The sequence below is a fragment of the Bos indicus genome, chromosome 14, assembly GCF_029378745.1.
Source record: "Bos indicus isolate NIAB-ARS_2022 breed Sahiwal x Tharparkar chromosome 14, NIAB-ARS_B.indTharparkar_mat_pri_1.0, whole genome shotgun sequence".
In the NCBI taxonomy this organism is placed as follows: Eukaryota; Metazoa; Chordata; class Mammalia; order Artiodactyla; family Bovidae; genus Bos; species Bos indicus.
The window spans coordinates 33,594,828-33,822,941 of record NC_091773.1 but is presented as its reverse complement, the minus strand read 5'-3'; the positions used below and the strand labels follow the sequence as shown (position 1 = coordinate 33,822,941).

Genomic DNA, 228,114 nt, shown 5'->3' with positions numbered 1-228,114 from the left:
GCTATCTAACCATCATCTTCTGCCGCCCCCTTCTCCTCCTGCCCTCAATCCTTCCCAGCATCAGGGTCTTTTCCAATGAGTCAACTTTTCACGTGAGTTGGTCGAAGTATTGGAGCTTTAGCTTCAGCTTCAGCATCAGTCCTTCCAATGAATATTCAGGGTTGATTTCCTTTAGGATTGACTGGTTTGATTTCCTGGTGGCCTAAGAGACTCTCAAGAGTCTTCTCCAGCACAGAATCTTCCGCAGTTCGATTTGGGTTCGATCCCTGAGTCAGGAAGTTCCCCTTGAGGAGGAAATGGCAACCCATTCCAGTATTCTTGCCTGGGAAATCCTATGGATACACTGAGGATTCTAAGGACACAAATGCTCTGCCTTACAGGAGAACAGAGGAACCAGAAATCAAATTGTCAACATCTGCTGGATCATCAAAAAACCAAGAAAGTTTCAGAAAAACATCCACTTCTGCTTTATTGACTATGCCAAAGCCTTTGACTGTGTGGATCACGACAAACTGTGGAAAATTCTTCAAGAGATGGGAATACCAGACCACCTGATCTGCCTCCTGAGAAATCTGTATGCAGCTCAAGAAGCAATAGTTAGACCTGGGCATGGAACAACAGACGGGTTGTAAATCGGGAAAGGAGTACGTCAAGGCTGTATATTGTCACCCTGCTCATTTAACTTTATGCAGAGTACATCATGAGAAATGCTGGGCTGAAAGAAGCACAAGCTGGAATCAAAATTGCTAGGTGAAATGTCAATAACCTTAGATATGCAGATAACATCACCGTTATGGCAGAAAGTGAAGAAGAATTGAAGAGCCTCTTGATGAAAATGAAAGAGGAGAGTGAAAAAATTGGCGTAAAACTCAAAATTCAGAAAACTAAGATCATGGCATGCAGTCTCATCACTTCATGGCAAATAGATGGGGAAACAGTAGAAATAGTGACAGACTTCATTTTTGGGGGCTCCAAAATCGCTGCAGATGGTGACTTCAGCCATGAAATTTAAAGATGTTTGCTCCTTGGAAGAAAAGCTAAGACCGATCTAGACAGCATATTAAAAAGCAGAGACATTACTTTGCCAACAAAGGTCCATCTAGTCAAGGCTATGGTTTTTCTGGTGGTCGTGTATGGATGTGAGAGATGGACTATAAAGAAAGCTGAGCACTGAAGAACTGATGCTTTTGAACTGTGGTGTCGGAGAAGACTCTTGAGAGTCCCTTGGACTGCAAGGAGATCAATCAAGTCAATCCTAAAGGAAATCAATCCTGACTATATATTGGAAGGACTGTTGCTGAAGCTGAAACTCCAATACTTTGGCCACCTGATGTGAAGAACTGACTCATTTGAAAAGACCCTGATGCTGGGAAAGATTGAAGGCAGGAATGGGAGTGGATGACAGAGGAGAGATGGTTGGATGGCATCACCAACTCTATGGACCAACTCTATGGAGTTACTCCTGAGTAAACTCTAGGAGTTGGTGATGGACAGGGAAGCCTGGCATACTGCAATCCATGGGGTCGCAAAGAGTTGGACATGACTGAGCCACTGAACTGACTGGAGAACAGTTTGAGCAGATTCCAGTAGATAGTGAAGGACAGAGAGGCCTGGCATGTTGCAGTTCATGGGGTCACGAAAGAGTCGGACACAACTTAGCACCTGAACAACAACAGAGCTACCTAAGTTTAACCCAGGAACCAGAAGGGCTGAGATGTTGGAGAACTGTCCCAAGGAATTAGCACTGTCTTTCTTGGGCATGTTTTGGAAAAGCAGTCTGTCTGCTGAGTGTCTTGCCATCCTTGACTCAAACCTATTTTATAGTCAAAGAAGCTGTGTTGGAGTGCTTATGTGACTTTTCCAAGCTCACGCAGAAAGTAAAAACTAGAGTTTGTGGTGAAGTTAGTCTTCTATAATTTCATGCCTGTCAATCTTTCCACTACTGACCAGATGGGGTCCCCACTGTGGCCTCTGTTTTCATGGATTTGGGGTGCGTGCGTGTGTGTGTGTGTGCCCCCATGTGTGTTGAAATGGGGAAAGTGGACAGGGCTGGCCCTCAACTCTGCTAAATCTCTCTTCTAAACCCATGGGGAGCACACAGGTGGCCATCAGCACACCTCTTCTGGGCATCAGCTTTGTCACAGATTACAGGAGACCCGCCTGCCAGCAAATCTTCAGGGGGCCTTTTGAGATCTGAATAGTTTCCCTCAAGCCCTTTATGCAAAGTAGCTACTTAAACAGAAGTAGAAATAGTTATTGAACCACAGTGGAATTTCCTCCAGGATAGCAACATTTGGTTTATTCACATCTTGCGGGACAGGAACAAGGAAGGCACAAGGATGCGTCTTTGGACAGCACTATTACCTTGGATTCTTCTCTCATGAAATCGTGGTGTTAGGACTGGAAAGTGTCCCCTCAAAATTCATATATTGAAGCCCTAATCTCCTGTGTGACTGTATCTGGAAAGAGGATTTTAAAGAGGTGAAATTAAATGAAGTCCTGATGGTGGAGCCCTGATCTAGTATGACTAGTGTTTTCGTAAGAAAAAGAGCCCCACCCCCACCGGGAAATGTACACACGGAGAAAAGGACATGTGAGGATACAGAAGAAAGTGGTCCTCTGCCAGCCGAGGAGAGATGTCTCTGGGGAAACCGTACCTGCCGATACCTTGGTCTTGGACTTCTAGCCTCCAGGAGTGACAAAATAAATTTCTGTTGTGTAAACCACCCAGTCTGGTTCTGTTATAGCAAACAGATAAAGATGGTTTGGGGTTTCCCTGGTGGTTCAGTGGTAAGGAATCCACCTGCCAATGCAGGAGACGTGGGTTCAATCCCTGGAGGAGGGCGTGGCATCCCACTCCAGTATTCTTGCCTGGAGAATTCCATGGACAGAGGAGCCTGGTGGGTTACAGTCCATGGGGTCATAAAGAGTTGGACGCGACTGAGCACTCATTTACAGATGGTTTCCTTCATTATCCAGGGGTTGAACTGGCAGGTCCCAAAGTTCTTTGCTTTTTTTTTTTTTTTCGTTTACTATTAACGTTCTGAGCTCTGGACATGTCACAGATTGTTAGCCTCTCTATCTGAAGGGGAAAAAGCTCCTCAGGAGATCTAGAATAGAAGGAGGTATATGGAACTTGTCAATCAGAAAACTTGAGGTCTTGGAAGGTGGTGAGGAATTCACCAAATTTCATGGTCACCAAAGAATTCAAACTTCCTTCTTTAGGGAGGGGAGTGGTGTGTCCTCTTGCTTTTGAAAAACTCCCATTTCTGCTGCCTAAGACTGGCTACATAATTTGCAAGTTCAGTGAAAAATGGGAACATGGGGTCCCTTGTTCAAAGACTACTGAGAATTTCAAGATGGCAACCGTAGAGAATTCAGCCCAGCGCTGGCCCCTTTGTAGCTGCCCAGGCTGCCTGCCCAGGGAAGCCACCCTCGACTGCCTCTGCTACACCCCTCTGGACACCAGTGAGGCAAATCCATGTTGAAATCATCAACTGGAGAATGTTCTATAACATACACTGACTTTGGATCAATTTTTCAAATAAGGATAATGTTTAATCATATACATTGAGGGACTTCCCTGGTGGCCTAGTGGTTAAGGTTCTGTGCTCCCAATGCAGGGAGCACAGGTTCCATCCCTAGTTGCGGAACTAAGATCCCACAGGCCACAAGGTGTGGTTAAAAAAAAAAGTGAAAAAAGAAATTATGTACATTTAAAAAGAAAAAAGAAATTATGTACATTTAGATCAGGACTCCATTTTACTGGGATGAGTGTACCACAGAAACTTGGTTAAGTTCATTTCTCTGAAACGGGTAAAGTTTAAACTCCTTTTATTTTAAGAAATAGTGCCTCTAGACTTTCCTGAAGCCAGAATTGTTCTATAAAAGTATCACAGAATATTACACAAGATTTTAAAAAACACAATATGCTTCCTAATAACTTGAAACCTTTTTTTACAAAGCACGTCATTCATGACCATAAATATGTTTCATCTGTCATTCAGCCGGTGACACACACATCTGATAAAGAGTTAATTTTAACATATGTACAGTCTATGATAAAGACAAAGTTATCAAAGATTCAACTCTAACATATCAGGTTTTCTTTAAAAGAGTTTACCTTAAACACGTAAAGGTAACATAACTTACCTATGCATTTGATTATCTAAAAATAAAATGAAAATTACCATTAAGCTAAAAAATACCTTCTTGGGAAGTTGGCTAGGATACTGCAAACTCTCAGTGAGGTAATAATCCTTTTGCTGGTACTGAAACATCTATATAGGACAAATATTTTCAAGAACACAGAATTTCAAAAGCAGTTTTCACTAATGCCTTAAAAAAAATCAGAACCTGGTGAAGGCCTTAAAAGTAACCATAGAACACATATGGTGCATTTAAATTATGAAACATTCATGAGTTTGTTTTACTGAAAAAAATTTTTTTTTTCTTATATAAATTCAAAACTAGATATATTTTCTCAACACTTAAGCTTACTAGCCAGGTCAAGAAAACAAAACAAAGATTAAAAAAAAGTCTTCAGTCCTTTTATCCTGTTAAGCAAATAATAAAAATTTAGCAGTTTTAAAGCAGATGATGAACACTTTGAGGCTAGGCACAGAGAAAGCAGGCAATCTTTGTTTTGTTTATTTGTTTATTTTTACCGCCAACATCCTTAGCCATGCCTTTCTGCTAATCGATTTTAGCAAGTCGAGGTAAAACACATGCATTATTTTCTGGCAAAAGCGTATGCTGAACAAGATGTGATGATACTGTCTGTCATCCCTGGGGTCCATTTTCCTTTGTCACACTGAGAGCAAGCAGTGACGCTGTGACAAGCCTGGGGAAAAAAATAAGACTAACCAAACAGACATGGCATTCCCATCTCAAAGTGCAAAAATCACTGGGTGAAAAGCAAGGGCACTGAAAAATTCCAGTGGTTAAAAATGAATTGAAACCACATTACGCACGCAGTGGAAAACGGATTGAAATTTCACCGAGGATGTCAATTTCAGAAACTCACAAAGGCACAATTCTAGCCATCTTGACTGGATAACATTTGTATACACACATCCCTAGAACTTTCAAAGGTTAATACTGTTTTAGTGCCCCCCCAAACAAACAAAACCCCACAAATGCACCTTTCTCTCTATTCTTGACAGTGACTTAGAAGACCAAGTCCCTAGGTGCGTGCCGCTCGTGTCCGCACTGACTTCCGCTGCACAGGTGTACCTGGGGCAGTTTGGAATGCTGGCTGTCATGACCACCTTTATTAGTTTACTACGAACAAATTAAAAAAAAAAAATACTGTGTTTAGGGTAAGGCCACATGGCATCTAATCAGAGGAGAGTGGAAACGAGGCACTGCCTTCTAGACTCTGTAGGCTCCCGGCCCTGTGGTTCTTCTCCACTTGGTTTGACATCCTCTCTGTGATGCTGGAGGAAACAGGCGGCCCCCTGGTGGACTCTCTGATCACCAGATCAGTGGAGTTAACATCAGGACGTGCAGAAAGAAGCAGCTGATCTTCGGAAATATCTTCCTTTGGACGACCATCCTGGGGACGGCCCTTCTGCTGCCTGGGTCTAGGCTGCACCAGCTCTGTCATGCCATTGCCACTGAAATCAGTTTCAAGGTGATTGATCCCTTCATGCTCCATCCATTTGTCAGTTTTATGATTTCTCCAGTGTTCAGAATCCAAACGATGAACTTCGGGAATGTCGTTGTTCCATTCAAGTTGACTGTCTGGACTGAATGTTGGTCGGCTGGAATGCAGGGTGGGAAGGTCAGACAGCAAGGTCAAAGGAGGCGCTTCCCCAACCCTACCCCGGGGGTCTTCATCCATCTCTGCTGGGGCTGAGAGGTCAGCAGACACAGCCAGGAGCCCATCACTTGGAGCACTTTTAGTCTCATTGGCTTGGTTTTGCTCATGGTGACTGTTTAGCAGTGCAAATACTCTATCTACATCCTTCAAGTAATTAGTCCAGTCAGCCAGACTAAGTCTATAGTTTCGTCTGTCCTTGTAGGCGCTTCCATTCACACTGTATACATCCTCCGGGCCTTGCCAGTTGCCGTCTGCAGTGAGACTGGGCAGATTAACCTTCCCATCCATCCCATAACTGTCCTCTGTGAAGAGAGATGAAGGTGGATCATTAGTGAGAAAACATGTTCAACCTATTGAATAAGCAACTTGCATTGTTTTTGTGGCACAAAGCAATTTGAAATAAAACACAGAAAAGTATGTGTCTCTAGTAATTTGTTATCAAGGACTGGCCTTAGGTTACGGAAGTGACTGAATGAGAATGAACTTTGGAAAGAAGGCTGAACGAGTGAGGAATTCTATAACAGGCTTGGCTGGTACTGGGAATACACTGGTATTACCTGTCAGGGGGCTTATGTTTTACTCCTGGCTCTACTCAAGTCACCAATGTAACCAGGAAATCAAGTGTGTTAGTCTCTCTGAGTCTTGGTTCCTCATCTACCAAATATAGCTATGTGTTAAAACCTTTATTACATACAGAGCTGCTAGATGAATGATGTTTCAAAGTAATTTAATGTAATAGACAACACTTTGTAAGATATTTTTATTTTATTATTTTATACTCCTTGACAGTATAAAAACACATTTGAATGCAGTTAAATATTTGCATCTATTTAACTTCAAATTAGATAGATCTGTTTCTTTGATCGTTTTTTTTTTTTCTTTCCTCTAAAAATTCTATCCTTTAAAGAAACCAACCACTGAGTGGTTTTGCACAGCATTCAATGTACCCACTGGCTTTCTTGCTCTGATTTTTCTACATCATCAAAATGACTATAGTTCTGCAGAAAACAATGTCTTTTCCCTAGGTGTGCCCAAGTACCACTTAAGAAGAGGTGGCCTAGATGAAGGCAATGAACTACCTAGAAAGCAATACAGAGGATCCTAGAATCTTCAAATTACCTGTAAGTTAAAAAAACAAAATTAATACCAAATGCCAGTAGAGCTGTGTGTCACACTTTGGGCACCAGCCCCGGGAAGACTGTATAGAAAAGAAAAGAAGGAAGTGAGAATGCAGTCAAAGATAGATTTGAAACCATTGCTGGAAAGAACGTCAACCTGTGGTATAAAACTCTGTAGAGTCTTGGTAAATTGTGGTTGCGAATGAAGACTGAAGGGAGCATGAATGGAGATGACAATCTTGAAAGGCATCACTTTGGGGGAAAAAGGATACAAAAGAAGAGAGAAATGGCCTTCGAAAACTGGGTGATAAAGGAAAAAAGAAGCCAAAAGGGTGCAATTTCAGTCCTGTAATAAAAAAGAGAAACGGACAAACTGGAGGACACACAACCTCTTATAACCCCATCCCCAAATAATAATGCAATAAAAAGTGAAAAAAAAAAAGTATGCTTGGTTACACTGACAGAATAGGATCTTCTTAAACTAGGCATCTTGGAAATACTTGAAGTCCCTGAAATTAATAAAAGCAGTCTAAATGTAAACAAAATTATTACAAAAGAACATAGAAAAAAAGTATAAAAAGTCTACCATCTTATGAAAATGCCCCTGCCAAAATAAACCCGAAAGTGAAGAAAACCATAATGTAACACTGTTAAGTAAATGAAATCTTCTCAATCAAGTATCCCAGGATGTGAAAGCCACTTTAGATCAAACATGAACCGAGGGTCGTATATCCAGCCAACCTCTCCCTTAAGTATCAAGGCTACAGGAAAACAGTTTCAAACATGGAAGAATGCAAAGAACATGGAACACATCAGGTCATCTTGAACAGTCTCCCAGAGGGTGAGTTTCATTCAATCAAGAAATCACTGGGGAAACGTCAGCAAAAGGATGGGTGGTGAGCGTTTAACACATTTATCAGATCCAGGAGTGAAAAAAATTAATAAGGCAAAGAACAGAAAAATGACATATCTAATTCATAAATATTGATAATAAATCAAAACCCTGTTTTTTTTTAAGAAAAAGGATCCCAACAGTAACTAGCTCACCTCATTATGAAAAAAGGCACCAATTTCAAATAGACAAAATAGAAAATGACAAGCAGAAATAATGATTGAAATATACAAAATTTAAAAAGTAAACAAGTACTCTGCAGATATCAAAGCAAATCAATGGAAAAAACTTAGATGAAATAGATAATTGTCTAGGAAAACATGTTTTATTGAAATTGATCCAATAGAGGTAGAAAGTTTAAACAGAACAAGTCCCAAAGAAGGAAAATAAAGGTTTATTACCTTTATATAATTATATAAGTTTATAAAAAGTACTTAAGAACTTTCTATCAGTGTTATAAGAACTACACTACAAAGAAGCTTCCCTGGTGGCTCAGCAGTAAAGAATCCACCTGCCAATGCAGAAGACACAGGTTCAGTCCCTGGGTTGGGAAGAGCCCCTGGAGGTGGACATGGCAACCTACTACTCTACTATTCTTGCTTGGAGAATTCTACGGACAGAGGAGCCTGGCAGGCTATAGTCCATCGGGTTGCAGAGAGTTGGACGTGACTTAGCGACTAAAACAACGAACAATAAAGAAGCAACAGGTCACTATAGTTTTGCAGGAGAATTTTACCAAGCCTTCAAGGAAAAGAACATCTCAATGCTATACTAACTGTTCCAGAGCATAGAAGATCAAAGAAAACTCTGAAGCTCTTTCTATGAAGCAAGTCTAACCTTGTTCGCTGTGGCAGGCAGAAGAGTGTACTCACCTTTCAAAGATGTCCACATCCTAATCCCCAGAAACTAGGTATTGTTGCCTTACATGCAAAAAGGACTGTACAAATTCAAACTAAGTTATGGATTCTGAGGTGAGGAGGTTATCCTAGCCAGGTGGGGCCAATGTCATCCCGAAGATCCTTTTTAGGAAAAGGAGGGCAAGCGAGTCAGAGAAAATGTGACCTTGGAAGCAAAGGTTGGCAGGGGAACAGGTAGGTATTGAGACTTGAAGACACTGAATTTTCAACTTTGAAGATGGAGGAAAGGGCCGTGAACAAGGAATCCAGGAAGCTTCTAGAAGCTGGAAAAGGCAAGGAAATGGACTCTTCTCTAGAGGCCCTAGAAGGAATACAGTGATTTTAGCCCAGTAAACCATTTCAGACTTCTAACTTCTAGAAATGTCAGAGAATACGTTTGTGTTGCTTTAGGGCATGGGGTAGGTATCACTTGATGGCATGGTGGTAAAGAATCTGCCTGCAAAGCGGAGATGCTGGTTTGATCTCTGGGTCAGGAAGATCCCCTGGAGAAAGAAACGGCAACCCACTCCAGTATTCTTGCCTGGGAAATCCCATGGACAGAGGAGCCTGGCAGGCTGCAGTACATGAGGTTGCAAAGAATCTGACACAACTTAGCAGCTAAACAACAACAGGCATGGGGTAATCATGAGTTATGACAGTGATAGGAAACCAATACCTAAAAAGATAACCTAGCATAAACACAAAGACAGTTTCAGACCGAATCATTTATAAGAAGACACAAAAATCCTAAATAAAATATTAGTGACGAGAATTCAATAGTATATTAAGAGAGTAACACATGATGGTCAAGCAAAATTTATTCCAGAAATGGAAGGTTAGTTGGTCTACTCTTAGCAAATCTATTAACATAACATATCATATTAGTAGATCTGAAAAGAAAAATTATCTGAGTAACTCCATAAATGCTGAAAAGGTTTTTGACAACCTCAACATTCAATAAATACTAAAAACACTAAAAAATACTAGAAAAGAATTGATGGCTATTTCCCTAACATAACAAAAACATATATATCTTAGTCCTAAAGCCCGCTTCTCACTTCACTTCATGGAGAAATCCTGAAATTACTTTCACTAAGAACAGGGACAAAGTAACATTGTACTGAAAATATTAGCTTATTCAATTAGATAAATCGATGAGACACATAAATGGGAAAACAAGCAAAGCTATCTCTGCAAATGTTTGACAGTATACCTGGGAAATTGAAGAGAATACATGACAAAGCTGACTGAAAAAAAATTTTTAAGGTAGCAGGTAGTAAAATTAATGTACAGAAACCAATAGCCCTCATATATATAAACAATTATCAAGTAGACGTTTTAATGGTGGATGAAAACTTTATGTAGTTACAAAAAAGATAAAGTGCTTACAAATACACTTAACAAGAAATGTGCAAAACCTTTAAGAAAATACTTTTTAAAAGCTTCTGAAAGACCCATAAATATACTTGACCAAATGGAAAAATGTCCTTTGTTTGACAGAGCATGACAAAGATATAAATTCTTTACAATAAACAATATTTTATAATAACTATATAGTTATAACTTCTAAAAATTGTGAATCACTATAAAGTACACCTGTAACTTATGTAATATTGTACATCAACTATATTTCAAAAAAAAAAAAAAACTCTTCCTGACAATTCTTTCAGAAACCAGATAGAAAAATGGTCAAAGGCAGAAACAGTCTACAAAATATGCCAAATTTGCAGTTAGTGTGAGTTAACAATTCTGAAATTCCTCCCTGTGTACCGCAGCATTTAGAAAATGACTGAATCCACTGAGGATAACAGGAACTGGGTTCCAGGGCCCGCCTGTCCCCCGACGGCACACTTCTGTGCAGGGTGCAAACCGCACAGCGCCACCCAGCGGCCCTGGTCCTGACTCACACTCTAACAGCCCTAACGCAGGTCCCCTTCATTGTCTTAGGAAGCCAACCTCACCTCCAGACCTTTTAACTGCAAACCCTGGTCTTGACTCATCTCTTGGTTGAGTGCCTTAAAGAGAAAAGTCCAACCGTACTAGCAAGGTAGCTTGAAAAGAAAATGGAGCCCTGAGATGTGACCGAGAGAAGATAGCTTTCTTTGGGCAACACAGAAAGTTAGTCACTCGGTCGTGTCTGACTCCTTGAGAACCCATGGACTGTAGCCTGCCAGGCTTCTCTTTCCATGGAATTCTCCAGGCAAGAATACTGGAGTGGGTCGCCATTTCCTTCTCCAGGGGATCTTCCCGACTTAGGGATAGAACCCAGGTCTCCTGCACTGACAGGCAGATTCTTTACTGTCTGAGCCACCAGGGAAGCTCAGGACAACACAGAGCAGGGCAGTAAAGGCTGCATTTTTTCCTTTTGATCTCGAGAGATCCCGGTGGTTCAGAGAACACATTTGTGTGCTGAACTCTGGGTTGCCAATGAGTGATGATGGGAGATGGTGCTGGCTCTGATAAGATCTCTTTTTGGGTTTCTTAAAAAACACGGTAGCATTCTTTTATCATTTATTATCACCTTTCACATACCACTTTCTTCATGTGAATTTTTTGCACCCCCATATTATTATACCGGACTAGTAATACCCATCATTCCTGGGGCTTGCTATACGTCAGGCTCTGTTCTCAGTTTCTGACTAGCAAGACTGGGATTTGAACCCAAGGCAGGCTGGCTTCAGCATCCGTGCTCTAACCACAATACCGCACAGCCTGTAACACACGGCTATGTCACCCGTAACTGTCTGCAAGGCATGCGCTGTTGCCACAGGGACAAATGAATCAAAATGAGCAACAGGGGTTCCTTAAAAGACTGAAAGTAGAGCTACCATATAATCTAGCAATCCCACTCTTGGGCATATATCCAGAGAAAAGTTTAATTTGAAAAAATAAATGCACCCCAATGTTCATAGCAACACTATTCACAATAACCAAGACATGGAAGTGATGGAAGTGTATATAGAGGAATGGATAAAGAAGATGTACATATATAGAATAGAATATTAGTCGTAAAAAAGAATGAAATAATGTCACTTGCAGTAACATGGATGGACCTAGAGATTATCATACTAAGTGAAATAAATCAGAGAAAGTCAAATATCATATGATATCACTTATATGTGGGATCTAAAAAAGGGTTAGGGTTAGGGATATCACTTATACGTGGAATCTAACAACAATAAACTTATTTACAAAACAGAAACAGACTCACAGACATAGAAAACAAAGTTATGGTTACCAAAGAGGAAGGAGAAAGGGGAGGATAAATTAGGAGTACGGGATTAACAGATATCTGTATAATATAATGGCAACAAACTCCAGTGTCCTTGCCTGGAGAATCCCAGGGACGGGGGAGCCTGGTGGGCTGCCATCTATGGGGTCGCACAGAGTTGGACACGACTGAAGCGACTTAGCAGCAGCAGCATATAATATAATATAATACAGATAAACAACAAAGTCCTACTGTCTAGCACAGGGAACTATAGTCAATATCTTATAATAACCTATAATAGGAAATAATCTGAAAAAGAATTGATGTGACATGAAGCCTAGCATATAGCATAGAGGTGTGCTCAGTTGTGTCCAACTCTTGGTGACCCCATGGACTGCAGCCTGTCAGGCTCCTCTGTCCACGGGATTTTCCCGGAGTGGGTACCATTTCCTTCTCCGAGATATATGTATAAAACTGAATTGCTTTGCTGTACACCAGAAACTAATACAACATTGTAAACCAACTATACTTCAAGAAAATGAAAAAGTCAACTTTACATGTAAAAAGAGAAAAGCAAAAGCAATGTGAACAGGAGGTATGGTTGCTGAGGGTGGGCACAGTGTGGCCTGCGGGCCTGCAGGGCATGGACAGAAGGGTCAGGAAGCAGCTGTGCCAGCGTCAGGCTGCCAAGAACTGACCGTCTGGCCCACGCAGCCATGGACACACACCATGACTGCCGGAGAAGCTCATCAAAGGTCAGCAGCGTCAGTTTTCAGACAACGAGAAAAATAAACACCCCATTAACCTGTGGATCCTATTCTATTTTGCAACACAGAAATTATTACTTTCAACTCAAGCCAACAATTATTTCCTGAGTCATGGCGGCCACTTTACTGAACTGTATCCTTACCCTGAGCTTGTCCTAACCGGAAAATGAATAAGCAAAGCATTTCAGCTGCCCCTGCCTTATGCAACTACCACGCCAAAAAGAACAACAATAAAAAAGAAATTGAACTAGGGAGCAGACTTTTTAAAGACCTTCTAAATATGTCTAAGGATTAACCCACAAAATTGAAGGCAGTTTAAAAACTCTTCTGTAGTCAGTCTTATACAAGATACATCTTCTAATATCCTCTGCTGAATTTTCAAGTTCCAAATTCTTCACATGTGTTTGTTATCATTTTATCAAAGGCTTTTGTAATCAAATTTCATGACTGAAAACACACTTTAATTAGTTTTCTCTTTTTTCTTTCTTTCTAGTTTTTGGTGGCACTGCTTGGAATGTGGGATCTTAGTTCCCTGACGAGGGACGGAACCCCTGCCCACTGCATTGGAAGCTCAGTGTCTTAACCACTGGACTGCCAGGGAAGTCACCTAATTAATTTTCTTTAAAAAAAAAATAAATATATATATATATATATTAAAGGATCGAAGCTTCCGAAATCCTGGGAGGACTAAGCATGGGTACACTGGGACAGTGGTTTTTCTGACTTTTCCACATTGCTGCCTGTCAATCCAACAGAATACAATGAACAGGGAAGGCTACATCAAACACTGCCCGGAAGTGTCCAGTGAGAGCACAGGTGTGACAGGTTGATGCTTTCCTGTTTCATCATCTCCTGCCTATCGTGAGGACAGCAGCTGAAAGGTAGTTTGCACCATGGATTATGAAGTGGTAGAGTCTGAAAAACCAGTCATTTTGAGTTAAAGAGGATCCTTAAATTTGTCCATTTGTAAAGAATTTAGAAGGAAAAGAAAAAGCAACAGGTAACACGAGGTCAGCGCGCACACAGTTTCATGCCACGTTACCAGGGAAGGGATGACATCAACAACCAAAGTCACCAAGGGCGTGCCAAAATGACCCCAGAAACGAGGGATTTGGCTCCGTTTAGTGGTGGTGGTGAAGGCAATGGCACCCCACTCCAGTACTCTTGCCTAGAAAATCCCATGGACGGAGGAGCCTGGTGGGCTGCAGTCCATGGGGTCACTAAGAGTCGGACACGACTGAGCGACTTCACTTTCACTTTTCAGTTTCATGCATTGGAGAAGGAAATGGCAACCCACTCCAGTGTTCTTGCCTGGAGAATCCCAGGGACAGGGAGTCTGGTGTGCTGCCGTCTATGGGGTCGCACAGAGTCGGACACGACTGAAGCGACTTAGCAGCAGCAGCAGTGGTGGTGGTTACGGTGATCAGGGCAGGGGGAGTCCCAGATGTGCACGCTAAGTTGCTTCAGCTGCATCTGACTCTTTGTGACCCTAGGGGCTGCAGCCTGCCAGGCTCCTCTGTCCATGGGATTCTCCAGGTAAGAATACTGGAGTGGATTGTCGTGCCCTCCTCTAGGGGATCTTTCTGACTCAGGAATCAAACCCTGAGTCTCCTGCACTGCAGGCCTGGGAAGCCCAAATCCCTTTAATCATGACTGGAATGGAGATGACATTCTTCATCTCAGAGCTATCGGGGGATAGCTTGTGAAGAAGAACTCTTCCTCAGCTCCAACCAGACTTATGTCTTGATCTTTTACCTCTGTCATGAGAGACATAAAAGAGGGCCAGACGGAATATCCCTTGGCTGTAGAATCGAGTGCCTCATAAAATAACTGTAAAGTCAATGTCCAGTGTGAGCTCCGCTTAAAATGCCCTGTTTGAGAAATGTCTTAAAGGGGCCCCCGGGAGGCAGGCAGATGAGTCCCAGTGTGTGAGACAGTATTACCTCACCGGCACATGGCCCGGGGGGAGACCAGCTTAGGAGCAGGGTTTTCTGTTCTGTCTTATGCATGCTGGGGGAGGGGACCCAGGGTGGGTTTGGGAGCAGAGTGAGGAAAGGGAAGAAAAAAGACAAGAGGGAAGAGAGAAGACAGAAAGAGATGGTTATCACGGATCCTCAAAAGTCCAAGTTCCTTTGTCTTGTTTGATGCTTACACCTTCCCCACCACCACCCAGCTTCTCCTGGCACCAATAAACTGACCTTTAAAAGAAGGGATCTGACAGCTTCCCAGATGGTAAAGAATCTGCCTACAATGCAGGAGACCTGGGTTGGAAGCCTGGGTCAGGAAGATCCCCTAGAGAAGGGAATGGCAACCCACCCCAGGATTCTTGCCTGGAGAATCCCATGGAAAGAGGAGCCTGGCGGGCTACAGTGCACAGGGTTGCAAAGAGTCGGACACGACTGAGTACAAGCACAAGCAAGCACAATATATGTGTGGCTTGCCTGTGCTAAAAGAAAAAAAACGGAATCTGAGACCAGAGCTCAGAAGGCTTGAGGGAGGGTGGGGCCACCAGCACATCCTGGAAGGGCAATATTCTTCGGTTTCTCTAGGACAATATCAAAACAGGTGACACCAACGAAGTCCATGTTCCTTTGATGGAACCATTTGTCCCAAGAGGATTCATGAACTGAGGCGGTGCCTCAGTTTCCCCTCAGTAAGGTAGTAGGGACAGGTCCCTCCTGCCCCACACGGCATGCTTCTGACAGACCTGCCTGAGGTCTCAGCAGGGAGTAGAAGGTCATGAGCAAGGGCTGACCCCGTCACTAGGTGTTTGGGGTCCTCCTCCCCGACCCCAGAGTTCAGGGAGGCGGGGGGCTATTTGGGGGCGGGGGCGAGGCTAGAGTGAAGTAAGAAGGCTGGTCCCAGGGCTGGTCTTCAAGCTTTTGTGTGTCAGGCACTATTGTCTCCATGATGTGCTGAGACCTTCCTGTGCGTCTCGACTCTAGGTTTGCTGACCCCCATTTTCCCCCTTCACACACCACCACCCTACAGAGCTTCTGAGCCCCAGCGTGGCTGCTTTTATCACCGCAGCTAATTAAGGACGTGAACAAGGAAGCGCCTTGTCTTTCCTTCAACGTCAGCTCTACCACGCTCTTTACATTCCCATGATCCCTTTTGTGATACTGACGTCACATTTCATGAAATCTCTAACTCGTTGCCATGACACCTCTCCAGCAAGTCGACGTGTAAGAACCATCAGGAAAATAATTCTCCCTGCTTTTTCCCAGGGCTCCCGAAGGTCATTCTGTGTTCTCCCCCTTCCCGTCATTCCATGCTGCCAAGCACCATCCAACAAGCACACAAGCACGAGTCAGTAAAGGCTCTGAGACACATCTGGTTGTGACAGTGAGTTGATTTCAAACAAAAATGACAGATCTGTTCCCGATGACACAAGACGGTGGAGAGAGCTGTTAGAACATGCATGCACCCCAAGCTACGCTCTGAGCGACAAGGTGAGGGGCGGAAATGAGTTAAAATGGCTCGATCATGCAATTATTGGGAAAGAAGCTGCCAGGGAGAATAAAAAAGTCTGAATACCTGTGCAGGTCATAGCTTCCTCCATCTTTATTTCCTGATGTAGGAAAATATAAGAGTAATTTATGTTAGCTTTAGAACTCATAAAAACCACCCCCTCTGTCCTGCTTCATGCACAACCTCTAAATCCTAGAAAGAAACATATCGTGTGAAATACAGACAGCGCCAGAGTCCAACAGAGCTTTTCTGTTAGGTTCAAAATGAGGATGGAAAGCTATAAATAAAAAAAGGGTTTAAAATAAAACATATTGGAGTTTACATGAAAAATAGGTGGGGGTGAGATAGGAGAGTCCATTTCAAAGTAATAAGACGGTACTTCCCAGAGTTCAAGTAAGTCTCAGGAATAGTTAACTTTTGGTGACTTTAGACCGAACCCTTGGAAGAAAGGGCTGACAATCATCTCTCTTAGGAATCGTCTAGAAGTGGACTGCTTGAAGTGTAACAGCAAAAACAGGCTCCACCTGGCACGTCACTCACCATTCAGAGGCTTGATCAGGTTTCACTAAGTGGAGCGGCCATGTCATCACCAATAAGACTGCTATGAGCTTCGGGGAAGAGATATCTGGGTGTCATATTTCTAGTGCCTCTAATGGTTGTTCCAGTTTCCAGGCTGTAGGGTTTGTTTTTTTTTTTTTCCCTTCAGGATTTGAGGAAAAGGTCAGATACACCAGATATCTGAAAAGATTTAAGTTGAGTGGAGCTACTGACCAAAAATCTGGACTCTCCTGGCTGGTGATGAATTCCACCAAGGCATGAATGGAGGGGTGGGGACTGACAGCGGTGATGGGACCGCCCACGGGATGTAGAATTTTCAAGCTGCAACTTGCAGTTTGAAAGCCTCCGGGACCCAATACTGGTGGAAGTGACTGGTGACGATGCTGCCATTTCAGGATGCATCCTGGCTTCTCATCCCCATCACTCACATGGCCCAGGGAGCTGTCTGCTTTTATTACTGGTGATGCTGCTGATGCCAGCTTACAGGGGACCCACAGAGACACAGGCCCTTAAGGGCACTGAGAAAACCCAGCTGCCAACAGAGGAGTCTTGCAGATTGCTCCCCACTGCCTATGGATCCAGGCTTCCCAGGTGGCACTAGTGGTAAAGAAGTCCCCTGCCAATGCAGGAGATGTTAAGAGACACAGGTTCAACCCCTGGGTCAGGAAGATTCCCTGGAGAAGGGCATGGTAACCCACTTCAGTATTCTTGCCTGGAGAATCCCATGGACAGAGAAGCCTGGCGAGCTATAGCCCATGGGCTCTCAAAGAGTCAGACACAACTGAGGTGACTTAGCACATAGCACGGAGAAGGCAATGGCACCGCACTCCAGTACTCTTGCCTGGAGGAGGAGCCTGGTGGGCTGCAGTCCATGGGGTCGCTAAGAGTCGGACACGACTGAGTGACTTCACTTTCACTTTTTCACTCTCATGCATTGGAGAAGGAAATGGTGACCCACTCCAGTGTTCTTGCCTGGAGAGTCCCAGGGGCAGGAAAGCCTGGTGGGCTGACGTCTATGGGGTCACACAGAGTTGGACACGACTGAAGTGACTTAGCAGTAGCAGTAGCAGCACATAGCACATGCCTATGGGTCAAACTCTTGGCCCTTTTGGGGTTGACATGTTATGCCCTTGGCCAGCTCCAGCACTTTCTCCTTCCTTCTATGGACAGCTGATATTTACATTTCTATAGGAATTATGAGAAAATCAGTATTCTCATTAACCAGGAAAGAGCTGGGGCAGACACTGGAAAGAACTACTCTCCAGGAGCCAAAGGAGAAATGAGTGAGTTTAGCACTGCAGACCAGGGAGAGAACTTCAGGCTGATTCCATGTCAGCCCTCTTAAACTTTCAGATCTCAAAACAACATCCTGCTCAAACATCTCTAGTTTCAGACAGGAAATACTGGCAAAAGAAATCTAATTCAGTATGTCATGGGCAGGTATCCAACTGGGTAAGTTTCAAACTCTGAAAGGCAGAAATAGGGCATTGTGTTTTTCCATTCTAATTCTCTTTAATAAAAAAAAAAAGGATTTCCCAGTTGACCTAGAGTATCTCTTATGACTGTTGACAGCAATAACAAATAAACCCCTGGGGCTTTCATCCCATCTTCCAATGGATGCTTTCATCAGATATTGAGGTTTACTGAGAGAATGCATCTTTGGGAGAGATGGAATGAAATGCCCACCAAATCTTTAGGGGTATTAAATTTTTCATTAGTGCACCCAGAGCTAAATTTATTGAACAAAGTATGTTTGGAATTGCCTGGAGAGTTTCCCCTGTAAGGGTCCCAAAAGATACGCTTTCACATCTTCTCTCCCCAGCTATATGTTTCAAAGGCAGAAAACTTGACCACAGAAAGAATTTTCCAGGTGCTATAGGAAGAAAAAAATTCTTTTTTTCTCCTTACCAACTTCAAGGCCCTTGGGTCTTGGGTTGCACTGCTTATACCCTTGGCAGCTCCTGAGCTCCATCAGCTGCAGGTGTAGCTGATTCAAAACGCCCCGTTCGACTGTGTGCACCGTGTTTGTGAGCTGTGGACGAAGAGGCCAGGACGACAGCTTTAAGCTCACGTTCTCCTTATTCCATTTTCAATAGCTTCACAAAATGAGAACATAGGGACTTACCTGATAAGGATCTGTATTCATATCAAAATACTCCAAAAAGCCAGTGGCAAACTCGCAGAATAGAAAATTATGCGTCTCATTAACTGTCCGCAAACACCAGTAGGTGTTATTGTTAGAGCTCGTGCAAGCACAGAAGGATCCCACTGTTGGTAAGAAAGAAAATAAAGGGAAGACAGTGAGACAAGGTGGCAGCCTAGCTATTTCAACCTTTTCTTGTCTTCACATTTTTAAGTTCATATTTTCTCTCTTGCAAACACTGTGTGGGTGGACATTAAAAGTACTCTATTTCCTTCCCCTTCTCTATACAAATTTGCTGTGAGATTAGATGAAGATGGAAAAAAACAGTGGCGACTCATGAAGGTGAAGTTTCAGGCCTGTTCGTCTGCTGTCCCCTAAGTTCTGCTGGGTATTGATCTCTAAAACCGGGTGATGAGTGGAGAGAAGGAAGGAAAGTATCAGAACTCCTATTTATGGTTGTTGTCATTTTTTATAAAAATGAAAAAAAAAAAAAAAAGGTTGCTTAATAAAAAGATGGACGCAGGGCCTTAGCTTGTTTTGAATGTCAGATGGTCGAGTGTTACAAATGGGCCCTGGAAACAGAGGGGATTCTGCAGTGTAGATGGGCTTGGAGAAGGCCTGAATCCAGCTCAGAGGGTTTAAGGATGTCGAAATTTGTGATGTCACAGACTCTCCACAAGTCTTGAACATGAGATGGACTGTTACCATGAACATTTCTTGTACCATGCAGAGGTTCACTGGTTAACTTGTAGAACATATATGAAAGAGCTGTCAGATTAAAGCTGCTACTGTGTGTACATGTCCACCCCAAACTCCCTAACGCCCCCCATCCTTCCCCGCTGGCAACTATAAGTTCATTCTTTAAGTTCTGTGAGTCTGCTTCTGTTTTTTAAGTCGTTGTGCATGCGTGCTCAGTCATGTCTGACTCTTTACGACCCTGGACTGTAGCCCAGCAAACTCCTATGTCCGTGGATTTCCCGGGCAAGAATACTGGAGTGGGTTGCCATTTCCTACTCCAGTGGATCTTCCTGACCCAGGGATCAAACCCAAGTCTACTGCACCTCCTGTACTGCAGGTGGATTCTCTACCACTAAGCCACCTGGTAAGCCCATGTAAACCTAAGTGCAAACAGAGACACTGAAATCAAGATGCATGAAAACAGAAAGAGAACAAAAATGGTCAGAAGATAGGCCCTCGGTCTCCCTAAGAATGGTCTGTGGGTTCCTTGAAGTCTCCAAATTCAGTTTGCGAAGCACTGACCTGGGAGGCCTACTGCGATCCTTTCAACTAGAAGATCTGGTGTTTTAGCTACTCTGTGGGCTGGCTGGCCTTCATGCGAGAAGCTGGTATTATTGAAGGGGACTGAGAATAAATCCGACAAGAGTCCCTACATTCAAGGAGTTTTACTTCCTTTTGTGATATGCAGAATGTGTTCTTGAAGAAAGCAGAAACGAAGCATATTTGGGGTAAAAGTGTTCATCCATTTATTCAGTTACTTAGTGATGGAGCAGTCTTGCTGGGCCAGAAATCCGTCAAGGGCTGGGGACCTTGTGAAATATTATTGGGAGAAAAACCCATGGAGAGCGTGGCATTTTCAAACAAAAGACCAAAATAAAAATTTCTAAAGAAAAAAAGTAATTTAGAGGCAAAAATGATCCTAGTTGTCGGTATAGAAAAATGATATGATACTTTAATCTAGAATCTTTCTAGATTCCTGGATTCCAGCTGCTGAATTCCTTCATCTAAGTAACTGGGTGAGCTGCTGGCTGTCCACATGGTGGCAGGAAGTAGCATTTTTCTTTTTTTTTTGTCAGCACTGGGCAGCCTGTGGGCTTCCCAGGCGGCACTAGTCGTAAAGAACCCGGCTGCCAATGCAGAAGACATAAGAGACGCAAGTTCGATCCCTGGGTTGAGAAGATCCCCTGGAGGAGGGGATGGCCGTCCACTCTAGTATTCTTGCCTGGAGAATCCCATGGACAGAGGAGCCTGGAGGGCTACAGTCCATAGGGTCACAAGGAGTCAGACATGACTGAAATGACTTAGCATGCATGCATGCATGCGCAGCGTGTGGGATCTTAGTTTCCTGACTAGGGATCGAACCCTGGCGCCCCTGCATTGGAAGGGCAGCGTCTTAACCACTGGACCAGCAGGGAAGTGCAGGAAGGAGCACTTAGATGGAACGACTCACGGTTCCAGAACGGGGCCGTCTGCCAGTGGCTGTTGTCGTGTGTGAAGCAGGTGAGGCCGGGGAGGCTGCACTCCTCGCCCTTGCGCTGCCTCCTCTTCTCCTTCCTCTCTTTCTTCCTCCTGCGGTTCTCCTTGTAAAGCTGCAGTTTGCTGTCTACTTCCTGAGCAGCTTCTCTATTTCAACAGAAGAGACGTTTAAATGATCAGAAAGCACTTTCTCAAGTAAGAACAGGTTGCTATGAGTCTCACACACATATTCAGGCATAAGATAACAGACACACAATAATAGATGGCCTTAAGTTTTCAGGGCTTCTCTGGTGGCTCAGATGGTAAAAAAATCCTCTTGTGATGTGGCAGACCTGGGTTTGATCCCTGGGTCGGGAAGATCCCCTGGAGAAGGGAATGGCAACCCACTCCAGTATTCTTGCCTGGATAGAGGATAGAGGAGCCTGGTGGATTACAGTCCATGAGGTCGCAAAGAGTCAGACACAACTGAGCGACTTTCAGTTTAAGTTTTCAGAGGGCCTCAAAGCATGGAATATAATCAGTGATATTGAAGACAAACTCATTAAGTGACAACACCCTTAGCATTTTACTATCTCAACAGGATCAATATTTTCTTCCTTACTGAATGCAAACATTGATGGAAGTAAATGTCAATGTGAATCAGAAGATTCCAGTAGCCTTGCCCTTTGGACAAGTGGCTCAACCTCCTGGCAGCTCAGTATCTATCAGCCATGAAATCAATGATTGGTTGGATTAGATAACTTGAATTAAGTTTCTAGAATTCTACTGACAAATCCTACAAAACAGGCTTGGAAAGAATTTTTTTAAAAAGTGTTTTTACTTTTTCAATTTTTCCATGAAGGGCTCAAATTTTGTTGAGGCTCAAATATTAAATTCCTCTTATATGCTAATTTTACTATTATTTTAAAAAGATGTCGATTTCTTCCAGCTTTCAGAATTCAACATGATTGCAGGCTGCTCTACAGAACACAGGGACCTAATTCAGTGAGTCCATGTGTCGTGATCACTGCCCACAGAAAGCAGTGCATGGAGGACAAGCCAGTTACCAGCCAGTGTATCGTCAGAGGGAACACAGTGTATTGTCAGAGGGAACACGTGGAATTAGATTACAGCCCCATGTGATGCCCCCTCATGGGATTCCAGAAGCAAGGATTGCCTCTGTCCCTTGGCAAGATGTGGGCTTGTTTTCAACTTCTTGAGCTAATACCCTCCCAGCTGCATCTACTTTTCTCAAGCCGCATCACTTGGAACAGAGTTCCAGTCCCCTTTCAGAAACGCCCAGCAAACAGTCCCTTCACTCCCAGGAAATGTAGCAAATGGTTACTCACTTGAATGGGTGAAGGTGGCTCTTTAATTTCTCTTGCTTTTTCACGCCTTTCTCTTTGTTGTAATAGCTGCAGGCAAGAAGGTTAAAAAGTGAGTTTGCTCTCAAAATGGATTAAAGATCTCAATGTAAGACCAGAAACTATAAAACTCCTAGAGGAGAACATAGGCAAAACACTCTCCGACATACATCACAGCAGGATCCTCTATGATCCACCTCCCAGAATATTGGAAATAAAAGCAAAAATAAACAAATGGGACCTAATTAAACTTAAAAGCTTCTGCACAACAAAGGAAACTATTAGCAAGGTGAAAAGGCAGCCTTCAGAATGGGAGAAAATAATAGCAAATGAAGCAACTGACAAACAACTAATCTCAAAAATATACAAGGAACTCCTACAGCTCAACTCCAGAAAAATAAATGACCCAATCAAAAAATGGGCCAAAGAACTAAATAGACATTTCTCCAAAGAAGACATACAGATGGCTAACAAACACATGAAAAGATGCTCAACATCACTCATTATCAGAGAAATGCAAATCAAAACCACTATGAGGTACCATTTCACGCCAGTCAGAATGGCTGCGATCCATAAGTCTACAAGCAATAAATGCTGGAGAGGGTGTGGAGAAAAGGGAACTCTCTTACACTGTTGGTGGGAATGCAAACTAGTACAGCCACTATGGAAAATAGTGTGGAGATTCCTTAAAAAACTGGAAATAGAACTGCCTTATGATCCAGCAATCCCACTGCTGGGCATACACACTGAGGAAACCAGAAGGGAAAGAGACACGTGTACCCCAATGTTCATCGCAGCACTGTTTATAATAGCCAGGACATGGAAGCAACCTAGATGCCCATCAGCAGATGAATGGATAAGAAAGCTGTGGTACATATACACAATGGAGTATTACTCAGCCATTGAAAAGAATACATTTGAATCAGTTCTAATGAGATGGATGAAACTGGAACCTATTATACAGAGTGAAGTAAGCCAGAAAGAAAAACACCAATACGGTATACTAACGCATATATATGGAATTTAGAAAGATGGTAACAATAACCCTGTGTACGAGACAGCAAAAGAGACACTGATGTATAGAACAGTCTTATGGACTCTGTGAGAGAGGGAGAGGGTGGGGAGATTTGGGAGAATGGCATTGAAACATGTATAATATCATGTATGAAACGAGTTGCCAGTCCAGGTTCGATGCACGATACTGGATGCTTGGGGCTGGTGCACTGGGACGACCCAGAGTGAGGGTATGGGGAGGGAGGAGGGAGGAGGGTTCAGGATGGGGAACACAGGTATACCTGTGGTGGATTCATTTCGATATTTGGCAACACTAATACAATATTGTAAAGTTTAAAAATAAAATAAAATTAAAAAAAAAGTGAGTTTGCTAATCATGCATTTCATCAAATAGTTCATTTATAAAATGGAAGCAGAATGGAAGGTAGGCGGTTACTTTGTTATATGTAACAGTCTTAACGGGACTTTTTTTTTAACCTTCTGCTTGGGTTTATGACATATTTAATTTGACTGAAATGGTTTAGATTGTTATAATATGCATTAGGGAATTCCATTTATTAAACTTTCTATTGGTGAAACAGAGGCGAGCCCTGTGCGTGTCACTGCAGCTTGTGTTTTGAAGATGATTCTGTGGTGGGACACGCACACACACCTCTGTTTACTGCAGCCACACTCCTCAGGCTTCCTTCTCTTCAGATGCCCTCTCACTTCTCTCAAATTCTTAATTTTATCTTGCAAAGCTTCAATCTGGAAAACACACACACCAACAATGACATCATACGGTCAAGATCTTCTATACGAGGTAACTTTCTTTCCGCCCCGTTTTCCGTGATCCATAATTATAGCTATTCATCTGAGACAACAGTTTGGAAACAAGCTGAGCACAGACTAGGTCTACCTCTCTATACCGTCCAATGTGTTATAATAAGCATTAATAGCTGGCTCTTTCATAATCGAATCATTCTGCTCACAGAGATTTCAAGAGGTCAGGCTTTTCTCACTGTCTATTTTGCTTTCCGTCAGGACTATCACTGTATCACTGGAGAAAGAGAAGCACCTTGTTCTTCTATTTTCCACCTAATTATAAAAAAGGATGCGCGTACACAGCAGGGCTGGCGAGCAGAGTTTGCAACTGGAATACACCTGCCAATCACGTGGCTTCAGCTCACCTCTTTATCAATGAAGGCCTTGTGGTCCTTCCAGGCTCTGGCTGATTGATAAAGTTCTCTCTCACAATGGATTGTATCATTTGGAAGAATAAAGCACCTGCAAAAACAAGCTACATTAGAAATAGGTTTCTAGTCTAGTATCATAAAACATTAGAGGGACTTCCCTGGTGGTCCAGTGGTTAAGATTCTGCATTCCCAATGCAGAGGGTAGAGGTCTGATCCCTGGTCGGGGAACTAAGATCCCATATGCCACGTTGCCAAAAAGTAAAACACAAATAAATTTTAAAAATGCACCTAATGCTGGTTCCGAGGCTCTTTGGAAAACACTTAAAAAAAGGCAAGTAGTTTAAAAAAAAAACATTAGGAATAGCAGAGGGAACTTCATTATCTAAATGCTTAACTTGGATGTTAGCATTAATTTGGAGCTGAGCCATAAACAAGGATAAGTGGGAATATTTCCTGGCAACTGGCAAGGTCAAAGGATGGTGTCAGAGAGACATCATCACAAAGTGAGAGGAAATATTTAAGCATCACCCCAAACTCCATTTCTGAAAGCCCCACCAAATACTGTAGGAAAAGAATGAGGTTCTCACAGCCATAATGGAAGTGACTGACTTGAAGAAATACAGAGTTAGAAGGGGTTTATTAATCCAGCCCATTTTGTTATAAAGAGCCTGACTGAGGGGCCTCTTTCAATGTGAAGTAAGAAGCAGCCCCAGGGATGGACAGCAGGTGAGATGGGGTCGGGGGTATCAACACTGAAAGAGAAACCAAGCTGGGTCTAAATCTTTCAGTATCCAACCGTAACCATCACAGGAGCCTAGAGACCCTTGTCCGAAAGATAAAAGTCCTGGCAGTCCTCATGGCACCCTGCCTCCCTAAAGATGAAATGAAAAGAAAACAAAGATACTGCTAATGCATTTGGAAAGAAAAGACTTCTCTATCAAGAGAGCACACAGATTTTAGAAAGATGAACAGGGCAGTCGGTCAAAGCCGAGGAGGAGTCATCTCCCCCACCCCACCTCATCTCTGTGATTCTCTGGGATCTGGACAGGTCAGGTGTTTCTGATCTCACATCCATCCCCAATCTACACCATCTTTCTGGAAGCTTCTCTAGGACCCAGAGCCCTCCCTTGGGCTGTATTTCATCTCTGAAGTCCTGAGGGTAAACTGCTCTGAGCCACGGTGACCAGGCAGCACGGGGCACCTCTGCAGTCCGGGTAGTGATTTGTACGTGTTTTCTAGACCCCACAAAGGTAACCGCTTCAGAGCAGAACTCCATGCCTGCTAAGTCAAGATGTGACAGCATCTCTCTGTCTCAGGGCCCAGCTGATCAGCCCTCACGTGATACCGACCCAAAACAAAAACAGTCCAAATCTATGACAGTCTGGACTCCTGTTGCTTCTCACTCAGTCGTGTCTGACTCTGCGACCCCAGGGACGATAGCCCACCAGGCTCCTCTGTCCATGGGATTCTCCAGGCAAGACTATTGGAGTGGGTTGCCATTTCCTCTTCCAGGGGATCTTCCCAACCCAGGGATCGAACTCGCATCTCCTTCATCTTCTGCACTGTAGGCGAATTCTTTACCATTGAGTCTCCTGGGAAGCCCCTCTCTTAATTCTTAACCCTCAGTTATCACGTGGTCTAGCACTCGGACACTGCCCTGCTGAGCGATATTACTTTTTGCAATGGGGAAAAATCATGACAATATGGAGGGATGGCTTTGAACTCAACCCCCGTGACCACAGAGCCTTCTTACTTGTGCGTCACGCGGACGGTGGTGGGCAGGCCCACGACATTGCCGCTGTCCGCCAGCATTGTGTCCCCGTCACCATCGCCAGTCGCCTGGTGGCCTCCGGGCCCCTGGCGGCCTTCATCATGACGCTTGGCAATGTTTCTTGGCCGCAAGACCTGCAGTTCTTCTTCTTCCAGGTTGATGTCATATATTTCGCCTTCAAATTCGACTGACAAGGAACGTGTCTGCCGGGTATGGACAAATCTGGGCTTGTACTCTGGAAAGAAGGGAAGACAAATTAACACGAACATCCGGGTATAGTTCAGGAGGGATGAAAATGATCGCCAGGCTTGGGGAGCATTTCGAGGGGGGTGAGCAGCACACACGGCCTTGCTAGCTGGCCCGAGGGAATTCATTCGGGAAGAGGCAGGCTCTGGTCCAGGCTTGAACAGCGCAGAGTGGTGTGCTTTTCTGGACCTTAGGCCCTTCATCCCTCAAGTGAGGTAGTAGGTCAAGGTGATCTCTAAGACTTTCTGCTTAAGGTAGGCTGTGAACTTCTACTGCCTTAGTCACTCAGTTGTGTCTGACTCTTTACAACCGCATGGATTATAGCCCACCAGGCTCCTCTGTCCATGGGATTCTCCAGGCAAGAATACTGGAGTGGGTTGCCATTTCCTTCTCCAGGGGAACTTCTATTGAGTTGGCTAAAAATTTGTTTGGATTTTTCTGTAAGATGGTATGGAAAATCTGTAAGATGGTATGGAAAACGAACTTTTGGTCCACCCAACATTGTTTTCAATGTGAACTACAAGGCAGTTTGGATAAAACTATAAATAATAGTAATGATTATAATTTAATAAAGCTTTTGCTATGTATTATTTCCTTCACACATGTGTGCTAAGTCGATTTAGTCGTGTTCAACTATGTGTGACCCCATGGACTATAGCTACCAGGTTTCTCTGTCCATGGGATTTTCCAGGCAAGAATATTGGAGGAGGTTGCCATTTCCTTCTCCAGGGGATCTTCCCAACCCAGGGATGGAACCCACGTCTCTTATGTCTCCTGCGATGGCAGGCAGGTTTTTACCACTAGCGCCACCAGGGAAGACCATTTCCCACGTACATATTTCTAATGCACAATCATGAAAGACAAGTATTATGATAATAAATCCTCACATTAAAACAAAACACGATCAGATTGTCAAAACAGGCTCATGAATGTGGTGTTCTCATCTCTATGTTATGATGAGAAATCTGAGGTTCGAATGCTATGCATCTTTTGCAAGGTCATGCAGCCAACAGTTGTGGGGGCTTGGACTATAAACTATCAGATTCTAAAGATGACAAAGTCGCCCCTTTTTGACTGGGCTGCCTTTTCAAAAAGGTAAATGGCTCAGATAATGAAGAATCTGCCTGCAACATGGGAGACCTGGGTTTGATCCCTGCATTGGAATGATCACCTGGAAGGGAATGGCAACCCATTCCATTATTCTTGCCTGGGAAATTCCATGGACAGAGGAGCCTGGCAGGCTACAGTCCATGGGGTCGCAAAGAATTGGACGTGACTGACTAACACTTTCACTTTCAAATGTTCCAGACACCTTCTATTTGCACAAATAATAAAAGATTGCTCTAAGAAAAAAATTGAACTTTGCAAATACTTTCATCAGCCAATGGACTAATGGCAGATGGACCTGGCAGATGGAGAAATAATGCTGGGGGGAGGCCAGTATGCTTTCTGGTCAACATAGACCACTGTCAAAACTCATTGTGGGCTAGGTAAGAGCTTTAACGTGCAAACATGGGCTCCTGCCGCTCAGATGCACTCAGGCTCTGTGGGGGCGCACTCAGTGCTCTGATGTGTCGACCCTGCTGCTAAAGTAGGAAGAAAGGGCACACATAGGCTGCAGAATCAGAACCATCTTGCTCTCTGCTGCTCTGAGATGGAATGCCTCTTTGAGGTAGCTCACTGAGAGTGCTCATGAATTCCACCGTGACGGAAAAGAGGAGCATCCAACCCCTGTTCCCCACACAGCTCGCAAAAAATGGCCCTAGACTTCTCCGGCTTGTGCTCAACACAGAAAAATCAGTGTGCTTTACAGTCAGTGCCTGGGGAGTAACACTGAAGTTCTTGGGAGAGAAGAGGCTGCCTCCACCTTCAAGCTGGACACTGGGGATGGTTTCTGTTAAGGGTGAGGGTCTGGGTCCTCTCCTTTGTCATTTTCCCATTAGAAATCTTGGTGTGAATTATTAAACCTGGCATTTTCTTTCAGGAGGAAAGAAAATCTCCCAAGTCAATGATTTTCAGCCTTTTGGATTATCGATTCCTTTAAAGTTTTGTATCCAGAAACGTGCATATATACACAAAGAATATACTTAAAATTTTGGATAAAATTTTAGAGGGCTCAGTGGTCATGTATGGATGTGAGAGTTGGACTGTGAAGAAAGCTGAGCACCGAAGAATTGATGCATTTGAACTGTGTTGTTGGAGAAGACTCTTGAGAGTCCCTTGGACTGCAAGGAGATCCAACCAGTCCATCCTAAAGGAGATCAGTCCTGGGTGTTCACTGGAAGGACTGATGCTGAAGCTGAAACTCCAATACTTTGGCCATCTCATGTAAAGAGTTGACTCATTGGAAAAGACCCTGATGTTGGGAGGGATTGGGGGCAGGAGGAGAAGGGGACGACAGAGGATGAGATGGCTAGATGACATCACTGACTCGATGGACATGAGTTTGGGTAAAATCCAAGAGTTGGTGATGGACAGGGAGGCCTGGCATGCTGCAATTCATGGGGTTGCAAAGAGTTGAACACGACTGAGCAACTGAACCGAACTGATGATCCTATACAGTTCACCTGTGGAGTCTGAGTTTAAGAAGTCTGTTCTAAGGGCTCCCGTTGTTCTAGTCTATGATTTGATTTCTTGGTTCAGAATTTAATGTATTTTGCTTTTCAAAATGGGAGAGGGAGAGGGTGGGAAGATTTGGGAGAATGGCATTGAAACATGTAAAATATCATGTATGAAACGAGATGCCAGTCCAGGTTCGATGCCTGATACTGGATGCTTGGGGCTGGTGCACTGGGACGACCCAGAGGGATGGTATGGGGAGAGAGGAGGGAGGAGGGTTCAGGATGGGGAACACATGTATACCTGTGGCGGATTCATTTTGATATTTGGCAAAACTAATACAATTATGTAAAGTTTAAAAACAAAATAAAATTAGATTTAGCAAAAAACAAAAACAACAACAACAACAAAAAAAGTACATAAAGGCATTATCACGGAAATGTCACTTTTCGTACTTAGCCACTAGATGGCACTAAACTCTCATTCTTTTATGGAAGGTGCCGCTTCATAGGAATCTGATAGCTAGCTGCCTGATAAGAGTTTTTATAAAAATGCTAGGCAGTGCTTTTCATACTGAATTCGACTAGTTAGACCCTACAAATCAATGAGAGGAATTAGAAAAACACATTGTCCTAAAGCAGACAAGCTTTTTTTTTAAAAAAGCATGCATGCTTCTCTTATTAGTTAAATGCATAAGCCCTGAATTTTTTCTTCCAGTATACAAAGAAAGCCAGATAACATTATCATTTCCAGAAAAAAATGTATACAAGTCTGAGAAACTCCTAGTAGTATATAATCTATGTTTTCTTTCTTAGTATTCAGTTGTTCTGATCTGCTGTAGATGTAAAACAGAAGAATGCAATGAATATCTGGATCCTCATCACTCAGGAAAACAAACTATTAAAATAACTATGCCTCCCATTGTACCACGTTAAATTTAATGTTTTATAGTGAAAGTGAAAGTTGCTCAGTTATATCCGACTCTTTGCGATCCTATGGACTACATACTCCATGGAATTCTCCAGGCCAGAATACTGGAGTAGGTAACCCTTCCCTTCTCCAGGGCGTCTTCCCAACCTAGGGATTGAACCCAGGTCTCCCACATTGCAGGCAGATTCTTTACCAGCTGAGCCACAAGGGAAGCTCAAGAATACTGGAGTGGGTGGCCTATCCCTTCTCCAGAGGATTTTCCCGACCCAGAAATCCAACCAGGGTCTCCTGCATTGCAGGTGGATTTTTACCAACTGAGTTATCAGGGACATGCACATATACATAAATAATTTTATGACATATTTTTTAGCAATTTATACTGTTAACTCATCTTCTAGCTGAAACTTCAGATTTTCATTTTCTTTTTTAAGTATGCATATGTTTGTGTCTGCCGCTTTTACAGAGTATATTTTCATTCTAAGCTTAATATTCACAAAGCAAAATTTCAAATGACCTCAGCCTTCATATTTTAAACAGAACCATTATTTGCTTTTAGCCCCAAACCTATGCATTGGTGATATTTAACATGTAGATGGATCAAGGCTTGTTTGCCTTCCTAACGGCCAAGCCTGAAAGCCTCAGCCTGCCACCGAGAGGGTCACAGGCAATGGCTTACTTGGGGTCCCCTGGTTCCGCAGGAACTGCCTCTGATTCTTTCTCTGGCTCCTGCTGGCCCGATACCCGGACTCGCCACAAGTGCACTCTTTGTCCTTGTCGTGGAAGCCACGAAAGAGGGGCCGCGTGCTCTGTCGGACAGCGAGCAGGTCACCAGAGCCCTTGCACTTGTGAATTCGAAGCTTGCCAGACGTGTCCTCGACGCACTGCCACTTCTGCAAGAGCCAACGTGAGAGCCAGTTACACACCCACATCAGGTGTTTCTGATTAAGGACTGCTGCTTTTGTTTTTAGAACCCTGGCAACACCGTTAAAAAGAGCGCATGAAAAAAGGCCAGCTTTCAAGTGACCCTGGAATAAGTTGACTCCTGCTCTCTTAGTTCTTTCCTTCACTGCAGGCGAATACAGATGACCACGAAATCACAGGAAATCAGAACTACCTCAGTGACACCAGAGCCAAGAATTGATACATAAATCCTCAGCATCCAGACTAAACAGTCTTGAATGAAACATGGAAAAGCCCTTCCTTAACTCACCAAGCCTCAGAGCACAGCTGTCAGGGCTGTTTTCACCAGACCCGTCTTTTTTCTGGAAAAAACAAACTTGGCTGCTTTGTTCTCTGCCCTTGAATTTCTAATTCGAGGCCAGTAAGAGTGGCATATGAGGAAGACAGAAATGAATTTAACCTGAGTCCATCATGGCGAGCCAAATTTCATACACGGCAGACAAGAACATTTGCTTCTCTTAGCTCAGGCGGTAAAGAATCCGCCTGCAATGGAGGAGACTTGGGTTCGATCCCTGCGTCAGAGGGATCCCTGGAGAAGGGAATGGCAACCCACTCCAGTATTTTTGCCTGGGAAATCCCATGGACAGAGGAGCCTGGCAGGCTACAGTCCATGAGGTGGCAAAGAGTCAGACACGACTGAGCGACTAACATGCATACACACATAGACATGAGCAGATGAGCCGGGCTTCCTCTGTGACTTTTCTTATCCTTCTACAAACAGTGCACACTCTTAATTGGAGGCTAATTACTTTACAATATTGTGGTGGTTTTTGCCATACACTGACATGAATCAGCCACGGGTGCACATGTGTCCCCCTATCCTGAACTCCTCTCCCTCCTCCCTCCCCACACTATCCTCTGGGTTGTCTCAGAGCACCAGTTTTGAATGCCTTGCTTCATGCCTCGAGCTTGCACTGGTCATCTGTTTTACATATGGTAATATACATGTTTGAACGCTATTCTCTCAAATCATCCCACCCTTGCCTCTCCCACATAGCCCAAAAGTCTGTTCTTTACATCTGTGTCTCTTTTGCTGCTTTGCACACAGGGTCATCGTTACCATCTTTCTAAATTCCATATATATGTGTTAATATACTGTATTGGTGTATCTCTTTCTGACTTACTTCACTCTGTATAATAGGCTCCAGCTTCATCCACCTCATTAGAACTGACTCAAATGCATTCTTTTTTTATAGCTGAGTGATATTCCATTGTGTATATGTACCACAACTTCCTTATCCATTCGTTTGCCGATGGACATCTAGGCTGCTTGCATGTCCTTGCTACTGTAAACAGTGCTGCAGTGAACACTGGGGTACGTGTGTCTCTTTCAATTCTGGTTTCCTTGATGTGTATGCCCAGCATGGGGATTGCTGGGTCGTATGGCAGTTCTACTTCCAGTTTTTTCAGGACTCTCCACACTGTCCTCCATAGTGGCTGTACCAGTTTGCATTCCCACCAACAGTGTAAGAGGGTTACCTTGCCACTAGGTTTTCTCGTTTGAGCTTTCTATTAAGATAGCTACAGAGGTGGGACCTCCCCGGTGGTCTAGGGGTTAAGACTCCATGCTTCCACTGCAGGGGCCGTTTGATCTCCAGTGGGGGAACTAAGATTCTGCATGCTGCACAGAGAGGCCAAAAAAAAAAAAATATATATATATATATACACAGCTACAGAAATTTCCAGCTTAACTCTGGATGAATATGACACAGCATCACATCTCAGTGCCCCCTCCTCCATTTTATGGGTATCAAACCTGGCTGAAATAATAGCTCTTTGCCTGGGGGTTATTTCATGGGATCCTCTATAACTGACTTAAGAGCTGATAATCTTCCTATTTTCCCTTTTCTCTCCCTAAAATATTAATCTGGCAAAAGGGAAGAATAATGACATTCATTTCAAGTTGATCATGGTTGTTACAACATGGTACAATATAGAGTTATCAAACTTTTGTGTTTTTTTCCCCCACATCCATATATGAGTATCACCTGTGTACAATTTTTTATTGATATTTTTTATCTTTAAGTGAAGAGTTAGTTGCTCAGTCACATCTGACTCTTTGCTACCCTATGGACCGTAGCCCACCAGGCTCCTCTGTCCCTGGATTTCTCTAAACAAGAATACTGGAGTGGGTAGCCATTCCCTTCTCTAGGGGAATCTTCCCAGCCCAGGGATTCAACCTGGGTCTAAAGAGTCAGACATGACTGAAGTGACTGAGCATGCACTCCTGTACTGCAGGCGGATTCTTTACCATCTGAGCCACCAAGGAAGCCCCTTTTTCTTTCAAATGGGTGTATTTCTAAACTGTGGACAAAGCCATAATACTTGTAAAATTGTGTGTTTGTTGTGCCAGTTTTATATTTCAAATATACATGAAAATAAATGAAAAATGATTAGATAAAAGATGTTTTTTCAGGCCTTCTGTGAAGTGATCTCATGTATCCCCTTGTTATACCTGTATCTTTGAGGACTATTTTGATGCAAGGTGAAGTTTGACACTGACACTAGTGTACAAAATGGTGTGCAGCCCTTCACAATGGACCATCATGCTGAGCCACAGTTTGTTTTCTCTTAACGGAGTCACATGCTTTCCCAGGTGGCACTAGCGATAAAGAATCCGCCAGCCAATGCAGGAGATGGAAGAGATGCAGGTTCGATCCCTGGGTCAGGAAGATCCCCCTGGAGAAGGGAATGGCAACCCACTCCAGTATTCTCACCTGTGAAATCCCATGGACAGTGGAGCCTGGCGGGCTACCGTCCAGAGGGTCGCAAAGAGTCAGACATGATTGAGCGACAGAGCACACACGTGGCGTCAGTAGCTGCAGAATGATCACAGCAGCCTTTGCACTTCTACCTGTGCGTGCTAAACCCTTCAGTAGTGTTTGACTATAGCCCGTCAAGCTGTTCATGGGACTCTCCAGGCAAGCACAGTGGAGTGAGCTGCCATGTCCTCCTCCAGGGGACCTTCCCAACCCAGGGGTGGAACCTGAGTTTTTTGTCTCCTGCACTGGCAGGCAAGTTCTTTATCACTAGGGCCACCTGGGAGGCCCTATCACAGAGCTCCCAAATCCCTGCTATCTAGAACGTGTTCTATAATTTCACTTTAGCCCCTATACACTCTGTGCTGTTGAATTAAACTATTTCAACACACCAGGTAACAACCTTCTTTAGCAGTTTGGCCAGAATGTTTTGAATGTAAATCTCTGTCCAGAGAAGCAGGAGCTCAAGAGACAAGACAAGTAACTACCTATTTACAAAACCAAGAAAAGGCAAGAAGTCAAGAATAATCTAAGGACCAACTAAATTAGAGATGATTTAACTTGACTCAAACAACAACAACAAAAAAACCAAACATGAATTCAAATTGATATGGCACATGGGAGTTATGAATACATCTGATCAGTGGTTCTCACCTTGGCTGGACACTGGGATTTTTCCAAAGCTTCCCTGGTGATTCTAATGTGAAGCTGGGTTAAGGATCACTGCTTTAGATTCACAACTGGTTATTGGACCTCTTTGCAGTGGGATCCCACAGGAGGGCAGAAGGTATACTTTTAGGTCTAAGGAGCTCAGGTAGATGGCCTTTGAGAGGGATGTGCATATTTTTGAGTGTGAAGCAATGTACTGATGTGACCCGGTTAGAAAATGGCTCCAGTTGAATAGATGGACACTCCCAGCTCATCTACAGTGGCAGAACTACGTGCTTTATGAGTAACCAGTTCTCCTCACTCTCTCCTAACCCTAACCCTTTGTTGTTGTTCAGTCACTAAGTCGTGTCCGACTCGTTGTGACCCCATGGGCTGTAGCCTGGCTCTTCTGTCCATGGGATTTCCCAGGCAAGAATGCTGGAGTGGGTTGCCATTTCCTTCTCCAGGGGATCTTCCCACTCCAGGGATCAAAAGCAAGTCTTCTGCATTGGCAGGTGGATTCTTTACCACTGAGTCACCAGGGAAGCCAACCCTAACCCTTACCCTGATCCTAACCAGAACAGTTAGTTGATGAATGACACAATCTTCACACATTCTTAGCTGAAAACTGCATGGAGCTGGTGCTATGCAGTTGTTTTTTTTTTTTTAACATGGAGATCAGTGCTTTCTAAGCTTGGGTTTGCTGCACTGTACTCCTAGATATGGCCAATTCGCTTGAGGAGGTGCCAGGAAATTCTCAGAAGAGTTCTCGGAGGGCTTCTCTGGTGGTCTAGGGGTTAAGAATCCCCCTGCCAATGCAGGGGAGGTGGGTTTGAGCCCTGGTGTGGGACGATTCCACACGCCCAGGAGCAACTAAGCCCTTCAACCACAATTACTGAGCCCAGGTTCCTAGAGCCTGTGCTCCACAAGGAGAGAAGCTGCCATAATGAGAAGCCTGTGCATCGCAGTGAAGAGTAGCCCCCGCTCCCCTCAACCAGAGAAAGCCCATATGCAGCAACAAAGACCTAGTACAGTCAAAAATAAAAAATGAAATTCTTGCTCGTGAAAAGGGTCTCAAAAAATAATATTTCATAGCTCCAGAATGTTTGGGAATCAGTGGTGCTTGAGTTTTTATATCATGTATCTGTCTTAAATCCAAGTGGTATAAGACACATCCATCCACCTCATGCATTCAAAAACCAAGTGTTGATTACTTAATGTTTGTAGTAGCAAAAGAAGACATCAGTGGATTCAACTCACAGCCAAGCAGAAACTTAAGAAATACTCTATTTTTTATCAGACAGAAAAATGTGGCTCTCTTTATTCTTAAAAAAATGATGGCTTTATGTCTTTCTGTGTTCCAATTTATATCAACTTCAGTGCAAACACTAATTTGTAAAACACAACTGTACTGAAAACCTTCCTTAGTTTTAAAACCACAATGCATTAAAAATTTTCTTTTTTTGTCCTGGAAGAGCTGAGGGGACAAGTAGATTTCTGTAGAAAAATATAGGCAGAATTTTTAGTGACTTATCCTATTTGGATTACAACCCATTAGCCAAATTCCTTGTTGATTTCCGATGGGACCGAAATGAACAAAAAGTGTGTTTCTTTCCTGAAGAGTTGAATTTAATCCCATCTAAGGTCTAGCATGGTCATTGGCACAGATGACATATCATATAAAATCAAACATACATACATACATACATGCATGTACATATATACACATGCGCATATACATATACCCCCAAACACTACTTATATATACATTCTTGTATAATACAGAAGTCATTGACAAAAATGCCAATTATTTCCTGTACCACGGACTCTCTGAACAAGTCATTGACCCTATTAGATAGAGTAATTAGCTAAAGGCTTTGAAAATCTCCTTAGTGGCAAGCATACTAGGAATTTTAATGAAATGTAATTACCACACGTGGGCCACAGTCATTTTAGTGTTCTATATCATGGCAATTTTTATGGCTGAGCAATAAAACCTGGAAATAGCAGCAACTCAAATGGTCATCTTACTTGGAGAGTTTATAGACGGAGGTGGAGAAAGAGAATTTTTAAAGGAATAGCTCTGAAACCTGCTGCAGATCATTTACATGCTCCTGGTAATGAGATGGTTTTCCAGTGCAGAAGAGTTGCTGGAATCAGATAAGAGCGTGACTTCAGGTAAGGCTAATGGGACCTGAAGTACGTGCCCCTCCCGAAATACAGATGTCACACTGCCTCGCTTTTATCTACGCTCTTGGACTTTTTTGGTAAATCGGTTAATGGCCAAATCCAGTTTTCTCCATCTTCTCCAACCACTTACTCCTGCAAATTCCTTTCCTGCTTTCTGGGACAACATCAGTTCAACCCTCCTCCTCCTCCGTCTCTGACGTCTTAGTCTGTGTTGATAATTTAGCACATTCATTCCACAAATACTTCCGGACATCTACCATGCGCAAGGTGCTCGATAAAACTATTTCAGTAATTCCAAAGTTATTATTATTTCATGTGAGCCTTTCCAACTATGCTGAAACTTGGGATGAAGGGGACGGACCAAGCCTCATGCATGAATCATTCCCTGAGTTTAACTCAGCATTTAATCACTCTGTTTAGTAACTGTGTCTAAGTGCTTTGGATGGGTTATATTGGGTTGACCAAAAATCTTATGGAAAAAAAATGAATTAACTTTTGGCTGAGACAATATATAAGTGAAGGTAAGACACACCTGAGGAAGAAGAGAAGGTTGGCTCTTTTGTTCAAAGAATCATGTGTGCAGCTGTTTGGGTAGAATCCAATCTAAGGGGAGATGTCACATTATCATCACCTATTAAACTCTTACTTGATACCAGGTACTGGTCTAAGGTGTTTTATATAAAAATTTATTCATTTAATTTCCACAATAACCTAAAGTGCTATGCTGTGCTTAGTCTCATCCAACTTTTTGCGACCCCATGGACTGTAGCCCACCAGGCTGCTCTGTCCATGGGGAGTCTCCAGGCTAGAATACTGGAGTGGTTTGCCATACCAGGGGATCTTCCAGGGGATCTTCCTGACTCAGGGATCGAACCCAGGTCTTCCACATTGCAGGCGGATTCTTTATCGTCTGAGTCACCAGGGAAGCCCAAGAATACTGGAGTGGGTAGCCTATTCTTTTTCCAGGGGAACTTCCCAACCCAGAAATTGAACCAGGGTCTTCTGCATTGCAAGCAGATTCTTTACCAGCTGAGCTACCTGGGAAGCCCAATCTAAAGTACTACCATAATTCATTTATTAGAGTAGGACTTTGTAGCACTGAATATCACCTATCTTCTGCCTGGGACCTGGGAATGGCATTTCATACTCATATTGATGTGGCTTATTGGAAAAATCTGGACTTTCAAGCTAGAAAAGCCCGATTTGAATATGTTAAATTTATCACATTGCTAGATACCAAGGGAACATTTCGTGCAAAGATGGGCTTGATAAAAGACAGAAATGGTATGGACCTAACAGAAGCAGAAGATATTAAGAAGAGATGGCAAGAATACACAGAAGAACTGTACAAAAAAGATCATCATGACCCAGATAATCACGATGGTGTGATCACTCACCTAGAGCCAGACATCCTGGAATGTGAAGTCAAGTGGGCCTTAGAAAGCATCACTACGAACAAAGCTAGTGGAGGTGATGGAATTCCAGTTGAGCTATTTCAAATCCTGAAAGATGATGCTGTGAAAGTGCTGCACTCAATATGCTAGCAAATTTGGAAAACTCAGCAGTGGCCACAGGACTGGAAAAGGTCAGTTTTCATTCCAATCCCAAAGAAAGGCAATGTCAAAGATTGCTCAAACTACCGCACAATTGCACTCATCTCACACGCTAGTAAAGTAATGCCCAAAATTCTTCAAGCCAGGCTTCAGCAACACGTGAACTATGAACTTCCTGATGTTCAAGCTGGTTTTAGAAAAGGCAGAGGAACCAGAGATCAAATTGCCAACATCCGCTGGATCATGGAAAAAGCAAGAGAGTTCCAGAAAAACATCTATTTCTGCTTTATTGACTATGCCAAAGCCTTTGACTGTGTGGATCACAATAAACTGTGGAAAATTCTGAAAGAGATGGGAATACCAGACCACCTGACCTGCCTCTTGAGAAATTTGTATGCAGGTCAGGAAGCAAGTTAGAACTGGACATGGGACAACAGACTGGTTCCAAATAGGAAAAGGAGTATGTTAAGGCTGTATATTGTCACCCTGTTTATTTAACTTATATGCAGAGTACATCATGAGAAATGCTGGACTGGAAGAAACACAAGCTGGAATCAAGATTGCCGGGAGAAATATCAATAACCTCAGATACGCAGATGACACCACCCTTATGGCAGAAAGTGAAGAGGAACTCAAAAGCCTCTTGATGAAAGTGAAAGTGGAGAGTGAAAAAGTTGGCTTAAAGCTCAACGTTCAGAAACCTAAGATCATGGCATCTGGTCCCATCACTTCACAGGAAGTAGATGGGGAAACAGTGGAAGCAGTGTCAGACTTTATTTTTTTGGGCTCCAAAATCACTGCAGATGGTGACTGCAGCCATGAAATTAAAAGACGCTTACTCCTTGGAAGGAAAGTTATGACCAACCTAGATAGCATATTCAAAAGCAGAGACATTACTTTGCCAACAAAGGTTCGTCTAGTCAAGGCTATGGTTTCTCCTGTGGTCATGTATGGATGTGAGAGTTGGACTGTGAAGAAGGCTGAGCGCGGAAGAATTGATGCTTTTGAACTGTGGTGTTGGAGAAGACTCTTGAGAGTCCCTTGGACTGCAAGGAGATCCAACCAGTCCATTCTGAAGGAGATCAGCCTTGGGATTTCTTTGGAAGGAATGATGCTAAAGCTGAAACTCCAGTACTTTGGCCACCTCATGTGAAGAGTTGACTCATTGGAAAAGACTCTGATGCTGGGAGGGACTGGGGGCAGGAGGAGAAGGGGACGACAGAGGATGAGATGGCTGGATGGCATCCCTGACTCAATGGACATGAGTCTGGGTGAACTCTGGGAGTTGGCGATGGACAGGGAGGCCTGGCGTGCTGTGATTCATGGGGTCGCAAAGAATCAGACACAACTGAGCGACTGAACTGAACTGAACTGATAGAATGGGCAGCAAGTCAGTTACACCATCAAAAATTTTTTTTTTTTTTTTTTTTACCATCTAAATTTTTATAGGGTCATGAGCAGTAAAGGTAACTCATAGGAAGAACTCAGCACATGGCAGGTACTCAACAAAGGTAGCTGCTATTACTATTATTATTTTTGCACACACACACTTTATTATTTATAGAAATTTACCTAATGGAAGCTTCATGAGAGGTAGTCATTTTTAACGGGGATGAGTATTGGGTTAGGGATCTGAGGACCTCAATTTTAATTTTCTTTTGCTGCTAACTCTATGGCCTAGAGCAAACTGCAGCATATCTTTGTTCTTCCAGATTCCACATCTGGTAAAATAACACTTATTCCTCCTGGCTTCAAGGATCTGTCATGAGAATAAATTGTTGACCATTTTTGGAGTTCTGAAGAAAAGATGCACTATAGGAATCTGAAGCAGAACTATTATAGATGACCTTTAACAATGCCTACCCAGTCCTTGGGCAAGTCACCCTTCCCTGGTTGTAAGCTGTCTTAAATATAGTAATTAGTGTTTCGTGGGAAGGTTGCAAGCTTCGAATCACACGGATCTTGTTTTGAACAGACTTGTCACCCTTCTAACTGTGAAAATTTGGTCAAGTAACTTTCCCATTTAAACCTCATATTTACAATGGGCATAATATCTATTTTTAGAAGAGTTTTCAGGTGAAAAAATGTCCCATGTAAAATGCTTAGGACAGTGACTTCCCTGGCAGCTCAGTGGCTAAGTCTTGCGCTTCCAATGCAAGAGGTGTGAGTTCAATCCCGGTGGGAGAACTATTAATAAGATGCCATACGCCATGAGTTGTGACTCAAAAAAAAATGTTTAGCATAAGTATTAGATGATGATAGAATTCTGGGTACTTCCCTTTCCTGAAGTAACCACTTGAGGATCATTATAGTTTCTATGTTTCGAATTGTATATATTTCTCAGATTGATTAAGAATGCCCTGTAAACTTATTCAGTAAGTGTTGTCTTACTAAGTATTTAGTAAGATACTTGGTCATATCTGACTCTTTGCAATGCCATGGACTGTAGCCTCTGTCCATGGAATTCTCCAGGCAAGAGTACTGGGGTGGATTGTCATTCCCTTCTCCAGGGGATCTTCCTGACCCAGGGATTGAACCTGGGTCTCCCAAATTGGAAGCAGGTTCTTTACCATCTGAGCCACCAGGGATGAGTATAAAAAATCTTATTTATATAACTTATACCCATTTTCATGAGTAAGAAAAAAACTGGTGACAACTTTTTCGAAGGTACACTGCAATGAAAGCTTAATTTTATATACATATATGCACATGCATTAATTCTGTTATTATACTCCCTATTACATGGATTTGGCTCTAATGCAGGTCGGATTATATTCTCTAAGATGTAACAATGATATACTAATTTTCTATAACCTGGTTATCTGTTAACCCAGTGCCGACATCATGGGAAGCAGTTACCTGCATGAGGACATGTGTTTAGAATTTTCACCTGGGATTATTGTTGTTCAGTTGCTAAGTTGTGTCTGACTCTTTGTGACCCCATGAACTGCAGGACACCAGGCTTCCCTGTTCTTCACTATCTCCTTGAGTTTGCTCAAACTCATGTAGGATGAATGTAGGCAAATGGGTAAAAGTGGTCAAAATATACAAATTTACAGTTATAAAATAACCTCCTGAGGGTGTAATGTATAGCATGGTAACTACAGTTAATAACAGCCTAGTACATATTTGAAAGTTGCGAAGAGAGTACATTTAACAAGTTCTCAGTACAAGAAAAACAAATTTTAACTGTGGGGTGATGGATGGTAACTAGACTAATTGTGGTGATCACTTTACAATATATACAAATATTGAATCATTAAACTGTACACCTGATACTAATACAATGTTATATATCAATTATACTTGAATTAAAAAAAGAGTTTTCATCTCAACACTGAGGAATATGGCCATATAAACATCCTTGTTCAAATTGCTACTAGCTCAAGTTATTTTCAGACTTTCTCACAAACATGAAATAGAGTTATTTGTGCTGAAGATATTTATCTCCTGCTTTCTCTGAGATGGGGTGAAACAGGATGGGGCAGGGGTTGGAAGGGGGAGGGAAAACCAGAAAAAAGATAAAATGTTTCCTCCTTTAGATTTTAATGTGAATAACCATTTGTAAAAGTCGCTGTTGGAATGTTGGAAGAAGTATGGTTCTTGCAAACGAGGGAAAATAAGATTGGTGAACTGACCTTGGCTAACAATCAAGAGCCAGTATTTGTTGAGTGCTTGCTATGTGCTGGGGACTCCTGCGATACATTTAACTCCTACAGTCTTTTGCAGCAACCCCTGGAGGCAAGTACTATTTTATGCCCATGTCACAGATGAAGAAACTGAGGCAGAGTTAGGGTAAGTAATGTGCCTGCAGTCACATGCTAAGCGAACAGCTTGGATGCAATCCTGGTCGATGAGGACACCGATACAAAAGGGGATTGGTTTGGGGCAGAATGTGAGGCTGCCGATAGGTTGAGGGAAGGACCTTGGGAAGGCGGAGGTGAGAACTAACACGCAGGAGAGAACGTTATGCTTGAGACACATAGACACTGTTATGCATGAACAGACAACTAATGAGAATCTGAAAAGACCCTGATGCTGGGAAAGACTGGAGGCAGGAGGAGAAGGCAGGATGAGATGGTTGGATGGCATCACTGACTCGGTGGACATGAGTTTGAGCAAACTCCGGGAGATGGTGAAGGACAGGGAAGCCTGGAGTGCTGTAGTCCATGGGGTCCCAAAGAGTCGGACACGACTCAGCAACTGAACAACAACTTAGCTGATTCACTTTGCTGTACAGCAGAAAGTAACACAACATTGTAAAGCAACTATATTCCAATAAAAATGAGTAAGAAACAGAGAGACAGAGGGAAGAGGGGAACCTGACCAGGGTGGGCACAGTGGGAAATGAGAGAGTATGAATTAAATAAGCTGGGATCACATTATGCAGTTGATGGGAAAAGCGTCTGTCCTCAACGTTTGTTTCTGAGTTGTTTGGAGCATTACTAAAGATGGTTTAACGTTTAACCCTGTGATTTGTGTTCTGAAAAAGGCAAAGAAGCCAAGCACCTAGGGAGATGACCGGCCATTCGGCCTCATCCTTCAGTGCAGGCTAAAGAGAGCAGGAGACTAGCCTTCCATATTGAGGCTAGTTGAGACTCTCCCTGTTGAGATGAGAGTTGAGCCAGAGGATGGCATCTGGAGGCTCCATATTTCTGGCCGATTTCTCTGGAGCTCAGAGAGCCAGGGCAAGGGGAGGTGGGGAGGGGATGGCCACAAGCCATGTTGTGATCTTCACCAGGGCTCAGCGGGTTTCTGGAAACAGGCAGTGCATTTCTGGCACACTAACAATTCTAGCCAGACCTTCCTGGCAAATGCCTTTTTATTCCTGCTCTGCAGCTGGTCACAAAGGGTCAGAGGGACCTCTGGTCAGAGGGATAATTTTTGGATGACAGCATAGATCCTGGCACTAAACCAGTTTACACTCAACAGGCTACATTTTAATTTTCTTTGCCTGATGCTGAGGTCTTTTCAGAATTTTAACAGATCTTTGATTTTGTATTGATACAATAGTAGAAAGGCAAACTAAATTACAAAGATGCTGGAATTCAATGATTTAACAAAAGGACATGCCATTTGCTCTATAAAAAGAAAACAAGTTGCTTTTTTCCTCGTAAAGGACAGAGAATATATGTATTAAATGAACTTCAAAATGGAATGCCCAGGGAATTTCTCTTTTATGTAACTCCTATTTAAGAAATCAATATCTATACCTAGAAGAGGAACAAAAAATGACCACCCTCCCCCAGCATGAATGGTTTTCAATCTTGGCTGGTCAAAGGAATCACCCAGGAGCTTGAAAAAACAAAACAAAACACTGCCACCTGGGCCCCATCCTCAGGGATTCAGATTTAATGTGTCTGGGCTGAGATTCAAACATGGGCATTTCCAAAGGTGCTTAAGTGATTCTAATCTGAGGTCATGGTTGAGAGTTGCTACCCTAGATGCTGTGAGGGATTCATGGAGGCAAATGCCATTGACAATTTCAAGCAGAAAATCTACTGTCTTACATTTTTGCAGAGGCAGGATGTTCTGGGGAAGAAAAGATTTGAACATGAAGTGAAGAGATGCAGGTTTTGACATTGGGTTGGTGGCTTAAGTTTTCTGGATCTAAATTTCCTTATTAGGAAAAGGATACCATTTGATCAGAAGATTTCTAAGCCTCCTTCCAACTTTGACATTCTTAGATTCCAGATCTGTGGTTTGTAATGCTGTTAAAAAACACACATGCCTTGACCATCCCTGCAGACATGTTCATCTGATTGGTCTGGGGCAAGGCTGGACATCAGTATTTGCAAAAGCTCCTCAGGTGATACTGATGTGCAGAAGAACTGAGCATCACTGATCTATGTTCTCCATTGAACCAACTTCAGATGAAGCTGAGCTTGTACATGACTGTGTGCATGCGTGTGTGTGTGTGTGTGTGTGTGTGTGTGTGTGTGTGTATAGTGTGCACATAAGTAAGCGTGGGGGTGTCACACCAGCTGAGAGAGTGATGGGAATTCACACTCAGCCTTGTATTAACTCAGAAACATGGAAGTAATGCTAACACATATGTCCATGCTGTCTTAATTACTCCGTGCTGGTTGTTTAGTTCACATGATGGAGACATGATGCCAAATGTCTGGGATTCTGGCCCATTTTCGTTCCCTATTGGCTTCATAGGAATGAAAACAACAGGTAAGATGGCCTGGAACAATACTCACACACTACTTTAAAGCTCACCTAGAACTTTACATACATGATGGCACTTTATCCTCCCAAGACACAGATCAATTTTCTTTCCAGAGACAGAACATCCAAGACACAGGAGAAACTGTCTTCTGAAAGAACATACAACTGGAAGGGAGTGGATGCCAATATTCTAACCCAAACCTCTGAACTTCACACTGCTCCTTCTTTTATTTACTCCACTTCCTGAATCCACATTGACCGTACCAAACCATCCTAGGAGACCAGACATGGGGTCTGTTGGAGGAGTGAGGGGAAGGCACTATCTTTTGGGGGATTAGGAGTGAAGTGAATCAGGCTAATGGTGCTGATTTTTCCTCTACATTCCATGGAGAGTCAAACCAAGGGTGTTCCCTTTGAAGGAAGGCAGCTAACCTTGGTGAGAGCAAGAAAAGCAGGGCACAGGCCAGGTGTAAAACGCATGTCAAGGAAAGAAAACCCAAGCAAGTCAGTTCAAGACTTGGCTGTCATCTTGATCCTGAACAGTCTCATTATTCTGGACTTTTTCTTCCCTTCTAAAAGCCAATGATATAGTAAATAAAAAGACAATCTTCAGGGACTTCTCTAGTGGTTCACTGGTTAAGAATCTGCCTTCCAATGCAGGGGACATGGGTTTGATCCCTGGTCAGGGAGCTAAGATCCTACAACCTCAGAGTGACAAAGCCTGCATGCCACAACTACTGAACCCTTGCACCACAACTGCAGAGTCCGTGGCCACAATGAGAGATCCTGCATGGCACAGTGGAGATCTCATATGTCGAAACTAAGATCCAAAGCAGCCAAGTAAATAAATAAAAGGTAACTTTATTTAAATCATTATCATAAATAAATGATAATAAATGAAAATTTATCATTTTTTAAAAAAAGGTAATCTTCAAAGTAGAGCCAAAAAGAAAGAGCAAAAAACCGACATACAAAGATTCTATAGAATATAACCAAGCTATGTCAGGTTGGACTTATAGGTTTAATAACTGCCTTGAAGAGGCTCAAAATTTTCTCAAAGTTCTCAGCTTCTAAAGGCATGGTTTGCCACCACCTATAGAGAGAAATCACCATTGTGCCGAGTGTAATTCTTTGCCCATTAATTCAGGCACTTCTCAAAGAGATCATTGCTAATGTTCTTATATACTTATGTGAAAGTGAAAGTATTAGTCACTCAGTTGTGTCCAATTCTTTGTGAGCCCATGGAACCTGCCAGGCTCCTCTGTCCATGGGATACTCCAGGCAAGAATACTGGAGAGGGTTGCCATTCCCTTCTCCAGGGGATCTTTTCGACTCAGGGATTGAACCCAGGTCTCCTGCACTGCAGGCAGATTCTTTACCATCTGAGCCATGTGATAGAAACCAAATTCAGAGTGATTAACAAAGCAACAGAGGAAAATTCCAGGGAGCCACGCATGAAAACATTTCATGGGGGCAAAATGCGTTTAGAAAACTATAAAAAAAAAAGCAAAGTGAAGTTTTTAACATAGTTGGCATTTAGCAAATGAGTGAAGAGCTGGGGCCAGTAATCTAGTTTATGCTGTGTTTGCCCTTGAGGACATAAATTAAAATTTCAGCATGAGCCATATAGAGAGGTTTGCAAAAGTGTATACTGAAAGGTAGGCCATGAACCTTATCTTCAAAGGGTTATAAGTCTCTCCACTTAGCTGAAATAGCAACCAGATCACTAATGTGCATGAGATATATTTAACACTGAACATTTCCCACTCCTGAATAGAAGTAAAATTAGTCTATTGAGGCTGCCTCATAAAAATCGTTTTAGAGCTACAAAACAATTCTGAGGTTTTAGTCATAATACTACTTGGAGCTTCCACAAGAAGGATTTGGAGACTTCAAATTAAAATATAATGAATAGGTCTAAGCTTCTCCACTAAACACTTGAAAATTAAGGCTTAGCAGAGTGCTATGAAGGCTTGGTTTTATCCCTTAATTCAATAGCCCTCCCTCCTCACCTTTTTCCACTTCAAAGAGATTCCTGTGTACAAAAAGACACAAGGAAATACAGAGCGGATGAGGGTCAAGTAGTTTATTATGAACATCTATTCAATATGGTTAGATGCCATATAAAAAGCGTATAAGAAACGAGGCCATTTCAATAATAACTGGGCTACCCATTTTATGAGTCTGATACCTTGAACTGGTGTTGGCTAGTTGTGTGACTATCCAGAGGTCAGATTAAAAAAAGGAAAGCAAAGACAGAATTGAACTTCTCTTCCTCTTGTTAAAAATTTACCTTGGAAGGCATAAAGTGGCCCAAGTTTTAGAATAAGACAATTTATGGATTCCCAGATTGTAAAATGAAAATGACTATGCCTCTCTTGACAGGGGTGATGATTAAATTGAGCTAATGTGTATAAAACACTGCATACAGTGCCTTACAGATTGGGAGTTTGGGATTGACATATACACACTGCTATATATAAAATGTCTTTCCATAAAAAAATAAAAGATGTGTTAGGCTCAGCATATTAACAAAAGGCAAAAGCTCAATAAATGTTATTTTTTCTCTTTCTTCCAATTCTGTTCTAAGTTGTAATGACTTAGGCAGAAATTTAGTCCCTCTCATCGTGACATAGTGTTTTTCTCCCAGCTAGCATAGATTTCAAGCAAGAGTACTTAAATTAGTTTGTGTTCCTATGTTCTCAGTTTCCTTAAAAACAGGTCTGTGTAGTGGGAGACTTTAATACCCGACCATGGATAGACCTATGGATAGACCAACTAAACAGAAAATTAACAAGGAAACACAAACTTTAAATGATACAATAGACCAGTGGATAGACCAACTAAACAGAAAATTAACAAGGAAACACAAACTTTAAATGATACAATAGACCAGTGGATAGACCAACTAAACAGAAAATTAACAAGGAAACACAAACTTTAAATGATACAATAGACCAGTGGATAGACCAACTAAACAGAAAATTAACAAGGAAACACAAACTTTAAATGATACAATAGACCAGTTAGACATAATTGATATATATAGGACATTTCACCCCAAAACAATGAATTTCACCTTTTTCTCAAGTGCACTTGGAACCTTCTCCAGGATAGATCACATCCTGGGCCATAAATCTAGCCTTGGTAAATTCAAAAAAACTGAAATCATTCCAAGCATCTTTTCTGACCACAATGCAGTAACATTAGATGTCAATTACAGGAGAAAAACTATTAAAAATTCCAACATATGGAGGCTGAACAACATGCTGCTGAATAACCAACAAATCACAGAAGAAATCAAAACAGAAACCAAAATATGCATAGAAACGAATGAAAATGAAAACACAACCCAAAACCTATGGGACGCTGTAAAAGCAGTGCTAAGGGGAAGGTTCATAGCAATACAGGCATACCTCAGGAAACAAGAAAAAAGTCAAATTAACCTAACTCTACACCTAAAGCAACTTGAAAAGGAAGAAATGAAGAACCCCAGGGTTAGTAGAAGGAAAGAAATCTTAAAAATTAGGACAGAAATAAATGCAAAAGAAACAAAAGAGACCATAGCAAAAATCAACAAAGCCAAAAGCTGGTTCTTTGAGATGATAAATAAAATTGACAAACCATTAGCCAGACTCATCAAGAAACAAAGGGAGAAAAATCAAATCAACAAAATTAGAAATGAAAATGGAGAGATCACAACAGACAACACAGAAATACAAAGGATCATAAGAGACTACTATCAGCAACTATATGCCAATAAAATGGACAACTTGGAAGAAATGGACAAATTCTTAGAAAAGTACAACTTTCCAAAACCGAACCAGGAAGAAATGGAAAATCTTAACAGACCCATCACAAGCACGGAAATTGAAACTGTAATCAGAAATCTTCCAGCAAACAAAAGCCCAGGACCAGATGGCTTCACAGCTGAATTCTACCAAAAATTTAGAGAAGAGCTAACACCTATCCTACTCAAACTCTTCCAGAAAATTGCAGAGGAAGGTAAACTTCCAAACTCATTCTATGAGGCCACCATCACCCTAATACCAAAACCTGACAAAGATGCCACAAAAAAAGAAAACTACAGGCCAACATCACTGATGAACATAGATGCAAAAATCCTTAACAAAATTCTAGCAATCCAAACCCAAAAACATATTAAAAAAAATCATATATCATGACCAAGTGGGCTTTATCCCAGGGATGCAAGGATTCTTCAATGTCCGCAAATCAATCAACGTAATACACCACATTAACAAATTGAAAAATAAAAACCATATGATTCATCTCAATAGATGCAGAGAAAGGCTTTGACAAAATTCAACATCCATTTATGATAAAAACCCTCCAGAAATCAGGAATAGAGGGAACATACCTCAACATAATAAAAGCTATATATGACAAACCCACAGCAAACATTATACTCAATGGTGAAAAATTGAAAGCATTTCCCCTAAAGTCAGAAACAAGACAAGGGTGCCCACTCTCACCACTACTATTCAACATAGTTTTGGAAGTTGTGGCCACATCAATCAGAGCAGAAAAAGAAATAAAAGGAATCCAGATTGGAAAAGAAGTAAAACTCTCACTGTTTGCAGATGACATGATCCTATACATAGAAAATCCTAAAGATTCCACCAGAAAATTACTAGAGCTAATCAATGAATATGGTAAAGTTGCAGGATATAAAATCCACACACAGAAATCCCTTGCATTCCTATACACTAACAATGAGAAAACAGAAAGAGAATTAAGGAAACAATTCCATTCACCATTGCAACACAAAGAGTAAAATACTTAGGAATATATCTACCTAAAGAAACAAAAGACCTATATATAGAAACTATAAAACATCAGTGAAAGAAATCAAAGAGGACACTAATAGATGGAGAAATATACTGTGTTCATGGATCGGAAGAATCAATATAGTGAAAATGAGTATGCTACCCAAAGCAATCTATAGGTTCAATGCAATCCCTATCAAGCCACCAATGGTATTTTTCACAGAACTAGAACAAATAATTTCACAGTTTGGATGGAAATATAAAAAACCTCAAATAGCCAAAACTTGAGAAAGAAGAATGGAACTGGAGGAATCAACCTGTCTGACTTCAGGCTCTACTACAAAGCCACAGTCATCAAGACAGTATGGTACTGGCACAAAGACAGAAATACAGATCAATGGAACAAAATAGAAAGCCCAGAGATAAATCCATGCACCTATGGACACCTTATCTTTGACAAAGAAGGCAAGAATACACAATGGGGAAAAGACAATTTCTTTAACAAGTGGTGCTGGGAAAGCTGGTCAACCACTTGTAAAAGAATGAAACTAGAACACTTCCTAACACCATACACAAAAATAAACTCAAAATGGAGTAAAGATCTAAACGTAAGATGAGAAACTATAAAACTTCTAGAGGAAAACATAGGCAAAACACTCTGACATAAATCACAGCAGGATCCTCTATGACCCACCTCCCAGAATATTGGAAATAAAAGCAAAAATAAACAAATGGGACCTAATTAAAATTAAAAGCTTTCACACAACAAAGCAAACTATACCGCTGCTACTGCTAAGTTACTTCAGTCGTGTCTGACTCTGTGCGACCCCGTAGACGGCAGCCCACCAGGCTCCCCCGTCCCTGGGATTCTCCAGGCAAGAACACTGGAGTGGGTTGCCATTGCCTTCTCCAATGCATGAAAGTGAAAAGTGAAAGTGAAGTCGCTCAGTCGTATCCGACTCTTAGCGACCCCATGGACTGCAGCCTACCAGGCTCCTCCATCCATGGGATTTTCCAGGCAAGAGTACTGGAGTGGGATACCATTGCCTTCTCTGAAGCAAACTATAAGCAAAGTGAAAAGACAGACTTCAGAATGGGAGAAAATAATAGCAAACGAAGCAACTGACAAATAATTAATCTCAAAAATATACAAGCAACTCCTGTGCAGCTCAATTCCAGAAAAATAAATGACCCAAATCAGAAAATGGGCCAAAGAACTAAACAGACATTTCTCCAAAGAAGACATACAGATGGCTAACAAACACATGAAAAGATGCTCAACATCACTCATTATCAAAGAAATGCAAATCAAAACCACAATGAGGTACCATTTCATGCCAGTCAGAATGGCTGCTATACAAAAGTCTACATGCAATAAATGCTGGAGAGGGTGTAGAGAAAAGGCAACCCTCTTACACTGTTGGTGGGAATGCAAACTAGTACAGCCACTATGGAGGACAGTGTGGAGATTCCTTAAAAAACTGGAAATAGAACTGCCATATGACCCAGCAATCCCACTGCTGGGCATACACACCAAGGAAATCAGAATTGAAAGAGACACGTGTACCCCAATGTTCATTGCAGCACTGTTTATAATAGCCAGGACATGGAAGCAACCTAGATGTCCATCAGCAGACCAATGGATAAGAAAGCTGTGGTACATACACAATGGAATATTACTCAGCCATTAAAAAGAATACACTTGAATCAGTTCTAATGTGGTGGATGAAACTGGAGCCTGTTACACAGAGTGAAGTAAGCCAGAAAGAAAAACACCAATACAGTATACTAATGCATATATATGGAATTTAGAAAGATGGTAACGATAACCCTGTATGCAAGACAGCAAAAGAGAAACAGATGTATAGAACAGTCTTTTGGACTCTGTGGGAGAGGGCGAGGGTGGGATCGTTTGGGAGAATGGCACTGAAACATGTATATTATCATATGTGAAACGAATCACCAGTCCAGGTTTGATGCATGATACAGGGTCCTCGGGGCTGGTGCACTGGGATGACCCAGAGGGATGGGAGCGGGAGGGAGGTGTGAGGGGGGTTCAGGATAGGGAACACATGTACACCTGTGGCAGATTCATGTCAATGTATGGCAAAACCAATACAATATTGTAAAGTAATTAGCCTCCAATTAAAATAAATAAATTTGTATTTTAAAAAAAAGGAAAGAAAAAAAATACACAGAAATTGAAATAACATCCCCTCCCCAAAAAAACAAAACAAAACAGGTCTGTGTTAATTCACCGCACGGTAATTCTTTAGTTCTTATTGGTAACACTTGGTGTTCTGGGTAGCCCTGAGTTCTCTACTTAATATTCTATAAATGAAGAGGATTGAATCTAATGAAATATTTGATGTCAGTAACTTTGTGAGCACAGGTAGAAACAATAAACAAATAGAATATGGTTTTCCTTTTCATTCCTCAACCTTGGTCACAGACTCTGTCCTTCTCTCCGGGTTAGATGACATCTGATCCTACTCTAGGGTGTGGAAACCCAATCATGGCTCTTGGGGTGGTTTGCTGTCCAGAGGCTCAGTATCTGCCTCAGATCTTGATTAAGCTATCTCTTGACACGTCCTGATCACCTGTTAAGAGGGGTGGGGTTTTCTCCTTAGATGCAAACAGTCTCTGAACTTTCTAACACAGGACTATCCATTTCCTAAGTCTGATATCTTGAACTGATGTTGGCTAACTAGGTGGATATCTAGAAATTTCACTAGAAGCACCATCTTTTTTAAATGGAGAAAGCCCAAGCAGTGATGAGGAGACCCAGCTGGGACCAGTCAGACATTGCTCAGTCAGTGGAAAGGGGTTGCAGTGAGCACTCCATGACTGCTATGAAAAGCTTGCTGCTGCTGTTGCTAAGTCGCTTCAGTCGTGTCCAACTCTGTGCGACCCCATAGACGGCAGCCCACCAGGCTCCCCCGTCCCTGGGATTCTCCAGGCAAGAACACTGGAGTGGGTTGCCATTTCCTTCTCCAATGCAGGAAAGTGATAAGTGAAAGGGAAGTCGTTCAGTCGTGTCCGACTCTTCGCGACCCCAAGGACTGCAGCCCACCAAGCTCCTCCATCCATGGGATTTTCCAGGCAAGAGTGCTAGAGTGGGGTGCCAATATGTACATTATCTGACATGTTGCAAGTCTTTACATCAGAAATGGAGAAGCAAATGAGTGATGGTACAGAAATGCTGAGTCACTCACCTGCCCGGGCTGTTCACAGGCTGTCTGGTACCTGGCTTGCTGGCACAGTTCTTTGACCCTCTCATATTTAGGCAAGTGATTAGACTGTTGGATATTCTTGTTTGATTCCTCTTTCTTACGTAGAAATTTCCTTTGACAGAAAAAGAAAAGCTTATGTGAGAAGTGATCTGAAATGACCTTCACTGTGACGCCTGTCTTTTTTTTTCCTTCCCTGTCACATGACTCCACACTCTCCAAAAAGCAATAAATAGTTATCAAGTCTCTACCCACAGGAGCCCAACATTTTATGAGTCCTTTGGGAAAATTACAAGCTGGGAATTATGAAGATGAGAGATCAGGGAAGGAAAATCACTTCCTTCAAAATCTTCATTTCAAAACTCTGAGCATAAATGTTCAGCTTTATAGGCTCAAAGTTCATTTTTGTTAAAAAGCAATGATAGAAATGTTTTTCTCTTGCCTAGGGTAAGCATGGAGAAAAACAAAGACAATGGACATTACAAATAGAAAGGAGAAACCCAGAAATGACTCTGGAACAGTTATTAATACAAACTCATCTATTTGTCTATTCAAAACTAGGAAAGGCACATAAGGAAAAGAAGTGGAAGGGCATCAGGCAGAACCTGGAAGGGATAACTGAGAAAGTCAATTAACCGGTTCATTTAGGAACTGAGGTGGACACATGCTGTGGGAATCCACGGCCTCATAAAGACTGTGGTCCCATCTTTGCAATTCTGACTCAGCCATCATTACTCTGCTGGCCAGAGGAGGATGAGTCTTATGACTAGGTTTACGAAATCCACACGCTTAGTAAACCAAAATAAGGGGGAAAAACATTCCCAGCAGGGAGAGCTGCCCACAAAGACTCGTTCCCAGAAGCACCCCAGGAACCAATAATTACCCTCTTTCCACGAGGAATGTATCACGCCAAATTTTGACCTTCTTGTTTGTTCGAAACCTGGAAGCAAAGTAATAATATTTACTGTTGGCACTGGGACACTTTTCCAAATGGATCTGTGCTAACAGTTTATTTAAAGCAACACCCCTCGCTTCCCACAGACCAGGACAGCATCTCCATCATCACGCCATTCACAAACAACGGAGGAGGTGCTCAGCTCAAGGCGATCCCCGGGGGCGGAGGGTATTTTGCCTCCACTTCTGTTGGCTGCTGGCTGGCTCTGGGAGCTGGTGTGCTCCGGGCTGGCTGAGGGGAAGGAAACTGACGCACCTGTTACCTGGCTTTTCCTGGTCCAGAAGTTTGAGTACAGACTTGCCGTCTATGTCAGGAGGTGCGTCGAGCCCTGCGATGTCCAAGATGGTAGGGGCCAGGTCAATGTTTAGAACGATCTGTGGGACTCTGTAAAGGGACAAGATGGTTATGCCTGGGCCCCAGCACCAGTGGAGGGCCCCACCAGGACTGTTTTTCCCATCCCAGTACTCCCTGGCCTTCACTGCTTCGCAGCTTCTCATCTGGTTGCCCAGGAATGGTGGTTGATTCTGGGAGGTACCTGAGTGCTCAGCCACTGGGACCAAGAGAAAGACTGACTGTCACAGGGGTCAGGCTGGAGACAGGCTTGTCCCCCTGAGTTCTGGCCACACCTCAGACAAATTGTGGCCTGATGTTTGGCTTTTGTAGGCTATGTATTTTCTTCTGAAACCTGAGAGTCCATCACTCCTCTGTTGAACTAGGGCTTTGAAATCAATCTTCTGAAAAAGGACACAAGGTTTTTATACTTGAATTAAATGCATGCTGCCTAGCCTTTCAAACATAAAGCCTTCCGACTCTAGATCCAGTGCTTCCCCAGGAGTTTCCAGCGATCTGGAGACAATGCATGTGTGCACATGACTCCTTTGCATGTGTCACCCAGTCGTGTCCAACTCTTTGTAACCCTGTGGACTGTAGCTCACCAGGCTCCTCTGTCCATGGGATTTTTTTCAGGCAAGAATACTGGAGTGGGTTGCCATTTCCTCTTCCAGGGGATCTTCCTGAACCAGGGATCAAACCCCCGTTTCCTGTGTCTCCTGCATCGCAGGTGGATTCTTCACCTGCTGAGCCATCCGGGAAGCCAGGGAAAGACATAATAACATTCTCCAAAGCGGCCCTTCTTATTGCCATCACTTCCTCCCCAGCATGCACTGGAATGCAGCAGCAGACAAGCCACATAGATGAGACTCAGATTATCTGGCATCTGGGCCCCACTGCTGTCACATCCAGGATGGGGGAACTCTGAGAGGGGCGTGCGTACCCTGTCTGTGCAGCTTCTTCATTGTGAAATCAGGGGTCCAGACTGGATGCTCTTGAAGGGTCATCCCAGGTTTTGAATTCTACTTGCACTCTTTTCTTTCACGCTTTCGGTAACTGATTCATGTAAAGGATCTCATTTTACACTACACATTATGATGTGCTGGCAGGGCATACAAAATCCATTTATGATGGGAATACTGACATGCAAAGGGATGCAGTGACTTAAGATGACAGAAATGGAATTTCAGTCCTTCAGGCTTCTTTTCTTAAAATTCATTTAAAGTTCATTTAAATAATTTTAATTAAATAAAATGTATCTAAAATTATTTAAACTTTAAAGTTCTTAACATTTAATTTCCTTTAAAAATTCTTCAGTAATAGTTTTTTTAAAAAAGCAACCAAGAGGATGGCACTGGTTATCATTTTAAAAAAAGATTCGAAGAAGGTAAGGATGACATACCTAAAATCACACTCTATGTCTGTGTTCACAGTCTCATGGATTCTGGTCGGTTTGAGAGAGCTAATCATTGATACAGTTATTTTTCCTTTCTCTTGAAAGAGTAGACATTAATTTAGCATGTGGCAGGACTGGGGGAGGGGTGGGGCAGGCGGGAGGTTTTGTCTTCTAAATTATGAACCTACACTCACCCTTTTTTGTTTGGACTAAAGGAAACCAGACCCTGAGATTGGTAATCGAATTATCTCAGACATACACGAGCTATGACAGTTGAATGTTGGAAACAGAGAAATACGTACATGGATCCTGGCTCTACACTTGGCCCACGAATAAAGAAAGGCACGCGGATATCAAAGTCATATGGCATGGATTTCCCCTTGACCAGTCCAAATTGCCCGATATGGTAACCGTGGTCGGCGGTATAGATGATGTAAGTGTTCTCCAGCTCACCCGTTTCCACAAGCATATTATATAGCTGAAACACAGCACAGACCTCAGTCAGAAACAACTGTGATGGCATAAGATGACAATAGCATCGCCATGATTCCCCTCAAATCCTTTTTCCATTATTTTTAGAAGGCAAGAGTTGCTTTACTAGGGCTGACAAACATGTACGTTTATACACATTTTTCAAGTTGCCTGCAATCCTGGAGGGAAAAAGTCCAGTAATACAGTTGATTCTTATATAACTTTTCTTAATCTGGCTTATTTTTGCCTATTTGAAAAACAAAAACACACAAAACAACCTCTACCATCAAACTTTAAGGTTTTACTTTGAAAAATCCATTTTAAAGCAAATTTGACTATCATCCCTCATATTTAGTTATCAAAGATTAAAAACAGGCTACCTCTGAGCCTGATCCAGTCACATCCAGCCTTTAGGCATGTCTTGTTTGGTTTATGTTATCTGTAAAACTCAGGAAATTTAAAATACAATTTTTGTATTTCTGGCTTCTTTTAAAAGTCAGAAGACTTAATACTGTATCCATATTTTCACAAGACCAAAATTAGTTGAAGCTGAGTAGCTGTTCCTTGCGTTAGATGAGGGAGTTTAGATTTGAGTTCACCGTGATCCTCACCATGCCCTATCGCCTTATACTCTATCTACTTTAGCTATCTACACTATTTGCTTAACCCCTGAAGGTATTTGTGGTGATAACCCTTGATTTATGATCAAAGGTTTATGATTTTTGGTCAACTCCTTTTTGCTACTGGCTCCACAAGAACCAAGCCTAGAAAGAGAACAAGATGAGGGGGGATGATGAGTTCACAGAATACCCAGCCCCCACACTCTCGCAAAATGAAAAACAACAACTACTACAGAAGCAGGGTTGGCAAGAATGCATCTGCACAAGGGGAGCTGGACCAAAGCCCATCCCTGGGGCCGGTTCACGGGCTTACCCGTTCCACAGAATCATCCACTGACATCAAAGTTTGCAGCCGTTTGCGATGTAGAACGTTTGTGAACTCCATGTGGATGGGCAGCATGGGTCCCGTGTACTGCATAATCCAGTGTTTGTCCATATTGGGCGCATAGTTATAACTAGGAGTTCTGCAAATATCCAGAAACGAGTCTTACTATATATGCTTTTTAGTCATTTAGAGAAATAGTTCACGTTAAACGTTGTGAAATAACCATTTAGGAAAGACTTCAGACACAGCTAAAGAATTTTTCTCTCTGGTACATCTCTGTGTTTGTAAAGCGATTTCAAGTGTGCACCACCCCAGACCACACGAGTTCTCTGAAGGTGTATGGGTTCAAACTTATAAAACCAAGACTGGCAGTGAAAATCTAATTAGTGCAAGTTCATTTAGGTTCATTGAATAAAATGTGTAAAAATACCTCGAGATGATTGTGGTCATGTTACAAATTTACAGATAAAACTCAGTAATGTAGAAGGGAATGTTCTCATGGTGATGTTAACTCATAAAATTTTACTGCTAATTAGGCTATTAAATATAGTCACTAATGTGTTACGTGCAGTGATGAAGAATCATAATTTCAACACATTTTATCTCTAGAATTTACTAGGGTATTATATTGATTACTTACATATCTAGTCTCTGAATTTTTCTCATTCCTAACCTCACATATAGATATCATCAATTTATTGGATTTGCTGGAATTACAAGCAAGTCTACTACAATATACATGTTTATCAGTAAAGCTGTTCATTATAGACAAATCAATATAGGTACAGGCATAATTTTTGCTAACTATAGGGAAGTGAGTCCTATTGTTCTAAAACAGGTGGTTTGAGCCTATATTTAATCTATAGAGATCTAAGCAGTGCCCATACTTCCCTTTGGGGACCCATAAAGTACATTACCTTCTCTTTGAAGTCTTCCCCAACTCCCTGGATCATAAGACGTTGCCACTTCACACTCCCAAAGAACATATCTATGCTAGAATATATCTATGCTTTTCACACTGAGAATTGTTTTTCATTTGACCTCTCCATCAGACTATAACGTGTTTGAACTTTCTCCTTAGCTGATAAGCCTATGAAAGTCAGTCACTCAGTCATATCTGACTCTTTGAGACCCTATGGACTGTAGCCCACCAGACTCCTCTGTCCATGGAATTCTCCAGGCAAGAATACTGGAGTGGGTTGCCATTTCCTTTTCCAGGGGATCTTCCCGATTCAGGGATTGAACCCGGGTCTCCTGCATTGCAAACAGATTCTTTACTGTCTGAGCCACCAGGGAAGCCTATAAACATTGTTTAATAGTGAAAATTCAGTATTTACCACGGGTCAGGGACTGTGCTAAGTGTTTTGTTCACATCTACTCATTTAATTAGCTCAGCTCTTCTGGGAAATAGGTTTATCATTCCCATTTCACAGGTGAGAAAACTGAGGCTTAGCAAAGCTAACTTTCTCAAGTTAACAAAAGTAGCAGGGAATCGAACCAGGACTTGGTTCCAAAGCTCATTTGCTTTAACAAAATGAAGGGAAAGTAAAATGATGGGGGCTTCCTGCATCTGAAGCTGCTCTTTGTGTGAACCACAACTGTGCAAATAGCCAGTCTCTCAGAACAAGAGAGGCTGATAGAGGAATCTGATTACTGCTCTCTGTTCCGGGGAGAACCCTATCAGTGAAAGGCGGTGGATAATGATGACTGCAGGAGATCCTGTGACATTGTTTACATCATAAAACTAGAGAAACAGTCAATCACTGTGACCTGGTGAGTCCAGAAGCCTCGACCATGTTCTACTTGTCCCGTCATGGAGCAAATTTCCTATTGAGGAAACTTGGAGTTTCTGAGCTGCGTGACTGTACACAGAACATGAGGCTCTCTATATGCTACCTGTTACTATATATTTTCTTCCACCAGTGGATTTGCAGCGCTTCTCTTTTAGTAGTTGAAAATGCTGTTTTGGTACCATTGGCCTTCCTGTGTAGAAAGTTACCCTAATCATCTGTATGGATGCTGGCTGCTTAACGAATGCCAATACAACACTGAGCACAAGAGAAACTGTCCTTAAAAGTGTACAAGTTATGCTGAGAGGTGTCAGTCAACTTCCTTTTAAAGAGACATATTTGCAGGGTAGGTAAATGTAGCTCAATTTGCTCACCTGGAAATGGGGATAAGAGCATCTCATAAAAATCTGCTTTGAGGAACAACAAATCTGACTAGGGACTTCCCTGGTGGTCTAGTGGTTAAGATTCGGTGCTTCTGATGCAGTGGGCGTGGGTTCGATTCCTGATTGGGGAACTAAGATCCTACATGCTGCATGGTGCAGCAAAAAAAAACAATAAAAAAAAAAACCAAAAAAACTCAGCCTCTCACCCTCTAAAATCTTTAAACCTGTCTGTCTATTTATCTATTATCTATCTATTTAAAGTGCCCAGAACAAAGTACCTGAGTTTCCTACATAAGCCAATAAACAAATGTATTCTATATAAGGATCTGGGTGGGAAAAAAAATCCGTGACATTAAATAAACAAATTTTCAGATATCACTTGCCATTCTTTATCAGAGAAACTGTCAGCACGAACTTTCCTCTGCTCACCAAGCAGACAACTCATGAACCGAATGGTCCCATTTTTGGTCTGAAAGGGTTCTTCGTATCTCCCATTGCACCACAGACCAAATGAGACCCTTGTATTTCAGAAGCCTGGGCAGTAGGAAAGGACTTAAGCCCGGGTTTCTTATTCTTAACGCAGCATGTAACCTTACAAACAAGATTAGAGGAAGAGACTGAAGAGGAGGAGGAGAGAAGGGGGAGCTTCTAAATCCCAGAGGAAAGAGATTTTCACCGTTGGGGGGAGTTTGAGGTCAGAGAAATAGAGCAAGCTGGTCACGAAAGGTCCTTCACCACTTACTGATACGTGCCCTGAAAAAGAATATGGCTATAAAAGATTACACGGGCTTTCTTCATAATACCTCACCAGCCTCCTCTTACTGCCTTTGATGTCGGTGTGCTTTAATTTAAAAATAAATCTAGTTGACTTTTTTTTTTTTAACCACAAAACCTCAAACACAAATAAAAATTACAATAGGGAACCGAGAAGCAGGCTCATAGTGGGTAAATCGTATCTTCCACCGGTTACCTTCCAGTGCTTGGCACGGCTCCATCCACCTCGCCCTGAGGAACAGGGAAGCTCGCAGCAAATTACAAGCCTCAAATTGGACTCCCGGATTTACAGAATGACATATGTTCAGTCTGGCTTTTATTAAAAGGGAGAGTTTGGGTCTATTGTCGAAGTTGTCCTTCCTCCATCCCATTTTTTTTTTTCTTTTCTCTTAATTTCTGAATATGGGAGATGACCACTCCCCCTCCAGCTCTGGGGACAAGATCCCAGGTGGAGTCTCAGCAGGAGGGGGAGGATAACCATTTGCCTTTTAGGGGAAGACAGGCTGCCACTGCTTCCCACAGAATAGCAGCTGTTCAAGGGGCCTGCAGGTGGAAGGTTGGGGGTTGCTGGAATTGACAGTTGTTGAAAACTGATCTTTTGCCAAAGACCTGTGGGTGCCTCCCGCTGGTGTCTGCCAAATTCCTGGAAGATGCATTCTTCTGTCCCTCTGCCCTGTGATAATGAAGGCTTGCTGCCCTAACTAAGAATCAACTTACAGTGATCAGACGGAGCTGGGAGCTGTTGGCTAAAAACGTGAGACACAGAGAAGCAGGTGACTGTTTTAGGGAATGGTGGAAAACCACATATCCAATTGTTCCAGAATATTCTGGAATCAGACCTGAATTCTCAGCCCAGGACTGTTGCTTACTAGTGTGTGATCTGGAGCAACTTTTTTCTTTTTCTTTAAGTCTGTGTTCCCACATATCTGTAATGGGAGCAAGAACTCCAAAGAGTTCTTGTGAGGCTTCACAGAGGCTTCAGAGGACAAAACCTGGGACCACTCATACTCATAGGAAGCTGGGAGAGAGCTTATCACATCACAGCTCACTGATGGCTGAGGCAGCCCCGAGAGGGCAGCGCCTCTTTCTGTAGTCCGTTGTTCAGTTGCTAAGTCGTGTCCGACTTTTTGTGATCCCATGGACTGCAGCACTTCAGGCTTCCCTGTCCTTCAAAATCTCCTGGAGTTTGCTCAAACTCATGTCCATTGAGTCGATAATGCCATCCAACCCTCTTATCCTCTGTTGCTCCCTTCTCCTCCTGCCTTTAATCTTTCCCAACATCAGGGTCTTTTCCAATGAGTCAGCTCTTCGCATCAGGTGGACAAAGTACTGGAGCTTCAGCTTTAGCATCAGTCCTTCCAATGAACATTCAGGGTTGATTTCCTTTAAAAGTGACTGGTTTGATCTCTTTGCTGTCCAAGGGACTCTCAAGAGTATTCACCAGCACCACAATTCAGAAGCAACAATTTTTCAGCACTCAGCCTTCTTTATGGTCCAACTCTCACATCCATACATGACTACTGGAAAAACCACAGCTTTGACTAGACGGACCTTTGTCAGCAATGTGATGTCTCTTCTTAATACACTGTCTAGGTTTGTTATAGCTTTCTTTCCAAGGAGCAGGTGTCTTTTAATTTCATGGCTGCAGTCACCGTCCACAGTGATTTTGAAGCCCAAGAAAATAAAATACTCCTATTTTACAAATGAGACAGTAAAGCATACGGAGATGGCTCAGAAAGGACAGGTTGGGAACCCTGCTCCTTTCATGATGTCACACTGAACTGTCCTCTCCAACAAGCATCTCAAACTCCCATCATTAAAAGAAGTGATCCATACATTTCTTCTATCAAAAGTTAAGTCCTGGGGTTTCCCTGGTGGTCCAGTGGTTAAGAATCCTCTTTGCAGTGCAGGGGATGACTCAGGTTTGATCACTGGTAGGGGAATTAAGATCGCACATGCTGCTGAGCGACTAAACCCACGTGCCACAACTAGAGAGTCCGTGCACCGCACCAAGACCCCATGTGCCGCAACTGAGATCTGACAGCGCCAAATAAATAAATATTTAAAAAGTAAGTCCCAAAGTTCTTAGCTTTTATCCTGCTTATCCTGATTTAAAATATTAGCTGCTTCTGTTTCTCACTCAGATGCCTCCCACCAGCTGCTGTGTTCCTACGTTTGTTGCAAATACAGAATCAAGTCTGACCTTCCAGAACACCCTGGAGACATATTTGAAAAGGTAGAGAACTCTGACTCTTTGCTTGAAAATGGAGAGGACAAAGGATGAGATTGTCATAAAAAAGAAAAACAAACCTCAAAAATTCATGTCAGAGTGTCAGCCATGTGTGTCTGGTCTGGTGAGGCTTTCTGTGTCTGTTCAGATACACGTTTGGCCCAGAACTGTGCTCTCCAGACCGTATACTCTTAGGAACGCACCTGTAACTCTCAAAAGATGATTCCAATACTTATAAAAGGTGAGCTTTCACTAGCAAGGCTTCTCTGCACATTGTTTTTCTCTAGTCATCATTTGTTCAGCGTTATTGCTCAGCGCGGGCTTCCTGGTGGCTCAATGGTAAAGAATCTGCCTGCCAATGCAGGAGACATGAGTTGATCCCTGGTCTGGGAAGATCCCCTGGAGTAGGAAATGGCAACCCACTCAAGCATTCTTACCTGAGGAACCCCATGAACAGAGGAGCCTGGTGGGCTACAGTCCATGAGGTTGCAAAGAGTCGGACGTGACTGAGCAACTGAACAAAAATATAGTTGCTCAGCACAGTATAGCTCACGGACGGATCCCTCAGACCACTGCACTTCCATGTTCAACTTTTGCCGTCAATATCAGATTCTCCCCAGGCTTTGCTTTTCTTGCTAACATTGCTTATTGACATAACAAGGATAAGATTTCTCAAATCAATCATGTCCCCTTTCTTCTTGATGGGTGGACATTTTAGGAGACTAATTCTTAGTGGCACAGAAATAGTTTGAAGAAATGCATGTGTTGCATATTAAACCCATTCTCGGGGAAACACAAAGAACTTAGCAGTTCATCTGGTACCACTGATGGCCTCTGCTGTCACCCCAAAGAAAATACATTTTGAGTATTTTATATTTGAACGTGTGTTTTCTTCATTTGCTATTAGTCTCATGGTGGTGGTGGTTTAGTTGATTGGTTGTGTCCGACTCTTGGAATCCCCCAGGTTCCTCTGTCCCTGGGACTTCCCAGGCAAGAATACTGGAGTGGATTGCCATTTCCTTTTCAAGGGGTCTTCCTGACCCAGAGATCAAATCCACATCTCCCCCACTGCAAGCAGTCTTCTGCACTGCAGGCAAATTCTTTACCACTGAGCCACCAGGGAAGCCACCCGTCTAGTCTCATACAACAACAAAAATCCTAACACTTAATATCCTTATTGGTAGCAGGATCATCTCTCACTGAGAAACAGGTCTCAATTCCCAGAATAAGCTGATTGTACAGATTCAAGAAGTACACACTCAAACTATTAAAATTGGATATTCTAGACAATCTCCCAAGCCACACCATCCCAGCCTTCACTAAAATGAAACTTGATGAGACTTTGTGGAGAGATTCTCCACTCGAGTTCAAATGTCTTTAGGTGGGTAACAACTGAACACGTGCAGGATAACATCAAATTGTCTTGATTACAGGTGCATCCTAAAACTTTACAATAAAAAAGATACACGCTAAGTAGCTTCAGTTGTATCTTACTATTTGTGACACTATGGACTGTAGCCCTCCAGGCTCCTTTATCCATGGGACTTCTCAGGCAAGAATACTGGAGAGGGTTGTCATTTCCTTCTCCAGAGGATCTTCCTGACTCAGGGATTGAATCCAAGTCTCTTACATCTCCTGCACTGGCAGGCAGGTTCTCTACCACTAGTGCCAGTTGGCAAGCCTTACAATAAAATGGCATATCACAAAACTAATTCAAAGACTCTTCCAACGATGATGCTATGAACTCCAACTAGAAATTGTGTCAATACATACATAGGGAACACTTCTACTAAAAATTGTGACTGTGACAGATATTGAACAGGCCTGGTGTAGTGGGAAGATCTAGGGCCCAGAAGAGTGGAGTTTGGGCTTCAGCTTCATCCCTATCTACTTACGTGACTTGAGCAAAGCCGCTGAGTCTTTTTTTTTTTTTTTTTTTAATAAACTTTGGGTATTCATTTTTTAATCTAAAAATTTATGGATTTATACTATCACTAGGTATCCTTTAATTCATAAAACCAATTGTTCAACTACTTTCACACTATTTTTAAAAGGGTTTTAATGTCAGCTAGTTGGAAGGGTTAACATGTTGATGCATTTGCTAAACAAAAATGTATCATACGACTAAGGCAGCAGGAGCCGTGCCCACCAGGCAACGGGAAGTAGAGATGGATCCTTTGGGAAAGAGATGCCTTGCATAGCAGCAGGGTGTCATTCGTGTGGTGTTAAGTGTGGATATTCTGAAGTGTGGCTGGACATCAAGGATCTGAGTGAACAGCCAGTGCAATGGGATATGTAGTAAATGACAGAGAGAAGAATACAGAGGTAATATGGGAAGTGTGTGTGTGAAGGTTACTCAGTCGTGTCTGACTCTCTGTGACCCCATGGACTATACAGTCCATGGAATTCTTTAGGCCAGAATACTGGAGTGGGTAGCCTTTCCCTTTTCCAGGGTATCTTCCCAACCCAGGGATCAAACCCAGGTCTCCCGCACTACAGGTGGATTCTTTACCAGCTGAGCCACAAAGGGAGCAATTAATCCTGCTCAAGTCAGAAATGTTTATGGAGGATTTAAAATTCTCTCCTCTTTGAAAGCATATCCTTTTATGTATTTGTGGAAGAAATGAAGAGAGAATGTGCAAATTCTTTTTAAGGCAAGACATTTCTTTCCAACTTGAATTAATTTATCTGGCTGCATGACTCAGCATGTTAGATCTTAGTTCCCTGACCAGGGATCAAACCTGCACCTTGTGAAGTGGAAGCATGGAGTCTTAACCACTGGATTGCCAGGGAAGTCCTTTCTTTTCAACTTTAGGCAACAAAGGTGTTTCAGAAATGTTCTGAGGCTTCCTAAGGGTAGTTGTCCCTTTGACATGCTGTGTCCATCCCAAACTCTACGATCAGAACAATATCTGCAAGTTAGTTGATGTGGATTGTTCTGCCTAAATTTTGATTTCACATGAACCTGTGTGTCTGTGTGTGTGTGTATGTGTGTGTGTACAGAGTCAAATGCATTTCCAGGGATAGAAAGAAAGAGCTGTTGAACTGGAACAAAATTTTTCTTTAAGTTCATGGAGACATGCTGCTGCTGCTGCTGCTAAGTTGCTTCAGTCGTGTCCGACTCTGTGAGACCCCATAGATGGCAGCCCACCAGGCTTCCCTGTCCCTGAGATTCTCCAGGTAAGAACACTGGAGTAGGTTGCCATTTCCTTCTCCAATGCATGAAAGTGAAAAGTGAAAGTGAAGTCGTTCAGTCATGTCCAACTCTTCACAACCCCATGGACTGCAGCCTACCAGGCTCCTCTGTTCATGGGATTTTCCAGGCAAGAATACTGGAGTGGGTTGCCATTGCCTTCTCCGTCATGGAGGCATAGTTGGTGGAAAAATGTCAAGGGATCCTCAGCATCTCACAGAATCATCAAGAAGGCAAACGTAATCTCTTCTCTCATCAGCTTTTGTCTATAAGTGAGTATTATCACATCACTGATGCCAGGAGAAATGATGCCAAGAGGATGAGGCTTTAGCATTATTATGAGGATATGGGGGAGAGACAGAGAAGGCAATGGCACCCCACTCCAGTACTTTTGCCTAGAAAATCCCATGGACGGAGGAGCCTGGTAGGCTGCAGTCCACGTGGTTGCTAGAGTCAGACATGACTGAGTGACTTCACTTTCACTTTTCACTTTCCTGCATTGGAGAAGGAAATGGCAACCCACTCCAGTGTTCTTGCCTGGAGAATCCCAGGGACAGGGAAGCCTGGTGGGCTGCCGTCTATGGGGTCGCACAGAGTCGGACACGACTGAAGCAACTTAGCAGCAGCAGCAGCAGCATGGGGGAGAGAATTTACTGGAACGTGCAGTAGAGTCTTAGTCATAGTGAAGGGCTTTGTGATAAGAATGATTATATGTATTATCATGATGGAGACTTCCTCAGATCTCTCAGAGGCCAGGAGTGACTGAGCCACTGTCTGATTAAACAGGGTCCCCTGTTCCATGCGGTCGATAATCCGTTCTCTTTCTTAGTTGGTTGGCATAACCTCTAGCCTCAATATTGAACTGGCTTTCTTTCTTTGTTGGCGATGGCAAACACCATGGAAACCTGATACATTCGCTCCAGGCAGTGGGGGTCAGATAGCTCTAACCCAAGGCGGATGAAAGACATCTGGATAATGCCTGACCACCAAGGAAGGCAACCTCAAGGAAAGTGCTCACATGGCTTGCATCCCCCTCCCCTGCCCCCGACAGCACAGAACCTACAGTTTCTTCCTCTGTTTTCACAGGGCCTGCCAAATATCTCTGCAAAGCACTTAACTTCTTGCATCGCTTTGCTTGAATGCCTTGCTCATGTTCTTGCTAAGGAGACCAGCCATTCAAGAGCTCCGAGCGGCACAATGGAAAGCTTGTCTTCAATTTGTCTCACTCCTTTTGTGTGCAGCCTGAACTGTGAACCCAGGCAGTCACTCACAGCCTCAAGAGAGATGCACATGGACTCTTTCCAGCCCTTTCTTCCTGTGATGGCTAGGGAGACCTTGATGACAAAGATGCCCGGAATTCAACGCTTTCAAGGTCTGTGGGAGACACAGCGGATCTCCTGATTCTAGGGGCTCCAAAGCCTCGGGCTTAGCAGCAAACAGAAGCTGAACCACTCAACTCACCGTGTGAGTTTTTATTTTCTATGGCTAAGGGTGTTCTTCAAACTGCCAAGAGCACGGTTTGCACCTGGCAAAGATAACACAGCCCAGGCTGGTGCTTCTGTCTGTTTTTAGAATAGGCAGGGTGAGAGCCTCATCAATGCAGGTCTTAGCTCGTCAACAGACTTGTCAGGTCACAACGGACAAGAACCAGCTTGTTCCTTCCCTAGCTGCTTCCCCTTGAATGTTAAGTTGAAATTCACCAAACAAAACAGCACCTTTTTGTAGGTCAAGAAAGATCAAATCCAGCAAAAACAGTTTTGTTTGTTTTTTTTTTATGGTTCATCTTAATAGGAAGGATCACGGAGAATTAGTACCTATGAAGTGGCTTCTGTGTTCCAGGTCCAAGGTGAGGTCTCTTTTAACTGTCATTCATGACATCATGCCAAGTTGCTGGTTATTACTCCCATTTTACCGATGAGACAATGGAGGTTCTGAGAGGTGAAAGGTACTGCCTACAGGTCAGCAAGGACCACTGAGATAGGAACCAGTGCTTATTTGCCTCCAAGGCCTGAGAGCTTTCACTCTGCCAATGTGTGGATTCAGCTTTATAGAATCACTAGTAAGGCTCACAGGGCTTCCCAGGGTGGCGCTAGTGGTAAAGAATCCACCTGCCAATGCAGGAGACACAAGAGACGTAGGTTTGATCCCTGGGTCGGGAAGATATCCTGGAGTAGGAACAGGAGACCCACTCCTGTATTCTTGCCTGAAAAATTCCATGGACAGAGGAGCCTGGTGGGGTACAGTCCATGGGGCTGCAAAGAGTCGGACATGACTGAGCCCTGAGCACAGTAAGGCACACAGGTGGTTCATCTGAACTAAAAAGGAATAGCGAAAACTTCACATATAAAAATGGTCAAGTCACATATGATGTCTACCTTGACTAAACAGTCTCCAGGGACTGTGTTTACAGCTACATACAAATTCACTCACGTTCTCAATACCCTGCAGGTTTCTCTCTCTAGCTTTATCCCTTACTTCTTTCCTCACTTCCTTGGTCACATCTTAGACAGCCTCATGGTGACCACTTTTCCTGAAATCATGTACCCAATCTCTGTCTATCAGCTGCAGAAACGTTGCCCATCCTTTGCAGTCCACTTTGCCTGCCTCCTTGGCCCTGAAGTTCTCCTGGTTCTTCTAAAAGATGAGTATGCTTCCTCCTCCAAACTTTCACAGACCCTGGGCTCCCTGCTCTAGCACTTGCTTCTGAGCCTGTTGCTGACAAGGCTCTTTGATAAGGCTCTTTGTCTGTCTTCCTCCTTGAGCAAGAGCCCAGAACAAACTTATTCTGTAAAGAATCATACAGTAAATAGTTTAGGCACTGCAGGCTGAATGGCATCTGCCACAGCTACCCAACTCCACTGTTGCATTGCAAAAGCAGGCACAGATAATACCTAAATGAATGAACATGGCTGTGTTTCAATAAAACTTTATTTATAAAAACTGGTGGCAAGTCAGAAGTGGCCTCCATGTGCTGACCTCTGTCCTAGTTCATTGGTTCTAGAATGAGCAATTGTGTCTCTTTTTTAAAAAATGCAGATTATTTTATGTTTATTTGACTGCACCAGGAAGTCTTAGTTGTGGCATGTGAACTCTTAGTTGTTACATGCAGGATCTAGTTCCCCGACCAGGGATTGAACCTAGGCCCCCTGCATTGGGACGGTGGAGTGTTAGCCACTGGACCACCAGGGAAGTCCCAGCAATTGTGTCTTCCTTGCGCCTATATCCCTGCTGTGCTGTACAGTGTCACAGGTGGCACGCATAAATATTTGTGGAATGAAGCAGAATTTAATCAGAGATGCTTCTTCTTTGTTTTTTAAAGCTATTGTTGAAGCCCTGAGAACTCTGCAGATTTCTCTCATCCTGCACTGCTGTCTGTGCACACTGCTGAGCTGTCAGAACCTTTTGACCTGTGGCTGATTTTCCTGTAGGCTCAGGACCTTGCCCCGAAGCTTCAAAGGCAAGCTGACTTCTAAGGAGCCATAAAACACATTTTGTCAACTTCTTGTCCTCAAACTCCCGGGAAAACAGCAGTGAGGTTTACAGTTGTGGAAAATCACCTTAGGCTGGGATTCTGCTAATGCAACAAAGAAAGCAATTTCAGACTCAAAGAAAAGGAAAAGGTGAGTCCCAGGGCATGGAAGAAATCTGCAAAGACCTATTTCTTTTACTGAACCAGCAGGTTACTGCATCTGCCAGTGATGGCTAATGGAGAGTCACTAGTCCCTGGTGGGCTTCATTTATGAATTTAGCTGCATAATTATACATAGGGTAGAGAGTCTTGAATATTTATCCACAGGGTTGATTCCAAAACACAATGGATCATCCAGACCCTATACCTCAGTTGCTGGGGCAGCTTTCTTTGTCGACAGTATCTTATGCATCAAAACACTTCCATCCTCCAAGTTTCTGGGTATGCTCAGTAGGACACTCACCTGGCTTCATTTATGTATTGTTAGTTCCCGTCTTTCCTTCTTTCTAAGTCACTTGATATGATAGAGAGGATCTAAGTACCACTGACAAGGAGCCATAAGTTTATTAGTTATAATAAGATAAAAAATATGAATAAAAAGTTTTCCAGGGATATGTTATGCCAGCAACTAGAATGCCTTCAGTAGTTACTTATCTCTTTTCATAAAGAAGTACATTTAATCTTTATTTTTTTCCCCATCTGGGACCATAGCTTTAAAATCAGTGTGGCTGAAGAGGGATAATATTTAAGCACAAATAGATTAAGAATGAATTCTGGAGGTTTAGTGATGAAGGAAACGTATCAGTTCCTTGTTTCCTACTCTTCTCATAGTTAAACTTTCAGCCCACTGCTCTGCGTGGAGGACTGCATATCATTGCAATGGATAAGAAGAACGGGTGTGGAGAAGTAGAAAAACAAAATCACATTCTTCGCTGCCTAAGTATCCAGACTTACTACACGCGTCTCGTGAGAATGGTCAGCTTAATACAGCTCTCTGCTCTCTGTCTCATCGCCATAAGCCATCAGCCTCTCCTCTGGGCCTCCCAATCCCCTCCCCAAGGCTCCTGCCTCTCAAAAAGAAACATCAGGTTATTTTAAAGCCGTGACCTGAGACGGCCTCTCGGGCATGCCCTCTGCAGCTGCCTCTGCAGCAATTCTAATCAGACATCTGTGGCAAAGCTGCGACAGCCCGAGCCCAGGAAATTCACCCAGGTCTCTATAACCAGACTGGGGGTGTGGATCACTACCACTCTGCTGCTATAAGAAACATACCGTTTGATCATTATTATTATTAGATCACGTTGATGAATATTATTTGAGACAACTGAAGGAAGCCCTTGATCAAAACCACCCCCCAGTCACCCCATGTGCTTCTCTCTGTTCATTTTGTTGTTCTTGTTATTGTTCAGTTACTTACGATGTTGGAGATGTGATTCGTAATCAAGCCATCTCAGCAAGCCCCTGAGTTCAGGGCCTGCCTGATCTGTGGTCTCGGGGCAGAAGCCCCATTCCTGCCTTGTGGAGATGCCACGTGGAAAGAAATGGGGTGCAGGGGAGGAGATGGGTGGGGAGCAAAGGAGAGGCTCAAGATCAGCAGGTCCCAGAGTTGAGGTTGTTACTCACATGTGTTGGGAAGCATTGGGGTACAGTTCTGAAAACTGTGGGGCCGAGTCCTCGGGGCCGTGGGGCGCCGCGTGGCTGATCACCATCATAATGGGCCTATGGGGATACATTCTCTTAGACATTTTGAAGTAATTAATGCTCTCGTTAGTGATTAAGTCTGTGAAGTAGTCCTGAAACATACATTTGACACAAAACAAAAATTACAAAAGGTGACATTCATCAGATCACATTTGAATACTGCTTTCCCTCAGAAGCAACTCACTGAATGAGGAGGTAAGATCTTAAGCACGAAGAGAAACTGTACTTCCCAAGGAGAAAAACATCTTCCGGAAACAGAGATCAGTTGCCAGTTACTTTCTAGGGTTGCCAGCATAGTAACACACACAAACATCTTTTTAAAAGTAATGTACAATTTAAGAATTAGGGGGAAAAAAAAAAGTCAAGTCCTGCTTGCCCAAGATAATGATCAGATCTGGCAATACAAATGCTACAGTACATGAAACACCGGATACTTATTTCATTCTCAGGTTTCGCTGATGTAATTCGTTTTAAAAAAATTTAATTGCTTCAAGGACAGGAAATACCCACGCCCACTACAAATTCACAGTTGCAGACACGCACATGCATACACACATACACGCATAAATGCACACACACAAAAAATCTTTTCGTGAAATTAAAAATTCACCTGTTAGAATTACACAATGATTGCCAATGAAAGTCATGACCAAAATCTGGATGCACAGGGAAAAGGGGCAGCATTCTATAAATTAGTTTATCTGAAACACTCAATATGGGGAGCAGTTGATTTCCTGCGGATTACACTCTGTTAATTGCACAACTAAAATGATCCAGCTGTTGGGATTAGAGCCTGACTTGTTAATAGAACAATTTAATCTATAATCCAAGGGGCTGATGCAAGACTATAAGGGGGAGTGGGGGAAGAGATGGAATGAGAAAGAAAGAAAAGATGAAAACTGAAAACACCTGCTTCCTCTAAGTGTGTATCATTGGCCTGGAACTCCAGTGTAAAGTTTATTCAGAAAGCTCTCAGGCAATGTGCACTGTCAGAGGCTTCTAGGCATGACTAATCGCATGTAGATTCAAGGACCAGAACAGCTGCAAAAGCCATGCCCAAGGGACCAAGCCTATGTCACATGTCCTTCTTAGGACAAGCCCACAGGCTATCACCTCCTTCCATGGAAGTCTCTGTTTCATTCCTTTCCTCTCTTTCTAAAAAAACGATCTATATTCTTTTCGACACAGTTGTCTTTGACACTTAATCAGCTGTGATAATGGGCAAGATACGCTGATTTAGTCTTTGGAGGGAATCTTGATTGCTTTGCTCTCCTTAGGACAACAGGGAAAGAAAGGTTAATAGCTTCAACAAGGAGCATGGCAAGTATCCCCACAGATAAAAAATGGGAGCAGTGACAATTAGTGCACTTTGTAGGGCATTGCTCAAACCTGCCTCCAAGGTTTCTGCCAGCTCACAACTCTGATGAGTTTGGAAACCTATTAGCAATGTTTGTGAATTCATTTGCATGCATTGTTTTCTGGAGGGTATGAAAGGAGACTTACACTTTATCTCCCCCGCCAAGTTCCTTGAGCTCAAATCAGGCCAAGCATAAGGATAGCGATGTGCCAAAATTAGATCAAGTCTCCTCTTTCTGATTTCTACCAATGGCTTTTTCACAGAGATCTATGCTAGTTGGAGCAGGTTCTCAGCTTCTTTTAGATAAATGAGGAAGAGATGGACATGGTTAGGAGGGAAGAGGGTATTTTAGGCTAATTAGCAGGCTAAATTTAAAGATGTTTCCCCCTCCGCTCCTGCGATCTGGAAATCGTTTTAAGTTGGCAATCACAAAAGCTGTGTAGATTTTAAAAAGTCTAATCTGGGATCCATTTGTTAGAGAACTCTGGGACCTGTTCACTTCTGTTTCTATGAACTGATTTGGAAATTCTAGGACTGACTGCCTTACAGACTTTTGTGGACTCATTGCCATGGGCAGGTGTCCTTGTCAATATCAAAGTGTGGTAAAAGCAAAGAATGTGGTTTTCCAACTTTTGAGTTTTGCACTTGTCTTTTCTTATTCTTACATCTAAATCTGAAGGCGCAGACAGAATATACTCTCACCCTAATGAAAAGCAAAACAGTACAAGATGAACATCTGATTATGTGGACAAGTCTTCTAGAGGGGGGGAGACCAAAAATTATCACAAGACGGAGTACAGGCATCTATGATTTTTTTGATAATACTCTCATCAAAGGCTGATTGCCTTTCATCCTAATGAAGGGGGGAAAAAATCCACTATTCAAAGTCAGTGTTCCCTGAGAGCCTTTTTCTTGCCTGGAGTTTAAAATTATCTTAAAATTTCTCTTTCTAAAACTGTGAGAACATAGAAAGCCAATCTCGTGGATAGGCTAACATACTGAAAATGACTTTCTCCCATTATGCATGAAGTAAATTGATGCAGTGTAAAAGTGCCTGAAAATTACCTTCGCATAATCAAATCCATGCTTTTCTTTGATGCCATTGCGACAAACAGTGTAATTATAGAAACGAGAATTCTTGATTAATCCAAGCCATTCTCGCCACCCAGGAGGGATGTAGCTGCCATTATATTCATTGAGGTATTTTCCAAAAAAGGCTGCAAGGGGGAAAGAAGGATTATTTTCTCATATGAAATGATCAATCATAACTAAATGCATCGACATGAGATTACATCTTGAAAAAAAGACAGTGAAACAAAAGTTAACCTAGGTAACAGTGGATGCTAAGGTATCGTTCATGTACTCTGATTCTTTGGCAAAGTGACCCACATACATTTTCCTTTTGAATAAATAAGAATAGTGCCTAGGTACATGGATAGTTTATATAAATATAGTACAGTTTAATAAAATCACCATCAGGTTCATGATACTTCGAATGCATGAATTTTTTTGTGGTCCTTCCAGGATAAAAGCAGAATGAATCTTTTTGTTAAGTTTATACGATAATCAGAGAAGTAGCCGGTGTGAGATGTGCAGTACTGAAAGTTGTCTTTGGGGTAAGTTTTCCAACATATTGCTTGAAAGTTGTGAATTACAAAAACATTATTGAAAAACTTGTCTTTGTTTTTGCCTATCAGGACAGTATGTGTTTTCTGTGTCAAAGAACCTTCATAAACTCAGCTTCTATGGGGTGTGGTCAGTGCCTTTATGTCACATGTATTTTATGTCATCTTGTTTACACTGTGTATATTTTACAAATGTGTGCTTATTACTGATAATCAAAAAGTCTAGCAACATGGGGTTACAACCTTGATGACTCATTTTCATAGAATTACAGTAAAACAGAAGAATTGATATATGTGCCACAAAAACACCACTGCTCAACCAGATGCCTTCCATGTCAAACCCACTTTCTGGCTTCATTACAGATGCCTCCGCTTACATACATAAAGAAAGTTCTTAGCTGACTGGCTCGGAATGATGAAAACAGATCCTGGAACCAGGCACTTTATTGGTATTGCTCTTAAAGCACATGTTTCTGAATCTCAAACTTATCCAACATATTTCATTCCTGGGTCTTTATGGAGTCTCTATTTAGCTTGATTTCATCTTTGATATATAACCACCAGTAGAATATCTCCATCTGAATGTTTTTCTTGCTCTTAATGCAATTGTCCAGAATGGAATGAATAATGTTCCCTTGCACATGTACTTCTTTAGAAAGCCTTTAATTCTCAGAGTGGCATCATCACTCACCAGGCGTGGCCTGGTGGCACTTTCCCTGCCTCAACTACCCCTTCGCTCACCTTGCTATGGAGCAGCTGCTGCCTGTAGGCTCTAAGTGGGTCAGAGCTCTGGGACCTCTCATTGTTTCTCTGACTTGACACCCCTCTGGGGGCCCACAGATTCCTGACCATCTCTCCTATGCATGCTCCAGGGTCTTTCCACTCTCACCATCAGCTTTCTGAAGACCAGCTCAGGTCACATCACCTTCTTGCAATCTTGGATGAAGAATCACAGTTGAGTTTAACAGCTTGCAGTCCAAGGCCTTCCTTTTGTCTGGACAAGATCCCTCTCTTTCCAGCCCCATCTTGCACATCTCTGTGATGCGTACCTCTCTCCAGCAACTGTGTTGCCTCTAGGTGTTCTGGTTTCCACCTCTCCACCTTTGCCTGTGCTGTTCTCTTGGTCTCCCTCTCTATGAATCAGGCCAGAACACATGCCATTTCACTCCCAGTCTTTGCGCTGATTCCACAGGACTTTATCTCTGTGGCTCTGATGTCACATTCTCATCCTTCCTTGTGGAACAGTTATGTTCACGTATAAGCCTAATCTCCCTTATGTTGTTGTTTAGTCGCCGAGTCCAGTCTGAATCTTCTGTGACCCCCATGGATCATAGCTCACCAGGCTGCTCTGTCCATGGGATTTCCCAGGCAAGAATACTGGAGTGGGGTGCCATTTCCTCCTCCAGGGGATCTTCCCAACCCACACTGCAGGCAGATTATTTACTGCTAAGCCACTGGGGAAGCCAATATCCCTTACACTGTAAGGTTTTTTTTTTAGACAAACACTGCTTGATCTAATCTGTGTGCACTCTCCTCCCATCCTAGTGTGTAGTCTAGGGGCTCCATTAATTTTAGTTTCTTGAATTGGGGTTCATGGACCCCCACATATTCTTGGGACTCTACAAGTTCTGGACTTGTTAAATTTTGTGTTTTCAATTGAGTTATGATTTTTCAAAAAAAGCTAATTTGGTCAAAATATTTTCATAGAGTAGAGTTTCAGAGGTGCAAAAGTTGATACTTCTCTTTGGATTTATTTTCTTTGAAGAGTTGACTCAAGTCTGAGGAACACAGCAATGTTTGTTTACTTGCTGAATGAATGTTTATACGTTGAATCTGCAAATGACTGAATAAATCAGGTGGTCCCTTCGTCAAACATACACAGCTTAAGGATTCTGCCAGGGCTCCTGAGCAGACAGACAGGCATGGAACAAAGTGTCAGAGGGTCTCATGTCAGCTGTGACTCAGGATTTCCCTCTGAACTTCCTATGAGCTGTAGGAATTCTTCTAATGAGATGTTCTCATCTTCAGAGACTAACCACCTTCTCACACTGAACCACAGATGATTTTCCTTCCTGACAAAATGCAACGGGACTTGAGTCCCAGGCAGCAGACCAAGGCCACACTCCACCAGCATGACTTCAGAACGGGACTGTTTCCAGAAGCCTTTCACTAGATAACCAAGAGCCCAGCTCTTTCCCCTGGCCTACTCCTCATCCTCAGGGTTTTTTTTCCCACTTTTCCCTCTTTTTATAAAAGATCATAGTGGTTAGGAATATAAAGCCTGGGGCCAGCCTGCCTGGGTTCAAATCCTGGCTCTGTTACTTTCTAATTACATGTCCAGAGGTGACTTACTTAACCTCTCTCTACTTCCAATTCTCTTGTTGGAAAACCATGAAGATGATGATGATAATAGCGGAAGGGATATTGTGAAGATGAAAATGAATTAATACATATGCAAAGCACTGAAAACAGTACCTGGCATATAATGAGGGCTTATTAAGTACTGTCACTGCTGGTACTGGGTTGGCCAGAAAGTTTGTTCAGGTTTTTCTACATCTTATGGACCTTTTGGCCAACCCAACATTTTTATGATTTTTGTTTGTTGTTTAGTTGCTAAGTCATGTCTGACTCTTTTTGATCTCATGGACTGTAGCTGGCTAGGCTTCTTTGTCCATGGAACTCCCCAGGCAAGAATACTGGAGTGGGTTGCCCTTTCCTCCTCCAGGGGAATCCTTCTAACTCAGGGATGGAACCCAATTCTCCTGCATTGGCAGGCAGAATCTTTACCATTGGGTAGCCCCAATATTATGATTACCATCACCATGATCATTAGCTTTTCAACTCTGGGTTCTGATTTAAATAACTTACCCTCCTGAAGTGCAAGGAAATTCTGTTCTAGAGTTCTGCCCTGTGCATCTGAAAACATCGCTGGAGAGGTTACACAGTTTTCTTTCCTAATCTGATTCATTTTTGTAGCAACAAATTCCCTCCCAATTGGCTGACATTTTCTTGCTTAATTAGTTTTTTAGATTTGTTTTTCTTGCTACTTTTAGTTTTGTTCTCTGTTTTTTCCCCCCCTCTCAAGGAAGCCAGGCCAAGTCATTCCTGCCCTTTCCTCATTGTTTTACTCATTAGGTTATTTAGGACTGTTTTCTACCCATTGCCATGGCTATCGCCCTTTCCCTTAATCCTCCCCTTATAAACAATTCCTTTAAGTCTCTTAATAGTCCCTGTTATTCACTTCAGAACTCCCTCCAGGTTTTCCGTGTCTTTGTGTTAATGGGGTGTAAAAAATGTACTCACTATTCCAAATGTGTCCTCACCCATCACTCTTGGCTCCAAGGGAGACGAGGCCTTGTGCATCATGAGGCAGTACCCAGCGTTGTCAGCGTCAAGTTACTCAGCCTTTAGTGTCACCTTCGAACACTGAGGCTCATTTGTAATTACCCCTGGCCTCTTTCAACAACACTTCCTGGCAGTGCTCTGCAATTGATTATCTGGGATTCTAATTATTTTCCTCCAGATGCACTAAATCTCTTCCTCCATCTCGAAGGTGAAGTTCATTTTCTTGCCCATACTGCCACTATGTTACGTGTAGTTTGAAGGTTTTCAATCCTTTAGCTTTGGCAATTCAACTCAACTACTGTCTGAATATGTCACTAGCACACCATCTACCCCTCCTCTCTTCTCTGGGCCATTAAACACTTCCCTTCACAGCTGTTTAGAAGGTGGAAGGTGGGGTTGGGTGACAGGGAGAAAGATCAGAAAGACCTGATCATAATGACTGTTGACTAAAGTCCACACTACTTCTGTCCAAAACTACCTGTTACACAACCCTTAGAAAAATTTCCTTGAACTATTTGAGGCAAAAGCTTTTATTTTTAGATTTGCAATAGTAACTACATATACAAAGGATTTCTGATGCTGTAGAGAAGTCAAATGTTATTTAATGCAACAATGTACTAATTGAGCTCTCACTCCTTGCAATGATTAGATTTGGGGTGGCAGGACTTCACTAATAGTAACTATAAATTTACATAATTTTGAACCAAGTTAAAATTATGATTTACTCTTATGTCACCTCATACACATGAGTTTGGTTTCCCCAACTAGACTGGGAGTCTAGCAAAGACAGGAATCTTACTTTATATCTCTTTATGGATCAAAGTCTACTATACTTTTAAGCAGAATGTATGCTACATCTTGTTTTTGGGTACTTATCAAAAATCCATAATACTATCATTCATAAAAATAAGAATATTAGTTTGTTTTACTTTTAGTGAACTCTATTAATACATTTTAAAACATCTCATACTAGAGAATAAATATACTTGCCATAAGTAATGTGGGGCCTTCCTGGTGGCTCAGGCTGTAAAGAATCTGACTGAAATGAAGAAAACCCAGGATCTATCTCTGGGTCTGGAAGATTCCCTGGAGAAGGGAATGGCAACCCATTCCAGTATTCCTGCCTGGAGAATTCCATGGACAGAGAGCCTGGCGGGCTACAATCTATGGGACTGTGTAGAATTGGACACGACTGAGCAACTTTAGTTTCACTTTATAAGTAACATAAATTTTATAATGTAAAAAGACATATAAAAAATGATTAATTTGTCTGCAGTGTTTTGTTACAAAAATAATTCTTTACATAACAATTTTATTGCAGGTCTTTATTAAATATTGTCCCTTCCACCCCAGTGATATGAAGCAGAATTAGTATGACTAAAATTTAATTCACCTGTGAATTTACAAATCCTGTGTTATGATTATAATTTGAGCACTACCATTTTTAAAGGAATCAGTATGATTACAGTGATTATAAGAAAATTACAATATAATTTTGGATAGGAAACAGAACTAAGGAATCCCTCTAGTCCTATCTCTGCATTCTATAGGTTAGAAAACTGGCCTGGAAAAGTTCTCAAAATAAGTTCAAGGCAAAGTAAGGACATGATTCCAGTTCTCCACCATTTTGTTCAGGGTTTTCCCCTTAATACTTGATGCTACCTCTCAATTATGCATTATTACTGTCACTTTAAAAATTTATGCCAGGTGTTACATTCATGTCTCTCCTCTCAAAAGAAATTTAAACTAAAAATTTTTGAGTGGATAATCAGGTAGAATTTTCCTTTTTATGATAGATAATACAATATTGTTACCATTTCACTTAGAACATAAAATGCAATAGAAATGTTATTTTATTTTCCTTTCTTAAACATTTAAGCTGTTGTGAAGTCATATTTTCCATGAGTAAAGTTAGAAAAATTTAGGTTATAGTCAGTCCAAAAATATGCCTTGGTTCTGAAAAAAGAAAATAATGTCATACAACGGTAAGTACAATACTGGATCAATTCATTTAAATCCATGTACTCTGGATACCTCCCAAAACAAGCCTCTCAGTAGTTTGTCTTCTCTGGGTTGTTCTTCGTAAAACTGATTACTGCTTTGTGCTTCTTGCTAGATGGATCTTTATGTATAATACAGCTTCCGTCATTATTTTTCCTATGTTCTCAGCTAAATGTTCTAAATGATGCATTTATTGTTAGGAAAACAATAAAATCTTTATATATTGGCTCCCCCTCACTAGTTTAGTGGTTCATAAATAATTATGCTGGTTTAAAACCTACACACCAATTCTCTTAATTTCCTGAGATGTCTATCATCCTGATGTGCTTATTTGTAGATTTTCAAATGAGTCTCTGTCCCTGGTTGGATTGATAATTATTGTCACAGAGACATCTTTACTTCCTAATTGTCTGAGACATATCAATATTTTCCCACTAAAGATGAATTTACATTATATAGCTCATTATCACTGCTCTTTTAGCCCTCCAATTTTTACCTTTTCCGATTTACTAGTGGGCACTCTCAAAATTTATTTTCCTGGGTGCACATCATCCATTTTCTATTCCTAGCAGAGTGTTTGAAAAAGTCTTAAGCATTTGGAAGAGTCCTGTTTTCCTTAAAGAATTCCTTTACTTTGTAGAATGACTCACTGTAAATTCCATTATTACCTAAGTGTCTAGACCCCAGGGAAGAAGGTTGGCTACAGAATATGAGTTAATTTCCAGAAGCAAATCTCCTCTTCCTGAAGAAGAGAACTGACTGAAGCAGGCCCAATGGACTGCACCACCAGACTGCTAGTTGTCCCTGGGAAAGGCTGATTGTCTGCAGTTTCCTCCTAGACCTAACCCACAAGGCTAGGGTACTATACTGGAAAGAGCCCTGAAGACCAAGGTCTTGTTGCTCACTCTTCCTAGTAGAACATCAGATGGATCATTTTCAGCAAGTCCTCTTATCTTGTGGGTCTAAATTTGTTCATCTGATGGGACTTCCCTGGTGGTCCAGTGGTTAGCACTTTGTACTTCCCTTGATCAGGGAACTAAGATCCTACATGCCTCTTGGGCAGTGTGGCCAAAAAGTAAAAAAAAAAAAAAAAAAAAAAAGTGGAATATTTAAATTTGTTTATCTGTATATGCTTAGTTGCTCAGTCCTGTATGATTCTTTGTGATCCCATGGACTGTATCCCACCTGGCTGCTTTTTCCATGGGATTCTCTAGGCAAGAATACTAGAGTGGGTTGCCATTCCCTTCTCCAGGGAATCTTTCCGACCCAGGGATGGAACCCGGGTCTCCTCCATTGCAGGCGGATTCTTTACCATTTGAGAATAAGAGAACTGAATGAAATTATCTCTGAGGTTTATTCAAGCTCTCGTAACCCACTGTAGGGTGGATACAGCATAGTGATAGTGATAGTGAAGTTGCTCAGTCGTGTCCGACTCTTTGCAACCCCATGGACTGTAGATTGCCAGGCTCCTCTGACCATGGGATTTTCCAAGCAAGGATACTGGAGTGGGTTGCCATTTCCTTCTCCAGGGGGTCTTCCTAACCCAGGGATCGAACCCAGGTCTCCTGCATTGCAGGCAGTCTCTTTACCATCTGAGCCACCAGGGAAGCCCGTAGGGTGGATACAGCATAGGATAATTTAAACAAGTACCAGAATACATTCCACTTCTTAGAAGCAACAGATTTGTTTTTTCTTGGTGACCCAATGAACTTTGTGCTAGATGGCGTTTCCATTTTTGCTTTTGCCATCTGGAAATTTAGCTTCAAATATGCAGCCTTTCTCCACAATTCTGTGGCATGTCTGTGGTTTGTATATTAACCGTTGCCTTGATTTGAACTGGTTCTACCCTCCATTTCTACTGGACAGGGTCCTGATTGCTCTGTATCCTATTATGTTTTATGTGTCACTATTAGGCACTTTGGAATGAGGCATGATAGAAACATATGTCAGGAAATAAGATAATGGGAAGGAGAAAGATGGAGTCAAGTGTGCTGGATTCAGTCTGTCACTGACTAGCTTGTGACCTCAGACCAACTCTCCTGAGTTTCTGTTTCTTCACTGGCAATATGGGCAAATCCTTTCAAGGCTGCAGGAAGAATTAGGTGAGAAAACTCAGCTAAAATGCCTGGTACAGAGGAAGCAAGCACAAAATACCAATTTCCAATTTTTCCCCTTTCTTTCCGACGGCCCAGCTTTACTTAAGTATAACTGACAATCAAACATTCTAAGGTTTGTAACCCAAGGGCCCACTATACAAAAACATTGTGAAACAAAAACCATTGCCAAGCCAATCAACACACTCATCCCTTTACATGTTCAGTAGTTTCCATTATTTTCTATTGTGATAACAACACCCAAGATCTAGCCTCTTAGCAAATTTCGAGTACACGATGAAACACTGTCAACTATAGCCAAACCACTGTTCAGTCTCTCTCCAGACTTCTTTTCGTTCTTCCCTTTCTTGATTTGGCCCTGAAATGTATTAGCAAGCCATAGTCAACAGCTCTAAGTCTCAGCAGGGTTCTTGTAGTCACCCACATCTCTGTTTCCTAGGACAGACCCCAACCACGTTGGTCTGGATATGACGAGTGTTCTAACTCCCTAGGTTCCAACTCTGTCTGCTACTAGGAATTAAATTACAGGGACAGTGAGAGTTGAAAGGCACTGACTTCACACAATGCTTCCCATGAATAAAACACAATTTGGTGGTCGAAATCAGGAGTCAGGCATCAGGGGACCATTTCTGATTTTGCTTCTCAGCTGGTCGCACAGTATTTGAAATCCTCACCTCAGTTATAAAATGGAGCCAAGTACACTGGCTGTTTATGAGCCCTACAGGGATGTTGGAGAGATTTGCAAATTGTTTTAGAGCTCTCAGATGAAAGGTGCTATACATTTAAACCACTCATGTGGGAAAACACTCAGGATAAGGCTCTCCGAGTAACCTAGTTTCCTTCCGAAGCATAAGCAGACACCTTTGAGGCTCATGGGAGGAGTTCCTTCTGTGAGTGGAGACTTTGAGATGTTTTCGGATGACAATGCTATCATCTCCACAGTCAGTGTTTTCATCTATAAATAACAAGTATTGTGCCCACAAGGTGCTCTGCACAGAAGCCAATGACCACATAGTTCCTAAATCCAAGGGGAAAGATTAATTTCATTTTTAGAAGAGATTTGAGAGAGAATACCTTTATCCAAAATCCTTTCCTTTGAAATCTTCAGAATAGAGAATCTGTAGACTTGACAATCATTTCCAAGTTTTTAATGATGACACCCTGAATTCTTATGAATAAGTCTAGTTGGTTCTGAAAAAATTATTTTCCATTATATCCCTCAATCAATATCTGGGTTTCCTTTCCTAAAATAGGAAATGCTCAGACTATGTCTTTCCCACTCCTAATTCTGTTAAAATGGTTCCACTCCCCCAAAGATAGTGGAAACTGTGCTGTCTAATACAATATGGTAGCTATTGGCCACATGTGGCTAAGTTTAAAATAATAAAAAATAAATAAAAATTAAAAAAAAGAAATGCTCAGAAAACCTAACAAGAGCATTTAAATGCTTGGAGAATAAAGGCTTTGGGTCAATCATACAGGAAGGAGCCTTGCTTATTTCTTAGAACGATTGGCCTGATGTTCACGATCTCTCTGGAAGGAGGTCCCTAATATGCAAGACACCAGTTAACCACACCCCTCATCTATGTAGGTTAAACGGTGATAAAAGGTGTACCATGGGATGCCCTCCTTTCCTGGGAAATAAGGGTGAACATTTGAGATCTAAAAGTAACCACAATGAAGCTAAAGAAAAGCAGAATCCTATTGATTATGAGTAAGTAAATAGGTGAATTAATAAAGTACACCTCATTGGATTATTTCATTCAGCTATTTATGAATTCAGTAAATAATTTTGATAATCTATTGTGTCCCAGATCCTGGGATAGGAGCTCTGCATTCAAGAATGTGCTCAGTTGGTACCAGGACCTGGAAATTTGGGAGGTTGAGGTAAGCAGGCTCATGGGATAGAAACTCTTCAGTTGTAGGCTGTCCGGAAAATTCCAATTGCTGGGTGCTCTGATGGAACAGAGGACCCTGGCAAGCTACAGTCCATGGGATCGCAAAGAGTAGGACGTGATTCAGTGACTGAGCAAACACACATGCACGCACTGATGGGGACAACTTGTCCTTCACGCGTCCACTGAGAATCATTCTGGCTTTTCTCTAAGGGATCTCCGGCTGGGACATTCATCAGAGAGAAAAGTAAGGGATGCAGAGGGAGACTCCTTCCACTTAGGGACTGATTGGAAGGTCACAGATTTCATCACATAGTGCATTTTTCTGAGATGCGTTACCAGAGTTCACGGAATGAAGGCCTGGAAGTTTCCCCTTTACCTGTTCTGTAGCCGGTGCTGTTCAGATAGACCGCAAACGTCCGAGGCTCGTGCACCGCCTGCCAGGAGGGGGAAGAGCAGTTCTCGTTGTTGGTGTAGATGTTGTGGTTATGCACGTACTTGCCGGTGAGCATGGAGGAGCGCGAGGGGCAGCACATGGGCGTGGTCACGAAGGCATTGGTGAAGGTGGCCCCCCCACGCTCCATAATCTTTCTGGTTTTGTTCATGACTTGCAGGGACCCTGAAAGGCACAAGGCCAGCCCTGTTTAGCAGACAGCACTGCACAATCACCCACTGACGTCATGTCACTCTGTTTCCCCGACTTGTTAACGTCCCTCCCTTGGCTTGAAGGAGTCTGTGATTGGACCAGTTCTCATTTCCAGGACACAGTGCACCACTGGGGATCCTATCATCTCAAGTATTTGCAGAATAATAAACACATTTTGGCTTCTCCCTTTTTTAATCACAAAGGAAAAAACTGCAGGCTCATCCAATCATTAAAGCTAGAATTTTAGAGATGGAGTAGATTCAAAGGCCAGCAGCCCTTTGAAGTTGACTAGAGAGCATCAAAACTCCTAGCCCACCAAACTCACACCAGCTACAAACACTGCAGAAAAGATGGATACAGTACTTTTATCATATCAAACAAAAGAGGGAAAAATTTCTACAGTTAAGTAAAAGTTCATCCAAAATGCGTGTTGAACTAAAAAAAAAAAACTCCAATGCAACTTGGTATCCCCTAGTAAACTCACCACCTACCTGGCAGATTTTCTATCAGGATCACACGATCAGTTTATGTTTTTGCCTGTTTCCACGTCATTTAAAAAGATGGATTGCTTGCTTATGAAAGAGCTATGATTCTATTGCATTCAAAAGCATTTGCATTAGCAGTAAAATATTCCATTTGAACTCTAAAGGATGAAATTGTACATAAAACTGCCGAGAAAGAAAAAAAAAAAAAAAACTCTTTTGATTACTCAATCCAGCCAAACATGGCAGCTGAATCCCATCCAAATACTGCAGGAAAAAAAAAAGCTCAGGCCAGAATTCAATAGTCTTTTCAGGACTTGTCAAGAAATGCACTACAGAGCACCACAGCCAAGCCCATTGCATTTCAATCCTGGAGCCTCACATTTCCAACAGGTCCTGCTTCTTCCAAAGAAAGGGAGAAAGTCTATGTCGTTTTCCAACAAGGAAGGAAATCGTAATGCAAACCAGGCAAGCATTCAGAGCAGAAGAGAAGTGTGCAGCCATCCAAAAAGCCACAGTCGGCCTCATATTTTTTCACATACGTGCTTTTACTGTTTACATGAAAACAGAAAAGACGGTTTCTAATTGTGTCTCCTTAGAGCTCTCTACAGTATGCCTCGCTGAAGAGGATTCCAAACTGCTTTTTCCGCCCTGGTTGTCTTCAGAAGATCAAGCAACTTATTTTTTTGCCATCGATGAATAACATGTAGTGAGCGCCCACTTCATGCTGAGCATTCATTCTACTGATCTCAACTCTCTGGATTGGTCCCGCAACTATAGCATTAACAAAAGCAATGGGAAGTTCTCTGCTGCCTCCAATCTTCACTAGTAATCTATCTAACAAGAACTTATATATGAACATTGCTTGGAGATATCTGCAAAGCAAGGTAGTGTGGATACAGCAGTAGCAGGGCATATAAGGACAGTGGGGACAGGAGGCAAAATTTAGTAAGAACTCCAGTACTCTTGCCTGGAGAATCCCATGGATGGAGGAGCCTGGTGGGCTGCAGTCCATGGGGTCACTGAGAGTCGGACAGGACTGAGTGACTTCACTTTCACTTTTCCCTTTCCTGCATTGGAGAAGGAAATGGCAACCCACTCCAGTGTTCATGCCTGGAGAATCCCAGGGACAGGAGAGCCTGGTGGGCTGCCATCTATGGGGTCGCACAGAGTCGGACATGACTAAAGCGACTTAGCAGCAGCAGCAGCAGCAGCTGCCACAGTACTTGAGGACAACTGGAAGGAAAGGAGGAAGAAGATCTCAGGATGAGTGAAGTGCATCATTGGGGGCATGTGCGGTGGTATGTGTGGTGCACTGGAGGTGGGATGAGGTAAGTGGAGTGATGAAAATGGCACACGAGTTTTCTGGAATGAAAACGAAAATGAAGACTTCTCTTGATGTAATGGGTGGCAGAGCTAGCAAACAGCTTGGCAGCTGGGGAGAGACATTCAGCTTTGACAGAACAGACAAAATGATGGCAGAGTCAGATCTTTGTCAAAGGCGTGAAGGATATGTTACGATAAAAGTCTTTGAGAGGTGTTGCTATGACAATGGAGGTATGTACACTGTCGAGGAAACAGGCTGGTCCATCAAAGGTGTGGCCAAGGGGTTGCTGAAACTTGAATGGCGTTGTGCGTCCACAGTAGAATGACTCTTAAGAAGCAGACCTAAGAGCTTCCCTGGTGGTCCAGTGGTAAGAATGCAGGGTAGACACCAGTTTTATCCCCGGTCCAGGAAGAGCCCTCATGCTGCAGAGCAACTAAACCCACGTACAACAACTACTGAAGCCCACTCACCATCAAGCCCATGCGCTGCAACAAGGGCAGCCACTGTAACGAGGCCAGTGCACCTGCATCTAGAGAGCAGCCCCCACTCTCTGCAACAAGAGAAAGCCAGTGCACAGCCAAAAAAAAAAAAGAATAAATAATTTTTAAAAGATACTTATTTAAAAAAAAATAGAAGATCCAAGAGATGCTGTAATGTATCAGAAGGCTGTGTGTTGGCTAACATTTTTCAGCTTGGGAAGAAAACTGGATAAGTAATGGTTTCACTGTTGCTCAAGAAGTAACTTGAGAAGAACTATGCCCTACAGAACATCAAAGAAGTGCACATTAGGAATGTTGTGTTTTATATTTATGTTAGTTGATCATAAAAGGGATAGAGCCTGGAATAAATACATGCAATGAAACACAGGAGTGGGGAGAGAGTTCAAGGTCAGCATCAAAGTCCATTCACTTATTCTTTTCTCCTCTTTATAAATCTGCAGTGATTACTTATGGTAACAGCTTGAATTTTGAGAAAACTTAGCAAACACTATTGACCAATTTTTATTGCCTAATGGTCTCTTCATGTCAGAGGATGACTTCTCGGAGTTTCCTCATGAGCTTAGCTAGACTCAAATTAAAAAAAAAAAAATGCAACTGGAGGCCATCCCTCAAGGTTGCATCACAAAGCTGCAACCTCCAGTTTACAAACTCATTTGGACCACAACACTGGATGGGAGGTGGAAATCTGATCTAAGATCATATCATATGAAAACTAGGGGGGAGAATTCAGCCCCATGCAGAAAGAAGTGAAAGTGTTAGTCACTCAGCTGTGTCTAACTCTTTGCGACCCCATGGACTGTAGCCCACCAGGCTCCTCTGTCCATGGAATTCTCCAGAAAAGAATACCAGAGTGGGTTGCCACGCCCACTTTGAACCCGGGTCTCCTGCATTGCAGGCATATTCTTTACCATCTGTGTCACCAGGGTCAGTTCCACGCATCACTCCTGGAATTGCCCCAGCCAGGACTGTCCTCTCACGCTAAATATCACTCTTGGGACTTCCCTGGTGGTCCAGTGGCTAAGACTTTTCCTTTCAATGCAGAGGGTGCAGCTTTGATTCCTAGTCAGGGAGCTAAGATTTCACATCTCTCTGAGCTAAGATTTCAGGTCTCTCAGCCAACAAACCAAAGCATAAAAGAGAAGCAATATTGTAACAAATTCAACAAAGACTTCAAAAATGGTCCACATCAAAAAATCTTTTAAAAATAAATAAATATCATTCTTTTCTTAAACAACTGAGCTGGTTGTGTTGAAGAACTAAAAAAATCCCTCTAAACCCCGTGCTTCCAACTGATCTGCCAGTCAAAGGAGAGAACAATGAAGACGTTTGGTCTTTGTTGCTGCTGCTGCTGCTAAGTCGCTTCAGTCATGTCCGACTCTGTATGACCCCATAGACGGCAGCCCACCAGGCTCCTCCATCCCTGGGATTCTCCAGGCAAGAATACTGGAGTGGGCTGCATTTCCTTCTCCACTGGTCTCTGCAGGTACAGTGTTAAGAGCCCCATGGGTGGGGCTCCTGACTGAATATGAGCATCTAGCTTGAAGTTTCTTAGTGAAGAGAAGATTCTGAGACAATGCTACTCCAACTTTAAAAATCACCTGGAGAGCATGTTATGTCATAGAAGAATTTGCATTTCTATCAAGCTCCCTGATGACACCGGTGCTGCCTGTCCACGGTCCACTCTTGGAGATGTAGTTGAAGCCTGACACAGAACCAGGGAAGCTTTGAGCTGGAAGAGACTTTAGTGGGTGCCTCACTTTAAGTGATCTAAATGGTTTAGACCACTTCCAAAGCGGTAAGATAGGTAGACAGGAAAAGAAAACACTGATTTCATATTTATTCTCACGGATTTTATGACTGTGTGCGCTAAGTCGTTTCAGTCATGTCTGACTCCATGCAACCCTGTGAACTGTAGCCTGCTAGGCTCCTCTGTCTATGGGATTCTCCAAGCAAGAATACTGGAGTGGGTTGCCATGCCCTCCTCCAGGGGATCTTCCTGACTCAGGGATTGAACCCATGTCTCTTATGTCTCCAGCACTGGCAGGTGGGTTCTTTAGCACTAGCATCACCTGGGAAGCCCAGCGGATTTTATACTTGCTTCCATTTCTAAGTGTTTCATATGTAGCAAATCATTTAATCCTGACAATAACTTTCCATAGTGGGTGTTATTAATTATTATTCCTACATCAGGGATGATAAACTGAGGTACAGAAGGGTTAAACAACATGCCTAGGACTGCACAGACCCTAAGCAGCAGAGCTCAGATACAAATGCAGGTTGTCTGTTCAGAGATCATGCTCTTAAGCTCCATCTAGGCTGAGTACTGGCTGTGACATTGACTTCTGAAGACTGCAACACAGAAATGATGTCTGCTCATAGTAAGAGTGTATCTCATTTACTGTAGTCTCATATTTTGCTTCCCAGGTGGTGCTAGTGATAAAGAACCCACTTGCCAATACAAGAGGCATAAGAGACATAGGTTCTATCCCTGGGTCAGGAAGATCCCCTGGAGGAGGGCATGGCAACCCACCCCAGTATTCTTGCCTGGAGAATCCCTGTGGACAGAGAAGCCTGGCGGGCTACAGTCCATGGGGTCACAAAGAATCAGACACAACTGAGGTGACTTAGCACATATGTATTTTGCTTCATCTAGCCTCTTAGGGGAGATACTAACAGACACTAAAGCCTGTCTCCTGCCTTCTTATGGACTGATTTCAGTAGCTTGGGTCTGAGTGGGAGAGGGGGCGTAGGCTGCAGATGTGTCTGTCTTCAGAAGCTGACAGTCACACTGATGTTAAATGCTGCCTCTGATCTTGGAGTCCCTGGGTGGATACAGATGACGGAGTGTAGGAATCATACCTCTTCCCTCTGCTGAGTAAGTGTGCTCCAGCAAGGTAAGTACAAAGCCCCTTCTCTTTTATGGCTGTGCAGTGATTAATGTTAGCCAACAACACTGCCTGGTCCTGCACCTATGGCCACTGTGACTGCACCATTGATTTTTCATTGGGAAACTACCCAAAATGATTCTGTATCCATACAACTATTAATTATGCATTTCCAGCATGGTCCCATTGGATGGGACCATGTTTTGTCCTATAGCTGCAAGGACTTGGTTTTAAGCCAGAGCTCTTCACCTCTCTGAGTTTCAGGACTTCGGTGCCTAAAATGCAGACTGTGCTGATTCTCAGTTATCAGAGCAATTATTTCATGAGAATGTTATGAAACTTTAAGGCTGAAGATTCACCACAAGATTGCCAAGGCAGGGCTTAGGAGGATGAAGATGAGAAGAGAAAGAGTCCTGGACTTGAACTTGAGGGGAAACATCTGAGTTTTTGTCACAGGTGTGTTTGAACAAGTCATTTACCCTCTTTGGATTTGTGTTTCTCAGCTGTAAAATAGAACTAATAATAGCTCTCTGGACCTGTTGGCAGGGCTGTTGAGCAAATGGCATGAGCTGTGATTTACTGTGTGATCATCTTGGCCCCAAGATGTTTCATTTACTTCTGCCTTTCCCATCTCCCTCTCTGTCATCACATCTGAACTCCAAAGCTAAGGTAGGCATACAGAGATAGCCATAAACTGCATGTTTGTGCTCCTTCAAAACTTATAGGTTGAAACTTAATGTGCTAGGTTATGGTGTTAGAAGGTGGGGGCTTTGGCAGGTTATTTAAGTCACGAGGGTGGAGCCCTCATGAATGGGTTTAGTGCCCTCATAAAAGAGACCCCAAAGAGCTCCCTGGCTCTTCTGCCATGTGAGGACACAGCGAAAACACAGCATCTGTGAACCAGGAAGCAGATTCCCACCAGACACAGAACTTGCTGGAGTCTCAATCTTGGACTTTTCAGTTTCCAGAACCATGAGAAATAAATGTCTGTTGTTTATAAGACACTAAGATGGGAATACCAGACCACCTGATCTGCCTCTTGAGAAACCTATATGCAGGTCAGGAAGCAACAGTTAGAACTGGACATGGAACAACAGACTGGTTCCAAATAGGAAAAGGAGTACGTCAAGGCTGTATATTGTCACCCTGCTTATTTAACTTCTATGCAGAGTACATCATGAGAAATGCTGGGCTGGAAGAAGCACAAGCTGGAATCAAGATTGTCGGGAGAAATATCAATAACCTTAGATATGCAAATGAAACCACCCTTACGGCAGAAAGTGAAGAGGAGCTAAAGAGCCTCTTGATGAAAGTGAAAGAGGAGAGGAAAAGGTTGGCTTAAAGCTCAACATTCAGAAAACTAAGATCATGGCATCTGGTCCCATCACTTCACAGGAAGTAGATGGGGAAACAGTGGAAACAGTGTCAGACTTTATTTTTTTGGGCTCCAAAATCACTGCAGATGGTGACTGCAGCCATGAAATTAAAAGACGCTTACTCCTTGGAAGGAAAGTTATGACCAACCTAGACAGCATATTCAAAAGCAGAGACCTTACTTTGCCAACAAAGGTCCGTCCAGTCAAGGCTATGGTTTTTCCAGTGGTCATGTGTGGATGTGAGAGTTGGACTGTGAAGAAAGCTGAGCACTAAAGAACTGATGCTTTTGAACTGTGGTGTTGGAGAAGACTCTTGAGTGTCCCTTGGACTGCAAGGAGATCCAACCAGTCCATTCTAAAGGAGACCAGTCCTGGGTGTTCATTGGAAGGACTGATGTTAAAGCTGAAACTCCAATACTTGGCCACCTCATGCCAAGAGTTGACTCACTGGAAAAGACTCTAATGCTGGGAGGGATTGGGGGCAGGAGGAGAAGGGGACGACAGAGGATGAGATGGCTGGATGGCATCACCGACTTGATGGACATGAGTTTGAGTGAACTCTGGGAGTTGGTGATGGACAGGGAGGCCTGGCGTGCTGCAATTCACGGGATTGCAAAGAGTCGGACACGACTGAGCGACTGAACTGAACTGAACTGAAGTCACCCAGTCTATGGTATTTGGTTATAGCAGTCTTGATGGATTAAGATAGAAGTTTACTTTGTCTATGCTTCAAGACTTAAAATGTTAAAGCTGGTTTAAAGATATCAGTTCCCGTCTACCCATCATGCACTGTTCCCCATGACTCTCTTAAGCCAGAAGCCTGGCTTCATTATCATTTAAAATTGTCCTTTGAGGTGGAAGCCTGACAGGGATGCTATGAAGTGACCATAATGAAGTCCAGTAGTTGGCATGGGGGCACTACTGACTGGGCTGGCTTGAGGACAGGGAAGGTCCAGGCCACAGCTGAGCCTCGAGGCTGCCAAGAAGAGCTGCCCCAGTGCCAGAGTTCCAGGTTGGGACTGGGGATGTCTGCCATCGCTCCTGCAGGGGTGGGTGGGGGTGCTTTGACAGTGATCAGCTGTGGACTAGGATTCTGCTAGGTCAGCAGTGACTGAGAGAGGAGTGGCGCTCTGGGAATCCTGCAAGATCTATCAGGTTTGCAATTCTGATGGGGTTAAAATCAAGGCTCCAGGAACAGTCTTTTGGAGGTAGTGTGTACTGGGTTACTGGGGTCTGACAGAGTCATAGCCAGGAATTTCAATCGTCTACAGGCTTCAAGTCATTTAGTCTCAAATCACATGCGTGTAAAAGGTCAGAGGGGAGAAAATGTCCCACTCATCAGGATGACTTTACCAAAATCACACAGTGAACTTGAATTACTTTATGTCCATGTCAAACTTTACGACAAAGATTTGCCTTTCCTGATTCAAATATCTTAGCATTTGATATTTGAAATATTTCAATATTTCGTACTATCAAACATTAAGCTTTTCATTGAGGCTATTCATCATGTCCAGAAAAACACAAAACTAGAAATTTGATAACAAATTTTGTCATCATCATTCATTAAGGAAGTCCCAGGTATGTGGTATTCATACATACCTGGCTTCATAGGAGACACACCTCTGTGTGAATTACAACTGCTCATGGTTTGATGAGTGATAACGACCAGCAAACACAGCTCTTATTAAACATATAGGGTTGTTTCTAGATGCCATTGTTTTATGATGGGGTAGAGTCAATGCTCGAAATATATAAATGGCCTGTACTAAGCACATCCTGATAATTTCTTATGCCAACAATTAAGTATGGAAATTTAAACAGTGATATTTCTCATACTAAAAATGGCTTTATTGGTCTATTGAAAATTTGAATTCTGAAAGCATTAGAAAAAAAAATAACATGATCGAACAGTACACCTTTTTCTACCAAAACTATGGAATTGATAGGGGAAAACCCACAAAAAAACAGATGTTTCAGCTAAAAGCAAGTTGGGGAGGGAAACCAAGTTGGGGAAAAAAGGGACTAAGAAGCAGATAATAAATCTGTCTGGAATGTTTCCAGGTCACTAGGACTCATTATTTTTTCCCCTAAAGAGCTAAAGGCCATTAAAAGTGGAGACTAGCTTTTTAGTGGAATGGAAGTAAAAATGCCTACAGGGCTAGACAGAGAAGGCAGGCAAGTGAAGCCAGCTCAGTACAAGAAAAATCACAATGCTTTCGTCTTTCCAGTTTTCTACCCTTGATAGAGATGTGAGTATACAGAATTTTCCAGACAATAAAAAACAGCAGTGTGGACATGATGGCAAAGACAGGTGCTCCTTGGTCTAGGTGTTGGGGAGCAGTGGAGAGTGGTGGGGACCCTGAGGGCCTGGGGAGGACAGGCCCCACCCAACAGGGCAGCTTTGACTCCTCTTCAAGCATTATTTTTAAAAATTTTAGCTGTGCTGGGTCTTTATTGCTGTGCACAGGCTTTCTCTAGTTGGGCTGAACGGGGGCTACTCTTTCTTTTTTTAAAACTTTTTATTTTGTATTGGGTATAGCCGATTAGCAAACAATATTGTGATAGTTTCAGGTGAACAGTGAAGGGACTCAGCCATACATAAACATAAATCCATTCTCTTCCAGACTCCCCTCCCATCTAGGCTGCCATATAACATCGAGCAGAGCTCCACGTGCCACATACAGTAGGTCCTTGTTGGCTATCCACTCCAAATATAGCAGTGTGTACGTGTCAATTCCAAACCCCATAACCATCTCTTCTCCACATCCTTTCCCTGACTGGGGGCAACTCTGTGTTGCGATTCATTGCGGTGGCTTCTCTTGTTGCACAGCATGGGCTCTAGGCATGTGGGCTAGGTTGCCCCTTGGCATATGGGATCTTCCCAGACCAGGGATTGAATCCACGTCCCCTGTACTGGCCAGCAGATTCTTTAACCACTGGATGACCGGGGAACTCCCCTCTTTAAGCATTTAACTGAAGGCTGCCTCACGGGAATGTAAGGTTTTCAATGACTTTTCAAGAAAAGTCAGAATCTGGATTTTTTCCCCCTCTATTATATAAAAATCACTTGATTTTTTAAATGCTGCCTTGATTTTGATAAGCATGCTGGTCAAGCAAAACACATCTGTGGAATAGCTCTGGACTGTAGACCCCATTTGTGACCTCTGCTTTAGACAAAGTGTTTCCATGTATTTAAGATTTCTTAATTTTACTTATGATATAAGTAGATCATAAGTCAGCCTTCCTAAGATGTTAGCACCAGCCCAATTTCCTAAGAATTTAAGAAATGCCACATTGAACCAGATCAATGGTCTAATCAGCTCACTATTTTGCTTTTCAGAGTGGTACCCAGGGACCATTTGGGAAAGATTTATTCGATTTTTTTTTTTTTTTTTTCTGATGTGGACCATTTTTAAAGTCTTCATTGAATTTGTTACAACATTGCTTCTGTTTTATGTTTTGGTCTTTGGCCATGAGGCATGTGGAAATCTATCTCAGCTCCTTGACTAGGATCGAAACCACATCCCCTGCTCCGCTGCATTGGAAGGCGAAAGTCTTAACCACTGAACTGCCAGGGAAAGGCTTTTGGGAAAGGCTTAGAGCTTAATCTCATTGACTATAGTCTCAGAAACTTAGGGGAGTATCACAAGCATTTTTGATTTTCTTCTTTTTGACTTGTAAAATATTTCAAGTGAGGGAAAAATAGAATAAATACTGTGTCTTTTAGCTTTTAAAAACTTAACATTTGCTCATAGTTGCTTGAGATATATTTTTATTTTTTTCAGAAATGTTTTTAAAATTTCATAATAAAACGTGGATACTGCTGATGTTCTTGGTTACCATTCCTTTCCTGGATGATAGCCATCATCCCAAACTCTTTTAACCATGTCCATTTGTGTTTTTTAGCTTAAAAAATAAAACCATAATTTGAAAAGATACATGCACTCCAATATCCGTAGCAGCGCTATTTACAGTAGCCAAGATATGGAGGAAGGAACCTAAATGTCCATTGACAGATGAAGGTATAAAGAGATAGGGTGTATATATATAAATACCCCATGTATATATATGATGGAATGTTACTCAGCCATAAAAAAGAATGAAATAATGCCATTTGCAGCAATATGGGTGGATCTAGAGATTGTCATCCTAAGTGTTATAAACCAGACAAAGACTAATATATGATATTGCTTATATGTGGAACCTAAAAAAAAAAAGATACACATGAACTTATATACAAAACTCACAGACACAGGAAACAAACTTATGGTTATCAAAGGGGAAAGCTGGGGGGCGAGTGGGCGGCAAATTAGGTGTTTGGGATTGACATACACACACTAGTATACATAAAATAGATAATCAACAAGAACCTACTGTATAGCATAGGAAACTATACTGGACATTTTGTAATAACTTATAAGGGAAAAGAATCTGAAAAAAATAGCTATTTTTATATGTATAACTCACTTTGCTGTATGCCTGAAATGAACAGAATACTGCAAATCAACTATACTTCAGTGTTTTTTTTAAAGATATAAATCTTCCACCCATTAGCTTTGCCTAAAAGCCTGAACTATTTACAGATAGAGGCATAACCTGAAAACCACTTCCCAAGTAGTGGAAAAAGCAAATCCAGAAGCATGGGGACCATTGGTTAAATTACTTAATCTTTCCACGGATTAAGTTTTCTTCTGGGGTAATGATCTTTGAACTACCCACCCAACTTGGATGGAATGACAATAAAATGCAATAATGAGAATAAATGTTCTTGGGAAAAGATAAAGTGTTATTCACATATCAGGTGCTAGCACTTTTATTAATAAATTCCTTCTGTGCCTCACCCCCCTCACAAAGTACCAGTTTATTTGTCCCCAAAGTTCAGGGAGTGTCCCTCATTCCTACTGAGTAAGAACTTTTCGTCCCAGCTTGATTTCATAAACTTGGATTACCATCCTTCTTAGTCTTGTCTTTTCAGACAAGAAGATAGAATTGTTTCATTTTTAATTTCTCAAAAGGAGAAGTATTCGATTACAATTTTTGGAATTGTTTTCCTAAGCCTTTTCTCAGTCTGATATCCTTCTGGAGGCACTGAAGCCAAAATGCTTGCAGTATTACAGGCGCAAAAATTTTGCTTTTTTAGGCGAAGGTTTATTCAATATTTGGCAAACAAAATCACATGTAAGCAAAAACCCAAAACACATCAAACCATATCAAAACCACAATGAGAGAATATCTCACACCCATTAAGATGGTTATTATCAAAAATTCAGCAAATAACAAATGTTGGCAAGAATGTGGAGAAACTGGAATCCTTATGCACTGCTGGTAGGAATGGATAATGGTGCAGTTGCTATGAAAACAGTACTGTGGTTCCTCAAAAAATTAAAAATAGAACTATCTAATGATCCAGTAATTCTATTTCTGGGTATATACCCCAAAGAATTGAAAGCAGAGTCTCAAAGAGATATTTATACACCTATGTTCATAGTAGCGTTATTCACAATAATAGAAAAGCAGAAGCAACACTAATGTCTAAAGAGATAAACGGATAAACAAAGGGTGAATATACATAAAATGGAATATTATTTAACCTTCAAAAGGAAGGAAATTCTGAGACATGCTATAACATAGGTAAACAGTGAACAAGGACTTTATGCTAAGTGAAATAAAGTGAAAGTGAAAGTGAAGTCACTCAGTTGTCTGACTCTTTGCAACCCCACGGACTGTAGCCTACCAGGTTCCTCTGTCCATGGGATTTTCCAGGCAAGAATATTGGAGTGAAATAAGTCAGTCACAAAAAAACAAGTACTGTGTGAAACTGTATGATTCCACATATGTGAAATACTCAGAGGAGTCAAATTCATAGAGACAGAAAGTATAATAGCGAATGCCAAGAGCTGGGAGCTAGGCAGTTATTGTTTAATGGATACAGAGCTTTAATTTTATATGATGAAAAGAGTTTTTGGAGATTTGCAAATGTGAATGTACTTAACACAAACTGTACACTTAAAAATGGTTTAAGATGATTAAAAACAACAACAACAACAATACCAAAACCCAAAGTTAACTAAAGACTAGAGCAGAAGATTTCAGAGATTATGAGGACATTACAATCGGCCAGACAAAAGTCTCTATGAAACTGTACCCACCACCCAGAACATAATTTTTCTGCTGAGAAAGGTGGTTGGTCTCTAAATTTTTACCTATTGTTCACTCTAGTTCATCATCAACTTGCTCTGTCAATGGGATAATAAGACCCATCTTGTCATTATCTCAGAGCCTAGGATATTATCATATATTTACAGGTTATTTTAGGAAGGGCTCAACAAATATTTGTTGAAGGATGGACTGATGGAAGGAATCATGGTTACATGTGTAGCTGTGGAGATTTGGACATAATACAGGTCTTGGGTTCACCATTTCCTAGCTCATCAGAGCCTAGGCAAATCTTCTAAGCCTCGTTTGTCTTAAGCATAATCTGAATAGAGTAGTAGTAACTACTACATAGAGTGACTGTGAAAATTAAACAAGTGAATGCTTAGCCTGGTGTCTGGGAGGAAAATCAAGGAAAGAAGTAAAGACAAACATGTAAGAAACAGTTGGCCACCAACTCTTCACCATTATATCCATGTGCTTCCCCTAGAAGACAGTATTTAGTAATTGCTTAATAAATATTTGGCTTCTCTGGTGGTTCAGTAATAAAGAATCCTCCTGCCAATGCAGGAAATGGCAGCATACGTGAGTTTGAACCCTGGGTTGGGAAGATCCCCTGGAGAAGCAATGGCAACCCATCTCAGTATTCTTGTCTATAGAATTTCATGAATAGAGGAACCTGGTGGGCTACAGTCCATGGGTCACAAAGAGTTGGATACGACTGAGCGATTAACATACACACACACACCCTATCCTTTAGTTGCTCTCAATCAAGTGGAAGAGACAAGGACGGAAACACACGGTGGATTAAGGGTCCTGCTGGAGGCAGGTCCGAGGTGGTAATAAAGTTCCATCCACCGTGCTGGAGGGCAGGATGGTTTTGGTGAAGGAGGATCCCTGAGGGCAAGGCACTGAACTGGGTCATGAAAAATAGGTAGGGTTTCTCTAGGTGGAGGAAGGTGGAAAGAGCAGAGGGGATGAGATGTGTAAAGGCATGAAATATAAGTGAGGGAGATGAAACCACTAGACAGTTTCAAACAACTAGTTGTTTCCATGAAACACAGAGCAAAACTGGGGGAAAGGAAAATAGTCTTAGTGAGATAGGTATGGGGCAGATGCCCAGAGCTCATCAGCCTGCACAGAGGAGGTTTTTAATCCTCTTGGCAAGAAACATCTTGGAGGGTTTTAGCAGCAGAGACCCAATCAGATACTTGCATGAAATGAAGAATAGGCAGGAGGGGCCAAGACTAGAAGGGACAGGTACCATCAGGTGATCAACCAGTTAGGAAAAACTAGGAGAGTGGAGAATGGCTTCAGTGAAAGGGATGGGTATGAGAGATGTTAAGGAAGGTGAATTCAAATGTCTTCACTTTCCTTATGCTATAGGTTAATGAAAACTTAAACCACCAGCCACATACACACTAAAGTCACATCTCCAAGATTTCTCATTTTGACATGTTGCCTAAAAATCCATGGTCGAGTTTAAACAATTAAGTGAGAGACAACAGACTGTAAATCACATCCAACAATTATTACCTCCACTGGCTTTTAGTGCTTTTGTTTCTAGCTGAATCCAAAGAGTTAACTTTGTTGAGATTCCATAGTTTGGTTTCAAACTGGAAAACAAAGTCCCCATCCCTGTGGATCGACTTCCAGCCTACAGGGGTTTAATCCTCAAGGAACCTAGCCAGAGGAGCTCTGGAAAGAAGCCCAAGGTATTCTGCCAGCATGAACTGCAAGACTAGAGATGGTCAAGTTCAGTGTGATAGCCTGAGAGCAAGGAATTTGGTTCAAGAATGGAAAGGAGTGCTGGTGACAACTTGTAAGGGCAAACTTTTCATCTGTCTTAGGTACCATAGAAGAACTTGATCCTAAGCTTATGGGCAAGACCATAAGGCTGGGCCATGAAAGAAGATGAAAGGGTGAGAAACCCAACCAGAAGATTTAGAAGCTAAGCTGAAACACTGGATGTTGGCAGGCTTTCCAAGCACTCCAGAATTAACCCAGGTGAGTGAATTCTTCTGAAAAGCATCCTGTCTAGTGGGTGGCAGTGATCTGCAGCAGAAGAAGATATGTATAATGCTGTAACTTTTAATTTCCTAACAATTACAAGCTGTGAATAAAGGATTCACCTTAATAATAATGACAATTGGAAGTTCCTTGTGTATCTACCTTTGTTCATATGCACTGCAGAGAATTACAGTCATACTCTCATGTTCTTCGAAAGAACTTTGCCCAAATATTTTAAAAAGCTCTTGACCAAGAGTTTCCAAGGTGCACGATCCAATCCTTGACTTTTATAGTTCTGTGTTTCCTCTCACCACCCCCATTCTCATACCCCCCCACCCCACATTGCTTCAAAAACTTAAGACCAAAAAAGTCATGTCGAAACACAAACCAGATGCTTTACCATCAATGTAAGTACATTTTATAAACTAGGTTTTGGTTAAGGTACTACTGTTAAGCATCAAACCCCTGAATGTTTTCAGACTGTTACTGATACCAGGAGGTCAGTCAATCATTCGAGCAAAAGGGATGAACAAGTGAAAAAGCCAATGTCTCACCCAGCTCCACGTCTTGATCATCGGTGAGCACAAGAATGATGTTGGGTCGTATGTTTTTTCGTTCCTGCTGTATCCGTCCTCTGAATCTTGGGGACCTGATGCTGGAACTGAAGCTCCCCAGCAGCTGCGTGCCCAGGACAGCCAAAACCAGAGTATAGCAAGAATACTTCATTGTGCTTGCTCCAATGTCGCAAAACTGAGAAAATGTCTGTCTCTTGATTCTTGCAGGTCTGGGCAGTCAGAGAAAGGGGAGAGGGAAAGACGAAAATGAAATCCAAACCCTGAACATGGTTGCAGAAAAAGGACTACAACTCAGTGAGAACTGGCACATAAACTGGCAGAGAAAGGGCTGCCCGTGAGTCAGAAGCAGCAAACCCTCCCAGCGTAGGGTTGGTTTTTTTTTTAAGCGCTTGATTATTTTGCAAATTCACTTTTGTCCTTTATTCTCATTCCAACTTTTCCAATTTCAAAATTCATTGCCAAAATAGAATTTCCAGCACAGAGCTCGGATGTAAAAGCTTTCTGACAAGAGCTAATACCTGGAATTAGGTATCCCGGTTGAAGAATCAATTGTAGTCAGAAGTGTTCAGGACATCTGCAGAGTGGGTCCTGAAATGGGGAGGAAAAAAATACAAAGGAAACGTCAATCAGAGATTCTGATACAGATTTTTGGTCTGAAACAGTCTCTTAAAACAGCATAAATATATATATGTGTTTATATAAATTATTTATTCACCATATATTTTATAGTATTTATATTAATTATATTTATGTGTAAATATAATATACAATGTATATTATAATATATATACATACACATATATAATTTAAAATCTGTACTCCAAAAGGAAGAAACAGAAGGAAACAACATTCAGAACTGCTTAACACATGACTTGAATAATATCTTCATTGCATAATCATAAACACAGTGATCTGGGTATCATCCCTGCTCATGTTTTAATAGCATTAATACTTTAAACATCCCCAAAGAAAACGGATGACTGATGAGGAAAAGCCAGCAGTGCCCGTGAAACCACAGTGCCCTGGAGTGTTTGCCTCTGGGAAGCGTTAACTCACCTGCATGCGATATTGAGTACTCATCAAGCAGAACGAAACGCAAAGCTGTCATTTGTCATCTGCATGATGTCACTCACTACCCAGGAGAGTTCTTTCTGCTGACAAAGACTTCAGAGTAAGTGGCTGAGAGGGCAACCTTCCCCAGCCTCCGAAGAGCTCCTAACTGTCCTCCATCAATCACCAGGGGAAGAGGCGCTTCCTCCGGGCTGGGCTTGTCCCTCGGTCCAGCCCGCATCCCCAGTGCATCAGTGCCGAAGGGGACAGAGCCCTCCTCTGACTGTCAGCACCAGGCTCACTACTGTCCAGACCCAGTGCAGTGCCGCCAGCACCGAGCTTTGGCTTTGCTGCAGCAGATCTCAACCTGCAAAGCAAAATGATTGATGGGCTCTGAGGCTGGAGGTGACTCTTTCACCTTAAAAAAATAATAAAATCTGGAGGGGAGCACTGCAAAGTCTTTGTAAGTCTGCACAGGAGGAGACTTCAGAAAGGGTTGGAAAAATGCCCCTTTCACTTTAGAACACTAACCTGCTGGACGCTGTTCTTTAGGACTTCTGAAAGATAGCAAAGGGCTCATTAAAAAAAAACAAAAAAAGCATCTTTCTCTTGAATGTTCATGAGGGAGCATCTGTATGGGAATTTCAACTGCCCTAAAATTAATTAGATGGCAGCTGGTTCCAGCACCCATTCTCTCTCCACACTTCTGAGGTCTGTATTTTGATCCTCAACAATCAACTGACATCAGATAAATACGAATCACGAATGAAGTGTGAGGAACCAGAAGAAAAAGGACTCCGTTGCTCACTTCCATGTCTTAAATTCTGGAGGGTGACACGGGGCAGTGAAAGAAGAAAGAAGGGTATACTGTTTCCCCCTGCCATACAGATTATTGTGTTTTACACAAACACACACGCCCCCATTATTTTAAACTTTATGAGCTGTTTTGTAAACAGTTCTAATGCTTTTGACTCTGCAGCCTGTAATTATTCCTTGGGAGGGAAGGAGAGAGGGAGAGAGAGAAAGAGAGAGAAAGAGAAAGACTCAATAAGAAGTAGGCTTTAAAACAAAAATCCAGTGTCTGCAGCAAGGCAGTCCTGACCACATTATCTGCAGAGAAACCAGCTAACCACCTCCGATTGATCCTGTGGCTTGAGAAAGTCAATATGCACAGTTTGGCGTGTGGGTTTTTTCTTGTTTTCTGTTTGGTAATAACTTGGGGTTATTTCAGTGATTGCGGTGCCTGCTGAACACTGAAAGCACGCAATTGTTCTGCCCTGACTGGTGGGTTTCTGGGCATTTGGTTCAAATCATGAGAAAACTGATAGGAGCACGAAAAGACAAGAAAGCGAAAGAAGTGAATGAAACAATGACTCTCTCCCGTGGAGCAAGCATCAGTCTAAAGAGTTAAATACAGAAATTTCTTAGAGGGTTGGTTCTTGAAGTAATAGAACTTTACCCACCTCTCAAAGCCATGTATGAAGAGATAGTTAACAGGGTTTCTTGCATCACCGATCATTTAAACCAACCTCTGTGGACAATGGTGACCCCCAAAATACAGCCAGACTCACACTGTATCGTGTGTGCGCGGTGCTTGGTTTAAATAATCAGTCACACATGCAACTGAAAATTCTTGACAATTAAGATGCTGATAACATTCCTTGGAACACAATCCATGTTCTGGGTTATTCTTTTCTTTATCTTATTTACCTTTACTTCCTCTTTTAGGAAAAAGAAAATCAGCCTTAATGGCACCCTGTATAAACTACATTGAAAGTCATTTCCTAATAAAGAAAAGAGACAGGAGAGAAGATGCGAGCTTTACCTCTAAAGTGGCTTGCCTTGCCTTTCTGGAGAGTTAAAAGGTGCGAAAGAGACCTACATTTTTTGTTTTTCTTTTTTTTTCTGCCACAGTTTATTATTGATTCAGGGGATTCATATGTAAAAGCCGAGAAGCTGAGTGGTAAAGAAAATGGAACTTTCAGACAAGTCTGTTCAGCAGGAGCACTCCCTTGACTAAAACACACAAAACACAGCACTCTGAAAAAAAAAATGTGCACACAGACAATTCTTTATTCAAAATTGACCTTTTAGAACCTGTCATCCTCTCACTGCCTGGTTTCTACCTCCAGAAGGAAAAAAAGTGAAGAAGAAGAAGAAAAAACTGACAGACAGAACGCAGACCTTGACAAAGGAGACAAGGATGCAATGTTCGAAATGGATACTTGGTGGCGGACGACAGGCGTCCTTAGAGACTAACAATTTGTCTTGAGAAATAGTTGAAAATGGGAGAAATGTCCAAAGAGGTTTTTCTCACACATGGAAAGTGAACTTGAGGAACGGTGCTGTATTCATGAAGCGGGACCAGAACACAAGCTGCTTTTTCTTTAGGATCTAAAATGAAAACACCAACTATCACTATGGCCAATTGATGTGGAAAGTTTGCAGTACTTTGTTTGGGGCAGTCAAGCCAACTATAAATGTGACATAAAAAGTTTCAAGTCACATATAAAAGAAAGAAAAGACTGGGAAGCCTTCAAGCCAATTGGATAGCAAGTCTAGTTCACATATGCTTATCTAGCAAAGCCCCACACTAAAACAAAGCCCTCATTGCCCTCATGGGTTTAAGGGGGTCTCTGTCTTCAACACAGTCCCCCCCTTGTCTAGACAGCTGGGGTGGAGGTAAAGGGATGGTGGTAATATGCTTGTCCACAGCCCTGGTTGTCAAGGTATAATCTGGGCTTTGGGGGACCCTGAGATCCTCACAGATGGAATCCAAAAGACCAGAACTATTTTTTTTTTTAGTAAGACTGGGTCTTTATCTTATGTTTATTTTTAATTATTATTTTTGGCTGTGCTCCATCTTCATTGAGGCACATGGGGGCGTCTCTAGTTGTAGAGCCTGGGCTCTCCATTTGCCATAGTGAGATCAGCAATCCCTGTCATGGGGGGATCTTAGTTTCTTGAGCAGGGATGGGACCCACATCCCCTGCATTGGAAGATAGACTCTCAACCACTGGACCACCAGGGTTGTCCCAGACCGGAGCTATTTTGATAAGAACGCCAACACTTCATCCCTCCTGTACACTTTGTTGAAATTTGCACTGATGGTCTAAGAGCAACCATTTGTAAAAAACCAATTTGTACAACCGCTTTAGTACAAATGCAGGGAGCATCACATATAGTTTTTTAAAAAGCCAGTTTCACTCAAGATGAAGCTGTAAAATGATTAATTTGATTAAGCCCTGAGTGTCAAATACACATAGGCCTCCCAGGTAGCTCAGTGGTAAAGAATCTGCCAGCCAATGCAGGAGATGTGAATTTGATCCTTGGGTTGGTACATCCTCTGGAGAAGGGAATGGCAACCCACTCCAGTATTCTTGCCTGGAGAATCCCATGGACAGAGGAGCCTGGCAGGTTGTAGTCCACGGGGTCTCAAAGAGTTGGACACAACTAAGCAACTAAGCATGTCCCTGTGTGCTCAAATACATGTCTTTTCTTTTACATTTTCTGTTTTATCAGAGAAAAGGGACACATAAAACCCTCTGCTGTGTATGGAGGTGTGATGCTTATCAAGGGAAACCACTGTGTGACTAAGCTGCAAGGTGAACTGGATCCATCTCCTTTCTGTTTTTAGTCAAACACTATTTTTACTTGGTAGAACTATTTGAACTCGGATTTTTGGAAGACGTTTTCTCAAGTCATGAATGAACCAAGACTCACTTCAAGGAAAACAACTGACAGTATTCGTCACATTTGTTGCTAATGACAGAAATCTAGTTTTCAAGTCAAAAGCAAAATTTTGGAAAACTTTTATCTGCCACTGTGAGCTTGGCAGCTTCTCAATAGGTAAAACTTTTCTGATGACGTTGATGTTGATATTAACAAATGTTATTTTGTGATATAAAATGAAATGTGTCAACATTTAGACTATTAGTATAAGTCAGTGAACCAATACTTCTGAAATGACCAAATGCAATGTTACAAAATTATACAGAAGTAAAAAAAGCTCACTCAAAGTGCAAAATGACCACTGAATCTTAATATAAGAAAGTATTAAAAGCTCATTCATGTGGTTTCAGATTTCTTATGACAACTGACCTATAGGAATCACTACTTGTCAAGTTTTGGTATAGTATCAAAGAAGATCTATAAGTATCTGAAAAAGCTTTTGAAATAATTCTCCAACTATTTACCCATGGGAGGTTGAATTTTATTCCCATAGCTCACCCAAAACAATACATTTCAACAGATTGAATGCAGAAGCAGATATAAAAATCCCGTTCTCTTGTATTCAGATAAATATCAGATTTGCAAAAATGTGAAACATGCCATTTTAATCACCAATATTGTTTTGGTTTGCAAAATAGTTATTTTTCATAAAATATATCATTTAACATATAAATGTATTGTTTTTAATTAATAAATATTTTTAAAAATTCTCAGTTTGAATTTTTAAGTATCAATAGCTAAAATCCCCATAAAGTGAAAGCCACTCAGTCATGGCTGAGTCTTGCAACCCCATGGACTATACAGTCCATGGGATTCTCCAGGCCAGAATACTGGACTGGGTAGCTGTTCTCTTCTCCAGGGATCTTCCCAACCCAGGGATTGAACTCAAGTCTCCCAAATTGCAGGCAGATTCTTCACCAGCTGAGGTACCAGGGAAGCCCCAAATCCCCATAAACACAAGCTTAATAAATTACTTTATTTTTTTTAATTAATTTACTTTTGGCTGCCTATATGGCATCCAAGCTCCTAGTTCCCTGACCAGGGATCAAACCTGTGTCCCTTGCACTGTGAGAACAAAGTCTTAACCACTGGACTGCCAGGAAGTCCCACAAGTTTAATAATATAAAGGGATAAAAACAGAATTTCAATAATACAAAAGGATTTCACGTTCAAAGGGTTTGAGAATTACTGGCCTAGAGTATACAGCCTTTCACCTCTAAGGCCCTCGTCACAAACTTAATTCATTCCCTCCTGCCCCTTAAAGCTTTGAAAGTTTACTAAGTTCTAAGTGCCTGGTATCACTGTTCAGTGATGACATTCTGTGTTTTTTCTTTTTTAATCTGAGGATAACACAAAACTTTATAAATGAATGCCCACACATCTCAAGTATGAGAGAGATAGGCTCAGAACAGCCCACTCAGCACAGAAATCAACCTCTTAAGGATGAGGCAAAGGAATTGTTTCCAGCACAAAGCACTCCACTTCAGAGTGAAGACAGAGAAAAAAAGGGACATCATAACCAATCACAGCAGTAGGGGAGATTAGGCCAGCAGCATGCAATTATTCAAAGCTGAATTTAGCCAGAACACACTTAGTTTATCATTAGAGTGAAGTGAAATAGGACTATACTAGCAAGAAGGTGGAATCCCCCCTCCTGATTCCCCCAATCAACAGAGTTCTCAACATATCCTGGGGTCAGTTTACATGGCCCTCTTCCCTTAATTTTGACTTTCAAGTTTCCCATACATCACTTTTTTTTTTTTTTCTATAGAGGAAGCCTTCAGGATGTGCTAGCTTCTTTATGATATATGTGAAACTATGAAGGAGCTAATTTCTTCTTTTAAAAACCCCATAGCTGGCAAAGTTCATCTACTGTTAATCCCCAGAAAGCCTGTTCACGTATCTACTTTATTACAACTCCAAGCAAATAAGATAGACAACAGTCTCCTTCTGGTGCAGTAACATTTTTATACCCCTCGAATAATAAATCTCTCCCAGCCACCAATGACAGCTGGAAAGTGTGCATCTCTGACCTGGAGCATCTTTGGGGAAACACTTGGCTAAATGATGAGATCCTCCTTGAACAATGTTTGCTTTTCTTCCCCTTTCCCCCTTTCTGTTCTTTGTCCCCATAACACTGTGAATAGTGACATTGGAAGGAACCTTGAAAAGTCATCTGTTCACAAAATTGTTAGTGTTGATCATCCCCAGGGTACGGTGAGGCAGAGGAACAGATTCTATTTTTTTATTTCATTTATGTCTAAGTTGGATTTTTCCCCATGATCTGTTGCACAATAAAAATAGAAAAAGTATTTTTAAGCTTCCTAGGTTTTCTCTTTGTCTTCTCATGGAGGAAGAGGATAGAAAGATATAAGCAGTGATAAGAATGAAGGGAGAGGCTATAGCAAGAAATATACTTATGAGGGAGGTGGAAGGGGGGTATAAGAGGGAGGGGACAAACGTATACCTAAGGCCAATTCATGTTGATGTATAGCAAAAATCATCACAATATTGTAAAGCAATTATCCTACAATTAAAAATAAAATATAAATTAAAAAAAAGAAGAAATGTACTTATGAGGATTATCCTACAAAGACAGGAGTTACCTACATAACAAGGAGCTCACCAAGAACATTTTAGGAAATGCAAAGCATCCAAGATGGAGATTTTCCCAGCTTCTTTCAAATAGAAATTAGGAAAGCAAAGGAAAACAAAGTGACCTAAAAATTATGAGAACAAGACAAACCCAGAAGGACCTGATATTTTTGAAGCAGATGCTACAGAGTGTCTTACAGGTCTGATAACAGTCATGAGTTTCAGTGGTGGCCATGAGCTCCAAGATAAGGGGAATAAAAAGATTGCTGACTTTTAAAAAGGGGGACATTGGAAACTTCAGTTTGGGTCTGATGATAGGAAGCATATTGATAAAAAGAACCATAAATGTGGTCTTAGAAATCTTAGTTATGTCTTAAACTATATGGTTTATTATATTAAATTTGCCTTTGGTTTCATATTCTTATACCTTAACTGTGTTGAAGTATCTTAAAGGTATTGCAGAAGTTAGCAGAAACAGTTTACTGCAATAACAAGGAAAAACAAACAAACAAATATCAATGACTTAACACATACTGCAAGTCACACACAGAGTGACAGGGAGCTTTGATCTGCTCGATCGTGCATAGATGCAGTCTGATGGGGGCACTGTTGTTTTATTCTTGCCATAGCTGGATGGAGAAGAAGAGGAAGAAAAAAACTGGAGATTCTTGTGGTAGAGCTTTTCATAGCTCCAACCCAGAAATGACTCCAATCACTTCTAATATTTCATTGGCTGAAACTAGTCACATGACCCCAACCAACTGCAAAATTGACGGCACAGATGAAGTGTGCTGAGCACTACCCTCTACCACAAGCATCACGTTTCATCAGTACCTTATGTATTTATCTCTTTTTCCTAACTATTTGGGTTCACCAAAAAGTTTGTTGAGGTCTTTCTGAAAGACGCCATGGAAAAACTGGAAAGAACTTTTTTGCCAAACCAATAGATATACACACACATGTGCATAGTTAAGATACACGTATAAACATATTCACACATACAGACACATATTCAAGTAATGAGGAAACATAGTTTTCTTTGTATTTTAAAGTTCAAGCATTCCTAAATAACTAAAAATGTACCTCTGAACAAAGTTGGGAATTCTGGGGACATATTTTGTTTTAGTCTGTTTCTCTGATGTGTATCATTTGGCACAATATGAATTTATTTCAAAGTTCTACAATTCCTGTGATACGTTTTAAGTTGAAGAAAATATTTAAAAAATACTCAGGTGCTATATTTAGATTTCAAAAGCATTTCTCAAAATATTTTCTTGTAGTTAACATCTTTGTGAGGAAAGAGGAACACCTGACTTTAAAAATTAAGCCACAGTCAAGAGAGTTTGTGCTGGCCTATTTTCTACGTGATAAAGCTCACTACCAACATAACATACTTTAACATTTCTAAGGCTTTAAATACAGCAGCTGAGCACCAAAGAATTGATGCTTTTGAACTGTGGTGTTGGAGAAGACTCTTGAGAGTCCCTTGGACTGCAAGGAGATCCAACTAGTCCATCCTAAAGGAATATTCATTAGAAGGATTGAATATTCATTGGAAGGACTGATGCTGAAGCTGAAACTCCAATACTTGGGATGTGAAGAACTGACTCATTTGAAAAGACCCTGATGCTGGGAAAGATTGAAGGTGGGAGGAGAAGGGGATGACAGAGGATGAGATGGTTGGATGGCATCATCAACTCAGTGGACATGAATTTGAGTAAACTCTGGGAGCTGGTGATGGACAGGGAGGCCTGGCGTGCTGCAGTCCATGGGGTCGCAAAGAGTTGGACACGATTGAGCAACTGAACTGAACTGAACTGAAATACAGCAGAGTGGAGATACAAGTTCCTTCCAAGGGACCCTGCTGGCCTCATATGGAGTCATGATGCAGAAAAGGAGGTCTGGGAACACTGTGAAAAATGAATATGCATTTCAAAAGACAGCAAATTCTAGTTCTTAGCTCAAGATTTAGGGATGAGTTATGGGGAATTCACAGTTGCGATAGTGGTAAAGAACCCGCCTGCCAATGCAGGAGACATAAGAGACAAGGGTTTGATCCTTGGGTCAGGAAGATCCCCTGGAGGAGGCCATGCAACCCACTCCAGTATTCCTGCCTAGAGAATCCCATGGACAGAGGAGCCTGGTAGAGTCCATAGGGTCACAGAGTTGGACATGACTAAAGTGACTTAGCACGCACACATGCATGTATGGGGAATAGCTCTGTTTTTCAATTTTTCCTTCCACAATGTATACCTTACAGGAAAGCCTTCGAAGAAAATCAAACATCCATATTTAAGTCAACTGCAGTTCTCAGAGATCCATTTTCAAAAGACACCTTAAAATTCAGATTTTGATGTCATTCAGTTGCTAACTTGTGTCTGACTCTTTGCAACCCCATGGACTGTCCTATACAGATTGCTCAAACTCATGCCCATTAAGTCGATGATGCCATCCAACCATCTCATCCTCTGTCATCCCCTTCTCTTCCAGCCTTCAATCTTTCAGATTAGTTCAAGTATAATTTCAAAAATACTCCCTTCACAAGTTGTACTGGGAAATGCTGGTTTGAGTTTTGGGGCAGGAGGTTAAATATATCATTCTAAGTCTTTATATGACAAAAATCACCGTCAATACCCTATTCTGTTCAGATTGTCATCATTCCTTCAGTTGTATACTTATCTCCAGTGAGTACCAAGCAAAGTTACACATTTATCAAGTAAAAAAAACAACTCTACTTCAGTTTCATATGAGATTCAGGTTGGCAATCATGGAAAATATAATTACAGTAGAACAAACCGAGTAACTAGCAGGCCTCACTAGGAAAATTAATTTACTGATTATAACCACAAAGCACACATAAAGCATACAGCAAAGATAAATTTTCTACCCATTTTTATTGACATCCATCTGATTTACGGCATTCTTATCCAATCAAATTCATCTGTTAACTCTTAAAATAGTATTTGGATGTAGAGATATTTATCACAGTTTTCAGGTGAATTAGCACCTGAAGAGACCCAGTATGACATTTTTAAAACCATAAATTCACTACCACTGATTCGAATGACGGTGCTTACATTGAAGGCCTATAGTAATCCGAAACTTAAAACACAACTTATGTCTTAGCTTTTTGTCTAAGCAGAAGCTGGGAAATATTTTAGCTAATGAAAACCCATATTTTTCTCTATTGTTACAAAAAAGTGAACTTTATAAAGTCTTTTAATTTTATTTTTAATTTTTATTGGTTGTGTTGGGTCTTCGTTGGGTCTTCGTGCACGGATTTTAGCAGTTGCAGCACATGGGCTGAGTTGCTCCAAGGCATGTGGAATCTTCCTGGACTGGGGATTGAACTCTGATCCCCAACACTGAGAGGCGGATTCTTATCCACTGTACCACCAGGGATGCCTGATGAACTTTTAAGCAGAGGAATTTATAGAATGAAACAAGAGCTGTATTATCACTGTAAACTATTATCTATCATATCTGTAAAATAATTTTCCTGAAAAGGCTCAGATTATGGTGTATTCTATGGATATTTGGGGCAAATGTATGTTTATTGTCACTAGAATATCTTTATAAATAGATGTTTACAGCTGGCCAAGTCCCTAAATATCATCTACTACACTTCTATACTATAAACACTCAATGTTGCTCTACTTCTAGAATTTATTTTTTCACTAACAACTCTACTTTGTTTTAAGCCTTCATTTCTCAGCACACACAACACCAGCACTTGTCACACAAAGGAGCTGATATAATTAACCCAGATGATGTGCCCCACAAGTAAAATCAGCCATTCATGAAAGCTGGTCACCAGAGGCCATTTCAAACAATGCATATTTCAAAGTAATCTAAAGTAATCCCTTCTCTCCAGATTTGGTTTCCATGAAGTCTTAAGCACATGTGCGCTACAAAAAGGAGGCTTATTAAAACCTGATGTGATATCAGAGATTATAATGCAACACGGTTGGGCTCATTTTAATATGAGTCTTCAAGAAGAAAGCGATTTTCAATTATATTTGTAGGCTTACTAAAACATTATGCGTATAAAGGTATGTGATGTTTACTAATTAAGGAAAAAATGAAGAATGCTCTCCTGTTATCTGAATCAGGCTTGTATATAAAATTTGCATATAAAAGTGGAGGAGAAACTAAAACAGTTTTTACTGATGGACAGATTAGCTAAAGGCAGCATGTATTTATAACTCTAAAGAGTGAGGAGTTTAGGTTGTTTAGAAAATTCCTTATAAAGTTGTGAATCTCTAGTATACCATTCTTTTGGCTTGCTATGGTGAAACATTATCAAAATGTGTTGTGGCAGTGGCATGGCATGGCACTTCAAAATAGCATGGCAGCTTCAAAACACTAGTTGTCATCAACAGTAGAACTGGCTTATTGGGTAAGTCTGGCTGCTTATGAAGTTTACCAGACTTTCAGTCCTGGTGAATCTCTGGAAGCTTTGTTTGTTTGTTTTTCCTAATCTTTTTTCTATTTGCTGGATGTAGTTAGTTCCAATTGTAGATGAAAATACAAAGAATTAGATTTGATATGCTTCTGGTCCCTCCATTTCAGGATCTCCTGCCTACAGCTTTGTATCCTTGAAACTCAAACAAAAGGAAAGTTGTATGTGATCATGAATGGGTTCACAAAATGAGCAGAGAGCAACACCCTAACACAGAAAATCTGCTGTTCCCCATTGGAACATGGCTTCACAAACCTGATTATATATAAGAAAGGAGGGAAATTACCTCCTTTGCTCTAGACAGCTAATGTGAAGGAGGCAGTCTTGAAAATATGGTATATTAACAGCATCTCTGAGTTTGAAGGTATTACAAAGTGTTTATGTCCCCCACTGCATTCATATGTTGAAATCCTAACTTCCAGTGAGACAGTATTAGGAGACAGAGTCTTCAGAAAAGTGATGCGGTCATGAGGCTGGAACCCTCAGAAACGGAATTAATGCCCTCATAAAACAGACCACAGAGAGCTCTCCCCACCCCCACCTTCTACCATATGAGGACACTGAGAAGATGGTCATCTATGAACCAGGTAGTGGACTCTCACCAGATACCCCATCTACTAGCACCCTGATCTTGGATTTTCAGCTTTCAGAACAATACAAAATCAATGTTCGATATTTAAGTCACCCAATCTATGGTGTTTTTGTTATAGCAGCCCAGACAAAGACAAGGGATCTTAAAGTTCACCTAGATTATTTTTTAACTAATGAATAAAACTTCTCTGACTGTGTGGATCACAATAAACTGTGTAAAATTCTTAAAGAGATGGGAATAGAGGACCACCTGACCTGCCTCCTGAGAAATCTGTATGCAAGTCAAGAAGCAACAGATAGAACTGGACACGGAACAACAGACTGGTTCCAAATCGGGAAAGCAGTATGTCAAGGCTGTATATTGTCATCCTGCTTATTTAACTTATATGCAGAGTACATCATGTGAAATGCCGTGCTAGATGAAGCACGAGCTGGAATCAAGATTGCGGGGAGAAATATCAATAACCTCAGATATGGAGATGACACCACCCTTCTGGCAGAAAGTTAAGTAGAACTAAAGAGCCTCTTGATGAAAGTGAGAGGAGAGTGAAAAAGTTGGCTTAAAACTCAACATTCAGAAAACTAAGATCATGGCATCTGGTCCCAGCACTTTATGGAAAATAGATAGGGAAATAATGGAAACAGTGAGAGACTTTATTATTTTGGGTTCCAAAATCACTGCAAATGGTGACTGCAGCCATGAAATTAAAAGACACTTGCTCCTTGGAAAAAAAGCTATGGCCAACCTAGACAGTATATTAAAAAACAGAGACATTACTTTACCAACAAAGGTCCATTTAGTCAAAGCTATGGTTTTTCCAGTAGTCATGTATGGATGTGAGAGCTGGACTATAAAGAAAGCTGGGCAGCAGAGAACTGATGCTTTTGAACTGTGGTGTTGGAGAAGACTCTTGAGAGTCCCTTGGACTGCAAGGAGATCCAACCAGTCAATTCTAAAGGAAATCAGTCCTGAATATTCATTGGAAGGACTGATGCTAAAGCTGAAACCAATACTTTGGCTACTTGATGCAAAGAACTGACTCATTGGAAAAGACCTTGATGCTGGGAAGACTGAAGGTGGGAGGAAAGGGGATGACAGGATGAGATGGTGTGATGGCATCACTGACTCAGTGGACATGAGTTTGAGTAGGCTTCGGGAGTTGGTGATGGACAGGGAAGCCTGACATGCTGCAGTCCATGGGGTCGCAAAAGAGTCAGACATGACTGAGGGACTGAACTGAACTGACAGCACCAATAAAAAATGTCCCTGGTGGATGTCACAGACCTCATCAGGCCACCTGTTTAGTTTGGGGTAGAATTAAGATTAAAAATCTGTCCCTTTAATTGAGCAAAAATCTCTCCTCCTATCTTCCAGGTATTTAATCATGCTCTATTCTACTGAACCACACAAAATAATTCTAAATTCTTCTCAATAGCAAATGCTTTAAATATTTGAAGATTGTTTCCATCTAAGTCTTGAATCTTTTCCTCTTAATAAACAAACTTATGAGGTAAATTATGGGAGAGCAGTGGAAGGGGTAATTTTGAATTGGGTCATTGGGTGGTTAAGTATTATCTCAATAGATCCAACAAAACTGTAGTTACACAGATAGGAAGCCAGTATACTTAATGTCCATCTGACTCAAAGGAATTGCTTTTCAAGTTCACCAAGAAAAATTCCTTATACACCACTACTTTCGTGTTTGGACTAAATTCAACTCAGAAATCATTCAAAATTTCCATTAAGTAATTCATTAATCCGTTTTTTGACAGTTTTGATAAAACTTTATTTGTAAGCACTGAAATTTAAATTTCATATAAATATGTCACACAATATTATTCCTTTTGATTATTTTATTTTTTTAATTGGAATATATTTGCTTTACAACACTGTGGTTACTTTTTGCTGTACAACAAAGTGACTCAGCTATATGCATGTATCCCCTCCCTCATGAGCCTCCATCCCACCCCTTTAGTTCATCACAGAGCAGTGAGCTGAGCTCCCTGTGCTATACAGCAGGTTAACCCACTAGCTATCTATTTTACTATTAATCGATTTTATTGGAGCATAAAGCCAGACAAGAAAGATGAAGGTCTAGGCTAAGAATCCTGATCTAAGAACTAGATATTTTTCCTTCCAATTTAGGTGACTGATTTCTCTCTCGATTTTGAGAAAGTTTTCCTTCTAAGAAAAACATCCTCTTTACCACATTTGGCTTCCGTTTCAGAACATGTGTGTGCATGCTCAGCCATGTCCAACTCCTTGAGACCCCATGGACTATAGCTCCCAAGGCTCCTTTGTCCATGGAATTTCCTAGGCAAGAATACTGGAGTGGGTTGCCATTTCCTATTCCAGGGGATCTTGCCAGCCCAGGGATCAAACCCAAGTCTTTGTTTGATGTCTCCTGCATTGGGAGGCAGGTTCTTTACCACGAGTGCCACCTGGTAAGACCAGTTTCAGCATACTGGATACTTTAAAAGAGCCATGCAAGAGAAGAACCATTTTACTATTAAACAAAGGCCCCAAGCTCAAGTACTTAAGTCATAAGGTAGAGCAGGGGCTCACTATAATCAATGGAAGTCTTGTTAATTATTTCAGAGTTCCTGATTCACAGGGAGAGCCCAAGATACTGCAAGTCTAACAAGTTACTGGGGGATGCTGATGCTGGTAGTACTGGTCCAGGGCAGAGCAATCAACTCACTCACTTTAGCAATAGGAAAGGCAGGTGGAACCAGGCCTGGGGGAGGCATTTCAGGTCTTTCCCTGAGGGTTGATTTCTCAGGCCTTGGCATTGGCTGAGACAGCTGATCATTCACAAAACAGGACTCTTGGGATTGCCAATTATTTCATAGCTGATAGGATCATTCTCTAAGATTATCTTTTGCAGAGTTGCTGAAAAGGCAAGCTTTCAACAAACCCTGTAGGAACTGAAAGAGTTTTCTGCTGGAGAGCAAATATCCAAAAGTGTTCTTTTGCACAGCTTTCAGAGGACCCTCTCATATTCTTTTCTATATATTCTCTTTCAATGTCTGAAGGAACTAGGTTCCACAAATCCTTGCATGCGTGAATTAGCGAAGTCTTACAGTGGCACGGTGTGATGACGAAATCTGTTACATTTGTTAAATGATGGTTAGGAACTAAGACAGGTTTACTATCACCACCACTGGTTTTCCACCTTTAGGTAAACTCTTACTAGAGATTAAGGCAGCAGAGTGAGATACTGCTTCTGTTTTGAGGAAGTCCATCTTCAGTTTGCTAATTCTGTCCAGCTGTCTCTGCCAATCGCCCACTCTGGGTCTTTTACTCTCATTTATCACCTCCTCTTTGAGACACTAGCAGACAAATACAGATGCAGTAAGAAAACAAACTGACTCAATGACACAGCATGATCCCAGAAGATATCAACCCACCACAGTGCGCAACACACATTCGATACTCTGGGAACCCCCAGGCTGAATTCTCCTTCTGATGCTGAGCAAGAGGAGGAAAAGGGATGAGGCCACACAGAAGTGAACTGGGAAACAGGACAGAACCTCCTGAAACTAGTGTGGTGGGTGGAAACAGAAGGAAGGTCAAGTTTGCATCCTTCCAGACTTTCTTTGTGTATCTTTAACTCTTGTAGCAGCTACTTCTTAGGAAACTGAGTCATCCTGGTCGAGAAGAGATAAGAATTCTGGAATCTGGTTTTACCAGTTGCCTGACTTTGGGGAATGTATTCCAGCACCCTGTGACAGCTGTGGGGACCTGGGCACTTCTCAGAAGTGGCATATCTTGAATTTGTGGCCTTCCCCTCCACGTTTCCATTTTCTTGTCGATTTCCCTTTCGTTCCTCACATACAACTGCCCTCACATGCTCCTTGACTATGTCAAGTCCTCCACCACACCCTCCTTCCTTCTGCTTTCATGGGTCTCCAACCTTTTACTATTCCCAACATGTGGATCAGACTTTACCCTTTTATCAAGAAGTAACAGGGACTTCCCTGGTGGTGTAGTGGTTAAGAATCTGCCTGCCAGTGCAGGGAATGTGGGTTCGATTCCTGGTCAGGAAACTAAAATCCCACATGCCACAGGGTAACTAAGCTTCTGTGCCACAATGAGAGAAGCCCACGTGCCATTACTAGAAAAAGCCTGCTCACCACAATGAAGACCCAGTGCAGCCAAAAATTTAAAAACAAATAAAACACAGAATATAAAAAGAAATAACAATTTTCACTAATATCCATTGAGCACTTGAAAAGTGAAAGTGCTAGTTGCTCAGTCATGTCCGACTCTTTGTGACCCCATGGACTATACCCTACCAGGCTCCTCTGTCTTATGAGATTTTCCAAGAATACTGGAGTGGGTTGCCATTCCCTTCCCAGATGAATTTGCCAATCCAAGGATCCAACCCAGGTCTCCTGCATTGCAGGCAGATTCTTTACCATCTGAGCCCCCAGGGACGCCTATATCATGTACTAAACTTGTCTTCAGCCCCTTTTATCCCCATCATGTACCAATGAAGCAGGCACTACTATTGCTCTATTTTTTTTTTTTTTTAATGAGGAAACTGAGACTCAGAGAAGTTAAGGAATCCATCCAAGGTTACACAGCGGCAGGCAGAACTGGGGCTACCCCACACCAGAAACTTCGTTCCTAACTGTTCTGTTTCTCTATTTTCTCCTAAAGTGCATTTTCACTTGAAAAGATCTTGGAGACCTAGTGAATTCTGAATTGGCCAAATTAATAGGGAGAAATCTGGGGCTGAAAATGAGTGGCAGGTGTTGCTGAAGTTTCCAGGCAGCGGCCACCGCACCTTAGAGCATCTCCCCCAGGAGCACGCAACAGGGCATCCGCAGAGGAGCCACACATCACGAACAGGCCCCCTTTCACTTTCCAAACACAAGGGGACCCCTCTGAGCTCAGTAAAACAAAGAGTCGTTGCTGGGTGAGACAGTGGACTGGCGTTGGTTGAACATGAATATTCAAGACCACGAGTCACAGCTCCATGAATTCGGGGGTCTCCTCTATTTGTATTTAGTATTGTGCAGTCGCGAGACAACTTGCAATGATTAATTAATCCTGGGTGCCGAGGCAGAAGGTGAAATAAGTTGTGCATAGTCACGAAGCTGGTCATTCTCAGGCTCAGAGTTAGTGCCGGAGGGCTTCCTTTTCCAGAGACAGAAAGAAGATAGCACTTGGCTTTCTGCTTTACGCCTATGATCCCAGAGATCTATACTCACAACCCCTAAAATTTTCTAAAAGGAGGGCAGGTGGCTGCCAGCTGTCCTTAACCCACACCCTTATGACATCATCCTCCATATCACCAGTCCATGGAGACTCCATCCACTGAGAGCCCCCCACCTCCATCAGGCCTTGTTCCTTGGCCCGTGACTTGCTGGGTGAATGAGGGGGACAATCTAGTTTATATATTGTACATGGCTCCTTGTGGCTGTTTTCCCACCATCTCTTCATGTGCAATTTTAATTGACGTTAGGGACTTCCCTGCTGGTTCCATAGTAAAGAACCCAACTGCCAATGCAGGAGACACGGGTTCAATCCCTGGGTAGAAAAGATGCCCTGGAGGAGGAAATGGCAACCCACGCCAGTATTCTTGCCTGGGAAATTCCATGAATAGCAGAGCCTGGCAGGCTACAGTCCACAGGGTGGCAAAAAAGTCAGATACAATTTCGTGGCTAAACAACAACAGTTGAGGAAACTGAGACTCAGAGAAGTTAGTAATTCATAGTAATACTTCAAGAATCTATTAGAGTTAGGGGGAAGTAAAGGTGTTAGTTGCTTAGTCGTGTCTGACTCTTTGTGACCCCATGGACTGTAGCCTGTCATGCTCCTCTGTCCCTGGAATTCTCCAGGCAAGAATACTGGAGTGGGTTGCATTTTCCTTCTCCAGGGGATCTTCCAACCCAGGGACTGAGCCCAGGTCTCCTGCATTGCAGGTGGATTCTTTATCATCTGAATCACCAGGGAAGCCAAGAGTTGGGGGAAGGGTCTCTAAATATGTGAACTTCCATGAAATCTTATTTAAATTATGTAAAGGCAGGAGCTTAAAACAAATAAACAGGAACCATTATGAAACATACTGAATGTGCAAAAAAAAAAATCTCCCGGAGCTCAGAGATATAACAAGAAAGGAAGGGTTATGTCTCCCTGTGTTACATGGAGGCCACAGGGGTGGTGGCTCTCTGAGTCTTCCCACTCCAGGCCTCAGGCCGAGGAAACAGCCCCATTGCGAGTCACGCCAGATTCAGGACAGACACCAGGGGCAGAAGAGTTCGTGGAAATCTGGAATGCCATTCCTACTCATTGGCTTGGACATGGCATCTGATGCACCTGCTCACTTGGCTCTGGCCAAAGCAGTGCGTGTGGTGGAGCCCAGGGTGGGGTGGGGGCAGGGTCTGTTCCCAGGGAGGTTCTGCAAGTCCCAAGCAGTGGGCAGGGACGTTGAACTCTGGTCACATCTCTGGTGGAGGGGGGCAGGGGCGGTGATAATCGGAATTATGATTTAATCTATGACATGCACTTTCAAAAATGAATCATGTATTTCCTAGTTCTCAAAAAATACTGGGAATGATGTCACTGTTGTGTTTGTTTTATGGCTTTGGGTCATCACTGTTAACGTAAATACTGCTTTTAAGCTATAAGTCAGACTTTTTCCTACTGGGATGTGGAAAGCTGTTTGCCCAACACATAAATGACAAGGGACTGATACTGTTTGGAATTCCTCATGAATACCTTTCACAGGGTTGTTTTCACCTCCTTCGCTATCCATTATCACTTGTAGTTATTGTAAGGGTATTTACCTCTCACAACTCCACCCTCCCTCTGCCTAACATGCTAGGGAGATGCTGAAGAGATGGCTTGTTAGATTTACCTGCAAAGTAAGAGGGAAGACATGACTCTTTTAAGTGCAATACATCGGTAGGTTTGATGCATAGCCTCTGGACAAACGTTTGGGTGTGGCTACTTCCTGGGTTATTAGATTCCTTCTTGTTCTTGTGTGTCTGGCTTGTTGAGAGTGTGAAATAAGCAAAGTCAGGGAAGACTGAGTGTGGAATTGAGTTCCAGGTAGCAGCCTTGTTTTGCCATTTTCCATATTCTTCCCTATACAGTTGACTAAGCAGTAAAACTACCTGTCATTTCTTGCTCAATTCCATTTACCTTAATCACTGCATACATTTAATTCACCAGTCTTGTAGAGCTTCTGAGTAAAGCATGATTGGAGATACTGGGTGAATGCGAAAAGAGCCCTGCTTCCAAATGGGGAGTTATATCCAGGGCTAGGTATAATACAGATCCAGAATGTGCTGCCAACTGCTCTCTTTCTAAAGGTTGGACAGACACCATACTCTGAAAGCCCCCAGCATATATTCAGGAAAGTTGAAACCTCTAACTTGAAAAGATATATGCACAATAATGATCCTACCAGCACTATTTACAATAGCCAAGGCATGGAAGCAACCTAACGTCCATTGACAGATAAATGGATAAAGAAGATGTGGAGATGTGGTATATACATACAATAGAATACTACTCAGCCATAAAAAAGAGTGAAATAACGCCATTTGTATCAACATGGATGGACCTAGGGATTATCATGTGTAGAGAAAGACAAATATCATATGATACTGCTTACATGTGGAATCTAAAATATGATAAAATTATTTTATTTATAAAACAGAAATAGACTCATAGACATAGAAAACAAACTGTGGTTACCAAAAGGGAAAGGCAGGGGGAAGGATAAATTGGAAATTTGGGATTAAGAGATACATACTACTATATACAAAATACATAAACAACAAGGATCTACTGTATAGCACAGGGAACTATACTCAATACCTTGTGATAACCTATATGGAAAAGAATCTGAAAAGGAATATACATATATAACATAAAACTGAATCACTTTGTGGTACACTTGAAATATTGTAAAACCACCACACTTCAATAAAAATATTAAAAAAAAAGAAAGGCTCCCTAGAATGTGCACAATATTCACTCTGGGTTGATATCACCCTGAACACCATAGTGGAATCTGACGTTCATTTTTTCCAAATTAAAAAAACCACAAAGAGCTACATTAGCCAGTCAAGGTAAGATGAAAGTCAGGAGTTTCCACCTTGGTTAGTAGACAACTATTTCTTAGCTGGCACTTTCCTTGACATACATTTAGTTATCCCCTGAAAGTCTGACCTTAAGTTGATAGTAACTGAACTGTGAACAAGATTTTTCATACACTTAGGTATTTTCTCACATTTCAAATCCCATTAGTACCTTTGTTGTTCTTTGGATAAATTAAATCCTTCTATGTTCACAATCCATCACACTTCAAGAAAGACTTTGGCATGGATTATTATTTGTTCTTCACAGTAACTTCTGTAGGAAGCTACAGAATGCATTATTATTCCTTCTCTAATCCACTGGCATCCCCTAGAGGAGGTTCAGAAAGCTGAAACTCACATTCCAGTTCTGACTCTGAACCTGGGAACTTTTCCTCCCCCCAAAATCAGTTCTTTTCCATTTCCCCCCATTATTTTGCTAATAATCACCAACTTAATAATCCTGGACATAAATGTTAGAAATATACAGACTAGTGCGTGCATGTGCACTAAGTTGCCACAGTTGTCTCCAGCTCTTTGTGACCCTATGGACCACAGCCTGCCAGGCTCCTCTGTCCATGGGGTTCTCCAGGCAAGAATACTGGAGTGGGTTGCTATCCCCTCCTCTATGGAATCTTCCTGACCCAGGGATTGAACCCACATCAATAGTTGATAATCAATCAAGTCTAAGAAGCACAGAGAGTCCCATAAAGGATAAAGCCAAGGAGAAACACATTGAATATGTGCTCCATGCAAACTGAAACACATATTAATTAAACTAACAAAAAATAAATGAGAAAAAAATGAAAAGCAACAAGGGAAAAGCAATAAGTAACAGAAAGGAATCTCCATAAGGTTAAGAGCTGATCTTTCAGCAGAAACTCTGCAGGTCGAAGGGAGTGGCAGGATATATTTAAAGTAATGAAAGGGAAAAACCTACAACCAGGATAATTATACACAGCAAGGATCTCATTCAAAATCAATGGAGAAATGAAAAGCTTTACAGATAAGCAAAAGTTAAGAGAATTCAGTATCACTAAACTAGTTTTACAACAAATGCTAAAGGGGCTTCTCTATGCAGGAAACATAAGAAAAGGAAAAGACCTACAAAAACAAACCCAAAACAATTAAGAAAATGCCAAGAGGAATGTATATATCAATAATCACTTTAAATGTAAATGGATTAAATGTACCAACCAAAAGACATAGCCTGGTTGAATGGATACAAAAGCAAGACCGGTATATATACTATCTACAGGAGTGTTTTTTGCTATGACCAGTGCGTTCTCTTGACAAAACTCTGTTAGCCTTTGACCTGCTTTGTTTTGTACTCCAAGGCCAAATTTGCCTGTTACTTCAGGTAGCTCTTGACTTCCTATTTCTGCATTCCAGTCCCCTATAATGAGGAAGACATCTTTTTGGGGGTGTTAGTTCTAGAAGGTCTTGTAGGTCTTCATAGAACTGTTCAACTTCAGCTTCTTCAGCATTACTGGTCAGGGCATAGACTTGGATTTGATATTCCAAGTGATATTCAATGGTTTGCCTTGGAAACAGAGATCATTCTGTTGTTTTTGAGGTCGCATCCAAGTACTGCATTTTGGAATCTTTTGTTGACTATGATGGCTACTCCATTTCTTCTAAGAGAGTAGTACATATAATGGTCATCTGAGTTAAATTCACCTGTTCCAGTCCATTTTAGTTTGCTGATTCCTACAATGTCTATGTTCACTCTTGCCATCTCCTGTTTGACCACTTCCAATTTGCCTTGATTCGTGGACCTATCATTCCAGGTTCCTATGCAGTATTGCTCTTTACAGCATTAGACTTTACTTCCATCACCAGTCACATCCACAACTGGGTGCTGTTTTTGTTTTGGTTCCGTCCCTTCATTCTTTCTGGAGTTATGTCTCCACTCTTCTCCAGTAGCATATTGGTCACAGTATGAAAAGGCAAAAAGGTATGACACTGAAAAGTGAACTCCCCAGGTCGGTAGGTGCCCAATATGCTACTGGGGATCAGTGGAGAAATAACTCCAGAAAGAATGAAGAGACGGAGCCAAAGCAAAAACAACACCTAGTTGTGGATGTGATGGGGGGTGGAAGTAAAGTCCGATGCTATAAAGAGCAATATTGCATAGGAACCTGGAATGATAGGTCCATGAATCAAGGCAAATTGGAAGTGGTCAAACAGGAGATGGCAAGAGTGAACATCGACATTTTAGGAATCAGTGAACTAGAATGGACTGGAATGGGTGAATTTAACTCAGATGCCCATTATATCTACTCCTGTGGGGAAGAATCCCAAAGAAAAAATGGAGTAGCCATCATAGTCAACAAAAGAGTCCCAAATGCAGTACTTGGATGCAATCTCAAAAACGACAGAATGATCTCTGTCATTTGTTCCAAGGCAAATCATTCAATATCACAGTAATCCAAGTCCATGCCCCGACCAGTAATATTGAAGAAGATGAAGTTGAACGGTTCTATGAAGATCTACAATACCTTCTAGAACTAACACCCCCCAAAAGATGTCCTTTTCATTATAGGGGACTAGAATGCAAAAGTAGGACGTCAAGAGATACCTGGAGTAACAGGCAAATTTGGCCTTGGAGTACAAAACAAAGCAGGTCAAAGGCTAACAAGGTTTTGTCAAGAGAACGCACTGGTCATAGCCAACACCCTCTTCCAACAGCACAAGAGAAGACTACACAGGGACATCACCAGAGGGTCAACACCGAAATTAGACTATTAGACTAATATTCTTTGCAGCCAAATATGGAGAAGCTCTATACAGTCAGCAAAAACAAGACTGGGAGCTGACTGTGGCTCAGATCATGAACTCCTTATTGTCAAATTCAGACTTAAATTGAAGAAAGTAGGGAAAACCACTAGACCATTCAGGTATGACCTAAATCAAATCCCTTACGATTATACAGTGGAAGTAACAAATAGATTCAAGGGATTAGATCTGATAGACAGAGTGCCTGAAGAACTATGGATGGAGGTTCATGACATCATATAGGAGGCAGTGATCAAGACCATCTTCAAGAGAAAGAAATGCAAAAGGCAAAATGGTTGTCTAACGAGGACTTTCAAATAGCTGAGAAAAGAAGAGAAGCTAAAAGCAAAAGAAAAAAGGAAAAATATACCCATTTGAATTCAGAGTTCCAAAGAACAGCATGGAGAGAGCAGAAAGCCTTCTCAGTGATCAGTGCAAAGAAACAGAGGAAAAATAATAGAATGGGAAAGACTAGAGATTTCTTCAAGAAATTTAGAGATACCAAGGGAACATTCCATGCAAAGATGGGCACAATAAAGGACAGAAATGGTATGGACCTAACAGAAGCAGGAGATATTAAGAAGAGGTGGCAAGAATACACAGAAGAACTATACAAAAAAGATCTTCATAACCCAGATAACCACAATGGTGTGATCACTCACCTAGAGCCAGACATCATGGAATGTGAAGTCAAGTGGGCCTTAGGAAGCATCATTACAAATAAAGCTAGTGGAGGTGATGGAATTCCAGTTGAGCTATTTCAAATCCTGAAAGATGATGCTGTGAAAGTGCTGCACCCAACATGCCAACAAATTTGGGAAACTCAGCAGTGGCCACAGGACTGGAAAAGGTCAGTTTTCATTCCAATCCCAAAGAAAGGCAATGCCAAAGAATGCTCAAACTACCGCACAATTGCACTCATCTCACACGCTAGAACGTGATGCTCAAAATTCTCCAAGCCAGGCTTCAGCGATATGTGAACCATGAACTTCCAGATGTTCAAGCTGTATTTAGACAAGGCAGAGGAACCAGAGTTCAAATTGCCAAGATCCACTGGATCACTGAAAAAGCAAGAAAGTTCCAGGAAAACATCTACTTCTGCTTTATTGACTACACCAAAGCCTTTCACTGTGTGGATCACAACAAACTGTGGAAATTCTTAAAGAGGTGGGGATATCAGACCATCTGACCTGCCTCCTGAGAAATTTGTATGGAGGTTAGGAAGCAACAGTTAGAACTGGCCATGGAACAACAGACTGGTTCCAAATAGGAAAAGGAGTACATCAAGGCTGTATATTGTCACCCTGCTTATTTAACTTCTATGCAGAGTACATCATGAGAAATGCTGGACTGGAAGAAACACAAGCTGGAATCAAGATTGCCGGGAGAAATATCAATAACCTCAGATATGCAGATGACACCACTCTTAGAGCAGAAAGTGAAGAAGAACTAAAGAGCCTCTTGATGAAAGTGAAAGAGGAGAGTGAAAAACATGGCTTAAAACTCAACATTTAGAAAACTAAGATCATGGCATCCAGTCACATCACTTCATAGCAAATAGATGGGAAAACAATGGAAACAGTGAGAGACTTTATTATTTTGGGCTCCAAAATCACTGCAGATGGGGACTGTAGCGTGAAATTAAAAGACGCTTGCTCCTTGGAAGAAAAGCTATGAGCAACTTAGCATATTCAAAAGCCGAGACATTACTTTACCAACAAAGGTCCATTTAGTCAAAGCTATGGTTTTTCCAATAGTCATGTATGGATGTAAGAGCTGGACGATAAAGAAAGCTGGGCAATGGAGAATTGATGCTTTTGAGCTATGGTATTGGAGAAGACTCCTGAGAGTCCCTTGGACTGCAAGGAGATCCAACCAGTCCATCTTAAAGGAGATCAGTCCTGAATATTCATTGGAAGGACTGATGCTGAAGCTGAAACTCCAATATTTTGGCCACGTGATGTGAAGAACTGACTCATTGGAAAGACCCTGATGCTGGGAAAGATTAAAGGTGGGAGGAAAAGGGGATGACAGAGGATGAGATGGTTGGATGGCATCACCGACTCCATGGGCATGAGTTTGAGTAGGCTCTGAGAGTTGGTGATAGACAGGGAGGCCTGGTGTACTGCAGTCCATGAGGTCGCAAAGAGTCAGACATGACTGTACACCTGAACTGAGCTAAACAATTGATTTACAGTGTTTCAGGTGTATGGCAAAGTGATTCAGTTTTGTATATCTATAGACATAGATATGCACATATATACATATTCTTTTTCAGATTCTTTGCCATTGTAGTTTATTACAAAATATTCCTCAGTGATCCTTACTATTCTTTCCCCTTTGGTAATCCTAAGTTTGTTTTCCATGTCTCTGAGTCCATTTCTGCTTTGTAAATAAGTTCATTTGTATTATTTTTTTAGATCCCACATATAAATTATGTGGGATCATATGATATTTGTCTTTGTCTAATTTACTTCACTTAGTATGATAACCTCTAGGTTCATCCATGTTGCTGCAAATGGCATTATTTCATTCTTTTTTATGGTTGAATAATATCCCATTTTTGGGATGGGATGAGTGTCATTTCTGACTCTTTGCAACCCCTTGGAATGTGGCACACCAGGCTCCTCTGTCCAAGGGATTTTTGAGGCAAGAATACTGGAGTGGGTTGCCATTTCCTCCTTCAGGGGATATCCTGACCCAGGGATCAAATCCACATCTCCTGTGTCTCCTGGATTGGCAGGCAGATTCTTTACCACTGAGGCACTTGGGAATATATATGCCACATCTTTACCCATTCATCTGCTGACAGACATTTAGGTTCCTTCCATGTCTTGCCCACTAAAAATAGTTCAACAGTCATTTTGAACCATAATATACACTCACTGATGGAATGTTCCATGGTGGAGCAGAGAGGGAAAAGCATCTGGGTCCCTAGTGACTATTATCCCAGCCCTGACAATCTGACTCTGGGTGGATTTTACTTGCGAGAACAAAACCTTTTGTGACTAAGGCAATATTTTGATTTCTGCTATGTGGAGTCAAAATGTCCAATGACATCTCCTTACTAACACTACTGTTTTTTTCCCCCCTGATTCTACCTCCATCCTGTATTTAACATGTTAGGAAAACATGGGCTTTTAAATCAAATCAGAAGAGTTTGATTTCTAGTCAAAATAAGAAAAAACAAAACCTGTGGTTAATGAGAGATTTAAAGACATAAGAAACTACACAAATAAATGCATAATTACAAGTTATGTTAAGCGGGATAAAATCACAGGGGCAAGTGGCAACATGAAATTCTCTCAGCAGGCTTTAAGCCCCAAACTAATATTTACCTAATATTTAAGGCAGTTTAAGGTTTCTGGGTCAATTAAAGAATGTTAGAAATCTCTCATTAGGCCCAGAGATGAGATTATTCTGGTGATTTCCCAGGCTTCAAGTGGATTTTATTAAGGTATGAATTGACTTTTAGCATCTTAAAAAAAAAATGCCTGAAGATTTTCTGTAGATAATAATCAGTACCCTATATAAATTTTCTTAAAACAGGTTAAATTGTAACCCCCCCCCATGAAAAATTTCATATTTTACAACCAAAGGAGGAATTTTAATATTTTTAAAAGATTTACTTATTTTATTATTGTCTTACCTAAATGCAAAATTTTATTGGATTAAAAAGATGGGAACAAAAACAACCCCTGTAAAGAAATGTTAACATATGTTTATTCATGAGAAAAACTTAATTATCTCTCTTCATCTGCAGACCTTTTCATTTTTCACCTTCCCACTCTTGCAAATACAACTTTTATTTTTGGTTGAAAATAGGGATTCTGCCTTAATTTGAATAGCAAGGATTTTCTAAAAAATTTAAACTCCTGAATTCAAAACCCAAGGTCTCTATGCTTTAAAGGAATTTTTAAAAAGGGTTTGTTCTTCATATATATCTCAGTTATGTGTCAGATATGCCTCAAGTTAGGATTTTTGAAATTCAGAGTAATGCGTAAGTGACACACTAGTCTTAGACTGGTGAGACTGCCTTCATAACAATTACTAATGGTTAATCCAACATTACTGTTAAGAAACTAGCAAAGCTGAGGAGGGAAAAATATGAATACACAAACCAAAATACCTTATTCAATTTACATTTTGTTGTTGTTCAGTCGGTCAGTCGTGTCTGACTCATTGCGACCCCATGGACTGCAGCATGCCAGGCTTCCCTGTCCTTCACCATCTCCCAGAGTTTGCTCAAACTCATGTTCATTGAGTCAGTGATGCCATCCAACCATCTTGTCCTCTGTCATCCGCTTCTCCTCCTGTCTTCAGTCTTTCCCAGCATCAGGGTCTTTTCTAATGAGTCAGCTCTTAGCATCAGGTGGCCAAAGTATTGGAACTTCAGCAAAGTCCTTCCAGTGAATATTCAGGATTGATTTCCTTTGGGATTGACTGGTTTGATCTCCTTGCAGTCTAAAGGACTCTCAAAAGTCTTCTCCAACACCACAGTTCAAAAGCATCAATTCTTTGGTGCTCAGCCTTCTTTATTAGGTCCAACTCTCACATCCATAAACGACTACTGGAAAAACTAGCTTTGACTATACAGACTTTGTTGGCAAAGTAATTTCTCTGCTTTTTAATATGTTTACCATGAAATGAAAATTATCTGGTAAATCTGATTAGTGCATATTGTGTTTTCCAAACTGTTTCATGTCATGCACACACAGAAAATAATAACACCAATTCTGTATGGCACAGCCTGCCAATGCCGGAGATGCGGGTTTGATTCCTGGGTCAGGAAGATCCCCTGGAGAAGGAAATGGCAGCCCATTCCAGTATTCTTACCTGGAGAATCCCCATGGACAGAGGAGCCTGGTGGGCTACAATCCATAGTGTTGCAAAGAGTCAGACATGACTGAACGACTGAGCACAGGTACAGTCCACTAGAATAAGCAGACAAGGGGACTCTGCTCATTCTCTGCTTATTCTCACCCTTCCCAGCCATCCTGAACTGAGGACATGGGTATCTTGACACGCTTGCCATCTCTTTGTGGCCTGCTGCCAACACAGAGGGATTACTAAGGTGCTGGGTTCTAGAGAACTGAATTGGGCTGTGAGGTTTTTAAACTAATGTGGTTTTTTTGTCTAAAAAATATTATGTAGAGACAATGAAAATAGAAGATTAAAAAAATCAGAGCCTTAATTTCTATATTTGTAATGTAGTGTATACAGTGGTGCTTTTAGAGTTAAAAAAAAAAAAGGCAGAAGTAGTCTGATTTGACCAATAAAAGGAATCAACTGTACAATCAACTTAAATCTCACCTCCAAAAAAGCAGGCTCATAGAAGTCACATAGACTCATATAGTCAAGAATGGACTTTAGAAATCATCTTATTTAACTTATTTTGGAATTGTGGCAACAGAGGACTTCAGTTATCAGTGATACCTCACGTAATCAAATGTACACTGTCCAAAGATTTCACAGACCATTTCTAATTGGAATTATCCAATAACCTGCAACAGCATGCTCTATTTTTGTAGGGATGGAGCTAGATTCAGAGAAGCTAAATGACTGTCCCCAAACTGCTATTTCTGAAGGCAGAGAAGGAACCCCACATCTCATACTTTCCTTCCACATTACAGAACCTCCCATCCTGGTCACATTGGAGCTACACATTGCACTTAACACAAAACTAATTTAAGGCAGTCACCTTTGAGATCCATGAATATTTTCAATGAAGTCAGTTCTGCCTCAGATTTAGGAAGCAGATCAAATGAGTACATTGCATGTGTAGCATGAAGAAATGCCATCTGCCCCCAGCCCACCTACATGTCTGAAATGTGTGAAACACTCTCCAGTGTTTTTCAGGGTATGTGGGACTCCTAGGGTTTCAGAGTAGTGACTCCCAAGAGAACCTATGCCACTGAAGAAGATACGGGAGGGTATCCATCAGGGATATTTCCTTGGAAACTTATTATTAGTCTTTCATTTTGGATTCTATCTGGCAAAGGGAAAAAAGGCATAATATATATCTGTCTGTAGTAGAGGGCTTCCCTGGTGGCTCAGCGGTAAAGAATCTGTCTATAATGCAGGAGATGTGGGTTCAATCCCTGGGTCAGGAGATCCCCTGGAGGAGGAAATGGCAACTCACTCCAGTATTCTTGCCTGGAGAATCTCATGGAGTTAAGAGCCTGGCAGGTTGTAATCCATGGGGTCGCAAAGAGTTGGGCATGGCTGAAGTGATTGAGCACGCATGCATGCATCTATACTAGAGTTCTCAGGTGTCACCCACCAAGACTCTTAACCATGGTCAGCAACACATACAGCTCGGCAAGGACACCTGGGCAGGAAACACCATCCCCAAGACAGATAGTTCATGCCTCTGTCCTGGCACGGAAACAGCTCCTCGAAACAGCTGCAGTTCTGCCGGAGCAGAGGGACAGACAGATTTGGAAGGAAGTTCTGCTGTCTCATTTACTAGTTGTGTGATCCTGAGGAGGCTGACCTCCTCTGAGACAGTAGTTACTCATTTCTAAACTGCAACAGCTCTCCCTGTCTTCCAAATGACTGAAAATTCATGGAGCACTAGATAAACATGAAATGCCTTGTGACTATTGGGCACTCTAGTGCTTTGGTCTCTGTTTACAGAAAATAATCCATGTTATTATGGCTTTGGGTCTTATAGTGTCTCTGTCTCGGCGGCATGACTATTATTCCCTGAGTGATAAATGGAACTAGAGCCCACTTGGATCCTTTTTCTCCATCTCTTCTGGCATCTTCTCCACTCATCAGAGCTGATCAATCCCTTCTCCTGCTGATCTTGTCATTTAAATGCTTCTCAATGCTGTTCTCTTTTCTCTATTTCTTTCTTCACTACCACAGTTTATGCCTTCTCTTCCCCCTCCCACCCCAGATTACTAATAGCTTCTAATGGTCTGTCTCCTATCTGTATGCTGTGCTGTGCTAAGACACCTGTCATGTCTGCCTCTCTGGGACCCTATGGAGTATAGCCCGCCAGGGTCCTCTGTCCATGGGATTCTCCAGGCAAGAATACTAGAACGGGTTGCCATGTCCTCCTCCAGGGGATCTTCCCGACCCAGGGATTAAACCCGTGTCTCTTACATCTCCTGCATTAGCAAGCAGGTTCGTTACCACTCGAGCCACCTGGGAAGCCCTGCTGCTGCTAAGTCACTTCGGTCGTGTCTGACTCTGTGTGACCCCATAGACAGCAGCCCACCAGGCTCCCCCATCCCTGGGATTCTCCAGGCAAGAACAATGGAGTGGGTTGCCATTCCTTCTCCAATGCGTGAAAGTGAAAAGTGAAAGTGAAGTCGCTCAGTCGTGTCTGACTCTTAGTGACCCCGTGGACTGCAGCCCACCAGGCTCCTCTGTCCATGGGATTTTCCAGGCAAGAGTACTGGAGTTCCTTTTAAATTCACCTTCAACTCTCCAGGGCACCAGAGCAATCTTCTTAGATGCTAGCTTAACCATGTCTCTTCTTTGTTCAAAATTCAGCATCTTCCCAAACATGGCCATTGGTGTTAAAAAGTTCTAGATTCAAGCACCAGCATGACATCTGTCCTACCAGCTCTACTCCTATCAAAATGGTGGATCCCTTTTTAGTTCACTAAGAAAGTTCAGACTTCAGTGAAGCCTTGTGTGACCTCCCCCTGCCACTCATATACTCAGGAATTCTATCATTGTCACTTGAGAACACCCTCAAAATTCATCATACCACAGGGGCTTGGTAAGTGTTTGTGGAATAAAAGAGTGGATGTCTAGGTGATACTTCTTCAACTCAAATGTAAAAACATTTCTTTAATCAATTGACTACCCCAACTTCTGGTATTTTCAACCCTATCTAAGTATCTGGTGAGCAGCTGCCTGGGACAAAATCTTTTCATATTTGCATATCATAGTGCAATATAAGAAAAATTAGGACATTTAAATGCCTTTTTCAAATAGCACATGATCTTTCATCTTTAAAAGCCTTTCCTTTTTCAATGAGCTTTAATTTCTCTAAAAGATCATTTTCATTCAGGAGACTCAAAGAATGAAAAGCTGTGAATGGCTGACTTTACTCCCAATCAGTTTGAAAGCCGTTGCTTAGTTCTTAAGTCCTCCTTTCCGAGAACAAAGGCTCAGGTATTTGGATTGTGAAGCATCTCCAGCAGCCTTTCAGCCTGTGAGGTGACAGCGAGGTGAGTGTGTGAGCAGAGAGGAATTCACGGACACACGTGCCCCTGTTCCTTTCAAAGAGAGCCCTGAACACTAGCCGGTATCCAGCTGCAGGGCTCAATCCTGGCTTATCTCACTTGGTTTTGGAAATAAACTGCAGGTTGCAAACCGCAAGACTAAAGAGTGGGAAGGCTTAGCCAGGACAGGATAGTCTGTTTTCTCTCATTGCCTCATTTTTGCTCAGTGCTTTGGTTCCAACCTTCTCTGATAGAAATCATCACTAACTATTCCTCTCTCACTTTCTAGACAAGTGCTTTCAAAACTTACTAAACTTCCAGCCAACAATGGGACAGATTCTGAATATTCAAGAAAGGGGGTCTGGCCTTGGCATGTGATGACACAGCCTAGAAATTTCCAACCAAATTTCTAGACAGCAACTGCAGTAAATGGTTATGGCACCTGAAGTTGTTTAGCTTCTAGGACTTGTATAGGAGATCAGGGGTGAGAAGCATGTGTCTAGAAAAAGAGCTCAATTGCTTAAAAAAAGGTAAAACAAACTAAGAAATCAATACACAAACAAACAAAACAAAAGGCATGTTGATTATTTCTCCCCTTCTGCACCCCCTTCTCCCCTGAAAGTCATTTTCTCAGGTTGCATAATATTTTTATCCCAGTGTGTGTGTGTTAGTCATTTCAGTTCAGTTCAGTTCAGTCATGCCAGCCCTCCTTGTCCATCACCAACCCCCGAAGCCTACTCAAACTCATGTCCATGGAGTCGGTGATGCCATCCAACCATCTCATCCTCTGTTGTCCCCTTTTCCTCCTGCCTTCAATCTCTCCCAGCATCAGGGTATTTTCGAGAGTCGGTTCTTCATATCAGGTAGCCAAAGTATTGGAGTTTCAGCTTCAACATCAGTCCTTCCAATGAATATTCAGGACTGATTTCCTTTAGAATTGACTGGTTGGATCTCCTTGCAGTCCAAGGGACTCTCAAGAGTCTTCTCCAACACCACAGTTCAAAAGTATCAGTTCTTTGGCACTCAGCTTTCTTTATAGTCCAGCTCTCACATCCATACATGACTATTGGAAAAACCATAGTTTTGACTAGATGGACCTTTATTGGCAAAGTAATATCTCTGCTTTTTGTTATGCTGTCTAAGTTGTCCATAACTTTTCTTCCAAGGAGCAAGCCTTTTTTAATTTCATGGCTGCAGTCACCATCTGCAGTGATTTTGGAGCCCCCCAAAATAAAGTCTCTCACTGTTTCCACTGTTTCCCATCTATTTGCCATGAAGTGATGGAACTGAATGCCATGATCTTCATTTTCTGAATGTTGAGTTTTAAGCCAGTTTTTTCACTCTCCTCTTTCATCAAGAGGCTCTTTAGTTCTTCTTCGCTTTCTAAGGGTGGTGTCATCTGCATCTCTGAGGTTATTGATATTTTTCCTGGCAATCTTGATTCCAGCTTGTGCTTCTTCCAGCCCAGCATTTCTCATGATGTAGCCTGCATATACGTTAAATAAGCAAGGTGACAATATACAGCCTTGATGTACTCCTTTCCTGATTTGGAACCAGTCTGTTGCTCCATGTCCAGTTCTAACTGTTGTTTCTTGACCTGCATACAGATTTCTCAGGAGCCAGGTCAGGTGGTATTCCAACCTCTTTAAGAATTTTCCACAGTTTGTTGTGATCCATACAGTCAAAGGCTTTGGTGTAGTCAATAAAGCAGAAGTAGATGTTTTTCTGGAACTCTCTTGCTTTTTCCATGATCCAGTGGATCTTGGCAATTTGATCTCTGGTTCCTCTGCCTTTTTTAAATCCAGCTTGAACACCTGGAAGTTCATGGTTCATGTACTGTTGAAGTCTGGCTTGGAGAATTTTGAGAATCACTTTGCTAGCGTGTGAGATGAGTGCAACTGTGTGGTAGTTTGAGCATTGTTTGGCATTGCCTTTCTTTGGGACTGGAATGAAAACTGACCTTTTCCAGTCCTGTGGCCACTGCTGAGTTTTCCAAATTTGCTGGCATATTCAGTGCAGCACTTTCACAGCATCATCTTGTAGGATTTGAAATAGCTCAACTGGACTTCCATCACCTCCACTAGCTTTGTTCGCAGTGATGCTTCCTAAGGCTCACTTGACTTCGCATTCCAGGATGTGTGGCTCTAGGTGAGTGATCACACCATCGTGATTATCTGGGTCATGAAGATCTTTTTTGTACAGTTCTTCTGTGTATTCTTGCCACCTCTTCTTAATATCTTCTGCTTCTGTTAGGTCCATACCACTTTTGCCCTTTATTTAGTGGTTTAGTCATATCCAACTCTGCAGCCCCATGGACTGTAGCCCACCAGGTTCCTCTTGTCATGGGATTCTCCAGGCAAGAATACTGGAGTGGGTTGTCACGCCCTCCTCCAGGGCGTGATGCCCTCCTCCCCTTTCCTGACCCAGGGATTGAACCCGAATCTCTTCTGTCCCCAGCATTGCAGACAGATTCTTTACCACTGAGCCACCAGGGGAGTGCACAGGGCAGTAACTGCCCCCAAAACCAAGGAGGTGGGACAATTTCCCCCATTTTCAGCTGAAGAACTGAGCTACAGACAGGTTAAACAACTTTCCAATGTTACACGGCTAGTCGGGAGAGCCACTTTGGGCAGGAACGTGGTTTTTCTACCATCATCCCAGACTTCCTGGCACTTTGCACTCTGTGTAACATGTTTCCCTAGCTTATTCTTCTGAAACACTGGCATAGAAATTGGAGAATACATCTGCCACACTGCTCTAAAAATTTTACCAAGTGAATCAAATTAAGCATTTCTAGAAAAAGGAAATATCCTCCAGGGTCTGGGTTCTGGGGCTCCAGCCTTAGTAGTTTTGTTTGCCAAATGATTATCTTAAAATGCAGCTCACTTAAGCCTGGAGAATGTGGCTAACAGGTTCCAGTCTGCCACTCCTCCCTGGCCAAAGGCACTGAGTAGTGGGATGTCCTGCTTACCACAGACATTCATAAATGTAAGCAGCAGGCTGCTAAGGCAGTCTGAATGTCCTTGATATGTAGTAGTAATGGTAGGACAAAAGCTATTTTTTTAAAAAAATTTACTTATTGAAGTATAGTATATTTACAATGTGTTAATTTCTGCTATAAAGTCATTCATATATATATATTCTTTTTCATATTCTTTTCCATTAAGATTTATCACAGGATACTGAATATAGTTTCCTGTGCTATACAGTAAGACCTTGTAACTCCCAGTCGTTCCCTCCCACCCACCGTTGGCAACCACAAGCTTGTTCTCTCTGTCTGTGAGTCTGTTCCTATTTCTCAGATAAGTTCATTTGTATCATACTTTAGATTTCACATATAAGTGATATCACATGGGATTTGTTTTTCTCTTTCTGACTTACTTCAGTCAGTATGATAATCTCCAGGCTCATCTATGTTGTTGCAACTGGCATTATTTCCTTCTTTTTTGCAGCTGAGTAATATTCCACTGCATACATACTACATTTTCTTTAGCCATTCATCTGCCAATGGGCCTTTAGGTTGTTTCCAGACATCAGCTATTTTTCATTTAAGTTGCAAATGACACTCAGAATCATAGAGTCTGTACAAAGTACAGACAATAAATTTCTGTAGCACATCTGATGGAGGGGAACAACATTCACTTTCTGGTCCTCTAAACAATTTTATTTGAATTGGAACTCGATGATGCTTTCTTATGAGCTGAAAGGTGAGTTTATGTACATAAGCACATGCACAGGGCTTCGAGGCTCCCACATACACAGCTGTTTGTGTTCAACACCAAACAGAAAACCAGAAAGATTAGATGGAGGAGAGATGATGAGCGTACAACACCTGGGCATATGTAATATTAAAAAGTCATGATCAAGCCAGATCAGTGGAGGTTTCTGGTATCTAAGTCTTTTTCACCATCAAGTGTGGGGTGCTAGTGACAGCAGACAGGGCTTTCGTGGTTTCCCCTTGGACAAGGTGGTTGTGTTGTTCTCTGACAGGTGGCATACGGTTTCCCAGTTGGAACCATCATCTTATCTAAGCCAGTCTCACGGATTTTATATTAATGGTATGCAAGATTAGAGATTCATTTCATATATCATGGCACCAGAGGGGCTATTTGTCATCTTCATATCCAGCAACTGCCCTCTGGTTTTGTAAATGGCTCTGATTTTTGGCTTTGGGGGAATCATTTCTCACCCTTTTGGAATCCCGTGGATTTTTAGGAATATTTACATCTCCCACCCATCCCCTATTACAGAATGAATTCTTCTTTCCTCTCCTGAGCAAGAGTGATGGTTTCAAAGATGAAGCATTGGCCAAAGCCAAGTCATTCAGAGGCAGTGAGGCTCACTTTAGAAGCTGTGTCTTGTTTAACCTGTGGATGAAGGCAGTGTGCTGTCATCCACTGACTTAAGACTGTGGGAATGAAAAGCTAGAGTGGCAGCAGCCACATTGTAAACAGGAGGGCATAAACATATCTAAACATAGGGCTCTCTGCAGCAGGCAGAGCCAAGAGAGGAGGGAAGGAAATGGTGTAGGAGACTTTCACTGACCTCTAGTAATGGCTGCAGTGAGCAGTGGTCCCTGGAATTATCATTTGTAAGCCAAAACACTTTTGTTGCCTAAACCAATTTAAGCTGATTCTTTTTCTATTTCAACCCAAAGCATTCTGAATTACACACACAATGTAAAACTTTAATTTAAAAAACAGCTTGCTTTTATGATTAAAATAATCCTCATAAAGTCTACTATTATTTCCCTTCCAATCATCACATTCCTGTCTGAATTATTTACAATTTTTTCCACTTAAGAATTAATTATGAATGGTGACTTTTGTGTTTAGGACCATTTAAAGATACTGTTCTCATTAAATATGTATGACATCAATTGTATCAGTGTACAATTCATTTCACAGGACTGGGGAATTTGTAATCTTTCCAACCTCCTCAAATTGCCTGTGAGTATTGCTATCTTGTCTCATTTCTCTTAAGTCTCAAAAGAGTGGGGGAAATAAAGTATTAGAATTCATTCATTTGTCAAGGAAATACAATCTAAGACATATGGAAGATCAAGCTGACTTCATCAAAGTTGAAGGTTGAACTAGTAATAAAACCAATATAAGTAAAAGGAATGCAATCTTCCTACTTTTCTGGCAATTGTTCTTATGTACTATAAAACTTCAAATGATTAGTGATGCTCCTAGAAATATATCCCTATTCTTCAGAGTTGGTATCTTCAGATGCACTAGTTTCTTATTTCTTATGGTATAAAAAGCATTCCTTTAAAACCTAAGCTAACAGTAAGTCACCCAAAATTGACCATGCATGATTTAGTGAGAATAGCCCTTGTGTATCTCTTAATTTCGGAGAAGGCAATGGCAACCCACTCCAGTATTCTTGCCTGGAAAATCCCATGGACAGAGGAGCCTGGTAGGCTGCAGTCCATGGGGTTGCTGAGTCAGATATGACTGAGTGACTTCACTTGCACTTTTTACTTTCATGCATTGGAGAAGGAAATGGCAATCCACTCCAATGTCCAGCCTGGAGAATCCCAGGGATGGCAGAGCCTTGTAGGCTGCCATCTATGGGGTCGCACAGAGTCAGACACGACTGAAGCGACTTAGCAGCAGCAGCAGCATCTCTTAATTTAGGAGTTTCTCAAAGAGCTATTTGGCTCAAAAGATGTAATATGATATTATAGACATTTAAATGAAGCATTTGTAAATGCTTCCTGAATTTTTCAATTTTCATCTGGTCCTTGAAGATTGCCTATTTAATTAGTAGTTACTTCTTTCATCAACTGCAAAGTAAGCGAACCTAAGGGTTCAGTAACGTGAAACGTACATCATCAAATATATTCCACCTCAAGATGAACTTGGATCATGTGGGTCTCACTAAAGTCATTAAGGGAAGATTTTCCTAAACCATTGAGAGCTTCCTTATCATTTCCATTCCATGTCACGATTTTTGTCATTATCTTAACAACTAAGAATAAAACTCCCTTAAGCTGGGAAAAATAGTTGACTTTACAACTGAACCTTGCAAATATTTTTTCTTGATCTATCTGCCTTTCAACTTTGTTTATGGAGTTTTCAGCTATTCCCAACTGGTCTTTGATTTTAATATCACAATCATGTCAGATTAGGGGTAAAAATAACCACATTCTTTCCAACTTCTTTGGTTTTGGAACAAATGGCCCATGGGCTTGTACAGTTAGGTTTTACCACTCCCCACAGCCCAATACGACCCTATCCTCACTGGGATTGTACCATCAGGGATCAGGTTTTGTTTTTTTTTTAAAGAGCTTTTGCATAAAACCAAGCATGTAGAAGACACTATTAGAAAAGGTAAGAGCCAAATAAGTGTTTTTAATCACGTGGTCAATCAAAGTTCTAATCTGTGATTTTCTTATATTAGTACATTCAGATTAATCAATATTCACAAATACTGTGAATTCATATTCATAAATTCATCTAAATTTTATTTGTACTCACAATTATTCTAATCAGCAATAAATCTATATCTATGGGATTTCCAGGTAGCTCAGTTGGTAAAAAACCTACCTGCAATGCAGGAGACACAGGAGACATGGGTTTGGTCCCTGGAGAATGCGGGAAGATCCCCTGGAGGAGGGCATGGCAACCCACTCCAGTATTCTTGCCTGGAGAATCCCATGGACAGAGGAGCCTGGCAGGCTCCATGGGGTCTCAAAGAGTCAGACACGACTGAAGCAACTGTGACTGAGCACAGCACACACATGATATCTACAGGTCGAGTGGGTAGTTGCCCAATTTCCTCTTGTGTCCTTTTCCCATTTTCTTACGTAGGATGCATTTAAAGACCATACAAAGAATTCCCTTTTTCAGAGCTTAGTGAAAGCACTAGTTCCTTTCTGTGTATGAGCTGACTTTTCTACCAGTTAATAACAGTGGTGAAGTATCTGTTGCAGTTTTGGAAAAAAGGAGCTAGTGACCTGTTTTGTCACATTGCTCATGAATCCATTCTATTTGTATTGCTGCCCAGTGTTTTGTTTGTGTTTTGTTTTTTAAGAATTGGAGATTTTTTTTTTTCTCCCTAAAAGTTGAAAATTCCTTTAAGGTTCAATGAAGCTTAAAGCTTTCTCATGGGTCTGCTTTGAAAGACTTATTTTAAGACACAGAATGACTCATTTCCTTACAAGATCCTTGGGCAAAAAAAAACAAAAAAAACAAAAAAAACAACTTTAAAATGAAATACATAAAATTTGAGGTTCTATGATGACCTGGAGAACAATGTTGTTGCCTGAATGGATTGCCTGTTGCTTCACCTAATGCAGCCATGAAATTAAAAGACGCTTACGCCTTGGAAGGAAACTTATGACCAACCTAGATAGCATATTCAAAAGCAGAGACATTACTTTGCCAACAAAGGTCCATCTAGTCAAGGCTATGGTTTTTCCAGTGGTCATGTATGGATGTGAGAGTTGGACTGTGAAGAAAGCTGAGCGCCAAAGAATTGATGCTTTTGAACTGTGGTGTTGGAGAAGATTCTTGAGAGTCCCTTGGACTTCAAGGAGATCCAACCAGTCCATTCTGAAGGAGATCAGCCCTGGGATTTCTTTGAAGGGAATGATGCTGAAGCTGAAACTCCAGTACTTTGGCCACCTCATGCGAAGAGTTGATTCACTGGAAAAGACTCTGATGCTGGGAGGGATTGGGGGCAGGAGGAGAAGGGGACAACAGAGGATGAGATGGCTGGATGGCATCACTGACTCGATGGACTTGAGTCTGAGTGAACTTGGGGAGTTGGTGATGGACAGGGAGGCCTGTCATGCTGCGATTCATGGGGTCAAAAAGAGTCGGACACGACTGAGCAGCTGAACTGAACTGAACTGAAGGTCTTGGGTCTCAATGTTATTAGATGGAGAGAAGTGACTTCATTAAAACTCATGCTTCCTATCCCAACTTATACTCCTCTTGGAGTGTCAGTAAAGCTAGAAAGATGCTTCCCTGGCAGCTCAGATGGTAAAGAATCTGCCTGCAAAGCAGGATACCTGGGGTCCATCCCTGGCTTGGGAAGATCCCCTGGAGAATGGAATGGAGAATGTCCTGGAACATTCCATGGACAGAGGTGCCTAGTTGGCTACAGTCTGTGGGGTCCCAAAGAGTCGGGCACGACTGAATGACTAACACTTTCACTTTCATCCTGTCCTATAGGTTATCAGCTGGTGAGTGAGTCTCAGGTCTTCATTGCCGTTAAGGATGTGAATTCCTGAGCTCGACAGCCAAGTGTTCCCTCCACAGCGGATGGTAGTGAATTGAATCAGCTTAGCTTCTCTTGTCTATGGTGACCCTGAGCTGTGGAGCCAGCACACAAGAAGAGACAAAGAAAAAAAGTCTTCTTGAGATTTATAAAGAAAGAGAAATAGAAATAAAAAGTATTATAAAGTATCTACATTTAAAAAATGATTCCAGAATAGAAAATACTTCTAAGATCTAGGGTCTCAGTAGGGAACTCTCTCAGCCACAATAAAATCAACTTTTCAGCTTCTACATTAATTACTATAATTGTAACTCCAAAGCAGACAAATGCATTGACTAAGAAACATTTTTTAGGGGTTATAATCTACACAAGTCTTGGGGGAAAAACAGCATGATTTTAAACAATGAGAAATCACTTTTTCTCCACCAGTAGAAGAGAACACTTGGTGGATTGGGATGGAGATACAGGAGGCTGGTTGTGGCTTGGGTTAAAACTTGCCACAAGAACAAAAGCTGTCTCCAGAGTTCCCTGTGGGCAGAGCGCTGTAATGTTGGGGAAAAGGGAAATTTAAAAGGAATACTGTTATTAAGGAGATAACTACATATTTGGAAACTCTTCATTTATATACATATACAAATCTAACAGCTCTCACAAAACAACATGGACAATCTAAGGAGAGGATGGGAGTGAGCTAGGCCTGGTTATTGAGAAGTTAGTTACAAGTGGTATCTGGACAATATAGTGAGTAAGAATCCAGGCTCAGGAAGACCTGGACTTAAGTCCCAAACCTGCTTCTTGCTCCCTGAGCATCCTTGGGCAAGTGGTTTACCTTCTTAGTTTTCTCTTCTGTAAAGTGAGATAAGAATCAGGCCTATTGCCTCATACCACTCTTGTGGGGATTAAAGAGTTGGCACGGGAGTGGAAATGTCAGCACTGTCTTGGCACACAGGAAGTCCACAGCAAGTATCTTACCTTTCTCTCTTTCCCCTCCACCCTTTCTCAGTACCTCCTTATGCAGGATACCAACAGCTCCAACCCCTTTGGAAAGGACAGTTGTTTGATTTGATATATTGGTCAAAAGGTACGCTGTTGTCGTTGTTTAGTTGCTAAGTCATATCTGACTCTTTGCAGTCCCCATGGACTATAACCTGCCAGGCTCCCCTGTCCATGAGATTTCCCAGGCAGAAATACTGGAGTGGGCTTGCATTTCCTTCTCCGTGAGATTTTCCCACTCCAGGGATAGAACTAGAATCTCCTGCATTGGCAGGCAGATTCTTTACCACCAAGCCACCAGGGAAGCCCTGATCAAAAGGCATAAAAGTGTTAATTTTGGTATGAGTCAATGCCAGGATTGAGGGTTAGTCAGATTTGCCTCTTTCTAACATAAAGGAACCAGATTATGTGTTCATAAACAACGCAGGCCTGTTAAGTGAACTCTAAAAAGAGGTACAGACAGCTTCCGGCCTGTGTTGAAGGCTGGCTGTCACCCATTATCAGTTTATTCATTGTACTATCAGGTGATTTGGGTTCATGTGTATGCTTCAGGGCAAGACCAACAGAGAGATTTCATAAATGATGAAATAAAAGATGAAAAACCGCTTAGCAGTCGTTTGTAGAGGTTCTCCGTGGATTTCAGTGATCAGTTGAACCACTGCCGTTTTGACTGACATTTCATGAATGAAAAGTCAGGGCAGAACAGGCACAACAATGTGAAAATAAGCAAGTTTTGGTTTCTGGAGAATTCAATTTTCTCATTTGTAAGAAGAGGTGGTAGCGATATTGAATTATCTCTAAGGTTTATTTTAGCAATAAATCTCTAAGAATAATAGACTGAGCCTTCCTAGTGGTTTACTGTGTCAAAGATTCTGCAAAGACTGTAGTTCTGGCCACTGATAGGTATCCAGTAAATCTATGTCAAATTAATGAGTGAATATGGAGAGTAGTCTTAAATATGTCTACTTTTTCTGTCTGCTCAAAGTGCCCGACAGTTAAATGTCTTGATGAGCCTTATACTCAGACATTGTCCTACACATGGTCAGTAGTAGGATGAGAGGATGATGAGTTGCTAGTTCAGCATGACTCCTCAAATGCTAGGTCTCCTGGGACAGATGGAGGGCAGATTGCCTGGTCCTGCTGCCTTCATACCTCTTTGAATGTACTTACCATTTTTATTTGATTTCTCTGTTGGTCTTGCCCTGAAGCAGAAAAAAATGAACTCAAATCACCAAAGGGTACCATTAGTAACCTGATAATGTGTGGCAGCCAGCCTCTAACACAGTGCTCCACGACTCTCACCTCCTGGTAGACACACCTTTGTATAATTCCCTCACATGCTTGGTAGGGCTGACCTGGCATATTGCATAAATGATGGAGTGTGACTTCCATCACAAGGTCAAGTCATAGAAATCACTGCTGCTCTAACTCAATGCCTTGGATCACCTTCTCTGGGGAAAGCAGGTTGCCACGTTGTGAGGACACTCAAGCAGCTCCATGAAGAGAGGTCTACTTGGCAAGGAACTGAAGCCTCCTATTAACATCCAGCACTCATCTGAGCGAGCCATCTTGGAAGAGGATCCACCAAACCCAATCAGTCTCTCAGATGACTGCAGGCCTGGGTTAAGGTCTTGGACTGCCATGTCATGAATGACTCTGAATCAGAACTTCCTGAAAGTTCCTGAGCCTTCCAAGTTATACGAGATAATAAGTGTTGATTGTCGCTTTAAGCAACAAACGTTCAGTCATTTTTAATGCAATGATAGACAACTAATATAATAAGATTCTAAAGAAACTCATCTCATAAGTGCCTGAAGTCATCTTTCAGTTTTGTAGTAAGAGCTACTGTTAACTGCTAATCACTGATGAGTCTAGAGAGTATAAGTGTCCTGAAAGTCTAACAGCTCTATCAATGATGGTTCAAAGGAATTTTCTAATGGCTTTTTGAGAAGATCCTTAATTGTTTTCCCTTTCTTATGTACAAGCACTCTTTCCTCATCTATCACAGTCAGTTCAGTTTGGTTGCTCAGTTGTGTCCGACTCTTTGCGACCCCATGGACTGCAGCATGCCAGGCTTCTCTGTCCATCACCAACTCCCTGAGCTTGCTCAAACTCATGTCCACTGAGTCAGTGATGCCATCCAACCAACTCATCCTCTTTTGTTCCCTTCTCCTCCTGCCTTCAATCTTGCCCAGCATCAGGGTCTTTTCCGATGAGTCACTTCTTCACAATGAGTCAGTTCTACACAGCAGTTTCTAATAACTATGAGTTTGGGAATCTAACAACCTGGGGTTTTTTATTTGGGCTCTGCTGTATGCTAGCTGTGAGAACTTGCACAAGTTAAACTCTGGACCGAAGTTTCCCCATCAATAAAGATGATAGTGTCCACCTCATAGATCTTCTAAGGGTTAAATCACCTAATATATGTGAAGTTCTTAGGACCATAGCTAGTACACAGAAAGCTCCTTGTAAATATTACCATTTTTGTTACCCATTTATTTTCACAACCTAAACATATTACTCCCGTCACAGTTTCTACTTTTTTTTAAACCACAATCCCCCATCTTCCCCAAGAAGACTGTGTTTCACCAGTACAGATAACTCCAAAGGCATGCTTGGTGATCTCATTTCATTCCCATCATTGATATGACTCTGTCTTTTAACACTTGTATATCTGACAATTGGATTTTTCAAAGAGAATTTTAGGTAATCAAATATTCCAGTTTTCTAGTCAGGGTTTACCAATACATAATTAAAGAAAAAAAAGTATTGCAAGGAAAAAAAAAAAGTTGACTCAATCTCAAAGTACAATATTAAACTGACTCATCTTTTGAGAACTGGATCTAAATTTTTCTGTGTGAGAGAGGACATCAGAATGTACTTCTATCTGTAAGATTTTTCATTCTTATTCCTATTTGAGTAGCGGTGGGAGAATTAAGAGATCCAACCAATGATGACAACTGTCTGATCTCACAGGAACAGTTGACTTGAGGATTTAGGGGGGTTCAGAAAATTAGCATATTTATACAGTCTGCCAATTCTATTGGAATTCACTGGTGGGAGAAAGAGTAGAGGAGGACAGCAGGTGGTTTCATCAAAATCTCCCTGAAACTCTAAACTCTTCATTTTAAGGTTAGGAGGCAATGTGCCAAAGGTCACGGGGGGCAAAGGGCGAGAAGACTGAAAAGGATTAGAAAGAGATAGAGACTGTGGGCTTGGACATAAAAAGAGTTGCTGGGAAAGGAAGAAACTGGGTGAATGGATCACATTTTTGTTGTTTGGCTTAAATTTTTTAGCAAAACTAGCCTTCTTTTAGTTTATTGCATGATCTTGGGTTGGGGAAGTAGTGGATCAAACTAATTACAAATTCCCTCTTTCTCATTTCCCTCATCATTGTCTCTCTCTGCCCCACCCCAGTGAAACACATATGGATTTTGTAATCCAAGCATCATTTTTTCATCTTGCGTTTTTGCTGCAATTCTAAAGAAAAAGAAACACACACATGGACATGTGCGTGCGTGCACACGTGTCCACACTACATGGACAGAAACCACACAATGAGAATCTCATTCATTTCTAAGCCTTTAAATCTGTATGGATAAGGGTTGTTTATTTTTCATTTAATCCGTCTATCTAGCTTTCGGTCTATCCTCTATTTACTCAGGAACATGTGGAAAAACACATCCTTTGGCAATACCCAGAATTCTGGTTTTTACATAACATATATTTTAAGCAAACCAAAACCCTGTGCCTGCCTAGTCCCTGAGCCGCCCAGGAGTCCCCCACTGACACCAGCCGTCCTCCAGCTCGGGGCATCTGGACTCAGCTCTTTGGTCCTCTCCACAGAGCCCTTTGTGCTTCTGACCTCTGGTTCTTTCCTTTTTCTATGCTGGTCATTCGCCTTGTCTTTTCATTTGCCCCCAATGACATGGCTATTGTAAGGTTTTTGTATTATTTTCGTTTCTACTACAAGGCCTTCTATGGAACAATCTGCGAGCCAGTGGGTTTTTATCTCCCTGTTATTTTCTCTTTTCTGTGTATAGACAATTTACAGATGGAGAATATGGCCATAAACTGTTAAAATGAAGCTCTGAAGATGAACTACTTTTGCATCCACAGCATCTGTCCTGAAGAGCACTTATATATTTTGTCTGCATGCATGCATGCTAAGTCACTCCAGTCCTGTCCAGCTCCTTGTGACCCTATGGAATGTAGCCTGCCAAGTTCCCCTGTCCATGCGATTCTCCAGGCAAGAATACTGGAGTGGGTTGCCAGACCCTCCTCCAGGGGATTTCCTCAACCCAGGGATCAAAACCATGTCTCTTACGTCTCCTGCATTGGCAGAAGGGTTCTTTACCACTAACACCACCTGGGAAGCCTGTTTTCTGCCCAAAGGGGCATCCTCTCAGGGAGGCAGAGTCTTCAGCAAACGAGGCAGAATTCTCAAGACCATCCTGAAGTTACCAGCTGATACCAAATGAGAACCGTTCACACTGACATCTTATTATTTGTATTTCTAGAGTGTTTAAAATAGTTTTGGATTAGCCTTATCTTTCAGACACTTATAAGAGATGGTTATTGATTTTTTTTTTTTTTGGCTATCTTTCTCATGAAGCAAATCCCATAACTTGAGTGGAACTCAAGTCACCCCTCTCTGTAAGCTTCAGGAAACAAGTATTTTGAAATAGAAGCATTTAAAAACATTGACTAATAAAAGAAATCATTTTAACAGACTGACTAATCAAATACAAATTTAAGAAAAGACAGGTTGATCTTTGGGAAGAAATGTCCATACATTTAAATTCTCCTTTGCACTAAAACACAGACAATAGCCCAGGGAGGAAGCCCTTTCTGTTTAAAGAATGAAAAAAGAGACCTCTCTGCCTGGATATTAACTGCACTTCTAATATGAGAAAAGGGATTTTGTTGCACTCAGAAAAAGTTACTGGGAGATACTTCCTGTCACAGTCTTGAGCATTCTTAAACTGGAAAGTATAAGCAGAAATCTGGTATTTGGTTACGTTAGCAATTTGGTACTTATAAACTTTACAGTTCTTGGGATGATCTGGCCAATTTTCATTATTAACTTCTTTTTAAAAAAATTTATTTTGTTGAAGTGTAGTTGACTTACAATGTTGTGTTAATTTCTGCTGTACAGTAAAGTGATTCGGTTATACATATATATATATGTATATGTGTGTGTCTCAGCTGGTAAAGAATCCACCTGCAATGCAGGAGACCCTGCTTCCATTCCTGAGTCGGGAAGATCCGCTGGAGAAGGGTGAAGGGATAGGCTACCTGCTCCAGTATTCTTGGGCTTCCCTGGTGGCTTGGATGGTAAAAAATCTGCGTGCAATGCAGGAAACTGGGTTTGATCCTTGTCACCTGGAGAATTCCATTGGCAGAGGAGCCTGGTGGGCTACAGTCCATGGGGTCATAAAGAGTTGGACATGATAGAACAACTAACACTTCCACTTTTTTTCATACATATATATATACACACACACATATATATGTATTTCATATTCTTTCCCATTTGGTTTATCACAGGATATTGATCATAGCTTCCTGTGCTCTGCAGTAGGATCTTGCTGTTTACATCATTAACCTCTAATCATTTTCCTGAAGTCTATTCTAACAAACAACAGAGCTGGCATTATCAACCACTGAAGAGTTCTAAGATATATGTACCAGGAGCTAAAGACCACTCACTGACCCTTTAAAGATGTAGTGTCTTTTGATCACACCAGCAGGGATCTTCAGTTCACACCACACAGTCTTAGGGTCATGGGAGAATGTGAACTTCTGAGAAGAGTCTGCAGTCACACCGACAGCATATCCTCACAATAACCTGCACATGTAAGGTATGCAACGACATTTATCACATGAGTGAATGACTGAGATCTGCCATTTCAGGTGAAGTCCACAGAATTCACTTCACAGAAAATTGGCCATGTGGAAAACTCATTGCAATTTATAATTGCTATCTACAGTAAAGTATAAGCAAGATCCTAATTTATTAAAAGAAAACCCTCTACTTAATGGTCTTTCCCCATCTGACTCTCTCTTCCTACTTGATTTCCTAGAAAAGTGCAAGGAAGAAGGTTTTCTCTGCTTTGGTTGTTTAGTCATTAAGTCATGTCTGACTCTGGGCAACCCCATGGACTGTAGCCTGCCAGGCTCCTCTGTCCATGGGATTCTCCAGGCAAGAATATTGGAGTGGGTTGCATTTCCTTCTCCAGGGGATCTTCCCGACCCATGGATAGAACCCAGGTTGCATTGTAGGCAGATTCTTTGCCTCTAAGAGCCACCAGGGAAGCCCTTCCTCTGCTTTACTAATTTTTAAAAACAAGTCACCTGGTGCCATCCTTGCCCTTATGCACCACAGGCAAAGTTATGGCTCATAAACACGAAAAGGAAAATCACTCCAGGGAACTTCTACCCAACCATCTTTCTTGATTTCACTCCAGAGAAAACAGAATTTGTTTCCACTATAAAATGGAACTTAAAACAGGATTAACAGTCAGAGACTCAGTCCCACTGAGCACTTATTGAGAATTAGTGGGCTCAAATTTGTACAGAATCTGACCAGGGTGTCATTCCTGACTTCCAGGAGATTTTTTCCAAATATTCCTATGTCATCAAGAATGGAGTATGGCGTAATGATGAAAATAGAAAAATCAGATTGTATTCTCTGAGCCATCTCCAGGATAAACACTGTGAATTACTTTCACAGGCATAAAACCTTATGGATATCATCAAAACAAATTCATATCTGAATGATCTTTTGTTAGAATAAGAAGAAAATGCAAAGCAACAAAACGGGGGGTGATAAAGCCACCACTATACATATAAATATTAAATATTTATATTTAAGTATAAATTTAATATTTAGCATAGATAGCATATTAAAAAGCAGAGACATTACTTTGCCAACAAAGGTCCATCTAGTCAAGGCTATAGTTTTTCCAGTGGTCATGTATGGATGTGAGAGTTGGACAGTGAAGAAAGCTGAGTGACAAAGAATTGATGCTTTTGAACTGTGGTGTTGGAAAAGACTCTTGAGAGTTCCTCAGACTGCAAGGAGATCCAACCAGTCCATCTTAAAGGAGATCAGTCCTGGGTGTTCATTGGAAGGACTGATGCTAAAGCTGAAACTCCAATACTTTGGCCACCTCATGTGAAGAGTTGACTCATTGGAAAAGACCCTGAGGCTGGGAGGGATTGGGGGCAAGAGGAGAAGGGGACGACAGAGGATGAGATGGCTGGATGGCATCACTGACTCGATGGACATGAGTTTGGATAAACTCCGGGAGTTGGTGATGGACAGGGAGGCCTGGCAGACTGCGATTCATGGGGTCGCAAAGAGTCGGACACGACTGAGCGACTGAACTGAACTGATACATATAAAGCACCATCCACTATTCTTCAGAGATTTCAGCTCTTTTTCCCAGAGAAGATACTTGGTTTATTATTGCCATAAAGCAAGCCTTTATGGAGAAGGAAATGGCAGCCCACTCCAGTATTCTTGTCTGGACAATCCCATGGACAGAGGAGAAAGGCAAGCTACAGTCCATGGGGTCACGAAAGAGTTGGACATGACTTAGCAACTAAAACAACAGCAACAACAAAGCAAGCCTGCTGCTGAGTCACTTCAGTCATGTCCGACTCTGTGCGACCCCACAGACGGCAGCCCACCAGGATGCCCCGTCCCTGGGATTCTCCAGGCAAGAACACTGGAGTGGGTTGCCATTTCCTTCTCCAATGCATGAAAGTGAAAAGTGAAAGTGAAGTCACTCTGTCGTATCCGACTCTTAGCAACCCTATGGACTGCAGCCTTCCAGGCTCCTCCATCCATGGGATTTTCCAGGCAAGAGTACTGGAGTGGGGTGCCATAGCCTTCTCCTAAGCAAGCCTAGATCTATGCTTAAATTAGATTCCTTTTATGTGCTTCTTTTGTTTGACACCTTTCTAAGGACTTTTCTGTTTATTTCACTGTAAAACAAGAAGCAGCAAGTTACTGGGCATCTTGATAGTTTCTAGCAGAGGAAAGTGAAAAAATTCCTTCTGGTAAAATGTTACTCTATATGAAACGCAATGGTTTATCCAGGTTTGTGGCTAACTATGCTATCTTTTAATAATCAGAAAGTTGAAAATTAGAAAACTGAATGCAAATTTGGGTATATCCACTGACTGTTACATTAAAATCTTTCTTAACATCTGCCAGCCCATGCCAGCTGGCCTGCATCCCTCTCTTCCTCCTTACATCTGTGTGCTTTCTTATTTCTCATCTTATGGACTTCCCCGGTGGTGCTAGTGGTGAAGAATCTGCTTGCCAATACATGAGACTTAAAAGACATGGGTTCAGTCCCTGGGTCAGGAAGATCCCCTGGAGAAGAGCATGGCAACCCACTCCAGTATTCTTGCCTGGAGAATCCCATGGACAGAAAAGCCTGGTGGGCTATAGTCCATGTGGTCGTAAAGAGTTGGACATGCATGCATGAAAAATTTTAGCCCATGTTATTAGATTACGTAGCTTATTATTCCATAGATTGAGCCCAGGACATTCCTCCTCATTTCTAAGTGATTTTTAGCTTCTGCTTCACTCTCACCTGCCCACCCCACCCCTCCACTATTATACTCTCTGAACTCTTGGAAATTTCAGTCTGTGATGTGAGCTTATCAGTCTCTACCCTTCTGGACCACCTTTCCTCTACCCTAGCTACTCCTGGGGCCAATGTAGCCAATCCCCAGCCCTTAGCAGTACCAGTACTTCCTGTCATCTCAATTTCATACCTGCTGCCCTTGGACATCTGTCATCTTCCCACAATTCCAACCCCAACAATTCTCTGACCTAGTGGCAGGGCTAGTCAGTCCTTTGATCCAATCACTGTGGGCCAGCGCTTCCTCTCTTGACATCCTCACTTCCCTCCTGACCAGGTCAAGGTCATTTTACTCAGTCACGATATTGAGTCTCTGTGAAGACTCTTGACCCACTTCCTCCTCCCTCACTCTGCCATCCTTGTTGGTGCACCATGCCCTAGTGACATCCAACACCCTGCCCGCTCCTCAACTGCACCTGTGTCACTGCACAGAGAACAGGCCTAAATGCGGCCGGCAACCACACCGGACCCTCCCAGTCTACCCACCCTTCCATTCTCTGAGATGTCACCTGCCTCTCCTCGCATCCTCAACCCTCCTCCCCCACCACCTGAGCAGATACCCATGGTTCAAACTTCACTGAAGCAATAGAAGCAACTGGAAGAGAACTTCCACAGGTTTCCTCCCATTCCACTCCCCAGGCTGGCTCACCGACCAGTTTCTCTGCTCCAATATCCTGCTTTATCATCTACTAGAGTAGATGAGTCATCTGTGCTTTCACTGTCTGAAGCCAATTCAACACCTTTGTACCAGCTTCTACTTCTTTTCGCCTACTCAAAAAATCTTGGCTCCAGCAATCCTCCTCTCTTTCATTAGGATCATCAATCTTCCTTCCCAAATTCCATCCTTCCCATCAGCATAAAAACATGCTTTTCTCTCCCATCTTTTACAAACCTTCTTGACCTCTTGATCTGGCATTGGCTGATGCCCCACATTTCTTTGCTCTGCTTGCAGCAAACTCCTTGGAAAAGGCGCCATATTTCTGTCTTAATTTCACTCCCCATTCTCTCTTATGTTCACTGCCATCAGACTTTCTCTCCCTCTACTTCACCAAAGTTGCTCTCAGACTTGTCACTAATGACCGCCCAGGAGACAAATCCAACCATCAGTTCTCAACTCTCATCATGCTGGATCTACCAGACAACTAGTTACTCACTCTCCTCCTTGAAACACTGTCTTAATTCAGTTTCCAAAAAACTGAAAACTCCTCCATCCTCATTTCCCTGGGTTCCTCTTCAGTATCCTCTGTTAATCTCTCCTCTTCTCTTTGACCTCTTAATGTTGGAGTACCACAGAGGCTAGTCTTTCCTTCTTTCCTCAGTCTATACTCACTCACATCTTTGTTGATACGATGCTAATGATTTCCAAACACAAACCTCTATTCCCAAATACACACCCATAAATCCAAATGCCTGCTGATTCAACAATATCTCCACTTGGAGGTCTAACAGAGACTTCGAACTTGATTTCCAAAAGTGAACCCCGATCTTCCTCCCCAGAACTCTTCTGACTGTAGCCTTTCTAATTTCAATGAACAACTCCATCCTTTCAGTTGCTTCAGCCAAAACTTTTGAAGCATCCTTGATTCTTTTCTTTTCTTCCCCACCCACCCCCAAAGATAGCTAGCATCTGATTACTTTTTCCTACTTCCCTGGCTATTATCAAATCAGAAGCACTCTTATCTCTTTAAGTAGCCTTGTAATCAGTCTCTTTTACCTTTGCCCATCTGTAGGCTATTCTCAACATGACAGATAGAGAGAGGTTTTTAAATAGAAATCAGAATGTACTATCCTTTTGTACAAAATCCTGCAGTGACTTCTCTTTCATCCCAGGAAATAGCCAAAATCCTTCTCATGGCTCACAGGTCACATGTGGCCTATTGTGACTGCTTGACCTCATTTTTTTTTTTTTTTAACCAATCTCTGTTTCCTCACTCTATTTCTGTCATTGTGTGATTCCTCTAATGTGTACATATCTTGGGACTTCTGCTGTAGCTATTTTCTCTGTATGGAATTCTCTTCCTCAAAATATTTGGTTGCTGGGACTTACTTGGTGGTCCAGTGGTTCAGTTCAGTTCAGTCCAGTCGCTCAGTCGTGTCCGACTCTTTGCGACCCCATGAACCACAGTACGCCAGGCCTCCCTGTCCATCACCAACTCTCGGAGTTCACTCAGACTCACGTCCATCGAGTCAGTGATGCCATCCAGCCATCTCATCCTCTGTCGTCCCCTTCTCCTCTTGCCCCCAATCCCTCCCAGCATCAGAGTCTTTTCCAGTGAGTCAACTCTTCACTTGAGGTGGCCAAAGTATTGGAGTTTCAGCTTCAGCATCAGTCCTCCCAATGAATATTCAGGACTGATTTCCTTTATGATGGACTGGTTGGATCTCCTTGCAGTCCAAGGGACTCTCAAGAGTCTTCTCCAACACCACACTTCAAAAGCATCAATTCTTCGGCACTCAGCTTTCTTCACAGTCCAACTCTCACATCCCTACATGACCACGGGAAAAACCATAGCCTTGACTAGATGGACTTTTGTTGGCAAAGTAATGTCTCTGCTTTTCAATATGCTGTCTAGGTTGGTCATAACTTTTCTTCAAGGAGTAAGCGTCCAGTGGTTACTACTCTGCAATTCCAGTGCAGGGGCCACAAGTTCAATCCCTGGTCAGGGGACTAAGACCCCAGATGCTGCATGGTGTAGCCAAATGAAAGAAAAAAAAGATATCTGGCTGCTACTTCCTCACCACTTTCAAGTCTTACTCTAATCTTGCATCTCAGTAAAGTTTTCCTTATAAGCCCTCCTTAACATTGTTACCAACTCTGACTATAATTCTTACTCAACCTCTCTTTTATTTCATAGTACTCACTACTTTCTAATATACTGTATATATTTGATCTATATATTATGCTTCATTTTATTTTCCCTATTCTGTCACTAAAACTTGAGATCCACAAATGTCAGGCTCTCTAAATACTTCGTTGGTTCGCTAAGAATCCTAAGTACCTAGAACAAGGCTTGGCATGTCATGGGGCAGGTGTTGATGAATAATCGTTGAATGAATGAATGCACAAGTGGAGGAAGGAACAACAACAACAAAAAAGTGAATTAACCTGGTCGAACTGAGCTATTTATGTGAAAACTCTTTTGTTGAGACTTTGGAAAAAATTCTTTCCCTAAAGTGTTATGCCTGACATTAAGAGCTTCTGTTACAGAGTTTAACTGGTTTCCCAATCAGAGTGGGTTCTAAGTAGCTGAGAAATTCTCCCCATGTTATACTAAAACAAAATGTAACTGTGCTTCAATCACTAGGAACTACCATACAGACTCTGGGGACATTATAATAAGAGCTTTTCAGAAGATGGAACAAGGTGAGTGGACTTATTTTAGGGTCTGATCTAAAAATCAAAACTCCAAACAGGTTTATCAAAAGCCTGGCCAAGTTTCCTGTAAGCCTGGCTCATAGAGAAAGAGAAACTAAGCTGATATATCGTTTCAAATGGAAACTATGCAAAATTCAGTGGCTTCATGTGGTTTCAACCCCAAACCAGGTGGAACCTGAGGCTTTGGCAAAAGTTCACATTAAATTCTTAACTGGGGAATGTAAATCAAGGAGGGAAATGTTGGAGAAAAACTAAGTGAAAGAAAATCTTCAGTTTTGAACAGTTCTGGAACCACAAACTTAAATCACTGCTCTCTAAACATCATCTCACTCTGGCTTTAAACAAGTACAGTCATTTTGAAAAAATGTCCCTCAACAATGAACCACCTTTTGTTATCCTATCTTAGAATTTAAGGGCTCCTTCACATTCACGCTGTTGTTGCTGTTCAGTCACTAAGTTGTGTCCGACTCTTTGCAACCACATGGACTGCAGCATGCCAGGCTTCTCTGTCCTTCACTATCTCCCGAGTTTGCTCAAATTCAGGTCCACTGAATGGATGATGCTCTCTAACCATCTCATTCTCTGATGCCTCCTTCTACTTTTGCCTTCAATCTGTCCCAGCATTGGGGTTTTTCAGATCAAATTATTATTTCCATCTGGTAGGCTGTGTAATCAAAGTACAAAGATGAAAATGTAGACTTGCAGAAGGTAACTGCAAGAATGAACCAACATCGCATTCATAGCTGAGTTTCTTGACCTACAAAACGGCAGCCTTTCATTGAAGGGAACCAGACATACAGTCAGAAACAAAAGGGAATTTTAAGAATCCTGTGGATAAAATGTGATTAAGCATTAAAAGTCTGTTGTTTTGATAATAGCAATATTGTATGAAGCCTGAGTTGACCTATAGAGTAGGAATAAGTTATCAGTATTGTGGTTTGTATACATGCATGTGTGTGTGTGTTTAGGACTGGAATACTTCTGAATTGTAGTTGCTTTTCAGTTGCTCGGTTGTGACTGACTCTTTGTGACCCCATGGACTGCAGCACACCAGGCTTCCCTGTTCTTCACCATCTCCCAAAGCTTGCTCAAACCCATGTCCATTGAGTTGGTGATGCCATTCAACCATCTCATTGTCTGTTGTCCCCTTCTCCTCCTGCCTTCAGTATTTTCCGGGATCAGGGTCTTTTCAAATGAGTCAGCTCTTCAGCTTCAGCATCAGTCCTTCCAATGAATATTCAGGATTGATTTCCTTTAGGATTGACTGGTTTGATCTCCTTGCTGTCCAAGGGACTCTCAAGAGTCTTCTCCAACACCACAGTTCAAAAGTATCAATTCTTCAGTGCTCAGCCTTCTTTATGGTCCAACTCTCACATCCATATATAACTACTGGAAAAACCATAGTTTTGACTAGATGGACCTTTATTGGCAAAGTAATATCTCTGCTTTTTATTATGCTGTCTAAGTTGTCCATAACTTTTCTTCCAAGGAGCAAGCGTCTTTTAATTTCATAGCTGCAGTCACCATCTGCACTGATTTTGGAGCCCAAAAAAGTAAAGTCTGTCACTGTTTCCATTGTTCCCCATCTATTTGCCATGAAGTGACGGGACTGGATGCCATGATCTTCATTTTTTTAATGTTGAATTTTAGGCCATCTTTTTCACTCGCCTCATTCATTTTCATCAAGAGGCTCTTTAGTTCCTCTTTGCTTTCTGGCATAAGGATGGTGTCATCTGCATATCTGAGGTTATTGATATTTCTCCCAGCAATGTTTATTCCAGCTTGTGCTTCATCCAGCCTGGCACTTCTCATGATGTACTCTGCATATAAGTTAAATAAGCAGGGTGACAATACAATATCCAGCCTTGAAGTACTCCTTTTCCAATTTGGAACCAGTCCATTGTTTATGTCCAGTTCTAACTGTTGCTTCTTAACCTGCATACAGGTTTCGCAGGAGGCAGTTAAGGTGGTCTGGTATTCCCCCCTCAGGATTTTCCACAGTTGTGATCCATACAGTCAAAGGCTTTAGCATAGTCAATGAAGCAGATGTTTTTTCTGAAATTCTCTTGCTTTTTCTAGGATCCAACGAATATTGGCAATTTGATCTCTAGTTCCACTGCCTGATTTTAGCGACATTTTAACTAATTAGGTAACATTATTCTAATTATGGGCTTCCCCAGTGGATCAGCAGTAAAGAATCCGCCTGCAATGAGGGAGACCTGGGTTCGATCTCTGGGTCAGGAAGATCTCCTGGAGGTGGAAATGGCAACCCACTCCAGTATTGTTGCCTGGAAAATCCCACAGACAGAGCAGACTGGTAGGCCTCCCGTCCATGGAGTTGTAAAGAGTCAGACATGAGTTAGTGACTAAACAACAATTCTAATTATAGGAAATTTCCCATGTCCAGAAATTTTAAGCATCATAGATTTTTAAGAGACCTCCATAAATTCTATATTCTTCCAGACACAGGTATTTCTCATGTACAATCTCTGGTACAGGTGTTGTGTTAAGGTTTCAGAGAGAAATCTTTAATGAGACTTCCACACACCTTCTGAATGTATATTCCTACATCCAGACACAAGTTGTACCATACAAAGCCTATCTTAGTATTTCCCTAGTTAGAAAGTCCTTTAAACTAAGATGGATTTCCAATTAGAAATGTAAGTTACATTCCTTTCCCTTCATTTAGAAGTGAGGTTTCAACCCTTACAAACTACTAAACTGACAGTGTACTGACGTTTGAAAGAAATTCCTCTATAAGTCAATGCGTGGGGTGGAAAAGCAACCCGAAAATGGAGTATTTCCCTAAGAGAAAGGCGGTCTTATGACAAGCACTGACAAAGGGCAGAAGGATGTAATTTTTTCTCTCTGGCCTCTGTCTAGGGGATGCAGATGATGGCAATTTCTTAATCCATTTTCATGCAAAAGAGCCAGTCAACAAGATATTGCAAGCAACAGCCCTCATTCCCAGTTAACCTTGCACATCTTTTTCCTAATCATAAAGATTACTTGGAATCAGTCATTACCTGAATTCCAACAGCTCCAAGTGTATAATATAGTAGGAGCTAATCTTTGCACTCCTGTTTTTAATGCTTCAACCAGTAAAGGTATTTCATTTTGAAGCATTTCTTTTAAATGCACTGAATATGTAGTAATAATCTGAGTGATTTTATAGCCTCCTGTGTATGCAAAGCATTTTTGAATTTTTGCCAGCCTTCAAAATACACATTGGGATTAGTTTACTGGAAGAGATATAAAAGTAAAAGAATAAGGGGGGAGAAATAAGGTGCTGGGAAAGAACAGTCTGATGGGAACTAATGAATACCACGCAATATCTTAGCCTTTTAATCCAGCAGTAATGGGTCGTGTTTGAGTGGCTTCAAACATCTGTTCTCTCCAAAGGTACTTTTACATCTTTTGTCTTATATTTACAACAGCCCAGTGAAGGAAGGGAGACAAGCATATTCTAATTGTGTAGAAAATTACAGAGTAAACAAAAATTGCAATCAACCCTCAGTGCAGGCCAGGATTCTTTGGATATCCATAGACTATCCATAACCCTTCCAGCACAACACTGATATGCTAACTGGCTGCTAGTGCTCCCGTGGCTCCTGTCCATTGCTGAGTACCATCATGTCTGGCCAGATCAGATGCCTATGAATAGTGTAGGATGGATTTAACCCTAAAGGGCATTCTTACCTCATGTAACTCAGTACCAAGAAAATAATCCCATCAAAAAATGGGCAGAAGACCTAGACAGACATTTCTCCAACGAGGAATACAGATGGCCAAAAGGCACGTGAACAGATGCTCAACATCACAGATTAAAAGAAAAATGATAATCAAAACTACAATGAAGTACCATCTCGTACCAATCAGAATGGCCATCATCAAAAAGTCTACGAACAGTAAATGCTGCAGAGGGTGTGGAGAAAAGGGACCCCTCCTACACTGTTAATAGGAACTTAAATTGATACAGGAACTATGGAGAGCAATATGCAGGTTTCTTAAAAAACTAAAAATAGTACTACCATACAAGCCAATAATCCCACTCCTGGGCATATACTTGGAGAAACCCATAATTCCAAAGATATACCAATATTCACTGCAGCACTGTTTACCATAGCCAGGACATGGAAGCAACCTAAATATCCATCAACACAGGAATGGATAAAGATGTGGTACATATATACAATGGAATACTACTCAGTCATAAGGAGGAATGAAATAGTGCCCTTTACTACTGGCACTATTAGGTGGACCTAGAGACAGTCATACAGAATAGAATAAACAAATACATTTTAATGCAGAAAATACATCCAATCTTTTCTTGGTAAAACTGTAAGAATAAATAATTTTAAAATTAATTTTATGGTAAATTTCACTGTAAGTTCAGTTCAGTTCAGTCGTTCAGTTGTGTCCAACTCTTTGCGACCCCATCAATCACAGCACGACAGGCCTCCCTGTCTATCACCAACTCCCAGAGTTCACTCAGACTCACGTCCATCGGGTCAGTGATGCCATCCAGCCATCTTATCCTCTGTCGTCCCCTTCTCCTCCTGCCCCAAATCCCTCCCAGCATCAGAGTCTTTTCCAATGAGTCAACTCTTCGCATGAGGTGGCCAAAGTATTGGAGTTTCAGCTTTAGCATCATTCCTTCCAAAGAAATCCCAGGACTGATCTCCTTCAGAATGGACTGGTTGGATCTCCTTGCAGTCCAAGGGACTCTCAAGAGTCTTCTCCAACACCACAGTTCAAAAGCATCAATTCTTCGGTGCTCAGCTTTCTTCACAGTCCAACTCTCACATCCATACATGACCACAGGAAAAACCATAGCCTTGACTAGACAGACCTTTGTTGGCAAGGTAATGTCTCTGCTTTTGAACATGCTGTCTAGGTTGGTCATAACTTTCCTTCCAAGGAGTAAGCGTCTTTTAATTTCATAAGTAGCTACACCTAATTGATTTTCTTTGTAAGCAGTGGATTTGCTTAAACACTTGCCTTATTTAGCTGCCATTGTCAACTTTTGATCATGGCCTCAGATTTTTTTAATGCCAACTAGAAAAAAAATAAAACAGTGTCTTGAAAACTTGGGAACTTCTGATGGTGCTGAAAATATTTTTTTTGGAAATATTTTGGTTATTTTTAAAATCTTTAAATAATTATTTTCCCTCGAAGGTCCTATAGCCTAATTGTGCTCAGTTGCTTAGTCATGTCTGACTCTTTGTGTCCCCATGAACTGTAGCATGCCAGGCTCTCTGTCCATGAGATTTTCAGGAAAGAATACTGGAGTGGGTTGTTATTTCCTCCTCCAAGTGAGCTTCCTGACCCAAGGATCAAAACCTCATCTCCTGGGTCTCCTGCACTGCAGGTGGATTCTTAATGGTTGAGCTATCAGGGAAGCCCAACAGCCTAATTACCTGGCAGTCAACAATAAGGTTAGCAGAAATCACTGCAGTTCATGTCAAAATCTGCTCAAAATCGGATTCTTTCAAAACATGCCTCTTTCCATGTTGATAGCCACAATCTGCAACAGTTTTCACACACTTCTGTGACAGGTACATCATCACCTCACCTCTGCCCTCACTTACCACACAAGTTCTCTAGTCATCAGTGAGCAAAGTCACATGACAAATACGAATTCCCACTTTAACCCAATGTTACTTTTACATCTCTGTATACTCTATAAGAGAGAAAGACCTTGTCCCTAGATACAAACAAGCACCTGAATACCAGTGGTTTACCAAAATCGAACTTTCAGTTTTACAAATACTCTAAACCACAGATGACAGTGTAAAAAGGCTGCAAGGTTTCAGTTCTATTGCAAAGGCTCACGCAGCAAAAATATCCTTTTAAAAAGGTCTCAGACAATGACTTATTTGTATGAAGCCTATTAATGTAATACAACAGAATCGTAATAACAGGATTTGAACCTATCATGTAACTATTCCAGGGCTAACTTCTTAGAAAATCTAACCTTCATTTGTAATTGTGATGCACTCTTGTGAAATCTAAGCAGATGAATGAGGTGAAATCAGGACACCATTGAGAGAAGGAACTTAAAATTGAATATATCCACCATCAGGGGTACGAGGAACTTAAGATCGACACAGATCAAATGCTTCCTCTGCAAGCAGAATTAATCAGTCCTAAAAATGTCTTACCATGGTACAAGGCAGTATTTCTTTTCAGGAAGTGCCAACTTTCTACTGAGAATATATTCTGTTTTAACTTCAGAATTATCCTACCAAAAAGGGCACCAGTTTAAGATCTCTGGCCTGATACCAAGCCAAGTCGTTACACTCTGCTTCTTGAAATTCACTATGTTATAAGAATTCAGACACTCTGTCCTAAACTCAGTGATCTTAAAAAATGTTGTAAACCTAGTGTGGGCCATTTTTCAGCACTGGATGAAATGGTTCTGCCCTTCTTATCCTTTTTAAAGATGTCTTGGGGAAGATCTTAACGTGAACAGGGTCCTTAGACCCCTCCTAAGAAGCATGACCACAAAGTAATCTCTTGTTAACACAATGCATCTGGGCAGAGAACAAGATCATTGTGTGTGACCTGATTTCATTTCAGTGAGTGTCCCCATAAAGAATGACATCATCCCATTCTTTTTCTTGATCTCCACTTGTGACTGTTCCCAGCCCCCAGTCCCCAGGCTCATCATAATTAAGCTGCTTCCCCCCTCCCATTCCCCATTCCTCATCTTCACCGGAATTGTTATTTTCCTCTGAACTTCCTGCCGGAATGTATCATTAGGGCAAGAGCAAAGGGTTTCCTCTGGTGGGTCAACACTGCTAGAGTTTGCTTCTCGGTTACAGGAGACAAAGCACTAGTCTGATGGCAGTCAGAGTAGACTGAGAGGGTCATCTGCTGGGTCCTGGTCAGATGAGAACAGAGAGGAGCCAGTGAAGGTGGCACAGCCTGATGGGCACAACGTTTCTTGTCCCACTGGAGTTGTTGTTACTACTTGTTCTAGTTAGTTGTTAAGTCGTGTCTGACTCTGAGTTGGGTTTTCTTTAAACACAAGTTCATTGATTTGGAGGGTATATTCTCTAAACAGATTCATTTAACTACATACATACCATGTGTGCACGTTTGTATACTTGCATGAACTAACACTCCCTTTATCACTTAGATTTGTATTGAAAGACTCATATGTGAAAGTATTTTAATTCAGATGGATGGATGGATGGATGGATGATGCGGGAGAAGATCCTGTTTTAAACACCAGGGTGAGGAGGGCTTCCTTGATGGCTCAGTGGTAAAGAATTCACCTGCCAATGCAGGAGACACGGGATTGATCCCTGGTCTGGGAAGATTCCACATGTGGTGGAGCAACTAAGCCCATGCACCACAACTACTCCCGAGCCCGGGAGCCACAACTACTGAGCCCAGGAGCCACAACTACTGAGCCCATGAGCCCTCGAGTCCATGCTCCGCAAGAGAAGCCACCACAATAAGTCTGTGCACAGCAGCTAGAGAAAAGCCAAAACCAGACAAACAAAAAGAGCACAAGAATGCAAACAAATTGAATGGCCACGGGAGAGAAGGTACTGATTGTGATGTTTTGAGTATTTTCTTTTATAAGGAAAAAGAAAAAACAACTTATTTCCCACATCCATGTAATGGAGATGATACACAAATTTAAACTATGAAAAATGAAGACAATGCAGAAACTGGACACTGTTTTGATAAAAACGTAGGCGAAAAAAAAATCTGAGTAAAACATCCTCCAAGTTTCCAACTATGTAAACCCCTAGGTAGTACCATATAAAATTACTGCTTTTGTAGGTAAAAAATAGCCAATTAACCGCAATTTTCTAGGATTCCACCTAGCATATATTCATACAGAAAAGATTTATGGGTTTGGGTTAAGCATGTGTGCTTCTTAACTTAAAATAAAAGTTCCCATTAGGTAGCAATTATATTGTTTTTACAACAAATACACGATTTTAACTGACATTAAGATTTTGAGTCATAAATTGCCCTCTTTCATGAGAAATGTTAAGGGTAAGGGTGGTCACAAGAGTCTGCTTCTTAGCGTGCGCCGTCAGCTCTATATACTCTGCAGCAAGATTTACACGCCCTCGGATACCAAGATGAGAATAATGTTAGTGGTTTTTAGGGTCCACATATGAAACTGATTCTTTGAAAAGATGTTGTTTACTATTACAGTCTACGGACGATTTTTAAAAAATACTCAAATTTAAATTAAGATATTTGAGTATAAATTAAATAATTAAGGTAATAAAAATAAATAAAGTGCCAGGGCAACATAGCTAAGGCATGCTTATAACATTTTCCATCCCCAAAAAGCATCCACAGGGCTAGGAAATGTCTTAATTTCCTTACAAACAACATAGTCGCTGTTTTAAACTATCCCATCTGTGTGCACCAAACCTCGTCTGACAGTGCAGTTTTTGAGTCCAGAAGGTACAATAGCAGCCATTCAGATTTTGGCAGGTGCACTTCAAGCTGAATACCAGGCTCCACAAAACATAACAGCCTGTTCCACAGGTGTGAACATTTTTGACAAGAGCTCTCAAAAATCTCCCCCAAGCTGTGAAATTTAATTGTCCTTTCGATGTCTTATTATACCTCTCTCTCCTTGGAACAAGAGAGAACCTTCTGGCAAACAAACAGCCAGGGAATGCTTGGCCAGCTTCTGAGATCTGCTTTATGACATTTCCTGGTTTTGTTTCTTATGCTACGTGTTTTGGAGGTGACGCCAAGTTCAATGAGCTTCAGGTAAGCAGTTCTTAAAGCTGGAAAAATAGCAAATGAAAGGAATTTATACCCCAATGACATGAGCATAAAGCCAGTCAAAATGCACAGGGCAGCATTTTGAAAACTTAAGACTCATTAAAATGGTCCCTACACAGAGAGAATCCATTTCTTTCTACAAAATTTGCCAGCTGGGAGGACTACAGCTATGTGAATACAGATGTGGCAGTGGGAGGGGTCTTAGCTACCTATCTAATCCAGCTCAAATTATGAAGGAAGAGGGGCAGAGATCTCTGAAGCTGGCAGCTGGTCAGACCCTGAATTTTCCAGTCCAAAAGACGAAACCAGCAGACTAGAGTTGGCTCTAACAGGTTTCCGCAGATTTTTAGGAAATAAGTGTCATGTGTGTTAAATTTGAGCAAGTGATTCTGATTTCATCCAGTATTAGAGAAAATGCATTCTATTTTCTCATCAGAAGGACAGGCCGAGAAATGAAAGGATATAATACTTAAAGTGGTGAAATGACTCATTAAAGGGAGAAATGTGTGAAAGAATATTGTGCTTAGTGCTCAGTTGTGTCCGACTCTTTGCAACCCCATGGACTGTAGCCTGCCAGGTTCCTCTGTCCATGGGATTCTCCAGGCAAGAATACTGGAGTGGGTTGCCATGTGCTTCTCCAGGAGATCTTCCCAACCCAGGGATCAAACCCAGGATAGAATCCTGCTTTGCAGGCAGATTCTTTACTGTCAGAAACACCAGGGAAGCCCTGAAAGAATATGGGCCAGATAATAAACAACATGGCATCCCAGCAAAGTGGTCTCTTCATAGCCCACGAGAAACTGCTTTGAGAAAGCAGGTCTTGAGTGACCTCTTGGGATGATATAGGGTGACCTCCAGTATTAACGGTTTTCTGGCCTCTTCTATAGTTAATTTTGAATGATATGATACCTAAGGACAACTTCTTTCTTTCCTACAGAAAAACAGGTACATTGGATGAGAGGTTCACAAGAAAAAGGTCTGGTAAATTGACTCAAGATGATGAAGCAGATTTAAGAAGTCACGTACTGTTTATTGAGTTTATTCCTAAACAGGATTTTTTTCAGTTTGCTTTGGAATACTTTCCTCTCCCATTTGGAGTTTCAAAGTAAAGAAGACCTAAATTTCAGCTTGTCTTCTCCTACTGTTGATTTAGCTTGTGAATAACAGGAATCTAATACATTACTGGTGAGACCCCAGGCCACCTTCAGACAAAGCTCTGAGAATTCGAGAACTGCCAGTGCTCATGACTATGTCAAAGAAGCAACCCTGGTCCCCCCTCCCCACCATATGTTTCCAGCTATTTCCCTTCTTTCCTTGCAATCTGTAGTATGAGGACAAAATGTTGAATTCCATAAGTATTAGAAAGAAAAGCTGGAGACATCAACCCTCAAAAGACAAACCAGAAATTTAGGTCAGACTTGAAAATTTTTGTTTTGTTTTGCTTGTGTGAGGTTCATGAGCTTTTTGGTGATTAAAGGACTTATTCCAGGTCAACCTGGGTTAACATAAGAATTAGAATGAAAATCAAGCAAAGGGCAATGATTTTGACGAGCTGCAGAAACCAAGAGGAGCTCAACAGTTTCCATGGTGTTAGTTTTCACTGTGGGTGGAAACAACTTTCAGTGTTGACATTTGAGAAAAACTCATGGGGAGGGGGTGTGGTATAAACTCATATGAGTCAACACCCCTAAGAATGTTTTCACAACTGAGGCTGTACTGCTGAGGTGGGTCCCCATGGCTCGCCCTGGCCCCACAACACTCTTGGCACCAGTGTATCTGACCAAGGGGAGAAACTATGAGGTTAAGCTGTTAACAACATGGGTGACATCTGCAGTTTTCATGCCGAAACTGTGGATGGCTGGGCATAGCAGACCTGCCATGAACAACCCCCTGGAATTCCCCTGAGCTTCTGGAATAGCTCATAAGATGTTAATAAACCAACATGATTCTTTAGAGGCTTCTTTTCCCATTCTTGAGGAAAATATCATGCAGTAACTCTGGCTTTTAGCTTTTTCAGCCGAGAAGGAAGACAGTGCTACAGGGAAGAGCAGAATTCTCAACTCCTCATTTTCTGATAATTCCCCATCTGTGAAATGCTACCCTCTCCAAGTGACATGGAGTACTCAGGTATTGCTAATGTCATGGTTTAATTAACCAAGAAATCAACATTTGGGACTTCCCTGAGGGCTTCCCAGGTGGCACAGTGGTAAAGAATCTGCCTGCCAATGCAGGAGACGCAAGAGACTTAGGTTTGATCCCTGGGTTGGGAAGATCCCCTGGAATAGGAAATGACAACCCATTTCAGTATTCTTGCCTGGAAAATTCCACGGACAGAGGAACCTGGCAGGCTACAGTCTATGGGATCGCAAAGAGTCAGACATGACTGAGTAGGCACTCGCCTGGTGGTCCAGTGGTTAAGGCTCCGTGCTTCCAAAAAGGGGACGTGAGTTTGATCCCTGGTCAGGGAACTAAGATTCTACATGCCACGCAGTGCAGTCAAAACAAACAAACCTCAATTAATAAAAAAAAAAAAAAAAAAAGAGAGAGACAGAGATCAATATCTGATATTGAGTACCTTTGACAATTTTCTGTGATTACTCTGTCTTGGAGAACCTGCATGTCATTCGCCAAATTCACCTTCAGATGATGGGGCTGGCCGTCAGCACCTAAATGGAGGAAAGCAAAAGAGCCATCAGTTTCATTCATCAGCGATTTATATTTCAGATGTTGCCTTTCACATCTTCATAGGAGGACATCATTAGGAAGAGCATTCTCCAAATTTCATTCAGTCTGAGTTTCTTACAGTCACTCCAAGAGACTTTGAAGTATTGTGGGTCATTCGGTCCTTTAATAGAAGTTTCCATTTGACTTTCTATTCACCTAGGGAAAGACTTTCCATTATATTCATTTCATATTATTCTCTGACTGGATTTCATAAAGTCAATAAAGAAGGGTTTCTCTTGAAAGGTTTACAAAGTGTTCCAAGTTTAAAAGTTGAATGACGTCTAATTTCAGCTGCTAAGACCTATTTTAAAGGAATATGTGCAGAATCATAAAATCTAAAGTGACGGCAAGTGGTTATTTGATGAGTAGCAAAGCGAGCATTTCCAAGTGGTAAATTTGTTTCTATTCTGCATTTACCAGAGGTGAAAAATATAAGTGACTAAAATTAACTTGGATACTTAGAACTAGAGGAAATACCCAGTTTAATGCATTCAGTATTGGATGAAACAATCTTGCTGCCATGAAGAGCACATTTTAACATAAATACGCTATAAATAAATGCAGATATGATACATAAAAGACAATAAAAACAGATAACTAATGAGAACCTACTGTATAGCACAGGCAACTTTACTCAGTGCTCTGTGGTGACCTACATGGGAAGGAAATCAGAAAAGAGAGGCTATAAAGAACTGCCTCCGTGATGCAGGAGATGCAGTTTCGATCCCTGAGTCGGGAAGATCCCCTGGAGTAGGAAATGGCAACCCACTTCAGTATTCATGCCTGGGAAATTCCATGGACAGGGGAGCCTGGTGGGCTACAATCCATGAGGACACAGAGTCAGAAGTGACTGCGAGACGGAGCACGCATGCACATGTAAACACAGAGCTAATTCACTTCGCTGTACAGAAGAAACTAATACAACATTGTAAAGCAACTATACACCACTAAAAAAAAGGGATAAACTCTTACCTGGCCAAAATTATATTAAAGCTCATTCTCATTTGTAAAATAAAAAGGAGGAAGAAAGAGAAGAAATATTGTATCTACATCTTATAAAGAAATAGCTCTCAGGTATATAAGCTTTAAGAAAAGGAGAACAACACACACTATTTCACCACTCCAAATTTCCTCTACATTAAAAAAATATTTCTCTTATAGCAAATTCCCATCAGCTAGTATTTTACATATGGAATACTCAAGGAACCCAAACCGAGGCTCTGTAACAACATAGAGGGGTGGGATGGGGAGGGAGGTGGGAAGGAGGTTCAAGAGGGAGGGGACATACATATACCTATGGCTGATTCATGCTGATGTTTGGCAGAAACCAACACAATACTGTAAAGCAATTAGCCTTTAATTAAAAATAAATAAAGTTTAAAAATTAATCATATTTCTACATAATAACAATAAATAGTTGGAAATTGAAAAAATATTTCTCTTGCTCATGTAATAATATTAAGACATTTCCTTTGGAGCTCTCTGACCTCTTCACTAATGAATATTCTCAGAGTTAATGGGTGTAGATTCTTTCAATACAGTAGACCTGGAATCTCTTCTTGTTCTGAACTGACTCTGATGATTCAGCTTAAATATGGCCAGTCCCAGGTCCTCTGCTCTGTTCTGGAAACTTCACTCTTAAAGAAATTGTGGTGGCAGGACCTCCCTGCAGGTGGCTTCCTGTTGCTGGACTCTTCCTCTCATCCACCCTTGCCCTTATGTCTCTTTCCATTCCTGGCAGATCAATTCCTCCACCCCTTTCCACCACCCTGTCATTTGTCACATCCAGCCCAGTCAGTCTTTCAACCCTGCCCCTGTGCTCTCAGCATGGGAATTCTTGAGTTCCAGGGGAACTTTTATACTCTCTAACATTATAAATTATTATAAGCATCATGGAGATCTCTATTTTTTTTAATATGTTTCCAGAAGACATTTAAATGCTTATGTTTATAATTATGCATGATACCCTGTGATCTTCCAAAATAAAAATTTACGTTTGACTTTGAGGCTTCCAGTATCTGGCTGTGGTCGTGCTGGATCATAGCCTAATGTCAAACAACAACATCCTTTCTGTGGTTATTCAGAATCTACTACTGGGAGTGGCAGGAATTAGATGTGAATTCCAGGTTACAGCATCCATTGGCTAGGTGACCCTGAGCGAGTTACTTCATTTCTTTATGCCTCAGTCTCCTCTTCAGAAAAATGGGGATTAAAAATAGTATCTAATTCCATAGGGTTGATATGAGGATGACAGGCAAACATCCTCATAAGAAATTTAGAATAAGTGGCCAACAAACATTGGTGATCATTATTACTGGCACTGAATTGTTTTCTAAGCCAATTAAGAAAGACACAACTTCCCAAGGTATAATTTGCAGTCAAAGATATTTTCATGGAGTGAGACTAGAGTTTTCATTCATTGTATAAATGGAGGCTTTGCTTTGTCATCACTGGAATGACAATATGTAGGAAAATAGTGCAATCATTCAAAGATATAGGTGATTAAAGAAAGAATAGAGGCAGATATTTATACCTGCTTAATATGTGTATGCATGTGAGAGTCAAACACTTCTCCTGTGCTAAATGAAGTTTTATTTGCCAAGAGAGTGTAAGGTGATAGGATGACTGAGCCATGATAGTTTTTAGTTCCATAATCTCATCACCAACAGATGGAATGCCTGGATCCCTTCTTCCTTTATATGTGCTAATTTGTAAGAACTCACTATAAATAGAGTATGAAATGTGCAATGGAAATTTTTAATTAAAATATTTCTCTTGCCTTTTTGGCAATATTATTAATGAACATGGGTTAAAACAAATTTATTCTTTAGTTTCAGCAAAACAGCATCATTTGGCAAATAAAATCAATATGACTAATTTTAACCAAATAATTTGATGCCAACAACAGAATATTGTTGGTTTATAGTTTTGTTTATATTTAATTAGCTATTTATTTTGCACTTTCAATACCATAAGTATATCATTGTAGATTTATAGTTATATGTGTGCATGTGTGCGTGCATGCGTGCTAAGTCACTTTAGTCATGTTCGACTATAGCCTCAAGGATCAGCTGACAGCTTCAGTTTTCACTTATCTGTCTCCCCAGAATTCCTACAGCACTTAAAGTCTGTGCCACACAATGTAACGTTTAGTTAGAGGGTCTCTGTTGCTGTCTAGACAGGGGAAGGTCTCATCTCTCTGGTCAGGTTTTCAGATTCCGAAGCATGAAGGTTGTGCCTTGGGCTCTTGTCTACATTTTTAGCTCTAATCATCTCTTCCCAGAACTCCATGCACTGATTGAGTATCACTGTATCATCAGGATCTGAGTCACACATCAACCCTTGGTCTGTTTGGAGTTTATTCAAGTGTTGGTCAAGTATATCTAGTCTGAGAACCTGAATCGCTCCTGAAGCAAGAAAACAAGAGCAGCCCACAGCCCTAAAGCTGGGCTACACAAACTTGAATGGAAAAGGAACCACCGGTCCAGCTTTGGGTCATTTTTTTCTTTTTTTTTTCTTAAGCCAGACCTATCATATTTTCTGCAAGCAATGACTCAACCTAAGACTCAGAAGTACACATGCGTGCATTTGAAGTGAGCTCATATGAGTCTCAATCTCTCTGCTTGTAAAATAACAAGTTAGATTGGAAGACCTCCAAAATCACTTCCTGCTCTAAAATTCTAAAAAAATGTTGGCACGTGTGCCCATTAATTTGATACTTAAAAGTAGTGAAAGTGTCAGTTGCGTCCGACTCTCTGTGGCCCCATGGACTGCAGCACACCAGGCTCCTCTTTCCATGGAATTCTCCTGGCAAAGTGAGAAAACCTACCGGAGTGGGTTGCCATATCCTTCTCCAGGTGATCTTCTCAACCCAGGGACCGACCCTGGTTCTCGTGTATTGCAGGCTGATAGATTCTTTATTGTTTGAGCCACCAGGTAGCCCAACTAATTTTTCTTTTTTAAATTTTATTTTATTTTTAAACTTTACAAATTGTATTAGTTTTGCCAAATATCAAAATGAATCCACCACACGTATACATGTGTTCCCCATTCTGAACCCTCCTCCCTCCTCCCTCCTTCCTCCCCATACCATCCCTCTGGGTCGTCCCAGTGCACTAGCCCCAAGCATCCAGTATCGTGCGTCAAACCTGGACTGGCAACTCGTTTCATACATGATATTATACATGTTTCAATGCCATTCTCCCAAATCTTCCCACCCTCTCCCTCTGCAACAGAGTCCATAAGACTGTTCTATACATCAGTTTCTCTTTTGCTATCTCGTACATAGGGTTATTGTTAGCATCTTTCTAAATTCCATATATATGCGTTAGTATATTGTATTGGTGTTTTTCTTTCTGGCTTACTTCACTCTGTATAATAGGCTCCAGTTTCATCCACCTCATTGGAACTGATTCAAATGTATTCTTTTTAATGGCTGAGTAATACTCCATTGTGTATATGTACCACCGCTTTCTTATCCATTCATCTGCTGATGGACATCTAGGTTGCTTCCTGTCCTGGCTATTATAAACAGTGCTGCGATGAACATTGGGGTACACATGTCTCTTTCCCTTCTGGTTTCCTCAGTGTGTATGCCCAGCAGTGGGATTGCTGGATCATAAGGCAGTTCTATTTCCAGTTTTTTAAGGAATCTCCACACTGTTCTCCATAGTGGCTGTACTAGTTTGCATTCCCACCAACAGTGTAAGAGGGTTCCCTTTTTTCCACACCCTCTCCAGCATGTATTGCTTGTAGACTTTTGGATCGCAGCCATTCTGACTGGTGTGAAATGGTACCTCATAGTGGTTTTGATTTGCATTTCTCTGATGAGCGATGTTGAGCATCTTTTCATGTGTTTGTTAGCCATCTGGATGTCTTCTTTGGAGAAATGTCTATTTAGTTCTTTGGCCCATTTTTTGATTGGGTCATTTATTTTTCTGGAGTTGAGCTGTAGGAGTTGCTTGTATATTTTTGAGATTAGTTGTTTGTCAGTTGCTTCATTTGCTATTATTTCCTCCCATTCTGAAGGCTGCCTTTTCACCTTGCTAATAGTTTCCTTTGATGTGCAGAAGCTTTTAAGTTTAATTAGGTCCCATTTGTTTATTTTTGCTTTTATTTCCAATATTCTGGGGGGTGGGTCATAGAGGATCCTGCTGTGATGTATGTCAGAGAGTGTTTTGCCTATGTTCTCCTCTAGGAGTTTTATAGTTTCTGGTCTTACATTGAGATCTTTAATCCATTTTGAGTTTATTTTTGTGTATGGTGTTAGAAAGTGTTCTAGTTTCATTCTTTTACAAGTGGTTGACCAGATTTCCCAGCACCACTTGTTAAAGAGATTGTCTTTAATCCATTGTATATTCTTGCCTCCTTTGTCAAAGATAAGGTGTCCATATGTGCGTGGATTTATCTCTGGGCTTTCTATTCTGTTCCATTGATCTATATTTCTGTCTTTGTGCCAGTACCATACTGTCTTGATAACTGTGGCTTTGTAGTAGAGCCTGAAGTCAGGTAGGTTGATTCCTCCAGTTCCATTCTTCTTTCTCAAGATAGCTTTTAGCCCAACTAATTTGACATTAAACATCCACAAACAAGTGTGGTGTGTGCCAGAATTTCACCTGCTGATAATATGTCCGGAAGTTAAGCTTGATGGTTTAAGAGCTTTGGTTTGAAAGTTTGCTTTGGCTTCTCTCTCTGTATTAGTGTGCTACTGAACTTGGCACCTAGGAAGCCATGCTGGAGAGCTAGTGGATGACTGACCGGAGCTGTCTGGGCTTTCTCTGTTGTTCAGAAACTGAACTGCATTTCCTGGCTCTCAAACTTCGTAAGCTCATCAGATTTTGCTGCAGAGAAATGTCATTCAAATAACAGTCCCCGGTGGAAAACACTAGCCCCATTCATACTTAGTGAAATGCTGAAATAGTAACTAATATTTTAAAACTGTGGATTGAAGGCATTTCTGTATATGCTACACGTACATGCATTTAGATAAATGTGTGAAAGAAACGTTTCTTTTCCTTAAGCTGTTGTCCTTTAATTGTCTCCTAAAAGTGGCTTTAGTCCTGTTGCAGAAATGCACTCTGTCTCTGCTCCCTTCACCTTGGAAAGTAATAAGTGGTTCCAAACTGCCTTCCCAAAGGAGTTGTTGGAAGGTCCAAAATGTCCTCATTAGGAAGCTTATGCCGAGCCACACAAATCTTGCCATTGTGGATGGTGTGCGCATGTGGGACCATTACTTCATGCACAATGACATGAGACCAGAAAACATGTGAACAGGAAGCCAAACCCAAGAGAGAGCTGGGGCACTTCCAGCTTTGCATGGAGCCCAGAAATGAAGCAAAATTCAGCAGTATTCTGGACTCAGGTGTCTGGGGGCCAGCACAGCTGCACCCCAGCCCTCTTCAAACACTGCGTAGGAGAGCACAGTGGCTCCAGCAGCACCCAGCCTGGACTCAATCATTATGTCAGCAAACCCCAAAAGATCGTGAAGACGAAGTCCTTGCTTAGGAAGCCAGACTTTAAATGGCTTGAGTAACCTAAAAGCAGAATGGCCAGCACCATTTATGGAAGCTCAGTATATTCCTCATGCTTTCAAGCATGCTAATGGGAATTCCCCCCAATATATCTTGCTCCTTCTTTAAATAATAAACTTTCCCATGATGCAAGCTCATCCTATTCTAAAGTATATATTTGGTGATTATTTTATATAACAGATAGTGACAGTTCCTTTCCTTCTTCCTTACTTTCTTTTTAAACTGTTTTAAAACCTGTTACATCATCTCAGAAACCAAAGATAATCTCTGAAGTTTGGGGAATTTGAAGTGAGCTCCCAGAAGCTGGATGGAATTCATATAATAACCAAATACTATCTTTCTGATGAGTGACAAAACTCGATATTTGGAGGTGACAAGAGTTTCTTAAATCTCCTTTTAAATATGTTAATACAGTTTATCTACCAGGAGGAAACACTATACTTGACTTTGTGAGACCAGCCATGAAGGCTGGGACAAGCCCCTTTTGTAATAAACGGTCTTTGCTCTGAAGTGTTCGGGTGTGGGTAAGAGCTCTAAAATTCAGGAAATCCAATAGAGGCTTTGCCATAGAAGATTAGAAAGGGTAAAAGGCTATAAGAAAACTAAGGTTATCAAGTAATCAGACCTCAAAGACTTAAAAAGTCACAGCTTCCTGTCTGCTAATCAGATTGTTTTCTGTTCGCTCTAAATGTTAAAATTCTTCCCCTCGTTATCTTTAAAAAATTTACAAACATGACACACCTCTCCTTTCCAGGTATCCACCATTCAAGTCAATGGGAAGAACTTCCTGCTCACCCCGAAGGAGGAAATGTTTATGGGATAAGTCACCGCCAGGTAAGAAATCACCTTCTTTGCTTTAGTCTTACAGTTTCCTCTTTTCCTCTAGTCTCTGAGTGGGTCCTCAATTCCAGGGAAGTAAAATAAACACCCTGCTAAGGAAAGAGCTACTTCATGATGAGTAAGTATACATTTTTCATGAATATGTGCTCTTTATGAATAAGTATTCTACTCGCCTACAGATCTTTTCCCAAGTCTCTTCTTGTTTCTGAAGGTTTAGAGGAAGTACAGATTTCTCTTTTTGAGGGTATACAAAATTATTGGCAAGACTACTCTGGACATGGCCTTCCTGTTGAAACTGAGTGGGAAACAACCCACTCAACAGCAGAGGTACAAGATGAAAGCTCAGAGCCCCAATGAGCCCAGAGACTGACATTTCTTTGGGGGGACTGGGCATAAAGGGGAAGAACCCAGTCTCTATGTTTCGTCTCTAAATTTCTAAGACAAATTTGGCAGTTTTATACTTTTTAAAAAGCTACCTTTTACATATAAGCAATATCATTTGTATCATTTTTTTAGATTCCACATATAAGTGATATCATGTGGAATTTTTTTAAATGATGCAAATGAACTTATTTACAAAACAGAAACATACTGACAAACATAGAGAACAAATTTATGGTTACCAAAGGGGCAAGGGGTAGGGGAGGGACAAATTAGGATTTGGAGACTAAAGTATATACTGCTGCTGCTAAGTCACTTCAGTCGTGTCCGACTCTGTGCGACCCCATAGACAGCAGCCCACCAGGCTCCCCCGTCCCTGGGATTCTCCAGGCAAGAACGCTGGAGTGGGTTGCCATTTCCTTCTCCAATGCATCAAAGTGAAAAGTGAAAGTGAAGTCGCTCAGTCGTATCCGACCCTCAGCAACCCCATGGACTGCAGCCTTACTATGCACATGATAGATAACCAACAAGGACCTACTGGGAACTATAGTCAATATCTTATAATAGCTTATAATGGAAAAGAATAAAAAAAAATTGATTCAGTCATATATGTATATGTATATATATACATATATACTTTCCTGTATACCTGAAACTAATACAACACTGTAAAGGAAACAAAAAACAGTATCATTTATATATAAAAAATATTAAACAAAAACTGACTTCTTATATTACTTAATGTTGGAGGTTAGCCTCTAAACACAACATTCAGTTCAGTTCAGTTCATTTCAGTCGCTCAGTCGTGTCCGACTCTTTGCGATCCCATGGACTGCAGCACGCCAGGCCTCCCTGTCTATCACCAACTCCTGGAGTTTACTCAAACTCATGTCCGTTGAGTCGGTGAGATGATCCAACCATCTCATCCTCTGTCGTCCCCTTTTCCTCCCGCCTTCAATCTTTCCCAGCATCAGGGTCAGTTCTTAGAATCAGGTCGCCAACGTATTGAAGTTTCAGCTTCAGCATCAGTCCTTCCAATGAATTTTCAGGACTAATTTCCTTTAGGACGGACTGGTTGGATCTCCTTGCACTCCAAGGGACTCTCAAGAATCTTCTCCAACACCACAGTTCAAAAGCATCAATTCTTTGGTGCTCAGCTTTCTTCGTAGTCCAACTCTCACATCCATACATGACCACTGGAAAAACCATAGCTTTGACTAGATGGAGCTTTGTTGGCAAAGTAATGTCTCTGCTTTCTAACATGCTATCTCAGTTAGTCATAGTTTTTCTTCCAAGGAGCAAGTGTCTTTTAATTTCATGTCTGCAGTCACCATCTGCAGTGACTTTGGAGCCCAAAGTCTATCACTGTTTCTACTATTTTCCCATCTATTTGTCATGAAGTGATGGGACCAGATGCCATGATCTTAGTTTTCTGAATGTTGAGTTTTGAACCAACTTTTTCACTCTCCTCTTTCATTTTCATTAAAAGGCTCTTTAGTTCTTCACTTTCTGCCATAAGGGTGGTGTCATCTGCATATCTGAGGTTATTGATATTTCTTCTGGCAATCTTGATTCCAGCTTGTGCTTCATCCAGCCCAGCGTTTCTCATGATGTACCCTGCATATAAGTTAAATAAGCAGCCCCAGCTAACTCAATTTCCTTCTATTAACTTGTACCTCTTCTTGTTTTATGGTATTCTATTATAGCTACCCATTTGTGCAAGCTTAAAGCTAATATTATAGGTGTTTCCTTTTTCCTTCATTCCTTCATTCAGTCCCCAAGTTGAGAATGTTCCACCTTCTAAATATCTCAGCACTCTGTGCCCTATTGTCCACCTACACTGCCCAGGCCTTAGCAGTTCTCACTTGTTTACAATAGTCTTTCAACTGATCTCGTAGTTTACAGCACTATCACTCCCTAAGCCTTTGCCCAGCCTACATTCCACACTGCATAGATGATCTATATAAAATCTTCCTAAAACACAAATCACATCTACTTTCTGCCTTCTCAGCCCCAAACAAAGTCCTTCCTTGACTCTCCATTGACTCAACAGTAATCTTAAAAGTACCAGTAATCTTAAAAGTAATCTCAGTGAGGAAAGGAACTTGTGCTACAATGCTTGCATCATTGAGTTGGGTTTGCTACAAACAGAAAAACCAAATAAACAAAATGGTCTATTGAACCAACTAATATCTTAGTGATACAGGTAACATGTGCCAGCCCAAGCTTTTTACATTAACGCGAACCTACAAAAGGCATTTCTTTGGATCATGAGCTCATCCAAAAAGACTCATGAGCATGAGTTTGAGTTTTACTAGAGTGATGAGTACAAACACCTACCTGAGCATGAGACACCACCATATTCATGATTAGACCCCTGATTAAATCTCCAGGACCCCAAGATTCAACAGTCCAGCACCAACGGAAACCAGTTCCCAGTCTCCACCCCACCCCCTGTTCCCCATCCCCACCAGCCCCCTCATCTTGGCCTTCTTACTTATTCTGCTCTCCAAGGCCCTTCCTTTATGGAATGCCCTTCCACACCACCAGCTGTTCCTTTAAAACTCATACAATCAGCATCATCTTTGTAAATGTTGCTTTGAATTTCATTGGAGAGAATTTCTCTGCCCTCAGTTCTGTCACTTAATCATAAAAGACTTCTGTTTTTTTGCAGGTGTTATACTGTTAAGAAAATTCTGTTTTTTCTTTTTTTTCTTTTTGGTTTGTTTCCTTAGAGCAGGAGCTCCCTCAGGGCAGGATATGACTCCTCTTGTTCATTTTGGCGTGACTAGTGCTTAGCACAGCAGGCAATACAAAGTAGATGCTCAAAAAACTCAGGCACTGAATCAAAGATGAAAAAATTGTGTAAATGGAAAAGCCCTAAAATTGACTGAAACACTTCTGCGTTCAGACACTGTGCTAGATACTTTACATGTTTTATTTCCTTTTAATCCTTTCAACAATCCTCTCCTTGGGATAAGTATTGGGTTGGCCAATCCCATAGTATTTGTCTCCTTTCACAGAGGTGAAACTTGAGATTGAAAATCTGAAAGGTCTTGCTGCTGGTCACATAACCATGTAATGGCAAAACCAAGCCTCACAGCCAGATCAAATCATAGTTTGTGTTCCTCCTACCACAGTCAAGTATGCCTCTGAGGAACACTGAGATTATGTGGCTGATCTTTGTAACTAAATTAGCTATAGCATAGAATTTTAGTGTTGACAGCTCACTTTTAAATTTAGGGGGGAAAGCAAGTAGAATCCAGTCTTATTTTCAAATTTAATTATGCCTTAGAATTTCTTGGAAGCCACAAGGAATTTTAAGTGGAAATGTCATTTAAAGGGACTCTTAAAAAAAAAAAAAAAACAACTGAATTTTACAATGTTTTCCATGTTTGTTGAATAAATAATGAATAAATAGATCTACTGTATTCTGAAATTTGATATGAAATCTTTCCACCTAATCTATCTTGGGCATGATACTATCAAGTAATGACACTGAACACTGGATAGTTACAACAAATATAAGAGATGATTATATATATTTAATTAAACATATACATACATAGTATCTTTAATTCTTTTACATATACACACACACACTGATAAACACACATTATATGTGGTTTTCATAGCTGTTTATATAAAGTAATCAAGCTCAGTGAATTAATCATAGCACTTAGGACACTAAAAGGGCTTCCCCAGTGGCTAAGCAGTAAAGAATCCGCCTGTGATGCAAAAGGTGCAAGAGACACGGATTCGTTCCCTGATCAGGAAGATCCTCTGGAGGAGGGCATGACAACCGACTCCAGTATTCTTGCCTGGAGAATCTCATGGACAGAGGAGCCTGGAGGGTTACAGTTCACAGGGTCTCAAAGTGTCAGACCCGACTGAAGTGACTAGCATACACATGACACTAAAACTGCTTTCTACAATTTATATTTCTTAGTTTTCTTACTTGAATAAAGACAGTAATTTTCTATATCTCATAGTACACCAACTTATAATCATGGTTTCATAAAAGCAAATTGAACAACTACCCAAGATAGAACTTGGTGTTCTCGGCTTATTCAATTAGCAAATCATACTTCCTAAAAGCTCAGAAATTGTATCTTTCTTCTAGAGTTTTAAATTCACTTTTTGTTGAAAGGCAATTTCCCAAAGCCTTGAGCATCATCCCTGAGAACAAAACTAACTCAGCATTTACAGACACGTAGTCGAACAACAGAGCTTTGGGTTTTGCCAGGGCTTGAGAAGCTCATTCTCTGTAATATTTAGATCTTTCAGCTGTACAGTGAAAAACTTAGTAAGAATTCACCTGTCCACTCCAGTGACAGTGTTTTGCAAGGTTTTAAACACGCCAGTACAAGTTTCAAAACTACACCGAAAAATGAGATTTATCATAGTGTGAAAAGAAACTTCCCACAACTGAATTTGCCTGAAAGCAGAGAAACTTAAGCCCAAAGTTGCAACATTATTCCTGGATACCTAACAAGTAAGTAAGGTGAATAACCAGGGTTCCTTTGTAGGGTGAGATGTGTGTGTGGAGACCAGTCAGCTACCACCAGGACCAGGACATGGGGAAATTTGGGGGGACAATTTTGTGAATAAATGAATGAGCAACAGAAACCTCTTTCCCTCTTACAATTTTTAAGAGGGACCCAATTTGGGTGGAAGACTTTGGCCAGAAACACATTTCCGAAAATCAGGGTAGCATCTGAGCACGGGGAAATCTATTCTCGGGAATAAATAAGATGAAATGGACAAGGGCAGTGAGCAAACTTTGGTTCTTTCCTTATGAAAGAAAAAGCAGAGCATCATACTTACAAAAGCCGCCTTCCAAGTCCTCTCTAGAGAACCAGCTCTGGGAACTGGGAGAACGCACAGGAGCGGAGATAAGGCGGCGGCAGCGGGGCTTCCTTCCTCCTCCCCGGGGCGAGAGTCATTGTTCCTTATCTCCCTGACCTCCGGGGGCGCCGGGGGCCGGGAAGGGCCGGCCTCTGACCCCCTCTGCCCTCCCTCCTGGCCTCCGCGCCTCGGGTCGGGGTTTCCTATTAGCCGCTCCAGTCGCCCGGCCTGACACGGGCCGGGGGAGGCAAAAGGGCCAGTCTGCGAAGCGCTTGCGAGATGCAGAGGGTTATATAAGCCCGCGTATTATTATCATCACACACCCCCATAGAACCAAGGCTGCCAGACAAACAAAAGGCAGTTCCAAGAAGGGGAGGAGCAGAGGCAGAAGTTACACTGGGGGTGAATTTCGGGACACTGCTGAACTGGCTGGAAAAAAAAAAAAAGGCAACTCAATATGTGCATGCAAACCTCGGCAAACAAACTGAGCTGCAGCTGGCCGGCCTGCCGGCCGGTCGGCCACGCGGGAAGGCTCCTCGGAGGAAGGGAGGGAGGGGGTGGGGGGTTGGCAGGGCTCTCAGGCTGCGGTCCCCCCGCCCCCGCCCCCAGGCACCCGACACAGTAGCCGCCCGCCCGTGGTGGGATGGAGTGGATGAGGAAGATGTGGTATTTGGAGAAGCAGGCGTTCCAGAGACCGAGTGCTTAGTAAACACGGATGTTTCTTAGACTCTCACCAGGTGCTTCTGCTGCTTCGCTTTCGTTCTGGTCTCTCATTTTGCTAATGAGAGTTTGCAGGGAGTTCCAGGGGTCAGGGTCCTACCCTATATATCCATCCTCTGTTTTAAATCTCCGTGGGTCTCTGTTCTTTTCTTTGTGGGAGCCCAAACCTCCCAGCCAAAGGGTTCTTTAGGCCAGAGCTGGAGCTGAGAAAGTTTTCACTTCATCCTCTCCGCTACCCTCCCTCCCCCATGCTGCTACCCTCGGGTTTTCTTTAGATGATTCTTTTCCTGCCCTGTTTCTGGCTCTGCTGCCCAACCTCTGAGGAACTTCCTCCTCCAGGCATTCACGCCTTCCACGTGTCACCGCACTAATTCCTCTCTTCCCAGCCCAACGCCCCTCACCTACTCCAGCTCTTGAGACTATGAATCATCTTCTAAAGATGGCCTTTCCGGTTCTTCCCTGCCCAGCCCCAGCCTGCCTGTCCTCCACCTCAGCCTGGAATGTCAGCCCTCCCATTGCCTTCAAAGCACAGTTCAAATCCCATCTTCCCCCTCAAATTCTCCCAATTTCCCTTCTTTTCTTCTCCTTGACCTGGCTTCTCTGCTGTAATTCTTCACGTATATCTGGCTTCCTAAGTATGGGATCTGGTGTGATTCTCGGAGGTGGCGCAGGACAGGCACTTCATTGAGTGTTTTGACTGAATGTAGCTGACAGCCAACCCAATGTCACCTGGGCCATCAGTCTTGGAGTGGAGGAGCCCCAGGTAACCTCCAGGTGTTCAGATTAAAGCCTGCGTTGACGGACTGTTGAAATTGTGCAGTGGGCCAGGGGCGGTTGTGGTAACTTTTACTTTTGGATATGTTTGGAAATTTTTATAAATTAAAAACAAAAAGAAAAATATATTAACGCATATATATGGAATCTAGAAAAATGGTACTATTGAACCAAGATGGTTCTTGGTGACATTCCCCTGTTAGTTCCTGCAGGGCAGAAATAGTCAGAAATAGAGAATAGGCTTATGCACACGCAGCTGGAAGGAGAGGGTGGGACAAATTGAGAGAGTAACACTGAAATATTTACATTACCGTGTGTAAAGTAGATAGCTAAAGGGAAGTTTCTGTATAGTGCAGGGAGCTCAGCCTGGTGATCTAGCTACAGCCTAGAGGGGTGGAATGGGGTGGGAGGGAGGTTCAAAAGGGAGGGGACATATGTATGCCATGCTGTACTAAGTCTCTTTAGTCGTGTCCGACTCTGTGCAGCCCCATGGACTATAGCCCACCAGGTTCCTCTGTCCATGGGATTCTCGAAGCAAGAATGCTGGAGTGGATTGCCATGCCCTCCTCCAGGGGCTCTTCCCGACTCAGGGATTGAACCTGTGTCTCTTATGTCTCTTGGAGTGGCAGGTGGGTTCTTTACCTTTAGTGCCACCTGGGAAGCCTGGACATATGTATATCTATGGCTAATTCATGTTGATATATGATAAAAACCAACACAACATTGTTAAGCAATTATCCTCCAATTAAGAATAAATTTTAAAAAATAGAAAGCTTTGTAAAATTTGGAGAAGAATGTCTGATCTTCTGTCACATTCCTTAGGACGTGTGCTTGTGAGGGCACCAGGAATGCTGGTCTCTACTGGGCTCCTGCTATTGCTCATCAGGAGACCTCCGGAGTGTAGATGACTTCCTAGAAGGCCAGGAAAGTTCCTGAAAGGTGAGATTTTTCAGAAATCACAGACTTCTTGGATGCATTTTATGAGAGAACTCCTCCACTGTGGAAAGAATGCAGACTATCACAACAGCAGCTCAATGTGAGCACAATAGCTCTCTGGTGATGTGTTTTATGATATGGAGTGAAGTACAGAATGTGAGCTGTCGGGTGTTGAATTTCTGTGGCTTAGCGTTCAAGCGTTCTTGGTGACATTCCCCTGTTAGTCTTTGGTGAAAGCAGTAAGCTGTCAGTGCCGTCTGGGGTGGCTGGATGTACAGTGGTGTCATTTTAGAGACTTGGGGCGGGGGGTGTCAACGGGCTCTCCCAGGCACGCAGAATGTTCAGTGAATTAGAAGAACTTTCCCGCCTCCACTAATTTAGAACAATAAAAAAACCGATTCAGGTTCTAAAGAGGTATTTTGGCCTTCAGTTCTTGAGGTATGGGCTTCAGGAAGGACTGAGATCTCATTACAATTCAGTAGTTCAAGATCTCCCCTCTTTTTGTTCTGCTCAAGTCAGAGCCGTCACCTTTGTTTTCACTACCATGTATGAGTCTTGACTGGTGTCAGGCACTTTAATGTGCCTTATGTTCTTTATGTGCATTCTAACGTAGTGATTGATCTAGTTTAACACTTGATCTACTTTAACTTCCTCATTACAAAGGTACAGAACTTAAGGTCTAGAGAAATTAAATGCCTTGCCCCAGAATTTTTTTTTGTTGCTATTTTTTTTTTTTTGATGTGGACCATTTAAAAAGTCTTTATTGAATTTGTTACAACATTGTTTCTTATCTCCTGAAGCAGGGATCAAACTCCCAGCCCTTGCATTGGAAGGTGAAGTCTTAACACTGAACTGCCAGGGAAGTCCCCTGCCTAAGATTTTAAACAGGCCCAGCATTAACTTCCCACATGGTGCAGTGGCAAAGAATTCACCTGCCAACACAGGAGATGTGGGTTTGATCCCTGGGCTGGGAAGATCCCCTGGAGAAGGAAATAGCAACCCACTCCAGTATCCTTGCCTGGAGAATCCCATGGACAGAGGAGCCTGGCAGGCTACAGTCCATGGGGTCACAAAGAGTTGGACACAACTGAGCACACCCACCCACACACATACACACACACCCCATTAAACTTCAGAGGTCCAAGCTCTGCCTGGAACCCCAGGTCTCCCTGAGTCCATTATCTCCTCAGTGGTTAAATTTCAGGGAAAGTAAGAGAACTTCACTTTGGTTCGCTTGTCTTTTTTTCTGCTGGAAGTAGAAACTGGTCAACATTCACCTCGTGGCAAATGAAAACCAAGTGAGGAATAGATATGTAATTTGTCTCAATGATGCAGGGCTTGCCTTCTCTTTTCATTCAAATCAAAGTGAGTAGCAGAGAATACTTCTGCGTGAATCATCGAGCTACTTATATAGCCTTGGCCTGAGAGCACTCTTGCTAGAAAACTTCTTATGCCCTAAGGTTATCAATCCAGTCAAGGTGACTTTTTTCACAGGAGACACAATAATTATGGCAAAGACATCTCTCTTAGAGGGGTCGGTATAGCCCAGGGGAAATAAGCATTCCATATGTCGACATAGTTTGTATGAACCACTGGCTTGGAAGGGCTGATTTCACATGCTGCCTTGACATCTTTGAGCCTCATGGGGCCCCAAAAGGCTGTGCGTTCCCCTACTTTTACCTGATTCAGGAAAGACTCTCTCCCTGGCTAGTTCCCCTACAGCTGGACAGCAGCAGTCTACCTACTCTGCATCCTGCTGGGTTTACTTCCCTGCCAGCCCACAGTCATTGAAACCAGCCAATCACATCCTTCCCTGGGATCCTGGGTGCCTCTCACTCTCAGGTTACTACAGAGCCTGCTCCTTATAGGCTCTTCTTTTTCCCTCTGTTCCTAAATGTAGCCTCTGTGTTGCCCCATGTGACCCAGAGTGTCCACTTCCCCCTGGACTCTTAGTATATGTGACTAATAAATTACTTTTGATCTCCTGTGTCCTGAGTCAGATGTCCTGTGTTTGGTCATCTGAGAACCCTAGGACAGGACTCCCTCCCTCCCCCATGGGGTGAAGAGGAGGTGAACAGAACAATGACCAGACATTCATATTAATACTAAATGGAATTCTCATAGAACTAGTGCCAAATATCACATCCTTTGGCGTTTCATTAAGCGAAGCATCAGGCTACTGGCAAATAGATATGGATTTGAACTGAAATTAGCTGAAACTGACCTTTATTAATTTCAAGGTCCCTGGGCTTTCCCTTGTGCTCTTTTTAATTTTTATTATTCTCACCTGGAGATTTTTGCAAGAAACAGCATTGTTCTCTTTCCTGAGCTGGCTTAACTGTAGTCCTGCCCAAAGGCAAAGAAATCAAAAGATGACCCTTTCATTCCTGTCATTTAAATCTTTACTAACTGCATTCTTTCAGGACAATGTAGCAGAAAGAATTTTTCTCATCTCCAAAGACAAGAGATTATAATAAGCAGATGTTTTTAATATTTTTTTTTTTTTTTTTTACCATCTGAAGCATCCCAATATTAATGTATTTCCAAATTCTCAGCCCAAGAAACAGTCTTCGATGTAATTTCTTTCCCTATTCATGAGATTTACAATAGGAAGGTCATGTTTGTACTAGATTTTGACTTGAAATAAATCTTTTCTCCTCGGCATTTCTATAGAATCCAAGCACTTCATTATTTAGTCTTTTCCAAATATTAAATGCTTGTCATTCTTGAAGAACTAGCTAATCTTCCCTTTGTGGGTGGAGAAACTGAGATGTGGAAGTACAATCATTGCCAGAATACAGACCCACCTAAAGGTTGTGGCTACCCATTGAAATGCTATCCTCTGCACATCTTAGACATGAAATAAAACTGCAAATCGTCTCATAAGCAGCAAGTATGACATCCTCCAACTATTAGAAAGTGTTTGTTAAAAGCTCATTTGCATTTTGCTTAATGTGAGAAGCTTTATGGAGTAAATATATATTCAAGCCCCACCACCACCCTCAACACAGGCTCTGGTCGATCGATTCACTGCCCCTCTTTCTAGACTGTGCCTCATACAGATCAAAATATATTCTGAGTTCAGCTGGACAAGGCTTCGTTTAAACCACATCTGGTGCTCATCAAACCTCTATTTTAAGAGTGGGGAATTCTTTTTCAGAGATAGATTCTGTCTGGAAGGTCTATGGCAGCAAACAGTGCTCATTAAATTTCACAACATTTTACCAACGTCTGTACAGTACCCGCTTTTCCAGATTACGGAATCCAGACAAAAACCCTGACCCCCCACTTCAAAGAATTCCTCACTTGACTAATTCTAAAGAGTAAATTGATTTTCTCATCATTTGTTCTGTTTGACAATAGAAAGGCTGATGCAGCAACATTGCTAAAATGACAGCTCCTTTCTATCCGAGGGGAAGGAATTCGTGTTAATATTCTTAATGACTGGCATCTTTATGAGAATGTGAAATCGTTTATCCTCAGCAATAACCTGCCTAGGATTAAAAAGTACTTGGTACTTAGAACGGAAGTCATCTGTCAGGAAAAATTATTTAGACGGATGCAAATGAACTGAATGAATTGGCTTCCTAATTATGGTGTGTATAGTCAAGTTTGTTAAAATCAGTTTGAGTTGAAGCATTTGGAGAGGATCTTTCAAGAAGTGATATGACATTCTGCTGGAGGAAAAGACAATACATTTGTCTGATAAACTCCTTTCACATTTCCTAAGCATTTCTGGAAATGATTTAAGAAGGAAGGGCATGTAAATTGAGGGAAAATGCATTAAGTGCACTTTATGTCTTGCTAATTTGTAACAATAGTAATAATGCCTCACAGAAAACAGTGAACACGTGTTCATCACAATGCCCTAGATTTTACCTAATAATAATTATATCTAATAATAACCAATATTATTTTCCATGGGGGTTTGTTTCAGCCCTCTTGCGGCTGACCTGGGCGTGAGCCCACAGGGACAAGTCTATGCCAGCCCTTAACAAACAATGTACAGACCAGTCTGTATTCTGTAAGAGTTGTTCCCCTCTTAATGGGCATGGTTTTGCACACCAGTTAGCAACTTTTTACTTGAATCTCAGTCTTCTCTTCCTCACCACCTTGACAGCAAACTTTCATTTAGCTTTTTACAAAAAAAGCCTAGTAAATTGTGGGAAGACGCACTTTACTAGCATTGGCAATTAGTCTGGGGAAAAGTTGTAAATTGCAGGCAAATGCAAATTCCTTCCATGTAATTAATGATGGGGTTTTACCTTTTAGCATTTATGCAGAACTTTCTTTTGAGAGTCAGCACTGACTTTTGAAGACAAAATGACTTGGGTCCAAATCCTAGCTCTACAGGTGTGTAATTTTTTTTAAAGTCTAGTTCTTCTAAGTAGAATGACTAGTACAGATACAACTAAGTTTATAGCAGTGTCAGCATGTCGTCGGTACTCAGTTATCATTCAGTTTCTCCTTTTTCTGGCTATTTTAGGGCATTTGTGTCCTAATCACTAGTTTAGTATTATTTGCCCTGCGTGAGTAAAAAATATTCCTTTTTTTCAGTGAGTACATATTGAGCGGTGACCCTGGCAACAGCTCTGTATTTAAATATAAATATTAAACGATATTGGAGAAGGAAATGGTAACCCACTCCAGCATTCTTGCCTGGGAATTCCCATGGAGAGAGAAGCCTGGTGGGCTACAGTCCATGGGGTTGCAAAAGAGTCTGACATGACTTCCCAACTAAACAACAACATTAAATGATACAAAGAGATAACAGTAAGGATCTTTTTAAAAAGAGAATGATTGATAATTACTAATAATAATCCAAGTGTTATAGTTGTGACTTCAGCCCCGGGAGCAAAGTTATTCAGAGCATCAGATAAATTCAAGCTGTTAGGGCTGGTGTCAGAAATCCAAAGAAAGCTTTTGCTAGAAAATAGTGGATTAGAGAGACATAGAAAAAAAGAACCCAGGGAACATGATCCAAGAAATTCAACGGGACCAAATCCAGTTTGCTCCCTCCAGTTTTTTTTTTTTTTTCTGTATGTGTGTGTGTGAGAGAAAGAGAGAGAGAAAGTAGAGGGGACCCTGATGCTAGGAAGAGTGAAGGCAGAAAGAGAACAGGACATCAGAGGATTAGATGGTTGGATGGCATCACCAATTCAATGGACATATGAACTTGGGCAAACTCCAGGAAATGGTGAGGGACAGGGAGGCTTGGCGTGCTGCAGTCCATGGGATTGCAAAGAATCAGACACAACTTGGCGACTGAACAAGAGGGAAAAATGGCAAATGCAAAAGCATATGCCAAAGAGCAGGGACTGGGCAAAGCACAGAAGCACAGAGTGGGAAGAGGAGATGAAGAGGTGCGGAGGTGAAGGAGATGATGGACGCGGAGGTGTGGGGGTCGTACAGTCGTGCAGTCTTTGAGAGATGCTGGTGGAGGATGTGTTGAGCCGGAGACAGGAAAAAGCCTCATTCTGCAGAATCTACAAGTACCCATGTCTGGGGCTGGCAGGTGTATTAGTAAGAACCAGAGGTCAAGAGCCCAAGGCAAGAGTGATGGACAGCAAGAGAAGTGATAATGGGCAGAGCCTGAAAGGAGTTGCTTTGCTGCTATAAACTGGTGCCAAGTGGAGAAACCTGAGACCGACATGTGATTGACTTACCTGAATGCATTTTTTACCCTGAAATTCACTAACATTGCAGTCAGGTTAAGCTGTGCACTTAAAGTGTCTGTGCTCTGGGTGGGGTAGGACAAAGGTCATAGTACCAAGGCAGGAAAGATATAGGGGAATGCGGTCTTCTTAGCTCACCTAACTATTCGTGTTTGAGGAAAGACAGATACAAGTGAATATCAGAAACTTTGGAGCCGTCCACAAAAGGGATGGCTGCAATCGTGGGTAGGAAGAAAGGAGGTGGAAAAGTGTACCCTTTGTATCCTGCCACTTACCTGGACTTCACATCTTCCCTGACTGATCCTTTTCTGCATCATTGCTCAGCCGGCGTCTGCGAGGGCATCTTACATAGTAAGTCATCTATGTTCACTTTTTATCCTGACTGGTTGTAGCAAAGGGAAAAATCATGGACTCCCACCAGCGGTGAGACTGAGCATTACTTTTGTCATAGAAACAGGAAATTATCCAAAAAAGGTTATTCAGACAGTCCAAAACTGTCAGATTATTGACAGAGCAGTTCAGGTTTCCAAGAACTGGCTTAAAAAATATTCTTAAGTGAAATTTGTTCACTTCTCTATCATTTTTTTTTTCTGGCTTTGAAACTATGTGTTTTGCGGCAAAGCTGAGACTTGGCAAATTGAACCGATTCATAAATCCTGTATTTAAGTATTTGGGCTTCCCTAGTGGCTTAGTGGTAAGGAATCCGCCTGTCAATGCAGGAGACACAGGTTCGATCCCTGGGTTGGGAAGATCCCCTGGAGAAGGAAATGGCAACCCTCTCCAGTATTCTTGCCTGAGAAATCCCATAGACAGAGGAACTTGGCAAGCTATATAGTCCCTGGGGTTGCAAAAGAGTCAGACATGACTTAGTGACTAAACAACAACAACCATTTAAATATTTAGATCATGACATCTTGAAAGCTTTTTAAGAGAGAACTCCAAACATCCTTTACATTTAGCAAACACTTACTGGATGTTTAATATATGCCAGAGACTGCTGCCAGTGCAAATAGGATATGGTACCTGCTTTTTCAAACATGTGTTTTTCCATACAAACTCTGTTCCTGGAAAGAATTCTCTCAATTGCAGAGTTTAAGATCATTGAATATATGAAAAAGAACTTGGCTGAAATACCAACTGAGCTTAAAGGAAAAAGGGAAAATGTGGAATAGGACAATGTAATTAACGGTGGGAGGTTCGCAGGTCCTGCCTTAGCCCTGATAGTTCTGCACATCAGTCAGGTTAGACTCTCAGACATGTTTCCTTGTTTGTATGATGGGGACTATGAGAATTACATGGCATAGAGATGTGGAAAAATTAAATTAGATAATATATATATAAAGCACTTCCTTACACATAGCAGATAGGTACTCAATATACTTAGCTGTTATGTATAATAGTAAGTAAAACATAGGCATCTTTTTCAGTCATTTGGTTTTGTTCTTTGACTGTTATTTTTGTCAATAAAGCATGAGACCTAGAAGTTTTAGATATGGTCATTAGGGGTATGAAAAGGCACTGGACTGTCAAGAGGATTCATTGGCATGAGTACTGTTCTGAAGTTTTCAGACTTATGTATCTGTCTCCAGAATATGACTGCCAGTTAGTTTCACAGTCTGTTTCTTGATCTGTAAAATGGGTCCAATAATGCCTGTGCTATCTACTTTATTCAAAAAGTTATGAGGATCAAATAAAATAGGATTATAAAAATGATTTGAAATGGGTAATATGATATATAAACAAATGTTATAGCTAAATAATAATTATGAGTTTTCCTTGAGCTATGGTACTGATGACTGATTGGCAAAAAGTGTAATTGTGGTTTATAAATATTTTAAGTGGAAGTTACTGTTCATTTTATACAGAAATAGAGTACAGATTTACAGGAAGTGTGGAAAAATAAGAATACTTGGATTCTAATCAGATTGCTGGGAGAAATATCAATAACCTCAGATATGCAGATGACACCACCCTTATGGCAGAAAGTGAAGAGGAACTCAAAAGCCTCTTGATGAAAGTGAAAGAGGAGAGTGAAAAAGTTGGCTTAAAGCTCAGCATTCAGAAAATGAAGATCATGGCATCTGGTCCCATCACGTTATGGGAAGTAGATGGGGAAACAGTGGAAACAGTGTCAGACTTTATTTTTTTGGGCTCCAAAATCACTGCAGATGGTGACTGCAGCCATGAAATTAAAAGACGCTTACTCCTTGGAAGGAAAATTATGACCAACCTAGATAGCATATTCAAAAGCAGAGACATTACTTTGCCAACAAAGGGCCATCTAGTCAAGGCTATGGTTTTTCCAGTGGTCATGTGTGGATGTGAGAGTTGGACTGTGAAGAAGGCTGAGCGCTGAAGAATTGATGCTTTTGAACTGTGGTGTTGGAGAAGACTCTTGAGAGTCCCTTGCACTGCAAGGAGATCCAACCAGTCCATTCTGAAGGAGATCAGCCCTGGGATTTCTTTCGAAGGACTGGTGCTGAAGCTGAAACTCAAATATTTTGGCCACCTCATGCGAAGAGTTGACTCATGGAAAAGACTCTGATGCTGGGAGGGATTGGGGGCAGGAGGAGAAGGGGACGACAGAGGATGAGATGGCTGGATGGCATCACCGACTCAATGGACATGAGTTTGGGTGAACTCCGGGAGTTGGTGCTGGACAGGGAGGCCTAGTGTGCTGCAGTCCATGGGGTCTCAAAGAGTCGGACATGACTGAGTGACTGAACTGAACTGAACTGCCCAATCCTTTCATCAGTTGTTGCTCATTTCCTCTTTCTATGGGCTTCCCTGGTAGCTCAGAGGTTAAATCATCTGCCTGCAATGCAGGAGACCTGGGTTTGATCCCTGGGTTGGGAAGATTCCCCTGGAGAAGGAAATGGCAACCTACTCCAGTATTCTTGCCTGGAGAATCCATGGACGGAGGAGCCTGGTGGGCTACAGTCCACGGGGTCGCAAAGAGTCAGACACGACTGACTTCACTTTCACTTTCACTGTTTGTTTGTTTTCCTTGAGTTCAGTGAAAGCTGCTTGACTCATGGTCTTATAACCCTAAATATCTTTCATTGTGTATTATCCAAGAATGCAACTTCATTCTTATTCTTTAAAAGGGGCATAGGTACTTAGCTGGGTGATGTGTTCCACAAGGTTTTCAAGATCAAATGAATGGTTTGAAAGCACTTTAGAAAGTATAGATTGTTATACAAAGTTAAAAGTTTCATAAATGGGAAAAGTCAAATTTCATAAAACATTAGAGGACTAAGCAAGGAAGGTCAAACTAAGAAGTCCATTTTCTCTGTGTATAAGAAGCTGAAGATTGAGTAATCTTTGGAATCTCTGATGGGTCGGGGAAATGAGAAAGATGTTCTTCAGTTACACTACTGAAAAATTTGCATCCTTTTTGTGTGTAGTTTTTCTTCTTTAACAGCTTGCCATTTTATGTAGTCTTTTTGGTGGAGATTATGAGCATGTTAGAGAAAAAAGTCATAACGACTTAAGGGCAACCCCTGCTCAACGGCAGAACAAAAGAACTATAAAGAGTTTGGAAAGAGCTCAGCTTTATTTCTTCTGACCCTCCCTTCAAGTAGTGAAAATGACCTGTTTTATTTTCATTATGAACAACGGCAGAGATACAAATAATAAATAGGAAAGCATGTTTTACAGAAGTGGTCAAGGTATAGGCTTAGTTCAAAGAAGAAAGTATTCTTGTGGACCGAAGATATAATTTTTCATAGAATTCTTTTTCAGCACTTGCTGTGATTAAAATTTAGCTATATGACAAACAGGTAATTATTCTGCCAAATTAACTCTACATTCACAACAGAATTCTCCCTTTTACCAGCAGATGTAATACTGGTAAAGCCTGATTTCTTTATAGTTCTAACCAGGTTTTCAATCACAGTGAATTGAAATATAGCTGATAACAATCTGAATGCACATACTCTTTTTTTCTGTGACATATTCCTTGCATTGCTCTGAAAATCAGTGACTTTTTAAATAACAAATAGAAATATAGGATATGTTTTAAAAACAAAGCTATTTTTTCCAAAAAAATCAAAACCACACTTTAAAATTCTAAGTTAATCTTTTTTTGGAATTATTAAATTATTATTCATGATAGTGCAAGATGAAAAATGTAAATTAATGATTTTGAAAGACATTTATAATCCAATAATGACTCATTTTACTTCCTCTACAAATAAATCTGTCTTAGACATAAATTATGTAGGTACATACTGGTTTATATACTCACATAATTTAGAAAGCTCTGAAGACTATGGCTCTTATACTTCTCTTGGGAAAATTCCAGAACCTGAGGATGTATGTCCAATGTTTATTTCTCAGTGAGGTGACGTCAGGGCAGCTCAACTCCAGGGATTAAACCAAGGTCTCCTGCATTGCAGGCAGATTCTTTACCCTCTGAGCCATCAGGGAAGCACATGGAAGGCAACAGGTTTCCCTAATGTATTACATATATAATAATATATGTATTTGGAATCACTGGAAACATGAAGCAGTGAAGTAGGTGTTAGAAGACATGAGTTCCAATGTGGATTACTCTACTCGCTAGCTCTCTAGACTCCTCTCTCAGATGCTGTTTTCTGGTGTGCAGAAATGATGTATTTGCTTTGCTAATCCAAAGACTGCAAGTTCCAGTGATTTGACTCAAAGGAAAATGTTTTGAGGGTGTGATGGTTAATATTATTGTCATCACTTGGGTAGCATTCTGTTGGCAAAGGTTAAAAGGGGCCTTTACAAACAAGGCTCTTTATAACAAAGCTTCGAAGTTTCAGATCAGTGATTGGGTATTTCTGGTAGAATAGATTTTCCACAAAGAATACACCTAAACAGTAAATGCTTCTGCTGGTATTTGTTCCAGCCCTGAGACTTCTCTGCAGTCTGGCACTAGTAAGAGGGGCCGTGGGAGAGCTGGCTTCACACCCTCATGTTTTCCTTGATTCTAGAGGACATCTGACACATGAAATCCAGTTAGTCCTGGTAGAACTTTACTGCCTTATACGTTTCTATAAAGCCTGGCCTAGAACTATCTGGGAAATGTGGGTTTTAGGATTTTTTTTAGGCAGGCTTCATCTCCTCAGGTGGTGCTGGTGGTAAAGAATCCGTCTGCCAATGCAGGAGATACAAGAGATGCCAGTTTGATCCCAGGGTCAGGAAGATCCCCTGGAGAAGGAAATGGCAACCCACTCCAGTATTCCTGCCTAGAGAACTGCATGGACAGAGGAGCCTGGCAGGCTACAGTCCATGGTGTCCGAAAGAGTTGGACACGATTGAGCACAAACACCTTCATACTTTTTTTCCGTTTCCTCGGATGTAAAATGGGGGATTTTTACCTAGATGATCTCTGAGGTATACCTCTTATAGTCTGTGCTTCTGTGATATTTTCCATGCCTTTCTTGGAAAATCAAGCCTTAATTCTGATTATTCCAGAAAACTACAAGAAATAAGATCCAGTAGATCCAATAGAATGTGTGATAATTTCCTCTTTCTTCTAAGTGATTTAAAACCTCTCATCTCACTGGCAAATTGTCTTACAGCTGAGAATGTGATTTCAAGCCAATGAATTTTTATAGTCAAATCCAACTACAGAAACAGAAAAAATACGATTTACTGTGGGCTTTTCAGGGAATTTTAATTTATGATATGCAGCAGATAGTGGATACTTTCATCCAGGTGGGGTGGGTCTGTCTGTCTGGCACTGTCCCTAAAATTCTGGTCTAGCCATAATTTTACATGCCCTTAAAAGTGGAACTGTCACAATCTCCTCAGTTCAGCTCTCAAGAGAAATTAATTGATAGCATAGACTCCTGAGTGGCTGGCATGTGAGTGACACCCAGCTCTGCAATTTCACATCTAATCAAGGAGGATGGGAATTCTAGTTGGCCTATTGTTTATTTAAATCTGTTTCTGGATGGAATTCAGCTGGCCCAAATGCAGCACTGAGAAAGTGATGTGCAGAAGATGGAAAAATATTAAGCCAGAAAACTGGTGCATGAGATAGTGCTTTCCACAGTGTCAAAAGAATTGCCTGTGGTTGTGGATTTACTTTTGATTAGTTTCCTCAAATTTCTCAGTGACTAAAGTGCAGCTTTCTATTCCAATTATCCTTGACCAATCTGGCTATGAATATATAATGAAGACCTATGGCCTATATCAGATATACCGTCTTGAAGCTATGCTTGATAGAGGCAGAGGTTTAAAACTCAACTTCTACCTTCATGTTTCTGATAAGAAAGAGAGGGAGCAATATTAAAAATCTATGAAGAATAGTAATAAATGCAAAATTGTAGTTAATCAAGAGCTAAAATTAGATGGCAACATGTTAAGTGGTAAGAGATCACCTATGAGAAGGGACTTATTAATAGTTGGTATAGCAAACAAAAGAAAGTTCCATGTAAGTAATGGGGTAATTTTTCTTCAAGGATGGGTGAGATGTGAACATCACAACTATGATGGGAGGACAGCCTGAGCCTAGAAAACACTATGGGCAAATCCTTAGCAGTAAAAGTAAGTGATGGAAATTTAGGAGATACTGAACCAACTTAGTAAAGAACAGAAAGTACATCAGGGAAGGGATATGGTTCAAGTGGAAAACATGATGCATGTCCTTAAAGGCTGGTGTTTTATTTATTAATAAGCTGGATGCTATAGAAAATTGGCTATTTTAGAATAATGGAAGAGCATAATGAAAATGATGCTAGAAGATTAGTTTAATAGTGATATATAAAATGAGTGGAAAAAGAGCAAGAGATGGTGCAAAACTGGATTAAAGTTCTTCCCTGTTCCTCCCACCATGCTTTTTAATTTCAAAGGAGAATATCTTATTTATTTAGACTGGTCTTAGGGAAAGAGCAGAGCTTGCCAGTTAAGGAGGATAATTTGATGGAGGGAACAGTAGAAAAAAGGTTAAGAAGTAGTGGGAGGCATGCTCCTGAAAGGTTAATTAATTTGCTCAATATCTCGTTATTAATGGTAACCAAGCTCTAGAATCTGGGTTGCCAATGTTTTCCCACTGTACCACTCTGCTTCTTTTTCCTGACTATAACACAACTGCCACTGTTCAGCAAATTTTGTCATTGCTAGTGACATTTTAATCTATTACTTGCCCAGCATGCAATAAGCTTACCTAAAGCCAATGAGGCAGTCCAGTGAGGTTTTCTAAACTTGTAATAGTGGCAGAAACAATTAGAAGAGCACTTCCAATTCCACTTCTGAGATGAAGGCAGTGGGTGCCCAGAAGGGTGGCTCAATGGATTTCTGGTTTTATCTACTTTTTATTAAAAACTTTTTTTTTTTTGCCGTGCCACGTGGCATTTGGGATCTTGGTTCCCTGACCAGGGATTGAATCCACAGTCCCTACATAAGAAACACAGAATCTTAACCACTGGGCCACCAGGGAAGTCCTTGGATCTCCAATTTTACAGCAAAACAACTAATGAGAATAACAACCACTGCACATGAAGTGTTTCATAAAGCTTATTTCCTGTTTTCTGTCCTTATTTTTGTGTCAAAAAAACATGACTCTAAAACACGGTATGTTTGACTGGTATTTTCCCCTCTTCCTCTCCACTTATTCATTTTTCTTTTCTTACAAGGACTATGCTTCTCCTTGTCAAGAAGTCTTTGTACCTCTGAGACAGGTGGATAAGTTGAACATGTAGGAATAGAATCCTGAATTGAAATCTGAGTTTAGACAGTCTGGATGAAGGAGTTTTAGAATATCAGCCTATACTCCATACCTTCATCTCCACATATGCAGGCTCATGGGCCTGTTGACCTAAGTGGACACCAGCAGAAAAGACCCAGTGTTAAACTTCACAGTTAAACCCAACTTTTGTGCTTGCTGCAGATGACATTTATTGCTCTAATGATGGAATGAGTGTATTCTGTCTTTTTTCCTTAGTTCCTTGCACTGGATGTCTTGAGAATGACCAAGTCAGTCGTTAGCCATTAATAGCTTCCGAGTATAAACTAACTCATGCTAATTTGACCCCCATGGGTGGCAACCCTAACTGAGAACTAGATTTATAGGTGCGGATACTTAGGCTGGCATTTCTCCAATAGGAGAAACATGATTCAGCAAGCTCAGTTGAGTAAAATAAAACGGGCCAAAGTCTTCATTAAATATTTGAACAGAACCCAAGTCTCTTTTGAGGAACCAAAATGCTGTCAGGTCTCCCCAGGTCAGTATTATTCCCACAAATTCCTAGCAATTTAAATCCCAAATCTAGCAGATTCAAGCAGTGTATTCTTTCAATCATGCTGCCCTGCTCCTCCCCACATCTGGTGCAAGAGTGTGAAATGGCAAATATAATCTTCTACCTCTAATAAAATTATACCTAATCCTGAAAATTATTCATTGATTTAGTATCAAGAATGGCTCTCCTGTTTTTGGAGAGAAGCTTAAAATGAAATGTGACAAACAAAAGAATAGAACAAGAGGAGATAGAAAGAAAAGCAGGAGGGCAGGAAAATCTCTCTCAAAGCTTTAAACTAAGAATGATTTGTCGTTGTAGTGAGTGAAAAAGGGAGTGTCTATATCACTTGTAAAATAAGTCATTCACACGTTTTGTAAAAGGATGTCAACCAAGTTATAAGCTGAACGTTTATGAGCAGAAGCAACTTAAATATTTCATCTCTTCTTGCCTCTTTACTCTTTAAATTATATGTCCCTCTCCACTAACATTTTCTGAGCTGAAAGAAGAGAATTACAGATATTGCGCAGAAGTAGTTTGTTGTTCTGACTTGAAAATCCCTTACTTCCCTTAAGTTTAAAAACACTAGAAGAGTTATTGAGCCAATTATGTTCTGAATCTGAGAAAAGATCCTTTTTATCTGAGGAGGAATATGTCATAAAAAACACCACAGTGGTATCTTCTGCCTTCTGTCCACGGATGATCAGAAAGTTCAATTTTATGGCTTCAAAATTATATTATTAAACATTTAGACGCACATGTATTTACCTGTTGGAGTAGGGAATGGCAGCCCACTCCAGTATTCTTGCCTGGAGAATTCCATGGACAGAGAACCACGGCAGGCTATCGTCCATGGGGTTACAGACAGTTGGACACAACTGAGCACACAGGACACGCACTTGCCTGTGCTGCGTTACAAAGTTATCTCAGCCATAGCTTGGGATGTGTATAGTGTTACAAAAGGAAGTTCTACTTCCAGCATCCTTATTTTCCTTAAGGGATGTCACCACTCCCTGATTTCCTGGGCTTCATGCCTGTGTCTTCTTTGCCACTTGTCTTTCCTTTGTCTTTTATTTGACTAATTACCAAGCTTTTCACAATGTTTCTTGCACCCATCCGTTCCTCACTGTCAGGGTTACTGATGAGAACAGCAACTTATTTTTCATTTTCTTTTTTGGACTCCCAATTGAGTGTTCCCCCCACACTCATCTCTTTCTCTCTTTCCCTCTCCCCATTCCTGAAAAACCTACTGCTCAAACATCCTAAGGCATCTATTTCAAAAGTAGATACAACCTCGCTAGCTGAAGTCCTGATGTGTCATGACACTCTGGAATCTGGCCTAATTCAGCTGACATGATGTGCTTAAAGTAGAAAAGGGGGGACGTCCCTGGTGGTCCAGTGGCTAAGACTCCAAGCTCCCAGTGCAGGTGGCACAGATTTGATCCCTGGTTGGAAACTAAGACCCTGCATGCCACACAGCACGGCCAAAAAATAAAAAAGACTAAAAAATGGTACAAAGTAGAGGCAACCAAGGACTGTATTCTTCCTCCTCCTTCTTTCTCATCTTTTTCTCTCTCTTCCTCCATCACTTTTTTCCTTTCTCTTCCCTCTCCTCTGCCGAATACCTCCTTTATCATATTCCCAAACTGCATCTATGCACATCCTCTGACTCAGAAATACTATGTCTTGGCTTGCAAACGACATGCACAATTTAACTCCAAGCCTTAACTCAGGTGGTTCCTTCTGCCGTCTTGGAAAAAGCTTCCAACTCTTTGAATTCTTACTAACTTCTAGGTGCTGTGTACAACATCTTACTTTTATTATCTCACTGAACTTTCTACACTTTGTGATGATCATATCTCCATTTGACAGAGAAGAAAACTGAGGAAAAGAGGATAAATGAATTGTCTCCATAGACTTTGCAAAGAATGGAGGTGAATCACTGCTCTGATTCATCTGCTTAATGACCTGGAGAAAAGTCTTGCCTGGCTCAGATTCCCGCTCCACCAGTAGGGGGCTCTGTGGACATCCTTTTTGTTTAATTAGTAGTAATAATTGACGGAGAAGGCAATGGCACCCCACTCCAGTACTCTTGCCTGGAAAATCCCATGGACGGAGGAACCTGGTGGGCTGCAGTCCATGGGGTCGCTACGAGTCGGACACGACTGAGCGACTTCACTTTCACTCTTCACTTTCATGCATTGGAGAAGGAAATGGCAACCCACTCCAGAATTCTTGCCTGGAGAATTCCAGGGACGGGGGAGCCTGGTGGGCTGCCATCTATGGGGTCGCACAGAGTCGGACACGACTGAAGTGACTTAGCAGCAGCAGCAGCAGCAGCAGTAATAATTGATATCTGACCACAAAATTCTTTGCATTACTACTAAAAAAATTTGGGAAGTGGGGAGCGTGTCTTCCACTCACAGCTAAATTAGATATTCCTAAAGGGAAAGAATAGTATCCTATATTATTTTGTAATCCTCTGAGCACTGGGATAGAAGTATATACACAAGAAGTTGTTGAGTACATATGCTCAGTTGCTCTGTCGCGTCTGACTCTTTGCAACCCCATGGACTGTAGCCCACCAGGCTCCTCTGTCCATGGGATTTCCCAGGCAAGAATACTGGAGTAGGTTGCCATTTCCTGCTCCAGGGGATCTTCCCAACACAGGGATCGAACCCTGGTCTCCTGCATCTCCTGCATTGGCAGGAGGATTCTTTACCACTGCACCACATATTAGCATATTGATACAGCTTTCAGTCTGTTCTTTTGGTTTTATTTAGAAGTTACCTATGGTTGTTTCTTAGGATAACAGATCAACTGCCAAAAAGTAGTTTAAGCTGTTTGATATTGAGTCTGTCCCTCAAGTCTCTTTTACTAAATATAGATACCATATATGACATGAATGGGATAACACATGTGAAACCTTTGGAAATAAATAATACACCCCTTGCTTTTATTCATTTGCTGTATCCGGAAGAGTTTCTTTTTTATTGCCAGTGTGAAAGCTCTCAAGATAAAGGAAGGAGCACATGATTTTAGAGGCCTTTTTTGGGGGGAAGATGCACTTCTTGTAGATGAAAGTTAAAAGCTGAAGTGTCCAGAATTTATGGATGCAACACCAAGCACATCTGTGTGCTAGGATATTCTACTCAGGGGAAGACTGATTACTGGCAGGTGAAGGTTAAGGAGGAAGCTTGAAACTGGCAGGAAGTCTATTCAGAGGACATGTTATGTTATAGAAAGGTGATTTTGATGCTAAGCCAAATTAGTAATAGGAGTTTGAGGCTAATAACCACAGGTGTACACTTTTACGTTAACTTACCAAGAAATGCACAGTCTTGTATGCATTTCATCTATTATCATCATGACCCTGGTAGAGCTAATATCTCATTAACAGTTTGGTCTTCAGTTTTAAGTTAATATAGCAGGTGTTGCCTATGAGTTATAACACCATACCACAAAACTGGTCAATAAACAGAACCCCCTGAAATTCAGATTTTTAGTTTGTCTGTTAAGAATGTACTCTTGTTGCTCAGAGATGCTTAGATTGGTGTATTTGGAGGCTCTATCAAGGAAATGACTACAGGAGAATTTTCCTGAGCTCTTGAAATAAATTTGTTTCAGGCCTATTATGTATTCCATGAAGTGGAAAAGCTGCATATATTAGTAGCTCTATTTGCAGATGAGAAAAAGCAGAACAAAGTAATAACAAAAACTAGTTCAGGGTTTCAGTTCATTGTAGCAATAGACCTTCTTTCTAGCAACCACAGTTTGTAGCTGAGCTGAAGATTTGGACAATGCCAACACCAGAACAACAAATGAAGTGAAAGGAAAATGAAATGAAAAGATGCTTGCTCCTTGGATAGAAAGCTATGACAAACCTAGACAGCATATTAAAAAACAGAGACATCGCTTTGCTGACCAAAGTCTGTATAGTCAAAGCTCTGGTTTTTCCAGTAGTCATATACGGATGTGAGAGTTGGACCATAAAGAAGGCTGGGCACCAAAGAATTGATGCTTTCAAACTGTGGTGCTAAAGAAGACTCTCAAGTGTCCCTTGGACAGCAAGGAGATCAAATCAGTCAATCCTAAAGGAAATCAACCCTGTATATTCATTGGAAAAACTGATGCTAAAGCAGAAACTCCAATACTTTGTCTACCCAGTGCGTAAGCTGACTCATTGGAAAAGACCCTGATGCTGGGAAAGATTAAAAGCAAAAGGAGAAGGGGCGGCAGAGGATGAGATGGTTAGATAGCATCACTGACTCAATGGATATGAATTTGAGCAAACTCCAGGAGATAGTGAAGAACAGGGGAAACTGTCGTGCTGCAGTCCGTGGGGTCACAAAGAATCAGACACGACTTAGCAACTGAACCACAACAATAGAACAGAGATGAAGACTGAGGAGAGTAAAAAAACTGAAGAGAATAAAACAAAAGCAAAAATATATGAAGGCAGATGAATGTGTACTTCAGAGTCAATTGCTTTGGAAGAGAAAATTCAATTATTGTACTTTTATAACATAATTGGATATGAGATAAAAACAAATCCCCTTCTTACTTTGGCTCTTCTCTTACACAAGTGTCCAGTCTTGCTCATGAGTTTATCAGCCAAATAAACTTTTGAATCTTTATTTTATGTTCAACCAGAGCCAATGGGGCTCTTAACCCGTTGCCAAATGCTGCGCCCTCTGTCAACCATCTAACTGTCTTGTATGAAAATTTATCACTACCTGAAATTTGTAGATTAACTTGGGTAGACACTACCTTCTCACCCAGAAACACATTGTGTCTGCTCATTTTTTCAGCATAGCTCTTCAATATTGATTTCACCCTCTCTAGTTAATTAACAGTGGCATGGCTCAGAGTTTCTTAGATCCACAATTTCAAATATGCAGAAATATTTTCTTACAGATCTGTGGTTGTGGAGTAAAAAGGAGATCAGAGTATAAGAAAAGATTTGACTTTTGGAGGTCAAGTGTAGAGCTACATTTTTTTAATTAACAGAGGTTTAATGCACCATTGTGGAGTAGTACATGGATCCCATATTTTCAGCATCTAGTGTATCTGCCGGAGAAGGCAATGGCATCCCACTCCAGTACTCTTGCCTGGAAAATCCCATGGATGGAGGAGCCTGGTGGGCTGTAGTCCATGGGGTCGCTAAGAGTCGGACACGACTGAGCGACTTCTTTCACTTTTCCTTTTCATGCATTGGCGAAGGAAATGGCAACCCACTCCAGTGTTCTTGCCTGGAGAATCCCAGGGATGGGGGAGCCTGGTGGGCTGCCATCTATGGGGTCGCACAGAGTCGGACACGACTGAAGCGACTTAGCAGCAGCAGCAGTGTATCTGCTCCTAGAGATGAGGTCCAGCCAGGTAACTGTTAATGCTTCATTTTGAAAGTTGCATAGTTGTCTCTGCTGGTAAGAGAGAGACATCTCCAGAAATCCTGCCTTGCCCTTCATTTATAGGACTCCCATTTTCTTTCCTTTCCCTGGTCTGGGGCAGGTGCGGACCAGATGATCAGGAGTGCAAAGAATATTCTTTGATCTATCCCAAGATCCTGAAAACTGAATGACCAGGGTCCTAGGACGTATCTGCTAGGTGGCATTTAGTGCTTTGTGAGATCATTTCTCGGTCGGCCCACTGCCCTTCTGGGGGAAGGATACAGATAGACGACTCAGTGTTTGATGGTGGGTGCAGAGTTTGGAAACAGGCCAGAACTAAAGCTGATTGCGTTCAGCTTTTTGTTCAATTTGCTTTCAAGGTGAAGGATAGCAAAGGTCCAAGCGCCTTGCTTTGTCTAAATGGTATCTTGCTTTACCAATTACTTCTGGAAGCTTGACCTGACTCTCTACAATGTTTTGCCAAGTTATTATTTCTTTCCAAACAGTGAGGCAGGGGGAAGGAAGAGAACCACATGACCCGTTGGTATATTCAGCTCCCTGCTGGGGTCCACTGCCTAGGCCCTTTGTTCCCCTCGCCCTGCAGCCCAGCGTCTGCTCTTTATTATCCTTTAATGCAGGACCCAGGACTCCCTCCTCCCTCCAAAGGGTATTCAGCTGTCACCATTGTCCCTATGGGTCCATTAACTCAGTTGCTCCAAATCCCCTAAATGCTAAAAGCAGCTCTTCCTGCTCCTCGTCTCCTCCCCAACTTCCACCCCACTACCACCTTTGGTGGCAGAGAAAAAGGCTAAAAGAAGACATGTTCTAAATAGACAGAATGAGTGATTGACATGACCAAGATGAACACAGTCACGCATCCTAGACCTGCATCCGCTTATGTATATACCAACCTTCTTTCTCCCCTGTTTATTGCACATGCGCTGAGCTAGGTGCTTTGTAGGTTTCTTCACAACTTTCCCAAAGAATGTATTCCTCTCTTCATTTTACAGAAGGAGCTGAACAGTTAAGTCATCTGTTCAAAGCCACACAGTTCATGAGAAGCAGTACGTGAATTAGAGCACAAGTCTGTCTGAACCCAAAGACTGTTCTGCTTCCTAAATCATATTTGAAATCTCACACCATAGCAAAATTTCCTGCCACTGTTATAGAAAACTGAAATAGATTGGGGGGGGGGGTGGTTCAGATAATAGTCGAGCTTAATTTGGGGCAATCATTTCACAAGTGGCATCTTTCCTAAGCTGTATTTCCCAAATATAACCAATCAAGTTTTACCATTTTTTTCCTTTTTCTTTTATGAATGGAGAGGAGGCTATCAGAGCCAACAAATGACTCTAAAGTGGGATAATTAGAAGAGTGCCTTGCATATCTGAGCGACCTTGTGAGCTAGTTGACACACATCTTTTAATGAGACACAAAGTGGACCAGACTAGTTCCTGTCTTAGGAGACTTCACCCTACCTGAGCAGTCAAGTGATAAAAAGGCAAGGGTAAAGAAACAAGGTAATTGTGTTAATGGTCAGCCCCAAGGGATGGGAAACCTCAGTGGGATATATGGTAGTCAGGGAAGGCTTCCTGGAGGAGGTGGAACTTAGAGAGGCTGAGGATGTTCTACACACAGGCTTATAAACATAGAACCAGAAGGAATACACGTAATGATAAACTCCCATTTTGCAGACAATAAGATGGGAAAACTGGAGTGGTTAGAGGTAAGAGAAGAGACCAGGAAGTGGGGGACATTGACCTGGCCACTTCAGTAACAGGGAAGGGTAGACTTCTGTTGCTGTAGGGATTTACAGTTGGAAGTGAAGTGAAGTGAAAGCCACTCAGTCGTTTTCGACTCTTTGTGACCCCATGAATTGTAGCCTGCCAGGCTCCTCTGTCCATGGAATTCTCTAGGCCAGAATACTGGAGTGGGTAGCCATTCCCTTCTCCAGGAGATCTTCTCGACCCGGGGATTGAGCCCAGGTCTCCCACATCGCAGGCAGATTCTTTCCCGTCTGAGCTACAGTTGGAAGGTTAGGGCCAAAAAACAAAGGGCCAGCATGTCGTACTGAGAAATTCAAACTTCATCTTGTGGACAATGACAATCCATCTGGTAAGTCACAGCTGAGAAATCTTTTGATGGAACCCATGGTTTTTTTTTTTTTTTTTTTTAGGAAGCTCAACGACAACTGGTGGACAGGAGGGAAGTGGAGGCAAGAGGACCCGTTAGGAGGTTGTTGTAATGACCCACGTGTGAGGGATCATTGCACTGGAGCAGTAGCTGTGGGCCAGATGTGAGTGATGCTTTACAGGAAGGACTCACGGGATTTGATGGCAGTTTGGCTGTGGGGATGAGAGGAATATTAGAGCGAAAAAAAAAAAAATGCTAACAGACGAATAGCCCTCCTTCCCAGCATATTGAAATAGAGTTGAAAATATTTTAAATGAGAAACATATTTCAGGACAAACTTTTCCCATAAAATATCTTCTTTCAAATCTTTCTCCCCGCATGGATCTAACCTAAAGGAAAGGTAAATTTGCCATATCACTATAGACTTAATTTCATCCATGAGCCTCTTTTTCTTCAAAGTCAATAATAATGATTAAAAATAATAATCTATTTCGAGTCAGCTCCTTAAACATTTTAACTCCCTTAAATTTACTACATGTTCTCTGCACACACAAAAATATTGCACGGGGGAAAAAGAACCAGATGTCCCGACCTGACCCATTGGTTGGCCTCATCCACATGGCAACAGTTGGTAAAATCTCAGTACTCAGTATCAGAATTCCTGCTCTCTGGATTCCTAAAGAATAAACCATTTGAAATCAAAACCACAGAAGAACAAAACCCCATATCCATTCCCTTATGGGTATTTACTTAAGACAGGAAATGCAAAGTGTCAGACATGCCACTCTTCAGTACTATTACAATGGAAATGACCACAGCAATCTGCTTTAAGTCACATAAATTTCCTTAGGAGGCGAGCACAGAGAGAGCCCTTTTAGTTCTTTGGTGAAGGCTCTCGCTCATCATCTACCACAAGTTCAGTGACTGCCTGGATTCATGGATTTTAGTTTTCCACAACACTGTCAAAGTGGGTTTTGTAAGCTAATGGATCAAGCTTTCAGATCGCTTTCGGCCTCAGATTTGCCACCTTCCTGCGTGCCTTGATCACAGGCTGCAGCCACAGGGCAAGTTGAGATTCCCCCCTTCACGCCCCCCAGGGATGTTCCACCTCTCTGGGAGATATAGCCTGTGCTCAAGCACTTTCACAGCTGTTAGAACACTGATGGGGACTTCACGTGTGTTACCCACGCAAGTGCTGTCAGGAAGAAACCAAGTGTCCAACAGAGGTATGTGGAAGTCACAGTCAATACGCTTCTGAATGTTTTCCATCTGGAACAGTGGATTTCGATTTTGACAAGAAACGGGAATTGCCCTGTGGGCGCTGTCTTGAAACAGATCCTTTTGGTTCATTAAGTAACTTCATGTTACCTTTGCCTTGTTAGAGGGAGGAACATACAACTTTGCCTTCTCAAGGTGTGAATTTATTATTTCTCAACACTTCCTTTCTTGTTTCCATCCTGCCTAAATCCTGCGGACAACTGACTTTGGGCGGGGACAGGGGAATTCTCCCATTTTGCCCAAATCCTGGGCAGACAGCTTGGTGGTCAGTCTATAGTATTAGCACCTTATGCTTGTTGCGGGTGGGCGGGGAGCAGGGCCGGGGTGGGGTGGGGGGGCGTCCCGTGGCTAATCAGTGGCTTGCCTTTGTTAGAGGCCATCAAACCATATCTCCCTGAGAAAGAGCTATCGGTGACGAGGGCCTTGACTTTCTCCTGAAATATCTCTGTGATCGTGGAAAGTGGCATTGGTAGCCAGCACTGTACCTGCTCCAGGCTGTGCCTGTTATCCTAATCCTGACCTCACTCCAGATATTAGTTTGCTTTTCTGTCTTTATTTTGTTAAACCCCAGTTCCATTGTAAAGCTAAAATGGAATGACTGGAATTCCAAAAGACTTCAGCTTATGAACTTAGTCCTCTTTGGGTTATGTAATATTGGGAATCGGATCTTACTCAGTCCTCATAACTGCCTGGTTATTTCTGAGGATGTTTCCTCACTGAAGAAGACTTTTGAAACAGTTTCAGAGAACACTCTGTTTAACAGCTAGACACAAGGATCACACATTTTTTTAATTTTTCAAAAGAGGATTAATAAACCATAATGGAAAAGAAAAATAAATAAATACAAAGAGGATTAAAAAATAAACTCTCTGGTTGCCAAAAATATATATGCAATGTGACTTGAACCATAATTTTTTCAAGCATCTTTCTGTACCCAAATACAAATATCACAGAGCATTAGCCATAAATCCTGTTATTCAACCTACAAAACAGCTCTTATTTCAGAATAGCTTATATACAGTATTATTCATAGAATCTCTCACCTGTCAAGGGTGAGGGTGTTGGGTTTCTCTACTCAGTTTGAAAGTCCAATAGGAGCAGGAATTCTTAAGCACCACAGGTATCTGAACACTGATGTGGGAAGGCAAGTCGGTTAGGGTGCAAAGGAAGTAACACATGGATTCACCTCACTGGATCACAAACTTGAAAAATGGAAAAAAATTATTTTTTATCCCTGTACAAAAACAGGACATCAACTTGAAAGACCTTTGTTAGACCACAACTTAAGCATCAGATCTAAGCCCCCCTTGCTCCATCCAGTTCAATTTAATTTTGGTGATGCTTTCAACAGTGGTTACATTAATGGCTACTCACTATACCATGACAACTCATTTTGTATTGTCAGATGACCATTCATTTCCAATGACTAACTTGTAATTAAAACCTTTTTTTTAAGTTTGTTTATAACCAAGCCAGAAAACCTATTTACATTTAATTAACACTTCAGATAGCCTGTTTAAAAACCCATAAATGTAGGGACTTTAACGATCCATTAGAGGTGCTTCTTTACTTTTCAGTGACTTGTAAAACTTTCACAAACAGATCTGCAAATGAATTACCTCCATCTGCTCCCCTGCAGCTGCAAAAGGGCCATGTTAAAAAAGCATTTTCCTACTTCCTCCTTTTCTGCTTTTCTTCTAGCTCTAAGCATTTTGGTTTTAAAGCCGCTCTCTGCTGCTCTGAAGGCAGCCCCTCAAGGAGTTTCCAAGTTTAGAGTCCATCTCCAACTGGTTTTGAAAACACTTTGGTCCACCTCAAATCAATGCAAAAAAAAAAAATGGGGAAGAAAGCGTTTCCATCTCTGCCAGCAAATAGACTCTTCAAAGAACCTTGAGCCACTGGGTGGTAAAATGCCACAGTTTAAAAGTGACTGGTAAATTTCGAAAGCTGAGAGACTTGGATTTCTCCATCCCTTCTGAACAACGTCTAGCTCCTGTTTGGAATATGCAACGGGGATATGAAAGGGTGGGGGACAAACAGGCTTCCAAAGACATTTTCTTAGCTACACCTTCGAGAGCAAGGCTTGAGGAGAGTTAGTTCTGTTAAAGACAGCCAAGCACCAAGCTATGTCAGCCCTGCAGCAGCCGCTTTGAGAGGAGGGCAGCAACTGGGTTTGACAAGTGTGCTGTGCTAGCATTCCATTCAAAAGTATGTTGAGAGAGAGAGAGGCTCATTCAATGTCTTTTACTTTACCTGAAAACACTGCTTTTCTCGTGGCTGCGGAAAACGAATTCCTCCTCTTCTCCCCGGAGCAAAGGAGTTCTCTTGCCCGCAATTCTCCCTTGGAGAAGACCACACAGCTCCGGCAAGGCAGCCTTCCTACTCCTAATCCCCACTCGAATGTGATGACACACGCTAACCCCAACCATCTGGTGAAACACGTCTTCAAGCACTCAGCACAGTGGTGTGTCAAGGCGGGCTGCCCAATCCGATTGCTGGGGCTGGGTGTCTCTCTCTCAACGACTGGAGGCTGAGGGCAGGGCTGAAACTGGAGGTCTGAGAACTCCCAGTCAAGTAACCTGAGATTTTTCGAGAGAAAGAAACTGCTATAAAAAGAGAAGAAGTGGGAGGCGCTAACGAGAAGGTGGAGGGGATGAATTATTCCGGTGGCCAGTTGTGCGGTACTTTTCACAACTCCTCGTGCGCCCCGCGGGGATGATGGGGACCCTCCGTAAGATGCACAGAAACGCCAAAAAAACAAACAACTTTTCCTGCCAAGCTAGGGAGCGCAATCTTCTAAACGAGGTCCCGCCCCCCTCCCATCTCCCTCTCCGCCAGGAGATAAAAAATTCATCTTGACATACTGATAAAGTGTTCATGTAGGAGTCGTTTACACTGAAATGTGACATCTACGTTTTGAAATCTAAACTCCTACCTTCTCTTGACGAGATCGTGGCTGCCTCCAACATTCCTGGGAGGAAGGGGGTAGGGGCGCAGCTAAGAGCAGAAACTTCTCTCTTCCCACAGACAGCTCTTCACCGTTTGCCACGGGCTGAACTTCAGAAACACTCAAGGAAAATCATTTTCCTTTCTACTCGTGTAAATTAGCACGCAAGCCCATAGATAAAGGTGGCTTTTTTGAATCACTCGCCGCCTTCACAGACATCTCTTTGTGAAAAGCGCTGGGTACCAGGGGGCTGCACTCTGTCATTGATTATTTTTATTGATTATTTTTATTGGCTTCTAGTTAATTGCACATATAATGTCCATATAGCTCAAACAGCTCATTAACAATTTTGCTTTGAAATGTTTTCAATTTGGGGCCATTTCAGTACCTCCTTCTTCTGTTCTTCTGTGCATTTCTTTTCCAGTTCTCTGAACTATTTTATAGAACTAATTACTTTGATAGCAGTTTAAAGCAGAAAATGGCTATAGTTGTTACAATACTTTTAAAGAGCTATCTGGAGATAAAGTAATCGTTTAAAATCTTATACCAACTTAAAAAAATTCCATCAGACTTCTAAGGAATTTTGATAATCTGAAATACAAAATAGGAATTTGAAATATTAGCAACTCCCTGTCTGCAGGAAGCCAACATTTTAAATATTGCACTTTTTGAATTTCTTTGAACTGAGAGAGGGATCACTGGGGGAAAAAAAAGACCCCAAACCAATTAAACTTGCTTAAAGTATGAAAATCTAGACTACAAATACATATCTAATACAAAGAGAATTATTTCAATATATAGCAAAATTGACTAACTTTTTTTCAGAACTTTTTGTGTGATATTATACTAATGTACTTAAAAATGACACCTGGTACAGTTTTCTGAAGCACAAGATTAGAGAACTATTATTTTTAGACAATGAATTTTTCCTGTAATTGGGCTGTAGGGAAGAAGGAAGAAAAAAAACAAAAACAAAAACCAGTATTAGAAGTTGGAGTCCTGATTCATTGGCTCAGTTTCTTCCCAGAAGTGATTATGAGGTGTCCATTTCACCATATCCAGGAGATTCACTAAACCACTACTCCTAATCAGTTAAACCCAGATACATAATCAACACTGAAACTTTCAACAATGGCAAGTGGCCCCACCGGGGCAAAGCTTCCCTCTGGCACCATAAAATTTTTAATAGTGCCAATTATTGCAAGGCAATTTTTTTCATTAAAATTTTTTTTTTTCTCTTCGTTAATCCAACCAGACTCACGTCTGGAAATCTGGATTACTTCAGCTGCGTAGATTTTGAAGACCCTGGAGACGTTATTAAGGTAGTTTACCTTCTCTTAAACTGAATTGAGTCACAAAAGTAAAACCTAAGAAACTGTAAAGGTGTTGAATCACATGTTATCCACCTTGGGCTGGTAACACACCTTCTGTGAGACATTTCCCCAATGAGCCTGGGCTCTGAGCCACACTTTTGTAGAAAGAGCTTTTGAACTCGAGTATTTCTCTTCTCTTCCCCATGGTCAATCTTTTCCTGAAGTCTCAGTCACTGCCTCTCTTTTATGGACAGCGTCAGTTGTTATACTGCTTAAAACTTGCTCTAAAATGAAAAATACCAGTGGAGCAACAGATCCTGCCCTTTGGCTATGATCTTAATTCTTGCCCTGTTCTGTGTCCGTAAACATTACCTTTCAAAAGGATTGTAAAATGAGCCCACAACGACACATTTTGGGCTGGATGTTCTGAAATGCTTTTGTTAGGGAAAATCAACTCAAACAAAGACCTGAAGCTGGTGCTACAGGATAAGATCCGGGCTCCCCTTGTCTCTGAAACCAGCTCCAGTGCTCAGCAGTGTCAGTTTAAAAGTTAAGAATTTTCCATTACCTCCTTTCCTTCCCCCTTGCCATCTGCAAACAGTTTATTTTTTAAGGGGGAAAAAAAAAGTGAAATTGATTCTGTCTTGAAAGATCGAAACCTAAAATATGACACGTTCTAAAAGATGATATTCGGCTTTTGAATGTCATGTTGATTCAGGGAGAGGTTGTATGCAGAGAGTATAGCATCATCATAAGAATGAAGTAGGGCCACTCCTAAAATGATAGACTAATTGTAGGTAACGATGATATTGAAAAATTGCCCCTCCTCTTCTGTTCCCACAGTTAAAATGTCCCTTTACTTATTAGCTCCAATTAGTTTCCATGGTAACCGACCAGCCCTTGTAAACCCGTACTCTGAGCTTCACTCATCTTTGTCTAGACTGAGCTCACCACCCTTCTTCCTCCACATTTGGCAGTTCAGCTGAGTCTATATCTATATCCATATCTTTTGCACACATGTAACCGGCACCTAAGTGCCCACATCCACATTATTGCTAGTACAATGGTGGCCAAGGGAGAATGGAAGTGGCATTTAATCCCTGAGTACCACACGTGCATCTGCTGCCACACTAATTTTTCCCTCTCTTGGTTATTGTTTCTTCCAGCCTTGTTCTATTATCATCTGTTTGCTGCTTGTAATTTCTTTTCAGGGAAGCCAATACAGTATAATAAAAACCTCATTAAACAGAAACACCTATCAGCCTCGGTGAAAGCCCTAAATGACTCCTTTTTGTCTAAAGAATCATTAAAAAAGAAAAACCACTTGTTTGTCATGCTTGGAAAAAAGAGAACCAAATCAGCAGAAGGGTTTACCAAGCCAGAGGTCTAATATGAAGATTTAATGTACTTAAGACACCATGGTTCTTTTCCCCCTTGTGCTGCCCGTTGGCTGAGAATCCCAACCTGGGCTCAGTAAACAAATAATGAGGGAGGGTGAGTAAGTCTGCCACTCCAGAGCCTTGGTGGAGATGGGAGGACCTGGATCTGCAGCAGCCTGGTTGTCATAGGCCACACTGTACCCCGGGGCCAGGCAGGTGATGCTGCTGGGGTCCCCAGATGTTAGTGTGAGAAGCATGCCTTGGAAGGTGGGGGAGGACTTTCAGCAAAAGTTTGAAATCGTGAGAACTTAGTAATTACTAACAAGGGCTCTCATAATTTGTACTGACTTTACTTATTTGGACACAATTCTTATTTTATTCTATTTTTCTTTTAAATTGGGACATAGTTGCTCTTGGGGGGCTTCCCTGGTAGCTCAGATGGTAAAGAATCTGCCTGCAGTGCAGGAGACTAGGATTCAATTCCTGGGTCCGGAAGATCCCCTGGAGAAGGGATAGGCTACCCACTCCAGTATTCATGGGCTTCCCTGGTGGCTCAGATGATAAAGAATCTGCCTGCAATGCGGGAGCCCTGGGTGTGATTTCCTAGGTTGAGAAGATTCCCCTGGAGGAGGGCATGGCAACCCACTCCAGTATTCTTGCCTGGAGAACCCCATGGACAGAGGAGCCTGGTGGGCTGCAGTCCATCGGGTCTCAAAGAGTTGGACACAACTGAGCAACTAAGCAGAGCACATAGTTGCATTAAATGTGTTAGTTTCTGCTGTACAAGAGTCATCCAGCTAGATGCATACATATTCCCCTCCCTCTCGGACCTCCCTCTCACTCAGCCCTCCATCCCATTTCTCTAGGTCATCACCGAGCTGAGCTCCCTATGCTATGCAGCAGCTCCCCACTAGGTATCTATCTTACACATGGCAGTGTACAGACTTAACCCCAATCTCCCAAATCTTCAGCATCTCCCCACTACGTCAGTTCTCTAGGTCTGTGTCTCTATTCCTGCCCTGCAAATAGGCTCATTTGTGCCATTTTTCTAGATTCCATGTACATGTGCATCCAGCATGGCAGTCATTAAATACCACGTTAATCCATTGTGTCCAACTCTTAATTAATCCCAGGGGAATTTTGACAGACATTATTTTCTCAGGACAATCCCACACATGATTTTCTAATGCTTCCTTTGGACCAGAAGTGAGATCTGATGAACATGACTGAAGTGGCTTAGCATGCACACACTTTGGGGCTTAGTTGCTCAGTTGTGTTTAACTCTTTGTGACTCCATGGACTGTAGCCCACTGGGCTCCTCTATCCATGGGATTCTCTGGGCAAGAATACTGGAGTTGGTAGCCTTTCCCTTCTCCAGGGGATCTTCCCAACCAACGGATTGAACCCACATCTCCTGCATTGCAAGCAGATTCTTTGCTGTCTGAGCCACCAGAGAAGTCCTACTATTCTCTGCTATTCATGGTATCATGTCATCATGAATATTAGACACCAAGTTCAACTTTTCAAGATACTGTCCTTATGGTTTGCAGTAGTTGCATGGGAAAGAAAGGAAACAAAAAGGAAACTCATCAGGGTCCTGTGTCTGCTATTTGAGCCTCATTAAAATGAGCTCAGTATAATATTAATATCAAGCTCGACATAGAAGCCCCCCTTCTAGGAGATGGGAAGAGGATTGCTTACACAATCTTTAACATAGGAACCCTGGGGATCTAAAATGTTTCGATGCTTCTCCTCATCTTGAAATTCTCCTAACACGTATAGCCCAAAGAATTACTGCAAAAACCTTGTGTGTGTGCTAAGTTGCGTCAGTTGAGTCCGACTCTTTGCAACCCTATCGACCATAAACCGCCAGGCTCATCTGTCCTTGAGATTTTCCAGGCAAGAATATTGGAGTAGGTTGCCATTTCCTTCTCCCCGGGATCTTCCTGACCCAGGGATGGAAGCTGCTTCTCTGTGTCTCCTGCATTGGCAGATTGGTTCTTTTCCATTAGCACCACTTCGGAAGCTTGGTATTATATATATTCTGAGAGCTATAATGTGGAAATTTAAGGAAACTGCTACTCACAGAAAATTTTTAGCCCTGTTGACCTCTCTCATGTCTGAATTCTTCAGATGGAGATTCATCTGGTTTAATAGGTGTAGCTTTAAAAACAAAAACCATCTGCCCTTAATTCTTCATGGAAGAAATTTGCCAACTCATGATGAGGATATTGGACTTGGCATGGGAGGAAGATGTGGGAGGGATGGCAGGGAAGACAGAAAGAGGGGTGGGAAGACATCAAATAAAACCTGTGCCTAGAATTGACCTTTCACTAACCTAGGGAGTGAGATTCCTCTGTGCTGCATGATTTAGTTGAACTGTAGATCAATTAGGCTTCTGACCCTTGACTCCAAGATAACCACATTTATAGCACTGAGTCATCAGGAAATTTTTTTCTTAGGTTTCCAGACACCAGGAATCCAAAGTGAATTGGACATTGTATTTTCTGTATTATTTATACAGAGTTTAGAAATGTAAATTAATCTAAAGCTGAAGTTAGCAGTACACTTATTCTGTAAGCATCCAGGCAGCCCCCAACTTCTTCATATATACTTTTGGAAATGAATGTATTCGTCCATCTTCTTTCTTTCACCCTCACTTCTAAAGTGGCTTTTGGGGACCAAATTTTGCAGACTCCTGCTAGTGATAATGTTGTCTAGGAGAATATAAGTTTGGAGGAAAATTCCTAGCATATTTTTTAAAAAGTGAGACTATTATAACTTCATACATCTTTGTGGTATACATTAAGTGTGGTATATATTTATATTGGAAACTTTATGCTTGTAACCCACAAATACATAATGCAATATAATTGTGCCATTCATAACTGGGATTATGAGATATATCAAATATAGTAATTTCTTGTACACAACAGAGAGCACAGGCTGGAAACAAGACACACATTAAAGTTGAATGAAAAACATCTTTTTCCAATCCTTTTAGAGTTCTTCTGGGTCTATAAATGTAATCAAATTTGGAGATTCTATCAAAAGATTGAATTTTGGTTTCTTTGTGGATGCTCAGTGCAGCCAAGGCCATATGCAGTCAAGGAAAAAGACATATGAGAAGAGTCCAGATGAGGAGGAAGGGTTAGGGAGTGGAGTCCGGATGCAGAAAAGGAAGGGGAAGGGAAGCAGGGAGAGAGAGACCAGAGTTTGAAGACCACTCATTGGGCTTCCCTGGTAGTTCAGACAGTAAAGAATTTTCCTGCAACGCGGGAGACCTGTTTTCGATCCCTGGGTTGGGAAGATCCCCTGGAGAAGGGAATGGCAGATTGCCTGGGAATTCTTGCCTGAAGAATCCCATGGACAGAAGAGCCTGGTGGAGCCCATGGGGTCACAAAGAGTTGGATTCAGCTAAGTGACTAACACTTTCACTTTCAGAATTTAAGTGGATTGGCAAGAAGTCAGGCATCATGGCTATAGGAGAGGTTAGGTGGAGTGTATGCAGTTGTTGTACAGAGGCTTCGGTTGGATCTAGGATTTCATGACAATCAAGAGAAAAAAAAAAATTCAGGCCAGGAGAACAGAAAACCATTGCAGAATCTGGAAAAGGTGTGTACATTTGCCTAATTAGTTCTCTGCCCTGACAATAAACACTTTCCTTCAAGTAACAGATGAGGACTAAGAGGATCGGGAATTTTCGTACAGACTGAAACAATGCTCCTGGAGCTCATGATGAGAATAGCAAGCACGGTTCTCCAGTGAATCCGACTAGAAGAGCCAGGAGTGAGGTCCAAAATCCAAATGCTGGCATGTAGCCAGAACACATATACTGTCCTGTTGTCTGGCTGTACAACTTCTATTTGTCCTGAAAAGTCCTGCTCAGGTGTCACTTCTGTGAATATTTTCTGCCTTCGTAGACAGAGACAACCATGCCTTCCTTTGTGCTCCTTTCCCACTTCATCCGTAACTCTGTGATCATACATAATGAGCGTTAATATAAAGATCTGCAGGCATCACTGTCTCCTTTGCTAAGATGGTGAGCTCAAGATGGATTTTACATTCCTGGCTTCGTGGTGCACAAGGCTGCAAATATCCACGAGACCTCCCTACTACTCCCATGAGAATGCCCGTGGAACCCTCTGAGGATCGTGAGATTAAAAGCGTGGCAGCCCCTGGACAGTTGTCTCACCTCTGCGATTGGCAGGAGCGGAGCTTGTGGAAGGCAGGACGCTGTGAACCATGTTGCTGCTTTAATAGTTTTTCAAATGTTACCCTGTTAGGAGTATTTTGCTATTTAGGGGAGGCTTATATCAAAGAACTGGACACAACTGAGTGACTAAGCACACACTCATGATGTCAGTCATAAAGGAAAGAAATCGAGCACTAATTTGGGAGGCAGATCATCTTAGTTCCGTTTGGGCTCTGCTCCCCATTGATTGTTGTTTAGTTGCTCAGTGGTGCCTGACTCTTTTTCCATCCTATGGACTGTAGCCCGCCAGGCTCCTCGGTCCATGGGATTTCCCAGGCAAGAATACTGGAGAGGGTTGCCATTTCCTTCTCCAGGGAATCTTCCCAACCCAGGGATCAAACTCTCATCTCCTGCATTGTGACTCAGTGGTAAAGAATACACCTGTCAAGCAGGAGACAGATGAAGGTTTGATACCAGGGTCAGGAAGATCCCCTGGAGGAGGAAATGGCAACCCACTCCAGTATTCTTGCCTGGGAAATCCATGGACAGAGGAACCTGACAGGCTATAGTCTATGGGGTCACAAGGAGTCAGACACGACTTGGCGACTAAAACAAGAACAACCCCATTGATGGGTTGAGCCATTCCCGAAGCATCGCAGTGCACTCTTGGGATGTGGTTCTCCCATCCATGAAATGAGAATGTTTCGAGGCTCTAAGTTCACTTTAAAGTCTTCTATTGCCTCTGTGCTTCTCTCAGCAGTCATATCCCATCAAATGTGGCTCCCCAATTCCCCCCAACAGTCCTAGGACACTTCACTTTAGGTCATATCCCATATTTCCCTTGTTCTGATGTTGCAGAACATCAGACCCACCAGGTCGGAGGAGGAAGGGTAGCACCTGGATTGTGCACTTCTTCAAAACCTAGTCAGAGCTGTGCTTGTGCGGTGAGAGTGTAAGAGCATCCACCCTTGTCTGGTCCCTTCATACAGTAGAATGGCCCTGCTGACAGTCTGAGGGAGGGACTACGTGAGTATCTTGAAGGGCATCCTGTATTGCTTTCCTCACGGACCTCAGGATCTAGAGGCTTGTGCCGGCTCACACATTGTTTACTGCCACTGATTTGATGACCTCCCCAAAACTTTCTGTGCAAATTTTCTGTGGAATCAGGCATGCTCTCTAAGCCACTGGGCAGGATGGGTTTGTAGAGACCTGTCTGGAGGTTACCAGAGGATTCAGGCGAGAGGTGTTGAAAAGCTGAATCTGGGGGGTTGGCAGAGGGGATGGAAGGGTGCAGGTGGATACAAAGACCATTTAAAGGAAAGGTCAACACAACTTACTGACTAATGGGAGATCCTGGATGAAGGAAAATACTGAGTGAAAGAAGACTGTAACCTTTCAGAGTCGTGACTCACTTCTCCTGGGTTTTGGATTCTGTAAATTCAGAGGATTAGCTAAGAGGGTACAGGAGAAAAGAGGGAGGTGGAGGATGTAGTCAGGGTGGAATTATGAATATGTTAAGTATGAGATGATGGGGAGAGAGCTAGAAATATCCGTCCCTGAGCTCAGGAGAAAAGTGAGAACTAAAAATACAAACTCCTCCTGGATCATCGTATCTGGAAAGTTGAAGCTTGGGAGGAAGGATATAAACCTCAGGTCTGTGCCCAGGGACTAACTTTGAAAGAAGCACTTTTTTTTGACAGCAGAAGATTCTGAGAATTTTAAGATCTGATTACCAAATATTAAATATTGTCCAAAAATGAGGAAGATTGGGTTTCACAGTAAATAAACAATATTTTGGGGCTTCCCAGGTAGCTCAGTAGTAAAGAATCTGCCTGCTACTGTAAGGAGCCACAGGAGACACGGGTTCGCTCCATGGGTCAGGAAGATCCCCTGGAGGAGGAAATGGCAACCCACTCAGTATTCTTGCCTGGAGAACTCCATGAACAGAGGAGCCTGGAGGGCTACAGTCCATGGAGTTGCACAGAGTCGGACACGACTGAGCAGTGGAGCACACAAGTAATATTTTTTTAAATATACTCTTCTGTCTTGGCCTCTTTTTCTTCATCTCTTTGTTTTTTAAAAATATGTATTTTCTTTTTATTTATTTATTTGACTGAGCTAGGTCTTAGTTTCAACATGAAAACTCATTAGATGTGGGATCTATTTCCCTGGGCAGGGATCAAACCCAGGGCCCCTGCATTGGGAGCACAGAGTCTAAGCCACTGGACCACCAGGGAAGTCCCATTCACCTCTTTGTTTGTATTTGTTCCCCAGCTTGAATCTTTTTTCCTTAAGCTTCTTCCTCTTTTTTAAATGTTTATTTTAGCATACTAACCATAAAAAGGGCTACCCTGGTGGCTCAGTGGTAAAAAATCCACCTGCCAATGCAAGAGATCGGTGTTAGATCCCTGGGTTGGAAAGATAACCTGGAAAAGGAAATGACAACCCGCTCCAATATTCTTGCCTGGGAAATTCCATGGACAGAGGAGCCTCGTGGGCGACAGTCCATGGGGTCACAAAGAATTGTACTTCACTTAGCAACTGAGCTTGCATGCACACATCCATAAAAAAAAATCACTTTAATCATCCTGCTACTGCTAAGTTGCTTCAGTCGTGTCCGACTCTGTGCGACCCCATAGACGGCAGCCCACCAGGCTCCCCCGTCCCTGGGATTCTCCAGGCAAGAACACTGGAGTGGGTTGCCATTTCCTCCTCCAATGCATGAAAGTGAAAAGTGAAAGTGAAGTCGCTCAGTCGTGTCCGACTCTTAGCGACCCCATGGACTGCAGCCCACCAGGCTCCTCCATCCATGGGAGTTTCCAGGCAAGAGTACTGGAGTGGGGTGCCATTGCCTTCTCCGACTTAATCATCCTAAATTGTACAATTCAGTGACATTGACTACACTCATAATATTCTACAACCATCATCACCATCTAATTCTGAAATATTCTTGTCACCCCAAAAGGTAACCCCACACCCATGAAGCAAACTATGCGAAGCAGTCACTCTGCATATTTCCTTCTCCACTGCTTCTGGCAGTCACTAATTTGATTTTTCTCTCTAAAGATTTGCCTGCCCTGGATATTTCATATAAATGGAATCACATAGTATACATGTTCTTTCCTGTTTGGCTTATTTTACTTAAAATAATGTTCTCATACTGCAGTCTATATCAGTACTATATTCCTGTTTATGGTCAACTAATATTACATTGTATGGCTATACCACATTTAAATTAGTCATAAATTGGTGGACCTTTAGATTGTTTCTACCTTTTGGTTATTATGCGTAATGCTGCTCTGAATGTTTGTGTACAAGTTTTTGTGTAGACATAAGTCTTTATTTCTCTTGAGAGTGTAATTAGGGAGTGGGCTGTATGGTAATTCTATATATAATTTATTGAATGACCATCAAACTGATTTTCTGCAGTGTTTTAACCCTTTTATATTCTTGCCAGCAATGTGTGAGGGTTTCAGTTTCTCTCCATTCTCACCAATGCTTAGTGTCTACCTAACTACCTACCTTTCTATTCCACTATCCTAATGAGTGTGAAGACGTGTGTCACTGTAATTTTGATTTGCATTTCCTTGATAACTAATGATGTTGAGCAACTTTCCATGTATTTGTTGGACAGTTGTCTATCTTCTTGGAAAAATGTCTATCCCTGTCCTTTTGTTCATTTAAAATTGGTTTCTTTTATTTTTGTTGATTTAAAAGAGTTCTTTATATATTGAGGATACTAGACAGGCTTCCCTCTCAACCTCCATTTTAAACTGCATTCTGAAGGGCAAGTGGGAGTTATTTTGGTAAACAGTAATGGGAAGATCTTCCCTGGCAGAGAGAACAGTTCATACCTGTTGTTTCAATCTGCTCAGGCTGCATGGACTGATACCATGGACTAGGTGGCTTAAACAACAGAAATGTATTTTTGTACAATTTTAGAGGCTTGGAAGTTCAAGATCAGGGTCCTGGTATGGTCAGCGCTGGTGAGTGCTGTCCTCCTAGCTTCTAAAAAGCTTCCTTCTCTTTGTGTTTTCAGAGAGAGAGGGGGAAGAAGAGGGAGAAGGAGAAAGAATGCTTTCTGTTATCTCCCCTTATAAAAGCACTAATCTCATCATGAAGGTTCCAACCTCAAGACTTCATCTGAACTTAATTATGTCCCAAAGGCCCCCATCTCCAAATACCATCCCATGGAGGTGGGGAGGTGTTTTGCCAGAAGTTTTACTTTCACTTTAGGGTCAAAGGATTTGTTAACAGAAGAAACCACTTATCACAGACAATGAACAAGTTCAGTATTTAATAGAGGATTATTTGACTTAATTTCAATATGCAGTCCTTAAAAGAAGAGAAATAGAAACAACAGAAAAGAGTAAGAGCACATACATCTTCGAATTGGACCCACTAACATCCAGATTAAACAGTGCTGAGAAGTCCCTTGTTAGCAGTAATCTGGAGTCCCTACTGAGAAAATGTCCCAGGCAGTATGTCTACTCCATGAGTAGGACTTCAAATTGCAGTTTTGGGGGCTCCCACTTATGATCACAGGCTGCAAACTGATGTTGTTATCAGTTTGTGAGTAAAAATGCAGCTCTGGTTTTAACCTTCTTACAATGCTGTTTGTTTCACCTTGAAGTCATAGAATTTTGTTAGGCCCTGGGGGGTTGGCAGGACCCTCATGGGCTCAAGAATTCCAAGACTCACTACCTTTCTTATCTATGGTGCCACCTGATTTGCTGTGCTTCAAGGCAGGTATGGAATTGGAGCAGTGTCCAGGCAGGTCAGAGGCCTGCTCTTCAGAAGCTAACAGCTTCTGAAGCCCGAGCAAGACTTCCTCCATTTTAATTTCCCTAACAGGAGAAGTTTAGAGCTTCAACGTATGAATCTTGGGGCACACAAACATTTGGTCTGTGTTACCCACAAAGGCCCTGGGAAAGGGTGTGATGAGTGAGAGGCTGAGGGTACGTCTCTGCTGATGGATCGCGGGGAGCCCTGAGGAAGCTGGTCCTCAGTGAGCTAGTGCACTGACAGGAGAGTCAGACCATGAAGACCAACCCTTCTCAGTCCTAATGTGCTCAGCTGTCACCTGGGATCTTGTAGAAGTGCAGATTCTGGTTTGGTAATTCTGGGTAGATTTGGAAATTCTGCATTTCAAAGTTCCCAGGTGATAGTGATGCAGAAGCAAGATCAGATCAGATCAGTCGCTCAGTCGTGTCCGACTCTTTGCGACCCCATGAATTGCAGCACGCCAGGCCTCCCTGTCTATCACCAACTCCCAGAGTTCACTCAGACTCACGTCCATCGAGTCAGTGATGCCATCCAGCCATCTCATCCTCTGTCGTCCCCTTCTCCTCCTGCCCCCAATCCCTCCCAGCATCAGAGTCTTTTCCAATGAGTCAACTCTTCGCATGAGGCGGCCAAAGTACTGGAGTTTCAGCTTTAGCATCATTCCTTCCAAAGAAATCCCAGGGCTGATCACCTTCAGAATGGACTGGTTGGATCTCCTTGCAGTCCAAGGGTCTCTCAAGAGTCTTCTCCAACACCACAGTTCAAAAGCATTAATTCTTCCGCGCTCAGCCTTCTTCACAGTCCAACTCTCACATCCATACATGACCACAGGAAAAACCATAGCCTCGACTAGCCGGACCTTTGTTGGCAAAGTAATGTCTCTGGTTTTGAATATGCTATCTAGGTTGGTCATAACTTTCCTTCCAAGGAGTAAGCGTCTTTTAATTTCATGGCTGCAGTCACCATCTGTAGTGATTTTGGAGCCCAGAAAAATAAAGTCTGACACTGTTTCCACTGTTTCCCCATCTATTTCCCATGAAGTGATGGGACCAGATGCCATGACCTTCGTTTTCTGAATGCTGAGCTTTAAGCCAACTTTAAGCAAGGACTTAAACCCCCCTAAAAGCCTGCTAAGGATAGTGATCTTTTCTATGAGCAATGATAAGGTGTGCAATTTAAAAAGGAGAGTAAGAAGCTCAGCTCTGAGTTTTTAAATGCTCACTCTTAGCTGCCCAGTGAAAAATATATTGGAATACGACAAAGAAATGGAGAAAGTGCTGTTCAATTAAACATAGTTAAGTAAATTAAGGACTGATTTCATACAACAGAAAGGGCTACAAACATTAACAACAGTGGTTATGAAGACATTTCCATGGCATGGAAAAACAGAATATGAAATTAAATAAAAAGGTAGAAATCAAAATTATGTATACAAGTCAGTTTCAGCTTTGTAAAACAAGGTGTGTAAGAGGATGGAAATATGCTCAGTTGTTAACAGGGCATTTTGAGAAGCTGAATGATGGCTGATTTTTTTCTTTTTTTATGTTTTCTTCTGTATCATTTTTTCTCACCCTGATATTTTACTTGTTTACATTTCTTTCTAAACAAACAACCAGATATTACTGAAGTTATCAAAAACCCAGGCATTTATCTCTACGAATTTCGAATAAGCCTCCACAGAACTGCAGTTCTAATGTAGTAAATAGGAATGTGGGTAGAATTCATTTCCTGGCCCTTCTTAAGGTGCCATGCTGTTGCTGCTTGTCAATTTCACACATGCTATTTCTATCCATTCAGAGTTGACAGCTTGGATTTCCCCCTCCATTGTAATAGCTGTTCTCTCTTCTGGCTTCCCCAGGCTTGCATTTGGTAACCTTTGCCCTTTTATTTGGTACAAGCCAAAATGCCATCTTTGGACAACTAATGTACCAGAGAAAATGGAAGCAAGAAGCCACATAACCTACTGTTCTTTTCCTTTCTGCTTGTAAAGGTTATTATTAGACCTCATTTTAGAGAATTTCAGATCCTTTCAAAGTATCATGGATTTAAATTTTTCTAACAAAAGCAAAGCTTTTGATGTTTGGGTTTGAGAAAGCTGCCCAGCCTCTTTAGAGTTCAAATGTTCATACATTGGCACAATTGATCAAAGACTTTAAGATACAGAGAAAAGGCAATTTACCTATAGTTGTTTTGTATCCTCAGCGCTGTTATTATACTTTTTTTCTAAACCATCTCCTTGTTTGAAGATCTACTTTTTTACTAACATATATTGGCTTCACCTTGTTTTTGATCAGCTTGAGAAACCATCTGAAAATAATTGAGAGTGATGTCACAAATCTACCATTAAGATTTCAACATAGGAACAAAGAGGAGGAGGAAAGAAATCCAGGAGTGGAAAAGCTTGATTTAACCTTTAAGCACAAATATCTAACAGGGTAGGAAGAGGCAGGAAAATATGATAAACTGAAAGGACTATTCATGGGCATTAAAGAAGGGCAGTTGGTTTACCTTGAGGTTCAGCTTAGTTAATGTACTAGCACCCACATTTTATATTTATTGTGGGGAAAAAAGAGAAAAACCATCATCCAGGATAAGTCCAAAAAATTATACCAAAGTTGAAAGACTTTGTCCTGTTGGGTTTGGCTAAGTGTCCTGAAGCTAAACGTGGAAGACTACGGAAAAAGTCTTAGACTGGGGCTAAAGGTCATGAGCAAGGATAATAGAGCTGGGATTTGGAGGAATTCATACTCTACTGGAGAATTCCTAGGCCATTCATGAAAATAGCAGATTGCCTGGTCAGCAGGGAAAATGAAAATGAAAACCAAAGTTAAAATGAAGCCACCCCTAAAGAGTGATTAGGGGGGGAATTTCAAGCATATGAAAGGGTAAGAACCTCCCATTTTGATGGGGATGACCCTGAGATTACAGCTAATATAGAAAGTAACATCCTTATATCTATCTCTAGAAACCGAACCCTCAGAACCTGACTCAGTTTGCTCTTAAGTCTATCAGCTCATTCTGGAGAGAAATGTATGTTTCTAGCTGACCAGGACAGCTGATCTCCTACTTATGGATATCAGCCAGAAGCTAAAGAAGGTGAAGGATTCAGGAGATGATGGGTCTGGCAAGGTGGAAGGACTTTTCTTTGGAGCAATCAGGGAGCAGCAGCTCCAAAATCTTTCCCTGCTATATGAATCAATAGTCTGGAATTTTCCAAGATCATTCCCAAATAGAATGTATTTGTATATATTTTAAATATCACTTTAAATATAAAGATGATTTATATTTAAAACCTTCTTAAATGCTGTTTATTTCTAAAATCTCTGCAAAATATCTCTACACTATTAAATATAGTCATTTATTTAAAACATCATTGTGGAATTGTATGTTCTAATTTAGGTTTAGAAAATATGGTCACTATACTAGTTCATACACTTTTTTTGGCCACCAAACTTGCCCTCAAAGAGCTTTGTCTAAAGTGGTTATTGTTACTCTTACCACCATAGAAGTTATCCAACTAGTCTATTGAAGGCATTTTAATTTAATATAATATTTGCTGTTATAATAATATTTATTTACTCTTGTTGTTCTTTATTTAAATACAACATCCCTTAAATAAAACACTAATAGAATCTTATTTTAAATTTTAAAGTAAAAAAAAAACCAAACAAGTTGTCATACCTATGGAAAAAACGTTTAGAAAGAACACATAGAAACACATTCTACTATCTTTAATTTGATGTGAGAGTTTTTTGAACACTAAGGAAAGGCAAAAAGTATATCTTTCATGCCTTGTTCCTATACCATTAGAAGTTCATAGATAGATTGCTGCTGTCTTCTTATGAATCTTGTCAAGGCTTCACAGTAGTCTGTGGAATATTGAACACAATATTCCAGGAGCCCCTAACAATTAATAAGTAGAAGGCAATGGCAACCCACTCCAGTGTTCTTGCCTGGAGAATCCCAGGGACGGGGGAGCCTGGTGGGCTGCCGTCTATGGGGTTACACAGAGTTGGACACGACTGAAGCGACTTAGCAGCAGCAACAATTAATAAAAGTTTGCATTTGCCTCTCTGGCTTTAGATGATGAACATTTCAAGTCTGTTGATAATTTTGGAGAAGGATACATATGACTTTATTTAGAAGTGAAATGATTTCATATTTTTGCTTAAGTGCAATTATAAATGTACAGATAAGACATTCCCAATTCACAAATATTCCATCCATGATTGTTTAAACCTCATAACCTATGAAAACAGCAGTTGGGAGTAGGAGGACCCGAAAACAAGACAGAGTAAGTTTTCCCTATTTCTATCAGTACAGCAGAACACTTCAGAATTGAATCTTATAGGGTGAGATGTTCCTGGCTTCAACCTTCTTCTCATTTCTATTACATTGTGTAAATTCTTATCTTTAAGCTTATTCCCTCATTTGTATAATGGGTTGTTTTTCAAATTAAATGTGGTAGCTCAAAAAGCACTTAGCTTGGTATGTGGTGCATAGTCAACCCTCCAAGAGTATTATCTTTGATTAACAGAGAGAATAGATGTCTCTTCTCAGTAAAATGAAGACAATCCTAGTCAATTCTCATAGGAAAAGACCCTGATGCAGGGAAAGATTGAAGGCAGGAGGAGAAGGGGATGACAGAGGAGGAAATGGTTGGATGGCATCACCAATTCAATGGACATGAGTTTGAGCAAGCTCCAGGGGATGGTGAACAGGGAAGCGTGGTGTGCTGCAGTCCATAGGGTTGCAAAGAGTCAAATATGACTGAGTGACTGAACAACAAAGTCAATTCTAAACTTTTGTTTTAATAGAGTCCCTGGATGCTAACATGACACAGTTGATACAAAAGGCATTGTCCTGAGAACTATAAACCATAGGCCCTGGGTCCTACTTGGTTTTCAGCAATTGTTGAGCAAGTTGTTTAACTTTACTAGGCTCTCCATTTCTCACATAAAGTTGTGATTCTCAGATGCTATGATATTAGGTGCTATTATCTTAGAATTATTGCTGTTGTTCAGTCATATACATAATTTTGCTTTCTGCCTTTTTATTTAGTGTTGCAAGTACACGTGCATGTGTGCTCAGTTGTGTACTCTGCTGTGTACAGAGGAGCTGTGGACTGTAGGCCACCAGGCTGCTCTGTCTGTGGGATTTCCCAGGCAAGACTACCAGAGTGTTTTGCATTTCCTCTTCCAGAGTATCTTCCCAACCCAGGATTGAACCGAGTCCCCTACGGCTCCTGCATTGGCAGGTGGATTCTTCACCCTTGAGCCACCTGGAAAGTACACTCACCGTATTGAATTTTTTAGAAAACCTGCAAAATAAATTAAAACCCTACATAATCTCCCCTTTCAGACCTAGCTAAAATACCTCTGGGAAGCTTTCTGAGACACTTCTAGGCAGATCTATTCCTATCCTCTGATAGCTCTGTTTATGCAATTTTTCTACAGCAGCCAAGAATTTTTGGATTAATGTTCCCCTGAGGAATTGTGAAGTCCTTTAAAACAGAGATGACTTAATAGATATTGACTGAATAAATAAGTGGATGAATTCTACTAATTCTAATTTTTTCTTTTATGAAGATAAGACAGACTCCATAAATAATAAAAGGATTTGATAATGAAATAAAATTTGGAAGTAAGCTTTGAAGATGTGTCCATTCTCATTTAGGAATTCACAATTTTAAAACGTAGCCTAGTAATCTTATTTTCATAAAATTGATTTTTAGTTTCTTTTACTTTCAGCACCATTGTGTATACCTGTAGTTGAAAGAGCTTGAGGGTTGTACAAATTATATTATGAAACATACCAATTCTCTCTGTCTTACCCTAGATTCCTCTTCCTGGAGACAAACACTTTATATTATCATGACAACATAAATGTAGATGCTATCACAGCAGAGCCCTGTACTAAGTAATTCTTACTTTATCTATCAGCATGCTTTGTTTTCTTTGAAGATAATTACCTTTAAAAAAAAATTGACGCACATGCTATATTATTGTTTTATATAGTTGTAAAAAAAGTTAATTCTGACTAACATTTCAAATTTCAATCTTCCTTGACTTGTGGGCCGGGTCAGAGCCACCATCTTGGGTCTCCCTCTTGATCCATTTGCCATTCCTCATCTCTCTTCAGAGTGGGATCTCCTGTTTCCTGTTTCCTATTTACTCCTTTTTCTTAGTTTATGACCTCATTTTTCTGGAGTGTATTTTCCAGCAGTCTTCAGGAAAAGGGTTCAAAGAAGGTAAGATTTTTGAAACTTTGTTTGTCTGAAAATGCCTTTATTAGCTCTCTCATTTGATCTGTAGTTTGGCTGGGTTTGAAGTTCAGGGTAGGAAGTACTTTTCTTTCAAAGTTTGAAGGAATTGCTCCATTGCAATTTTTGTTTGCTGCCCACAGAAATGCATTTTTCTCCTTTACTGATACATAATTGACAGATAAATTTGTAGTAATGCATATGACATGATGATTTGATATATGTTTATGTTGTGAATGGATTCTTGCCACTGAGTTAATTAATACACCCATTAACTAAATATTTACTTCTTTTTTCTTGATAATAACACTTAGGTTTCATTAGCAAATTTCAATTGTAGAATACAATATTATCTGAGAAAGACAAATATTTTACAATGCCACTTATATGTGGACCCTAAAAAAACTGAACTCATAGATGCAAAGAACAAATAGTATGTTGGGAGTTGGAAAAATGGGTGAAGGTGGTCAAAAGAAACAAACTTCCAGTTATAAGATATTATACGTAAATGCTGGGGATGTAATTTATGACATGGTAACTATTGAATTCAGAATGTTAATATTTGTTGTTGAAGATTTTTGCATTTATGTTTATTAGGGATATTGAGATATTGACCTATAATTTCTATTTTTTGGTAATATCCTTATTTGGTTTTGGTATCAAAGCATATTTGAAAGTACCTGATACCATTCCATGACAAAAATCCCTGCACAAATTTGAATGAATTTAAGGTTGAATGAGAAAGAATGGAGGTGGTGGTGATGAAAATAGAAACTTACAAAATTAAGAATTATAATGTTAAAAGAGAAAGCCAAATAGTAGGATTGTGTGAAGAGCATGTTTAAATTAATAGCCAGTTAGCATTTACTTAAGGGCTTCCCTGGTGGCTCAAATGGTGAAGAATCTGCCTGAAATGTGGGAGATCTGGGTTTGTTCCCTGCGTCGGGAAGATCCCTTGGAGAAGGTAATGACAACCTGCTCCAGTATTCTTGCCTGGAGGATTCCATGGACAGAGGAGCCTATCCATGGAATTTTATTTAATTTTTTCAGATTTTCTTGAGATATAATCAACATTTAACATTGTGTAAGCTTAAGGTATACAACATTAATGGCTATGGGCTACAATCCACAGGGTTGCAAAGAGTTGGATACAACTGAGTGACTGACACTTTCACACTTTAACATTTACTTAGTAAAGTAATGCTCAAAATTCTCCAAGCCATTTGTTAACTTATGTAATCCTTAAAACACTCGATGAGAGAAGTTCTAATATTATTTCTAATTTATAAATGAAGAAACTGAGACAGAAAGTTAGTAAAGTATCTTACCTATGTTTATAGTTAAGTTGCAGCTCTGAGGTTAGAAGTGGGCCCCAAAAGGGAAACAAAAACAAGGCTAGTGATGAGCAGTTATATTTCTACTACAAATAACACCAACATTTATGCTGAAGATTTTTTTTTGCTTTGTATCTTTAAAATTTTCTTTTCTTTTTTTCAGGCTTTCTTGAGATATAATTAACATGTAACATTGTGTAAGCTTAAGGTATACAACATTCAGTTCAGTTCAGTCGCTCAGTAGTGTCCAACTCTTTGCGACCCCATGAATTGCAGCACACCAGGCCTCCCTGTCCATCACCAACTCCCGGAGTTCACTCAAACTCACGTCCATCGAGTCGGTGATGCCATCCAGCCATCTCATCCTCTGTCGTCCCCTTCTGCTTTTCAATATGCTATCTAGGTTGGTCATAACTTTCCTTCCAAGGAGTAAGCGTCTTTGAATTTCATGGCTGCAATCACCATCTGCAGTGATTTTGGAGCCCCCCAAAATAAAGTCTGACACTGTTTCCACTGTTTCCCCATCTATTTCCCATGAAGTGATGGGACCGGATGCCATGATCTTCATTTTCTGAATGTTGAGCTTTAAGCCAAGTTTTTCACTCTCCTCTTTCACTTTCATCAAGAGGCTTTTGAGTTCCTCTTCACTTTCTGCCATAATGGTGGTGTCATCTGCATATCTGAGGTTACTGATATTTTTCCCGGCAATCTTGATTCCAGCTTGTGCTTCTTCCAGCCTAGCGTTTCTCATGATGTACTCTGCATAGAAGTTAAATAAGCAGGGTAACAATATACAGCCTTGACTATTAATGGCTATTAATATCACAAAAAGAGAACACCACATACCTGCTTTTGGGGGAAATATACAACCCTACTTATGAAGCATCCTAGCCAAAAATTCAGATTGTGGGATTGTGAGGAACTCTGTAACCAACAATCTGCCTTCCCCCTCTGCCCCAAATATAAGTTACAGAGACAGAGAGAGGGGAAGGAAGAGAGAAGGGAAGCTATAAATTAAGAGAGATGTAAGGAAGATGGTGGAGGACAGAAGAGCCTGGTGTGTTTTAGTCCATGCGATCACAAAGAGTTGCACATGACTTAGCGACTGAACAGCAGCAATAACAAAGGATGTATTGATTTATTGCAATGTTTGGATCTTATTTGGATCCTAATTCAAACAAAGAAATTAATAAATGAGAACAGGAATGAATTTATGAGAAAACAGTAGAAATTTGGATAATGATTGAATATTAATTTTTGAGATTGTTTAGGATTATTATGTTCACGTTCAAAATTTTTCATCATTTAGAGACACATCTTAGACATTAACAAATTTTTAATTTATATTATTCATTTTTTATTTTTGGTTGTGCTTTGTTGTAGCACACGGGCTCAGTAGTAATGGTGCACAGGCTTAGTTGCCCCGACGCATGGGGGATCTTCTTGGATCAGGAATTGAACCTGTGTCCCCTGTGTTGACAGACAGATTCTTAACCACTGAACCATTAGGGAAATCCCCATCTTAGACATTTATGGATGAATTCATATTATGTTTAATTTGATTCAAAATTATAGAGTAAGGAGAGTGAGATAAAAAAATATTAAAACTAATTTGCTTATTGTTTAAGCTGGGAGATTAGTTCACGGGTATTCATTATACTAATCTGTCTGCTTCTGTGTATGTTTTAACTTTGTATAACAAAAGTTAAAAAATGTATAACTAAAACCTTATATGAATTTCTATGATGTATTTTCAAAAAATGAAAAGACCAATTCACAAAAGATATATAATTATTTTTCATTAAAAACATCACCCCAAACCTCTGTAAACATGCTCATATAAAATAAATGAATTTAGCAGCATGAATGGATATGTCCAGGGTGTTATATTGGTTAAGTCAGTGGGATAAGATGGTGGTAGGCAGATGAGGTGGGGGAAGGGAGTGTACAGGAAACGATTATTTTTGCATGCCTACATATTTATTGGGCTTTCCAAGTGGCTCAGTGGTAAAGGATCTGCCTGCCATGTAGGACACGTGGGTTTGATCCCTGGGTCAGGAAGATCCCCTGGAGAAGGAAATGGCCTCCCACTCCAGTATTCTTGCCTGGGAAATCTCATGGACAGAGGAGCCTGACAGGCTACAGTCCATAGAGTCACAATGAGTCAGACAGGACTTAGCAACCAAACAACAGCAACATATTTATTATATTATTTTAATTGGCTACAACAATCATATACTACCATTACCATCTGACAAATATCAAATAAAGAACTTTTTAAGAAGAAAAAGATTACATATATAAAGAGCATAGCTCCTCTTTTAATCTTTTAAATGAATAATTTATATATTTATTAAACAATTCATTGCTTTTTAAAAATTAAAACCCTTATATTTCTTTCAAGTGAGATATTCTAGAACAATGAAACATCAGCAATCTGAATTTAAAGAGTGAAATGAACAGAAAGACATAATACATATATATGTATGTATGTTTTTTAACATATGTAAATATATATGATGAAGCTGTGCCACTAAATAAGAAATAGAGAAAAGTGCATTACAAAAAAGTTCCAAGTAAAAATCAACAATGAATTTAGCAACAGGTGCTCAGTGTCATTGATTCTCAAGTCCCTCCTTTTGAAAATTCACTTTAATGTGTACAAAACCAATCATTTTCATTTTCTTTGGTGTATTCACATGGTTGATGGAATGCTGATTAGGAAATTTTCCCTTTTTCCTTCACTTTCTTTTATCACCACACACCCTGAAAATGATAAGAGAGCAGTATATCCAGAAACATGGGCCTCTCCCATCATCCTGAAGTTATTTCTGTTTTATCTGTGGGGGTGTGTGTGTGTGTGTGTGTTTTAAAACTCCTCTTACAAAAGAACAATAGAGGCACCTAAATTTCTGTCTTAGCCCTGAATGCATCTCAGTGCTGCGGAAACATTTCATTTTCCAGAGATTTCAGGGTCTGTATATTCCCTGCTGTTATAGTCTTTATTAAAAGAAAAAGAAAGGAGAAAAGAACAGAAGAAAGAAAAAGAAGAAACTCTACAGGACAAGAACATTAAACCCCAAGGGTGGTTCATTTCAATTTTGAAGTCTTTCTTCACTACTCCGGGGACACTATGTCAATGTCTTAATAAGGGAAGTAAAGCAGTTTATACGCCTCAGAGCATGTGTGTTCAAACCAGAAAATTAGCCTGAAGGGGGAGAAAGCCAGCCCTGCCTTGGACCAATGCAGCCACATAGTAAGGGGGCTCTTCTGGGGGGTGGGGGACACCAAATGACACAGTCTGCAGGGGGCAGGCTTTATGTTGTCACATATTAGGGCTGGAAGGAAATCTTTGAAGAAACATTAGTTTTACCCCCCTACTCCTAAATCTTGAAATTAATTCATACATATGTCGGAAATAACTCTATCCAAATACCATTAAATTATATTTTTATGATGTTGAAGTAATTTTGTATCCTGCAAATCAAAATACTCTATCAAGATTATATTTCAATTTTGATATCATGATGATGTAACAATGACTTGGTTCCATTTGTATTTTGATAAACATAAAAGCAAATGGAAAACTGAGAGCTATCATTTTATTTGAATTTTTCAATATCCTATAAGTAATATTGAATGATAGTGAATGTGTATTACCCTTTCTTGCTTTATATTATTTAGGCTTCAGGGTTCTCAGTTGCAACTTGCGAAAACAAGGCGAAAAGTGTGAAAATAAAATAGAAAGATTTATCCAAATATTTTAAAGTATATATTTCCTATAAAGATCTCTTTTTTCCTGTTTCTTTTTACTACAAAATCTGCCTTTTCCCATTAGAGGTTATAATTGTAGGGCTCAATAATTAGTGACAATTTCTCTAAAAAATATCAATTTATATATCTTTGGATCGATAGAAGATCATCAACAGTCAAGTTCAGATACAATTTTGAAACCAGTTTTATAAATTTTAATGAAAATCAACTTAGATTTATTAGCCTGCATTCTTTCAGTAGCAAGTGATAGAAACAAATCCAAACTGACATTCATATGAAAAGGAAGAACATTTGTTTCTTTTCATAACTATGAAGTCCAGAGTTTCATATATCGACTTCATGTATTACAGGCTGTAGAAGCTTTCTTTCTCCCACTTTTTCTTCTTTTTTGTTATGTGTACTGGTTTTAATCTTAGACTTTTCTCAGTGATGGCAGAAAAGGCCATCAGCAACTCTGGTTTCATGTGTTAAAATTTTAGCAATCTCAGGAGAAAGCCTCTTTGCCCACATTTCCAGCCACTTCTTTTGATTTGTGTGATTTAGAACATATGACAATCCCTGAATCAATCACCAAGTCCAGAGAAATGGAATATTCTCATTGGCCAACATGTGTTCATCCAAGCATGTGCTCACCTCTGAAGCTGGGACATAGGCCCAGCTCCATGTAAACCATGAAGATTGGGATAGAGGAGAGAAAAATTCTAATACATTTTGCCTTCCAAAGTTGAAATCATACCCTCCAATATGACTGTATTTGGAGATGGAGCATATAAAGGAATAATTAAAGTTAAGTAGGGTTGTAAAGTGGGGCCCTAATCTGGTAGGATTAGTGCTCTTCTAAGAAGAGACATCTGGAGAAGGCAATGGCAACCCACTCCAGTACTCTTGCCTGGGAAATCCCATGGATGGAGGAGCCTGGTAGGCTACAGTCCATGGGGTCGCGAAGAGTCAGACACGACTGAGCGACTTCACTTTCATTTTTCACTTTCATGCACTGGAGAAGGAAACGGCAACCCACTCCAGTGTTCTTGCCTGGAGAATCCCAGGGATGGCGGAGCCTGGTGGGCTGCTGTGTATGGGGTCGCACAGAGTTGGGCAGGACTGACGTGACTTAGCAGCAAGAAGAGACATCAGAGAGTTCTGAAAACTCTTTCTTTCTCTCCACCATGAGAGGATATGGCAGGAAGGTAGCTATCTGCAACCTGGAAGAGAACCTCCCTCGTGGTGCAGTGGTAAAGAATCCACCTGCCAATTCAGGAGACACAGGTTTGATTCTTGGGTTGGGAAGATCCCTTGGAGTAGAAAATGGCAACCCACTCCAGTATTCTTGCCTGGGAAATTCCTTGGGCAGAGGAACCTGGTGGGCTACCATCCATGAGCTTCCAAAGAGATAGAACTGAGTGTGTGCATGCATGCACACACACACACACACACACACACACAAAAGCATAGAGAACCTCAGTAGAAATTGACCTGCTGGTATCCTGATCTTGGACTTTCAGCCTCCAGACTGTGAGAAATAAATTTCTCTTACTTAACCATACAGTCTATGGTATTTTGTTATGGCAGCCTGAGCAGACAGACACAAAGCACTTTATACATTTTGTGAAACCTCTATGGGTTCTATACAGGACAACACATGGGGACAGCCTTAATGTAAACTATGGACTTTAGTTAATTACAAGGTGTTGACACTGATTCATCAATTGTAAGACAGGTACCACATTAGTGCAAGACCTTAATAATATGGGACACCACGTATGTGGACAGCATGGATATGGGGACACTCTGCTTA

At 41.5% G+C, this 228,114-nt stretch overlaps 1 protein-coding gene across 7 annotated transcripts; it reads right to left on the bottom strand.

Moving 5' to 3' along the window:
- Positions 1-3,817: 3,817 nt before the first annotated feature.
- On the bottom strand, positions 3,818-202,911 carry SULF1 (sulfatase 1). 7 transcript variants are annotated; one of them, XM_070802645.1, is made up of 22 exons: positions 202,584-202,910; positions 162,467-162,557; positions 98,883-98,952; positions 98,344-98,573; positions 82,787-83,026; positions 72,493-72,644; positions 69,993-70,162; positions 56,519-56,669; positions 55,417-55,592; positions 53,644-53,772; positions 53,317-53,373; positions 52,419-52,548; positions 30,809-31,022; positions 26,380-26,632; positions 24,621-24,717; positions 24,104-24,198; positions 22,423-22,488; positions 21,069-21,241; positions 18,863-19,005; positions 18,646-18,769; positions 16,246-16,279; positions 5,864-6,126 (listed from the first exon to the last, which is right to left on the bottom strand). In XM_070802645.1, the coding sequence occupies exons 4-22, from the start codon at positions 98,513-98,515 to the stop codon at positions 6,096-6,098; spliced, it is 2,607 nt and encodes an 868-aa protein (XP_070658746.1). In that variant the 5' UTR covers positions 98,516-98,573; positions 98,883-98,952; positions 162,467-162,557; positions 202,584-202,910; the 3' UTR covers positions 5,864-6,095. The 7 variants fall into 7 exon arrangements, with proteins under 7 accessions (XP_070658741.1, XP_070658742.1, XP_070658743.1 ...); XM_070802640.1 differs by lacking the exon at positions 16,246-16,279 and having other exon boundaries at positions 3,818-6,126; XM_070802641.1 differs by lacking the exons at positions 16,246-16,279; positions 202,584-202,910 and adding an exon at positions 175,194-175,482 and having other exon boundaries at positions 3,818-6,126.
- Between the last annotated feature and the right edge of the window lie 25,203 nt (positions 202,912-228,114).

Bases quoted from the DNA above. Each gene is read 5' to 3' on its own strand.
- SULF1 (XM_070802640.1), bottom strand. From the start codon at position 98,515: ATGAAGTATTCTTGCTATACTCTGGTTTTGGCTGTCCTGGGCACGCAG. The intron at 83,027-98,343 runs GTGAGACATTGG...TGTGCCTTTCAG, and splicing joins TGATCAAGACGTGGAGCTGG to GGTCCCTGCAAGTCATGAAC. The intron at 53,773-55,416 runs GTACGTATTTCT...GTCCCTTTACAG, and splicing joins AGTGTAGAGCCAGGATCCAT to AGTCCCACAGATCGTTCTAA.